The sequence below is a fragment of the Lissotriton helveticus genome, chromosome 2_1, assembly GCF_964261635.1.
Source record: "Lissotriton helveticus chromosome 2_1, aLisHel1.1, whole genome shotgun sequence".
Taxonomy (NCBI): Eukaryota; Metazoa; Chordata; class Amphibia; order Caudata; family Salamandridae; genus Lissotriton; species Lissotriton helveticus.
The window spans coordinates 912,717,204-913,005,561 of NC_136059.1; the positions used below are offsets into that span (position 1 = coordinate 912,717,204).

Here is a 288,358-nt window from a genome sequence, read left to right on the forward strand (position 1 = left end):
GGACAACATAAAGGGGTACGAAGCTGGTTGGATGGAATGGTGGTCATTATTCCAAGAAACATGTCCAGAGTGGAAAAATAGGAGTAACTGTTTTTGCAAGAATGCTCGTAGTGAATGAGAGATTGGCTATACTGGTATACTGGTGTTTTTGGATCAGGAATTGCACATACAACAGTAAAATGTCAATCAAAGGTGCAAGGAAATGAAGAACGAGAAAAATCACACCCCTATCAGCATGAGCTACCTGAATAGTAAACGATTTCCTACATTAAGAAGAAAATCTGGTATAGAGGTGTGTGGTCATAAGGAATGGAATGCTATAAGAGCCATTTTAAATCAGACCCTGTTTACTATTGGTAGTCAGTACAAAGATAAACAGGCACAGAGCTGAGAGGTATTCAAACCTCATATATTTTCATCTTAATTTATGAAAAAGGTAATTGTTCCTTAACAATAATGTGAAGTTACATTCCTGCTTGGTTGGTCTTCCTCATAGAGATGCTGTTCTACTGGCCTCCTCCTGCTATTTGAACCAGTCAATGACCCATAAGCAACCAGTTAGCAAATCGTATAAAAACAGAATACAATTAGCTGTATACTTAGGTGTATGGCAGACTCCAAACAGAATTAACCTGAGCACATCTGAGTCATTGGATGTTTTTCGGGAATGGAACAATCTTTCTGGGTAATGTGAATACCATGATGGAAACTCAATTAATGGTCTAATTTTACTTGCCCATTACTGTAGGCCAGAATATGATCTGCAGATGATTCAGGAAGTAAAACACTGCATCTGACAGATTTCAGCCCTAGTGAGCTGTTTTCTAATTCAGGTTTCAGTTGAATTTTACTGACTTTCAATATCTGCCATTTTTTTTTGTATAGAAAAAATGGAAACACAAAACGGAAAGCCGTACAAGGGCGTAAAGATCCTTTTAGAAGTGCCTTGCATAGATTATATCTGTAAGATTGTGGAAAAGAACTTAGGGGCAGATTTATGAGTTCTGGCGCATCTCTGCAAATCAGCAGGGATGCGCCAGAACTGATGCGTCACGCAATTCCCTCCTTGCGGCACCACAGATGCGCCGCATTTACAATGCGGCGCACCATGGTGCAAGGAAGGGCAGATGCGTGACGCATCTTGTGGTGTACGGGCGGCGCATTGCTGGAGTAGCGTCGCAAGCGCGACGCAACTCCTGCAATGTACAGAGGCCACCCATACATAACGTGGTGCGTACCTCCTTATGCCTGCTTCAAGCAGGCGTAAGGATTTGACCCAGCAGCGTCGTAAAACTGACTCAGTGAAATCTTGTAGATTTTACTGCGTCAGTTTTACGGGGCTTTCCTACGAGGGAACGCCCACCCTGCGACAGAACGCCCACATGAAACCTGACGCAGGTTTCATGTGGCGCAGGGCTTTACAACGTGACGCATCTGCCTAGATGCGTCACGTTGTAAATAGTTCGCAGGGATGCACCACATTTCCGCGCTGTTGCGTGACGCAACGGCAGCGTAAACGTGGCGCACGTCCGACATAAATCTGCCCCAATGAATTTCTATTGCAAAAAACATGACATGTGCAATATTCATATTTCATGTTATGTGTTACCTTTTTTTGCAATAGATGACATTTTTAGCATTTCTGGAAATGTGCCTGTTTTGTTTCATCCACCATTCTCCTAACTCTATATCCATTGGTCCATTAACTAAGATATACTTACTATCATTTTGAGTCTGGAGTTAATCACGAATTGGCCAACAACAAGTGTTTCTGCTGAATCGAGATTAAAATTCTGGTTTAACTAATACACTCAGCTATCCCCACAAAATACAGATCTGTTATTTGCAGCAAGCTTATTAACCAACTGCACTACTGTAGGTCAAGTTTAAACTGCCACTAGGCAAAACTCATCTCTCTTTCTAACAGGAACATGAATCATAAGAGTTATCTTGACATTTTTATTGCTGCCTGAAAGCCGGACGCACAAGCAACTCTGCAGCAGGTGCTTTTAAATTGTAAATTATTGCTAAATACAGAGTCCCCCCTGAGGTCAGTGCCCCCCTTCAGGTCAGCACCCAGTGCTGTGACACCGCCCTAAAGCCGGCCCTGTTCAGCACTAATTCCTGCATGTTTTTCTAGAATTTTCTGCCTTTGTTTAATGCACATTTCACTTAGGACTTACCAGCATTTTAAAACAAATGAAACGTATGTGAGAGAGGGGCTATGGAGAGCTGAGGGGCAATGGAGAGCTGAGGGGCACTTTTGCCGATGGAGGTGAAGGAATCCAAGGAAGTGGCTATGGGAGGGTGCCAAAAAAGATTGTCACACCAAGCGCCACCAGCGCTAAAGCCTGCCCTGGTGCTGAAGCACTGCTTGCTGAACCACTTCTCTATTCCTAAGGGAAATAGTTACAAACGTGCTGAAATACCGCACCCAGAAATTACAGAACGCCATGCTATTGAGCTTTCCTGGTCAGGTGCATCCCTGATGCAGGATTTTCATAACTACCATAATGAAAGTGCAACAAGATTCTCGTAACTACCATAGAGTAAGTGCAACAACTGGAGCTTGAAAAAGAACATTTGAAGCTGTTTGTCCTACCCATGGTAATCTTTGTTCAATCCCTCTTAGTTTCTTCTGTTTTTTCCCTTCCCATCTAGCCAACTTGGTAAAATGATCATTGAACTTCTCATACCAACCAGTGAGGATATATTCACTACAAAGAAACACTTACACCAGACCATAGTCATTAAGAGTTACTCTGATTCACCTACAAGACCATCAACTGCACAGTATAAACCGCCAGTATATTAATAAAATAAGAAGATACAGTGTAAATTTGAAATGAAATGAAATGAAATGAAAAAAGAAACTTGCTAAAGCGCACTGTGGCCAAGCGGCTTCCTGGCGCTGAGAACTCGTACCTGACTCTACAGAGCATCCGAAAGGGCTAACAAGGGAAGGCCTGGGAAATTTACTATTCTAAACTACACATCTATGTACCTTGACCTGTATCTCTTTTCAAAGTATAGTGACATGGAGTTAAGATTAGGAAATGTACACTAGCCTACACATACTTACCTTAACAAAAAATGTACAGTTGATATTCATGTACATCGATGTTAGTAATTCGCCATTGTACAATTTATTGTTAAAGATTTTTTAGGTCTAATAGTGAAACAGCATGTGAATTATAAGGACATTGCATTAAAGTCTTTCTTAGTACAGAGGTATGTTGCTTGCTCTTAAGTTTGTAGGTATTGCTTTTCTTTAACATGATGTAGTATTTTATGGACCTGAAAGCTTTTTCTGGTTGGCTTAATGGGTTCACCATGAAAACAAATGCTGTATACTGCACACTTGTTTAGATGTTCACATTTAACTATATTGCTTGCTTTGATAGTTTTTATTCTCTTTTGTGCCTCTTTAGGATTTGTTTATTTGCTGGTAAAGTTCTGGAACACATCTGCCACTTCTAGCCAGGTATGGAAGCAGGCCAACCCACGCTCCCGGATCTGCTTCCTGCCCTTGTCGGTAATGACCTCTCCGCTTTGCTTCACTATCACCAGCTTTGGGATGGCTGTGATGTTGTACTTCTTCTTCAAGTCACTGACAGGAAAGAAGAGAAAAAACCTCAATTGAAAGTCAGCTGATTAGGTACACACACAATAGTAGCAAGAATGAACACACCACTTTTCAAACTAAATAAATCATTTTGGAAGTACCTGATCCGAGGGGAAGCAAAGATCGCAATATTATTGATTATGACCGTGTCACCATGATGGTTTGTTCAACAGACAAAAGAAGTTTCAGTTGGATACTCTTGCTCAAATAGTGCCACATGCCAAACACGAGGGACAATTTACTATCTTTAGTTTGAAGTTTGTGATTCTTCCTGGAAAAGTTTTTTTTTCAAGGAAATAGTCAACAGAAACCAAACTTCTCTAAGCATTATTGAAGCCTCACAGTTGAACAGCAAATGTTTGACTTTAAGTTTCTCAAGGGTACAATACCACTGAGAAGAAGAATGAGTTTCCAAGAAGAAATAATTTCAACCAAACACTGAGTTCACAGGAAAAATGGCAATTTATATCATATTAGGAGTGTATGAAGTATTCTTTGATTTTTCCCAAGAATTGTAAATGGGAATGATTAAATGCTAACCAGTAATTATTTTCTCCCTTGAAACCAGAGATACCTACTATAATTCCACTAGTGTCCTTCATTCCATATACATTGTCATTATCTAAATTGTATGAGAGCCATCAAATTAGTGATTAAAAAACAGACTGCAGGCATGTCGAGATATACAGATACAAGAGGGTCCGTTAGCTTTTGGGTGGAGTTTAATGAAACGGCTGTGGAAGCAGACCCACAATTGCTAGATTAAGATTTGTAACTCAATCTAATAGAAATCTGGAATGAGTGGAAGCATTAATTTATTACCTGTCCCTGTTTTGCAAATATCAATTGCAGACAATCCATGAACGAAATGTACATTGTATGTTACGGCATATAATACGAGACCAGTATGCACTTCTTATTGTTGATTTTTTTTCTTCTAAATTCATTAAAAAAACTATTTGCATATTTTAGACATTATATTTGCATGAAAATGTATAGTTTCAAAATTTGACAAATAATTCAATGACCTGTTGTGTATGTTAGAGCAGTTTTTACAATCCGCTTAGACTATACAAAACACAATCTTATACAGATTCTAAATACCATATGGAAATGTATTGCAATGTTTACATTCCTCAATTTGATGTTTTTTATGTAATGGATTTCTCTAGCTAGTAAAAAAAACTTGTGATGTCCTTTTTCCCTGAGCGGTATTACAAACCATTTTGTTTTACTATATGGACTTTCATTATATATGTATTGCGGTTGTTTACTTAAGAATAGCAAACTGAGTGTGCAAATGCATGTTAATTTGGGGAATTTATGAGTCATTTAAAGTAGTGCATCTCATTAATGCTGAGGTAGAGTTTTGCAATTTTTGGATACAATAGAAAGCAAAATAAGCCTCATTTTGTATTTGACTTCAAAACAAAATTAAGCATGCTTAGAACGTTAGTTGTGAATATATATTAAAACATTACTTTGCAAAGCAAAAAAGCAACTCAGCAGTGAAACACATTTCTTATAATCAATTTATTAATTTAGTTAGTGAAGAAAAATAAACTGACTAAGTAGTTTAAAAAGGGTTGTGGCAATGCGTAGAAAGTAAACTTATGATATGTGATGCTAATTATACTTAATTATTAGTGCCCTTTTTAAATCTCTGAAATCAAATCCAAAGAGCTAACTTATAGGCAAACTAATGATCCTACTATCATAACTACATAAATATGTTTTAAGCACAAATTCAACTCCTTATTTAGTGAACGTGCACACTTATGGGTGCATGCCCAAGATAGCAAAAAACTGTTTTATTTAAATAAAGCCGGAAAGCCACTGGCGGCCTATCTAAAGTTCAAACGCAACTCCAACCTCATCCAGACAATCAAAGATGAAGAAGGAAACATTTCAGACATCAACAAAAACAATGCTAAACGTGTTCCAAAGCTTCTACAATAAACTGTACACCCCCTCCATCAACACTCCCAAAAATTTTGTTTAGACTTCCTTCAAGCCTTACTGACTAAACAAATTTCCAACAGCAAACAACTGTCCTTAACCATCCAGTTACCAGGTAGGAGATTAAACTCGCAATCAAAAGTATTCCATCTGGTAAAGCTCTGAGACCAGCTGGATTTCCAATTGACTTCTATAAAACTATTGCCCCTACAATCATTGATCCACTATAACAGGCCCTATCCCATTTCACAACTTTTGACTCCGAAACCACCCTTGCAGTTATTCCCGTGGATGGAACGGATCACTCTGACTCTAAAGATTTCAGACCCATATCCTTTATAAACATTAGGCAAAGACATATGCAAAATTCTCTTGGCAATCGCTTTGATTCCCTGATTCCAAAACAAGTCCATTCATCCCAAACAGGCTTTATCAAAAGGTGCTTAGCAAATGACAACATTCTCCTCTTCATCCATGTCTTCAAGAAATCCTCCAGCCCGCTCTCCACTCCAGCAGCAGCCATAGCCTTAGATGCAGAGAAGGCTTTTAATAAAGTCTCATGGCCATTCCTTAAGGCCATCCTCTAGAGGTACAACCTGGGTCTACTTTCATCACAATGACCAAGGCCATATTCTCCAATCCCTCAGCTAGAATTAGAATTAATGTTGCTTAATGCCACTTCTTTACATTACAACAGGGTACCCATCAAGGCTGCTCTTTATCGCCTGTACTATTCCTACTGGCCATTGACCCTCTCTTAATAATGCTAAAAGAATCCTCTGCTATCCCTGGCATCCCATTCAAGAATGTTGCATACAAAATAGCTGCACATGCGACAACATTTTGATATTCACAGAATTCCTAAACCTAGCCATTCGTTTGATACTAAATATTATTGACTGTTTTTCCTATTTGTCTGGCTACTCCTTAAACAGAAACAAAACAGAGATCTTTCTCCTGAATGTTCATTACAATTATCCGGGTGTTGGCTCTTCCAAGTTTCAATAGAAATCTACTATTAAGTATCTCGCCATCTGGTTCTGCAATGATCTCTCTGAATCCGTCTCCATTAACGAAAACAAAACACTGAGTAAAGTAAAGGACCTGCTGTCTGCATGATCACCCAAACATTTTTAATCGTGGGGCAGACTCGAAACAATCAAAATGATGGTATTGCATCTGATAACATTTTTGTCTAGTATGGTCCCTGTCCGCCTATCCCAAGATTCTTAAGACTGATAAAGTTGTCTCTGCATTTCTTTAGAATAATAAAAAGCACAGAATCAGTCTTAGGAAACTGAGAACACCCCACAGACTAGGAGGTTGCCATTTACCAAATTGGAATACTTCAAACTGCATACTTAGCTGGCCAAGGCTCACGTTGGTTCGAAACTGACCCATTAAAAAAAACACATGGCTTGACGTGGACACTTCAGTCTGCCATCCTTTAACTCTATTAGACAACCTTCCAATGTCACACCATTCATATAGCCTCACAAAGAAAATCTACAGACACTATTTCTTCTGCTTGCGACTATCATACATTAATCCTTCTTCATATCACTATGGAGTAATACAAAATTACAAACCACCAACTCAGTGTGGATTGGATCGATATGGGCAGCCAAAGGCATCTCACTAATATCAGACCTTCACACGAACACCGAAGCGCTCTCATTTGCATTCTTACAAACAAATACAGCCTTTCAAATATGGATTTCTATGGCTTCCAACAGATCAAAGCTAAAGTGTCCAAGCTAAGCCCCCTCCAGAACTTGTCTCTCCTGCGTAAATTGCAACTCATATTATTAGGCAGTCATGCTGCATCTAGTTTTTACAAGCTACTCACCAATGCAAAGATTCCACGTCATCTCCTGCTACCATACAAATGGTCTTCATATTTCTCTTCCAAAGAGTCTACACCTCCTAGCGAGGAGGCATGGTCGAGGACTGGGTCAAGTTTACTCCAAAACAACCTAATCCTTTGATTAACCTAACCGAATTCTCCGCTGCACACTTTCTCTAATGGACTCCCGTTAAATTATTCAGACTAAAACTCAAAGCCTCAGACACATGCTGTGCCAGGGACTCATCACCTGTTGATGAAGCACACATGTTCTTCTTTTGTCCATACCTGTCTTCCTTTTGATGTGACATTTCTTCCCTGCTACACAAAATTTTCAAAATGACCACCCACTTTCCATTACACTTATGATACAGGGTCCACACCTTGAAGATCCTCCAATTGATACCCCAGACCTCACCTTACTTGATCTGCTACACACTATTGCCCTTAAAGTAATCTTAATCAATTGGAAATTCATCAAGCATATACCTTATCGGGGTGTGACCAGCAGCTGATGAAGATGGCCACCATTTGAGTGAGCTGCGCTAGCCACCAGCTAACGAACCCATTAAATGCGTCATAATCTGCATTTTGGAGGGTAACCAGAAGTACGCAGCTGATCAGATACGTGGTGGCTGCCCCACAAGGTGAAAGTGATGACCCAGGACTGGACAAGCGGCGTGAAGTCAGACCGGCTAGTAAAAGCAAGATGGCACTGCCCTCGTAGCTCTGGGAGTGAAGGGAAACCAGCGCTCTGCCCGAGAAGACAGGGCAGCATGTGAACGCATGCCGTGTAGTTGCTGAGGACCCCGCTGGAGACTGTTGCAGAGTGCCCGCCTCCGGTGCAAGTGTGCCCGCTGGTGCCGGTAGGGAGCGGAGATCGCGATAGCCAGAGAGCTCCAAACAGCAGGGAACCAGCTGGGCCACGGTCAAGTGACTGTGCTCCATATCTGACCCATCGGACGGCGGCCGTGCCGATGAGGTGACTTGATTGTGGACAGGTGTGGGGCCGAGGAAGGACGTTGAGAGTGAGACCCGCCGGTAGTGTGATCGAGTGGCAGACTGAGAGCTGGAGACACGCTCCCCCCCTGCAGGTGCAAGTAGAGAGCCGCCTCGGAGTTGTCTGTGCTTAGACATAGCAGCCAGGAGATGCAAGGACTCCAGCAGGCAGAGACCCCAGCTGGGTGGAGGCAGGACGAATCTCTCCTTGAGCAGATGAGCCTGCGGGGCAATCACTTGTTGCGCGGCTGGAGGCCTCAGTGCCCACAAGGGAGAGAGGCATGGAGTAGAGGCACCAGACACCAGTGCAAGTACTAAATACACCAGCCTGAGACACAGCAGGTCTCATAACCCGAGCCTACTGGTGAAGACCTGCAGACTGCAGTCATGGGTCACAACAAGGTGGTGGGGTCAAGGCAGGCCAACCCCATTGATTGGGAGGAGAACCACAGCCTGAAAACGATGACCATTCCCCGGATCTCTCCCTGAAAGACATCATGAAGGCGATCAAGGAACTGCGTGGGACCCTGTAACCAAAACTAGACTCTGTCACAGAGGAGGTATATCTTTTTCGAGCAGACTTCCAGAAAATGTCCATTGCGGAGGCAGGTATTGGGGGTCTACAGTCCAAAACCAAACGTCTAGAAGAGCAGGTCTCATTGCTCACTAAGAATCAAATCGAAATATTTGCCCAACTTGAATACCAGGAAGGGAGAGCTCGACGGAATAATATTTGGGTGGTGGGGGTGGTAGAGGGAATGGAAGGGCCATCGATGGACCTCTTCTTGGAGGACTTGATTCTGAATAAATTGAAGCCCTCATTCTTTACCGTAGAATGCTCACCACAATCATAGCTCGGATATTGAATTTCAGAGATAGGGATGCCATTCTGCAGGCGGTGTGCCAGCATGGTGATTTGCATCATGAGAATGCCACCATCCACTTTTTCCCGGATTTCAAGCTTCATGTTTAGCACCAGGCGTGTACATTCGATGCAGTCAAGAGGGCCATTTGCGATAAAACGTGAAATACATGATGCTATTCCTGACGAAGCTCAAAATAATCCACGAGGGGTAGGCGTACTTCTTCGACTTGCCTGCAGAGGCAAGCGACTAGCTGGAGGTCTGGCGAACTGTCAGACGAAAAGGAGGAAAAAGTCAAACACAACCTAAGAATGGGCCCGCCACTGAAGGGCGAGAGACAGAGCAAATGCCAAACAGCCTAGACCAGCGCCAACGAACATATAAGTGACAAAAAGGGATGTTCCCCCAAGTATTGACACTTAATTGTCCTTTCCCAGGGTCACCATTGGGGGAAAGTGGGGAGGCTCAGGGACGGCACTATTATGGTAAGGACCCCAAAAGGACACTCATAATGTTGTGGCCATCGTGACCACTCCAGGGGTCTGGAGTGTGAGCAGATGGACAAGGTTGGCCCGCCAACCCTCATTAATGTTTGTTATTGCACAGTTTGGGCGACAGGCACTCTGTGTGTTTGGGAGGTGGGAGGTTTGCTACTCACCTAGCAGGGTTGCAGGGAGGAGGGAGCTGGGTAATATGTTTAGTTTTAGTATGTATGATTGCATGCCTGCTTAAGACCATCGCAGCCAAACAGTACAGCAGATTGGCACAAGACCATCACCAGAGAGGGGAGGATTAACAAGAGTAAATTTCTCAACCTTAAACCGTGGGTGACCTGGCTAGTATACAGGTATGTACCTGGAATGTAAATGGTTTGGGGAACAGAATCAAGCACACCTTGGTCCTCCAACACAATAAGAGGCACACCCCAGACGTAGTATTAATACAAGAGTCACACCTAAAGGGGAGCAAATGTAAAGTTCTAGATCGTTTCAGGTATAGACTGGTGGCCCATGATGGATATTTAGGGGCTCAGTGGCTCAAGGGGTGGGAATCATGGTTCTCAGTACGTTGCCCCTGACTATACCAGATACCTGCGCAGTCAATTCAGGCTGCTGTGTTGCAGTAGCGGATAAATGGGAGAGGCGCTCGATTATATTATGCTCGATTTACATAACCACAGGGCTCCACAATATCGCCTTCCCGAAGAGCAGTTAGTTCCTGATTGAATTGCCCCTGGGCACCCTTCTGGTAGGTGGAGACACAAACGCAGTCATGGACCCGGAACTAGGTCGGTTTGGCTCTCGAGTGGGCCGCAAGGGAGAGCGAGACCTGTTGGGCTTCATGACGGCCATGGGCCTGGTGGACCTGTAGTAAGCGTATATTCCGCTTGCACGACAATACACATACTACTCCGCACGCCTCGGCTCCTTTTCTAGCTTGACTACCTCTTCACACGGAATGCTAAAGTGAGAGAATTTGCAGACCAAAGGCATACAGCAAGGGGCGTCTCAGATCACTCCCAGGTGGGAGTGGTCATTAAGGGCCCGTTCCTTAACAGGGCAGCTTCCCCGAAGATTGACCCCTGGCACTGGTGAGATCCGGCAGTCAGGGACAAAATCAGAGAGAGCTCCTAACTATAATTTAAGGAGAATGGGGGGACAGTAGATTCACACAACTTTATGGGAGGCCTACAAAACAGTGCTGAGGGTGCAGACACAGACGCTAATTGGGGTCAAAAAGAAGGAAGAGACGCTATGAATTAGATCATTGGAGCTAGCGATAACTCAGATGGAGGGAGAGGCGATAGTTGACACCACTAACGATTTGCGCCACAGACTGGCAAAGCGGCAGCACGACTTATGCGCAATGGGAGACAGTGAAGCGTGAACATATGCCCTGGCAACTCAACATCGCCTATTGATGTGGGGGACAAAGCATCAAGACTTCTAGCATGGATGGAGAAGCGTGATAGGAAACGATCATTGGTGACTGGAGTGCTAGACAAAGAAGGGGTACCGAGAACAACGGGTACAGACATAGCAGAAGCCTTCGCCACACTTTTAGAAGGGGTTTAATCACCCGTCTGCACTAGATCTGAAAGGGACTGTGAGGAACTACTAAGAGATTTCTCTCTACCCACACTAACTGAAGAAGCGTGTGAGACATTGGATGCCGACCTCATGGAGAAAGAGCTGCTGGGAGGGGCACTGAGACACCGCAATTCAGGGAAGGCAGCAGGTCCAAATGGACTCCCAATCGAAATATACAAAAGTCAGGCTTCTATAATAATACCAGTTTTACTTAATACGCTGTTAGAGGCGCGGGAACGGGGGCAACTCCCGCTGGACTAGCGGGCGGCCACAATTGCGGTGATACACAAGGTCGGAAAACCACCGGGCCAATGTGTCTCCTATCGCCCAAACTCCTTGATCAATGCGGAGGCGAAAGTGCTAGTCAAGGCTTTGAAGAATAGACTGGTGCCGGTCATCTCAGAGGTGATACATGTAGACTAATTGGGCTTCATGCCTAATAGAAGGACTAGCCACAACCTAAGGAGGCTATGTGGAGTGCTCCACATGACGTGCGACCCTCCTGCCCAACAGATGGCATTGATGGTGTTAGACACATCGATGGCGTTCAACAGTATAGAATGGCCATCTTTGTTTTTGGTGCTTCACAAGATGGGCTTCGGCCCTAACTTCTGTGGTTGGGTACGGCTGCTATACAGGAAACCTCAGGTCCAAGTGCGAGTCAATGGAATATTGTCCAGACCTTTCAACTGCAGAGAGGCAGTAGACAGGGTTGCCCCCTGCCCCCATTGCGGTTCACCCTTGCACTGGAGCCGCTGGCGCATCGGGTCAGGAGACACACGATGATTTGGGGTATAGAGGCACCAGGGGGTGGGAGGAACGGATTTTGCTCTTTGTGGATGACATACTTCTATGTCTAGCAAGACCATACTACTTGATGGCAAGAGTACTCCATATTTTTTAGCTATTTGGGAGTTACTCAGGGTACACCATTAATTGGTCTAATTCGGTGATATTCCCGCTATCGGGCTCTCCACCTCGGATACCGGCGAGGTGCGCAGCCCCAGTGGTAAAACAGGGACTTAAGTACCTGGGCATATACATCACGAGAGATGACGGGACATTCCTGAAGAAGAAGCTCAAGCCTCAGATAGATCGGCTCAGTGCAGATGTACGTCACTGGTGTACCCTCCCATTGTCATATGGGCAGGGCAGCTTTTTAAAATGATGGCTTTGCCGTGCCTCCTGTATGTTCTCCAGAACACGGCACGCCCACTTCCCCCAACAGTTTTTAAAAGAGTACCCCAGATAGTCAGAATTCTGTTGGGGCAGGGTGACTCTCCCAGAATAGCACTTCACAAACTACAAAAGGGAGTGTATGATTGTTGTTTTGCGGTCCCAGATGTTAAAATATACTTCTGGACTTCGCAATTGTTGGTTATAAACGACTGGATTTACGCAGACGTGAATGTGCCAGCCTATAGAGTGGACAGAACAAGTATGCTGGGAGGAAATTGCGAATCACTCTTGTACTCCCAGAGGGCATGCCCGGAGTGGCCGGCGCACACAGGGGTAGTAGTGGGGTGTTGGCGAGAGGACAATAGATTTCTGGGCTGGCTGTGAAACTGACTAGTTGGACCTCAATGTGGGCAGGGGATCCATTGAGAGAAGTAGCCGCCTTAACAGGCTTCAGAGGGTGGAAACTGAAAAGAATCGAACACCTGGGAGATGTGTGGAGGGGAGAGGCTCCACTCGCCTTTGAAGACCTACAGCAGAAATATAATTTAAACCAGGCGCAGAGATACCACTATCTAAGACTGATGCAAGCTCTGCGAGGATGCATCCAATGTGGTACCCCTATTCCAGATCACTCCCCCCAGGAGGATAGATTACTATTAGACCCCATCCCTGAAAAAGCGACATCCACGATATATCGTAAATTAATAAATAACGTGCCGCACCCTCTGGCGACCCTGCAGGCAATTTGGACTGACCATCTTGGGAATATAGATGATGAGGAATGGCTAGAGGCAAAACAGTGCCCAAGAGAGATTGCAGCCCGTACAAGAGTTAGACTGGTACAACTGAAGATATTGCACCGTACCTACTATCCACGTACGCACTTATATAAATGAGGTAGGGCGCACACAGCGCTTTGCGTCAGGGGTTGTCAAAAGGAGGGGACTTTCTTTCACATTCTATGGGAATGTCAGGAGATAGCCAGGTTTTGGCAGAAGGTCACTGATGTCATTTCAAGGGTGTCAGGAGTGATGTCCCAATGGACGCCAGATGGCTTCTCTGGATGATTCGGGGAGACTGACTGGCCCAAGTATATGGGAATATGGCTGGCCCTTGCAGAGGCGATTGCCAAAAGAAACATCGCAGGGAGATGGGGAGAGCCTTTGCCACCATCATTGGGAGAGTGGGAAAGGGACCTTGACTGATGCCAACGAGCTGAAGAAACAGTGTATAAAAGTTGGGGATGTCTCAAAGAGATGGAGAAAATATGGACACCATGGCGTCAGCATAGAGCGATGTTGGAGGAGGAGTGATATGCATCAGTCACACCTTGTCGGGGGAGGGAGCGACTGATAAATTGGGATTTTGTCTGCTGGTCGTGCATATGTCCTGTTGCAAATTTGTGCTTTTGGTGCCACTGTAGGTAAACAACCTCATACCTCTCACAGAAAATTGTTGTGATCTAAAGCTTAACCATGTGCAAATGCATGTGATTCCTGTAAAGTAAGGTCATTTGAGCAAAGTTAATAATTTTTTTTATTTTTTTTAAACAATGCACTTTATATTACTTGGTGGGCTTTGGTTACCTACTTGAGGAGCACACATATACCTCAATCCCTCAATAAAATCTATCCTATAATCTCACAATGCATAAGGGAAATGCTCAATGTCTTTAATTGCAACTTATCCTCATAATAGGAAACCTACCAATCCCTATCATTTGACCATAACCCCTGGTTGCAGCTATGACTAAATATATTCTTTACTGTCTCACATGACTCACCCTCACACTCTTGCCTCCTCTCCCTTTCCCATTTCCTTTAACCCGTTACCTTGTCTACACTTATTATGACATATATGTTCAATATACGTTACCTAGGGTCACTTCACAGTAACCATCTACAAATCTAATCACATAAACGAATCAGCCTTTCTTAATCCTTCCACATTTTATTTTCTCCTTGTCTCACATTCAATCGCCAATCATCTCAAAGTGACTTATATATGCTCTGTGAAGTTCTCAAGAATTATAAGCTGTGTTTTATTTGATGGCCATGTTCATATGTACGTTACTTGCAAACCTGTCTTGCTACTTATATTCACTTGTATCAAGTTATGTTTTTCTTACCTTTTATTTTGCTCTTTATTATAAATGGCAATAAAATATCCAGAACAAAAATTAGGCCTGGCATAGAGCAATCTAGTCATCTGATTTAGCTTACAAACCACACTTCATAATCTGTTACTACTATTTGAATACTATTGTATATTTGCATTAATACATATAATGATGGCTTCGGTTAGGTTTTGTTAAAAATGCCATGCCAACAGCCTTCTCTGTAAACACTGAACTGGACTCCTTATTAAATAGCTCACTTTTCCCGCTTAGTGGTAAATATACAAACATCCATATAGGTGATGTCCTGATAGTTTTAGTACATGCTGGACCTGACATACTTGGCTGGCTTTTCTCCATACTTTTTGCCTTCAATCCTCCTGTTTTTGCAGGCTTCTTTTTTGCTATCCTTAGCCCTTTGCACATGTTACCACCGCTAACCAGTGGTATAGTGCATGTGCTCTCTTCCTTAAACAGGGTGAAATTGGCTTACACCCAATTGGCATATTAAATTTACTTGCACGTCCCTAGTAACATGATTATACAGGTACTCAGGGCATGTAAACTAAATGCTACTAGTGGATCTGCAGCACTCAACTGTGCCACCTACTCAAGTTGCCCTTTAAACATCTCAGGGTTGCAATTGCAGCCTGTGGGTGCAGTGTTAAACTGCCATTTCGACCTGCAAAATAAACCTTTTGAAAGGCCTAAACCTTCCTTTTTAATTAATATAAGTCACCACTAGGGTGAACAGTAAACAGCCCAAAGGGCAGGGTGCAGTGTATTTATAAAGTTGGACATGTACTTTTAAGTTTTACATGACATGGTAGTGAAACGCTCAAATTAGTTTTTCACTACTGAAAGGCCTACCTTCCGATAGGATAACATTGTGTTACCTTACTACATGTAATACACAATGTCATTTCATTGGGAACAGGCAGGAGGGTCAAGTTTGGTGTCTAATGAATTGTAATTGAAAACTCTCTCTAAGCATAAAGTCGGATTTTAAGTCACATCTCTGAAAATTCAAATGTTTTATAAAGATGACATTTTCTTGTCCAAGTCATTTGGTACCTGCATCCTGTACCCTGGGTCACATAACTAGGTGTAGCTGGCAATTGATCTTTGTACATTACTCCCAGACAGTGAGACAAGGGAGGAATAGATATTAGCAGGATGTACCCTCTTTGACTTGATGAGGGGCGGAGCTGTCTCCTACTATACTTACACATCACAAAGACTTTGTCTCAGCACATACACACAAAGGATTTTACAGTAGTCATTTGTGCCCCAGGACAAGCTGGGGATAGGGCAGCTAGGCTGGAAATTCAAGACACCTCTGGGATATAGCTCTGTAGAAATGTCTCCTACTTCAATCCTGACACCAAAGAGAAATAGTGGACCCCCAGCCAAAACTCTTCAGTACACCTCTGCACCTGTGGAAGATGCTGAAGTACTGCTGGTCTACTCTGCTGTAAGGACTGCTAATCTGCTGCCCTGATACTCTGATGCCCTGCTAGTCTGAGTGAGAAGCAATGGACTTGCATCATATACCCAGGACCGCCAGATTAACTTAAAGCCTAGATGGCTGGCCTCCTGATCAGAGCTCGAACTTTCTTGAACCCGGCACCTGGACTCTGCCTGCTGTGAATCCTAACCCCCAAGTGGTGCTCCTTCTGTCCTGGTCCTCTGGAAGTGGGGAGACAGGTGCCTTGCCAGTCCAGCTATGATCTTCACCAAATCCAGCAAGAAATGATGCGAAGCCTTGCAAAGCCTTGAAGCACAGCTATAAACGTCATCCTAATCTACGCTGAGTGACGCGGAGCTCTGCAGAGCCTTGCAGGCTTCAACAGAATTGAAGCCAAGTGACGCACAGCCTTGCTAAGACTCACTGCTCAGCTTCATTGGAAATGACTTGAGGCAAATTCTTGCAAAGCTTTGCCACACAGCTTCAACAGAACTTACACAGAACAACGCAATCTGATGCAGGGCCTAGCCCCTTGGACGCGATGCTGGACGATGCAAAGCCTTGAAATGCAATGCCGCATAGATGGTGCACCAGGATTTAGGGTACTTTGTTCAGGGTTTACCTTAGTCCCTGTATCCAGTCCTCCATTGCGGTCAGCCTGAACTTCTGACTTTGTCTGGGTCCGACATGACCAGATATCCACAGTTGGCGCTTTTTGTTTTTATCCACAATTTTTACCTAAATCTTTAACCCCTTCCGTGCTGCCGTCGGCCATTGGCCGACGGCAGCACTACCTCCCCAGTGCTGCCGTCAGCCAATGGCCGACGCGGCCCCGCCCGTTTTTCGGAACTGCTGCACTGCAGCGAAATCGCGGCAGCGGCAAACGGGTTAAAATTGCAGATCTCTTGGTCTATTATTCGGATTGTTGCCGTTTTGGTCACAAATAATGTATTTGATTTTACTCTATAATTCTGAGTTGGTGTGTGATTTTTTTGTGTTGTGTTTTCACTTAATTACTGTTTGAAGTGCTGCATAAATACTTTACGCATTGCTTCTAAGTTAAGTGTGACTCCTTTTGTGTCAAGCTACCAGACGGTATATCAAAGGTTGACTTGGGGTTTGTTTGTGTTTTACCCTGACAAGATTTGTGGTTGGGGTTTTAGTAGGGTTTCATCCCCCTGAGCCAGTAACCTAATTTTCTACTGTGTGCAGCTCCTCAAACATCACGACCTCTAGGATGAGTAATCCAAGCGCAAGAAAGAGTGTATTAAACAATGAACTGTCATGAATAAGAACCCATAAAATCTTTTTTCAACATTACCAGTACTGTGTTATCCACCTAATTATAGCCCACTGTAATCAAGCGAAACAACATAAAACATATGAATCCAAGGTATAATTGTAGCACCTTACAAACAAAGCATAACGTAAAATAACGGATTGCATCTTGAAAGAATGCAAAAACGAGATATATAACTTAAGATACCAAGACATGAGGTATCCATTCAGAGTAACATGCACGTGGTTTGCATGAAAGGTGCTAGTAACATCAGCATATTATTATTATTGCTACATCATTTGGTCAGGCGTTTTACTTACACACAGACACAAACACACACATACACTTTTCTGGCTAGCAGTTTGACGTCACTACCACATTCATACTTACTGTTACTTTCTACCACACTTACTGTTTATATGGGTCATGCCAGGGTAAAGCAAGCCACTCCCCGTGCATTTCGTGCATATAATCCACCATATCCTCTGGACTTTTATCTAATGAGATGAAGACGATTTCAAACTGAGCAGAGGGATATGACTCTTCCACCAGCTCTGTGTAGAAGTCGCATAGTATTGGTGTGAAATCTCGGCAAGGAGATCCGCAACTGGCAGAAAAATACAGACCAACAATTTTGTTCTGTAATGCCTCTTCAGGGTCAACTTGGTCACCATATTTGTTTATCAAAATTCTACCACTGAATAGATCCATGTCAAACTGGGAATGAGAACAATAATTTATTTTTCTTTGGTTGTGTTGTTGTCTTTATTTTGTTTTCTACATAATCACAGATAGTAACTGTTTGAACTTCCGATAAAATCGGTGATCTTTGTCTTTAAAGGCTATTGCTGAAGTCATTTGTGTTTGCCATGGTTTTTAAATGGCAGCAAAGTGTGCTAGTCATATGCTCATCTCCAGGAAACTAACTGATCCCCAGGAGTCCACACCAATCTTTACAGCCTGTAGGGCGATGAACAATCCCTTGATTTTTCTTCATTCGTTTCCCTGTCAAAGTAAGCAGAAAATATTATTTCGACATAAATTATTTAAGTATCCCTATGATCATATTTTACTTTCCCTCAAAATTCAAGCAAACATCATCACACAAAATCATAAAATGGGAAGCAATATCAACAGTGTTTGAAGACATATTTAAGTCTTTAGGCACCTAAATCCCCAAACCTGTCAGCTAAATGTTATGTGTAGTGCCCACTTGCTACCAGGTAGGTAATGCCAGGCTTGCAGTTGTGCGTGTTATTTCTTAGTCAACTTAGCAGTTAACACCAGAATGGCTACTTTAATTAGATCCATGTGTGGTTTGCAATATGGTCTTCAACTCCTTCCCCAACTAAAAAATCCCTAATATACCTCCAATTGCTATCATTCTAAACAAAACCTCCTAAGGTAAAATTATAGATACCATTGTTGCTATCAAAACATAAGCATTGCTGAGAAGTGTAATTACTATTTATTTAGTATCTAATTATATACATCGCTACACTTCACCTTTACCAATTCAGAACTCGGGGATGACCAACAGAATTTATCCTTGGAGAAATTGAGTGCATTGCTTGAGAATGATTAGTGATACTCATGTATTTTAAAGATGGAACATTTCATAACTGGGTGATTGCCAACAAGGAAAGGTTCTAAAGCTCAAAGAAGACTGCTGCCTCACAGATTTTCAACAAGACGGAGAGCTATGCATAGGACAGAACCTAGAAAGCTTGTCGGAGTTGAGGTTAGGTTTCTTAACGATGAATGGCATTTGGCTTGTGCCTAGGGAGAATAGGAATGTACCACTGAGGGGTATGGCTTTCATAGTGTCAAGGAGTGATCAGAATGCATTCGGAGACTATGATCATTAGGCAGGCCAGGCTTCAAACTTTTAGCTGAACTGGTGCTCTTAATGCTGGTTTTGAATGATGGGAGGCCCGGGGAAAACATGAGTTTGTGACATATCATTTTTAATTTTGGATGAGTTTGTCATTGATAATGATCTCCTCCTGCTATTAGTGGCAGACGGTCTGGGATTTGCTTTTTGAGCAAAGAGTGGAATGACTGTCTGTTAGGATCTATCGGATGGAGTTGAGTAACCAAAGGAATGTATTGGAGTCATAGGTAGATTATGTGGGCTAGGGAATTAAATCTGTGTGAGAGCATTATCAGAGATTTCTAAAATAAGATATAGTGTGTGTTTGGGTTGCCATTTGCGTGGAGGAGTGTGAGATGAGATGGTGAATGAGATGACATTTTGGTCACATTGGTGTAGAGGTATTAGGTCTAGGCAGATCATGAAGGAGAATGCTGAGAAGAGGATGTTTAGAATGGTGCTTTTTGAGTGAGTGGGTTTGGTGATTGGAGATACATTCTGGAGGAAGCCAATCATCTTCATTAACTTAGACATGCTAAGGTGTGGTGGTGTCTCAGACTTTTGGCTATGAGGTGTGATAGTGTAGCTGTCAGAGACAAATTAATCAAGGATGGGGTAGGGGTCAAGAGTTAGCCATGTCTCTGAGATGAAGATAATGTCAAAATGATTGTGTGAATTTATAATATCTAGGCTACGTAACAGTACCAGCACTGGAAGCACTTCGCAAGCTATCCGTGTCCTCCCAGATGTAATTCAAGGTCCTGAGTATTGTACCTCATGGTCACCTTGGAATATAACCAATACTCCAATCATACCATAATGATTATGTAGAACTGCGTAGACGCTCACATCTATCCATTAAATGCACTGTGCTGAGACTCAATTGCATTTACCTGCAGTGACAAGATCATCTCAACGAAAATAGAGCATCTCCAAATTCAGTGCAGATAACATAAATATTTATGGCATTCTTAACAAATATTGGGAGGAAGTATGAAAAAAAAAGACATTGATTAGTCACTAATCTGAGCAATATGAGTGAGGTGCAATTTGTTCCTACCTCATTAATATTCATGAGGTAGTTCAGATTACGACCCACTGCAAATTGGAACTTAGCAAAGCTACCTATTAGTACATATATTGATTCACAAATGTCGACCCGATTTTTGTAGGCTGTATCAAGTACCTCTGACCTCATATGCACAGGCTGACCCTGGGCAACAAAAGCAGCATCAATATATTCTGTATCCTTGCAATTGTTGACTCAAAGTGTAATTTAACTTATCTCTGTTAAACTGCTTTCTTAAGGTGGAAGGTTCATGTAGTATACAGTCTAGCACTGCCTTCTATCTGGGAGAAGCCTGACTATTCCCCGAGTGGTTTAGGAATAGGACCCATGAGCATCTAAGCACTAGAAGATTGTCAACTCGAATTCTAGTATCACTACTGGCATGTCCCTTATTCTTCTGGTTGTATGGGAAGTCTTGCCTATTGTACAGTGCTTTCCGTTAAGCTGCACAATTACATTCTCTACACATTTTAGGGTACCAGAAAAGGGTAACAAAAAAGGTCCTTGAATGGCTGCCATATTTTCTAAACAATTGGCACAACATAGTCAGTTTCACAGCTGATGTATGCCTCTCTCGTTTTAATAAACTGTAGCATCTGGAATTTCACCCAACCACAATGCTTTTGAATCCTCTTGTGGAACTAACACAGGTATACTACTGGTCCAGCATTGCTCCTCTTTCCTATAGCACTATGATAACCCCAAATAATGTACAAGGTGCACACATCGGGTCAGACTAAGCAAAAGCGCAACTGCCCACAATTGCCAGAGCAGTATAATCAGTAGAGTCACAAAAAAGGTTAGTAATGGCACATGCTTTGCAAACAATAAATCTAGGTAAATGTAACTGATTTTACAGTCTTTTCGAGCTCAAATGTAAGTCTAAGTCCAGCAGATGCAAACACATTTTCTTGACCATGCCCACTCTAGCAAGCAGAGACTTTCACGGAGCAAGCACAAGTCAGAAAAGCAAAATACACCGGTTTAACCTAAATACAATTTGATCATGACATTTGGAAACTGGAATTGCTCGAAAATCATGATTTAAAAATACACCCACCAAAAATCAAACAGACACAAAGCACTTCACAATAAAAAGGTGTGGCACCCACAGGGAAGTGTACAATGAAATGTATATAGTATAAGCCAAGCAGGCCTGCACTGCTTTACAACACACAAACAATTGAAAGGAAAATTCAACGGTGCGGTACTGAGGAAAATTGAATTTTGCCTTGTCATGTGTCCCTACGTGTTCCCCATAATATGTTATATGTGCATGATCGATATGCATATGTTCCCCCTTGCCCGAATAAAGACGCAATTATGGTTGTGTCCAACGTTAGTATGCTAGTTTCCAGTTCTCGTGAAAGCAACGAGTATTAGGCCTATGTTGCCAACATTTTACATTATGCACGTTAGATTCATTGAATTGTCCCCGTTTCTAGGCCTCAAAAGGGCCCGGACACCAGATTCCAGCTCCAGTCTCCTGAACCCACTCCGAGGAGCGATGCAGCCCCTCCCGCATCCCTGACCCCTCGCTTACTTTCTGCCAAGCAGCGCGGTGCCCGGCCTGGCCTCCTGCCTGTCTGCCAAGAATATGTTATGCCTCTAGTTATCAGTTCAGTTCCCCGTCTTCACATTCCTAAGCTAACGAACCGCATAAACATCTTCAGCTATAGTCTAGTCTTCCTGTCTCCATGCAAGAGAATTACTGAATTAGTATCCATAAGAAGATTCATAGCACACGCAATACATGTAGAATATATGCATGCACCAGCCTTAGTGTCAAGTAGCCTTCGCCCTGATAACTTTTAGATTCTATCAACATGTTCTCCAAACACCAGATACCAGATATGCTATAGGCACATGTCGTCCTGACATCCCAGACTTTAGTCTCCTCTTCTAGTGCAGAAGTCAGAGCCCCCAGTTCTCCCTAGTTACACGTCATGGCCCGTTTGCGCGCACCAGTAGGTTAAAGGTTCCAGCTGCCCAGGTAGCCCCCTCCATGTATCCACCCATTTATGACACTTCTGTGACGTTTTCATCACATGTCTACGTGCACGCTCTGTGCACGCCCTCTTTGTACGCCCATGTGTTCTTATCTTACGTTTGTCACTTGTTACTCCTACTGTATTCAATGCAATTGTAATGTTTTCCTATATATACTATGTACTGTTGATGAGACGTTGCAGCTGCCATTCCTTCCATTGAATGCCACTTTATGGTCTTTAGGCTCGAGCCATCCGATTAAAGCCATTTCTGACTCAGATTCCACGGATCCTGCCTCTTATTTATTGAGCTATCTGTTTTGATTAATGTATAGAAAAATAGTACCGGTAATTAATTATTTATTTACCACATAAATGGCGCCCGAATAGGGACGAGCCCCTTCCCCACGCGCCGGCGATGTAACGCAGGCCCCCTGACCCTTCTACAGCCGTGACGGAATCTCTACCGTGCACGTGCAGATATTTCTGCTTCAAGTCTCCCTCAGGCCCACGGAGGAGACGGAGACTGCGGTCCGGCATCCAGACGAGGCGGTGAGGAAGGCGGGTCGTTCCGACCAGAGCCCAAGCCGAGAGAGCAAGGTCCGAGGTATCCGGAGGCCCACCTGTAACCGAAGCCCGAAGCCCGAAGCGCATGCGTAGTGCGTAGCAGTAACCAGACGTCGTAGCAGTCCAGTCCAGTCCAGTCCGAGGCCTTCAGTTTGCTTCCCGGTGAGTACCGTTGCTGGGGGTATCTAGACGGGTGTTCATTAATTTGTGCCCGGTCCGACGGGTTTGGGTACACAGATCCGGTCCGACGTGTTCACCTAGGTGGATACGGTATGACGTGTCTCTTTAGGAGACCGGTATGTTCTGTACTGTTTTAGCAGTGCATCCAGTAAATCTAGTAAGTCCGTTCTCGAGAAATTCAAGTATTGTGTTTTTCTATGTATCAGGTAGTATTCTGTTTGAACTGTTATTAATGTGTTCTTAATGTCGTGGTATGAATGATTGTTTTGCTATTCATTATTGTGTATTGTGTATTGTGTTCAAGTTCAAGTCAAATATGCCGCTATTTTCGAAGTTACGTCAGATAAAAACCAGAAAAGGGTTACTCGAAGAATCAGTACCTGTCCCTCCTAGGGACAGTCCTGGACATTTTATGTATCACAAGCATGGCTTAGATGCCATACTGTATCTAGATTTATGGGTTGACTACACGAAACATCTCGAAGAGAAATATAGATGGCCTGTTTCAGGTACATGGGATGCCGAGTGCATCATGCGAGTAGAAGAAGCATTATGGAAAAAGAAAGCCAGACAGTCTCAGAAAGATGCCATCGAGTTATGGCGCAAAGAATCTCATAAAAGAACCGAGAAAGAATTCAGAAAAGCAGAATTAAGTAGGGAATCCTCAGGAAAAGCCCAAGAAAGGGAATTAATCGAAGAAGGTGAACGAGTTAGAGCAGAACAGTCAGACAGACAGAGAAATGCCCTTATTAAAGGTATGTATCCTCTTCTCGCCGAGGGTTTGCCGAAGGCGACCCCGGAAGCACTCCATAATTTTCCGCCACCCTTGGTTCCGACTAAGCTGCGTCATAAACCGACTGCAGCTGAAATTTTCCTTTCTTCCTATTTAGACGATACTGTTCCCGAATATGCTAACACTAATCCTATCCCGCCAGTCCAAGCTCAAGTCCAGCCCCCTGTTAATAATGTAATTCCTGTGCCTCCAGTCGTTGGTCCTGTCCATGCGCCAGTCCCCCAGGATCAACCCACATTACGTATCCCTACTTTGCCAGTCACGTTACCAGCAGCCGCACATTCAGTATTAATTGACGATTCCAGTTCAGGAGGGGCAGGGGGAGGTGCTCCTACCACCCCACCCCAAACAAAGCGCCTGACGCTGAGAGATGCAGCATTGCAGCGTACGCCAAAAGTGGCTACGTTTGACGCCCTCAAGAAGTTTCTTACTGATTGTAGATATGATCCAGTGCCAGGCGAAGATCACATGATATTATACTCCGTACGTTTACAACGGGTTGCAAACTTCTTGATCACCATATCAGATATGAAAGAACATTTAGACAGAATATATCATTTTATCCGAACAGGGGAGAACCCAGGAAGTATTCACGAAGCTATGGCACACAGGAAAGTCGAGATTCAAGGCATGATTTTGCAATTTCTGATAAATTGTTTAATAAGAGAACAGGATCGTCCTGATAAAAGTCCAGAAGAGATGAAAGTCCTGACAAAATGGAGTGACAATATAGCAGACGGAAAACACAAGACACAAAATAGTATAGAAACCATGTACAGAAAGATCCGGAGAGAAATTATAAGTATACACGAGAAAGAGAAAGCAAGAATAGTAGCAGACAAAGAGAATGATTCTTCAAACGAAGATGTAGACACCGAGAATACCAGCAGAATAGCGTATGTAGGTAGAACGAGACTTTCCGATAGACACCCACGCCTAGATTACAAGAAAGTTTTTCCTCCTCCAGTACCAGAACAGTGTTCTCTTGAACAAGTATTCCAGGCTACCGATAAAGTTCTGAAATTACGAATAGGTTACCATGAACTTAGTACCATGCATGAACAAGAACTAGCCCGATCAGCAGTCCGATGGGTCAGTGATTCTGCCACGTTTCCAGACGAAGTAGTGGCCCAAATGTTTTTGAAACTGCCCCCAGCCGAGCAACGACTAGTGGGTATGTACATGATCCAGCACCTCATTACACTGTACGAGAGTCAGCACTCCGATCCAGGTCCCTTATATAATGTATTGAACGAGTTACTCCTAAACAGATGGAAAGGTCTAGGTACCGATCTAATTAGTGTCATTTTAGAACAGCGCCACAAATACAGAACGTTCCTGACTCCGCATTTTGTTCCTGTTTCACCTCCATTCTACATAGACAGACAGAATCCATTACGAGAAGTGCATCCAGTTAAGGGAGAGGGGGGTAATCTCGAACGAGTATTTGTTTACACCCCTATCACGAAAATAGAACTTCTAGAAATGAAAAAGTTAATACCCTGTCACGATAAAGATCCAGCAGGGTTCCATCGAGAATTAAAAGACATGCTCCGTATGGGAGAATACACGTATCCTGATATCATCAAAATTTTAAAGGTCCTGTTGCCCGCGGGCATATATGAAAAACTTAAAGAAAAAGAATGGGAGGTGGGAGAGAAAAAGATAGATTGGAGCGCGTTAGAGACCGAAGATAATGCACGAGTCCCAGGTACTGGTCTTGGGGATAAAGCCAAAGAGTTGCCCGAACTGTTAATACAGGTCTTGCCAAGATTACTAGCCACGAAAAAGGAAGATTGGGATGCCATCTCAGCCTGTAAACAGAAACAAGACGAAGACACTAGTGATTTTTATTCCATATTTGAGAAATGTTTCATTATTAATAGCGGTCTGAAAACAAGTAGTGAGTCGTATCCACATCTTTTTGTTACCAAACTAGTTGAGAATTCTTTACCGCAAGTTAAAAATAGAGTATTGAAAGTCGAGAGTACTTGGCAAGCTAATACCCCATCTCAAATGCTCCAGATGTTGCAATATCACCAGAATAGAATCAGGGAAGAGCAAGAACATGAAAGGAGACGTATGAAAGACACAAAAATGAAAGTACTAGTTGCACAGTCTGTCCAACCAGACAGTCAGAAGAGGGGTCCGAATCAGACTAGTCATTCTGCAGCTCCTGTTAAAGGGACCTGCAATTACTGTAAACAGCCAGGTCATTATATAAACGAATGTGCAGTTCTGAAACACAACATAGCTACAGGTAAGACGAAAGAGAGACCACGTCCTCCTAGACAAGAACAAGTTACGCAGAATGCCCAGCCACCGCAGAACGCACAACAGACAGTTACAGTACCGCAGCCTATAGCTGCCACACAACACGTTACACAGCAGATGTACCAGTACGCACAGTCAGATTATCCAGAATATCAGCAGTATTCATGAAATAGCCTAGAGAGGGAGGTTGGCTTGCCTCTCATCGAGGTTCCTGTAGATCAAGAGGGTCCCTATGTACACAGTCAAGTATTAGGGAAAGACAGAAAGTTTCTGATTGATACAGGGGCAAGTAGGACTACCATCAGTCATGACGAGGTTCCAGGGGCTCCACTCTCAGGCTCAAGAAATGTTTCCCTTGGATTTTCAGGAAAGCCTATTGTTAACGAGATATCGAAACCAGTTTCCCTAGCAGTTGGTCCATTGTCCCGAACTACAGACTTGTTACTTACGAAATCTTGTCCAGAAAATTTACTAGGTATTAAGACACTGAAGGAATTAGGAGCAGTCATATGCTGTTCCCCAGAAGGGGTGAGATTGTTTTTACGTGATTTTAAAGGTCATTATGTATTACGTGATTTTGATCCAAGATTATTGAATGTACCACAGCATTTATGGGCGCAAGGTCCAACAGATGTAGGTTGTATGCACATTACACCATATCGTGTCACTCTGAAGCAAGGTGTTGTATTACCACGAATCCGACAGTACAAATTGCCACCTGAGGCTGTAGCAGCCTTATCAAAAATTATTGACGAGCTCATTGCTCAAGGAGTGGTTGTAGAAACTGACTCCAATGTATGTAATTCTCCTATCATTCCGATTCTTAAACGTACTGATCCAAATGCACCTCCAGTTTATCGATTAGTGATTGACCTCCGAGAACTTAATAAATGTATCATACCCCAGTACCCAGTGGTTCCAGATATTTCTTCCCTATTGACTGCCATTGATTCCGAAGCTACGTTCTTTACTGTTATTGATCTCAAGAACGCATTCTTTAGTGTCCCCATTCATCCAGACAGCCAGTTCCTTTTCGGATTCTGTTTAAATGGAAGAAGCTATAAATTCACACGAGCTCCTCAAGGTTTCACAGAAAGTCCTAGTATTTACAGTCAAGCACTTAAGAGACAACTAGACAGTATTCACATGCCAACTGACACTGCCCTGCTTCAGTATGTCGATGATCTATTAATTACAGCCCGTACAGAACGTGACTGCGAACGTGCGTCACTTACAGTCCTATATTTTCTGGCCGAGATGGGGCACAAGGTGTCCCCTTCGAAGCTACAATTCTGTGTCCAGCAAGTGGTGTACCTTGGACACTTACTGTCCAAGAGGGGTAGACAGTTGACACCTGACCGCATCCAGTTAATAGCACATCTTCCACAGCCCAAGACACAAAAGGAGGTACGAGAATTAACGGCCTCAGTTCTTACTGCAGACAATGGATTCCTCAGTATGCATATCTAGCTAAACCACTGATACAGTTAACGACACAGGAGGCAGCGACATCGACTGTCCTCCCTTGGACCCAGGAACATACACTTGTTTTCAATGAGTTAAAGAAAGCTTTATGCCAAGCACCTGTTCTAGCGACACCAAACTACAGTAAGCCTTTTACACTTTTTGTCACTGAACGTGATGGTACTGCATTATCTGTTCTCACACAAGATCAAGCAGGACAATACAAGCCTTGTGCTTATTTCTCTAGCACGTTAGATCCAGTGGCCCAGGCTTTGCCTGCGTGCCTCAAGTCAGTTGCAGCCACAGCTCTAGCTATCAGACAAAGTGATTCCATAGTGTTAGGACACTCTCTGACAGTACAAGTTCCACACTCCGTGGAAGTTCTTTTAAACCGAACACAGACTCAGCACTTGACTATTGCACGTTTAACAGGATATGAACTGACATTGTTTCAGCCACACATAGAAATCAGACGCTGCAACATTTTAAATCCCGCTACACTGTTACCCTCAGTTACTTCAAGCCCTGCCACACATGACTGCGTGGAAGTTATTAACATCATGACAAAGCCAAGACAAGACTTGACTGACATTACATTACCTGATCCCGACCTAACACTTTATGTGGATGGTTCATGTATGAGAACAAGTACAGGAGAACTAGTCGCCGCGTATGCAGTGACTACTGAAACTGAAGTTATAGAAACACATCGTATTGACACCCTGTCTGCTCAAGCAGCAGAGCTTGTCGCTCTGACCCAAGCCTGCATACGAGCCAAGAACCTGAAAGTAAACATATATACAGATTCACGTTACGCATTCGGAGTCGTTCACGACTTTGGAGTACTCTGGCAAGAAAGAGGTTTCATGACCTCTCATGGAGCCAAGATTCAGCATGGCCCCCTCATCCAAGCTCTGTTAGAAGCAATACATTTACCGAAAGCCATTGCCATTATGAAGTGCAAAGCACATACGAAAGCCACTGATACCATTTCCCAAGGTAACGATCTAGCAGATCGAACAGCCAAGCTTACAGCTCAGACTCCAGACATTCCAGTTAACACGATCAAGACAGATATTCCAGAACAGACTACTTGTATGACAGTTAAAGACCCTACACGAGATGTACTAGACATACAGTCACATGCTACTCCCGATGAAATCAAGAAATGGTCTGAACAAGGAGGGGTCCAGACAGATCAGGGATGGTTGACGAAGGGAAAAGCCACATGGTTTCTCCCCGACTCGATGGTTCAAGTCATGATTAATACCGCACATAGTCCAGCACATTTAGGAGAGAAAGCCATGTTAGACAGCATCCAGAATATTTGGTTTAACAAGCATTTACGAGCAGCAGCCAAACAGAAAGTACGTACTTGCATGATATGTTGTCAGTTCAATCCAGGTAAAGGTATTCCGGTGGAACAAGGTGGATTCCATCCTCCTGACCACCCTTTTGAAGTCCTCCAGATGGATTATATTCAGATGGATCGATGCCGAGGTTTCAAGTATGTCCTCGTAGTAGTATGCGCTTTGTCCAGATGGACAGAAGCATATCCAGTCCCAGATTACACTGCCGCGACCACTGCCAGGCAGTTGGTTCGTGAGTTTTTTCCCCGCTATGGTTTGCCCAGGGTCGTGTATTCAGATAACGGCCAGCCATTCTCATCCGAACTCATGAAACAAGTATCCCTTCTGTTAGGGTACCAGTGGAAGTTCCATTGCGTACGACACCCCGAGGCAGCTGGCCTCGTCGAGAGACATAATCAGACTCTGAAAATCCGCATTGCCAAGGTTTGCGCAGAAAAAGGCGTAGATTGGATGGTAGCTCTGCCAGTCGCCCTTTTTTACATGAGAATGGTCGCACACTCCCGTTCAGGTCTGTCCCCTTTTGAGGTTATATTCGGTCGTCCCCCGAACATGTGGGGTACACCGATGCCCCGTAAAATTACAGATGTTGACAGTAATATGCTGACAGATTACCTGGCTTCCTTGATGTCTGCACTACTCTCTTGTCGTTCACAGGTCGCTGCTGCCTTTCCAGACAACACGCAAGTGAAACCGCACGAGGTCGTTCCAGGCGATCTAGTGTTGATCCGGAATTTTGATCGGTCAAGTCCGCTGGAGCCCCGCTGGAAAGAACCCAAGCTCGTTTTGATGACCACAAGGACTGCAATCAAGGTGGAGGGCCGCAAAGGCTGGCTTCATTCCAGTCACGTGAAACGATTTCATGGACTCCGTCCAAAGACTTTTTTCAAAGACTGCCCCGTTCTCAAGGACTGCCCAGATACTGACTCTAAACTTCCCCTGTTAGAGAAAACTCCGCAGCAGGAGTATAAAATAAAGCTCCGGTCTAGCAAGTCAGATAGTTTAATTGTCTAAGTCCCTCTCGGGTGAAGCGGTTAGACTAGGTTCCTGACATGTATGAGATAGACCCCCATAGTGAGAGAGTTAGTCAAAACTCTAAGAAAATACGTTATTGTAAGAATTTGCGCAGTCGATGCGTAATTACTTTACTGTTTATGTTATTTCTGAGTCTTACGGTTACATGCATAAGTTATGTTTTACATGTATATTTTCCTCCTATTAATTCACATGTACATTTGTCTTCTAATGATACAGTAGAGCACACCTTTAGTGAACTACCTCCTCATGAGTTGTCCTACAGACTTGCCATGCGCAACAATACTTTTATCCGAATGTTACACTATTCACACCAGACTAGCAATACCACTAATTGTTGGGTGTGTGGTCGACTCCCCCCTTTCCAGACACCGAAGGGAGTTCTGCCACTCTTTCCCTATCCGTTTTCACACAATGGTTCGTGTGGAGCATGGTTTACGATAACGTCATCCTCAGACGACAAGTCCCTTCTGAATAGAACATGTTTCCCAGACAAGGAAGGACTTTCCCAAAGAACAGGGTTAGATCTAGAAAATGAAGTATATGATCTAGGTAATTATTCCTCGAATTTCATGGTTTTGAATGTTCAGTCCGAGGCTACTCCAGACTTGCCTGCTATTACAGTCTTACCAGTGAAAGGTGAATTATGTGTCAGAAAGAATGGTTCAGTACATCTAGGACATAGTGATTGTACTACTGTGGTCGAGTATAGTGATGGTGGGAAATCTAATTTCAAAGCCTCACGTCATTCGTATTTTGTGTGTGGTCAGACCGCATATGTTCGTCTGCCCCTAGATTGGGATGGAACATGTTACATTACCTTCCTACTGCCACCAGTTTTTCTAGCCCCATCTGATTATCACAGAAACACACATCTAGTACACATTAGACATAGAAGGGAGACTGAGTCCCCAATTGTCGATCAAACTGAAACTGCCTTAGAACAGTATCAAGACTTCAATAAAGGTTTCTTTTTCTTCATAGGTCCTGTCCAGAATAGTAAGCTAATACGTAGGCTAACCAGAACCCTTGAAGCAGTAGTGAATGAGACTACTTCCGCCCTAGGTAACTTAACTGAAGAACAATCTGCTATGAGATTTGTCGTGCTCCAAAATCGTCTCGTCCTTGACGTCATACTGGCCGATAGGGGCGGAGCTTGTAGAGTCATCGGATCTAGTTGCTGCATTTTCATTCCTAATAACGCACCGTCTGTTTATTCAGCTATAACCAGACTTCATAAAATAGCCCATCAGTTACACCAGAATCCAGGCACCTGGACATGGTCCGGTTGGCTCTGGAGTATAATATCTGCCTGGGGATGGAAAGTATTGTCATTCCTAGGAATAGCAGTAATGATCATATTCAGTTGCTGTCTCTGTTTACAATGTGGCCCTGCGATTTGCGGCTTGTGCGCTACCTCTTGTATTCCTAGTCCTAAGTCCCGTTCCAAGAAGATTCGAGACGAGCAAATGGTGCTCTATGAACAGATAGATGGTATCATGAATATTGATGTTTCCTGAAGGAAACGTAGGGCACAAGGAGGGAATGAGGAAAATTTAATTTTGCCTTGTCATGTGTCCCTACGTGTTCCCCATAATATGTTATATGTGCATGATCGATATGCATATGTTCCCCCTTGCCCGAATAAAGACGCAATTATGGTTGTGTCCAACGTTAGTATGCTAGTTTCCAGTTCTCGTGAAAGCAACGAGTATTAGGCCTATGTTGCCAACATTTTACATTATGCACGTTAGATTCATTGAATTGTCCCCGTTTCTAGGCCTCAAAAGGGCCCGGACACCAGATTCCAGCTCCAGTCTCCTGAACCCACTCCGAGGAGCGATGCAGCCCCTCCCGCATCCCTGACACTTCGCTTACTTTCTGCCAAGCAGCGCGGTGCCCGGCCTGGCCTGCCTGCCTGTCTGCCAAGAATATGTTATGCCTCTAGTTATCAGTTCAGTTCCCCGTCTTCACATTCCTAAGCTAACGAACCGCATAAACATCTTCAGCTATAGTCTAGTCTTCCTGTCTCCATGCAAGAGAATTACTGAATTAGTATCCATAAGAAGATTCATAGCACACGCAATACATGTAGAATATATGCATGCACCAGCCTGAGTGTCAAGTAGCCTTCGCCCTGATAACTTTTAGATTCTATCAACATGTTCTCCAAACACCAGATACCAGATATGCTATAGGCACATGTCGTCCTGACATCCCAGACTTTAGTCTCCTCTTCTAGTGCAGAAGTCAGAGCCCCCAGTTCTCCCTAGTTACACGTCATGGCCCGTTTGCGCGCACCAGTAGGTTAAAGGTTCCAGCTGCCCAGGTAGCCCCCTCCATGTATCCACCCATTTATGACACTTCTGTGACGTTTTCATCACATGTCTACGTGCACGCTCTGTGCACGCCCTCTTTGTACGCCCATGTGTTCTTATCTTACGTTTGTCACTTGTTACGCCTACTGTATTCAATGCAATTGTAATGTTTTCCTATATATACTATGTACTGTTGATGAGACGTTGCAGCTGCCATTCCTTCCATTGAATGCCACTTTATGGTCTTTAGGCTCGAGCCATCCGATTAAAGCCATTTCTGACTCAGATTCCACGGATCCTGCCTCTTATTTATTGAGCTATCTGTTTTGATTAATGTATAGAAAAATAGTACCGGTAATTAATTATTTATTTACCACAGTACACCCCAAACATATACACCTCTAAAATTAGATCCTTCCTTAATTAAGCCGTAGGTTCATACATGCAGATGCTTGCATGCCACACTGAAGTACAGCTATCACCATCAGAGAAAAACACACAAACAGCAGCATGTCCCAGAGAAATCACACTACAGCATGCCAACAGAGGAAATGCTACAATACACACTATGACACTAAAATATGGGTTTTAAAAAAAAGTTTTTTTAAAATAATTTTTATTGAAAGAATGAACACAGTAAGTAAGCATTACATAACTAGGACAACAATGTGAAATAGGAATAAAGATATATTGCTAAAGTCCATTTAGAATGAATAAACAGCATAGTCACACTTGCAACTATTATAAGAAAAGGGTATAATTATGTGAAAGGAGGAATAAGAGTATTATAACCTTGTAATATCTTAATAAAAAAGTGTGTTCCAAAAGATAAAAAGTTATAAAGTCTGATTAATTTTGTGACAGAAAGTAAGAAAGAAACGAAAAAGAAAAGGAGAGAAGAAGAAAAGAAGGGAGAGGAGAGAATCAGAGAAAGAGAAAACATGAAAAGGAGGAATAGCGAATATTATGAGATAGATGAGTGTGAGGACAGGAATGTTGTAAAAGGTAACCATAATAAATCTAGCATAATATTTTGATAAAGGGAACAGTGGGAGAGTGATGCAATTCTGTCTTTATCACAGATTAAATTCCACCAAAGCATAGAAGATATTTTAGAGTTGTCTTTCCAACATGTTAATATAACTTTAAATGCAACAGCAATAAAAAGGCCAAATAAAATAGTTTTTGATGGTATTTGGTCAAAATTGGGAGACATAGGGGCGTGGCTACGCGAGCAGAGATGGCGGTCGCAGCTTGCTAGAGCTCCCGCCGGCCCGCCGATTATCCGACGAATTATCCTGTCCCCAAACCCACAAACCCACTACCGGACCGCGACGGACGTTCCTACAGGCGCCGGGTGTCATCCGGTGGGCTCAGGGGTGATCTCGTGCCCCCGGACAGAACCGAGCAGAGAGGGGCGAGGTGCGGCCTGGTGGTCGCGGAGCAGCCGGGGCCTCGATTTTGGCGAAGCGGCAGGGTGCGCTGCCTGGCCCGGGAGCGGCCGCGGTGTTGGCTGTCCCTGAGGCCGCGACACTACAGGCGATCCTTCACCTGGGGCCAGGCTGGGCCGGAGAGAGGCACAGGCGCCACGAGTGGACTGTGGCAGCGGAGGCGGCCTGGTGACCTGGCGCAGCCGGGACCTCGATTTTCGCGGCCTCGTGTCGGGCCGGGGCCGGCGGCCTAGAGGAGTGACTGGCATCCCCTGGAGACCCTGGTAGGAGGCGGACAGACGTAGGGCGACCGGCCCGGCGAGCAGCAACTGTAAGTAGTGGCCCTCCCCGGCCCCCCCCCCCACCCCCCGGGCCCACTATTCAGTGACATTATTGGCATAGCAGTGCAGGACGCTGGGAGTCCTCGCACCTCCTGAAAGGCAACGTGGGCCACGGGGGGGCCCTGGTCAGCGGCGGCTGGGGGGGCTGTTCCTGGGGGAAGTGGCTGAAGCCTGCCCCCCCCCCTAATTCTCAACTGCCACTAGACCTTACCGAAGAGGCTTCTTTCGGGTCTCCCTGACTGTGGACCGGCGACCCTAGTGGCCCTCATCCACCCGGGCGATCATGACCAGGGGAGGTGGTGGATCCACCAAGCAGGTGACCATCGACAAATTTACTGGCCCCGGTGGGGGCCCTGGATCATCGGGGGGTGGTCCATCAGGAGGAGGGCCGGACAATACAGCCCTTATGGCGGCTATAACCCAGTCGCGAGACATGCTGGACGCAAAGATAGGGGCAGTTGGCGCAGACGTAACCCTGTTGCGCCAGGATCTTAGGAACGCAGTGGCACGAATCACGGAAGCCGAGTCCAGGGTGTCAGTGGTGGAAGAGGATGTAGGTGCCCTGAAGAAGAGAATGGCGGCGATGGAGGACGCGCAGCGGACCACAGCGCTCCGGGTGGAGGATGCTGAAGGGCGGGCACGGCGTAACAACCTCCGTTTTCTCGGCTTTCCAGAGAGCTGTGCCAAAGGCAATATGGAGCAGTTTCTCACACAGTGGCTGGAGTCATGGATGCCCCCGGGGTCGCTGTCTGCCTGTTTTGTTATCGAAAGAGCACACCGCGCCCTGACACAACGGCCGCCTGAGGGCGAGCGGCCTAGGGCAGTGATCGCTAGGCTGTTAAATTACCACGACAGGGACGCTATACTGAGGGAAGCCATATCCAAGGAAACCCTCCTGTTTGAAAGTCAAAAGATCATGATTTTCCCTGATTACACTAGACTTGTGCAGCAACGGCGCCAGTCTTTTGTGGCGGCTAAGGCTAAGCTGAGAGGTCTTAAGCTACAATACTCCCTGCTGTACCCGGCGCGCCTGAGGGTGATATTCCAGTCACGGACATTGTTTTTTGATACCCCAGAAGACCTTTTCAAGTGGACGGATGAAACAGTGCGGGTCAGACCGAATCCTCAGCCAGGACTTCATCCAGGCACCCCTGAGGGTTCACCGCGGGCGCAGAGGGACCGAACGACACAGAATGGGCGGTCCAAACGCTCTAAATCACGCAGGCGTGCGGCCTCGGTGGATGGCTCACTGGACGCTGGCAGACCAGAAGACTCGGAGCAGTCGGGAACAGATCACTGAAGTCTCCGGAGCCTCGGCTCCAATTTATTGCTAGAAATGCTGAGACTCCGGGCTGGGTGCGCTGAGTCGCTTGTGACCTGTGCACTACTGATCACTGTGCAGCTCTGAGATAGTACTGTTTTGCTCTCCTGATTGGGGGGAGAGTTCTTGGTGGGGTTTGGGACTTGGGGACTGCGATATAAGGGCTACCACTCCCCTAGTTGTGAGTGGGATGTCAAGGGGAGGGGGGTGTGTTTATGGTTTTTCTGCTTGGGATGTTGGGATCCATTGGTGTGGGTGGGCCCGGGCCCTCGGTTTTGGGCTCGAGACTGCCCATGCCGCGACAGGTACTTCATGGTTCATTGAGGTATAGGGTGGGGGGAGGCGGGATACGGGCGGTCGGGGTTGCGACTGCTGAGTTGGGGGAGGGAACTGTTGCAGATCATGGGACGAAGGGGTTGATAGTTTTTCTTGGGGTAGTTAGCGTAATGCATGTGTGTACCAAAATGATGCTTTGTGTGGTGTGTGGCGGGTGGTGCGGGCCTGGGGGGCTTTTATGGTGGACTCCGATTGACTATGGCTGAATCGATCGACCGACTCCCTGTAGACTTTATGCGGGTGGTTACGTGGAATGTCAGAGGATTGTTAGACAAGATTAAACGGGGGGCGGTGTTGCGATGGGGGAAAAGGGAAGCGGCAGATGTATTACTACTTCAAGAAACTCACATGATGGGCACTAAGGCACTGGGCCTACAGAGATTTGGATATCAGCAGGTCTTCCACGCGGGGTTCTCCAGAGGATCCAGGGGGGTGGCTATACTGATACACCGCAGGGTGGCGTATGTGCACGAGAAGCAGTGGGTGGATCCTCAGGGTCGCTACCTGTTTGTTAAGGGCATGGTGGGCACGGAGCCGGTGGTGTTTGGAAGTGTATACGCCCCCCCTCCCCTGCAGTGGGCCCTGGCAGAGCGGCTGTTTGCGGTGTGGGAGGATGTCTCTGGATCACTGGCAGTGGTTGGGGGTGATTGGATTGACGTGATGGACGTGAGTGTGGATCGCCGGAGACGTCAGGAGGTGACTGGCACCACCCCCCCCTCCCTTCCGCCCACCAGATTGCATGCCATGAGTGAGGGGCTAGGCTGGGTGGATGCTTGGCGACATATGCACCCTGTAACCCGAGACTATACGTATGTCTCGGCAGTGCATGGCTCGTTCTCGCGGTTGGACTATATGTTTCTACCTGGAGAATATTTGTGTAGGGTGAAGGGCGCTGACATCTTGCCAAGGGGCCTGTCCGACCACTCCCCGGTTTCGGTTAAAATAGATCTCCATCGGAAACGGCAGCCGTTTAGATGGAGGATGTCCTCGTGGCATCTCCTTACACCGGCGTACGCTAAGCACTTACGAGAGACTATTGACCATTATTGGCGGGAGAACCTAGTGGAGGGTGCCGATGTAGGTGTGGTGTGGGAGGCTATGAAACCTACTATACGGGGAGTCGATATTGCATGGTGCTCGGCGGCCCGTCGACAGCGACGAGAACAAACTGCGGAGGCAGCTGCCCGAGTAGCGACCCTCGAACAAGAACACAGTACCGGTAGTGATGGGGTGGATCTGCGGCTGCTCCTGCAGGCACAGCAATCATATGCGTCCCTATTGCTAGACGAAGCCGAACAGGCGTGGCTCGCCACCAGAAGTAGGGTGTATCAATGGGGGGACAAGTCGTGTTCCATGCTCCATAGATTGTGCCAACACAATTTCCAGCCCCTCGTACTACCGGGTCTCACGAACGACAACGGAGACGTTCTAACCGACCCAAACGAATTGGCGGCAAGCTTCGCCACGTACTTTACAGACCAGTATGCCCCACGTGACCAATTGCCTGAGGGCGACTTAGCCCGTTTCTTCGAGGAGTTCCCACCGGTGCCGGTGTCGGACGAGACCAGGGAGGCCCTGGATGCACCCCTCACGGCGGAAGAACTGGGAGACGCGTTGGGGCAACTCAACGCCGGTAAGGCCCCTGGACCAAACGGCTACCCATGTGAGTTTTTTAAAAAATTCCATGTGCAGCTGGGATCGCACTACCGCCGAGCGCTGGAAGCGGCCCGTACCCGGGGTCTACTGCCACCGGACTGGCGCCATGCAGAAATAGTGGTCTTTCAGAAGCCTGGCAGGCCCCCAGATAGCCATGATTCCTACAGGCCCATCTCCTTAATTAATACTGAGGCTAAGATACTGGCCAAGGCCCTAGCGAACCGTTTGGCTCCACACATTACTGCCTTAGTCCATTCTGACCAGGCAGGCTTTATGCCCCGAAGGGCGACGCGACACAATATCAGGCGTGCACAGGCGGCGATCGACGCTGTTGGAGCCCTGGGGGACCAGGCGGCGTTGTTGCTGGCCGATATCAACAAGGCCTTCGACTCGGTTGGCTGGTCATACCTATTTACCTTGCTATCTTGGCTCAACTTAGGCCCGGTCTTCCTCTCCTATATAAAGCTCCTCTACACTGATGTTACTGCCTCGGTGCGGGTCGCCGGGGCGGTGTCAGAGACATTCCGCATAGGCCGAGGGACCAGGCAGGGCTGCCCGCTCTCCCCCTATCTTTTTGCACTGGCCATGGAGCCCTTGGCGGCGAGAGTGCGCCAGGATGCGCAGATACGGGGCTTTGTATGGAATACTACCCTGTCGGACAAGATCGCGCTGTACGCGGATGATGTCCTCTTTTTCCTCACTGATTTGCAACGCTCGGGCCCACGTGTCTTGGAGATCATGCACCAGTTTGGAGAGGCCTCGGGCTTGTATCTCAACCTCCACAAGTCCACCCTGTGGGTGCTATCAGGAGACCCGGTGACAGACCCTTGGGCCTCGGGATTGCGAATGGCCACGACTGGGCTGAAATACCTCGGAGTGTTTCTCTCGGACTCGGCTGACACTGCCTGGGACCGTAACCTGCAGCCCGTCTGGGAACGAGTTCAGTCGGACGTCAAAACTTGGTCTCGAATGCCCCTGACAATCTTTGGCCGATCTGCCATTTTCAAGATGGTTGCGCTCCCGCGCCTACTCTACCAGTTGCAAAACCATCCGTATCCTATTCCACCTCGGTGGTTTAAACAGGTTAACTCAGTGCTGGGCCGCTTTCTCTGGGCGGGAGGCCCTGCCCGGGTGGCATTGCGCACGTGCTTTCTGTCCACCTACTGTGGAGGCCTGGCCACCTCGGATCTGCAGTCGTACTACCAGGCCGCTCACCTCCTTATTCTGAACGAATGGTGGTACTGTGACGGTGGGGACCCGGCCTATGCCCTAGAGCGTGCTTTGATGGGCGATAACTCGCTCCATACCATCCTATACTCACCCCGACTGCGTACCTCGCTGCCAAGGGTTACCAGACTCGTGTTTGCTATATGGCGACAGGCCTTGCGTCGCGTGGGCTGGTGGGGCCGACTAACCGCTGAAACACCTTTATGGCGGAACGGCATGCTACCTGAACTCTCTAAATTGCCAGGCTTCGATGGCTGGGATGCGATAGGTATCTCGCAGTTAGGTCAAGTGATGTCTGGTACGTCGCTCAAATCCTTTCAGACCCTCAGTGCCGAATTTGATATGCCCCAATCTCAATTTTTCCGGTACCTACAGTTCCGACATGCACTGACGCCCAGCATTGCCAACCTTGACTCACTCCCTGACTTTAGCCCGATCGAGGCGAAGGTCTTCATGGGAGATCTTGGGGACAAAAAAGTATCGCGCATTTATCAAACCATGGTCACCCACTGCTCCCCTACTCTTCTCTCACTGAAGGCGACTTGGGAAGTTGACCTCGGCCCCTTGGACGAGGACGACTGGCGAGAGGCCTTGGAATCCCCGAGGGGGGGCGGCTATCGCAATGCGATTCCGACTCATCCAATTCAAGATTCTCCATAGGGCATACTATACCCGAGAGCGTCTGTGGAAGGCGGGCCTGATTGGGTCCCCGGAATGTCTGCGGTGTGGGGCTGAGGTGGGTACGCTACTTCATACAATGTGGTCGTGCTCTAGGCTGGTAGGCTTCTGGAGGGGTGTTTGGGGCTGTCTGTCTGAGGTGTTGGGCTGGACCCTCCCCCGTACTCACCGTCTGGGTCTGTTGCACGTCCTGGAAGGGGTTGGTGGCAATATTTATAAGCGGCACCTGCTCCTACTGGGGCTGGTGGTGGCTAAAAGGGACCTGGCCCGAGCGTGGAAGAATGTGAGCCCCCCCCCCCTGACTGCATGGAAGGCTGGTATGGACTTCTGTATGGGCCTGGAGAGACCTATATTTGAGGCGCGAGGATGCCCCCGCAAACACTTTAAGATTTGGAAGAGGTGGGCAGACTATAGAGATCTGACACTGGACCCTCCAGTGGAGCCAGAAGAGGACCTTTAGCCCCGTACTGGCTGGCAGGGCCCATGTCCACGCACATTACCCACGTCATAATCTTACATCGTTACGGTTAGTACACACATGCATGGGGTTCGGGTGGGTTCCAGGGTGGGATCGGGGAGTTGGGTAGGTAGGTAGCAGTATAAGGTGAAGGTGGGGTAACTGTTTTCTGATATCCTTAATTGCATCATCTTCTTGCTTGGACACTTGGTTAAGTGCTGTGATTGTATCATAATGTTTGGTGGTGTAGTCCTGATTGTGGGCTGCCACTATATTTCATATGCTCATCTTCATCAATAAACTGGTTGTGAAAAAAAAATTGGGAGACATAGTGCCTAAAAAGATATTATGAATAGCAAAATGAGCATCACAGGAGAAAAACAAACAACATTTCGACCAAATAACTTTCCAAAAGTTAAAAACCTTAGGACAATAATAAAGCAAGTGCATTAGTGAACCTTCAGAGGAAAGACATGACCAACATAACGATGAAATAGAGTGGTCAATTTTATGAAGAAAAAGGGAAGTAATTACCACTCCATTAAAAATAAAATATAGTGATTGTGTAATGTTAGAAGCTTTAGATGTTTTGAAAATCTTTTGCCATAAACGATCCCATTGATGAATAGAAAGTGATTGTGATAAGTATAGTTCCCAAGATAATGCAATAGGGGATTTACTATGGGTAGTAAGGTGGGAGGATAGGGTTTTATATATAAAGGAAGCACTGTGAATTGAATTATAAGGAACATGAAATCATGGTGTATTAGGGGTAAATGAGATAGGGACAGGTAAATCCTTGTAGACAGGTTTGAATAATACGAGACAATGTATTGTATTGTTGAATACAAGAGTCAGAAAGATTGAATTTCTCTTGAAGTTGAATGAAAGGCATGATCAAATTATTAATTAGAATTGGTGTACATAAAAAATGCCCTTTTCCTTCCAATGTTTGTAGTAAAAAGATTTGTGATGAAATTTAATGTGCTTAATAAACCATATGGACGAGGAAAGAAAAGATTGATAAAGGTCGAAATCTTCGAAAAATAATGTGTGTATTAGGTGGTGAGAGTATTTTAAAATAGGATACTTGGAAATGAAGGTACAATTGGACATACACATAATATCCTGAAAACAAAAGTCCTGTAACAAGGAGCATTCAACAACAACCCAAGTTCGGATAGGCAGATCTAGATAATCTTTGGACATAGCATAAAATTGACAAATTAAAAAGGCATTGTAATACATTTTAAAATCGGGAAATCGAACACCACCCTCTGGCTTAGGACGAATTAATTTAGAAAGAGCAATACGTGCTCGTTTACAGTTCCATACAAATTTGGTGCAAATAGAAGTAATCTGAGAAAAATAATAATTAGGAATTTTAAAAGGTAGCAATGAGAGTATAAAAAGTATTTGGGGAACAATCCTCATTTTAATCGTCTCTAGTCGGCTCCACTAAGATAAAAATAATGATTAAATCAGTGATATTAGGATTATTTCTAATACTTTCAAGAAAGGGTTCCAAACAAAAGAGAAAAAGCAATGGAGAGAGTGGACAACCCTGACGGGTACCTCGTTGTGGATGAAAATAAGGGGAGAAAATGCCATTAACAAATACACAAGCACGCGGAGCAGTATATAATAATTGAATATAAGTAATAAACCTTTGACCAAAGCCAAACCATTGAAAGTATAAAGCATAAATTGACAATTTATTCGATCAAAGGCTTTTTCAGCATCAAGTGACAGGGCAGCTAAAGGAGTGGAGTGCTTCTTACAAAGGGCCAGAATATTTGAGACATTCTAAGATTGTCAGAGGCAAGCCTGCCTTTAACAAAGCCAGACTGGTCGGGAAACATCATTTACTACGAAGTCATTACAACGCTTACGTTTACAACGGGTAACTTACCACGCAAACGTCTTTTCAACGCGGGTGCATTCCACGACCGTCTTTACCACGCAACGATCAATCCTTCAAGTCTTCCTTCGTCCTGCGTGTTCATCATTTAGTAAAAGGAAAAATGAAAAAAAGGAGGCTTGGGGGGCTGGGGGGTCTCCCCCCACAAAATGAACAAGCGGAATGTAAAAAAAAAAAGAAAACTTAGAAAAAAACGATAATAAGTGTCTCTGACGATCAAGGAAAGAGCCGACCCAGCGACGTGGCGTGTCCGTCATTATAAAAGTCCTATCTCTATTTTTAAAGACGTGTTACTTTTGACGCTCATTTCCGTGAAGGGCTGCTGGTAAAAGGCGTGAAGAGGTGAGATAAGGATCAAAAGTTAAAACTTAAAAAATTATTTAAGCGCATTGTAAATTAAAACAAATTTAAAATGTAAGGTAATATGTAGTATTGGTTTGATATAAACAACAATATTTTACTTTGTTCAGCAGTTTTGAAAATGTTTTTGTAGCCTATCAGCATCATTATGTAAATTTAGAAGGGACGTAAGAGGTTAGTTAACGTAAAATTTGCGGAGTAGAATCCTGCGTTATCAATTGCTGCGTGGTAAAGACACATGCGAAGTAAAATTTGCGTGGTAAAGCCATGCGTGGTACAGGTAAGTGTTGTATAATCATATATTCGACTGGTCTGGTTTGATAAGAAGTGGGATCATGTTTTCTAAGCGTGATTCAATCAGAATTAATAAGGGAAATGGGTCGAACATTTTTACAGAAGGAAGAATGCTTGGCTGGTTTGGGAATGACAATAATAAGAGCTTCTAAAAAAGAACCACATGCTTGAGAGTTTGCAAGGAATGAGTTAAAAAGGTTTAATAATATTGGTGTACAAATTGAGGAGAAAGCTAGGAATAGCTCAATTGAAAAAACATCTGGCCCGGTGTTTTGGCCTTTTTTAAAGATTTAAGAGCATTGGTTATTTCTTGAAGGGAGAGATCATTCTCAATAGGTAAAAACGTATCGGGAGGAGAATAAGGTTTGGGGATATCTTGAAAAAATGTTTCCAGGTCTTTTTCAGAAGGATTAGTATCCTCTGTATATAGAAGTTCATAGTAGGATTGGAAGGTATCAATAATGTCAGAATCAAAGTAAAGAAGTTTGTTAGTTGTTTGCGAATGTATAGGACCAATATTCTTACATTCTGACTTAATTTTTTGATAGTTTGCCAACATTTTCACTGCTTTATTTTGGCCACCATGAAATTTAGATTTAATCTTAAGGAGGATATTATAAGCATCAACAGTGGCAATTGTATTTAATGTAGATATGGCTTTAATTAGTTCTTGTAGAACAGAGGAGGATTTAGAGGAAAAGTAACTGTGTTCCAGGGTTTTAATTTTTAAAAGTGTTTCCTGATATTTCGTTTTAAGTGATTTTTTTTCTTTGCAGAATAAGCAATGGTAAATGCTCTAAAGGAGGCTTTAAAGGCATCCCAATTATTATGAACTGAGGTATCTGAAGGTTTATTGAATTGAACAAATTAATTAATAAAAAGAGGTTATTCCGATATAAAAATTGGATCTGAGAGTAGGTGATTATTAAAACACCAACGGCCTTGTTTGCAAGTGGTAAGTGACAGATCAAAAGAAGCAAAAATGGGGGCGTAATCAGAGATAAAAATAGAACCATTTTGGAGGCATGGAGACAAGTGAGTAGTGGTTTAGAGACAAAAATATAATCAATACGGGACATAGTATAGTGAATAGGAGAGAAGAAGGTAAATTCAGAGGTATCAGGATTACATGTTTTCCATACATCATAAAAAGGACGAGAGGTGAAGGCAGATTGAAATGCTTTATGATTTTTGTCAGGCTTGAATATACATTTAGACATTCTATCAGAGAAGGGATCCAGCCAATTATTGAAATCGCCACCAAAAATTGTATTAGGATTAGAGATGGAAGAGAGTTTCAATTTAATACAATTCCAAAATTGGGGGTCGGGTTTGACGGGACCATAAATATTAAAGAAAGTGATTTGTGTTTTACCAATTATAGCATCAACCATAAAGCATCGTCCATCAGCGTCACATTCTGTTGATACAATTTGTGCATTAATAGATTTATGAATTGATATACCAACACCACCATGACCGTCAAGAGTAGGAGAGAAAACAATTTGATTAACCCATTGACGTTTAAGTTTAAGAGATTCCACATCATTACAGTGAGTTTCTTGTAAAAAGGCAACATTGATATTAAGTTTGGATAGGTGAGACAATACCTTTTGACGCTTGACAGGATGACCTAACCCACACACATTCCACGAGACAACATTAAACATGGTTGATGGGAAGGGAGGAACATATGGAAACGGGAATAATAAGCTGCAAGACAAATATAAAAGAAAAAGAAACAACATTTACCATATGATAACAACAACACACTCAAAAAAGTAAAAAAGATGGAGTGAGAAGAAACTGTGGGAAGAAGCAAACAGAGAATAAAAAGGAAAAGTAAGAAAGAGGAAGCAAGAGATATATAGACAGAAAGAGTAATCAGATCAAGGAGGAGAATCCAGATTTGAAGAGAAAAAAAGGAATCGGAAAGAGAGAAGCATGGTGACACCAAAGACAAGAAATGGTGGAAGGAGAGAGTAGGTAAGAAGAGGCCTCCTGAATAATAAAGAAATAACAAAGAATAGAGAATAAAAGTGGAGGAAAAATAGTAAGAAGAACAGAGTAATGTAAGAAATCAGAGTAATAAAAAAGAGTAAAGGGTGAAGGGGCATTAGAGAGGTAGAGGAGATAAACAGATAGTACAATATCAAAATAGATAAACCTTTAGAACAATATATATCAATTTGTTACAGAAGAGAAGATTAAACATTAGTATTATTGTTACGAGAAGAGATGTTGTTTAGAAAGAGTCTGAGTTTCTCAGGATCCTCGAATGAGCTTGAGCTTCCTTCATGTGTAATTTTTCACATGCAAGGGTTGAGAATGTCATATTGGATGTTCAAGTGTTTCATCTGAGGGCGTAGAGTCAGAAATTCTTTACGGCGAGCGTTTGTTGCATTGGAGATGTCTTGGGAGATAAAGATATTGTGTCCTGACCAGGTAAGACGACGGTAAAGTTTTACAGCCTTCAGAACATGCATAAGTTCAATGAATTCCAGGAAGAGCATTACAATACCACATGGCTTGTTTAAAGTAGGATGGAATTCGACCCAGATGATGCGCATGTTGTATATTGAGAGGTGAAGAGGGTTGAAGACCTAAAAGTTCTGGAAGAAATTTCTGCAGAAAAGATACCATGTCTGGACCCTCAATATTTAAGTTCATAAAGACGTAGGTTATTCCTTCGATTATGATTTTCAAGGTCTTCCGTGTGGAGTTTCAACTTGTGGATCTCTTGCTCTAATGAAGGAATTTTAACAGAGATATCCTGAAGGTCACCCACACGTTGCTCGAGTTCCGACACCTTTCCCTCCATATTAATCCATTGGTCCTCTATTTGTTTTAATTTGTCATTGGTACTGGACATAAAGAGTTGAAGACCACGTACCTCATCTAAAATAGATTAAAGAACTGGATTTTGTGAGGATAGAATAGGAGAAGGTGGATCATTTTTGTGTCGTTTGGCTTTGCACCTGTTGAGGCTGCTTTAGGATGATCAGTGGCCATTTTAGGCTGGTGGGTAAGTTGATGAGAAGTGAATGGAGCAGGGCGGATTCGGCCCATACACTAGTAAGAAGAACAGCTAGAAACTAAAGAACATTGTACCTCCTGACGATCCAAAGCTTGTTTCTGTTAACTCTATTGAGGCTAATACTATCGTGACTACAAGGGAAAGCATATCCAACAGCAATGCCGATTTACTGGTTGATTTAACAGAAAATACAGATGGGTCTGTACAGGCGAGTCTATGTGATCTGGGTATTACCTGTTTCAACCGTTTTGCGGTATTGGAAGGAGAATCCAGGGACCTAAATGAGGTTCTAGCAAATGGATTGAGGGAGGATGTGGGGGGCACGAATGTTCCAACTGAATGTACTAACTGTCTGAACTTTAACAGGCTAGGTATGAAGAAAATAGAAAACTTGAAAGGGGATCTAACTTTTATTAAAAATCTACTGATTGCATCATTGAAGAAGGGAGAGATGAATGTTGAAAATATCACCCAATTACAGACAGTGCCTAAATTGTTAAATGCCCCAAGGTGAGAACAGCCTCAGTGAATACTCCCAAAATAGCAGGAGGATTACCATCTAAGATCTTTACCCAAACTTCAATGGTTAGTGCACCAAAAGGTCAGATTATGTCTAGCACATTTGCTGAGGTAGTAAGTTCTCGGGGGGAACCATCAAAGCCGAGGGAACTAAAGGTCAACAACAAACCATCTAGTCACCCATCAGCATTTATTAGAGAGGCAAGTGCAAAGCGCTTAGAGACCCCTGGGTGATAAGGCGCTATAGAAATCTAACATACAATACAATACAAGGGAAGCTTGGAGCAAAACACGGTTTAATAATTCACCAAGTACCCAGATTGATACTGTTTACATGACTGGTGTTACTAAGCTTGGTGTCATTAACACTTATGAGAGTAGCGAATCCATCTGCAATAAAACTATTCACTGGCTACGACACGTGAGAGGGTGTAGATCGGTCATTAGGAAGGATCTGATTAAGGTTAAAAGGTTATTCCTCTTCAGTTCATTAACCGACTGTATTGAAATACAGGTTAAGAACCCAGTCATTGCGAAAAACCTACTAAACCTAGAGTTTAGAACATGTCCTCCTAGGGATTCTAACATACAAATTAGACATGCTCCTGTATGGTCTAGGACAATACCTAGGGACGACTCGGTACTCAACAAAATTGATTGACCACCAAAGGTAACCCGCTTTACTCTTGTAGCGCAATCGATTAATATGCCTGAATACCAACCCAATATCACTACAGAATTGACATATGGGGAACCGCTGATTACTAATGTTGAGATGGACCCCGATCAAGGGAAAAACACTAATGATGTTAACAATTATGACTTAAGTAAAGCCCAATCCCCATTTGGACGATCAGCAGAAGCATTACTAGCTTCTGGAATGACCACTAGTCAGTTACCATCTAATAATAATAATATCAAGCTGCTTTCTTGGAACATTGCGGGTCTACAACAAAATATGGAAAACTCCGATTGGAATAATCTGATTGATACTTTTGAGATCTGTATGTTCCAGGAAACTTGGCGCTTGATCCCCCTGTACAAAAATGGATATTCTACCTTCTTTGCCCCAGCAATTAGCGCAGGGAGAGGCCGTCCTTCGGGGGGACTACTTGTGTGGATTAGTGTGGCCCTGAACTGGTCACTCAGGGTGAATAACCAACACACTGGTGACATTTTGCACATCTCCATAAAAGACAACAAGAATGGGAGTTCGCTGGAACTGTTCAATGTGCATGCCAGAGGTACCCCGGGACGCCAAACTTCACCTATTATATCATCACTCGAGGTAGCGCTAGCAGGACTTACCACCTTGTCTAGTGTTATTATAGGGGGTGATTTCAACTGTACCTATGAACCTTTAAGTGAAGCAGACCTACTGGGTTGTAATGAAGAGGATTCGAGACACTGTATACCGACCCTTACTCTGGCGCCAATTAGGAAATGGACCCCCAGAGTGATCCAACTAAACTCGTTAACTTTAGAACACAACTTACGAGCTCTGAATGGCAGGACTACCTCTGATCCAAATGGTGCAATGACTTACAATAGACTGAGCTGCCCTTCTCGTATCGATTATATTTTACTGGACACTAGAACTTGGGGCAGTATAGTAGATATGGAAATCAGGCAGACGCAGGACAGCGACCACAACCCGCTTTGTATGGAAATAAGATGGGGAAGTGGGAGGGTTTTACCTAAAGGCCCCTTATTACTTACAAAGGAGGTAGTTCCATCCAACTGTAATCGTACAATAAAATGGAACAGGGTGAAGTGACAAGAAGATAAGCTAACTAGTATTAAAGAACTAGTTGAATTTGAGATCAATAAGCTTTCATCTTTGACTTTTCTTTGCAAGGCACTGGAAAATGTTCCATATTTACAGATTCCTATAAACCCTAATAGAGAAAATTGGCTCATACTTCATCATTGAGGATACCAAAGGGTATAGGAAGACCCCTAATATTAATATCAAAACGGGGTCATTATGGTTTACGCCAGAATGCAGGAGTAAGAGAAGGGCAATATCAAACTGCATCAGACGTAAGGATGCGCTAGCCGTCAGGGTAGCCAGGAAGGAATATACCATCTGTATTAGACGGGCTAAGAAGGAGTGGGAGGAAGAGCATTGGCAACAACTTAAGAAGGCTGCCTGCCTGAAATACTCGACCCTGTTCTGGAAATTGATCAACAAACTTGAGAGAAGAGGAGTAGAGCCCCTACCAAACCACATAACTGCTGAATAATGGCACTCCCATTTCTCTAAACTATATTGTGAAGAGTTAGGCCCCGGGCAAACCTTCCGGTCATCAATTGACGTAACTACCATTGAGCATGTATCTGTGGATCCCTTTGAACCATGCGAAGTCTACGAGGCCATTACAAGTATAGTTCCTTCCAAAGCACCAGGCCCGGACAGGCTACCTGGTGATCTACTCCTACATGATCCTAAGCTATGGACTGACCTCATCGCCCTGCTAATGAATTTAATTCTCTGTGGATATCCTGTCCCAGATTCTTGGAAGGGCTTGAAAGTGGTCACCATATATAAGAAAGGCAACAGGGAGGACCCTGCCAACTACAGACTGATAAGTCTAATCGACGTTGTTCAGAAAGTAGTTGGCAGGGTTATTGCCAACAGAATAGGTATCTGGCTTGAGGAAGGGAACGTGTTGTCTCATTTCCAGGCAGGCTTTCGCCAAAACGTGGGAACAATGGATCAGGTCTTTAGGTTCAGTGCTATATATTGGAAGTCTTTTCTGTTAAACAAGGGAACCCATTAGGTAAACTAGGACCATGGGTGAGTAATTACTATAAGAAACAAGGGTCCTAGTAGTAAGGCATATTTTTATAGACTGGAGTCAGTACTATACATTTAGTTCACTCTGTGTACCCAGCCGGGCCACAGGTGTTTATTTTACAAAAAGATAAAGACATAAAAGTTTGACATACAAACAAGTGATAGGGCACAATCCTGTACCTATCATTCCAAATAACGAGATACAGAAACAAAAGAAATAAAAGAAATAACAGGCAAAAATAGGTGGAGCCAATTTTGTGACTTGTAAACCATTACTTATCATGACAAGCTCACAATAACAGTCACTACACACATTTTAAACACAATGGCCTTATATGTAGTACTGTTTGAAAAGGTCGATGTTTCGATCCCAAGGCTCCTAATTAAGCGGGATCATCATCAGGACTATTGAGAATAATTGCCTGGTGTATTTCCAACCGAATAATGATTTCGGAGGCTGTTAGGTTCAACGTGGTGGTTAATCAGTTGTCCGAACCTCAGGTCCCGGCACCGCAGACCTGAGGTTCGGACAACTGATTAACCACCACGTTAATCTCCGAAGGGCTCATTCCTTCCCCACCGCGGGACGCCCTGAACTACTAGAGGACGCGAACGGAAATCGCTCGCGAAATTGCTGGCTCCTTAGACAGACCGTGGCTCCTGACTCCATCGAGAGTCTAAGCAGTCATCCATAAGTACGGCTGTACTTTTCCGGCACCAGGTCATCTTGATCATCACTGGGTCCACCACTTCGAAGCCCCGTGGCTTTTGAACCTAACAGCCTCCGAAATCATTATTCGGTTGGAAATACACCAGGCAATTATTCTCAATAGTCCTGATGATGATCCAGCTTAATTAGGAGCCTAGGGATCGAAACGTCGACCTTTTCAAACAGTACTACATATAAGGCCATTGTGTTTAAAATGCGTGTAGTGACTGTTATTGTGAGCTTGTCATGATAAGTAATGGTTTACAAGTCACAAAATTGGCTCCACCTCTTTTTGCCTGTTATTTCTTTTATTTCTTTTGTTTCTGTATCTCGTTATTTTGAATGATAGGTACAGGATTGTGCCCTATCACTTGTTTGTATGTCAAACTTTTATGTCTTTATCTTTTTGTAAAATAAACACCTGTGGCCCGGCTGGGTACACAGAGTGAACTAAATGTATAGTACTGACTCCAGTCTATAAAAATATGCCTTACTACTAGGACCCTTGTTTCTTATAGTATATATTGGAAGTCTGTCACCATCATGAAGGGAACCTTATATCTGGCCTTCATAGACCTGAAGAGCGCTTTCGATCTGGTCCCCCGTGATAGGCTGTGGAGGGTGCTGCTGGACATGGTGTTCCCACTGTATCTTCTGGAGCTTATTGCCAAACTCCATCAGGACAACTACGCTAGAATTAGATGGGGGAATCAGGGACAACTTACTGAGAGGGTGCCTGTGAACAGGGGGGTGCGCCAGGGCTGCGTGATGGCCCCGACCTGTCCGCAGCGTTCGACACGGTGAACCACGGCATCCTGATTGAACGACTACGGAACATCGGAGTTAGGGGGGTTGCGCTCGACTGGTTCCGCTCCTACCTGACGGACAGGTGGCAGGCAGTATCCATCCCTCCCTATCAATCCGAGTTCACGAAAGTCCCGCACGGAGTCCCACAGGGGTCTGCCATCAGCCCCATACTCTTCAACATTTACATGCAACCCCTAATGCGGATCATCAAAAGCCATGGCATCAGCGTGACAAACTACGCAGACGATACCCAGCTGATAATCTCGCTGGATGGAACCCGAGCAAGCTCAATGGAAACCTTCCACACCTGTTTGCTGGACATGTCTCTCTGGCTTAGTCAGAACTCACTAAAATTCAACAGTGAGAAAACTGAGATATTACACTGCGCAGTAGGAAAAATCCCCAAAAGTTTACCTCCAGATTTCTGGCCTCTATCGCTAGGGGAATCGCCCACCCCAATGAGCTCCGTAAAAAACCTTGGAGTAACTATCAATAATAAACTTAGCCTAGAGACCAACGTCAATAAGCAAGTTGGCTGCTGTTTCGCCTTATTAAGAGGACTCCGAAGACTGCTACCTCTCCTGCCCACACATACCAGAGCCGATATAGTCAGGAGCACTATACTCAGCCGCCTGGACTACTGCAATGCCCTCCTGCTGGAATCCCCTGCCTACCTCATCTCCAGACTCCAGAGTGTCCAGGCAGCTGCAGCCAAACTAGCACTCTCCCGTGAACGCAGATCTTCCACCACTCTCGCCCTGGCCGACCTACACTGGTTACCTATACACCAAAGGATCTGCTTCAAATCCCTCTGTATTGTCTTCAGGGCAGTTCATGGGCTAGGCCCCCGACCACTCCAGTACAAATTTAAGTGGTATGAGCCCAACCGGTCTCTCCGATCCTCATCCTTGAACTTCATCAACATCCCCAGGATCAAGAAAGCCACCTGTGGCGGACGAGCTTTCAGCATTGCCGCAGCCCACCTATGGAAGAAACTTCCCCTGGACATCAGAAAAACTAATGATCTCCTGACATTCCGGAAAAAGGTTAAAACCTGGCTTTTCCCAAAAAAAACCCCATCAAAATAAATAAAACCCACCCGGTTAGCATCCGTTTCACGCTCCTGCCCCCACTAAGCTCAGCTATGTACTCTAGCGCCAGGATGCCCGTAGGGTTACAGAGCGCTTTACAAATGCTATAAATAAATAAATTGTTCTCCCTCTTTATAAATGGGGTGGTGGACCATCTGAGGGAGGACAATGCCGATGCCCCGGTCCTGCCAGGGGAAAAAACACCTACCCTCCTCTTCGCAGATGACACCCTTCTGATGTCTAAAACCCCGTCTGGTCTCCAGAAACTGATAAACAGTTTTACTCTGTTTTGTGATGAACACGGCCTGATAATTAACACCTCTAAAACAAAACTGATAGTAATGCCTCCTTCCACAAAATCTAAGAGAAGTAATATCACTCTTAACGGGTCACCGCTAGAGTTGGTGGAGGAATTTGACTACCTGAGAGTCAGGATTAATAGCTAAATGAAATGGGACTCCCATGTCGCCAAAATGCTCCTAAACCTAAAAAGAACATCTGGAGTTATTCTAAGGAACCAGCGTTTGTCTATTAGCAGGCCTATAGCTCCAGCTCTTGCTGTTTATGACGGAAAGGCGCTGGCTTCTGCAATATATGGCTCTGAACTCTGGGGAAGTGAGAAAGTGGATGATCTGATCAGAGCCGAGAACAAGTTTGTAAGAGACTTAGTTTCCCTTCCCACTTCGACCCCATTGAAGCCACTCTTCCTTGATATGGGCAAACGCTCAATTTCGGATATAGTCCGTCTCCGCCCCTTGCTATTCTGGGTGCGGCTGAGAAGGACACCAGAATTGGCAAAATATGCCTTGGTGCTGGACGAACTGATCTCCTTGAATGGTACTAATAAAATACAGTCACTTACTAAATTGAGGAAGCTGGTTATGGATTTGGGGCTGGCTGAATTCTGGTCCTCACAGTCTCCACCCCCTAAGGAGGCTGTTAAGAAAATTTATTGGGAGTGGGTTCTTGCTGAGGATCTCAAGAGCACAAAGTGGGGAGCCTTAACTACCAAATTTTTGGAATACAAGCCCATGAAGAAGTTGGAACCATTTTTGGACTTTATCCAAGTCCCAAAAGATAGATCTCTTTTTCTGAAAATGAGGTACGGAATACTTCCTCTTAACACATTTATGAAGGGCTGGAAGGGAACACGAGACCTTCTCCCTACCTGTCCAAACTGTCCTTGTGTGCCCGAATCCCTACCCCACTTCTTGTTTGCCTGCAATGCATACCACAGCCCAAGAACAAGATGGCTTAAACCAGTATGCAGGGAATTGGGAGTCAGGGACTTCAGGGTTGCCCTACTTATTCTTTCTTCAGACACAACATCTCTGTTTATTGTTTGTGGGGTTGCAAAATATTTATCAAGTGCTTGGTTGATTCGTAGCAGGCTGATAGATTCAAACAAAGCTGTAAATTTGCCTGTTTAGAAATCCCATACTGTACTCTATGCACTTTACCCCCTGCTATCAGGGTCTTTATACAGTAAATATTGTGTATATAGGTTTTCTTTTAACGATTTTAAAGTTTTTATACTGCACAAAATGTTATAAATATTTGTATGTCTTTCTATGCGTGGTATGTTTATGTACTTTTATGATATGCAAATATCGAATAAAGTAAAGACTGAGAATAGAGCTGGGCGGATACGGCCCATACACTAGTAAGAAGAACAGCAGGAGCAATAAATAATTAGTAACAAGGTTACCAAAAAGAGGAAACGTATAAATCACTGGAAAGCGGCATATATATATATATATATATATATATTACCTACTGGCGATCGCCAGTAGGTAGTTATAGTTAGGATTGGCTACCATAGGAAATCTGTAACATTCTATTGGGAATAACTCTAGCGCCGGTTGAGGAATTTGTGTGTAATTTTCCAAAATTTTGGCCAGCTCCGCTGCGCTCCTTCCCTGAAAGTTTCGGGGGGATTCATGAAGTGGGGGCTGAGAAAAAAGGGGGGTCCCAAAACGTGTTTTCCCCATGTTAATTTCCATAGGACGGTCTGACAAGTCTACAGCCCAAACCGCTGAGCGGAATTACGCCAAACTCGGCAAAATTGTAGAGACTGGTACGCAGATGTGCCTTTGCTATATTTGCTGAAAATTGCTCCAGTGTTTTTTTTGAAAATTAACTTCAAAAACACATATATATCTATAGGCGCGATCCGAGCGCTCACCGGTACGCCTACCGGGGAGAGCACCCGGCGCACTACGGGAGTGCGCGAGCGGAAAGCTGATTGGCTGTCAGGTGTCTGTCAATATTCAAAACAGTCCGGAGAGTCCGCCATCTTGTGTCTCGGTAGAATCGAGACACAAGAGGTGAAAAAAGCTGGGGGATATAATTAAAAGGGGGCAGAGTAGACACCCCCTGACCCCCTAGGTTTTCTGAGGGGGGCCTAGAAGGACCCTGAAGGGCAAAAAAACGTTTTTTTTGGGGGGGTTTTCGCGGGGTAAGTGATGGGTGCGCTCCCAGGTGCACTCTCCGGTACGCGCACCCTGAGCGCACCATGGGGGAAAACAGTGTAAAAAAATAGAGTAAAAAAAATAATGTAGAGTGTTTAGAGGTAAGTTAGCTCTGAAAAGAGCTGTTGTGTTCAGTGGGTGTTTTTTGTACCTACAAGTAGGTACCAATGCAGAGTCTTATATTCAAGAGGAAAACTCTATTCCCCTCATCTGTAAAATGCACACCATCTCTCCTATAGATGTCTTGCATGTTGTAACACAAGTTGTTGTGGTAAATGGAACCCATAGCATAGTCTCTGAGGTAAGCAGAAACAGATTTATTTACATGTTTCTTTGCTTTCTCAATCTGTGGACAAAATTGGTTGGACCAGTTCCATTTTTGCCTTTGGCATATATGAGAAAATACCAAGGCAGTTTTTGGAAAAAGTGACATCAATTGCCCAAAGATGTCCTTTAAAAGCATTTCCAGACCTACCCCAGTCAAAGTGCCTAAGTCATTTCCACCACAGTGCACAATTATAAGGTCAGGGTGTGGTAAATGCATAAAGGATTTTACCAATGGTATCAATTGGTGACTCCTCAATCCTCTTTGTCCAATCCATACCATTTCCACATTTGGTAAATCAAGATTGTAAATACCTCTGTCAGTTGCGTTTTTTTGACCCAGTGGACATAGCTATGACCCACAAACCAGACTTTTGTCATTTTGAAGGTAGATGTGCTTCTAGTCAGATAAGTTGTGGAAATGAAATGGCAGTTTGATTATGAAAAAAAAGTGTTTGAGAATCAGTGCAGATGAATAACTAGAAATGATTGGAGCTTTGTTAAAAATCTCCTCTGAAAATTAGAGTGAATGCTTTTTTTTTAAGAAGTCATTTCAATGGTTGAGAAAAAGTCATTTAAAGAAACATTGCATTTTATTAGCTAGTAGATTGAGAGGTCAAGCAGCCTTGATGGATTTTTTGCAACATAGTAAAATGAACTTGTGAACTCTGTGCTGGTTTAAGAGGGAGTTATCATGGTTACTTGGTGAATGAGCACTGGGGGGATGGGTGAATGTTATGCGAGTTTCAAAGTCTTGAAATCTACAACCAATTAAAATGTGCAGTTTGGTTTTGAATTTGTGTGGGAACAATTTTTATTGGCTATGTGCAAGAATATGGCTCTGAAATCAGAAAGAATCTGTGCCATTATTGAAAGGCTCCCAGTGAAGGAAGCATTGTTCAGAGATTCTGCTTAAGAATATCTGTTGACTGTGACTGACACTGTTTGACATCTTCCAAACCATTTTTAAAGGTGAGTAATGATTATTTTAAAAAAGATAGAGAGCTTAAAGATTTTTGACAAGTATCATAGTGTGTGTCTCTGTGAATCAAGGAATTATATTTTTACCTTTTTCCATAATGTTAGCTGTGTGTTTATAAGGTAGACTTCTTTATAAATTGTTTATTATGCTTGGATTCAATGCTGGTTTAGAAATTGTGTAATGGTTTCATTGGAGTTGTATATATGCTCATTTTTTTGAAGCTCATTGTGCAACCTTTAGCATGGGTGGAAGCAGTGAATGTATGGAGAGGGATAGGAATAGCAGATAGAAAACCATATGAAATGGTGGGGAGATGCATAAAGTATTTCAGTAATGGTATCAAATGAGATGGAATATAAGATAAAGAGCGTCATATTTACAAGACTTTTGCGCAATTTTAGACATGGGTGCAAGCAGAAAATGCATGCAGAATAATAAAATATGCACCCAGACAAGAATATGAAATGCCGTGAGAGATGTTAACATTGTGAGAGTCTACCTTATAAACACACAGCTATGTCAAAGATTGTGCAGGCAGCTTGTAAATATGCAGCCAGACAAAGCAATCTTTGACATAGCTGTGTGTTTATAAGGTAGACTCTCACAATGATAACATCTCTCACGGCATTTCATATTCTTGTCTGGGTGCATATTTACAAGCTGCGTGCACAATCTTTGACATAGCTGTGTGTTTATAAGGTAGCCTCTCACAATGTTAACATCTCTCACATTACATAAGGTAAGGTCATGGGCTTGCCCCATGTGAAAGGATGCATTGCTGGAAATTATTTCTTTACTACAATTTTTTACACTGTAAAATATAGTGGGAGAAGGGAAGTAACTGTGAGTAAACTTACTATGTAACACAGAAATGTTGCACTCTATACTATAAGTCTCACTTTATACCACAATCATTTCACTACTATCTCATAACTTTCAAGTAGAATAACAGAAAAATGTCTCAAACTATTTATAATTTATAAATATAAATTTATTCTTCAGAATTTTCATAATTTAGAAGAATTTCTAACATTAACTGATCAGGAATCTCCTCATCAGAACTCTTCATAAATGACTCCTGGAACTCAATATAGTCCAAACATTCCACTAATTCGGCATCCAAAGTCTCATCATTAAAATCCTCCATTCCATATTCTCTCAAAAGAAGGTCTTCTTCATGGATAGTGTTATCAACAGGATCATTTAGGACCTCAATCAAACTCGCCTCAACAAATGTCGCAGAAATTTCAAAATTAATATTAACGGTGTCCTCATTGAGATCCATATTCTTTTCAAATTTCTTGCTGTAAATTGCAGAAAAAAAATCACTTTAATTTATCGTTTTTAGTAATAGATAATATTAAACTAGCTTTATCAAGTATTAAATTCCCCTTACAAATTAACAACTCACCTTTTAGAAAGCAGTAGAAGAGTTAATACTGTGTAAATTTCACACCAGAAATAGAACACCAAAAATTCCTCACAAATGTACCTCAAAGAGTACTATCACAAAATGGCTGTGTTTCCCTCTCATTAGAAAACCATTTCATTAGTAGAGAACCAATGAAACTTCATCACACACAAATTCAAAACCAAAGAAACATTTTAATTGGTTGTAAATTTCAAAAGCTAATTGGCTCTTGGGTGTCTGTAAACATTCTAAATGGTCTGCATAGTCCGCCATCTTGTGACTCTGAAGAACAGAGGCACAAGAGGTGAAAAATAAATGAAGAAATAATTAAAAAGGGGCAGAGTAGACACCCCCTGATCCCCTAGGTTTTCTGAGGGGGGCCTAGAAGGACCCTGGAGGGCAAGAAAACTTTTTATTTTTTTTTATTTTCGCGGGGTAAGCGCTGGGTGCGCTCCCGGGTGCGCTCTCCGGTACGCGCACCCTGAGCGCACCACGGGGAAAAACAGTGTAAAAAAATAGAGTAAAAAAATAAAGTAGAGTGTTTAGAGGAAAGTGATGCATTGCTGGAGTGTGTCACAAAAATTATGCAACTCTAGCAATGCATCCTTTCACATGGGGCCAGTCCCGCCTGGTGTGAGGCAGGCGCAAGATTTTGATGCAATGGTGTCCTAAAAGTGACGCAGTAAAATCTCATAGATTTCACTGCGTCACCTCTACGACCCTTTCTTGCGTCAATACGCCCCCTTTGCATACATTACACCTGACGCAGGTATAATGTGGCACAGGGGTTTACAAAGTGACGCATCTACCTAGATGCGTCACTTTGTAAATATGACTCAACAAGGTGCATTTTCTACACCACTGGTGCGGCACAAAAAGTGACGCACCGATGGCGTAAAAGTGACGCATGGCCTCATAAATGAGGCCTTCAGTCTTCTACTCATGCGTCGTATTTAATGTATGACGCATTATGTCGCAAGGAGTTACAGATACGTCAGTATTTCTGACGTATCTGTAAGCACAAAAGTGATGCATTGCTGGAGTGTGTTACAAAAGTGACGCAACCCCAGCAATGCATCCTTTCACATGGGGCCAGGCCCATGTTAAAGGGCCTGCGTCAGTGTTACGCCTGCTGTGATGCAGGTGCATAAATGAGGCCTTCAGTCTTCCACTCTTATTTTTTCTTTCACTTTCTCTGTTTCTTCATTGCCTTACTCACTTGTCTGTATCTCCACTCTTTCCTAAACATCACTGCTCTTTTCTTATCCTTCCACACCCCCGTTCCTTTACTACATTTTCTTCACTTATCCACATTCCCCATGTTCACTCTCCTTCTCCTCACTCTCCTTCCCCACACTTACCTTCTTTCAGTCCCCCTACTTCACTTCCCTTCCCCTCTCATCCCTTTCTTTGCTTTCTCACTCATTTTCCTCTCCTCTCTCACTGCACTCCACTTCACTTACTCTTTTTCATTTTTTTAAGAATACAGCTCTTTGATGAGAATTGGAGGTAGTTCTGAAAATAACTTTTTTTCTTCTTTTTTCCTTTTTTTTGAACAAAAACAAAAACAGGGAATGGGAAACTGCTCAACATGAGCAAAAAACAAAAAACAAAATTAGTGCTCGGGACTGCAGCGGTGGTTGTCTAATGCTCAAACCATGAGCAGAACACTTTGTTCCCCATAGCAAAGTAGCTGATCACAATCTCTGCATTTAATTACGCCTCTATTAAAAGCAGGCTGAATGTTAGGGATCAGCTCTTGTGATCGCCCCCTCACGGATGTAGTTGGTCCTCCAGTTGAAGTAGAGGCCCCATCACTGGCAGCCTCTCGTGCCAGAGCCCTGACACTCTCACGGGCATAGTTCTGGGGGTGCCTCCTCTCGACGTGGCGAATCATGGTGGAATTTCCGAATGAATATTGTTTGGTGGGGTCACCCCGTGACAGGACAGTGTGACAAATCCTGCACTCCACCTTCGGTGCATTTACTTTTTTTTTATCATCTGGAATGGAAAAAAACTTCCATATCAAGTGTTCTTTAATCCTGGGCTGAGGAACCTCTTCATCAATAAATCCCTCTGTGTCATCATCGCTGCTGGATGGTCTGGCAGCCATGGTAATCCAACAAAGATCCAAGAGCAAAAAGACAGGTCTTGCAGTCACAAAAGTGAAAGAAGAAGTGAAGGAAATGGGTAGGGATTTCATTCTTTGTAAAAAAAACTGTTAGCAACCAATGAAAAGAGTTATTTTAAGGTCACATGACTTGACGTGCTTACGCTGCGCGCACCGGAGCGCTTCCAGGGGCGCTTACGCGGCGCGAACGTAGGCGCTTCCGGGCGCCTGAGTGACGTTTTGATTTCTTTACGGAAATGCAAAATCATTTTCATTTCGTAAATCAAAAATACTGCTTTTATAAGTATGGTACTAAATGTCTTGCATTATTATTTACTTTTCATACATATTTTTTTTTACGAATGCAGAAATAGCGCTCTCGGAGCGCTCTCGGTAGAGCTTACCGGTGCACGCACCCTGAGCGTACCAGGAATTTTTAAAAAAAAAATATATATACATTGAACAAAGAATTTAAAAAAAAATATATAATTAATTGTTGTAAAAAACAGCTAATAAAAAAACTAATCGAAGGTTACAAAGTCGATATACAAAGGAATAAGCTTTTAAAAAAACTATGAAATTCACTGAAAAAACTATAGGTTTCACAAACGTTATAGTAAGGAATTAGCTTTCAAAAAACCTTTGCAATTCACTAAAAAATAATAGGTTTCACAATCGTTATAGTTAGGAATTAGCTTTTAAAAAACCTTTGAAATTCACTGAAAAAACCATAGGTTTCACACTCGTTATAGTTAGGAATTAGCATTTAAAAAACCTTTGAAATTCACTGAAAAAACCATAGGTTTCACACCAGTTATAGTCAGCTGAACATTTTACTCATACAAAACCATTGAAATTCCCATGTTATAGTTAGTTGGACTCACTATAACTCGCGCGCCCGCAATCCACTGCTGATTATGTCACATATTACATCATTCATGACATGGTCAGTGACATCACTGATGACATCACTGATGACATCTCAAATTACATCACTGATGACATCGCTGATGATATCATCCATGTGATAAAACGATGCACCTCCTCACACTCTAATCTAACCTTTGATACACCCAGCGTTAAATACAAACTACCATTCCTGAAATTATTGACACACCAATACCCGTAACTACATACGCACTCACTGATTCCTAGGTCTACACACACATCCACTCATTCACCCATACAATCACTCATACATACAGTCACTCATCAAAAGAACACTATCATATCCACTCATACACCTATACAGACACTTACATGCTGACACTCATCCACAAAGTTACTCAAACACCTAGTCAGTTATGCAAAGAATCAATCACACTCCCATTTCCTCAACTACAAAGTTATACACACTAAACCTTACTTATTCAAACATATATTAACACATACTTAGTCTCTTTTACATTCACGGATACAAGTACACATTGATCCATAAAGTCACTTACACAATCACAGGCTCTCATGTTTAGTCATTTATATATGCCAACTCTCACATGCACTGTGTTTTACATATGTACTTACTTGGATATGGAGCACTGAGATAGCCATTCACTCACCAACACACCCATGCAGACAGTCAACCACCCATATAGCTCTTTCCACATGCACTCTTGAACCCATATACCAAGTGAATCAACTTCTCACACATATATGCACAGAGTCACACACCTCCCAGCCACCCACACACACACTCACCCTCACATACAAATACTTGGGCAACCAATCAATAACCCATGTAGCCACTCATCTAGCTACTGATCAACACATGCAGCAGCTTACACAACAACAGACATACTGATGCACACATTCTGACAGTTTAGTCACTAACCAATGCATTCAGTAAGACACATTTAATCACTCACTCATACAGTCAGTCACGCACCTACTAAATCCTTCATAGAGACACTCATACATCCACTTATTCTTCAATATATAAAACATATTTTTACTTTTCAGAAACACACATTCACTGGATGATGTCATCAGTGATGTCATCAGTGATGTCATTTGAGATGTCATCAGTGATGTCATCAGTGATGTCACTGACCATGTCGTGAATAATGTAATATGTGACATCATCAGCAGTAGATTGCGGGCGCGCGAGTTATAGTGAGTCCAACTAACTATAACGTGGGAATTTCAATGGTTTTGTATGAGTAAAATGTTCAGCTGACTCTAACTGGTGTGAAACCTATGGTTTTTTCAGTGAATTTCAAAGGTTTTTTAAATGCTAATTCCTAACTATAACGAGTGTGAAACCTATGGTTTTTTCATATACCTACTGGCGATAGCCAGTAGGTATATATAGTAAGGATTGTTTTCCATAGGGAAATCGCAACATTCTATTGGGAATAACTTTGGCGCCGGTTGAGGAATCTTCCTGAAATTTTCCTTAACTTTGCCTCGCGGCGCTCCAGTCCTTCCCTGAAAGTTTGGGGGGGGATCTGTCAAGCGGGGGCCGAGATAAAAGGGGGGGTCCCAAAACGTGTTTTCCCCATGTTAATTTCCATAGGGCAGTTGGACTCACTTTTAGCCCGAACGGCTGAATGGTTTTCCACCAAACTTGGCAAAATTGTAGGGACTGGTAGCCCGATGTGCCTTTGCTGTGTCTCAAGATATATGCTCCAGTGGTTTTTACGAAAATTAACTTTGAAAAAATATATATTGGGCTACATTGGGCTATATATATGTTAGAGCCCAAATGTAGCCCAATGTAGCCCAATGTAGCCCAATGTAGCCCAAAGATGGCCACCAGAGACAAAAAAACAAATGTAGCCCAAATATCAGCCAGATGTAGCCCAACTATAGCCCAATGACAGAATGTCCCAGAGTGTTCTAAAGAACAACTAGAGCGCTAACAGTCTTACTTATGACAAAAGTATGGCACACCTAAATTCACTGAAAAAAACATAGGTTTCAGGCCTTATATAGTTAGGAATTAGGCACAAGAAAGCAGAAAAACAAACGTGTAGAACACAAAAAGGGGGCAGGGTAGAAACACCCTGACCCCTTAGGGCTGCTCAGGTGGTCCCACTAGGATATTAATATATTTAAACGTTATCAGCTAATAGAATTAGCATTTAAAAAACCTTTGAAATTCACTGAAAAAAACCATAGGTTTCAGGCCTTATATAGTTAGGAATTAGCATTTAAAAAACCATGCGAATTCACTGAAAAAACCATAGGTTTCAGGCCTTATATAGTTAGGAATTAGCATTTAAAAAACCTTTGAAATTCACTGAAAAACCATAGGTTTCAGGCCTTATATAGTTAGGAATTAGCATTTAAAAAAACCTTTGAAATTCACTGAAAAAACCATAGGTTTCAGGAGTTATATAGTTAGGAATTAGCTTTTAAAAAACCTTTGAAATTCCCTCAAAAACTATAAGTTTTAGTGGTGTTATAGTTAGCTGGACATTTTACTCATACAAAACCATTGAAATTGCTCCTATATAGTTAGTTGTACAAACTATATTTCGCGCACCCGCAATCCACTGCTGATGATGTCACATATTAGATCATTCATGACATGGTCAGTGACATCACTGATGACATCTCAAATGACATCACTGATGACATCACTGATGACATCATCCACATGACAATCACATACACCTTTTCATACACTATTACAATTTTTCATCACTCTTTGTAAAATACAGAGTATCATATTTAAATCCATTGTCACAGCAATACAAGTATCTAAAAATCCACTCAGTGATTCATAGATGTATACACACATCTAATCACTTACCTATGGATTCACTCATACATGCTGTCAATGAACAATAGAACACTATCAAAAATACTTATACATCTATATCGACATTAAACAACAGCACGCACCCTATTCACATATGAAGTCATCCTACTCACTTATGCAAACAATGGATCATACTTACATATTTACTTAGCAAAACACTTATACAAACACCACTTCTTCTATTCATTTAGATAGTAAGTCATACTTAGTGAATTATAAAATCATTATTACAAGTATACAGTTATCCATACAGTCACTCACACAATCATTGTGTCTTATGTATACTTATTTATATACAACAACTGACACATACACTGCCTTTTATTTTTCTAGTTTGTTGGACATGTACCATTGAGAAATATATTTGCTCATCACCACACCCATAAAGAGATTCACTCACCCAAACAACTGTTAGAACATGTAGTTTTAACTTCATATATCTACTGAATAAACTATTCACACATCTTTGGACAGTCACACCCCCCCCCACCAAACCACACACACTTTCACACTCCCATACAAATACTCAGTTAACTAATAAATAACTAATATAGACTTTCACATAGCTAGTAACCAACTGTAGAATCAGTTTACACAACAACTGACAAAGTGATACAGATATTCACACAGTTTAGTCACTATCCACTATATTTAGTGAGACATTATAAATTGGTCAAGTAAACAGTCAATTACACTGCTACTAAATCCTCCATCCAAATATTTATTTATATATATCCACTTATTCTTCAATGCAAATTGCTATATATATATAATGCATATTTAAATAACGAAGCAAACCACATTCACTGGATGATGTCATCAGTGATGTCATCAGTGATGTCATTTGAGATGTCATCGGTGATGTCACTGACCATGTCATGAATGATCTAATATGTGACATCATCAGCAGTGGATTGCGGGTGCGCGAAATATAGTTAGTACAACTAACTATATAGGAGCAATTTCAATGGTTTTGTATGAGTAAAATGTCCAGCTAACTATAACCCCACTAAAACTTATAGTTTTTGAGTGAATTTCAAAGGTTTTTTAAAAGCTAATTCCTAACTATATAACTCCTGAAACCTGTGGTTTTTTCAGTGAATATATATATATATATATATATATATATATATATATATATATATATATATATATATATATATATATATATATATATATATATATATATATATATATATATATTACCTACTGGCGACTATATAGTTAGGATTTTTTCTCTATGGGATTTTTGAAAATTCTATGTCTAATAACTTTGGCGTTTGTGGACGGAATTGGCTGAAATTTTCAGGAAAATGGAACATTATGTTTCTGAGCAGCCCCAGAAACTTTGGGGGGGTTTCGTCAAGGGGGGCCGAGAAAAAAGGGGGGACCCAAAACGTGTTTTTAACATTGAGTTTTCCATAGGGCGGTTGGCCTCACTTTTAGCCCGAACGGCTGAATGGATTTGCACGAAACTTGGCAAAATTGTAGGGACTGGTAGCCCGATGTGCCTTTGCTAGGTCTCAATATATGTGCTCCAGTGGATTTTGAGAAATTAACGTTCAAAAAAAGATATATATCTGTAACAGCGGACCAGGCAGCGCTCCAGTTCGCGTACTTTTCGCGTTACGGAGCTTTGTGAAGCGAAGCTGATTGGTTCTCCGGTGTCTGTAAATATTCCAAACAGTCCGTAGCGGCCGCCATCTTGTCTCTCGGTAGGATCGAGAGACAAGAGGAGGCCAAAGCGAAGGGGCAAATGACCATAAGGGGGCATAGTAGATCCTCCCTGACCCCCTAGGTTTGATGTGGAGGTTTTAAAAGGGCCCCGCGGGGCAAAAAAAAAATAATAATAATCGAACGGCTGAATGGATTTGCACGAAATTTGGCAAAATTGTAGGGACTGGTAGCCCGATGTGCCTTTGCTAGGTCTCAATATATGTGCTCCAGTGGATTTTGAGAAATTAACGTTCAAAAAAAGATATATATCTGTAACAGCGCTCCGCTTCGCGTAATTTTCGCGTTACGTAGCTTTGCGAAGCTGATTGGTTCTCCGGCGTCTGTAAACATTCCAAACAGTCCGTAGCGGCCGCCATCTTGTCTCTCGGTAGGATCGAGAGACAAGAGGAGGCCAAAGCGAAGGGGCAAATGACCATAAGGGGGCATAGTAGATCCTCACTGACCTCTTAGGTTTGATGTACCATTTTGCCAAGTTTGGTGTAATTCCGTTCAGCCATTCAGGCTGTAGACGTATCTAAATGTCCTATGGAAAATTGCATGGGGAAAACACATTTGAAAGTGTTGAAATTTAGAACCAATTAAAATGTTACTTTGGTTTTGTATTTGTGTGTGATGAAAGTTAATTGCTTATGTATATATCTAAAATGAGAGGAAACCACAGCCATTTTGTGATACTACTGTCTGAGGTACATTTGTGAGGAATTTTTGGTGCTCAATTTCTGGTGTTTGATTTACACAGTACTAACACTTCTCCTACTTTCAAAAAGGTGAGTTGTTAATTTGTAAGGGGAACTATGTTGTACACTTTAAGATAATTTGAAAAAAATTTCTGTTATTCATTTTCAGTCCTTCTGTTATACTAAATACTTGATAAAGTTAGTTTTATATTATGTATTACTAAAAACGATAAATGAAAGTGATTATTTTTTTCTGCAATTTACAGCAAGAAATTTCAAAATAAAATGGATCACAATGAAGAGACCGTGGCAATTTCTTTTGAATTATCCACTACATTTATTGAAATTGACAGCACCAATAAAGAAATATTCTCACAAGGAGGAGATGACTTGAATGATTTTTTTGATCAATCTCTTGACGGCGAATTTATCGAATGTTTGGAGACCATAGAGTTACAAGAATCATCATTGCAGACTTTTCATGAGGGGATTTCTGATGAGATGATTGAAGAGGAAATTCCTGATGAGGACATGTTACTAGTTCTTTCAAATTATGAAAATTCAGAAGAATAAATTTATATTTAGAAATCAAAAATTGTTTGAGACATTATTCATTTTTATTTTTAATTTATGAGGTTGTAGCGAAGTGATTGTAGTATAAAAAAAGACTTATAGTATAGAGTGCAAAAATTGGTTCTTTTTGGAGGGGCAAAAAAAATAAATAGTTTTTTGGTGGGGTGCGCCCGGTTAGCGTAACGGGAAGTGGACTGGGGAGCGTACTACAAGGAAAGAAGAATGATTGACTTTTAACTTATTGTATGTTTATAGACTTGTTTTTCTGCTGAGTGACGTCTCGGCCTATCTCCACGGGATGCAGTCCCTACCATCTCGGCGTTTAAGCCCAGGGGGACCGGTAGTGTGGGAGAGATAACGGGGCATATTATCAAGGGGGTTTATCTCCGCTTTTTTGGCTTTAAAAGCCAAGAAAGCGGAGATAAAATTATCTCCGTATTACGTAGCTGTCGCTAACACCAGTTAGCGACCGCTAGTAGGAGATAGTGACCATCTTGGGCTCCACTTTGCATGTCAGTGATATTTATCACTAATGACATGCAAAGTGGGCATGCCAAGATGTCAGCGACTGGAAACAGTCGCTAACATCGCTATCTCCTATTACCAACTTTTGGAGATATTCGCGCTAAGCGCGAATATCTCCAAAAAGTAACACCTGTCCTGAGCAGTTCTTAGCCATGTCATCCAATGGGAGGTGGATAACATGGCTAAGAGCATTAGCTCGGTAATGCATGAAAATCGCTGACTTTTCAGCGATATTAATGCATTGCGGCGGTTTTTATCGCATTTGCGATAAACCTTGATAATAGCAAGGTTTATCTGCGATAATTTCTGACGATGCTTAGCGGTAAAAAATTCGTTGCTAAGCATCGTTAGGGATAAATATCGCTTAACTTTGGTAATATGCCCCAACGTCTGTTAACGTTCGATTCGAAGGAAATGAGGAAGTGTTGAAAAACATTGTCTGCGCCATCTTGCCTTTTTTCAAATGCCACACTTTTGTCGTGCACGGCAGCCATTTTAGATGCCTTGACCAGACCCACTCTCTGCACGCTGTCGATCCGTAGCATGGCTCCCCACCCTCGCAAGCATCTTCCCCAGGCACTGGTCACCCCCGCTCTCTGTCTTATGCATGGGCAATAAACCTCCCCCCATCTGCGCTGCTCTTCCCTGAGAATCACACCCTGTGCCCGCCCGACACCTCCCTTTCGCCCTATTCACTACCGCACCCTCTGACACTCCTCTTCCTCTGTGTCCGATTGTCCAGGCCGGTCCCAGGCTACCAGCTAGCCCTGCAGATGTAGTTTATGGCCCCAGCTGTAAAGAATCACCCCTCTTCAAAGGAGTTATAGTAGATCAAGGCCCACACCCGATGAGATCCGTCACACCACACGCGTTCCTACTATCTGAAAACCATCCTGTATTGTGATTGGGGAGGGGACCGAGCCTGAAGCGGAAGATTCCAGGGATGACTCTTTGTACATCAAAGTTTTTACAATTATGTGTCACATTAAAAATATATAGCACTCCAACAAAGTAGTAGGAATATAAAACTTTAATAACTTATAAATATATACAACAAAACAAAAACAGTAAAAACATTTAAACAATGAAGAGACCGTGGTAATTTCTTTTGAATTATCCACTACATTTATTGAAATTGACAGCACCAATAATGAAATATTCTCACAAGGAGGAGATGACTGGAATGATTTTTTGATCAATCTCTTGATGCGAATTTATCGAATGTTTGGAGACCATAGAGTTACAAGAATCATCATTGGAGACTTTTCATGAGGAGATTGAAGAGGAAATTCCTGATGAGGACATGTTACTAGTTCTTTCATGAATGATGTAATATGTGACATCATCAGCAGTGGATTGCGGGTGCGCGATATATAGTTAGTGCAACTAACTATATATGGAATTTCAATGGTTTTGTGTGAGTAAAATAAGGTTTTTTAAATGCTAATTCCTGACTATATATGGTCTATAACCTATGGTTTTTTCAGTGAATTTTCAAGGTTTTGTAAATGCTAATTCCTAACTAAATATGGTCTATAACCTATGGTTTTTTCAGTGAATTTCATTGGTTTTTTAAAAGCTAATATCTGTAGCTGTAAAATGTATTCTTCTTTAAATCCAAAAATATATTTTATATGTTTATTAATAAAAAAAAATTTTATATATTTTTTTCTTCGCTCCCGGTTCGCGAACCGGGAAGCTTCCCGTTAGCTCATCTTGATGCCGCGACCCAGTCCGCGAACCGGTAAACGTTCCGTTTGCGCAACTGCCGCGTTAGAAATCAACATCGTGACGCATCGCGGAAGCGCGACGTATCACGTTGTCGCGTAATGCGTCTTATGACGCGCCGCGTTAGCGCACCCGGAAGTGCTCCGGAGCGCGAACCGAGGCGCGAAGCGCAGCGACCCGGAAGCGATCCGGGGCGCGTTCCGCAGCGTAACATAAGCGTAAGAGGTCATGTGACTTGTTAATAAAACTTTTCATTGGTTCATTTCACTTTTGGTTTCATAATGATGTAAGGCTAGGTCAGGTGACCTAAAAATAACACTTTTCATTGGTTTAGAACTATTGTTTTTCCCAAATGATGAAAACCCCTCCTTCTTTCCTCACTCTGACTTTCATCTTTGTGAGAGGAAGACCTTTTTTGATAGTTGAGCAATGGCTTCATTAGTTGCTTCAGCTGGTGCACCCCCACCACCACCTCCACCTCCTCATGGGAAGAGAGGACCACCTCCCCAGTTCATCAGCAACACAGAGGAGGAAGAGGATGAACTAGAGGAAGAGGAGACAGAAAGACCACAGTTCTTACAAGAGGTGCCCCGGGTTTCCCATCGGAAAGCCAGTTTTATTTGGCAGTTTTTTTCACTCCCTCGAGGGCAGAAGAAAGTAAATGCTAGGTATGTCACCTGCCTCATTTGTAAAGACCGGTTATCTAGAGGCACTGATAAAAAGTATAGCTTCGGTAACTATACCATGCATCGTCACATGAGCAGGTGGCATCCATTGAACTACAGCCAGGCAGAGATGCGTGACCTGCAGGATAACCCAACAACAACTCCTGTGGCCAGGTCAACATCACAGATATCGTTGACAGGAGCAGAGGCACGGGAAACCGTGCCAAACATTCAGGAGAACTTTGTTCATATCAAATTTACCTGTTTGTATTGCGGTGCATTGCTGTCATGTGGTAACATGAGCATTACCTTAATCAACCTAGCTTATGAAAATCACAATTGCCCTAACCGCCCCAGACAGTAATTTTTTTTTTTGCTCCTGTTGAGCCCTTTTCAATGCCTGTTTTTTGTTGTTTCCCCTCCATCAAAAACAAAAAAAAACATAAAACTGTTCAAAAAATACAAAAAAAACAAAAAATGTTCAGAAAAATAAAAAAAAATATAAAACAACAAAAACATAAAAAAAAGTTATTTTCAGAACTACCTCCCCTTTCAAAAGAAAATTGCTAGAATGTTTAGCACTCTGGGAAGCTCTATTTCTTTTAGTTCGCTTCCCCGTTCGCTTCCCGGTTCGCGAACCGGGAGCGAACCAAAAATGTAAAAAAAAAAAAAAGAAGAGTAAGTATAAGGGAAGTAAACAGAGAGTAATGTTAAAAGAAAGACAGCTATAGGGAGTAAACCAGAGATACTGTTTAATAGATCTATTTACCGAAGAAAAGATGGAAGAGGGTATAATTGTGAAAAACAAAATAGATAAGGAAGTGAAAGAAAAAAAAGAGAGTAGAACAATAACAAAGAAGAGTTTCTTGGAGAATGTGAGTGAATGTTCAAAATAAGATTAAAACATGTGGAATAACAGAGAGAAAAAACAGAAAACAGAAAAGAAAAAATAACAGCAAAGAAATGTAAATAACATAGAGCCATATCATCAACATAGGCAATAAAAGTTTTGCAGCTTTTATCGGCGGAAAACTGCCGCTAAAACCACTTTTGCAACAGTTTTCTGCCAATAAAAACAGCAATAATTTTATTGGCTGTGTTCATAATATGCCCCTTAGTGTGCTTCAACTACACAGAAAAAGCATAATGAACAAGTAGTGAAAGAGTGATCAGTCAAAGACACTAAGAATAATAGAGACGGAGTGAGTGAACAAGAGTGAGGAACTATGAGAAGAGAGGGACTGAGAAAAGGAGTGGAAGGAGTAGAGTAAGTAGGTAATAGAGAAAGGAATGAGGGAAGTAGCAAAGGCAGGAAACTGAGGGTTAAAGAAATGAAGCTGTCGAACTACTAGTAGGTGAATGTGATAGAAATGTAACGAAAAGAGTACAAAACATTTACCTTATAATTGTCGTTAACTTACTCACTTTTTGTTTTTATACTTTCAATCTGTGAAAGAGAGAACAAACATTTGAAAAATATTAAAACATGTATTTAAAAATTAGAAAAGACAAGGGAAAAGATTGAAGGACAAACAGTTTTTCAACAACTTTGACACTTACAGAAGCTTCTGCTTCTCCAGGCCCCCTACACAGTCCTAAAGATATACATTTTAAACTAACAGTATCTTGATGCAGATGAAGTGAGGCCTATCTTAAAACATGGTGCATCTTTTGCACTGCTGTTGTCTCACAAAAGTGTCGCAAGACACTAACATTTTAAATGATTGTTTCAGGATGCCAATAAGATGTGTCCTATCCAGAGGTTTGTTTGAGGTGAGGCCTACTCAGGGTTCCAAATGAAATTTCGAGTTGTTGAAGAGAACAGAGGACATAATACATGTGAAGGCCTACCAATGAAGTAAGTCATGTCCACTTCACTCTTGAACAAAGGCCAGACCTCTTCTGTGTCCGTGGACAGACCTAAACTTCATCTGCACAATGTCATTCGTAAACTTAGGAAACACAGGTCATGTAATTGAAAAATGTGGAGTTTCTTTTCCTCATTTCACAATCACATCACCTGTGTTGCCTTTGGTTAGGTATCTCATAGTGCAGATGGAGTCTAGCATATCAAAGAGTACATAGAAGTTGAGCAGTATATACAACAATTTTGACATTTACAGAAGACTTAGCTTCTTATCTTGTTGGAGATGAAGTCAGGCCTGTCTTGCAACATGGTGCATCTTTTGCATCACTGCTGCATCGGTTTCATGTGGCACGGGTTTTTTACAGCATGACACATCTGCCTAGATGCATCAATTTGTAATTTTCTCGCCTCATAGCAAATCTTTTGCACCACCGCTGCATCACAAAAGTGACGCACAGTGGCGCAAAAGAGGCATACACCTATCATAAATCTGTCCCTAACATTTGAAATGATTGATTCAGGATGACGATAAGGTGTGGCCTCTCCAGAGGTTTGTTTAAGGTGAGGCCTACTCAGGATTGCATATCAAATTTATGCTTGTTGAAGAATACAGAGGAGATAATACATGTGAAGGCCTACCAATGAAGTAAGTCATGTCCACTTCACTCTTGAACAAAGGCCAGACCTCTTCTGTGTCCGTGGACAGACCTAAACTTCATCTGCACAATGTCATTCGTAAACTTAGGAAACACAGGTGATGTAATTGAAAAATGTGGAGTTTCTTTTCCTCATTTCACAATCACATCACCTGTGTTGCCTTTGCTTAGGTATCTCATAGTGCAGATGTAGTGCAGCATTTTAAACAGTACCCAGAAGTGCAGCACTGCATGCAACAACTTTGACACTTACAAAAGCTTCAGCTTCTGCATGCCCCCTACACAGTGCTAATTATACACATTTTAAACTGATGGTATCTTGCTGGAGATGAACTGAAACCTATCTTGCAACATGGTGCATCTTTTACACAAAAGTGACCCACAATGGAGCAAAAGAGGCGCACGGCCACCATAAATCTGACCCTAACATTTTAAAGGATTGTTTCAAGATGCCAATAAGGTGTAACCTATCCACAGATTTGTTTCAGGTAAGTTCTACTCAGGGTTGCAGATGGAATTTAGGTTTGTTGAAGAATACAGAGGAGATAATACATGTGGAGGCCTACCAACGAAGTGAGTCATGTCCACTGCACTCTTGAACAAATGTCAGACCTCCTCTGTCTCCAGGAACAGGCCTAAACCTCATCTACACAATGTGATGTGTAATGTTAGGAAACACAGGTAATATAATTGAAAAACGTGCAATTTTTTTTGCTCATTCCACAATCATATCACCTGTGTTTCCTTTGCTTAGGTATCTCATTGTGGAAATGTAGTCTATCATATGAAAGACTACGTAGAATATGAGCACTGTATGCAACAACTTTGACACTTACGGAAGCCTCTCCTTCTCCATGCCTCCTACACAGTTCTAAATGTACATCATAAATGCAAACAGTACAGAATTAATTATACATGTTAAATGGTTTATTTTTGCTGTTCTCAGAATGTATAAAATTTCACTAAAAACAGTGACTTGAAGGTATTCATCATATAACAGCGGGGAAAAAAAACCACAATCAAAATGATTGTGTTTAAAAAACCCATAAAACATAACAAATCAGAATTCAGAACTCCTTAAAGTTAACTTACTTTCCATGAGGTCGAAGGATGTCCTATGAACAGCTTACACTCTGTTGTGCTGTTATTACTTTCAGACCGCCACTTTCTGAAAGAAAACCTCCATCGTTTTGAAAAACATGTTACATACAATAAATGACTTCTTGCTCTCTACCACACGTTTCCACAAGGCCAAATCATGTCAGAGCCATTTATAACTCTTAGAATTCTTGTAAGCCAATCCCGTCATGTTGTATTTCCGCAACTTTCACAATTAAAATGTTGAAGATCATTTTCACAATCCTGGACTAGTAATATCTTCCCCTTCTTGCTCAGTCATGTTCTACATTTCCTATGACACTGATACTGCTTACTATGAAGCAGACTTACACTATCTCTATGACTACTACAATTATTTAATTCTCTACATCACTTTTAATCACAAAGCAATATAAAACAGTAGACAGCATTGCAGACTTACATTCCCTCTACTCCATGTTTTGATTGGCTGCTTCAATTTGCTTATAAAAAGAAACAGTTTTTCTGAATTCATTCAAAGTGCAGTTATTTCTCCATGACGTCCAGTGTTATGGTAAGAAGTTATGTCTCTGTACTACACTTATCCTCAAGGCCAAATCGTGTAGGAGCCATTAGAACTTCTTGAAATTCCTCAGAGCACATCCCGAGATTCTTTCCCTAAAATTTTGGTTTTAAAAACACCAGGTAAGAGTTTTTAAGGTCATACGGCAATTGTTTTTGGAAAATTAAAACAGAATCATTGCAGAATGACCAGCCCTTTCTAGACTTTAAATAAGCTGTGTAATGTCCTGATGTTATTGAAGGACCGTCATGATATATAATTGCTGCAGTTACAAAAGTCCTTCCTGATATTGACAACTGTGAAGCCACAAATTTTTTTATTAAAGTTGTCAATTTTGTTCCATCAGGCCTACATCGTTGGAACATTATGTTCGTATAAATAATGTGGACATCATTTCAGATTTACATTGGCTACACTCCATGTTGTGATCAGCTGCTTTTACTAGTTTATTAAAAGAGACTGATTTACTGTCTGGCAAAGTTAAATATATAAATCTTTCTGAGTCTACACTAGTAGTACTTGATACCCTACAGTTCTCGCAGTCATGCTGCCATTGATAAGAAAGCCCAAACAGGTGATCTACATCTACACCTTCAGCATGCAATACATCAAGCATATACATTAAAAACTCCTGACAATCTTGCTGAATATTTTGAGAGAATTGTGTTTGGCCTGAACATCTGTCTAACAGATTTCGAATTTCAGACACACTTTCTATTTTTGTTCTATCAGTGCTACATTTCTCTAACACAGAATTTAACAAACTGCAAAATCTTTGATCAGAATTGACCACAATCTCTTCTTTTATATTTTCTAGAGAAAACAAAACATTAACCACTACATTAGCATAGCAGTTGACACCAGAACTGTTTTCAAATTGAAAACCAACAACATCTTCAACAGAATCCTTTTTGTTTCTGCTTATAATTTCAGGTTCATCGACTTTTCGTCTTTTTGCTACAACCTCCCCAGTATTGGTCACATTTCTTCGTTTCCGGCCTACCACACGTTTCTCAAACAAAGGATATTGAGGCAAATGTGGTGCATACTCTCTTCTTAACCTATTGTATTCCTTAACACAATCTAGATCCGCACAAATGTTTGTGACATCACACTCAATCAAGTACAATCCCGATAAAGTTCTAACTCGTGACAATGCCACATATGCCATACCCTCCTTGAACACAGAACTGCCAATATTCACCAATGCACTGTCTACACTTAAACCTTGCGATTTATGGATTGTCACCGCATATGCCAAGCAAACAGGAAACTGCTTACGGCGAACATATAAGTCTTTTACAAGCAAAAATCTAGCAGAACAACGACCAATTAGCTGTACTTCCTCAATGCCATCAAATTTAATTTTTTTAAATTCAATTCCATCTCTATTTCTGTATTTTACAAAATCAACAACATTACCCATTGATCCATTTACCAGACCTCTTTCAACATGTAAATTCCTTCTTAAAATGATACGGCAGTTCAAGCACACATTTAGAGTCTTTTCAAAACCTGCAGTTTTAGATATAGTCTTCTCTAATGAATCCAATTTTGTTTTCAAATTCTCAGACAAAATAATTGTTGATCCCGTATGCTCTACTCTGTCAATAGCTTCCAGTTTCACAATCTCTTGCTTTTCTAAATGCAACATTTTGTTGTTGAATTTGGCACATTCTGCAAGAGTTGGCATCAAACATATTCCAGATTTCTTCTCATTAATTTTCTGAAAAATATTCTCAGGCACAACATCTTGTTCTGGATATAAATTTGACAGTAATCGTGCATGTAAAGCTTCTTTCCCATGCTCGGTCACTTTTCCAATTCTAACATCTTGTAGAATAGTCTTGTAAACTTCATCCTTCGCCTGACGCATATTTTCATGCAGTTCTGCATAATTGAAGATTAACCATATATTGACGTTGCCAATGCTCCCTAGGCACTTCCTGGTATCTTCATGCGTGAGCATTTTGAACACAGGTTGCCCTTTCACTGGTGTCAGCTGAAGAAGATCTCTGAAAACAATGATGTGTTTGCCACCAAATAACACATCATACTCTGTTTTGAGAACTTCTTGCATTCTCAAATGCACAAAGGCAAGCATGACATTGGAAACCATGCTTACTTCGTCAATGATAAGAAGTTTCATTTTCCTCAAGATTCTTGAAACTTCACAACAAGCATCTCCAGATAGCTTGTGATATTGTAATTTGTTGTCATGCTCCACTGGCAGCATCAGTAAACGATGTAAAGTAATCCCTTTAATGTTATGTGCTGCCAGTCCAGTTGGAGCGGTGACAACACAAGACAGCGATGACTCAGTCCTTTCCTGCAAATAACATGAAATTGCTTTAATAAGGAAACTTTTTCCAGTTCCCGCTTCTCCACTCACGTACAGTCGGACAGGCTTCAACGACGTACATGAGCACTCTTTCTTCTCATGACTTAATCCATGATCAATTTGCATGGTAACTTCGTCATATATTTTCCTCTGCTCCACGTTGAGTTGTCTTTCCAACTCTTCTAAGTTAACCGCATCCTCCTGAGCATGTGCCATGGATCTTTCCACTTCATTCATAGCAGTGGCAGCTTCATTTTCGATAACAGGTCCTCCTAGTGGATCCTGACTCAATGAAGCAGAACTCTGACTGTCCTGAGAACTGTCTCTGGCAATCTCGGCTGCAATCGTTGCTTCCTGCTCAATTTCCGCATTCAACATTTCTACATATTTGGGAAAAGCAGGACATTCTATGGTCTCCTTGGCAGCATTGAAAGAGTCTTCGTAACAGAGGAAATCTCCAAGCAGTTCCTCTTCTGCACGCCAAGGCTTGAAAAGTTGCAAAAGTGCTAAATAGAAAAACTCCTTTTTTTCAGGAGATTCGCCACTCAATTTTCGATGGTTTACCAAGTGGCATTTTCTTTGCTTGACCAGACATCCCTCACTTCCAATTACAGCATACACTCCTTTCTCAGTATCTTCTTTGATGTTCCTCTTGAATATGTAATTTTGAAGAACCTCATACAGACAAACATTCTCGAGGTGACTGCTTCGATTTGGATAATATGTATCCAACATGTTGGTCTTCAAAATGTCGGTACTGTTTGGCTCCTTTTCCGCCAAATACTCAATTTCCCGCACAGGTTTCAGAACTCGATTACGCGTTGCAGCAAGACCAAGACTCGCCCAAACGATACTCCTGGATTTGGCATAGAGACTTGCTGAAGACAACCGGTCAGAACATTCGTAAGTTCCGATTTCTCGATGCGACAACATCTTCAGACTGAAACTGTACAACTTCTTACTGAGGCTCTTTTCATGGGAAATGTCCTCCCACATATCCTTCAATTCTGTCTTCTCTTTTTTGGTGATGTAAGATGTCACATATCGAGCCACAGCCATACAGTTATCAGCCACAAACTGTATATCCATGTTAGCATTCCACATGGACAAAATCACCGGGTTGTAGTCGTTGATGTACTTGGACTCTTCGTTCCTCTTCAAATTGTATGTGTTTTTAGGTGATTTCTTCATCACATTATGTCGCAGCGAAGACATCAAACTGTTTACTCTTCCTTTAGAAATCACCGGTCGTGGAAAGCCGAAACGACATTTGGTGTAGAACTTGTCCTTGTTTCGGAATTTACGACGACAGTACTTTCCACATCGATGGCTTTGGAAACGTAGAACTTTTTCTCTTAGGCTTTTCTTCTCCTTTGCGTTTGGAACAGCACATGTAGAATACTGTTGTATGAAACTCATCACTGAGTCTTCTGGATCCGTTCCAAATTTAGGTGCATCCTTGATCCACAGCAGCATATGTATATGAGGAGCACCTCTTGCTTGGTACTCCTTTCTCCAGAAGAAATCCAACACCTCTCCAAGAGGTGGATTCTTCTTATTCATGATGAAAGACATCATAGCTTCAAATCTATGATTGAAGTACCTGCATACATTGACTGGATCCAAAGAGCACAGTTCTCCGGGTGTCTTGAATTCGATGTTTTCGATGTTTCCATTTGCCTCTCGTAGAAATTCAAGTAAGTCTTCCCAGCCATACTCGGCACAGCTCAGAGTGAGGAACCATGTGGGAGTTCCTAAGTTCCTCAGCATACATTTTAAATCACCATGACGACGGTACCAGTACTCATTAGTACCACGCTGACACGCCATGAGATTAATCAGGTGAGAATCCAAAATACTGTCTTGGACATTGACTTTATCCATAAAGTCACTTGCCGAGATGTTTTGCATGTGTATACCACTTTTCAAGATGTGGTTCACTGCATATGACAGTCCAGACAGATCGCTTTCAAACAGGAGATGAAACAAATAGGGAATGCATTGTCGAAACCTAGCATCTCCTGCATACAATCGCAAAGTCCGGTATTCAGAAGCAGGAATTTGATGAGGTCGCTCATCATATCTTCCTCCCTGACCTGTTGGAAAAAGCTGTGGGAAACACCGAGCTTCCAAACTTTCCTCCCAAACACTAATGGGACTCCCCATGACTTCCTTGGAATGCAAAGGATGAACACTATAATGTTCATATATTTCTTCACTAGTACAGGGTTCTACTTTCTCAATTTGACCAGCACACAAATCGCTATCCTCTTCCTCACTTACTTCCTCTTCTGCAACATATACATTCTTATAGTATTTATTATATTTTTTTCAAATACAATGTTGCCTTTTTAACTTTCCTAACATCCACTAAATCTTGCCATATTTTCTTATTCTTTGTCGGAACCCCATTAACTAAGATAACCAGAGGTTCCTCTTCCACTTTTTCTACTCCAATTGTGTTAATGTTTTTCTTCAAATCTAGAGGCAAATAAACAACTCTTCCCTTTAATCCTCTCTGTAAATCTGATGGAGGCAATTTCCCTGTCTTTGGCTCCATTCTTACAATAGCCTGAAAGGGATGGATACTTTGAATCAAAATAGATTCATAAGTATTTAAATCCTTCAATTCAGAAGGAATCTCAACCAATTCCAGATTATTATGAACTGCTCTAGCAGGCATCTGGTTTTGATTTAATTTGTTACAACAATAAGTACACACACGTTGATCCAATCCCAAATCAAAACAATTTTCTACCATCAAGTATGTTGTGAAATCCTTCCATTCACTATTATTTTCCCTTTCACTTTTTGCATATAAATCCACTAACTTAGTCTGAATCTTATAATAAGTGCGTCGACAACACACACAAGTGAAATTTGGCCTCTCACTTGATTTCACCTCAAACGTCGCAATTTCCCTCTGGAAATTATCTGTACTGGAAACCTGTACACTATCTTCCACATTACCCTCTTCTTCTTGGTCAATTTCAACATTCTCCTCTTTACTTCCAAAGTAACAAAACTCAATTTCTTCACATATATTCTTCACATCTATTTCAGAACCATGCAAAAGAGCAGCGCATAATTGTTTAAGCATAATTGCTGGACTCTTAGCATAATACAACATTCTAACTAATTTCCTCACTTTATTATGATGCACTGCTAGCATCCTGAAATGATGAAAAACACTCTGGCATACTCTCCTGGAAAGACAAGCCAGTGAATGACCATGCAAACCTGTCACTTCTCTCACTCTGCAAGGATCTAATTCTTGCAACAACTTCATTTTCTGCTTCAAACTTTTCTTATTAAATGACCGTACAAAATCACAAAGCAAATTGATGGAATCCTGTCGCACACTGCAAATACTACTACACTTCCAGGTGTACACAGGACCCTTAGGACGTCTTCCTAAAACCTCATTACCTAACACCTCTTCTGTCTCTGTTGTCACAAGTTTTTCTTTTTCAATTGGACAACCATCTTTCACTTCATAAGCTCGACCACTGGTGTCAACTGCATGCACCAAATCATTATCCTGGAAATAACTCTCCTCATTAAAAAATGCCTCACAGCTTGAACTATGCATCCATTCTCCAGAAAAAACTTCACAAAAATTACTACGATTAACTATTCTCTTCCATCTACTATTTCTTTTGAAATCATAAATTGCCTTGTTTAGCTTCCTAATTCTATTGATTATCAAAATAAATAACTTACGTTTAATTTCAAATGCCTGATCAATAACTTTCTCAACTATTTTTTTTCTCTTATAAAAAACCACTTTCTGTTGACCTTTCTTAATATTTGTTAACAAATTGCCAATTATCCTGTTGCGGAACATTCGTTTACGAATGTCCCTAAACTGTTGTTTCCTTCTACTATCATGCACAGAGTTATCTCTTGCTCTAGCAGTAACATTTTTCATTGGCCTTTCCTTTCCGTTTAAATTGCTTCTCTTTTTCTGGACTGAAACATTTTCTGTAGTAATATTTTTTTTACTACAGATATTTCTTATGAAAGTTTTTGTACTCTTACCCGGTGCTTTCTTGGTGACTTGACAAATCTTTTTGTTAGAGGACTGCTGCTTTTTCTCATTGACCTGCTGTCTTTGACGTTTTGCAGCCTTTCTCAGTCTTTCTTTGGTTGGCATGCTGAAATCTTGAAATGATCTGCAGTTGAATCTGTGGTAAAATATAATAAAAAATGTTATTAACCACTATTACCAAACAGTAAATCAATAACAGTCATCAAAAACTTAACACACTACTTGACATTTTTACATAGAAGATTTTTTAGTGCTTGGCAAATTTAGAATACAGAAATAGCAGAAAAGAAATGGAATTTATATTCATTTTACCTGTGCTGTTTTATATGTGAATCTGATCTAATTTTATGAGCATATTTTAATATTTTATTGAAGACACTACACATAACCTGTTTTTGAAGGTGTCTTTATTTTTAAATGAAACGGTTTACATTTTTACTTTTCATTTATTATAAATTTTTAAAATAAATGTTTATAGTTCCATAGGCTCAAGCACGTCAGCTACCCATCCTATGTCATACAATTCTGACAAATCTGCATCCTCATCACATTCTTCTTCATCCTCAGGATTTAAATCATCCAAGGGATCAACATCCACTGATGTTTCAATTACGAGTTCAATGATGAGGTCGAAATCAACTGATTGCTGATTGTCGCTCATGTTGATGTTGTCTTTATCTTTAAAGAAAGATAACAACAATGAGATGTTGCAGAGTAAGAGACAAATCTCAGAGATTATAATAGTAAAATTGTTTAACAAGAGTAACATTTTGCAGCTATTATTTAGCCATGTCCAGCGATGCTGAGGAGGTGAAGCCTATGTCCAATTTTTCAGTGAACAGGACTCATCTCTTCTTAACCTTGGATAAGCCTCACCGACTCTGTGTCCCCTGCACATACTTAAATGTAAAGGGGCAGATTTATGTTAACTGGCACATCCCCAGGGATGCACCAGTTAACGTGCACCGCTGCTCTGCCACCCATGGTGTGCCGCATTTACAATCAGATAGGACAAAGCTGCGTCAAAACCCTGCGCCTGCTTGAAGCAGGCATAGGTCTTGACGCAGCATTGTGGAGATGGGACACCCCTGAGCCTTGCTGGAGCTGCATCGCACTTGCGATACAACTCCAGCAATGCGCCACCTTTACGGCACAGATGCGTCACGCATCTGTGCCGTTTTTGCCCCATGGTGCGCCGCATTGTAAATGCAGCACACCATGGGTGGCGGAACAGCGGCGCAGGATGACTGGCACATCCCTGGTGATGCGCCAGTCATCATAAATCTATCCCTAAGCTTCTTATCTTGTTGGAGATGAACCGCCATATGTATCATCAAACTATTTTGCATTTCCTAAATAGCGAATTTTAAGGAATCGCTATTTAGGAAATGCAAAACTGTATGTGAGTACAAAATCGGTATTAAATAGCGATTCTTTACCATTCCTAATTTGCGATGAGCAAATTGCTAATTGCAAATTACCCATTCATTTCCATGGGCCAGGAGGCCCATAGGAATGAAGGTGCAATTTGCGATTAGCAATTAGCTAATCGCAAATTAGGAATTTTTCCAAGCGTGCAGGGGTGTCTCAAGAACACCCTGCTGCACCCCTGAAAAAGAAATTTGGGGGCATATGGCGCACATACATGCCCTAAGGGCATGTATGGGCGTCATATGGCACCTTTTGTTTTTTGGAAAAAAAGCTTTTTGAAAAGAATTTGCAAATTACCACCAACTAGAAGTTGGTGGTAATTTGCAAATCCTTATGGCATTTTTTGCATATTTTTTGTTTGATACATTGCATTTAAGGAATCGCAAAATTTGCAAATCCTTAAGTGCAATCGCAAAATAAGGAATAGCAAATTTTGCTATTCCTTATTTTGCATCAAACTTGTTTGATACATACCATTTGTCTAATTAGCATTCGCAAAGCTTTGCGAATGCTAATTAGCTTGATACATATGGCCCCAAGTGAGGCCTGTCTTGCAACATGGTGCATCTTTTGCATCACTGCTGCATCGGTTTCATGTGGCACGTTTTTTTTACAGCATGACACATCTGCCTAAATGTATTATTTGTAATTTTGTCGCCTCATAGCAAATCTTTTGCACCGCCGCTGCATCACAAAAGTGACGCACAGTGGCGCAAAAGAGGCATACACCTATCATAAATCTGTCCCTAGCATTTTAAATGATTAATTCAGGATGACGATAAGGTGTGGCCTATCCAGAGGTTTGTTTAAGGTGAGGCCTACTCAGGGTTGCAGATCAAAGTTACGCTTGTTGAAGAATACAGAGGAGATAATACATGTAAAGGCCTACCAATGAAGTAAGTGATGTCCACTTCATTGCGCCAGTCATCATAAATCTATCCCTAAGCTTCTTATCTTGTTAGAGATGAACCGCCATATGTATCATCAAACTATTTTGCATTTCCTAAATAGCGAATTTTAAGGAATAAATAGCGATTCTTTACCATTCCTAATTTGCGATGAGCAAATTGCTAATTGCAAATTACCCATTCATTTCCATGGGCCAGGAGGCCCATAGGAATGAAGGTGCAATTTGAGATTAGCAATTAGCTAATCGCAAATTAGGAATTTTTCCAAGGGTGCAGGGGTGTCTCAAGAACACCCTGCTGCACCCCTGAAAAAGAAATTTGGGGGCATATGGCGCACATAAATTTTAAAAACATTCCTTTACCTCAAAAACGATTTTCAAGTCATAATTTGAAAACACTGCCCACGGGGAAATGACTTAAAATGTCCTTAAGACACATGAAAGTGTTTTTTTAAAGCCTTTGCAACTTTTTTGGGTCACTTTTAACATGGCTATGTAACTCAAACAATCAAAATCTAAATTTGCCAAGCACAGGTGGGAGCATATTTACAAGGAATTTGCGCCACGGGGAAAGGTCTTTTAATTTAATATGGGAAAAATAACATCAGAGACACTAAAATGCCTTATAAAGAAGCATACACCATTATGTCCTTGTCATAAATTTTAAAAGCATTCCTTTACCTCAAAAACGATTTTCAAGTCATAATTTCAAAACACTGCACATGGGGAAATGACTTAAAATGTCCTTAAGACACATGAAAGCGTTTTTTTAAAGCCTTTGCAGCATTTTTGGGTCACTTTTAACATGGCTATGTAACTCAAACAATCAAAATCTAAATTTACCATGCACAGGTGGGAGCATATTTACAAGGAATTTGCTCCACGGGGAAAGGTCTTTTAATTTAATATGGGAAAAATAACATCAGAGACACTGAAATGCCTTATAAAGAAGCATACACCATTATGTCCTTGTCATAAATTTTAAAACCATTCCTTTTCCTCAAAAACGATTTTCAAGTCATAATTTGAAAACACTCCACATGGGGAAATGACTTAAAATGTCCTTAAGACACATGAAAGCGTTTTTTGATTGCCTTTGCAGCATGTTTGGGTCACTTTTAACATGGCTATGTAACGCAAACAATCAAAATCTAAATTTGCCATGCACAGGTGGGAGCATATTTACAAGCAATTTGCTCCACAGGGAAAGGTCTTACATTAAAATGGGAAAAATAACATCAGAGACACTCAAATGCCTTATAAAGAAGCATACACCATTATGTCCTTGTCATAAATTTTAAAACTATTCCTTTTCCTCAAAAACGATTTTCAAGTCATAATTTGAAAACACTCCACAGCTCCTATGTACAAGAACACCCTGTCAGTACTAATACTTCACATTTTCTCCAATTACAATTTCTCAAAGAAACAAAATCTATTTGTAAAACACTTGAGACAAAGCAACATTTTAAAAACACAACTTTCTTCATAATTTTCTCCTTAAAGCACACTATTCTCTATCTAAATTAAAGAAATCTTTTCTCACCTTAGCAAATACTTTATGAGTTTCAAAACAGTCTCAGAAACACACCAATTTGTCTTCAGCAGAGCAAAAGGTATGCACTCCAGAGTCTGCAGCTATCAAAAGCACAGAAATGCTGTAATTCTTCACACATATCTCTCATGTCACCCAATCAAAACTCTTCCCTCACTTTTTTTAAATCAAAACCCTTCCCCCCTCTGCCTCTGCCTTTTTTGCATAGCAACCACCTCTTGGAAGACCTCTGGTGTTTGCAAGTTCACACAACAATGTTTCAATTGAACTCTGAACTCTCAGTGCACCTGCATATCCAGTGCAATCTTTCATTTAATTATTTTTTATTGACCATTCAAAATACATCTTTCAAAGAACTCATCCATGCACCCTAACTTTCTGTTTTCAGCAATCAAAATCAACCAATCACTGTTACTGCTTCATTAACACAGAAACTCCACAATTTTTTTCATTTTAAACTCTTATTTTTTCAACTGCCATTTCATTGCCACACTTCATCTGACTGCAGCAGAACCTTCTCTCACCATGTTTTCTGTCTGGATTGTTGGACATAGTTACATCTATTGGGCTCAGAGGTATGCTGAGAACAGAAATTTACCTAACCTCAATTTACAAGATGTGGAAATTAAGTGGTTTGGCCACAGAGGATTAAAATGTCACCAATTGATACCATTGGTGAAAACCTTTATGCATTTGCCAAAACCTGACCTGTTAATTGTGCACTGTGGAGGTATTGATTTGGGCACTTTGACTGGGGTAGGTCTGGAAATGCTTTTAAAGGACACCTTTGAGCAATTGATGGCACTTTTTCCTCAAACTGCCTTGGTATATTCAAATATATGCCAAAGACAGAAATGGAGGTGGTCAAACCAATTTTGTCCACAAATTGAGAAGTCGAGGAAGCATGTAAACAAATCTGTTTCAGCTTACATGAGAGACCATGGAATGGGCTCCATGTACAACAATAACTTGCGTTACTACATGCAAGATATCTACAGAGGAGATGGAGTTCACTTCTCAGATGAGGGCAACAGAATTTTCATTCTGAATTTAAGACTGTGCATTGGTACCTACTTATAAGTACCAAAATGTACCATAAACCCAAAAGCTCTTCTCAGAGCTACCCTACATCTGATCACTCACAATTATTATTTTTCTCTAACTTTTTTCACTAATTTTCAACAAAGTACGCTCCCCGGGGCGCTACCCGGTACGCGAACCGGAAGCTAACCTCGCGAAATTTTTTAAAAAAATGGTTTTTTTCGCACATATAAGCCTCCTCAGCCACCCTCAGAAAACCTAGGGGGTCAAGATAAGTCTACCGTGCCCCCTTCTACCCATTCTGAACATTATTTGCCCTCCATCTTGTATCTTAAGTCGACCGAAACACAAAATGGTGGACTCCCGTAACGCTTCAGGTTTGCGTACCGGGGCGCTCACCAGTTCGCGTACCGGGTCGCTCCCTGGGAAGCGCACCATCAAAAAAGGTGGGAAAGTAATTTACAGAAAAACTACTGGAGACACTCTCACCAAATATAGATTAGCTCATACTACATACCAATCCCTATCATTTTCACAAATTTGATTGAAATTCCATTTAGCCATTTAGCCTGTAGACCTCTCTAAATACCGTGAGGTAAATTACTTCACAAAACACATCTGAAGTGTTGGAATTGACAACCAATGAAAAGGTTACTTTCATTTTCTACTTTTATTACCTGACATTTGATTGGTTATATACCTGAATATATATAAAGGAAGAGAAGGAAACACAGCCATTTTGACTACTACTTCTAGTTGTACATTTCAATTGGATTTTCACTAATCACTTCAACTTCTTTGTAAAGGTAAGTTGTTATTTTTAAAACTGAAGTATATTGTGCACTATAAGTTAATATGGTAAACTTTTTCTGATAGTTATATACTATCCCTCTGTAGTAGTTATAGATTTAGATAGACTTCTCTGTTATAGTTATGGATGGAGTTAGGCTTCTCTTGTATAATTATGAAATTACTTACGTTAAATGACGTACACATTTTTATATTCCTACTTCCACTCTGATACTATACACTGCCCAAAGATAAATTCACTGATAAAAACTGCCTATCTAAAATTAATCCCAACAGTGCCCTATCTCTACTAATATATTTTTTTTAATCCAAATTTCAGGCAAAATGGAAGGCGAACACAAAGTTTCATTTCAAATTGTCCTGCAAGAGAGCAGCCAAGAAATAATTGATCCAAATTATATAGAATTTATGGATGAAACTTGGGACCAAGAACTACTGCAATGTGTGCAAGCAGTAGATGACCTCCTTCAATATGAGGACATTTTACACCCTCAGAGATTACAAACTATGTTCAATGAAAATAATGACATTTCAGACAGTGAAATGTTAGAAAGTTTATTAAATTTTGAAACACAATCACAATAATAAATAATTGCTTAAAAAATAAAGAAATTAAAAAATAATCAACAAAACCAACAATCAATTAACATACAGTATTTGAAAAGTCTATCATTCTTTTTTCCTTATAGTACGCTCCCCAGAACGCTTCCCGGTTCGCGAACCGGGCGCTCCCCACGCAAAAAAAAAAAAATTCTTTTTTTTTTTTTGCCCTGCGGGGCCCTTTTAAAGCCTCCACATCAAACCTAGGGGGTCAGGGAGGATCTACTATGCCCCCTTATGGTCATTTCCCCCTTTGTTTTGGCCTCCTCTTGTCTCTCGATCCTACCGAGAGACAAGATGGCGGCCGCTCCGGACTGTTTAGAATGTTGACAGACACCGGAGAGCCAATCAGCTTCGCTTCGCAAAGTTCCGTTACGCGTCAAGTACGCGAACCGGAGCGCTGCCCAGAGCGCGCTTACAGATATATATCTTTTTTTGAACGTTAATTTCTCAAAATCCACTGGAGCACATATATTGAGACCTAGCAAAGGCACATCGGGCTAACAGTCCCTACAATTTTGCCAAGTTTGGTGCAAATCCATTCAGCCGTTCGGGCTAAAAGTGAGGCCAACCGCCCTATGGAAATTAACATTGGAAAAACACGTTTTGGGACCCCCCTTTTTTCTCGGCCCCCCCTTGACGAACCCCCCCCATATTTTCAGGGGCTGCTCAGAAACAAAATGTTCCATTTTCCTGAAAATTTCAGCCAATTCCGTCCACAAACGCCAAAGTTATTAGACATAGAATTTTCAAAAATACCATAGGGAAAAAATCCTAACTATATATACCTACTGGCGACCGCCAGTAGGTAATATATATACCCCACTGATGAGCAGAACGTAACTCAAAGAGTATACTGTCCCAGCCAATATACACGAAGAGAGTCACAAAACTAAGGGCTGTTCCGTACACAATGAAGTAGGGGCAGTCCTTATGATATACATTCCACCGTACTGCTGGTAACCAAAACTTATAATAAATTACCAGTATCTATAATTAGCAGTTTATCCCATTCAAAATATTTATATATGACAGAACTTCTATAGCAAAGTATAATGAAATGGAAGTATCCTGTATCATAAATGCTAGCATTGTAGAGTATTCAGAGAAAGGAAAAATATTTTTTTTCCCTTCAGATCACATGAAGCCGATAGTAGATCAAACACGAGTAGGTTGTGCACAGGCTTATCTCAGAGGAAGTGTGTAAAGCATTTGTGAACACATACAGTAATACAGTGAAAACACTACATATGGACACCACACCAGGTTAGAAAAATAAGTAATCTTTATCTAGACTTAACACAAGACCAATAGACGAAACTCCACAATACAATATCAAGAATATGACTTTAAAATGGTAGAAATAACTTACTTCAATGTAGATGGTAAATGCGACACTTTACTCTCAAAGTACCTTAGATGCTTTACGCAAAGTAAACAAAAAGGGTCGCAGGGAAGGTGATGTGCCGTTCCTTACACTCTGGGGAGTGGATGCGTTGGTTTCTTACTGCTGTTCAGGGGAGGTGACACGTCGCTTCCTCACTGCGAGGGGAGTTGATGCTCGATTTCTTACAACTTACAACTTGGCGTCTTTGATGCGGTGCGACGACTTGGATGCGATGCGTGCACGCCCAGCAGCTGTGTGGCAAAATCGGTGGTGTTTTGAGCCGCGACAGGCCCAGAGACACGCTTCTTCTGAGATGCAATGGCAACCTCTGCGGCGGTGGCACGCTTCTCTGGCGATGCAACGGCAAATGCTGCGGCGGCGAAACGCTTATCGGCGATGTGACGGCAATAACTGCAGCGGCAACACGATTCATCCTCGTTGAGTCACGCTTCCAACTCCCAGCGACACGCAGTCTCTAGAGGCCCTAAAATAACAGCAGGCACCTCTCTGCAGGTAGAATTGCCAGCAAGGAAATTCAGGGGAGCTGGTGGTGAAGTCTTTGTACGAGACTTCAGAACCGGAGGCAAGCTCAGCTTCAAGCACTTGGAGATTTTCCTCAAGATGATAAAGTACACACAAAGTTCCTTTTCTCCTTTCCTTGGCAATAAGTAACCACTGCATGCCAACCCCCAAACAGCAAACAGCACAGGGGCAGTCTCCTCCTTCAGCTTTCTTGGGCTCTCTACTTGGCAAAGGTTTGTCTTGATTTCCAGAAGTTCAGGGGTCTGGGCCCTTCTTTTTATACACACAATGTCTTTGTTCTCTGAAGGCAGAGTGTGTCTGTACCTCATAAAAAACAGTTCTGTCCTCCTGGTGCAGCTTCCTGGCAGGAGGTGGAGACAGCATTGTTGAAAGTAGACCTGGCCCAGGTAGCTGAAAGGAAATCTCCTTCCCCTACTCTCTTTTCATGGTAGGCTCAGGCAAGTGAAAAGAAATCTCCTCCCCCTACTGTCTATTTAACCCAGGTCCATTCAGTCCGGTCCTGACTCATCAAACTGCTGGAGCCAAAGCCCTTTCCAGGCCCCTCTCACTCACACACCAGACATGTAATACACAAACCTGGCAGACGCATACTGGATGGTTAGGCAAGAAAATACCTACTTTCTAAAAGTGGTATTTTCAAACACAGAATGTAAAAATCACCCACACTAAAAGATGTATTTTAACATTCTGAGTTGAGGCATACTAAACTCGTTTTTCCACCTTGTTTGCTGAGTCAGTTAGGATTATAAGATGTTATAATCAAACTGACAATTCTGCCCTACGGGAACAGATAGCCTTGCAATAGTGAAAAACGAAATTGGCTGTAATTCACTATCAGGACATGCCACACACATCAGGGCATGTCCTGCCTTTCACATACAATGCGCCCTGTCCACAGGAGTACATTGGGCCTACCAAAGGGGTGACTAACATGTAGAAAAGGGAAGGTTTAGAGACCGGCAAGTGGGTGCACTTGCCAGGTAAACATGGCAGTCCTCAACTACACACAGGCTCTGCAATGGCAGGTCTGAGCCGTATTTTACAAGCTGCTTCTGTGGGTGGCACAACCAGTGTTGCAAGCCCACTAGCAGCATTTGATTTACAGGACCTGGGCACACATGGTGCACTGTACTAGGGTCTGACAAGTAAATCAAATAAGCCAATCATGTAGTCACTAATCCATTACAAACATTTACAATAGGAGCACTTGCACTTTCATGAAACAGCAGTGGCACAGTGCCCAAAGCATCTAGACCAACAAAAACATAGAAAATACACAGGAGGAAACAGCAAAAAAACACAGGAGGAAACAGCAAAAAAATGGAAGGGAGATCCACACCAAAGGTGCCAGGTCTAACAACAACACATTAAACATTTCTCTGCAGTTTATACAAATAGGGAATAGTGTAATGAACAAAATTACACCGAAATACCTAACATCCAATAAGGGGAATCGGAGATATGCAGTTATAAAGTTTTACATAAAAATAGTGCCAAAAAAAGCAAAGCACCAAGCGCAGCCAACTGGTCGCCCTTGATCGGGTCAAAGGCAAGTTTTCAGACTGAGCGTGAGTAAGATACAACAACCAAGTTTGGCCTGGTGGAAAGTTTATCTCCTGACATCAACAGCCTTCATTGAAAACTGACAGTGGGCTGACATTGAGAGTATAGGCTTGGCGTTGATGGATTCCAGCTTCAAGATGGAGACTCAGCCAAACAGTTGGGTTACTTGAGAAAATTCCAGCAAAAGATGTTCAGGTATTTGCACCAAGAAGTCTCTGGCATCAATTAAGGTCTTTTTTTATCATGGTGTTGATAAAACTGCACCTGAGAATAGAGGAGTTGAGAGAAGAATGCAGCAGGAGCTGTGGCGAAGTAAGGCCCACCGGTGATGCACCCTCAGCTTATCAGCCGGCACATTGGTACTGGTCCCTCGACAGTTCCAATGCAATTCATTTTTGTCACTGTGCCTCCTTTTACATGAACACTATATTTGTGATCACCCTGAAATAAGTCAGTGCAAGATGTATATTTCATAAATGTTTCTCTTGTATATAGTTTAGTTGACTATAAAATAATGGGGAGGTGTAATCCTTAGTTCGAATTCCAATGTAGGGTTCTCTCACATGTTCTTGCACTAAGGGCTTAATTTACAAATATTTAGGGCCTCGTGAAAGCAGCGATGCGTCCCTTCTCAGTGCGTCCTCCTTGCGACATGATTGATGCGTCATATTTACCATATGACGCATGATGTCGCAAGGAGTTACAGATACATCAGTATTTCTGACGTATCTGTATGGCGCAAAAGTGATGCATTTATGGAGTTAGTCACGAAAGTGATGCAACTCCAGCAATGTATCCTTTCACCTGGGATAAGCCAAATGTGAAAGGGCCTGCGTCTGTCTTAGGCCTGCTGTGAGGCCAGGTGAAGGAATATTGATTCCTTCAACGCCCTCCTGAAAAAACCCTCCGCAGACCCGAGGGACCGCAATAACTTCCGGCCCATCTCTCTTCTCCCCTTCCCGGCTAAAGTCATGGAGAAGACCGTCAACAAACAGCTGACCGCATTCCTCGAGGACAACGAATCACTCAACCCCTTCCAATCCGGATTTCGAGCAAACCACAGCACCGAGACCGCCCTCATCGCAGCCACAGAAGACATCAGAACCATGATGGACGACGGAGAAACAGCAGCCCTCATCCTCCTGGACCTCTCAGCAGCTTTTGAAACCGTATGCCACCGCACCCTAATACACCGCCTCCACAACGCAGGAATCCAGGTGAAGGCCCAGGAATGGATCAACTCATTCCTCACCGGCAGAACCCAGAGAGTCCACCTCCCCCCTTTCTGCTCCCCAGCGACCGAAATCATCTTCGGCGTACCCCAAGGATCCTCACTCAGCCCAACACTCTTCAATATCTACATGAGCCCCCTCGCCTCCATCACACGCAAGCACAACATCAACATCATCTCCTACGCCGACGATACCCAGCTGATACTCTCCCTCACCAAGGACCTAGCCACCACCAAATCCAACTTCCAGGAAGGAATGAAAGAGGTAGCGGACTGGATGAAGCTCAGCCGCCTCAAACTCAACTCGGTCAAGACTGTAGTCCTCATCCTCGGACAAACCCCCTCGCCATGGGACAACTCCTGGTGGCCTCCGGCATTGGGCGACGCACCGACACCCACGGACCACGCACGCAACTTGGGTTTCATCCTGGACTCCTCGCTCACCATGACCAAACAAGTCAACGCCGTATCATACTCATGCTTCAACACCCTGTGCATGCTCCGGAATATCTTCTGCTGGATCCCCATCGAAACCAGAAAAAACGGTCACACAAGCCCTCGTCACCAGCCGACTGGACGACGGGAACACCCTCTATGCCGGAACAACCGCCAAACTCCAGAACCGTCTCCAGCGCATACAAAACGCCTCCGCACGACTCATCCTCAACATCCTTTGCCACGGCCACATCTCAACCCACCTGAAGAATCTTCACTGGCTCCCCGTCAGCAAAAGTATCACCTTCAGAATGCTCACCCACGCACACAAAGCAGTCCACAACAGAGGCCCGGAATACCTCAACAGCCGACTCACGTTCTACACCCCCATCCACCAATCTCGCCCTCGCCACCATCCCACAGTTCCGCAGAGCCATCACCGGAGGAAGGTCATTCTCCTACCTGGCACGCCCTCCCCACACACCTACGACTGAACCAGAACCACCTCAGCTTCAGGAAACACCGCAAGACCTGGCTCTTCGAGCAGTAGCAGCACCCCCCCAACCCCAGCGCCTTGAGACCCTAATGGGTGAGAAGCGCACTCTATAAATGTATTGATTGATTGATTGATTGATTGATTGATGCATTTGCTTCCTAGAAGTGGCGCAGTGAAATCTTATAGATTTCACTGCGTCACTTCTATGACCCTTTCTTGCGCCAGAATGCCCCCCCTGAATACATTATACCTGGCGCAGGTATAATGTGGCGCAGGGGTTTACGAAGTGACGCATCTACCAAGATGCATCACTTTGTAAATATGGTGCAACACGGCACATTTTTTACGTCGCTGGTGCGTTACAAAAAGTGACGCACCGGCGGCATAAAAGTGACGGATGGCCTCACAAATAAGGCCCTTTGTGTAGGGCAGCGCCGCCAGTCTTTTTGCTGCGCTACCCTATGAAACTGTAAGGACACATATGCAACGTGTCTATTAGATACAGCGTGTTCCCGTCCTTTCAGCCGGCTTTCAATTTGGTGCCTAGTGCCAACAAAGGCACCCTCATTCTTCGTTTTTTTGTGCAGACCTACACAAAAACATTCCATGGAGGTGCTGTCCTCATTCTATGTGTACTGCAGAATGCACCACACATGGAAAGAGGAAATAAAATCAGGGAAATTAAATATTTCTCCTTGTTAAGCCTGCTCAAAATCCATCGGTGTTGCGTGGGAACACCCACTGCAATGCCCATGGAGCGCCTCCTTGACACAGAGTAAGACATGCAGTGCTTTCCGCTGCCTTGTCTTACTCCATATCTTGGAGGCCACCCAGGGTGGATTTGCATTGCCTCACAGATATGCTTGAGAGGCCTGCACCACCGGAGTGTCTAAAAAAAGGATACTCCAGGAGCACAGGCCTCTTCTAAATAGCTCCTTAGGTTTACTGTCTTACTTTGATTCACTCAGTCTCACTAATTCATGCAGTCACACTCATTCTACTCTGACCCACTCTGTCTCATTCAGCCCCACTCATTCTCACTCGTTCTGAATTACTCAGTCTTACTGTGCCTCAAGCACCCAGTTATACTCACTGTCATTCTTCCTAACTCACATTCATTCTCACACATACTTGTCCTTACTGTCACTCATTCTCACTCACTCTGACTTACTTCTTCACTAACTTTCTCTAAATTTTACTCACATACAGTGTCACACAGGCATGTTCACAGTGCTGGAATGGCACAGGCACCTTCAAGCACCTGTGTCAGCAATCTAACAATGCCACCTGCTTCCTCAGTTTGTTGCTGGACCCAAAATGGGTCTGCATTTTATGTTTTTTTTGTACCACGAGTTAATACTTATTCACTCTTGATACAACAAATATGGACCATGAAAACAAAAATGGGGTGTAGTGTAGTTGTAAAGCCCAAAAAGGAGAGCAACCACTGGCCCAGGGACACTCATCCATCAAATCAATCTATCCACTCAATCATCCATCCTTTCTCTTATCCGCCCTCCTTTCATCCATCCATCCTTTCAATCATCCATCCACCTGTTCACTCCATCTATCCATGCTTTCAGTCCATTCATCATCGTCCCTTTGGCTCATCCATCTATCCACTCTTTCGCTCAGTCATCCATCCTGACACCTATCCATCCACCCTTTATCCTATCCATCATTCCATCCCTCATCATCCATCCATCCGTTCATCACTCATCCATCTATTCATTCACCCAGGCTTCCATCTACCTGGCCGTTCACTCATCCATCCATCCATTGTTTTAGTCATATGCTGTTGCATACATCCAATCGCGTATCCATCCATATTTTCACTCCATCCATTCATTCACCCTTTTACACTTCCACTCATCCATCCATCCACTCATTCTTCCATCCATCATTTCTATCATCCACTGAACCATCCTTTCACTCCTCCATCCATTTACCCTTTTACCTATCCATCCATCCATTAACTCATCCATCCACTCTCCCTTTCACTCATACACCCTTTCTCCCTCTCTCCCTTTCAATCATTCATTCTTACATCCATCCTTTCACTCATTCATCAATGCATCTATCCATCCACCAATCCTTCCTTTCACTCACTCACCCTTCCAAGTTCATTATGAGCCTTTTTCTGCCAAGCTGCAGACAGAAGAGGCCCACCAAGAATCCTACTCCCTCTGTAGCTGCTAAAGCAGTGAGGGAGTGGGGGTATGTGGGTGACAATGCCCCCTGCACCCTTCCTACAGTCTGCCCCTATGTGATAATCAACAAATTGATGCCACCCTCTCTCTCCTTGTCCTCATCAGCCTGCCTCACCCCCAGCCATTGAAGTGCATGGAGTTTTGCAACTCCTCCCCGAGCCATTGTTTATGCGCTTAAAAAGCATCCAGATCCATGGCATCTGAGCAGTAATTTCTTTTTAGCTGCTCTCTGTTTATTTTCCCTATTCTTGCCTTTTCCCTGAGGGTGTCAGGGCAACGCCCCTTTTGTTCATGAACACCAGTTGCCCCAGGCACAAGACAACTGATTTGCCTCTTGTGTCTTTAATACAAATCTAAAGCCAGAAGGGATGTGGTTCATTAATTAGAATAGGAGCCACTCAGTGCAGTGATATAATCTAATGTGGTAATGTGAAACAATCCACAATTCACTTTTTAAATTGAATAGTTCTTATATCAGCTATGGATAAAGTAGTCAAAAAACCTGCAGCAGGGTAGGAGTTCATCCTTAATGGAGTGCACATCACATTGAAGCTGCTTTCACTGCATCTGGATGTGACTTTTTGTGAAACTCTGCCATAAGAGAAGAGATTAATCTTCTTAGAATGTAGCACCCAATTAAACACATGTATTTACTTTCTACACACCTAAATGCAAAAAAAAAAAAAAGAAAAAGTGAAATGCTAAGCCAGTCATCTCACGCTGGATCCATACCCTATGCATTACTCCCAGAAGGCGGGAAAATAATGTACTTTTAATAAACGTATGCATGTTTGGTACCAACCAAATAAAGGACTTTTAAAATGAGCTCTCTCATAATCCTTCTACCCGTACACTTAGGTGTACCATGCCATCCATATGAACATGTATACCTCATTCATTATTATTTGTAGCATATTGCTATCATATGCACTAGGACCCTTGTGGTTTTATAATATGCTGGGAGGTGTTAGGGTGTGGTTAATGGGCTGTATGATGCAATTAATGCACAGTGTGTGAGTGTATGCTGAAGAATAAAGTAATGCTTCGTAGTAGCCTGTGTGGCGTAATTCATCTGCATGCTCCTGCGCTGGGGAAGACATTCCAATTGGTGACAAGACTGCTCTGCCTGGGAGCTTGCAATGATACAGAAAAGTGCTTGTGGATGCCACATGTACCCAGAATCAAGGCAGAGCAGTCTGAGAACAGCACATGTAGAGTCAAAGCCCTTTAGAAACAGAAGGCCTTGCAGAGGAGCAAGTCAAAAAAGACAGCCAAATCCCATAAGGCTCTTTTGGTGGCTACCTTCACCAAAAGAGCCTTATGAGATTGAGTGTAGTTCCTTTGGCGAGATAAGCAAGTCAAAAAGGAGCTGGAGTCATGCCACATTTGCAATTGTTTGTCCCCCAAGGTGACGTAGCACCCAGTGACAATGTCTGACCTTCTTGCCCATGCTTGGGAGAGGGTTGCAGTTTACTTTTTGGGCCTCTAGGAAACGGACACCATCTCATGGTATTCACAGATGAATATTCAACAACCCACGACCTCTCTTTGACAACCCATGCCGTAGAATGGCTTGATGACATCTTTGCAATGTGGGGTATCCCCAAAATCCTGAAAGCTGATAATGAACCACGCTTTAACAGCAAAGAGTTCAAAGAATTTCTTATGTGACTCAATGTCAAACACCAAAGAGTACAGCCCACTGGCCCTAAGTCAGTGGTGTAGTTAAACGATTCATGGGCACCCTCAAGAGGGTCATTTAACGAACATCCATGGGGGAAATCAATCTGATCCAAGCCATGTGCCAGGCTCTCTGGACCTATTGATCATCTCCTCACTCCACAAAAAGTGAGAGGTCATTATGTTGCCAGTTTAGCCTTATTGCTGTGGTGGTTGGGATTCACATAGAGGCATGAAGTATTTTGGAAAGGGGACATGCAAGATATGAATGCTGTGGTTTGCACTTTGCAGAAGTGAGACAAAGGTTGGGAGTTCCGTTGAGCACAACAACTACCCAGTAGGAGGTCATTAGCATTGTTTTGAGAGAAGATAAGATACGTAGGGGCTTGCAGAAAAGATATATTTGGTGACTCTCGATGCGGAAAAGAGAACAACCTCTTAGCCAGTAATTAGGAAAAAAATGTCAGGGCCCTCATTATGAGGCCACTGCAGCTTGTACAGCCCATTGCTCCTGGCATCGCTACCAATTACAATACCAACACAACTAATGAGCGTCCCTCTGCTAAAGGTTTGACAATTCAGACTATTAAAGGCCTCCAAGCTATAGGAATGGCTTGGGTGGCAGCTATTAGCCATTTGTTTATGTATATTGAATTTATAAACAACTTCAGTTGTGCTCATCTCTAAATGAGACAAACAGCGCCACCAAGTGCCGATATAGACAATTAAGGAGCGATGCCGAACCCCAAAAACCATCGGCTCAAATTAGAACTACTCTTTGCCCATCCAACCGAGAGCTGAAGATAGCATGGCAGAAGAGAGCAGACTCCGGCATATGGCCGTGGTATTGAGAATCTGGGGAGAAACATTTCTTTATTATCTCGGATTGCAGGAATTGTGCTAAATTTGGCCCCTAGTCTACTACTACGAAGGGTTGAAGAGAGACATGAAAGAGATGAGCAACAGAAGAGATAGGGGGTAGGTAAGGGGCAGAAAGGAAGATATTAGTTACTTATATCATTCTTTCCCCCCTTCCATGGTCCACTTGAAGTACCACAAGAAGTAGATGGAAGGAAGAGGCATGAAGGACGGACTGGATTGGAAGGGACAAGAGAGGCAAAAAGGGGATAGGAGATAATGAAGGAGGGAAATATGATGAGGCCGGGACAGTATGCAAGGAATGGAGAGAAGGGTATGACTAGAAGGGCCAGATTTTAAAAAGAGGCATGCAATGCAGTACGGCCCCCAAAGAGGCAGCAATGTGTTGTATGACAGAGAGGGAGCAGGTGAGCGCCATATCTACAGAGATATGGTACTCTGCTCACCTTTCCTTAGCACTGGCGCTGATTTCAGCTGCCAAGCACCACACACACACCTTAGAACCATGGCACTATGGCGTGTGCGTGAGTGTAGCATAGTTTTTTTTACAGGAAGGATACCCTTCGTGTACGAAATACCATGCCTACACAAGTTTAAAAGCTTTTCCCACTTTATATGTGTGCTGCACAGTGCAGCACGCATGCAAAGTGAAAAAAAGAAAGGAGAAATAACATTACTCCTGTTAGTGCCGTCTTTAAAGTGGCGTTAACTTCTCAAGCTAAATCCTGTCTACAATTCTTTGTAGATAGGGTTTTGCACCAAAAGACATGGGTGGTTGCATGTGAAAGCCCATGTACACCCATGAAAGGCCCCCTGGTCACTAAGTGTGCTACTTTTATGGTACTTTACAGCGCAAGTCAATTCCCCCAAAAACATTTTGTGCTGGTTGCTAACCAAGCGGAAAATGTTTGAAAATCTGCCCCCTAGAAGAAAAGTGAGAATGTTGTATGAGGCCAGCAAGAGATGAAACAGGAACAGCAGGTGGTATTACAAGAGTTCTACCTGACCGTAAATTAGTAGTCATTTCTACCCAGTGCACTCTCAGACTAAAGAGGTGGGATGTCTCAACAACACACCGAATGAGAACAAAACCCCAATAGCAGTTGTAGGAGAGGGTTTATACTGCTTTGCTCTCTGTTCATGAACGTAGCATCTGCCCAAAATATTGCATTGAAAAACACTGCAAACTCTCACCAGGACTCATAAGCGCCCTCCATACCCCCCTTAAAAGAAAATCACGTGACACAAGGTCTGATTTAGAGGAAGGTGTAAAAATAAATTGTCAGTAACCCCACAGTGATATGTATACTCCATGAGCTTTTTCCCTCAAAGTCTATAATAGTCCCATACTGTTGTTATTACATACATTATAATTGGCACATTTCTAAACAGCGGTGTAACAGGCAAAGCCCTTGACTGGATTATCTCTTTCCTTGCGGATAGAACTCAGATGATATCTTTAGGACCTTTTCTCTCAAAGGAAAAACAAATAAACGCAGGAGTTCCCCAGGGTTCGATTTTAAGTCCCCTACTTTTTAATATTTATATGGCACCCCTTATTACTCTCATCGAATCGTAAGACATAAGTGTTACTTCATATGCCAACGATACACAACTTATTTTATCCTTGGACAAAAATGCCACTAGAGCCAAACAAAACTTTCAAAATTGCCTAACGGAAATCTTCCAGTGGATGAAAAACAACCACCTTAAATGCAATTCTAATAAAACGGAAATTCTGCCTATGGGGAAAAATAATAACTTCTGCCCTGCCAAATGGTGGCCCGAAGGTATCACTCCACCTCCTGTCGTGGTTGAGTCAGCAAGAAACCTTGGTATTCTTTTTGATTCCTCTCTTTCCTTTGATCACCATGAGAGAAACATAGCAGGCAGCTGTTTCAATATAATAAAATCTCTGAAGAAGTTTTTGGATTTCCTCCCTATTGAAGCTAGAAAGTCCGTGGCAGTCTCACTTATACTTTCCAGCCTAGATTACTGTAACAGCCTGATGGCCGGAATTAAGAAACAAGTATTAAAGAAGCTGCAAAGCACTCAACATGCGGCAGCACTGCTTTTCTTAGAACTCCCTAGAAAATCCTCAGCATCTGCAGCCCTTAGAACTTTACATTGGTTCCCGATGCACAAAATAATTATTTTTAAGCTCCTAATAACTACCTTCAGAGCCGTAAATGATAGTGGCCCAAGGTACCTGTTGAAAAGACTTTGTTGTTATAACCCAACCAGAGTCTTGAGATCAGCGGGGCTCAACCTTGCCAACGTCCCCAAATTTCATCTCAAAACGAAAGGAGGCAAATCATTTGGCGTCCTAGCTCTTAAAGCCTGGAATGCCATGCCAAATGACCTCAGAACGCAACTTACGGAAGCAGCCTTCAGAAAGAAACTCAAAACCTGGTTATATAACCTGACAGACACATATGTACTTGCCGCCATCTAGCGCTTTTCTTCCACTCCCTAAGCTACCTTCCTCAGCGCCAGGATGCTCCTTTCGGGGCGACAGTTTGCGCTCTATAAATACCTTTCTACATTACATTTTACTTTACATTACAATGTCAAGTGCCTGTGCAATTTATTCTGTGTCAAATGGTTTTGTTTTATTATGTGGTGTTAGACCCGGGATCGCTGGTTGGCTGAGGCAGGTACCATAGGCCAAATAGGGACCTGCGGTTACACGTCAGGGAAAGGAAGGTCACCTTCTGAGATTGCCCCGCTCACCCCCTTGGTGGCTTGGCATGAGCAGCCAGGCTTCTCTTCAAGGCAAATGTGTAAAGTGTTTGCAACCACGCTCACAGCAACCCAATGATGACACCTCAGATAGACTCCAAGCGAGTTTTATATAAAAAGATATACGATAAGACCACACTATATAAAAACAAAATATGAGTTTGTGTACTATATCTCCTGGCCGGTTGGTAGGCCAGCCAGCCCTTGTAAGTTCTGTCAGTATTAATGAGCACTTCTAAACATTCTCCTGTAATCCTAATATCATGTTATACAGTTTGTAATACTAGAATCAAGCTCTTTTGCAATGTAAAAATAATGTAAGGCGTTACGCAGCAATCAGACACTCTGCAATGTAAAAAGAATGCAATGCGTAACACAACAATTGGCACTTTGCAAGGTAAAAATAATGCAATCCATAATACAACCACCAGGTACGTCGTTATGCAGAAATAAGGACAATGCGTAATACACTAATCAGGTAATTTGTTATGCAGGAATAATGCAATGCGTAATACGCGAATCAGGTAGTTTGTTATGCAGAAATAATGCCATGCGTCATACACTAATCATGTAGTTCGTTATGCAGGAATAATGAAATGTGTAATACGACAATCAGGTACTCCGTTATGCAGAAATGTAATCATACGTAATACATTCAGGCACCAATTACTGTGCGGTAGGCGGTCTCTCCGCCACTCCTTCTGACTCGCAGTCAGCCTCTCAACAGTTGCCCCCTACACGGGTACGGTGTAATCAAAAAGTACAGCTCCACAATCCGGCCCCTGTACTGCAACTCCCTTGGCAATACAGGGCTCGATGCGAGCCAAAGTAGAGGCTCACGCTGCTGGAATGAGATAGAGGCCGAGAGCGTCTCCCTCCGAGCCCGCATCCCGCTCCAGGAGTCGACACACATTACCTGGGAGACGCAAACTCACTCTCCTCTCTTCGTCCAGCGGCTGGGACTCCAATGCAATCCTTGCAAATTGGCTACTGTGGGCTCGGGCCGGGGGCTCAGCTCCTCCATGGCTGCCGGTACAGGCCTCTACAGTTAAGAAGATCTCAGGCTGCCACAGGGCCCACGCACACAGCTTTACTGAGACTTCCTTGAGCTTCGGGTGCATTATCACCGGGCACTCCACACGAAGGTCTCAGGCTGCACGAAGGTCTCAGGCTGCACGGAGATCACGCACACAGCGTCGCTGAGACTCACTTAAACTCCGGGTGCATGTTAACAAGGCAGATCCTCACGAAGGTCTCATGGTGCACTAAGCACACGCACACAGTGTCGATGAGACTCACTTGGATTCCGGTGCACACGATAACTGGACAATCCTCACAAAGGGGTTCAGGCTGTAAAAAGCACACGCACACCGCGTCGCTGATCCTTGCTTGGACTCCCGGTGCCCACAGTCACAGGGCACACCTTACGAGGGTCTCAGGCTGCAACAAGCACTCACACACAACGCCGCTGAGACTCTCCTGTAAACTTTCGTGTTTCCGTATTTCCGCAATAGGGAGCCTGCTCACCTCAGGCCCTTGGGGATTAGTTACTTCAGGACACAGCACAGCAAAGTCATTTCAAGCAGAGGGACACAGCACACAGTAAAGTCCCTTTAGCCTTTCTTTGGTTAAAACAGCAAACTGAAGGCCAGCCCCAGAACACACAGCAAGAGTCAGCCCTTTCCTTCAGTCTGTTCAGTTGTTTCTTCCTTGGCAAAGGTTCCCCTTGACCACGAAGTAGCGCCAGTCTTGTTCAATCTTGATCAAGCCATTCTCCAAAGTTCAAGGGCTTCAGCTCTCATAGTTATAGTCCTCAATGGCTTTGAAGTCTTTGTGTTTCAGGGGGCACTGACCCCTGTTCAAACCAGTTCTGGGTGCCTCCCTGCCAGTGACACCTTCTTCCTATGATTAGTGGGGGTCTGGATTCTCAATCACTCAGCAAGTGATGGGACAATTGTTTTATAGCAGCAACCCAGGCCTCTTCACCTCTAAGGGCTACTCCTCTCCCTACACTCCAGATTGCAGGTCAGCCTGTTGCTGTCTCACCTCCTCCCCTGGGTCAAGATATTCCCCAGATCCTATCACTTTCAAATCCAGACAGTCAATCCACAACCAGGCAGAGACGCACAGAAATGTTTAGATCACAAAAACCCAGCCACTTCATAAAGAGTGGCTTATAAACACACAATGCAAAAAACACCTTCATAGAAAGATGTGTTATTACATTGTGAGTTCAGGTATACTAAACTTCACCTTTCCATCTTGAGTCTTTGGAAAGATAGGCTGTAAAACATATTACACAGCCTTCCCATTCTATTCTATGGGCAAGATGGCCTTTCAACAGTGAAAAACGAAATGGAGATTATTTAACTGTCAGGACACGGTACACAACTTGGTACATGTCCTACCTTTCACATGCACTGCACCCTGCCCAGGGGGTACTCTGAAACTACAATAGGGGTGTCTGATGTGCATAGAAAGGGAAGAGTACGGTCTGGCAAGTGGGTGCACTTGCCAGAACACCATGGCAATTTAACAAACTGCGCGCAGGTCCTGCAATGGCAGGCCTGTGTTCCCTTTTTAAGGATACTTGTGTGGGTGGCACAATTAGTGCTGCAGGCCTGCTAGTAGCATTTGCATTACCAGCACTGGTACACATAGTGCATTTTTAAAGGGACTTTACTAGTATGGCAAACACACCAATCATTTCTAATTTTTATTTTTATTTTAAACGTTTTGTATAGCACTAGCTAGACCCGTATGTATCAGAGCGCTTCACATACACATTGGGAAAAACAGAAGTTCCTTACGTTACCCAGAAGGCTGACAGTAAGTAAGCAAATCACGGATAAAGAATACAGCATGAACAATAAATAATTGTGCAAAAAAACAAGGTGATTAGCAAAGTCCGTTCACCAACAATCCTTGAATGGGAGTTAACTCGGAATATTGAGGTCTATGTTAGTTGACGTAGTTCAGGAAAGTATTTGTTAAGGAGATGGAGTTTGAGGTCCCTTTTGAAACAGGAGAAGGAGGGGTTGAATCTGAGGACTTCAGGGAGAGTGTTCCATATCCTAGGAGCGTTGCCAGAAAACAATCGGAATTGGGTGGTTTTCTTTTTCATTTTTGGTGGAATGAGAAGGAGTGAGTTAGAGCTTCTCAGGGTTCTGGTTTGACCTGCTCTTACCAGTTTGTTGTTCAGATAGATGGGTGCAGGAGAGTGGAGGGTTTTGTGTGTGATGCAGGCCAGCTTGTAAATACATCTCATTCCATGGGAAGCCATTTGAGGGAGTTGAGAGCTGGAGTGATATGTTCAAATCTTTTTACTCCAGATACAAGACGAGCTGCCGCGTTCAGCACTGCCCTAAGAGGGGCTAGGTGAGCTTTTGAAGTACCTGTAAGGATGGTGTTCCCGTAGTCGATTTTAGAGAAAACCAGGGATTGAACTACTGTCTTGAAGTCCTCATGGGGCAGAAAAGGTTTCAATTTCTTGAGGTGTTTTAGAGAGAAAAGAGCACTTTTTTCGGAGTTTTGATGTGGGCTCCATAGATAGGTGGAAATAGGGAGAACAGTAGTGGTGTATCCAAATTGGAAAAGACCGCACATATACAAGCAATAGTGGGATGAAAAACAATACTGGATAACTAAAAAATCTTTGATTTATAAAGACGGAGTGCTGCATAGACCACTATCCCCCACTACCAAGAGGGACCAATGACAATCAAAAGATTGACCAATATACAATTAAAGAGAGAAGGTCAAAGAGAGCACCATCCTGGAGCACATATACAAAAGAAGACTAATAGGTCTTGTAGTGTCCACAACACTTGAGCTCCTATCTGATAGTGTGTGGACTACTACTTATAAACCCCACACAGGGAGGCTTAGACAAATATTATTTTGGATACATCTCCTACGCTTCACTGGGATCTTTTACCGTTTTTTGAGCTTGAGATGATATTTTAAGTTGTCTATTCTCATACTACAACAATCGGAGTCATTCTATGGGACCACATGGACTGTTTGATCACTATTCATGATTCCTGAGTTTTACTGCTTCTGTCGTATTTTATGACACTAGGTTGCATGCGCCGAGCGAATTTCTTGCTTATAGCCTTGAAAAAGTCATAGTACTGATTGTTAGTACTGACGAAACACGTGTCGGCTGTCTCTTATCAACTCTGATTTTATGGATCTACAAATAAAGAAAATGAAAACTTGAACCACTTTTCTGCTCCTTTGTCTTGTCCAAAGATTGAAACTATAGAATACATACAGCTCAAGTGTTGTGGACACTACAAGACCTATTAGTCTTCTTTTGTATATGTCCTCCAGGATTGTGCTCTCTTTGACCTTCTCTCTTTAACTCCATAGATAGGTTCTTGTCAAGGGTGATGCCTAGAGACTTAACTGAGTCGGATAGAACGAGGGGGCAGTTTAGGGCAACCAGATTCTTGAGCCACTCTTGGATAGGACGATGGTTGCTTTTCGGATAGAATATGATCAGTTCCGTTTTATCTGGATTGAGCTTTAAGTGGTTGACGTTGAACCAGGTTTGATCTCCGTTAGAGTGGTGTTGAGGTGTTGGATGTCATCGGGGGACTTGATTTTGAAATAGATTTGGGTGTCATCCGCGTAAAGGTGGTAACTCACTCCAGCTTTTTTCAAGACGATTGTGAGGGGCTCTATGAAGAGATTGAAGAGGGACGGGGAGAGGATCGAGCCTTGTGGTACCCCAAGTGTTACCTTTGTTGGCTTCGAGAGACAGGAGTAGATTTTAATTTGTTGCGAGCGATGCTGGAGGAAAGAGGTGAACCATTTTAGTACAGTGCCAATCATGCCAGAGCGCTTCGACAAGGTCTCCAGAAGAGCTGGATGATTAACCGTGTCGAATGCCGCCGATAGGTCATCTAAGGCTTGGCGAATGTCATCCGAGATGTTGAGTATGGCTGTTTCAGTGCTACAGCTTTTCCTGAAACCCGATTAAAAGGTGTCGAGGAGGTTGAACTCATCAATCTGTTTATTGAGTTGGTGGAGAACACACGACTCCAATGTTTTTGCCAGGAATGGGAGGTTTGAGATAGGTCTGAGGTTGTTAAGATCCTTAGGGTCGGCCCCTGGTTTCTTGAGAATAGGCGTGATTTGTCCTAGTTGAAGGGAGTCTGGGAGACAGCCTGAGGTGAGAGAGGCGTTGATGATTTTTGTCCAGAAAGGGGAAATGGTGTGGTTGAGTTCTTTTATGATTGTGGAAGGGAGGGGGTCCATGGTGTGGGAGGAAGGTTTTAGATGAGAAATTATCTTGAAGACCTTGTTTTCCGCCATTAGCTCAAAGTCGGACCAGTGCGCATTGTTTTTTAGCTGGAGGCCGGTCTGATTGTCCTTATACAGAACTCTTTCTGCATGGTCAAGGGAAGTAGAAGGGGGGCAGGTTATGAGGGAAGGGGTGATTGTGGTTTGTATGAAGGATTGATCAATTTTAGAGAATTTATTAGTGAAGAAGGTGGCAATTTCTTCACATGGTTCAATTGTGGCTTCGATATCTTGAGAGGGGGTGCCGTTAGTTTGGCTTTTGACATCGCTGAAGAGTTCTCTCGGTCTGTTTTTCACCGAATCTAGTTGGCTGCGGAAAAAGGAAGCCTTTTCACTGAAAATGTTTTTTGTATGCCTGCCGAGCAGATCTAAGTTGTGTTAGGTGTAAGGTCGAGGGGTTAAGTCTACAAGCCCTTTCCGTTTGTCTGAGTTGACGCCGTTCATCGTTTAGCTCCACGTTAAACCAGGGTTTTGATTTGTTTTGCCTCGCTTGTTTGAGTTTGAGTGGAGCTACTAGGTCTAAAACCTCTGTCATTTTAGAGTTGAAGTGTGTAGTAAGGTCATCAGCTGTCCATGATGAGGGATGGAGTTGAAGATGGGGATGAATCATGGAATCAAGTTCGGATAAAGGGACTTTTTGGATGTTTCTGGTCAAGAGTTTAGGTTTGACGTCACAAATAGGTTGGTGGCAGGTGTAAATCCTGAACAGAATGAGGTGGTAGTTGGACCAGTCAATGGGAGAAATTGCTCTCAGAGAGACCAGTTCGTTGTTGGTAATGATCGCATCTAGTGTCGCCCCTTTGAAGCGAGTTGGCTTATTGCATAGTTGTTTGAGGTTATGTATTTCCAGAAGGTTGGATAGGTTCAGGACAGTGGAGTCTTTTGGGTTGTTCCAGTGGATATTGAGGTCACCCAGGAACACGTCTTTGGTATCTGTCAAGGAGAACCGTGTTATTAGGTCTGTTAGTCCTTCGGGAAAAAGAGTATGTTCTCTAGGCGGATGGTAGATAGTGTGGAATTTGATGGATGAGGTGCCCTTAGTGGTGAGTTCGACACGCAGGTATTCAAACGATAGGTATTCTGCAGGTTTGAGATTGGTAATCTGTATTCCAGCTTTGTGGATGCTGGCTAGATCCCCCCCCCCCCCACCCCGTTTTGATCGGCCTGTCTTGTCTGATTATGTTGTACCATGGGGGGGTGAGAATGTCAAGGATGGGGGTAGAGTAGACATTGAGCTAGGATTCAGTGAGGAAAGCGATGTCAATTTCTTCAGCGAGAAGATCTTCAGCAATGTCAGAAGTGTGTTGTACCGCTGATCTGCAGTTTAGGAGGATAAAAGAGAGAGGGCGGGGAACTTCGATGATGGGGGGAGTAAGGTGGATAGAGGTGTATTGAGCAGGGGGTTTAGGCGAGTGGACAGTATTAGGGATTCTGCTTGTGCCAGTAATGACAGGGATGTGGAAAGGGGCATACTTCTGTTTGGAAGCGAGGTAAGAGTCATTGATCTCATCTGGTTTCGGTCCCAAAAAGGGCTGGCTATCCCTGTTGGGACTAAGTGTCTGACTCGCTGCTGGACTGGGGGGTCGAGGGGTGCTCTGGGGGGTCATGAGAGGTGTATTGAGTGGGGCCACGGGAGGTGTTTTGAGTGCGGTAGGGGCAGAAGTACCCAGGGGGAGGGAGCATGGTGGTTTGGCTCTGTTGAGGAGGTTTTGCTGTAAGTGAAGAAAATCAGCAGTAAGGGAGTTAATTTTCATCTCGATTCTGTTCAGTTGCTGTGTTATTGAGCTGAAAAAGTTTGAGGTTTTAGGCAGGGGTCGAGACTGACTTGGGTCTATGGAGGGAGATTTAACAGAGGTCAGGGATAGGATGGAGTCCCTGGGATTAGGAGAGGGGAGAGGTTGTACACAGGGAGCCGGATTAGTCGTGTTCCCATTCGAGGAGTTCAGAGGAGGAGAAGTGGGACTAGTGTCCAGGTGAGGAGGGAAGGAAATTTTAGGCAGGGCATCCGAGTTCTGGGCCATGTCAGAGAGATTAGCGTTGGAGGTAGGTTGTGTATATGGGAGTGCAGCAGCGGAAGGGGAGTGTGCAGAGGAGGGAGGGGGAGAGAGACCATAGGGTTGGACATGGCGTTAGACCCGGGGGGAGTCAGGGTCAGCGGAACAGGGACTGTGTAGGGGGTCGGGGAAGATTGTGGGGGAGGGTTCAGATTATCAGGGGTGGGGAGGGGAGTGTCGTAGGGATTTTCCGTCGCAGGAGGGCTAAGGTTAGAGATCGGACTGTCGAGATCGGCCTTGTGGGGATTGTTAGTTGTGAGTTTGTCGCTCCTGGTGTGCTCAGTTGATGTGATCGTGGTGGGTGTTAGGCGACGGAGAGTAATGATAGGGGTAGTGTGATTGTATTGTGTGATGGAGGATGTCCATGAGTTGAAAAGAGGGTCTTCAGGGCAGGGAGATTGGATCAGTTCCACGTTATTAGTGAGGGTGGTGGGGGATGGGGGAGATAGGGTTTGATGGCTCAGTTGAGTTAACAAGGAGGGAAGTGTGGGGAAGTGGTGGTCAAAAGTGGTGAGGTGTAGGTCGGTGGCTTGTATGAGAATGGTTCCGGTTCTGTAGATGGAAATGGTGAGTTCCCCTTTCAAGGTCGGGGATATGGTAGTGGAGATTTTTTCGCCATAGGGAGTGATTTCTGACTTGGCGACTTGGAGGTGAAGTGAGAAGGTGTGTTTCCATTTAGCCGGGTGATTGGTGTAAAAAATGAAGTTAGTTTTCGTGCTGCCGTTGGATGTGGTAGTCTATCTACAATGAGTGTTTCCGGGTGTTGTTTTAGCTTACTGTGTTTGAAGTTCTTTTTAGCTTTACTGGTCAATTTGTTAGGGTAGTTAATGGACCAGGAGTTGGGTCCGTAACACACAAGCGTAGAGTTTCGGGTGGGGTTAGGCGGGCGCATGATTGAAGGTAGAAAAGTTGAGAAATAGCAGTTAAAACTTAATAAGCATAAAATCACATCTATAAGCATAAATCAAGGTGCATAAAACATACTACAAACATTACATTTCCTAGCACCTATAAAAAGCACTCTAGGACCTTGCGCCCTACAAATGTAATAGTCCCCTGGGTCAACTGGCCATCTCTAAGGGGCTCAAATGTCCTCTGTCCAAAGTCAGGGCGCGCTGCCAATGCAGCGACGGTCACGGGTGCGTACATGGCACAAACCTAAACGTGGCAGCTGCCCACTACTTGCTGGGCAGCTGGGCATCTTCAAAGAAGGGCCTAAATGTTGCAGCTGGCACTAACTGCTGCGCAGTTGTGCAGGCCAAGGTAGGGGTGAAGGAGTGCGTCTCACTCCTAGATTAAGCCCATGTCCCCTAAAAATGAAAAAAAACTAAACGGTGCAGCTGCCCACTACTTGCTGGGCAGCTGTGGAGTAGGGAAAAATGCGCCATGGGTTCTCAGAGGCCCTTTAAACAAGTTGCGCCCAAGGTTGGAGCCATCTGGCTCTAAAATTAAACGGGATGGAGCCAGCCTTACACCTTCAATACTTCCTGCTTTCAGATATTTGCTGGTGGCATTAAGTTTGACCGGTTATTTGAAAAACACTGTTCTAAGATGGCCGCCGCTTTTTCTATGCTAGTTCAGGCCTCTTTTTCAGTCCTATTCTAATTTTTCTTCCTTCTTTCACTCTTTCTCCTTTACATTACCCTATCACTTTAGTTCGTAATTCTTTATTTCCTTTCAACTTCACTGCTTCCTGCTTTCCTGTTTTCAGATATTTGCTGGTGGTATAAATCGGTCCTTTTATTTGAAAAACACAATTCTAAGATGGCGCTGCTTTTTTCTATACTAGTTCAGGCCTCTTGTTCAGTCCTCTTTTTGTGCTTATTATTACAGGGGAGCTGGAAGTCCCAGAGTCGAGAAAGGAACCCAAAAATGGCTTATTATTACAGGGGAGCTGGGAGTCCTCGAGTTGAGAAAGGAACCCAAAAAGAATTCTGTTGACACCAATTATGCTGATAGTAATTTTGCAACAACCATAAAAGAAAAATCTGATTTTTTTACAGAACGATGGCAACCATTATGTTACTCGCACGACCTTCCATAAAATGTGAAGAGGTTTAAGGTCAGGACTGAAATTGACCCAGTGCATGAACAGAACGTTATTGTGAAAAATACATGTTAATTTGATCAGACATGCTATTTCTGTAGTGAAATTGGATAAAGAGTTGACGACAAATTGAGCTTGTTGAACTGCTGTAGTGTCAGTCAGAGGAGCTGCTGCTTTCCGTTATAAGCCTGCAGAGAATTCAATGAGGACGCCTGGTTCCTCCCTTCTTAACACGGGTACCTATGGCACAAAACATACCTGCTGCGCATCCCCACCTTCCGTCAGTCAATAGGCACTCAACTTTTTACTTGATGACTTATGCCACTCCGACTGCCTCAGTGAGCGGCATCCGGGCTTGAGGTTTCTCTACGTGCTTGGGGGGCGCTCGCTCCGGTTCATCCCTTCTGTCCAGGTCTGCCAGGCCTCTGCCCCGCACCAACACTCGCTCCGGTCTTCAGGCGATAACCTCCGAGGTCGTATCCGAGAGGTAAGCAGCACTGTTATCACAGTCCGGTGATAAAGGCGTTGGATTGTTTGAAGGATGGGGGTGGATGGCAGGGTAAACAAGGGGTAAATACCGATTTGGTATTCCCTAACCCGGGAGCCCCAGAGGCGAGCTCCTACTCGGCGGCCATCTTCCATTATACTTTATACAGGGAGTACTTGCACTTTGACACTGTTTAGCAGTGGCAAAGTGTCCAAAGCCTCTAAGTTGGCAAAACAAAATCTATCACAGCACCAAAACTAGAGGAGTTAAAGGCAAAAAGTAAGGGGTAATCACACCAAGAAATGCCAGGTCTAACATGTGGGCATGTCAGCTAGTCTTTATTCCTTTATGCTCCAGTTGTCCTATTCAAAAGAGCGGGCTGCACATCATGTGCCTTCTACTTGTATGATTATTAAAAGAGAAAGTTAGGATTTTTCTCAGTTTAGGAGTAGTAAAGTTAGGACTCCTAACTTTAGGACTCCTAAACTGAGAAAAATTCTACCTTTAAGACTTTCGGTATTCACGGAAGGCATTTAGGAGTCCTAAAGTTAGGACTCCTAAATTCTGTGAATACCGAAAGGAGTAAGTGCCTTCTGTGAATACCAAAATGAGTAAGTGCCTTCTGTGAATACCAAAATGGTAGTAAGTTTAGGATTTTGTCTTAAGTTAGTTCTGGGAATTGGGCCCCCTGTGCTTTGGAGGGCTATGTCAAAGCCTGCTAAGAAAGCCAAATGACAACTTCTCTTTTCAGAGTCAGTAACTGGGCAATGCCTATTACCGTCACACGCCCCTCCCCTGCTATCAAACAAATTGCCTTGGACATAATCCTTGCGGCTCTAAAATCAACAGCGGTGTCTGTGATGACTGCAGAACTTAAAAGTCTTTATTGTGAATTCATTTCTTTCAAGTAACAATTGGCCTGCACCATCACTAGGGAATTGGACTTAGAGGCAAGAATCGACCTGGGCTCAGAACTCAGGACTCTACAACATAGAGGGAACAGCCTGGAGGACCACTGATGGAGAGACAACATCTGCCTTTTCTGGGTGCTAGTGAAGGAAGAAGGGCCCAGTGCGAAGCAATTTCTTACTACCTGGTGATCAACTCTCCTAATTACCATTTTTGATCCATCCCTGGAGAGTACACGGGCTACAAATGTGAGGAAAACCCACTCCAGATAACCCCCATCTGCTTCCAGTCTGCCTCCTTTGCCAATACCAAGCACAGAGCATTCTTCAATTGTCCACCAGCATGATCCTTATCTTCATCTTCAGGCAGCTCCTTGCATTTGACCGCAATTAAAGCCAAAGTTATAGGCTATGGCCTGCTAGATTCAGCAGTCATGCTTATTATGTTTAACAACATCACCCGTGAGTAGTCTGATTCCATAGTTTCAGAATGGTTCCTGAACTTGGTTGGCAACCTTGCGCCAGACACGGCTGTGATTCGCCCCTTTGCACATTCTGAAGCACCCACCATGAACATTTCTGTCACTTTGGTGATTCACAGTACCATCACAGAACTCTTGAGGACCTCCATCACCTACACCCTGCAGATGGAGTGTCCATTTCTGCAGCAACAGGAGCAAGTCCTGATTGCTGCTAAAACCAAACAGAGAAACCCCTACCAATATCTCTTGACTGATCTGGTGCACCCACAGTGCTTTCCGTGTTAATCCTTCACATCGGGCATAGCTGCTACTCCACAAACAAAGTTAACCCGACTGCACTGTCAGCCACGTTTCTGCAATACTACCTCTTCTGCCTTTACTCCTATCTTCTAACTCTGACCTACTGTAGGGCATGGATATCTACTATGGACTCCCCTATCTGGGCCACCTTCGCACCAGCAGCCTTTTGGCCTCTGGCTTGACAGTGCTCTTCCTCAATACACAGGAAGTAAACTACATTAAACGCAAAAAGGTGTTATCTTAGTTGGCAGCGCATAACCAGTATATAGTTTTACTCCATTATACCCATCTGTCAGAGTTCAAATCTCTATTGCTCAAAAGGGACTGGATGGGGATGCACCCTCTAAGAAATGAGGCATTGCTCTCCTGCTCCATAAACGACAGGCTGCTCAAATGATTTCAATTTAGTTGGACAAAGAAGGCCAGTATGTGGTGGATTAGCTGAAAATACAATTATCTCATCTTATTGTCGGGAGCATTTGCGCACCTTACCCCCCAAGTTCACTTTTTTCTCCTGACCTCATCACCTGCTCAAGGCCTGTGGGCAGACAGCGGTCCTGCTGGGAGGAGAGTGGATCATTACCAAGGACCACATTCTTGAATGCACAGGTTCTTTAGAACTTAGGCAGCAGAGATTGACTGATATCTGCTCAGAAATCAATCCCTCCTGGATGTATGGAGAATTCTGCATCCGAGGGACTGGGACTACACTTTGTATTTTCATCTGCACACCACAGAATTGAGGATTGATTTCTTCCTTCTCAAGGGCTCGATAGTCCCTGAACTCCAAACCTATGGCATTATCAAGGGTAGTGTCTCTGGCCAAGCTCTCATCTCAGTGGTCATGAATCTGGACATCATGCACCTACTTTGTGGCCTCTGTAAAATGCCAGCAAGGGCCCAAAAGTGAAACAAACCTAGCATGCTCATCTACAGGAATACTTGAACTCTAAGGAAGGCTCTGTGGACTCCCCTCATGTGCTCTGGGCCGCTTGTATGACATATATGAATGGTGAAATCGTTTGGAAATTTGCCCTGCAAAAACAGGCAGGTCAACACAAGACAGCTGTAACAATTCATCCTCTCTTTAATGACCTCCTACTGCACAAACCTGACACACAAAATTTCACGAATAACTCTGTCTAAGGTGGCCTTAAATTCCATGAATACTTCCATTGCAGAGAAAACTTTAGCTTGAATTAAACACTGCCATTACGAACTTGGAGAAACTGGCTATTGGCGCAACAACTAAAGCACATGGACTCCCAGTGGGCTCAAGATGGACCACGAACTGATAGATATCTCGCCTTTGGAAATATTGGAGGCCATAAAACAAATGTTCACCTGCAATGCTCCAGGAAACAATGGCTTCCCTATTGAGTTCTACAAGATGAATGCTGTGCTTCTGGCTTTTCTGTTCATCCTGCTGCTGATTCATCAATCAAAAATAGTGTGCCTTGCAGATCCTCCACTAACAATATGTGATTATCTCTCACACGTTATCTGGCAGGCTAAAAGAAGCAGAGATCAGCAAATGGCAAACTCCTCTGATGCCACAAAGGCTTTCTACCATATCAAAAGGCCCCATGTCTGCCATGAAAGCCGGCTTTTGCGACCTCTACATTCAGCTTATCGAACTCCTCTTCATCTTTCCATCCACCTGGATCAACATCAATGGCTTTCTGTTGGACGGTTTGCCATCTCCATTGGAATGAGGCAGACCTGCCCCCTTTTGCTGCTCCTATTCCTTCTGACTTATGAGCTTTTGGCAAACTAGATATAAATAAATACACAGGTCTTGGGCATTCCTACATCGGCAGGTGAAAGAAACCTCATGCTCTAGGCGAATTACCTCCTTATACTCTTGTCAAGATTAACTGGGAGAAATGTTAGGCATTCCACTGAACCAATAAACAGCTTTAAACAGCTTTGGCTTTGGGTGGATGGCACCTAGCTAGGGGTTCGGATTGGAAACAATCTTTTCACCACAGCCCAAGAAAATATGGAGCTCTTGCCGACTACCACAGCTATGGATTTTAGGAAATGGTTGCACCTCCGCCGGTCTCTTTGGATGCTCAAAATGGTTATGGCACCCTACTTCAATTACATGTTTGGCATGATTTCTGTGGGCGTCTAGAGATATTTGCTACTGAAACTGACCAAGATGATCAAAGACTATGTTTAGATGGCTCTCCAAACTAGAAGCCAACACACTGTCAGGTGGCCTCGACGTCTGGGTATGAACCTCTACTAAAAAGCTCACTGATCGGCCCTCCTTGTCTCTTTCTACTCAAGGGATTTGGAGAAACTGGAATGTGTTTTTATTAGAACAGGGCCTTCTGGGGGTGGTCCAGAAAGCCCTTACCCCTGCTGAGCATGCTGTAAACCCACTACTGCGGACGTCTAGGAAAATATGTGAGTTAACGCTTGAGTAAGTGCATGCTTACTTGCATGAAATGGCCCCCATCGAGGACAACGAAGCACTACAAATAGGTTGCGTACCAGTCCACTGGAAGTCCTTATCTAATAAAGGCATGCTCAAATTAGACCAACTGCCTCAGAATGGGGCTTTCAAATTTCCTTCCCTACAAAAGGACTTCAACCTCAATGCCTGAAAACAATGGTGATACCAACAACTATCTCACTGTGTGTCTAGAGCCCTGTGGCCATTGAAAGACGTCCTCCCTGGATCTGTTATCTATGACTAATTGCATCATCAGAGCTCCTACACGGGAGTCGTCTTGGGACTGTACAAAATGTTACTCAAAGAACACCACTCACAACCACTTAGGTCTCTTGTGAGAAAGAAATGGTGCATCAAGATAGCAGAAGAGTACCCAGAAGATGCTTGAGTCAAACTCCTAGACCCCCATGACAGAGGGCTCTGGGAGGCAAGGCTAAAAATGAGCTTTTACAAACTCCTCCAGGACTGGCATTGGTCCCTACACAGACTGCAACTAGCTAACCTTGCCCAGACTCTGCTTGTTGGTGATGTATGCACTCCAGGAGGACATTGTGCACCTTGTTTATTCCTGTAACTATCTTAAGGAATACTGGATCCAAGTCACGAACACTATGAAAGCATCCAATGCTTTGAGTTTCCACCGTCCCCAGAACTGATCTTCCTCTAGAATGCTTTGGATGTACTGGAGACCACCCGACACTCCAAACACCAGATAGACACACCATTTTCAGCTGCCACAAAGGTCATTCTGAGACGATGGAAACAACAGTCACCACGATGTTCATGGGCTGGATGTGCAAAATGGCAGTTGTTTTCTCCCATGAACAGATCATCTACTTCCTACATGACCAATTGGACATTTTGAAGAAATATAGTCCCCCTTTTTCCAAGGCCAACCTTGATATTGGTCTGTCATCACTCTCTCCATACCTCTGCCCTCTTTCCAGGAAGCAAGGTTCAAACCCACTATAGCACCATCCTTATACCCCATGACACTGGGCCCCACATAACAGGTCATATTGTTTCATGACTTTTGTAAAATAATGTTTTCCTCTTTTACTCTTGCTGATCGGACGGCGAGAATGTACCAAGCTCAGAACTTAACACACAAGATAATTTCTGTATTGTCTTCACATGCTCCTTCTTCGCTCTGACACCCACGTCTTTGATTGCCTATTGATCACTGCTCTCCTCTCGTACTACGTGTATTGTCAACTGCAGTATGATTTGATCTTTCAGTGTTTATACATTGCTTAATAAAGACCTGTTTCAAAAACATTAGGACTTATAATGACCTTTCCAGTGAAAGTATTTCCAAAATACACCTTAGTGTATCCAACAAAAGAAAGTTCTTAAATGTGCAATAATGAAAGCACTCTAAAAGATCTGCCCAAATCTGTGAGCTTGATAAGCACTGAAAGGATTCTACACTGAAAGAAATTAATCTCTACTAGTATACAATGCTTCAACTAGAAGGGGTCAAAGTGGAGAGGCATACTACTTCTGAGCATCTAAAGGAATCATAATAAATGATCTCATCTTCTACACACAAAAAGGAGCCCAATAGAGGAAAGCCATCTACTCGATGCTCTTGATCTCTACATCCAGGGAAACCTCGCACAGCCTATCTATACGTTGCTCCCTCACCCACCTTCAATGCAAAAATAACCATATCCATTTATAATAATGGGATAATCCTCATCCAGTCATCAGATCGCAACCTAGATCTATTAAATGAATTCTTCCCGATCAACAAACATGCAGTATCTAATAAAGACTCAGCCCCCTCTCTAGATCATACTGGATCTATACACGACTGGCAGGCACCCCAAATATTGTCCTTGCCCAGGCTAGCCACATTAAACAGTCCACTCTTATTCCCGACACACTCCACTATAGTAATCAGCCCACACAATACCAACTCCTCCATACCCCCTGATGGACCAGAGTCTTTCCCATTGAATCACCAAACCAACAGTCACCCATAAATCACTGTGACAACAAGAGCCACCGAATCACACAGCAACGAAAATATCTTCTCCACTCCGATCCCACCCCCGATTTCAGAATACATGCCTAAAACCATCTACAGCCAGACCTCCCCCTTACCATCACTCTCAGACCAGCACCAACTCAGCTACACAATCCAGAGCACCCCCTACCTCCCGGCCCCCTGACCCAAATCACAGCCAATGCTCCCATGCCTCAATAGAATGTAGACCTTACAAAATTACACAAGACCTATACCAACTCAAGCCTGACCTATAGAAACTAATAAATATCACGTCAGTGATGGCCTATAACGGATGGCCAAAAAGGACTCCAGAAAAAAATATGCACATCCATCCACAACCCAACACATCCCACTCACGGCTACCACAAACAGGCACTCCTTACAACAGGTTGGCAACCATCTCACCACGACCTCTCACACGATGGCAATCTATACCCTACCACAACGCCCCCACTAGGCCTGTCCGGCTTAAGGAATCGCTTTCGGACAATGACATACACTCCCTTCTCCTCACATATAATCCTGCACTTCATGAAAACCAAGACATCCTGACTCCCATACTAACATTTGCCTCAAACTAAACAGAGAGCCTAGGCCTAACTCCAGAGAAGTAAATAAGTCCAACCTTAAGCAGGACCCCATTGTACCGACAACCTCAGTAGACACCAAACCACACCTGAAATGCATGCTTCTAAATTGCTGATCGGCCATCAAACATGCAGTGGGCATTGCTGACCTCATCCTTGCCCACAAGCTTGGCCTCTTACTCCCAAAAGAAACATTGCTAAATAACTCCTTGGCACCACTCCTAGACATATTAGTCCCACCTAGCTAGGACATTATAAGATCAGACAGACCGAATGGACTGGGTGGAGGCATTGCCTTCATACACCACAGTGACCTTGCCATGAATTAGCTGCAAACCGTTGAGTTATCAGCTTGTGAATACCTTTGCATACTCATTACAAGTAACAACAAACCACTATGTACACTACATGTGATCTACCACCCTCCACGCGACAACCTCTTGTTCATCAAACAAATCATGGAATTCATCACTACCAACGTAGGACAACACTGCTCCCAAATCTTCCATGGAGACTTCACTTTCATTGGAATGTTCCTAATGACCCCTCAGTTAACAGCCTAAAATTCTTTCTAGTGTACCTTAACCTGAACCATATTTGTGACAGCCCTAGGCACAACCTGGGTGCGACCCTGGCCCTAATCATTACTAATGCAAACTCATTCAACTTGAGTCTATTGTTCCAAGCGACTGGACAGATCATCATCACTGCGTCACCTTTCTCATCACCGAATCAGTGAGGACACACAAACCCTATCTTAAGAAACCCCGACAATGGAAAGGGATCACTCAGGACATAGACCTTAATGACTTGACATCCCTTAGTAATAAAGTTTTGCCTCCTCCAGCAGACATGTTTGATGTCAATGACCTTACAAACCACTACAACAACACTAGGACAACCATTCTTGATACAGTTGTGCCCTTACAGCTAAAAAGACTGTCCACTAGAGACTCCAAACCATGGTACAATGGGAACCTAAATGAAGAGAGATGTAATGTGAGACTAGCCAAACTAGTGTGGAGATCCTCGCCGTCCCTAGAATACCTCAAGCACCTGGAATCACCGAGGAACATATACAACATTCACATCAGAAACTCCAAAGCAAATTTTTTCAGATTTCAACTAGACAAAGCCAAAAATCGTCCAAGAAAGCTGTTCGAAATTATCAAATATCAATCTGCTCCAAAGCTCAACCTATGCACAATGGGATCACTTCCACTGCCAAAATCCAACATATTTGCCTCCTTCTTCCTTGAAAAGTCTAAAAAGATTGAAAGTGATCTCCAAACAGCAATTGAGCCCCCCCCCCCATGATACCCCCGAATAGCCCAGGCCAGCATATGATTGTTCAGCACCCAGAACTACATGGACTCTCCCTCAAAATCAACGCGTCGTGTGACACTTTCAAAACCTTTAATGAAAATGCCATTCTTAATATCTTAACACTAGATCCGTCAAACCACTTCTGCGACCCTCTACCAGCTAACATCTTCAATGAGATTAAAACATCTTTACTCCCTCTCTGGACTAAGATAGTGAATGTTTCACTACTTCAAGGGGCTTTACCAGACTGCCTAAAATCAAGGCAGGTAACCCCCAATCTAAAAAAAAATAAAAGCAGATCGTACGAACCCCAATAACTTCCGTCCCATCTCCACCATTTCCTCTCTGGCAAAGCTCCTTGAGAAATGCGTACATACCCAGCTATGCAATCACATTGATCAGTTCCACCTTATTGACCAATTCCAATCTGTTTTCTGTCTGAGTCACAGCACGGAAACAGTCCTTACCCACATAGCTGATGACGCACCTAAAATGCTAAATCAGAACAAATCTTACCTCCTAATGCTCCTAGACCTATCCTCAGCCTTTCAACATGGTCAAACATGAAAAAGCCTCCTTGAAGTACTTTAACACAGAATGGAATTATCAGGGGTTGTCCTAAATTGGTTTGCCTCATTTCTACACAACAGAACTCAAAGAATTAAGGTTAACCAATCCTTGTCCACTACCACTCCTATCACTTTTGGGATCCCCCCCGGGTCCACCTTAACACCTACTCTCTTTAACCTGTCCATGGAGCCTCTAACCAAAATTCTGAAATCTTCCAATGTACAATACCACATGTATGCAGGCAACACCCAGCTATACCTTAAAATCTCCTCCCTGAGGATATCCGTCTACTCAACACAACTCTCCAAAAAACCCAAAAATGGCTAACCAGAAACCACCTTAAACTCAACTCGCTCAAAACCGAATTCCTCATAATTGCCCCACCAAAAATGTCCCCCCACATCAAATATTGGATAAAACAATTAACAGTTTTCAACTACCTTCCACACATTATAGATTCCACAAGATCACTAGGAATTACACTTGACGAAGAATCTCAACATGCAAGAGCACATCAGCTCAGCCACCAGAGGAGCAAACTCTCAAATAATTATTCTAAGAAAAATAAAACCTTTCCTCCCCTCGACAACCTTAAATCATTGGTGCAAGCACTAGTTATCCCCAGATTAGAATATGGAAGTGCTACCCTATGTGGTCTGCCAAGATCCAAGTTGGCTCCAATAAGGGCATCCCTTAACTCTGCTGAAAGGCTTATCACTGGATCGAAAAGGTACAGCCACATCACTCCAGATCTGAAAGCACTAAACTGGCTCCCTTCTGAGGCAAGGTTTCAGATGAAAATTGCTTGCATGACCCACAAAGCCCTACACTTCAATACACCTCAGTACCTAGCTGACAAACTGAAACTGTCCGGTGGTGGCAGATCATCTAGAAGCACCTTACTGTTGAAACCTCAAAAATTTCAAAAAAAGAAAACCTACAACTGAGCCTTCTCCGGATTGGTCCCTAGAATCTGGAACTCCCTGCCCCCTGAAATCAGACTGATCCCTTCAATCACTTCATTCAAAAAAGAAGTCAAACTGCTTTTAATGAACAAATCTCTACCCTGAACTCACAAATTCATTCTCTGGATACTGATCCGACGCTGTTCTCCAACCAGGGCTAACACGCCGTCTAAGTACTGGTTTATAACTCACTGTCCCACTCCTGATTTGCGACCGATATCGTCAGCGTTTGTTTCTTGGTTATCTATTTTCTACTTATTTAGCTAATCTGTAAAGCGCTCTGATACCCTCTAGGGTCAAGTTCACGCTATATAAAACTTTATAAATAAATAGATAAATAAAAAGAAGTGAAAGCAATTATTGGAAATCGTTACACTTGTAAAACAGGCTTTTTCAAGTAACCATCTCACCTTACATGACCTTATCTGGAACTCTTTGGACAAGATTTATATAATTCTCACCATAAAATTATTTGTATATATCTATCACACAAATCTCAATCAAATTTTAATATTGAGAATCTAATTCACTGGATCATAGGCAGATAAGATGATCTAAAAATATTACATGGGAGCTTGTCTTTAAGGGAGATGTAGTAACATTTCATTTGCAAACAGCAGTTGCAAAATGCACACCAACGTTTTGTGAATTAAATCAGGTTTTGTGAATCAACCTATGTAATAATAGCAATGCTATCACAGGATGGTGGCCTGCTGGGGTCAGAAAACCACCATGTCTGTGATTGTACATATATTTATATTCACTAGTTATACTTATAGTTACCTCAAAAAACTATAACTAGTGCCCTAAGGTAACTATCATCTTCAATTTCATTGCAAATGTTGCAGTGATATTATCAATGATGTCAATAAAGAGGTCATGAGTGATGTAATTCAAGAGTTAATTAGCAGTGAACACCCTTGTTAGAACCGGGATCCCCTAGTTGGCTGAGGTAGGTACCTTAGGCCAAGTAGGGACCCTCGTTTCCAAGTCAGGGAGAGGAAGGACACCTTCTCAGATAACCCCTGCTCACCCCCTTGGTAGCTTGGCACGAGCAGCCAGGCTTATCTTCAAGGTAAGTGTGTAAAGTATTTGCAACCATGCTCCCAGTGACCCAATGGTGACACCACAAAATTACTCCACACGAGTTTCATGAAAAAACAAGTATAAGTTTATATAAAAAGATATACGATGAGACCACACAATAAATATCCAACATATGCATATTTGTAATATACTTCTTGGCCAGTTATTAGGTCAGCCAGCTCTTGTAAGTTCTGGCGGTATTAATGAGCACTGCTAGGTGATCCTATGCAGTCCTAATGCAAGCCCATGCAGTTTGTAATGCTAGATTCAGGCTCTTTACAATAAGAATAATGCAGTTCGTGATGCAAACTAATGCAATGTGTAATACAACCATCTGGCAGTTCGTTATGCAGAAATAATGCAATGCGTAATGCAACAATCAGGTAGTTCGTTCTGCAAACTAATACAATGTGTAATACAACAATCCAGCAGCTCGTTATGCAGAAATAATGCAATGCATACTATCAGGTAGTTCCTTCTGCAAACTAACGCAATGCGTAATACAACAATCAGGTAGTTTGTAATGCATAGTTAATGCAATACGGAATACACTCCAGCACTGATCACGGTGCTTCAGACAGTCTCTCTGCCCCTCTTACTGACTTGCGGTCAGTTTCTGTCACCATGTGCCCCCAACACAGATCTGGTGAAAACCACAGTGCAGCTCCCCGCTCTGGCCCCGGTGCTGCCACTCCTTGGCACCTACGGGCAGCGACACGAGCTGGGACAGAGGCTCGTGCTGCCAGAAGGGGAGAGGCTGAGAGCTTCTCTCTCAGAGCCCACATTCCGCCCCAGGCCCGACACACTTGGGGGGTGCGACCTCGCTCTCCTCTCCGCCTCTCGTGACTTGGGAATCTGATGCGACTTGGTGGATTTTGGTCCGATGACAATAACGAAGATCTCAGGCTGCAACAGGGCACACACACACAGTGTCGCTGAGACTCCCTTGAGCCTCGCGTGTGCAGAGTCACAGGGCAATCCTCAGGAAGGTCTCAGGCTGCACGAAGTACATGCACACAGCGTCGCTGAGACTCCCTTGAGCCTCGGGTGTGCACAGTCACAGGGCAATCCTCACGAAGGTCTAAGGCTGCAATAAGCACATGCACACAGTGTCACTGAGACTCACTGGCGCCCCCGATCACAGGGCATTTCTTCAGAGGGTCTCAGGCTCTAAAAAGCACACACACATAGCGTCGCTGAGACACACTTGAACTTCTGCTGCCCACGATCACAGGGAAATTCCTCCGAGGGTCTCAGTCTGCAAAAAGCACACACACACAGCATCGCTGAGCCTCTTCTGGAAATGTTTGTGTTCCTGAGTTTCCACACCTCGGGCCCTTGGGGTTAAGTTACTTCAGGACACAGCACAGCAAAGTCCTTTCAAGCAGGGGGACACAGTACACAGCAAAGGCCTTTTAGCCTCTTCCTTGGTTAAAACAACAAACTGCAGGCCAGCCCCAGAACGCACAGCAAGGGACAGTCCTTTCCGTCAGTCTCTTCAGCTGTTTCTTCCTTGGCAGAGGTTCCTCTTGACCACAAAGTAGTTTCAATCCTTTTCAGTCTAGATCAATCCAATTTTCAGGGGCTTCAGCTCTCATAGTTATACCCCTAAATGTCTTTGACGTCTTTGTGTTCAGGGGGGCACTGACCCCTGTTCAAACCAGTTCTGGGTGCCTCCCTGCCAGTGACACCTTCTTCTTAAGCCATTGTAGAAGTTCTAAGACTGGAACTCACTAGTGGGGTCTAGCCTGAGAATTACCTCACTTGAATAACCATGATTTACAGGGGATGTGAAACTTGAGAGTTGACCTGGGAAATGCTCATGAATGTCATTTGGAGGTAGTCAGGGGTCTAGCTTGCTCCCTGCAACGCCTAGAACTTCCTTTATGGCCTCTGACCTCAGAGGGGGGAAACATTTTGCACTTTGTCCAACCATTGGCCATGCCATCACTGCCAATGACAGTACCAACTGAACGACTAACAATCACATGCTTACAAGTGTGTCAATTCAGACTATTTCAGGCCCCCAATGCTACAAAAATGGCTTGGGTGGCATCTTTAATGTTCATTGAATTACTAAACACTGTTGCTGTGCTCATCTATAAACTAGACAAACAGCACCATCATATGGCACACTGTCATGCGTTCTTGTGTTGACAATTAAGTGCTGGTGCCAATTCACGGAAAACACTGGCTTAAATTAAGCACTGCCTCAAACCCCATGATTGGGCCCACTAGCCCCTTCACTAATTCCAGACTGCCAGGTAGGTGAAGAGATGGGTAGCCTGTGTCCCCTCATCTGCATCACTCATCATGTCTACCAGCTCAATGTCCTCGACAAACATGTAGAAAATGCAGTTGTCTCACCAGGGGAAGCCTATGCATATGACTACAGAAACAATATTTATCTGAAGGGGGAAGAAAAAGTAATTTGCAGCTTTCATGTGATTTGAAATGCAGCTGTAAAACTGCTATTTGCTCTGAGGAAATACAGACATATTAGCCAGGCACTGAACTTCCAACACTGGCTTCTGATGGAAAAAGATCTTAGTTTAAAGCCGGAACTATTGTTCATAGTCATCCTGGAATCTAAGTTCTCCTGGAATTTGCCCCGCAGACCCCGGAGGTCTGCTTACTTTTCCCGTTTCAGGTCTCCTCCATGAAAACTGTTCATAGGGGAAACAGAGGTGTTGTGGAAAACGACAATGTATATGTACATAAGCGGCGTTCATTTGTGTTCACCCTCGCCACTGTTGAAGGTAAAGCGAAAGTCACGAAACAGTGGCCCCGCCATCTTGTCCCCTTTTAGGCCCCATCACGAACATAGATAGTAGCCATTTTGTGTGTCATGACCTCTCTGCCCACTGCCAATAACCTGCGTCTCTCTCTCTCTCCCCCCCCTCCCCAGCCTCGCGAGTATTCCCCCGCACCCCGACAGCCCCCGGTCTCTCCTGCTCGGGCCATAAACGCACCTCTAAACACGACTCTGTCTCCGTGCTGAACCCCTGCCCCCTCGCTCTTTCATCCTACCCATAGAACAGGCCCTTTTGGTAACCTCTTCCTCCCTGCCCGATTGCCCGGCCTGATCCCAGGCCATCACCTAGTCCAACAGATGCAGTTTATTGCCCCCTACAGTAGGACCTCACCTCACATCAGAGGAGCGGTGATCAATCAAGGCCTTCACACCCCTAGATCTGACCGACACCCCTGCATTCCTCCCAGGAACACCCTTCCTCTCTTCTGATGACCCCCCCCCGGTTACACCTGGCCTCTCGACCCAGTCCCATGTCATAAACCTATGTCTCGTGGATGTACCCCCCCCCGGCCCCGCATAGCGAAACGTGATCTTATCGCCTGCCCAACCTTAGATCTGACCACCCCCTCTTGCCCTCGTGTCCTGTTGGAATATCCGGCTGCAGATTACAATCACATGTTACATTTGGGAGGGGAAAACAACATCAGAGCGACCGGTATGGGAATAGGCCTGAAGCTGATATTCCAAACATGCCTTTTCGTACTTCAAAGTGTCTTTATTACAATAAGGAATGTTTGTGCATCATAAACCTGTGTATAAAAGACGGAGCCGTAGAGAAACTTGTTAGAGCACCTCGAGAAGATACCCTGTTGTCTGATTTGACGTGTTCTGTTCCGTCGGAAATAAACTCCTGTTTCCTGCCTTCCAGTCTCCAGCGCCTGCCTCTTTATTTGGTAATCGTGAGTTGGGTGAGAAGCGGCTAACGCCGGGCAAATATGGGAAAGGGGTAATCGACCTGACCTGCCAGAACCCCTTGATTCCACAATTGGCGCCCCACGTGGGGCCCATCAGCGACACGTGGATCCAGTGAGAGAGGTCCCAACGACAGAGTGAACGACTGCAACGATCGGGAAGAGCTCCTGCCCGATAGACCCTTTTCTGGCAGCCGATCATCCGAATTTCACTGGTTCCGAGCAGACCTCTCTCGAGTGATCTACGGTCCTGACTGGGAACCATCAGGAGTGCCACAGCAATTACGGAGAATAGAGGACGATCGGGCGCTGGAAACGGAAGACGAGAAACTGTCCATACGGTCCGGGTAAGGTCGTGTAAACACGACAAATTGCGAATTGATTGTTTGATTGTCATTGGAAAATACTAGTATTACGCATTTGATTGTTTTGTCCTGAGAGATTCTCTGTCTACAAACGGGGAAGGATAGGAGTATTCTCCCTTTGCAGATAGTGAAGGGTGGGTAGCGCAGGCTTTTGCCCCCGTTGTAACCCGTCGCGCCTACTTCCCTCTCCATTTGATTGATTGTTATCCAAACATTTATTGTTTTGGAATTGGTTCTCTTTGGATCATTCTCTATTTGCAAACAAGCACAGAGTCGCCATACTCTGTTTAGTCTTTGCAGATAGTGAAGGATAGGTAACGCAGGCTTTTGCCCCCGTTGTAATCCGTCGTGCCTATTTTTATCCCCCACTGATTGATTGTTTGACCGGACATTAATCGTTCGGAATTGGTTCTCTGAAAGGATCTTCTCTGCCTACAAACAGGGAGGAACAGGAAGATCTCTCTCTTCGCAGATAGTGAAGGGTAGGTAGCGCAGGCTTTTGCCCCCGTTGTAACCTGTCGCGCCTATTTTATTCCTCATTTGATTGATTGATTGTTTGTCCGAACACTGATTGTTTGGAATTGGTTCTTTCTTTGGGTATTCCCTATTTGCGAATACTGTAGAATAGAAATATTCTATCTAGTCTCCGCAAAGTAGTGAAGGATAGGTAGTGCAGACTTTTGTCCCCGTTGTAACCCGTCATGCCTATCTTCTCCCCATTGTTCAGTAGTTGGTTCAGCCCGGACCATTTATTAGAGGTAGACCATCTGGCTCCACCGGAGGACACCCCTAATAAAAACGACATATATAAAGAAAAATGCGGATTAGCCGCTGTATCGTGCTAGCAAATAAAAGAACATAACAGGAATAACAAAAGGAATCGAGCAAAATCAGTAGGCCACTGATGAGATCCCTTTTCGACCTCGCTGAAATGGAAACATTAGGAACAACCCCTCAGGAAATATGAAACTAGTGAGAAGAACCGAACTCGACGGTACGACTTCAAGACAGCTCGGCTCCACCGCCCACCCCGGCCAAATAACGACAAACCCTAGGCAAATATTAGAAATATACAACACTCCAGCAAGGGAACATGTTAAAACGTTTTATTTTACAACTATATATTAAACAACTATTTACATGGCAAACGGCTGCAACACCAAACCCACAATGCAATTCGCCGCCTGCTTGACGCCGTTCCTGTCCCTCCTTGCGAAAAGTAGCAATGTTGGGCTACTTTGAGCTACTTTTTAGTGGGTTTTTGGGCGTTAGAAAGTCTACAAAAGCCATCAGCTGGCAAGGTAGCGTCGGTGGCGGCCTGGGGTAGAGGGCCATTGCGCAAACAGCCCGGAGGCGGCACCACGCGCCAAGGCCTGTCCCCAGGATGTCCGGAGGTGGCGCGGATGACCCCCCCCCGCTTCCCCCTCCGGTAGGGGGTCGCCTCCAACACTCTGCTTGCCATCAGCCGGAGAAGCCGTGGGGTGAATGGCCCGGCCCGGAATGTACTGGTCTTCCCATTCTCTTCTTCTTCCGGCACCTTACAGGCCACGGGGGGGGATGTCTTGCTTATGCCTCCGACCCCCCCCCCTCTTTCATCGCCTGGTCCAGCCATAACGTATGTCAGCGAGATGGCGTGGGGTGCACTGGGAGGAAGAGGCGGCGCGGACAAGCCTCTCCCGCCTCCCCAGGTGGAGGCCTCTCAACTGCACCCCCAACGCTCCACGCACCCGGCAAAGGGCTCGTCCACTCTTGCGGTGCAGCGACGCTCCACTCACCCAGCAGGGTCTCGTCCACTGTGGCAGTGCAACGACGCTTCGCCCGACAGGCTGGAGTCCGTCTGTTCTTGCGACCCAGTGACTGCCGGTAGCTGCAGATCTCCTAAAAATGGCGGTCGACTCTGCAGGAATGCGCCTGGCGTGCAAGGATGGCCTGGTCGCTGGCCAGCTAGAAAACGAGCCCCCCCGTCCAGAAGCGTTCTCCTCAGCTTTGAAGATTCTACCAGAACTGCAGGGGCCCCAGGCCCCCGATGGGGAACGACTGCCATGATTGCCCGCAGAACGACCAAGACGTAGCCACGAGACGTTGGCGCCCTCATGCTAGCGCCAGCCTCAGTTTGAATGACCAAAAATCCTGCAGACTACCGATTTGATCAGTTCCGGTGGAACACCAGTATGACCCGGTAGGAAAGATTGTTGCCCCCTCCCTTTTCTTTGATTGATGGTTCATGTCACCGGTCCCTTCTGTTGCCCCTTAACGAAACTTCTGGACTGCCGAAAGAGGTTCTGGTCCAACCCCGAGTTGGTGGAGACATTTTGACTATACTTGGACCCGCCTGACCCCACCCAAAATGGCGCCGGTACAAACGAAACTAGCAACTCCCCGTTGTGTTCCGGATGCTCAGACTTGATATCATGAGATATGTATGCAGTTTTTGAAGCACATGGCGGGAGGGGATGAGTATTGATTGAACATTCGGACAATAATTTGATATTAAGTTCTGACGCGCCATTGATTACAGTATTATTGAAGGGTCGAATTTTCAACACTTATGGTACTTGCCCACAATGAATTTTCGATATGATTTTATTGCACTTATCGTACCTTTATGAAAAAAAACGACCACCGACTCAGTTACGTTTCCCTCAAATAAATATGCCCTCATGTACAGTTCCAGTCTGCTCCGTGGCCGGCCCACGTGGTTGTAGGCCTGCATTTGTACGTCAACATTTTTTAATAAAGGTTTTGTGAAAAGCAAATATAGTCGTAGCTCTTGGATTGGTAAGTTCGAATACATGGCCATTGTTTCCGATATACGTAAAATACAGGCGAAATAAAGCAATTCGATTACTTAAAGGTTAAAAAGCAAAGTACCCAGAAATATTGCAAATGTGAATGGTCCAAGTTCGTTGCATGTGTTTTCTACTTTTGTGCAACATAAAGCAATCGATAAAGGTCCCGGTGTTTGGCCTTTACTTTATATGCCACATATCTCAGGGAAAATGTTCCAGATGCCCCTAAGCCAGACCCGGTACCACTGTAAACCACCCCTCCTCCTCGAAGGAGAGCACGAGTTCACCCCACTTTACACTGACTGCCCTTTTGTTTCGACCCCCCCTACACAAGATCCGCAACACCACACGTGGGCGATCTATGCAATATACAGTCCATCAATGATTATGCCTCCCGCACTACCAGTCCCTCTGGGCTTAAAACGCCGAGATGGAAGGGACTGCACCCCGCAGAGATAGGTCGAATACGTGGTAAGTAAAAGCCTTTTGGGTTTATGCGCGCAGATGTGTTTTAAAACGCTGCCCCCACCCCTTCTTTTCCCCTTCTTTCTGCAGGTCACATCGGGACATCGATTAAAGAATGGAGACCTAAGCAACACGCCATGGTTCCGCGGGGGGAAAAATGATACATTATCCATGGGGACTGCCCCTGAGGACATGACGAATTTGGGTGATATGAATGCACGCGTGTATGACCGGATGTGTATAACTCGACTGGATATACGTTGCACGCGTTGACTTGATAAGAGAGATGTTTTTGTACGACTTGAGTGATGATCGAACGGCCGATGGAATGGGGAAAAAGGGGGTCTGAACATGGTGCCTATACACGACGAACAAACATAGATATAACACTCCCTTACTTAGAAACGACCATCTCTCTCTCTCTCTCTGAACCCAACGACTGGAAGGGTGGCCCGAAGCAGAAACTTGACGGGTTATTGCAGTATGACAAAAATATGACTCCAACCGGCCCCCGAATAATGCAACCAAGAATGACGTGCACCTACGAGTAGGTTCATACGATAACTAAATAGGGGAAGGTTCAGGACCATTCCGGGGTGAGGTTTACCCAAGTACCCTCCTCCTGGAAGACTAAGAATATTGTCAATGTTTAAGATTTACCACCTCCTTCTTGCACCCTCATAGACATGAAACTCGAAGCTGCCCATTGTTCCCCCGACTGACACCCTTCGTTGCCTCAGCCTGGATACCCATTCGCTAAAAAACGATTCAAAGATCCCACCGTAAGTACTAGCCCGACCAGGTTAGTTCCCGAACAATTGACGAAAGTGTAAGTATTTACAACAGAGGCCAACAGCAAAAGACAGCCAGGCGAATTAAATAGGATACTAAGGATGCGCAGCATGCAGGAGGAAATATCTTTGGCCAAGTACTGTTCTATGTTTTGTCTTAAGTTCTGTATATAATACATGTACCCCCCCCGCCTGAATTCATGTGTACGTAGTATATGGATTTACGTTGTCCCTCAGTCTGTGTTTCTATTTAACATGACCCCTACTGTTTTGTGTTGTGTGCACATTGAATGGCCTATTATTGTACACGTTTCTCTCTCACTCTCTCTCTCTTTTTCTCTCTCTTCATGTTGTACGTGTACCGAATAGTTCATTTAAAATGCGGACGACTCTCCCTCCGAGGGTCCCCCTGTTCCCTCTTCCTTTGTGTGGTAACGTTGTGCCCCGCCGGCACGAGCCTAATTGGTTTTCGAACACAAAGGTGTTCGGCAAATTGACAGAAACTAAACCAATTGTAATTTGCCATATTACTACCTCTCCTTTCTGTAAAATAATGGAACTTGAATTGGCTATGAAGGAAAGGACAGGTAAGACGACTGAAGTCCCCTAATCTGGCCTTCTTATAGGAGGACTATATGTCAGTGGCTTTCTGTTCTCAGCTCGTTAGAAACGCAATCTCCAATGCCCAGATTGCCCCACCCCTCTGCACCCAAGTACGGATGTCCAAAACGTCCCCGTTTCTCCCGATTGACCCCAGCTCCATAACCCGAAGTATAACTGATGACCCCGATTAACTGTTGCTCCCCGAGAAAAGAAAGTTTAGCCTCTATCTCTCTCTCTCATGATGATAGAAGACTGCCAGGGCTTGGGTTAGAAAGACGAGTCTCTACCGAAGGATCCGATTTCGAGATTGATGAAGTACACAGTCAATAGGAGTCGGATCTCTCCCTGTACGTCATGAATGAACGCCAAATAGGCTTAGTACATACTCAGTAGACATGCCTGTATACATGCTCCACAGTGATAACTTCTGACCGTGACCGATGAACGTACCCCCAACTACTTAGATTTGGGACGGAATTGAAATGTATAAATGTCTTCTCTTGCCAGTTCTCTAAAACCTGTTTTGTACCCATTCAAAGATACACAGTCACCGGAGGAGAGGGGCCGGACGCGACGCACAGCCTGGCCACAGATCATGAGGCACGTGTGACCTCGACCTAAGATGGAGCCGCAGAGCAAAGGGACGCGGGACGATGCACCACTCTCAAACGCAGAAAATGAAGGAATGGAGGGCTGCCTTGAAGCCCTCTACTCGTTGACCCACGCGTGCCAGAAGTCCCCGCCCCTTTGAGCCCGATTGATGGACCTGCCTGCGCATCACCCTTTGCTCCCTTGGTTTGTCTCAAAGATCTGGTCCCACTCCGCCCTCTCTTCCCTCGATTATCCGACAAAACCCCTCTTTTCCTTTTCACGTGGATTTTGACTCAGAGAAAAAGAACAGCATTTAGGTAGAATAGGGTTTGCCGCGAAAGGAGAAAGAAATGCAGGTGCCCAGCATGAGGCACCCTTAAAAAGATTAGTTAGGAAACAGGACTGTGGTCTAACAGCAGAGGACAGATCACACCCTGCGACGTGTAAAGAAGGACCCGAGCTGGACCTATAGCTCCACCGCCGGTGCTCAACAGCGCCAACGGAAGAAAACGAACTACCAGAGCCTACCAGTGATGGCTCGCTACAAAAAAAAAAAAAGACACTGTGACGAAGACCCTCCCCCTTTTTTTCGGAACTTTCTACACCCCCTTGTCTAATTGCTTGTATTGGACTAAATTCCTCCCTCAACCACTTTTTGCCTGTAAAATGTTTCATCGGTCACTTTTTAAATACGACAAATGTAAATTTTTATGTATTCCACCTTGTATGTCGCATCAACTGCACACGGTTATATGCAAATCCACCATTATTGACCAACGCTATTTCATTGACAACACACAACTATATGTACACCCCGTCAGTTATGATAAACACGGAAATGACCTAACTTATGTTAAAAAGCGGCAACTGTGGAAAACGACAATGTATATGTACATAAGCGGCGTTCATTTGTGTTCACCCTCGCCACTGTTGAAGGTAAAGCGAAAGTCACGAAACAGTGGCCCCGCCATCTTGTCCCCTTTTAGGCCCCATCACGAACATAGATAGTAGCCATTTTGTGTGTCATAACCTCTCTGCCCACTGCCAATAACCTGCGTCTCTCTCTCTCCCCCCCTCCCCAGCCTCGCGAGTATTCCCCCGCGCCCCGACAGCCCCCGGTCTCTCCTGCTCGGGCCATAAACGCACCTCTAAGCACGACCCTGTCTCCGTGCTGAACCCCTGCCCCCTCGCTCTTTCATCCTACCCATAGAACAGGCCCTTTTGGTAACCTCTTCCTCCTTGCCCGATTGCCCGGCCTGATCCCAGGCCATCACCTAGTCCAACAGATGCAGTTTATTGCCCCCTACAGTAGGACCTCGCCTCACATCAGAGGAGCGGTGATTAATCAAGGCCTTCACACCCCTAGATCTGACCGACACCCCTGCATTCCTCCCAGGAACACCCTTCCTCTCTTCTGATGACCCCCCCCCGGTTACACCTGGCCTCTCGACCGAGTCCCATGTCATAAACCTAGGTCTCGTGGATGTACCCCCCCCGGCCCCGCATAGCGAAACGTGATCTTAGTTTAACCTTAGATCTGACCACCCCCTCTTGCCCTCGTGTCCTGTTGGAATGTCCGGCTGCAGATTACAATCACATGTTACATTTGGGAGGGGAAAACAACATCAGAGCGACCGGTATGGGAATAGGCCTGAAGCTGGGATTCCAAACATGCCTTTTCGTACTTCAAAGTGTCTTTATTACAATAAGGAATGTTTGTGCATCATAAACCTGTGTATAAAAGACGGAGCCGTAGAGAAACTTGTTAGAGCACCTCGAGAAGATACCCTGTTGTCTGATTTGACGTGTTCTGTTCCGTCAGAAATAAACTCCTGTTTCCTGCCTTCCAGTCTCCAGCGCCTGCCTCTTTATTTGGTAATCGTGAGTTGGGTGAGAAGCGGCTAACGCCGGGCAAATATGGGAAAGGGGTAATCGACCTGACCTGCCTGAACCCCTTGATTCCACAGTGTTTCTATGAATTTGGTCAAGTTGAGGATCACCTTACCTGTCTATTTGTGGAATGAACCTTGACTGATAACTTGACTGGGTTGTTAATTCTCCTTTGCTTTAATTCCATCGTTTATTTATTTTGAGTTGCATCATTGCAGTGGCAAGTATTAAAAAAACGTATAAAAAAGTAAATGTATGACGAGGTAACAAAAACAAATTGCATACTTCAAAACATTTCAAACATAAAATCCTAATGGTTGAAATAATTTAAAGAAAACTTGAGCCCATTTGTTTGAATGGTTTAAATGTGACTCAAGCAGATTGGCCACCATTACTGAGAACGAAATTAGGATGCCTATTAGTTTTAGCCACACACTGCCAAAATATGTGTGTTCAATGACATTTGGAGGATAGCATTACATTAAGAGAAATGGCCCAGTGTGAAGTCACCTAAAAAGGGATCATGCGATCATGGCAGGATTTAACAGAGCAATTTCTTGTTACAGTAAGCAAAAGTTTCATTTTCCCAGAAAAAATAATCCTTGTGCTATAGCAGAGATTTGATCTAACAAATTTTAAGACTAAATAAATTATTATGACAACATTTATACTAAAGGTGACAATGTATGTTAAGTTCCACATTTTTTTAAATGACATACAAGTTTGATTCAGACACCGCATCCTAAAAGCATGCAGATGGGTGGATAGTTTTAGATCTATTACGCGCTAAATTTCAATAGATGTGTGGTTATTAAACAAGTATTAATGAGTTTGATCCTCATAATTATGAATGTGATATTAAATGTGTAGCAGATAGCTTTTCATTTGGAAAGTATGAAATCAATATTTAATGTTATAACGTGTGCACTAAATATGACAAATGGAAAGTGGGTGTTACACAGTTTGCTTAAAGCTGTTTTCGTGAAAACTTCTTCTAACGTACATTTTTTATATGTCATTTTTGAGTAACACTCGCATGAGGAGATTAAAATGTATTTTCCAATATGTGTAACGTTGACACTTACAAAATGTTATGAGTACCTTATACTTAAAGGAATTATGATTAGATTGAAAACGTGTATTTATGTGTTTTCTTTGAAATTAATATGTGTCTCCCTATTTATGTGTGAATCACAATTCTACACAATTTTGTCATATATTTGCCATATTTTCCGTAGGCCTAATTTCTACACTATCTTTCCTAATGAAGTCATGGACTGAATATTCCGATGGGTATGGGAATATTCAGCTAATCTACAATTTGTATTTGAACCAATAGCTGTTTTTTTTTTACATCATTTTGACCGACAGTTTGATTATAACAAATATTGCAACATTCTAGTATAGCTGCTTGGGAAAACATACTAAATAACTTAAACATTCTCTTTCTGAAATATCCCATTGTTTCACTATACTATGCCTACATGACTTAAGGAAGCTGTGTAATCGATTTACTTAATTTTTCCGAATTGCATCTTCTTTCCTGCCACATCACCCTCATCTCAAATGGACTATCCAATAGAACTGAGCAGTCTGAAATTTTTGCTGATGCCAGAGGTTGTCACCCTGGAAACTTACTCGGTATAATTTCTTACATTTTGGGAAAACTCTGCACATTCTTGGATGGCAGAAGGCTTGATTTTGGACATCTGAGGACAGAAGCTACTTATGACATAACTCTGCAATTGGCTGCCAACCGGTGTCCTAGTGCAGAAGTGAACCTTTTCAGCTGAAGGGTTGACGTCACCCTGCTGTGACTTTGCTGTTGCAGTCTTGATGAACTGGAACTGGTTACATGGAACTTTGCTGAAGTTTCCAAAGGGCATGCATAAGGCTCATCTTATTTCCTATTTCCTATCGACTAATCAGTTGTATAGAGTCCAAATCTGCCTGTGCTGAGGAAGATATTTCTCTGAATATTCTTTCTAATTTCCCTGAATCTCAGAGGCTTGGTATTATTTCATTATATGCTTTATTAATTTGATATTAGGGCTGCATGTTATCCAATTTTAATGCTAATCTTGCTTATCTATAAATGAATAACTAAATTTTGAAATGGAACTGAAATCTGCGGATTCTGTCTCATCATTTCCTTGTAGGCAAATCTATGGTTTATGAATTACTCATAAATTGATAAAGAAAAATCCTGACTTGAAAAGAAGTCTTAACTGATGATAACAATTATCCTATACCTTGTCCTCACTTGATAATTGCCCATCCTCCGAATATTCCAGTCGCTTCCAGCACCGAAAAAGATCCTTCAGAGGACCAAGTAAGTGTATCAGGTAGCGAGAGGCTAAAGAAATGTATAGCTGAAACAATAATGTCTATTGAATAAGTTGGGCCTAGTGGACGCTACAACACTTGTAACAAGCCATTTTATCAAAGCTATTTAAGAATGAGGGATTCTTTAATATTCATGAAGAACTGCTACTATTTTCTTCAAATTTGAATTTGTTTGTGTAATCTAGAACCTGTAATTATGCGTTTAGTTTTGTCTAGTAGAGATGGAATCTCTAGTCTTCAGGCGCCACCACAGTTGTAAATACTCCAAAGCAGGGCATTAGATGTAGGGATGCAGGAGGTACTGGAGTACCCCCAAGATAACCTTGCAGGGGTTCAAAATATTTTGTTTTTCACTGGTCCCAGTTGTCCTGAGTTCAAAGACAGAGGTCAACAGTAACAAACTTTACAAGAGGGTTTGCTGTAACAGCCAGAGTTGCTGAATTTGGAACTGGAGAATGAGCGAATCCCTTTATCTCCCCATTCCCAAAAAAAAATGAGATCGCCCCCCAGTCGCATGTTGTCCCTATCCATCTTGTAGGCTGGTTCGTCGGCTGTGCTGCGTTGCATGACAGGGAGAGCACAGAAATATACCATATCTTCTATGATATGATGCATTTGTGCTCTCTCCCTGTGCTGGTGCACTGTGTGCTTCCTTTCTCCAATGAAGGCACCTGAGTAGGATTGTTTTTGTGCAGGAAGGGGCACCTTCCGGCACAAAAACAATCCTTTGAGTCATTTTCCTCTTTTGATGTGTGCTGCAGAATGCAGCACGCAAAGAGGTAGAAGTAACAAGAAGCAATACAGATATTTCTCCTTTTTGCACCTCACTTGGGTAGGCAAACCATTTTGATGCAATACCTGGTTTACTCACCTTAGTAAATCTGGAATTTCTTCAAAATCCATGGGCAGATGCAAGGCATTGCCCATGCTTCATCCAAGGAATGGCTTCTCAACATAAGGTAATGCATGGTAGCGAGTTGCGCTGCCTTGCATTTCTCTGGATGTCTAAGCCAGGCAGAGTCACACAAGCTGGCTTTGCATAGCTTAGCAAATCCCATTTAAGGGCTTGCAGTGCCTTGTATCATCTGTACGTGATGCAAGGTCAATGCAAGCACTTAGTAAATATGCTGAGTGGCAGCTCGCAGAGGGAGTGCTGCGAGGCATGGGAGGGGCAGGGTGGGGATATAGTGTAGTCGGACCTTGTGCGCGCTGCATCGCCGAGTTGCCGATGCAGCGCCCGCAAGGTAAATACTTTTATTTATTTATTTTCTTACTTTACTCCGTTCTGTCGTATGTCTGAGTCCACTATCCCCCACCCTGCCCCTCCCCGCCATACAGCCCTCCCTCTGCAAACCGCCACTGTATCTGCCCCTACATGGGTAGTAGTAAGACTCCTTGTGTAGTGAAAGTCTTAGTGCATTGACCAATGGGATACATTTTGTATGACATGAGAGTAGATACAGCTTCCCTACACAGTGGGTGTGTATTGGCTGTATCCATGTGGATAGAAAGTGAAGATCCAGAACCGAAATGAGAGAGAATGGAGAAAAGGCTATTCAAAAAGATTCTGTGAGGTACTTTTTAGCAAAGGACAGATGATTAGTTATTCCTTAATGACTACATAGGGTATATGTTAGAAGTAAGGAATAGGTCATAGGTTTCTCTTGTTATAGCTGCCAAAGTTTCTAAGCAGGGCTGCCCTTTTATATGCGCCTAATTATGACTAGTCAGAAAGGCTGATGACATCCAGGTGCTGGGAACTCATGCTTCATTGTGTCTTTGCTTTGTATACTTCTGCTTGGAGCCAACACTACTGCTACTGTTGTGAGAGCCTTCACCTAGCACAAAGGCTGTATCTGACTGAGCAACAGTCAGAATATTATATTTTAAAGAGAAGCACCTCAAATCAGTGCATTGTCATCCTCTCTCTGGAAAATGAATAGTAAAGTGGAACTGTGAAATAATCAATCAGTAGGTCAGAAGAATGGAGGTAACAAAATATCTCTGTTTATTAAGTGTCTTATTTCTTACAATATTTATAATAAAGTCAATGAATAAAACTACCTGTGAGCTTATTTTCTTCTCTGTCTTTGATGTTTATATGTCTTTCTCTGATTTACTGGAAAATGCATTCCTCTTTCAATGACATTCATTTCAATGAATAATAGTCCCATTCTTTTGTGTGTGGCTTCTCAACACAATACTTCTTCTGATGACCCAACAATGTACGTGTCGCCTGTCAAAGAAAGGACTTTCTACCACCTACCCTATTTAGAGTAAAACCTGGCTGTAAGGGACAGGAAAATAAATGCTGACACTATCACCCTGGGACAAATCTCCAAACATGTAGGATTTTTTATGTTTCTGAAACAAACTCCCAAAGCAGAAGTGTGTTGTTGAACATAAAAAAAACACAGAAATGTCGTTAAAAGTTTGCTAGCCAGCCATCATGTTTGACTTTATTGACCTTCAACTATTTTGTCCATATACAGGAACTGCCAGGATAGCAGTTCCTGCCAATGTCAAGAGATGTTCACAGGGCCAGCAGAAAGCTCTAAATTTGGTGAGTGGATGTCCCTCAAGATGTTGTGTGTATTGTCCTCCCCCATCCTGAAGGAGTTAACTCTGTCCCTAAAACTCTAAATGCAATTCATAGTTTTTCTTACTTCTTTTTTATTTTTATAAAACTTTTATTTGAGCAGAGCATATGGTTCATGATGGGTTATATACTTAAAAACAATAACAATAACACAGCTTTTGACACAAGCAGTTCATTTCATAATCATTTAGAAGACAACCTGCAAAGTGAAAATGTTACGCTTTTAACATAGAAGCAATAGAAGAAAAAATAATTCTGAATACGCCTAAAGTGCTAAGACCGACTACAATGATTCGTCCTATAAAGTGCAGATCTGTAAAAAGCTATAGCCAATAGTCCTATGGTTATTTACCGAGCAAAACCTATGATCATTCGGCCTAGAAAGTGCAAAGTGCCAATTTACAGAAAGTTAAAGCAGCTAATCCTATGACTATTCATAAGACCAAAGTGCAAAATACAATTTATCCAAATTACATAACAATAATATCAGAAAACCCTGCTAGGTCTAAAGTGCAACATCAATATCAATAAAGTGCTAGTGCTAGTGTGCTCTTAACATTAAATTCCTATTAATACACCTTTAATACAATCACCTGAAAAAGCAAATGTCTCCTAAAAAAAGTAAAGAGCTGCTATATATGTTAAATTCTTCCAGTATTATGATCTCTTTTTGATCTTTTCCAACTCATTAGAAAACTTCCAATTATTTTCAAATCTCTTAGTAGCTCCTACCCTCCTGGCGTAGGCTTCTTCAAATTTGCGAGTCCTTTTCATTTCATTGAACCATTTCAGATGGGAAGGAGCTTCCCAAGATCTCCAATTTTGTAAAATCAGGGAGCGGGCTACCGAGCTTGAAATGAATATAAAAGCTGTTTCAGAATCAGATTGCTTTATTCCCCCTTTACAAATTTTAAATAGGCCAGTTTCAGCCTCAATCGGAATTCTTTTCCCGATTGCTTGCTGATATAAAAAAAATTGTCTCCCAGAAAATCTTTAGGCCTGTACAGGTAAAACAGGTGTGGTGCCACTCACCTTACCTCTCAGCTTAATATCGGAAGCATTTGTTTTCAACCCCCGGGAATCTTTTACTTAAGATAGCCGGAGTTAGGTAGGAGAGCCATCGGGATAAAAAGGCCATCCTTTTAAAATTTGCAGCATGTAATGATTTACATCGCACGAGGCAAACAGACTCCGACTCCTTCCCGGACAGCTCACATCCGGTTTCCCGATTTATTTTCTCCAAATGATTATTTAGCGTAGGGGATTGTCCTGGTTTGTGCAACAGCCTGTACCAATTTCCTACCCCTCTTATTTTAGCCACATAAAGAGCAGCCACCAAGGGGTTGGGGGAATTCAGCATACCACTAGGATTTTTTTAGCAAGGAAACAATTCGTAAATATTCGAGAGAGGTCGGCTTCTGATGGTTCTCTGCCCTTGCCAATACCTCCTGCCAGGAGATCGGTCCGTTTTGTATTATAAAATGCCTTAGTTCAGACAATCCACAACCTTCCCAAATAGTTATGTGTCTCGATTGTGGCTGGAGACCAAGACTAGCGCATTCTCTAATTTTTAAGTATTGGAGACCCGACGAGCTCGTCTTTTTATAAAAGGACTGAAGTCTAAAAAGATAATGTTTTAATGTTTTGTAACGTGTTATTTTGGGAAGTTTTTATATTTTTAAAAATACTGGGGTTAGTGATCCAATTTCATGTGTCATTTTATCTATAAAAAAGCTGTCTCTAGCAAAATTTGATCCTATCAAACCCGACACCAACTCTAACAAGCATTTACAATACAATAGGTCTCGCAGTGACATTGTTTTGAGTAAATAGCCTTGTAAATGACTGTTTTTTATATTGTTTATGTTTTGTAAAAATGTATTAAAATTACTGTAATGTAAAATGCAAATAGTGTGGGTAGGCCAGGACTCTACTTTTTTCATAAAAGTGTGTGAAAGTTTGGTGGCCCCTTCCAAACACGAAGAGTTGAGCAAGGAGTATATCTAGAAAAAAAATCCAAATTACCATTTTATCAAAATGGTTATTTTCTGTGGCAGTCACTTACTCCGAGACATTGGTTTGTTTAGGAAAGGATTATTTGTGGTCTGGCCAGCGCGAGTTAAGCTATATGGAGTTCCATACAATGGCGGAGACCCCTGCCCACCCCCTCCCCTTCAATATTGATTTGGAGAGAACAGCAGTTACATATATACTCAGAAACAGTCCGGAGCTTTATTAAATAACTACATCAACGGTGTCTGTGATTAATAAAAAATGGGGAAAAAAACACTTTGTTTACATTTACATTGCGGGCAACTACCTCAGAAAACCTCATGACTGATTGAAAAGGAGGGGGAGGAACAGCAGAGAGAGTGGGGTGGAGGAGCGAGGGGAAGGAAAGAGAAGCTAATGTACCATGACATTGTTATAAACTGGCGATCTTTCGAAGTTAGAGCCAAGAACATACTCTGCACAAAAGAGAGACAGACACACACACATAGAGTACAAAGAGGCATGTGTTTATCAGAAGTGGTAAGCTGCACTAAAATGCATTATATGACGTAAGAGGCTGCAAGCATTCTTTTAGAATGGATGTGGTAGAAAGAAATGCGCAGCTCTCTCTTACACCAAAGCAGCTCACACTAATCTTTCTACATCAAGCATGTTTCCAAATTCCACAGGAATATATTGGACTCCATTCATTTTCTGGTATGCGGCGTATGCCCGCTCAGAAGCCGTCTTGGGGCTGTAGTGCTTCAGCTAAAATAATGGCAAAGATGACAAGGGCTGGGCATCTATAGAAGTCAGTGGACGAGAGCCTCTAATGTAATTCAACCTCTGTGTGACACGACTGCCAGGCGTGGGTGGCGGCGTCCATTACGAGCATAGTTTGTATTGTGTAGTATGAGGGGCAAAGCGGCGTCAATAAGTTAAAGCTTGCTGCTGACGTCTGCAAGTCACGTCAGACAAGGTTAACGCATTCTTCGATCCTTCATAGGTTGGTAAATTAAGCATAAAAAAAATACACAAATACATGGGTGCACAGGGAAGGAGGGACAGGAAAGGAACGACTAGACTCGTTACTTGCCGCTATAATTTGTGGACCTTCCCCGCTCTGTGCAATGCAGTGTCTCTGGATTTGCTCCCGATCGGCGCACATATTATTGATTTTAACGCCAGCAGGGGGCAGGAGTAAAACCAGCTTGGTCGGGCACAGAAAAGTGGCAATGAAATGTGTGCACTTTCAGACAGCTCCACTCAAGCTCTGCTCGGTGTGTATTTGTTTTGGGACACATCAGAAGGGGAAATAAAGAGGACTTGAAGGAAAGGGCTGCCATTTTGAAAGATTTACGGGTGTCTCAGACTGCAAAGTTTGTTATGCAGAATCTGGCAGCTGCCCAATATATAACAAGTATTATGGGTAGCGCTGGCACTTATTTACGTTCCAAGCCCGGGAGGCCGCAGAGCTCGGGTGGGGGTGGGGAGGAGGGACAGATGGTGATCTCACCACAGCGGCACGGAGGGAAGCGAGACTGCGTGCTGTTGGAGATCAAAGACTCCAACTGTGTTTGCACAAAGCTTGCCATCTGACATGAAGAGCATTCTCAGAGCGCCCAATCACAGAGCCCGACTGACGCATGCAAGGCAGCGTGACGAAGCTTCTGATAAGAAACTTCGTCACAACAGCCATAATGCAGGCGACCGAGTCCGGAGGGGCCGTCTCAAAACCGGACAGGGCGGCAACGAAAAACCCTCCTTTCTAATGGGAAGCCAGCGTTTACCATGAACTCTGATGCTACCCAATGGAAAGGAGGGGCGGGGCTTAGAGTCCCTTTTAGTTGACAAGATCTCTCGCAGGGTGGGGCACCTTCGCTGCCGGCCCACGCTCGACCTAAAAAGGCTGCTTCATAATATGTTCTTAAATGCGGCAGCGCCAAACCCCGTAGCTCTATAGGCAATTGCAAGACATTTAGTTTGACCCTTGGAGTTTTCTTACCCCAAATGAATTGTCTAAATAAGGTCTCTATTTCCCTAAAATATGACTAGTTTATTTTTATCGGGATATTAGAGAATAGGAAGACTAGCAGCGGTAATGTGGACATTTTAATTAGTGATATTCGACCCACTATCGATAAGGGGAGTTATGTCCAGGGAGGAAGGAAGCTGCTCAATTACACTGTGTTGGTCACTTCATAAGGAGCCCTATGCAATTGTTTCTATTTGTATAAAATCATCCTAAATGTCAGATGCTTCCATGTTACTGGGGTACAACATTTCCATTCAAATCATTGCTTTTAGGTATTTCAGTCTGGTTTGTTTAATTGCACCAGAATCAATAATTCCAGAATGTACTGATTTCCTGCAGAAAAAGAAATGTGTCTATAACATGGAGCATCTTCGAAATTCTATATCAGGCCCTTGTACATTGCCTTGGCTGTGTAAGTAAGAGCAAATATATAGCTTTAGAAGAGTAAACAGCTTTAACTAGTCTTGCCAACGTTCAATCATCTTTATCATTAGTCACATCTGCAGGTACATTTAAAGGAGTGGGAGCATTTGTGGAGCACGAGACAAATCCATGACGTACCTACTACGCAGTTATGTTGTGGCCCATTGTGTAATGGAGTGGCATTCTGTGCCATGTCTGTCAAAATAATTTCCAAACATTCAAACATTTGGGACTTTTTGATGTGGAAGTTAGAGCCTGCATCTGAGCTAGTTTCTAGCACTAAAACCCTCATTTCACAAAATCACAAGGTTTGTGACCACAAAAATGTTTACAAAACCCTTTTTATGAGTTTGAAATGTATTTAGACTAACAAAAGTACTTTTTGCGATTGTTTCTGAAATTCAAATAGAAGGGTTTCAAACGGGGGTTCTCTCCAACCCTTTCCAATTAGGAAAGGAATTTATTTATAGTGTGTGACTACAATTGCTGTCACAAATTACTGATGAGCGAACAACACCTGAATTTTGGTGGTAATTAATTTGCAAGGGGAAGGAGCCCTTAGGACAGGATTTTGGCAGCCTCCAGGGGGAGAAGGTTTCCAAAAACTTCCAGTCAAACAGTGCAGAATGTCTAGTATTTAGACAACGGCCTGGTCAATAGGGACATTTTTCTGCTATGTGCACGCCTGCCTGCCGAACACCGCAGAATCTGTACTATTCAGCCAACAGCCAGTTATATATTTAAGTTTTCCTTCTATTAGCACAGCTGCCTGATGAACAGTGCCAAATCTCTATTATAACCAGCAGCGGGGCAATTAGTGAAGTTTTTCTGCTATTTGTGCGCCTGCCGGTCGCACAATGCAGAAACTCTACTGTTTAGTCACGGGCCAGTATATAGTGACGTTTTTCTGCTATTTGCATGGCTGCCAGCCAGACAGCAGAAAATGTCTACTATTTACCCATGAGTCAGGTAAATATTAAAGTTTTCCTGCTCTTTGTAGGGCCATTAGCCAGACAATACAGAATCTCTACTATTTAACCAGTGGCCGGGTAACTATTGAAATATTACTATTACTTGTACGTCCGCCAGCTGAACAATTCAGAATTTCTACTGTTTACCCCGTAACCAATTAAAAAGTAAAGTTTTTCTGCTATTTGCACGGCCATCGGCCAAACACTATAGAATCTCTATTATTTAGCCAGCGGCCGGGTAAATGGTGACGTTTTACTGCTATTTTCAAGGCTACAGAACAAATAGTAAATATTTCTACTAATTAAACAGTGACCAAGTAAATAACAGAAAAAATTCCCTATTTACCCTGAGGCTGGGTAAATAGGCACTACCCCACTTTATACATGCCCAGCAATTTAATGTAATTAGGCCTTTACTCTCGCCTCAGATAAACCCACAAACTTGGACACGTGTACAGTAAGAAATACTCCAACTTCCAGATCTTTTTTCATTCATAGAAGAAAACATTCTAATTTTATAAAACATTATCAACGATTAACAATGTAGCAATTAACCATATTGACCATTCGACAAACCACAAATAGGGTCTAATGTGAGAAATAACCTTTCTATGTGCTGTCACCAAAGTGGTGCAGCCTAGAATTATCCCCATCAGAGCTAAAGAATTCCCAAAATTCACCCCGTGGCGGTACCACCGAATAAGTACATTTTAAGATATGAGGAAAAGGGTTGAATAGGATAAACGCGGTAACAAACACTTTGAAAATACAAGCCTAAATTAAAACACCAAATCACTTTCTATCTAAAGGGAAAGCCATTGTGCAGTAAACACCGCGTTTATAATAAGCTTTTGTAGCGGCCATCAAAGTAGCCTCATTATAAACGCCATTTAAAAACTCAATCCATCCTACTCTAGTATACAACCAGTCAGTCGGGAAGGCATTGTGCTTTTTCCCCTACTGCACCGTACACTACAATACAACCACAGTCGCACCACAATCCTGGGAAACAAGAGCAGCTATATAATTTTGCAAAAAGCATTTTACCGCACGTTGTTAATTCTGATTTGTTTTTTGTTTTTTTTGTCCACATGGCAATTCTCAAGCCTCGAGGGTAAACTTCAAAGGCAGAGCATTTGCATTAGCAGAAATTATAATCTTAAAACGTGTTTTGATTCGTTTCTAACCAGAGTTCTTGAGAGTTGACGGCCTGCCGCTTTCTATTTCCCAGTGTTCCTCCTCCTACGCACGCGCCCCGATCTCGTACTTACAGTCGATGCCTGGGCTGTGTCTGTAACCGAACGCCACCTCTCACTCTCCTCGACTTTTTTGCCGGAGCTCTCAGATAACAGTAAACTCTGCCCGCAGGAATTACAACGCGTCACCGCCTGCCTCCTAGGATTACCGCGTGTTCTCTCTCGGCCCGGTGACTGACTGAAGGTTTTTAGGCCCGCTGCTGCCATCCTATGGCCAACTTTCGTATCCAGCCTCACTTCGAAAGTGAAAGAAATACCAGACTTCTGACATAGTTCAAATTATTTACAAGCTTCTACTTTAAGGCCCTGTTTATACTACCTTCGCTGTTTACATTAGTACCACCTAACGTCCTCCATCAAGGTCCCGCCCCTCTTACCCATATGAGTTTCTGCTTCATCGAGGTGCATCTAAACACTCGAGAAACATGCTATCTTTATCATATGCAAGAACTATGCACCAAGGTTTTAAATGTTTTGTGGGAAAGGTGATGCCTTGGACCTCTAAATGGTTATGTAACTCCTCAGTGAATTGTAATGTCCTTATAATGTACTGCAGGGACACTGCATGCTTTATATAATACTGAGATTCTGCAACCCCTGTATAAATGCCTGCCTCTAATTTCTTTATAATCAGCGACTCATGATGTCTCCAGTCATCGATTATAAAGAAATGATGTCAGAACGTTTCAGGGGAGAGGAGTTGGCCTAAGGGCTACCTAGGGCGGTCGACCTTGAATCAGGGGAACTGGGTTCGATTCTCAGCAATGACTCTGAACATCCTGTGATTCTGGGCAAATCACTTAATCTCCCCGTGCCTAACAAAAATGAATGTGTCTTCAATGCAACTGGTGCTATGTAAAGCATGCTGATACCTGACTCGGGTCAAGTTCGCGCTATATAAAACTCTGTAAAAAAAAAAACTCCACTAAAAGAACTTATTACATTTGAGTTCTGATATCACAATGACTGCTGCCAGAGCCAGCAGGTAAGGTCACAGTTTTTAATTTAAATAGATATTTCAAAACTTTCTTTTCTTTCTTCTGCTCTGTTTTTCTAGCTGTCCAGTAGCAAGTTGAAAGGATATATTTATGGCAACATGTTTATTTTTTTGCACTCCCTATGTAATTACAGACAAGTTAAACTCTGCATGTTTGCACACATTCCAAGCTATTGTGGACTTTTTTTTAAAAACAGACTTGTATTAAACAAATTTGAATATCGTTAAAAAAAGTATGCAACAGCTTTTTTATTTGTTTAAATATGCAACAAAGATTCAATATATATACTTCATGTTTGCAACCATGCTCTCTCTTTCATATGAAAGAGTTATACCCAAAGGATTTAAGTGGTTTGTGGGATAGGTGATGATGTGACTAACCCTGGGCATTGCAGGCGTAGTGCTTCTACATGTATTTCCACAGAGTTTGGAAAAAAAAACTCAGTGGAAAAACGCTACTCCCCCTCCCCCTCCCAAATTCTTTAAAAATTACAAAAGAAGCTACTTTTTAATTTTTAAACAATTTGCGGGGGTGGGGGGGTAGGTGAGGGAGCGTCTGACTTGGCTCCGCTACAGAGGTGGAGTTTTGCCTACCTACGCATTTGCACTGGAGCGCGGAGTAGGCAAATCTCAACAAACTCCGCTGACGTAGCGGAGTTTCCCGCCCAGGGTTAGTTGTGACCATGCATTATATGGAATGAAGTAGCCTCTGCCATATATGATAAACTTACTGAAAGTCACCTCAGAGTTCTATAACCTTATCAATGAACTCAGCCTTTGACCTTGTTCCTCTACGGTCATGGAACCCCTCAGTGACTTGCAATATCCTCGTAATGTATGTAAGGTGTTACTTTATCCCATATATTATGCCATCCAGTCTCATTATACTTCCAGTAGTCTTAGGGTTTGAACAACAAAGACTAGTGAAATGAACAAACCAATCAGAACAAAAGACAGTGTAGACAATGGTCCATATGTGTCATGACTTACAGTTTCCTTGCATCCCGCCTCAGACAAGTGCCCCTTTGAGTTCCCATTCATATATTTTGCAACAAATATCTAACAGCTTTTTTAATGTGTTTAATTTTGCAACAGAGAATAATTTCATATTCTGTATGTTTGCAAACATGCTCTCTGTTTCATATGAAAGACCTACACACCAAGGATTAAAGTGGTGTGTGGGCTAGGTGATGTGATCATGCCTTATAAGGAATGAAATAGCCCCTGCTGTACATAAGGATATTAAAAGACAGCCCTGAGTTCTATAACCTTATAGAGGAACTCGGCCTTCGGCCTTGTTCCTCTATATGTTCATGGATCCCTTCAGTGACTTGTGATATCTTCAGAATTTACAGAAGGGGGTACCTTAGCCCCCATATTATCTCTTCAAGTCTCTTTATACTTACAGCAGTCTTAGGGTTTGAACAACAAAGACTAGGGAAATAAACAAACCAATCAGAGCAAAAGACAGTGTAGACAATGGTCCATGTGTATCATGACATACAGTTTCCTTGTTCCCCACCACAGACAAGCGACCCTATGGATTCACATCCAATAATATTCTAGTGTATGTAATAGAGTTGTTTCATGACATTTGGTTTAATATTCAAGATTTTAATTGCTGTTTTTTTCTATTTTTATTTCACATTATGCTGTTGTGGGCATATGCTCATCAGTGCCACACAATGCACTTATGGTATTGCAGCTCAGTGCCACACTGGGCAGATGAATCAGTTTTGTGTCCCTTGGGGCTTTGTTCTTTGGAGTTCAGTAAACACAAGTTTTTCCCATAGCTTTTTTTTTTACCTTCCGCGGAATCCAAACATAAATAGCATTCTGTTTCCACATGAAAGTTAGGGTGATTACTTGTGCCATCTAACAACGTGAAGTATATTTAAAGTTGTGGGTTATATCAACTATATCTTAGATAGATGCACCACATGGTGGGTCCATAATATCAATAATTGGTTGGTTGGCTCTCTTTCTGTACTCATATTCATTCAACTTTTGGTCACATATAGTGTTGTTAGCTTCTGTTAGCTTTTCACTTTCTGGTTCAATATGTTCCTTTGTGTGTTGGCATCTATATCTCGGATGTACTCTTTCCACCGCTCTAATTGTCAATATGTGCACCTCATGGTGTATGGCACACTGTGCATGCAGGTGCGCAAAGGGCCTTAATCTACTGTGGCTTGTGCTGCGACCCTTTTCGCGGGCTAGAGCCCAAGCCGCAGTGGAAAAGTGCACTTTTCGACCCCCTGCACGACAGTCACATCATAATAGGGCAGGTGGGACCACCAACTCGTTGGACGGTCACCTGCCTGATACAATGGCGGTCAGCGGTCCGGCTGACTGCCATCATAATGAGTTCCCATATTTAGGTTTTTGTGCCAACATACCAGTTTATAGTTATATAATGAACTGCATCTATTTAGTACATTGTTGTATGTGCTAGAAATATTGGTTTGTGTACAGCATAGTGGTGTACTTACACAATGTATTGGGTTATAGGCGTAATTTATAGGCTAGCCCCCGTAATTAATTGGTTCATGTGTACAATGTTGTGGTACGCATGCATACCCTACTGCTGTGCATACACAACACATTTGTCCAGGTAACTACACATTGGTTGAGATGCATTAGATATAGGTTTGCCCTCACAATGTACTCGTATGCAAAGCACACAAAGCACATTGATTCACATGCACATTGCACTGCTTTGCAAGAATAATGCATTGGAACAGATGTTTAACATACTTGCTCTTTCACATACCTTATTAGCTCACTCTTCTACTGTTACATGAGACATATTGGTTTGATTATATGGTGGTCTGGATTCATGAAGAACTGGTAGACAATAACTGATTGGTTCGGATATTGGTTCACTCTTGTAATGTACCAGCTTGTATATATATATATATTGGTCACAATGTACAACTGGGAGAAATTGGGTTTCTGGTTGACTGGGGTATGAGCCCTGGACAATCAGCAACTACAGTCCATGTCAGGGTGAGGCACAAGCCAACTCTCAATTAACCTATTCCCAACCCCTTGGTAGCTTAGCATAGAGCAGTCAGCCTTAATTCAGAGGAAATGTGTTAAGTATTTGTGCAATACTTCAAACAGAAATAACGTGAAAAACACCACACAAAACGAATTCCACACTAGATTCGAAAAATAGAGTCAAATCAGGTTTAATAAATAAAACAAGCAAAAAATGGCAATAATCCAATTAGTAGAACCAGAAAAAATCAAGTTTGAAGATTTCAGTGAAAATAGCTCCAAAAAGCACAATGTGTAAACTGTGGATATCTTGTTGCACCAGGCAGGTAAAAGTTGAAGAACCGGGGTTTAACCCAGCAGCGTCAGGGGCACGCCTAAGATCTTCGAGTTCACCTGTCTTGGTATTCAAAGACACGGAATACTTCTGGATGGCGTCAGAGACCAAGTTTATTAGCTGCAGCTAGCAACAGTGATCCTAGAAATACATCACGGTGTAAATTCTCAGGAGACTGCTCATATTACTAAGGCGAGACGTCTCCTTTTATACCCAATATTCACATTATAAATGTACACCCACTGCACAAAATTCTAGCCAATAAGATACATTTTCAAACAAAGTATCACATAGCAAAAACTCAATTTACAGTATCCCAACCCAAAAGTTAATTATTAGGAATGCCCCAAATTCAATCTCCCCAAGCCGGACAAACCTATAATTGAAAGCATAACCCATGTAATGAAGAAACATAAAAAAAGAAACAGTAACAGATGCTGAACAAGATAAGGCATGTGCAAGGAAACTAAAAAGTTAACGATGTCCTGAAAATGGATTGGTGTCAGTATAACGCGTTGTATTACAACGCATTCCGTTACAACGCAGATTTTACAACGCGGGATCCATTACAACGGATGTCATTACAACGCATGACATTACATCGTAAGTATAGGTAAGTTGAATTTTTTGTTAAAAATGTTATTTAGTTTATTGTAAATAATTTTTTTTAAATAATGTAATTAAAAGACATTTAAAAATTGTCATTAATTTAATTTAATAAAATAATATCTATTTAATAAATGTAAATATAATAAAAATTGTAATTAATTTAATTTAATTAAAAAAGTAATTAGTTTAATGTACATATTTTTTATAATGAAATTAAATTAAATTAATAATATTAATTTATTTAATTTAATTAATTTAATAAAAAATGTTATTAATGTAAAATAACTAATTTAATTTATTAAATATATTTCAATTAATTTTAAAATGGTAAATATAATTTAATTATCCCTAAACCCAAACCCTGCCCTAAAACCTAAAAACACCCCTGTACCCCAAAACCCAAACCCTACCCTAAAACCTAAAAACACCCCTGTACCCCAAAACCCAAACCCTGCCCTAAAACCTAAAAACACCCCTGTACCCCAAAACCCAAACCCTGCCCTAAAACCAAAAAACACCCCTGTACCCCAAAACCCAAACCCTGCCCTAAAACCTAAAAACACCCCTGTACCCCAAAACCCAAACCCTACCCTAAAACCTAAAAACACCCCTGTACCCCAAAACCCAAACCCTGCCCTAAAACCTAAAAACACCCCTGTACCCCAAAACCCAAACCCTGCCCTAAAACCTAAAAACACCCCTGTACCCCAAAACCCAAACCCTGCCCTAAAACCTAAAAACACCCCTGTACCCCAAAACCCAAACCCTGCCCTAAAACCTAAATGCACCCCTGTACCCCAAAACCCAAACTCTGCCCTAAAACCTAAAAACACCCCTGTACCCCAAAACCCAAACCCTGCCCTAAAACCTAAAAACACCCCTGTATCCCAAAACCCAAACCCTGCCCTAAAACCTAAAAACACCCCTGTACCCCAAAACCCAAAACCTACCCTAAAACCTAAAAACACCCCTGTACCCCAAAACCCAAACCCTACCCTAAAACCTAAAAACACCCCTGTACCCCAAAACCCAAACCCTGCCCTAAAACCTATAAATACCCAAACACCCCAAAACATATACCTCAGTACCCCAAAACATATACTCCTATACTCATACTTATTTAAAAAATCACTTAAATTAATATATTTAATTTATAATATTTAAAAACAAAAATAAATATTTTTTTTTATAATTAATAATAATTAAATCAATTAAATAATATTAAATGAAATAAAAAAAAATTAAATACTTACCAATACTTACGATGTAATAGTATGCGTTGTAATAGCATCTGCGATGTAATGCCATGCATTGTAATGACATACGATGTAATGGATCCCGCGTTGTAAAATCTGCGTTGTAACGGAATGCTACGTAAAAGTTGCGTTGTAGGTGTAACATACCCCCTGAAAATTGATTGGCAATCTCAGACAAAGATCGATCAGGGAAATTGGCTTTGCGAGATCAGTTTCAGGTGTAGAGGTCAGTTTCTTACAGTTCATTTCAGAGTCAAAAAGAAACCTAGTTAATGTACACATGAACTAAGAAGCCAGGCCACTTTGTTCGCCAGGCTACCTTTACAGGCCTACGTGAGGGCAGCACAAAATGGTGGCACAGAACAAAATGGAGTCAGACTCGAAAATTACAGAACCTCAAAGTCACAAGTTTAGGCCAACCACGATGGAGAGTGGGTGAGCTACTGGGCACTTTACTAGGGATTTACCAGTAACTTAACTATGCTAACTGTGTAAAAGCAATTCTATTACCTTTTAGGGAGAGAGCACAAGCACTTTAGCACTGGTTAGCAGTGGTAGATTGCACAGAGTCCTAAGCCAACAAAAACGAATTCAGCAAAATTAGGAGGTGGAAAGCAAAAGTCTGGCAATGACTCTGCCGAAAGGGTTAAGTCCAACAACAACCTATTGGATTAAAAAGATTACATGCTGGTTTGTTCATTAATATATTCTACTGGTTTTATTGGATTTTAAGATAATGCCGTTGGCTATAAAAACAATATGTGCTGCAACAGGTCCACATGGAGGGGGTCTTCAGGTTGGTTTTAATGCACCTTAATTTTGCATGGTAAGATACTGTAGATTCTCGTATTCATAGTAGTTGCTCCATAGGGACCACTTTTCCTTGATGACATCCCAGAGGTCTGTTTGAAAATGATTACCTAGTTCATGATTCCTCAACCTAAAAACAATTTACTTACAATTCTATTGCTTGTTTTTTCTTTTTCTTTTTGAGCATTCAACCCTACACTTCTCAATATGCAAAGCAGCCCACGGGGTAAGAAAACTCCAGTGTGCCCTCCTTGCATGACAGACCATTCACCTTGTCTTTTTCCACCTTTCTGACACCCATACTCCTGAACTGGTGACGAGAGTATGGCTAGAGTGTTCACTGGGTCCCACTTTGATTTCAGGCCATTGCAGTTTGTGCACTACTTCGCTTCACTTCTTATAGACCTCTGTGAGCTTATTGCCACCTCACATCTCTTACCACATGCTTGCCAAATGCAGCACCAAATGCACAAACCCAGGCAATGGTTGATCAAAAGGAACTTTTTATGGAACTGTATCTTTTAGCAAAGCAAATAAAAAGAGCAAAAGCTCACATTTTCAGTATATACATCTCACGTGTAATCAACATCAGAAGAAGCTTAAAAGAATGATAGACTGCGTTAGTTTTTACAAACATGTGTCTTGCCAGCTACATTCAGCTCTCAGCAAGCACCTAACTCACTAATATATTTTAGTTGAATGCAACTTGTGTCAAAGGAGTTGATAGGTTGAAACATATTTAACTTTTGTATATTTTTAGTTTAAGTTTATTATTTTTATGGAGTACGTTGGTATTCCAAGGGCTGTATTACAAGGCTTCTACTCAGATCTGCCAAGAAAATGATAGAGAGAACTTTATAGTTAACTAGCAGCACATCCCGACGTTGTCCGGGTATGAAATAGAATGTGTGTAATGTGTGTATTTGGCAAGGGCAATTTATTTTAAAATCTCGCGGTAGACAACATTTTTTGTTTCATTAGAATAGGGAAGGAGAAGGCCCCGCTGCAGCCATGGTGGATGTTAGCAGGTGTGTGTAATTGGTGTAGTGATCCGCCGCCTGAGCCCCGACTACAGCCCTGGTTGATGTTAGCAGGCACATGTAATGTCGTTGAATGAGAGAGTTATCAGCCGTGGGTAAATCCGTTTAATGAGAGAGTTGAGTGGCAGAGAGTAGGAGAGGCGGCAGTAAATGTCCCCGCAGACACGCTCATTTGTGTGTTCCCCCGCTTGAGGCCCATATGCAGACCTGTTTGATGTTAGCAGGCGCGTGTTCCCCCGCTTGAGCCCAAGCTGCAGCCCTGGTTGATGTTACCAGGTGCGTGGAATTAGTGTACTGATCCGTCGCCTGAGCCCGGGTAGAGCCCTGGTTGATGGTAGCAGGCGCGTGTAATTTCGTTGAATGAGAGAGCTCAGTAACAGCGCGCAGGAGAGGCTGCAGTAACGTTACTTACCAGGCCTCCAGGTAAACGCGTTTGTCACACCCCCAGCACACGGCCACAGCAGACTTCTGATTAATATACGACCCACATGGCATGAAGGGCGGAACGTAGCACACGCCCCCAGCGTTTCTCACCCCCCAGCGTGCCCCTTGATGCGGCGCAATTGCGTTCACATGGCATGAAGGCCGGACACAAGCCCCCAGCGTTTCTCACGCCCCCAGCGTGTCACGCCCCCAGCGTGCCCCTTGATGCTGCGCAGCAATGTAATTGGCACTTGTATGTACGACTCACATGGCATGAAGGGCGGACACACGCCACCAGTGTTTGTCATGCCCCCCGCGTTTGTCACACCCCCAGCACACGCCCACAGCCCACGATGTGATGGCCATACCACACGCCCCCAGCGTTAGTCACGCCCCCAGCCCACGCCCACTGCACAACGCAGACACGCCCACAAGGGACTACTTTGCTGGCACGGTTCTTTTACCTTTTAAATGTATAGAGGAGTTGGCCTAACGGCTAAGGCGCTCGACCTCGCGACTGGGGATCTGGGTTCGAGTCTTGGTAACGATGCCAAACATCCTGTGATTCTGGGCAAATCACTTAATCTCCCCGTGCCTAAAGAAATGAATGTGTGTCCTCATGTAACGTAACTGGTGCCATGTAAAGCGCTCTGATACATGATTCAGTTTGGGTCAAGTTCGCGCTATATAAAACTCTGCAAAAAAAATATATATATATGGTGGCCATCTGCATAGCCTATGTCCTTCTGCTGCAACTGCCCTTTCCAACGCTGTATTGGGTGTTGTGATTGGTGCTGTGGTTACTGAGATTACCCGCCTCAAAGGTTTGGGCTCTCTCTTTATAATATTAGTATGGATTACAATAAAGGCAAGGTTCTGAAAGTAATCATTTATGTCATCAGGAGTTTGAGAGGCCAGTTCTGTAACTGAGGGACAGTTTGAGAAAATGACCTTTCCCCTCCGTCCAAAATCTAAACGTATTAAATCTGGGCAGCTGAGAAAGGCTTCGGCCAAACAATCTCAGTGTTCAATATGGGACATACGCAAGGGCTTATGAATGCAGACAATCGTGTTAGGCTGAAGGAACTTTCTCCTGATGTAAACTACTGATTCTGCTGTCATGCGAAATAAACCAAGTATCAGCCTGTTTGGAGAGTGTGTCATTGTTCGGGACAAAGTCTTTGATGTGTATACAAATGGTGGGTCCAGCCGTAAAGACGTACCACCGCATTATGGAGCGGGTCCATGTGACTGAGCTACAGTCACATACAGAATGATGGGCTGTGGATTTCATCTAATAGTTTGCAGCTATTCTGCAAGTTGGCATTGGGAATGCCCACTTTGGGACGATGGATATTCGAATGAATAATTGCATGACGAAAAAACCTACAGAAGGAATAATTGTTATAGTCAAGGACTATAATTTCCAGCATGCACTTTAACTCACTGGAGGCCCACTGAGGACGGGAGTTGTATTTAAACGAGGTAGTTGATGCTCTGACCTTTCTTCATGGAGTGGTCTGTGACAAAGACCTGGTGAACTCGAAACACGTTAGGTCAAAGGAATTTTGCCCTGATGTAAACTACCAATTCTGCTGTCATTCGAAATAAACCACATAGCCTGCTTGAAGAGTGTGTCTTTGTTGGTGTCAAATTGTGTGATATGCATATGTATAATTGGATTACCTATCTGGAGTGTGGGCTTCAACTTGCACTGCCGTAGGGATGCTGCTTTTTCAGATATATATACACACACATACATATATACACACACACACACACATACATATATACACACACACATACATATATACACACACACATATATACACACACATACATTTATATACAGACACATACCTATATACACATACACACACCCACACATATACACACACACACACACACACCCACACACACACACCCACACATACATACATACACTTATATATATATATATATATATATATATATATACACACACACATATATGTACACACATATACATACACATATATACGTACACATATGCATACACATATATACGTACACATATACATATATATATTTTTTTTTTCACAGAAAAAAACAAAGGTTACAGGGATATGATAGTTAGGAAATAGAAAAAACATGAGAAATGTACTGAAAAAAACAAAGGTTACATGGAATTTATAGTTAGGCTCGCATTTCACATTTGACTCATTCAAAACCAGAGAAATTCAGCAGTTATAGTTACCTGACCTAACTATAACTTACGCCCCGCAATGCACTGCTTATGACCTAATATATAACATTACTCATTACTTGGTCCATCCTCAATTACTTCCTACTGGCGACCTGTATAAATATATTTATCTATAATGCTCTAGTGGGTTTCTACTCAGTGGTCCTTTTTACGATGAACCGATCAAGTTTTTTTAAATTAGTACTGGTTTTAACCAAACAATAAAGAAAATACCTATATATGCAGAGTGGCCTGCTATGTTGTACATAAAAGTATTGAATAGTGGAATAGAGTGTTATACAATGAAATGTATGGGCATAGAGTGGAGTTTAGAGTTGGACAGTGCAGTGTATAAGCATAGAGTGGCATGGAATGATCTAGATTGCCAAAAAGTGTTGTAGACATTTATAGAGTGGAGTTATATAGAGTGAAGGAGAGTGTCATACAGTGGAGTGGTGAAGAGTGGCGTGGTGTACACTGTAATGGATTACCGCAAAGTGGAGTAGCATACAGTGGAATAGTGCACAGTGGAATACTGTACAGCGGAGTGTAGAAGAGTGGAGTGGCAGAGTGGAATAGTGTAGAGTGGAGTGGTGCACAATGGACTGGCATGAATTGGAGTAGGGTACAGTAGATTACCGCAGAGTGGGGTGAAGTACATTGAATTGGTATAGCATAGCAGCAAGGAAACTGTTATAAATGGGGGATTTGTCTAATACAGTGGAGTGATGGGTTGTATAGTGTTAGAAACTGCTGTAGACTGGAGTAGAGTGTTGGACAATAGAGTAGAAGGCCATAGAGTGGAGTAACAAATTTGAACAGTGGTGTGTATGGGGATAGAGTGGAATAGTGTCAAATAGACTGTCATATAGTGTAACAGAGTTTTTTAGAGTTGAGTTATATAAAGTGGAAGACAGTAAACTAGAATGGCTTAAAGTGGAGTAACGTACAGTGTAGTGGCATAAAGGGGAATAGCATAGAGTGGAGTGGTATAGCGTGGAATAGAATATAGTGGAGTAGTGTACAGTGGAATGGCATTCAGTGGAGTAGCATAGACTGGAGTGTCTATTGCAACCATGGCCCAATCCTCCCCATCCCTGTTACACCGTGACCTTAGATCTAATAGTAGATTTACCCTCTAGTAAGGTGTTGACACCATCTTGGTATATGTAGATGCCTTGACCAGATGACCCATATTGTCCCATTAAAGTGGGTTCTTTCTGCTAAGATGTTAGCTCAAGTTTTTAGTCAGAACATAGTACGGTCTCATGGAATTCCAAAAGAGATAGTCTCAGACCGAAGTTCCCAGTTTTTTTTGCACTTTTGAAAGGCTTTTACATCAAACTGAACATAAACACTAAATAGTCTACCAGTTACCATCCTGAAACTGATGGGCAGACTGAGTGAAATAATCAGGAGCTGGAACAATACTTGAGGTTGTTTCTTGTAGCTCAAGAGGGAGATTGGCCAGAGTTCTTATGGGCAGCTGAGTTTGCACACAATAATGCAAAAAATGTATCCATAGGCTACACGCCTTTTTACTTGAATTATGGTCGACATTCAAATTTTTCTGTGTCTTTTCAAGAGGTGGCAGTTTCAGCTGTGAAAGATCTGGCACAACATATGCCTTTGATATAGAAATGATTTGCATATAGCTGGGTCTAAACTGGGGTGGTGAAGTGAGCTAAAGAACTATGACGAATTCAACACAGATCTGTGACTGGGGGTGAGTGTCTGAAAAGTTTCAGCGCTCCGTCCATCATCTCCTTGTGTTTGCTTTGTTCATCCTAAGTTGGCAGGGTATGCCCAGACGTAGGTCCCTTGCTCATTTTGCCACTGGATTAAAGCTAGCCTTACTGATGAGGGGTGTTACCCTGAAACTGGTCCCAGGATGCTTGTTTCCAGTCCAGAGAACACCTGGCTTGGCAGTTTGGGCTGAACTGTTCCCATGAGACATAGGGTCAAGACTGATTTGCAGATAGCTGGTTCTGAACTGGGGTGGCGAAGTGAGCTAAAAGACTATGATGGATTCAACCCAGATCTGTGATTGGGGATGAGTGTGTGAAAAGTTTCAGCTCTCCGTCCATCATCTCCTTGTGTTTGGTTTGATATACAAATCAGCAACTGAGTACTTAACCAAGGCTAAAGAGAATTACAAATTCCTATCAAATAAGAGACGGAAGTAACCCAATTTGAAAAGTGGGGATCAAGTCTGGCTCAACTCTAAGAACCTTAGACTTAAAGGCAATATGAAGTTCAGCCACACTTTGTAGGTCCATATCCAATAGTGAAAAAGATAAACCCAGTGACCTACAAGGTAAAACTACCCCAACATCTGAAGATACATCTAATGTTTCATGTCACTTTATCAAAAAAAGATATCGAAAGGTTTAAGAGTAACCCTGCTACCTAAGCCAGTGCAAAATGAAATGTGACCAGAATGCGAAGTGAAACAAATTTTAGATTCAAGGGTATCCAAGGGTGAAATGTATTATTTGAGTGATTGGAAAGGCTTTGGCCCTGAGAATAGATCTTGGGAATTGCACTCAAATGCGCAAGCCCCTCGTTTGGTTAAGGCATTTCATATGGAAGTTCCAAGCAAACCCCGACCAGGAGGTTCATCCTTTTCGAGGGGGTACTGTCAGAATCCCACAGATCTTTGGCAAAACAGGATAAAGATCTGGATACTTATCAAGATTGAGGCAGATGAACTTCAGTTGGAGCTTGAGAAAGAAGATTAGAAGTTCCAAGACGGCCGCCAGAAAGCCACAATATTTTCAACACTCTAGTGTTGCAACCCTGAAAGGAATGTCCAGCACACACTGCCTCAGAACAGTGCACTTCACAAAATAAATGTCTCCACCTGGTTGGAAACCTCGTAGCTCTGTGAAAGTTTAAATCAGGGTAATTGTGTCACTTGTAAAATAATGTTTTAGTCAGTCAAGTTTGCTATTAAAAACAATTCTGTTCATGAGGTGAGAAGTGCTTCTTTCCTGAGTCTGCCTGCCAGGTACAGAAATCCCTATCAACTCTGGGCAGGGCTCAAGAGAGACTTAGAGTCTTGTTTCGGAGTCTGTCTGAAAACAAAGTGAATTCCCAAGCCCTGTCGGAAGTCTCGTTCAGAGAGATTAATGTCTCTCTAAATATCCGGAGTCTATAGAATCTCTCATTGATACTGGAAGAGATGGAAGCACAATTGCCCCTCTTCCTCAACCACAGTAAGACGTCAAATAACCAAGGAACCTGAAAAGAGAAGAGCAGTGAACCATAGAAATTTGACTAAAGGAAAGCACTTGCCTGAAGACGGGAAAAAACTCTGAAATCTCCTCCTTCTTTAAACCGTCTGAAGACACGCAAGTACCCCAAAGACAAAGAAAAGATCAACTTTAGTAACTTTACCGCAGATAAACAAATATGTTGATGTGAAAAATACTTGTAATTTAAGAAAGTCTATTTTGCTGAAATTACATATGCTAAGAAGCAATTTAAAAAGGTTAAAGATTAAGACAATATATAAGGTTATAGAATAGATGTATCAGTCAGAAGCATATTGACTAATATAGCAAATCAAAGTTAGAGAGATAACTTGCTGATAGAGTAATAGTAGTAGAACATAACATTCCATGTGTGCTTGATTATATCTTCCCATGAAGTTTACTCTCCAGAGAAGAATCGCTGAATAGCACTGGAAGAAGGTAGAAAAAGGCAAAGACGAGTTCTGGGAAGGAAGCCAAACAGATGTGACTGTCTCTTCTCTCTCCCATTCCACTTTCCCCCCTTTTTGAGCGGTCCTGCTGGTCTAGGATTTATTTGGATTGGCAGCGAAGTTGGAGAGGAGCATTGGGAAACAGTTGTCCTACTGCTCCCATGCGAATACAGGTGAGAAGCCTTCTGACACTCATAAAAACAGTGTGATACAGCAGTTATAGTTATAACACATGGCTCTGCAATGCACTGCTTATGACGTCACATATTGCATTAATCATTACATGGTCACTGACATCACTGATGATATCACTGAAAATATCTCAAATTACATCACTGAGGACATCACTGATGACACCATCAATGACCTAGTGTTTTTAAAACATTTATGAGTGTTAAATATATTTACCAAGGTATATTGGTGAATCAGTGGGTGTATGAGTGTCTTAATGAATGATTCAGTGGGAATGTGACTGACTGTATAACTGAGTGATTAGGTGTCTTGGTGAAGGTATGGGTGAGTGACTGGTTGTGTGAATGTTTGTGTCAGTCTGTCAGTTGGTGTCTAAGTGGCTGTATGGGTGTGGGAGTGGGTAAGTGAGTAGCTGTAAGGGTGATTGCTTGGTTGTCTGAGTACCTTTATAGGGTGTCTGAGTGTCTGTGTGAGTGGGCAAGGGTGTGTGTGACCGTCTGTATGGATGAGTGAGTGAGTGAGTGAGTCAGTGGCTGTATGGGTTAGTGAGTGTTTGTATGGCTGTGTGGGTGAGTGGATGTGTCTGTGGTACATGGGTGAGCAACTGGGTATGTGAAATGCAGTATAGGTGAGTGATGGGGTATATGAGTGACTGTATGGGTAAGTGAGTAAATAAACTCCCCAAGGCCCCTCAGCATCTAAGAGGACTTAATTCCCCAACCAGTAGTGCACCAGGAGACACGTTTGTAGACACGTTTGTAGAATGGTGGAGAAAGGGGGCTTGGCCTCCAAAGACCTCTTAGCAATCCCACTGTGTGAAAACACAGCCAAGGGGACTTCATCCCCCAACTAGTAGTATGCCAGTAGGCATGTTTGCAGAGTGGGAGAGAAAGGGGGCACAAAGACCTCTCAACAATCCTGCAGTGTGGAACTTACTGAAGGTAACAGGATGGGTAGTTGGCACTCAGCCACCTCCTTGGGGGCCAACAACCCGTCCTGTTGCTTCCAGTAAGTCCCACACAGTGGGAATACTAAGAGGTTTTACGAGGCCATGCCCCCTTTCTCCACCACTCTGCAAAGGCACCTCCTGGCACACTGCTGTTTGGGGAATGAACTCCCCTTGGGTCTAGACCATGGGTACTCACAAACTTTCTCTGGGGGGCCAAATTTACAGTTTGGTTTATGTCCAAGGGTCGCACCGGTGGGGGCGGAGTCAGTGGGGGAGGGGGCGGGGATAGAGCAACAAAAAAAACTGACCATGAGGTTGATCACAGGTCCCTGCAGCGGATGCCTTCGTCCACTGAGCCACCAGACCCGGCATACACACATCTCTCTCTCTCTTTCTCTCTCTATCTCTCTCTCAGTCTCCCTCCCTCTCTCTAGCTCTCACTTTCACTCTCTCCCTCCCTCTCTCCCTGTCTCCCTCTGTCTCACTCACTCTGATCGTCTCACTCCCTCTCACTCTCACTCCCTATTACTCCCTCTCTCCCTCTGTCTCACTCACTCTGACTGCCTCACTCCCTCTCTCTCTCCCTCTCTCTCTCTTCCTCTTCCTCTCCCTCTCTCTCCCTTTCTCTCCCTCTCCCTCCCTCTCCCTGCCTGTATCTCCCTCCCTCTCCCTCCCTTTTCTCTCTCCCTCTCACTCTCACTCCCTTTCCCTCCCCTCACTCCCTTTCCCACACTTTCTCTCCCTCTCACTCCATCTCCCTCCATCTCCCTCTTTCCCTCCCTCTCTGTCTCCCTCCCTCTCACTCCCTCTCTGTCTCCCTCCCTTTCCCTCCCTCTCCCTCACTCTCACTCCCTCTCCCTCCCTTTCCCTCCCTCTCACTCCCTCCCTTTCCCTCCCTCCCTCTCCGTCTCCCTCCCTTTCACTCCCTCTCAGTCCCGCCCTGTCTCCCTCCCTTTCCCTCCCTCTCACTCCCTCACTCCCTTTCCCTCCCTCTCACTCCCTCCCTTTCCCTCCCTCTCCCTCCCTCTCCATCTCCCTCCCTCTCCCTCCCTCAGTCTCCCCCCTTTCCCTCCCTCTCCCTCTCTTTCCCTCCCTCTCACTCCCTCTCCCTCCCTTTCCCTCCCTCTCACTCCCTCTCACTCTCCCTCCCTCTCACTCCCTCTCCGTCTCCCTCTCTTTCCCTCCCACTCCCTCCCTCTCCATGTCCCTCCCTCTCACTCTCCCTCCCTCTCACTCCCTCTGTCCCCCCCCTCCCTCTCACTCCCTCTCTGTCTCCCTCCCTTTCACTCACTCTCTGTCTCCCTCTCTTTCCCTCCCTCTCACTCCCTCTCCCTCCCTATCACTTTCCCTCCCTCTCACTCCCTCTGTCCCCCTCCCTTTCCGTCCCTCTCACTCCCTCTCCGTCTCCCCCCTCTTCCTCCCTCCCTCTCTGTCTCCCTCCCTTTCCCTCCCTCTCCGTCTCCCTCTCTTTCCCTCCCTCTCACTCGCTCTCACTCCCTCTCCGTCCCCCTCCCTTTCCGCCTCCCTCTCTTTCCCGCCCTCTCACTCCCTCTCCGCCTCCCTCCCTCTAACTCTCCCTCCCTCTCACTTCCTCTCCATACCCCTCCCTCTCACTCCCTCTCTGTCTCCCTCCATTTCACTCACTCTCCGTCTCCCTCTCTTTCCCTCCATCTCACTCCCTCTCCGTCTCCCTCCCTTTCCCTCCCTCTCCCCCCTCTCACTCTCCCTCCCTCTCACTCCCTCTCCGCCCCCTCCCTCTCACTCCCTCCCTCTCTGTCTCCCTCTCTTTCCCTCCCTCTATGTCTCCCTCCCTTTCCCTCCCTCTCACTCTCCCTCCCACTCCCTCTCACTCCCTCTGTCACCCTCTGTCATCTCACCCTGCCTGTGTGTCATCCCGGGCACACACACACGCACAGCCGCCCCCGAGTACTTCACGGGTCTTTAAAAGACCATTTGCATGTTAATGAGGCTTTCATGTATTTCACCTCTTCTTAGGCCCCTGCAGCTTTACTCTGGCTATCGCTAGGATCACCCAGCCCCCACAGAGCAGCAGAGTCTCTCATGCTGCTGCAGACACTCTTTAAAGAAAATGTAAAACAAGGGTACGATGTCTCAAGGTCCGCGGGCCGCCAGGAAAGGTTTGCCGGGCCGCTGGAGGCTCGCGGGCCGTACTATGAGTACCCGTGGTCTAGACTGTCCCTGGGGACCAACAAGCCCTCCTGTTACCTCCAGTAAGTCCCACACAGTGGAATTGTTGAAATTGCTGAAAGGTCTTTGGAGACCACTCCCCCTTTGTCCACCACACTGCAAATGCACCTCCTGATTCATTGCTGGTTGGAGGATGAAGTCACTTTGGCTGTGTTACCTCCAGTAAGTCTTACACAGTCTGATTGCTAAGAGGGCTTTGGAGGCCAATCCCCTCTTTCACCGCCACTCTGCAAACAGGCCTCATGGCGCACTGCTGGTTGTGGGGATAAAGTTCCCTTGGTCCTTGTTAACCCCAAGGCACTGGTTGGGGAAGACTTCCACTTTAATTCTGAGGCCCTCAGGAGGCAAGAGGACCTCATCTCTCAACCATCAGTGCACCCAAAGGTCAAATTTGCAAAATGGTGGAGAAAGAAGCGTGGCCTCCAACCACCTCTCAGCAATCCCACTGTTTGGGACTTACAAGAGGTAACAGGAAGACTTGTTGGCCCCTACAGACACTCAGCAGCCAAGGGGACGTTATCCGCCATCCATCAGCATGCCAGGAGGGGCAATTGCAGCATGCAGCAGAAAGGGGGTGAGGCCTCCAGTGTCGTGTTGGTAGCATTTCTTTTATATTATAAAGAAAGAGGGTCCATGCAGGCCTCTTCCCTGGGCCCAGGGACCTCATCCCCCGAGGCCTGCCCTTTATGTAAAGGAAATGTATAAAACAAGGGAGTGGGGCTTCACTGCCCCCCTCCCAGGGCAATTATGGCACCGGAGACCCCATCAAGTTGGGCCTGCCCATTTTTTCTAAAAAAAATGGAGGAGGCCATGCGGCTCCACTCCCTGGGTCAATTTTATCCCCAAGGACCCCATCTCTCAGGTTCTGGCCTCTCCTTTGTGGACCATGGGGAGCATGAAGACCTCCGTGGTCCCTGCTGGCTCCCAAGTCCTGCGGTTACCAGCATTGCTTTTAGACAGAGGGAGCTGCTAACATGCAGCTCCCTCTGTCCAAAAGCAATTCTGCTCCACTTAGTGCAAGCAAGAGCATTTTCTGCTCTCTCTTGGATGTAATGGAGTTTGCCATCCAAACAATAACAAACATCAATGTCCCGGGGTGGGCATCCCAGAACATTGCTGGAGCCATTCCTGGGGGGTTGACTGTCCCCAGGGCCATTATTGGCTTCAGGAGGGGGGTCACGCACACCCCTACCTTTGTTTGTATTTACCCTGGGAAGTGGTGGTCCCCGGGGCTGGGGTCTTTTTAGCCCCCCACATTTTTCTTACATTAAAGCTCTGGCATCCTGGAGGCCTCTGAGACTGCGGGGGTCCATGCGGGCCCGACATTATTTTACAATGAAGCCCCTGGGAGGTGGCGGGCCTTGGGGCTGCAGGGGGGTCAAGACCCCTTGCACTTATTTTCATTAAAGGCCTGATTGGTGGTGGTCCAAGGGGCAGCGGAGGAGCCCATAAAAGCCTCCCATGTATTAACATTTACAGAAGCCCCGGGAAGGTGGTGGTCCCTGGGGCATAATAAGCCACAGGAGGGGCTCCTATGTGCCCCCTCCAATAATTACAAGTCATGTCCCCGGGATCTTGCTCACCCAGGGATCAATAATAAATTAGGTGCGGGAGCCGCAGATCCCGACAAGTATTTTTTTTTAAAAACATTTTTTGGGGCTCACGGGGGTCCCAGTGGGATGCCTCCAAGAGGCCTAGGGGGTCCAGAGTTTCCACCCTGCCCCCTTTTCTTTTTACATTTTTTGTGCAACTCGGTTTAACCAATTCCTAAGATGGCTGCCAACACTTCCCAGTTGAAGTGTTGGCAGCCAAACAAATTTCAGTAGGGTCTCCGTAGGCTGTAGAGGTCACAGATATCTATATTTTGTAAACTTAAACATTTCTAAAATTACTGCACGTATTTGCACCAAATCACAAATAGTCCACTTTTTAGCCCCACATCTAGCTTTTTCCAAATTTGGTGTAATTCCATTCAGTGGTTCGGGTTGTAGTTGTGTTAAAAAATGAAAAATCCCTATAGACATTACATGGGGAAAACGTGTTTTGGGGCCCCAACTTTTTTCTTGGCCCTCGCTTGACGGAACACCCTAAAACTTTCAACACAGCAGCTGAACCAAAAAGGGGAAGTTTTTCAAACATGTCATGAAGATTCATCAAGGGGCGCCAAAGTTATTGACAAAACAAAAAACGCTTTTCCTATGGAAACTTTCACCCAAACCATACCTAACTACGGGCAAACGCCAGTAGGATATATATATAAAGATATATAGATTTAGATATAGATCCTTACCAGTAAGTACCAGTACAGTAGTTAGGCAATGCCCATTTACAGCGCTATTATGCACAACAAAATAGATCACATTATTCAGTCTATACATACAGTCTGCCCAAAAAGGATACTTCATTTTCAAAACAAAAAGGTTTTTCACAGCTGCACATGGTGTAATGATAATTAAAAACCAAACTACTCCTTTGTGCTTCAGTCTGCAAAATGACACAACAGTGGCAAGCATAAGGCAAATGAATGAAGCAATTGGAGTCCCATACAATCATCATGAACAATTCACATATCGGGATGCCAGTCACACATCACAATAAATTAGCTCCAAATGCAAGGTCATAGAGGTGTGCAATCATGTCAGTTTTGCTGCCACATCACTTTAACTCTTAGTTTATGTCCCGCATTCCAAAAGTAATCTATGCTGTTCAGCAATCTAACACAGCATCGACATCCACTGAATCCCATGCTTGCGACCGTCCGATAACCACCTTCTCTTGAATAAAATAAACATGTCTTCAGTTCCGTCTCAGCAGCTAAATGCTGCAGCCCCTCTCCCAATTGCTTTGACTGTTCAGACTGCTTCAATGTCTCCTCCCCTGTAAACTCGGGCATCTTCAGACATTCTGGATATACTTTATTTCTCTGGCTAGGGGGGCTCTGAAGCATGTAGTTTTATGCAAAACTGCTTTCTTTTGCTGACAGCATGGTGCACCAGAAAGTGGGGGCTTATCGATCTCAAGTGCCTGCCAACTCAAAAGCAAATTCCTCCAAAACCTTCTCCAGAATAAATATACTTGGCCGATTTCATGAATATTCATGAAACTTTTCCCCAAAAACGTTTTGCCTCCTCATCTCTTTCCTGGAAAGTTTTGGAACGATACGTCAAGCAGAGGCGAGAAAAAGCGGGTCCCAAAATTCAAAATCCTCTTGAATTTTCCATTGAGTTAAGAAGAGCTACAGCAAAAACTGCTGAACGGAATTACACCAAATTCCTCAGAAAGAGAGATCTTGGCCCACCAATTGTGCTTTTTGGATAGTTAGACTCACGAGATTCTCGCAAGCGTCATAATAGAGCGTGAATTAAAAAATAGAGCCCTGTGATTGATAGAGAGACCATATGTTCCAGTGAGCCTTCACACTCTCATTGGAGCATGAGGGGCCTGCGAGTTCTGTGAGCGATGATTGGCTGGCTGTTTAAATTTTAGAAATGAAATGGCCGCGAATACTGCTTTCTTTGAAAAATTGCAGGTGTTGTGTGAGAAGGTGGGATTCTGTTGCAAGTAAACCCTCCCACTTTTTGCCAGACAACTGATGCACTTTAACTTGATGAGCCCTGGGTACCGGTCAATCAGGTTCCCAGGGCCTGTGTTCTTTCTCCAAAACTGTACCTTGTACACCCAATTGGAACTCTATGGCCACAGGTCAGCCCCTGGTAAAAGGTACCACAGGTACCCAGGGCACTGTAACCAGGGAAGGTCTCTAAGGGCAGCAGCACTTATTGTGCCACCCTTAGAGGTCCTGTACCTTTAAACTCACACACTGCCTGTGCAGGCAGCGTGTTTTGGTGCAGAACAAAGTGATACATGGCACACATCCCTGTGTGCCATGTCTACAACCCACTGCCCTGGCATAGATCAGGCACCCCTCTAGCTGTGTGCCCCATACCTGTAGTGAGGGTACAGGTGCATGAGCCCTGAACCCCTACAGTGTCTAAGTCCATTCTTAGACATTGTAAGTTCAGTGCTGCCATTAAGAGTATATGGTGCTGGGAGCTTGTCATTATGAACTCCACAGCACCATAATGGCTACACTGATGCCAGTGTTGGATTTAATGAAAAATGCACTCAGAGGGCATCTTAGAGATGCCCTCTGAGAAATGATCAGCCTCTGGTGGCTCCCCTGACTGGTATACAACAGCCTGCCTCCGCAAGACATGTTTCTGAACCCCCAGGGTGGAAGTCATCACTCCCTGAGCCCAGAAACAAAGCATGTCCTTGGCAGAGGTGTTCACACCTCCCCCAGGCCAGGAAGAGTAATCTGTGGCAGGGGAGTTTCAAAGGCATGGCAGCCTTTGTAATACGACACACAGCTTCTCCTGCTATCAGGAGCAGGCCCCCTTCCTGTCTCCCTTCCTTTTCGGCAGGCAGACAGGAGGGAAAAATTTGCCAGCACAGAAGGTGTGCCCACCTATGCCATCCCCATCCCTCAGGTGAGGGAGTCAAGGTGAAGCCTACTCTACAGTGCCCGCCATCTTGCAGATGGCAGCCACTCCCCAATCAGGATTGGGAATGTGCTTACTCCCCATGTGGGGTGAGCACACTAAGGGAGTTGTCACCCTAAAGAGAGTAGCCCATTGGCTACTGACCTCGAGATCCCTAAAACGCCCCCTTAATACTGTATTTAGGGCGCAGCCCTGAACCAAGAAGGCAGACATGAAACTACAAGAAGAAAAGAAGACGAAGGACCGAACAGCCGCACGGAAGCTAAGAAGAGGAGGACGCCCACTGACTTGGCGCCAGCCTACTGGCCTGTCCCCACCTCGAACCTTCTCTAGCAAAATCCTGGTGTGTTAGACATTTTCGCCCGGAGTCTCTGTGGCCCCCATGCATGCCCCCCCCCCCCAACCCCCAAAGCCGAAATCAAAAGCCTGGGGATTTGGCTTGATCACAATCTTACCCTAAACACCCAGGCAAGAAAAACAGCTGGAACCTGCCTTGGTCTACTACGCACTACCCGCAAGATTCTCCCCCTGCTCCCTTTCCAGTCAAGAAAGCTTCTCTTACAGGGTCTTATCCTGTCCAGAGTGGACTACGGAAATGCCCTATATCTCGGCGCACCAAAGAAAGTTACAGCCAGGCTACAGGTTGTGTAAAATACTGCTGCTCGGATCCTTACCGACACGAAGAACCGCTGCTCAGCTAAACCAGCTATTAAAACATTACACTGGTTGCCCGTGGTGCAAAGGGTGCAGTTCAAGGCCCTGTGCCTAACCCACAAAATCCTTCATGGAAAAGCCCCACCAATACTTAAGGACCTTGTTGTCCCGCATACCACGTCTAGAACCTTCGATCCTCTAATGCCCATCTAACTCAAATACCCAGGATCAAGAAAGCTCGCTCCGGAGGCCGGCATTTTTCCTATCATGCGTCCAAGTTGTGGAACGCCCTCCCGCTCGACCTCCGTGCCCAACACAACCTGCTGCCTTTTCGAAGGCTTCTAAAGACTTGGCTGTTCCCGTAACCATCCTCTCCGCGCTCGCCTGATCCACTTGGTTCATCTGTTAGTGCTGGGACGCTCACGGGCAGCCATGCGCTTTAGAAATCCCATTACAATTACAATTACAATTCTGAAGCCAGCAACCTTGAGAAACCCAGAGGACCTGCCTGCCTTCAATCCCAAAGACTCTGTTTGAACCAATCCAGTGTTCGCGGGAGACAGACTCCAACTCCCCAAGGATCCACAAGTTTCCACCACTCTGCACCCGACACCCATGGCCCGAGTTTGAGTGGCCCAACACCAAGAGGAGGTCTTCCTGGCGATCCTGACCCAAGATTCGGTGACCCCTGCCCTGTCTCAAGCCTCCCTTTGACACGTGCAGCCTCAACCCCGAAGGTCCCTCCAACCGTGACCAAGAGCTAGTAAGAAGATCCAACCCTAAAAGGCACCCCGGCACCCGATGCCCCTCAGCCTTGGGTAGCCCAACTGATGGTGCCTAACTAACCCCCAACATCCCAACTTACCTCTCCGAGTGTTGGTCACACCCAGAAGACCTTTGTCCTGAGCCTGCAGGACAAAGGACTCCCCATTGAAAGTTACGGGGCACCCGATGCCAAAGCAGCTCTCTGCACCCGGCCGCCCCAGTGCAGCTGAGGGTGCATCTTTTGTGCTGGCCTAAGCCCCCATTTGCCCTGAGCTTTAGTCCAAGAGCTTTGCTCCCACAACCTAGTGTCCTGCTCGTCAGCAGCCACCAAGCTGTGGGGGACGGAAAGTAATAGACATAGGTAGGAGAGGAATGCAGCAGAAAAAAGAGATGCAAGATGCTGTGTCTATAAATTACCTTCCTTCCCTTCAAATTTTAAAGCACTCTGATATCCCTCTGGATCAAGTTTGCGCTATATAAAACTTTAGAAATAAATAAATAACTAAATAAACTGTAGGCCCCCTATCCCTCATTGGATAACATTGGGCCTCAGCACTCTGCACCTGGATGCCCTAGTGTGCTGAGGGTGTAACAAGAGTGCATCCTTGACCCTGGGGGACCCCCGAGTCTAACCCCAGAATACCAGCTCCCACAAAAAAATACTTACCTTTGAACCGATAACACTATTTTTCTCCATAGGATAACATTGACTGTTTTTTTATGAAAAGTTTCTAAGTGTGGAGTTGGAAAATCTAAGAAATCCTTTTACAACTGTACTAACTAACAAAAATGCTTTTACTTACCTGTTTACAGGAAATGTCCCAGTGTAGTATCCAGGTATACTACACTCTGTAAGAGAGGTAATCTGAAAGTAATGTACTGGTCATTTTACTAAAAAGCCCATTCAAAGTATATGTACTGTATTTCCAAAGCATTGCATTTCTCAGTAACAGTACTGTAAATCAAAACAAAGTGCATATACAATTACAAACCAAACTGTGTTACAACTGTATATTTACTGCAAATTATTGATCATTTACCTGTGCCAGACTTGCTTGGTTCTAGGAAACAAAATAACTAAAAGAATATTTTTATACTAAAACAATTGGTCTGAAGTTCAGTCTTTGAGTGTGTGAATTAATTTGCTGACTGAGTGTATGCAACAAATGCTTAACACTGTCCTCTGGTAAAGCCTTACTGCTTGACCGCACTACCACAAATAGAGAGTGAGGTGCTATCTACTTAACTTCTGCCTACCTTTTGGGTTCCACTTGACTCTGTGCACACTATACCTCACGTTGGTATAGTATATACAGTGCCAGCTTCCTACATTATGGAAATTAAGTTAAAAGTCTATATAAGGGGGCAGCAAAAAGGCATCCTGTGCCCCTAGAGTTTGAGAGGAGGTCTCTAAGGCATTACTAATATGATGAAAATAAAAGTGTATTTTTTATTTTAATCTATGATGTCTCAGGTCTCTAATGTGATTGTGAATAGTAAAATGGAGTAGTTGAGTTTGCACTACACTGTACTAATAGAAATGCATATTGTGGTACTTGTTATTGAGAGAAAGTGTGTAAGGTATTAGTACTGTGATGAGTAGATTGTGGAATATTTTTTAAAAAAATGTTATGATCTTACAACAGTTTCACAGGATTGTGAAAAATAGGAAGGAGCAGGTAATATTTAAATGCACTCTGGTATGCACACTTGCTACTGAAGTAAGCGGTCTTAGTGGAGATGGTTTTTAATCAGAGTCTATTATGTACGCCCACCAGCATGGGAAGAGTTGTGAGTAGTGTTAAGGCTCTTCCCACACCCTACTATGCACACCCATCATCCAAGAAAGGGGTCTCAGCAAAGAGTCCAGTCCCTCGACACACCCTACTATGCATACCCATCATCAAACACAGCTTTGAACGGAGAGGGCAGTACCTCCTCACACGCTAGTATGTACACTTATCACCTTAGATAGAGGTCTCGAAGTAGTGTGGTATTTGGTTCTAGCAGATCTACATACTCTGCAAACGTACGACACTTTAAAACAGAAGTTGGCACGGACACTGGAATAAAAAAGACAAGTTTATTAATACCCCAATGGTGGTGGTACATTCAAACAATACCCTTCGGTAATGCAAGAAGTAGCACCCCGAATATCGAGCAAGTGGCTCTTTTATACCGATACAGAGGTTTGAAAAATAGGCGGTACACACATTTGAACAATTTCAGGTACATATAAGGGCATTTTTAGAGCACAGCCAACTTGTGGAAGGAGCTTAGTACTACTGGTTAGTTTTAGGAGCATTCCTGAGCAGTGACCGATCGTTAACCTCAGGGGCCTAAGTGTGCATGTACAGTCTTGACCAACACTAAAAGGTAGCCTGTTGCCGGGCAGACCAAGTGGTCATCGGGAGAGAGAAAGGACAAAAGGGCATTCTGACCACGAGGCAGTCCATTCAGTTAAAATGGAGGTTAGGAATACAAAATGGCCTCCGGAATATGGTCAAGTTTAACAGGGGAAAACTCGTGACCAGTCCATCCATACACCCTACTCCCCGCACTTATCATCTGATAGAGAGTTCTCAAAGGAGAGACCAGTCGCTTCCCAATCACCTTACTATGCTCAGCCAGCATCTGAGATAGAGGTCTCGAAGGAGAGGCCAGTCCATCTACATTCAATACTATGCATATCCAGGTTGAAAAGAAGTGGAAGCACATGAAGAGCTCTCAAATTCAACAGCATGAGCTAACTTTGGCCGAAATATCCTTTGTGAACTCCTTTTAAAACACTGTATGCATCAAAAACTTTGATGAGACATTTTTACCACATGGTCTCATATCAAAAAACTAAAAGATTCTTTGGCAGTCTGATGTGGCTGAGTTGCTGCAACTACACCATGCTACGCATCATAATCTGATGAAAACATTATAAATTATTGTAGAGGATTGTTTTGTTTGTTTTACAGTTGCTGGAAAAGTTTAATAAAATTGCTTGTGCACATTTGTTGTGTTGTTAAATTATGTTGTTTTTAGACCTGGCCCTTTTTGTAGGTTTATCCCTATGATTTTTTCTAAGCATGAGCGGATTTTGCGTATTGGCAATCCGCGGATTTGCGTATTTGCGTATTTCGAAAATACGCAAAATCCGCGGATCCTAGCGTATTTTTTTTTTTGTGTGTTCGCACGGGTTTCTGCAAGTTCGCGAGGGTTTTATTGTACAAAACGCTCGCGAACGTGCAGAAACCCGTGCGAACACAATGTGCCTGGGTATTGCGCTCGTGAAAGTCAAGGATGCAAAGTCTATCCAGCATCACAGCTGATTTTCGACGGTAGATTTGGGAAGAAGGCACATCTGCCCAGCCTTGACAACGCTTACGATTGTTTTTGGGCTGATGAATGAGTCACTGAATTTAAGCTTCAACTAGGGCACATGCTTTATTGATATCTGTAAGTGCTTCCTGTTGAGGTTTAATTTTTGTGCCAGGACCATCGTGCCAGAATGAACCCTGCCCTTCATATTTATTCAAGAAGACGCCACCGTTTTGTGCCATACCTCTACTCAACTGGAGTACTTTCTACTGGATAATCATCAGTAAGTGCTACCTCGTTGGGTAAATGTATAGTGCTTTTACTATACTACAGCTTCCTAAAGTGCCAGAGAGTTGTCTACAGCGACCATGTGTGTGTTACTATGCAATCGCCCCGAAGGGCGCAGGGGTCCCTTGGGTGAGCTGCTGCTGTAATTTACAATGGCGCCAGCAAGCTGCCAGCGCCGTGGTAAAATAGTTACAAAGTTAGCTTGCACAGGAAGCACCTGCTTCGTTTTATCCAGTGGTTCCTGTGCAAGCTAACTTTGTAACTATTTTACAACGGCGCTGGCAGCTTGCTGGCGCCATTGTAAATTGTGGGGGTTCAACTTTTGAACCCGTTACGTCCGCGCAGATTTTTTTTCGGATTTTGTGGGAAATCCGTAAAATACGTGTATTGCGGATTCCACAAAAATCCAAAAAATCCGTGGGCGTAACGGATTTACCGCTCACACTTAATTTTTTCCTCCTATTTGTCTGACACTGTTTTGTAGGCTATAGGATCCTGGGCACTTTACCACTGTTGATCAGTGCTAAAGTGCATAAGCTCTCTGTGATTATTGTGCTCATGATTGGTTATCAATGACTGGCCTATTTGATTTACTGTTAAGTCCCTAGTAAAGTATGGGGTGTGTGCCTAGGACCAGTAAGTAAAATGCTACCAGTGGGCTTGGAACACTGGCTGTGCCAAACACATGAGTAGCCCTGTAAATGTGTCTCAGACCTGCCACTGTAGTGTCTGTTCACCAGTTGAAAACTGCCATGTTGACCTGGCAAGTGTATCCTCTTGCCAGGCCCGAAACCTCCCCTTTTCTCCTAAGGTAGGCCCAATGTGCCCCCATGGGCAGGGTGCAGTGTATGTGAAAGGTAGGACATGTGCTGCTGTGTTTTACATGTGCTGATAGTGAAATACTGTGTATTTCATTTTTCACTATTGAAAGGCTGTCTGTCCCATAGGTTAACATGAGAGCTGTCTTGTAACATTTTACAAGTGTAACTTGCCATTGGGACAAGACCGAGAAATGGAGTTTAGACTCTTTGGACTCGTGGAACGTGGAGATTTTCTAGTTTAACCATCCTCTGTGCCTCTGCCTGTCTGTGTATTCACCGTCTCACTTTGGAATGACAGGAGCTGGGGATGTATATTCACTCTAGATAGTTGGGGGGTTGAAGTGTTTCCTGCCTTGCCTTGGTGTCTCATAACCAGGCTGAATAGACCTGGGCTACATTTAGAGTGGTGGGGGGAGTTTTGCTAGCTCCTGAAAAGGCTGTGTCTCCTTTGCACAATGCTGTCTTCACCCCCTGTGGTCATGCTGGATCAGGGAGGACCAAACTGGTTTTCACTGAGCTCAGAGACTCTGAAGCAAAGAGACCAATAAGAAAATGGTGTATAAGTATTGGACCTTAATTCTCAAGACTTTAGATCACTTCTAGAAACAAGAGGAGTCTCTGCCAAGGAGAAGAGCGGTCAGGAGGAGTACTACCGTTTTGCTGTTGGGTTGTTCTGCAGTTGCTGCTTTTGCCAAGGAGACGACAAAGACTGGAACTTTGATGTGAACCTGCTTGTGAAGAATCTCCAAGGGCTTGTCTGTGATTGCTTCCTTTTCTGAAGTATCAGGGACACAAAGCTTCCTTGAACTCCACTGCTGGAAGTTCTGACCTGCCAGGAAGTGCCTGTCCCATTTCTGGGCCTCTGGAGGTTGTTCCTTTTGTTGGGAGCTGAAAGAACTTGAAGAAACCATGAAAATCGATGTGTCGCCCTTCGCGCACCTAATTTTCTGATGCAGCACTGCTGAGCGGGAGATATTTCCATGCTCTACTGAAGTGCAGCAAAGAATCAATGCAGCACCAGCCAACAGCTAAAAGATCCACTGCACGCTGAGTCCTCTGCACTGATCCCTGAAGTCCGAGATCACCATACCAACTCCAATGCAGGCCCTGCTGTGCGGCTGAAGGAATCCACGCATCATGGGACCGGGGCAGAAGAAACCTAAGCAGGGTCTGTTTGCTGCTGCTGCATCGACCTCGAGCGCATCCTAGATTTCCAGGCATCGCACTTGTGGGTCCAGTCTTCTGATGCATCACCCACAGACCAGAACTGTCTTGGAATCAATGCATCACTTTCCCCTACAGTCCTGATTCAAAGCCTCTCTTCTCCTGCATGCAGCAGAACTGTTGCATCACCTCTCCAAGGGCTCAGGAACCAAAGCATTGCTGTGTTTTCTGACACATTCTCTTGTCTGCGGCTGCAACTTTTACAACGCATACCATTACAACGCATAATGCTTTTAGGCGCTGGATAGTGAATAGTTTAATTTACTATTCCAACTCCAGTCCCCGTGGATAGTAGGGAAGGTTATTGGATAGTAAATTAACCTATTCCCTATCCTAGAGCGCCCCCCAGAGCAATGCGTTGTAATAGTTTGCGTTGTAAAAGTTGCGTTGTAATGGTAGTTCGTTGTAAAACTTTCGTTGTAAAGGTTGTTCCCCTGTTTGGCCTTGCGAATTTTGATGCATTTGAGGTAGTTTGTGTAAGAATCACGCATCCTTAGTTTTCTATAGACAGAATTGCTTGAAACCTTGTAAAAGTCATATTTTGAATTGTATATATTGGATATTTGTCATTTTGGTCTTGTTTGGTTTAGATAAAGATAGTTTATTTTTCTAAATGGGTGTGGTGTCCATTTGTAATGTTCACTATATTACTGTATATCTGGTTGCAAATACTTTTTTGGGGGATAAGCCTGTCTGCTCGTGCCAAGCTACAAGGGGTTTAGGAGGGGTTATCTAAAGTGTGTAACTCCCTTATCCTGACTAGAAGCAAGGGTCCCTACTTTGTGGAGAAGTGTGGCTCAATGGTTAGAGCGGCAGAGTGGAGAAGTGTGGCTCAATGGTTAGAGCAGTGGTCCCATGCTTACGAAATATAACAAAACAAATAAATATAGACGAAAATGCTAGGGACACACTCCATGACCAAAGCAATTGGCTTGCCCTGGCGTCGTCCAGTTACTATCGCGTAAACTGGCCATACATGACGCTCGATTGTGGGTGACTGGTCCAGGCATTAAAGAAGTATTTACTTTCTGTACCTATACGCTCTATGCCTATGCCTCGGCAAAATTGAGGTTTATTGTAAAGGCAAAGTATTTAAATTGTCCTGATGATGGTTCCTATGATTTCTTGACGGAACCGAAACGCTGTCGACTTGCTTATGCACCCGATACGAATCTGATTGTTTGATTATATGTAATGGTGCAGCTTGATATTTTCTGTACAATTTATATGAAAACAGAAAAACGTTTGTTTTGCCTTAAACCTTTCCTACTTTTCTTCAACTGTGATCACCCCGTTAGTGTTGGGCACAGGCTTGTGTACCGCATAGGGGTATCGTGGAAGGTATTCTTTGCATCTATTGTTTGAAGAATTGTGTTTATTGAGTAAACCTGGAAGACCTCTGTCCGGCTGGACATGTCCTTCTGAAAATATAGAAGCATTTTCGTCTATATTTATTTGTTTTGTTATATTTCGTAAGCATGGGACCACTGTTGTTTCCATAAAATTGCTCCCCGAGGTCCCTGCCTGACTTAATTGGGGTCCCTTGTTGTTTAAAAGTCAATGGTTAGAGCGGCAGACCCTGATGCAGAGGTCTGGCCCGGGACCAGGGTTCGATTCCCGCCTCGGCGGGTCTTGGGCTCAATTTCCCCGGACCTGATAATTCTCGCCTCGGTGCCTAGTCTAATCATGGGTCCCACTCTGTGACTCTGGGCAATAGCTTGCTTAATCTCCACAACGGCCCCAGCAGCGCTGTGGATGCCTGGCTTCACCTTGGGGGTGCCCAGGAGTGGACATTTCACAGGAAAGCCAGGATGGGTTCCGCAGCGGTATGAATACAGCGCTACGAGGCCTCCGGGTAGAAGTGCGCTATATAAAATACAAACATTTACATTTACATTTGACAAGTTGCAAACCTCTGACAAACTGAAACTCACATTTCTAACAGGTATTGCAATAAAAAAAGTTTAAAGTTACTACTTTTTTTTTTATAGTTGTGATAGGGTTCATATTATTAAAGTAATGTAATGTTTAGTAACACTGCCAGATTCAGCTTCGGGGAATGCGGAAGAGCTCCTGCATGAATATGTATCTATAAGGTACTATGCACATCTTGTATGCGACAGAGTTGGTAATGAAAAAGTCATCTATTTGAATACCCTACTATGTTGACTTGTCATGCAACAATGAGGCCTCAGTAGAGAGATCAGTTTTTGTCCACAGTGTAGTATAGGGACCTCTCATACAAGAGAGAGGTTTTGGCACAGGGGCTAGTGCATCTTCATACACTACCACACACTGCTAACAGTTGTTGCAGATGTGATAATGGAGAGGGGATTTCTTTTGCTCATGTTACTGTATCTGCTTGGAACTATGGAGAGACGTTTCAGTGGAGATGTCCATCTCTGTGTACACCCTACTTCACATACCTGTCCTCATAACAAGATGTTTGAGGGAAAGATGTGTGTGTCCTCACATTTAAATATACACACCAGGTGTCCAAGAGACAGTTCTCAGTAGAGAGGCTACTCCATTTTATACCCTACTAAGGACATTCATCACCATAAAGAAAGGTGTGAGCAGAGAGAGCAGTCTCTACCCACAACCTACTTTGCAAATGTGTTAATCTGGGGAGATGTCTGACTTGACAGGACAGTGTGTCTCCATACCCTAGTCTCTATAGTTGCTATTCAAGATAGACATCTTAGCATAGAGGTAAATTCTTCTCCATACCTGTCATCTTGGTGAGACCCATTACCAGAGAGGTAAGCTTCTTTTCACATCCTACATTGAACCCCATCATCTAAGTGACAGGCCACAGGAGAGGGGCTAGTGTCTTTCTACATTCTACTCCACAGACTTATCGTCCAAGAGAGATGTGTTAGTAAATAAGGCACTTTGTCTCCACAGCCTACTATGAATACCTGTCAGCATGGGCAGTGGTATGAGCAGAGAGTTTTTTCTCACAGAGTACTACAGACACCTGTCGCCCTGGAGAGATTTGTTAGCGGGCAGGACACTCCCTTTACAGAAAGTACTGTGCATCCCTGTTACTCTAGAGAGAGGTGTGAGCAGAGAGACATCCTCTGCAAACTCCCTGCATGGTTCCTGCCACTGCATATGTGCTACACTTTTTCCAGCAGCACTTCGTTCCCTCTCCCCCTCACACCATTCAGGCAACCATTCCCTTAGTAACTATAAATCTACTTCTTGAAAATGCAATAGAAAGGCCACACCCGTAGATTCGACTTCAGCATTTTCAGATTGTTGCCACTTTTGATCTGTGTAACCCTAAACTTGGTAAGCCACTGATACCATCTTTATATTGACAGTTATATAACACATTCGTTTGCAAACTAGTTTTAAATCTGCACATATAAAGAAAGCACACACTAACATTCAAAACAGTTTATAAGTTGCAGCAGAGCTCCAATGTCACTGTGGTTTAAATTTGCATCATCCATCACGTGATAAGAACCTTATTGCGTAACGAGTTCAAATATGGACACCAAGATCCCTTATGCCTGCTGCAGTTCATTGGCCATCTTCTGTTGCAATGCTTCCCAAGCCAGAAGAGGTCCATGTCATCATATGTTGCTGATTAGTGGGCTTCAGCCCAATGGCAGACCAAACACTTTTCACTTGTGTTGTCCTCATGTTGTTGTATCTCTGCTCTGTGTGCTCTGAATGCCCGATTACAAATGACAAAAATCTATAGCAGCCTATGCCGTAGCCGTGCGGGAGGTCCTGGCTGCAGTGGGCTCATGTGCTTTCCAGGGCTTTAAGTGGGATGAAAAAACGTGGTGGTCTCTCAAAGGGGCGTGGCCAATGTAATTAAAAGCGTGGCTTAAAATTCGTAAGCTATAGATCTGTGTTTAGCATAGTGTGCCGCACAACTTGTACTTTGCTGTTTTTGTCATTGCATCCAGATATATAATACAGGGTTCAGAAAGGTTCAGCACATACCCATATATTACCTTGACATTGGAAGTGTAACAGAATTGATCATTCTCAAAATCAAAATCATTCAAGATCAGAAAAATTAATCCCCCCCAAAAATGTTATTAGAAACTCCAAATGCTTTATGAAATGCTTTTTTCTTCTTTATTTGATATTTGATAGATTATCATTCATTCGATTATTTAAAAAACACAGTACAGAATCAGAGCCATCATTGTCGATGCGGCGCGTTTCGTCTCCACGAGACTTCTTCACGCTATAAGAATATACATATATAAAACAGATGTTATCCAATATATATACATAAAATTTTCTACAACACTTAAAATTATACTAATTCATTCATTAATAACAGCTTCCATTATAAAGGGAGATTATCATATCAACAAATGTATGTATAGATCACAGGCTTGTCATAGATTTGTTTTGATGCTAATACATACAAGGAGACCTGAAAGCATGATGTCCATACGATAGTTTATATACAGCACACTATTTAGCAACACATTTCACGATGAGAAAACACAAGTTTCACAGGGATTTATTATCATTTTGTGTAAGCCAATAGGAATGAAAAAACTATAGATATAAAGAAAATATAACCTCAAATTCGAACAGTTGTGATAAGACATCATTTGTGTAGCAACAACTACACACAGGCAGGGACAATCAATCACATTATAAATGTAGCGCTGTGGCCTAGATAGTTCAAGAATACAAACAGTGCAATCATATTAATCCATTGGCCTTAGTCTAGTAATACAAAGTTCCCATTATCCTAAATTAATATGCAATAATAAAAAAGGGCAATGCATACCTCTTTGCGTTTTTATTTATTTTTTAATCGAAGCCAAATCAAGTTCAAAAAGCTAAAATCTCCGATGGTTAAATGAGATGTTCCTATTAAAAGAAAAATCTGAAACAAAAAATATATACCAAGTTGTAATTACCCACCACAAATGCAGTTCTACGCAATTATTATAATTCACAGAGCAGCGGTATGTACGGCTGTACTAGTTAAAATTTACATACTGTGTCATCAAAAGCACCCCATTATTTTCCTTTGTTGGACTTATTATTAATTTATAAATGTTCTTCCAAGGCGGTAAGGTTGCCCGTAATCTGCAAAAAAAAAGGATATGTTTTCATATTTTTACTCTGTTCATCTCACATGTATCACAGTGACAGAGATTGTACATATCTAACATAGAAAAACATTTGTTGTCTTTAGGTTTAAAAAATGCCCGCTTATGCATGATGGCATTATATATACAAACAGTACAAAAGGCATGTGCACACAATAGCTGCCGAGAATCATATGAGTGCAAAAGGTTATCCACTCTCTTTTTGACATTCATAAATGTCTTTGATGATCAGACTTATTAGTATTGGTAAAATTATCAGACTTTGTATGCAGTCAGAAAATATGTACTTTAGAAAAAACAAATGAAATTCCGCAATTTAGACCCAAAATCTAGGTCATAGATAAACGTGAAGAGCACAAGCGCCCCAATGGCATGTACATGTGTGGAATATCCAACCACAGTATGCACTTAATGAAAACATTTTTGATCACACTAAATTGTACATAGGACTTTTCGTGTGTAAAACATGTTGGCTACGATGTACACCGAGACAACATGATTTGGTTTTCAGAGCTAAAGTTCAAAACCTTAGCGATCATCGCTACAAAATAGCCGCCATATTGGGGTATGTATAAAAATTAAATTACGCAGTATAAACCCAAAATCTTGGACTAAAATAACCGTGAAAAGCACAAGCATCATGTTAGCATATACATTTGAGGAATATCCAACCACAGTGCGCGCTTAATAATAAATTTTGATCGCACTAAATTGTACACAAAACATTTTATGTCAAAAACATGTTTAACTATGATGTGCACAGAGACAACACGATTTGGCTTTCGGAGCTAAAGTTCAAAGCCTTAGCGATCATCGCTCCAAAGTTGCCGCCATATTGGCGTGTGCATGTGGAACAAGTCTACCATTCAAAACACCGCTTTTGAAATATTAACTTCAAATGCACCCAAAACGTGCATGGTAATATTTAAAGAAAGAAGAAGATTTTTCACTAAAGAGCATAACTAAATAAATATATAGGGCATTTAAGCATATACGATCAAGTTAAGAAAGAGAAAAAGGAGCAAAGTTAAAATCACTCAGTAACGAGCCCATTTGATTAACCCTCTAGTCTTGTTAATTTACTGTGATGTGCAGGACGAGACGTTCAGTATGATATCCAAATCTATCGGGTAAACGAACAGAATCGGTTTCGTGTTTTGGCCATGTTTTTATACTTGTATCCCTGATAGCTTGCACCTGGGTTTACTTGTAAGACAGCAAACATCGACGATGGTGTGTTGTAATATCGACAAACACCAGATAAAACGGTTGGCTATTTTGAAGTATGTTCGCTAAGCACCTGATATATATATATATGTATAAGGTATTAATGTTTTTTACCTTACATTCACATTAGTACATGTGATTTATTTAATTTATGAGAAATTACATTTAATTCTATGATTTGTATATTTTAAAAAAATAAAACATATAACAAACAAAAAGAATTTTGTGTTTTGGTCATATAATTTTTCAGAAAATAGCACATATAACAAACAAAGATAATTTCGTTTTTTGGCCATATGATTGTATTCGGATCTGTGATAGCTTGTACCTCAGTTTACTCATTGGGCAACAAACATTGAAGATGGCATATTATAATTGCAACTATCATCTGTAAAAACGGTCGGCCATTTTGAAGTGGGTTTACTATATAACTAATTCATTAAATTTAGAAAAGTATTGATGTTTATTTTTTGCATTATTTCCATGGTTGATACTCTAATTTGATTAGGTTTTGGGGATAGCATATATACCCTTTTTAGTCATCACGCTTTCTTATATTGATTTGTTTCTTCAAACTCCTAATTCATTACGCACAAGGTAAAAAAAGGCATTGACCACAGTGCGCTCCCTTTTCTGTAAATGTCAAAGACTACATCAGACATTTTAAAATGTATTCATTAGGCATCTAATCCGTATAAGTTCAAGCTCTCAAAGCATTTTGTTCACTAACAAAATAACTCAAAATCATGATTAATCATTAGTGAAAAATCGCAAACATTTTGAACAAACAATACAAACATGTTCGCAGTCTTAACATGCTCATAGGCACATAATTAAGTGCAATATATCACAATAAAAAATCTGTTAGAAAGCACATGTTGCATATTTTTGACAGTGCATTTACCCAAGAATATAAGGACACATATAACAGTGCACATAGCCAAAAATAAAAAGACACATATAGCAGTACAAAAAGTTTTAGCAATTAGCAAAGTGATCAATGTTCTTAAAGAGCAGCCTGCTATTAATCATACTGTTCTTCGATTAATGAAAAATAGAACCAGACATAGATGTACTATGTACTGGTCTTTTATTTTAAATCAGGAGTCAATTTTAAGAAAGAACCATGCATTTTTAATTTCTTTGATGTTTTAAAGAAAATGGTGCAGCTCATTATTAATGTTCAGGCCGAACATCACAGATCTCAGTCGGCAAATCCAACGTGCTTTGACCTGTCTTAGATGGTTAGTTCTATCTCCTCCTCTTTCATTGCCAAGTATATGACCAGTGGCATGAAATGTTATTTTTGTATTTTCTGGATGTTCTGACTGTATGTGGACAGAGGCCGAATATCTGTCATCTTTGTTTTTAATAGCACGAACGTGCTCTTGTATGCATGTTTTTAAACTACGCACACTACTACCCACATAGGCCTTTTTACATGAACATCTAATCAAATACACAGTGTGGGTTGTGTTGCAATTGATAAATGACTCCATTCTGAATTCCCTTGAGTTGTTGTTCTTGAAATTTACAGTTTTGTTTTCTCCTCGTTTATATACGCAACAATTCCCACATATGAAAAATCCAAAAGGTTTTTCAGGTATCCATGTTGAGGATGCTTGACATGGTCATTTAATAAAACTAGGGCATATCAGATTTTTTATAGTCCTTCCCTTTCTGTATACCACTTTTGGTTTTCATGGAACTACATCAAAAGGTAACGAGTTTGACTTCAAGAGATGCCAGTTCTTTCTCAAGATGTTAAAAACATGGACACTATAGATATTGTATTCAGTTACAAAAGTCACATCAGTACAATGAATATAATTTTTTTTACAATTCTTTTTCAGAAGGGTAGTTTTACGATCAGTCATCTTGATTTTATTCTCTGCCTTTTCTAAGCAATCTTGGTCATAACCTCTTTTACTGAAATTGTTCTTAATTGTTTTCACATTTTTCATAAAATTGTGTTCTTCAATACAATTTCGACGATCTCTTATTTCACCGAATGGGATAGCAGAAATTGTGTTTTGGGATGACAACTGGTTGCATGGAGAACATTATTGCTTGCCGTAGGCTTTCTAAAGATATCACTGTGTATAATATCTTAATCAGCATACAAGCGGAGATCAAAAAAATCTATCACCCGCTTGGAACTTTTTATCGGACATTAAAGCTAGTGGCATTCAAGTACTGAGGTTATGCATTTAGCTCTTCACTACTGCCCTTCCATATAAGAAATATGTCGTCGATATATCTTCCATAAAATAGGATGTTATCAATCCATTTACCTGCAGATATATAATACAGGTAACATCATACCTACAAGAAGTCATGTCTATTGGCTTTGTTAATGGTTGTTAGTTGCATACAAAAAATAAGCAGCAACTGTGGTTTGTTGTATATATTATTAACCCTTTCTATGATCTTGACAGAGCAGTTCCGTCTTGAGTCACCGTGGGCGTGTGCTCATGAAGGCACCGCTTTGTCATGGCACCCACGCATGGGGGAAGCGCTGGTGCTCCCCCTATGAGCAGCCCATCTAGCCCTCACAGACAGGGATGGCAGCGGAAGAGTTACCGCTGCCACCACAGACCCCCTCACTCCCATGGGAATCCCATGACATCAGCGCGCACAGCGCATGCTGACGTCGGCAGGAAGTTCCTGACGCTCTGGAAGCCATTTGCTTCCAGGCGTCCGACGAACAAGGTAGGTTTCCTTGTTCCTGGGGAGATTTCCTCCTTGCATCAATGCCTGATGTTTCTTTGCATGGCATTTCTGCTTCACGATCACGCACAGCGTCACGATCGTACAGCAGAAATGCCCCCACTAGGCGTCAGGGATTAATTTTGTTTAAATGGAACCGCCCTCTTGGGCAAGGGTCGCAAACTGCATGGATGTTTTTTCTGTCCCCTTCCCTGGGGGCATATTGGCTGGTTTTCTGGCCGTTCTGCCCCCAAGGGGGTCAGAAAACCCCACTGGCCACCAGGGATTAAACAGGGATGTATTAATTTAAATGGAAGTGGCCCCCTTGGGCAAGGGTCGCTTCCAAAGGGGCTTAACATTTGTGCATATTTTTTCTGTCCCCCACCCCCCAGGGGGAGCGGATCGGCCTGTTTTTTGGGCCTTTCTGCCAGAAAACTTCACTAGGCACTAGGGATGGTATTTATTTTAAAATGGAAGTGACCTCTTGGGCATGGGTCGCTTCCAAAGGGGCTCAAACGTCTGCCACGTTTATCTGCCCATTTTTTTGACTTTGCTGTCCCCGGAGGGGGGTGGGGGGGGGGGGTAGAAAACCCCACTAGACACCAGAGATTATATATTTTTTTTAATGGAAGTGACCCCTTGGGCAAGAGTCGCTTCCAAATGCGGTCATGTTTTGTGCATGTTTTTTCTGCCCCCCCCCCTAAGGCCAGATCAGCCCATGTTTTTGGCCTTTCGGCCCCCATTACCCACTAGGCACCAGGGATTGTGTTTTTTAGTGTGTGGAAGCGACCTCTTGTGCAAGGTTCGCTTCCAAAAGGGGTCATAATTTGTGGATGTTTTTTCTGCCCACCCTCCCTGGGGGCAGATCGGCCATTTTTCTGGTGGAGGGGGCAGAAAATCCCACTAGACACCAGGGATTTTCTTTTATAGGTAATGGAAGTGACCACTTGGCCAAGGGTCACTTCCAAGGGTGTTAAATTATGCTCATGTATTTTTTGACCCCTGGGAACATATCTGCCCCTTTTTTTTGGCTTTTCTGCCCTAGGCGGAAGGCAGAAAACCATACTAGGCACAAGGGATTTCTTTTTTTTGCAAGGGGACACATTTCTGTCTGCTGTTTTGGTTTCTGCCCCACCTGGGAGACAGATTGGCCTGGCAGAAAACCGCACCTAATCCCCATTTTTCTCAGCCCTCTTTAAGGTCCCATCTGGCAGATTGACCATTTGGGTAGTGACATAGTGTGTTATAATTGTAATTCTTTTATTTCTTGTGACTTGTAATTGTAATTTTTTATTTCTCTATTTTATTCTAGTTAGTTCAAGGCTTTTGCTCTTTAGACTGTTCCAAGTTGCGTTTTCGTTACTGGTGGTTCGGCCGTTTGTGTAGTTGCATCTGTTTTTGTACTATTTACTCTAAATGAGTTTAATTTCCCTCCATGAATGTATTTTTTGCAAATGGTGTAATAATAGCAGTATGTTTGGCTTCTGTTTTTAGAGTGTCAAAATCTTTTTGCATTAGTGCTTGATGTGTACTTTGTTGTCTTGTGAGTAATTGGTTTTGTTTTTTCTTTCTAGTAGGATATTGTTGCTTTTTGTTGTGTGTCTGCAGAGTAGGTGCTGGTGAGTGTAGCTATCTTTGGCAAGAGAGTCATATTGTTTTTGAGTATATAGATCTTTGTGCTAAAGCCACACTTTGTTTATTACTTATTTTGCACAGTGTTAGTTGTTGTTGACTTGTTTGTGAAGTCTCCTTTCTTAGTGAGGATTATGGCTAGTCTCAGGATTACTGATCAGCAGGTTGTTGGTATGCTTTTTGAGTCTTCCTCTGACCATGGTTCTGAGACTGACTCTGCATCTGAGGCAGAGGAGGAAGTGGAAGATTCAAGCAGTGTATTTTCTGTCTACGAGGAATCATCGGATGTTGAAGCTACTCTCAGTGAGGATGAAGCTACTCTTAATGTGGATGAAGTGCCTGTTTTAGAGGAGGACATTAATGTGCCGATAATGCAGGAAGGGGCATCTGGACTGCCGCCTGGGGCTGCAGGGCTTCCCATTGGAAGTGCTGACCTCTGGGTTGCCCCAGGCATGGTGCAGCCGGCATTGCCAGACTTTACTGGTGTTCCAAGGTGTAGAGTAGATACTGAAAACTGTTTGCCAATACATTTTTTTCTGATGTTTATGAATAATGATTTTTGGGCAGAGATTGTTGAGCAGATTAATTTGTATGCTGAACAGTATTTGGGAGACCACAGTGTCAGCCTTAAGCCCCAGTCTAGAGCTACCAGGTGGACTCCCACAAATCTAGAAGAGTTAAAGAAGTTCTAGGGTTTAACTTTTTTGATGGGCTTGCTAAGGGAGCCATCCATGTCTTCATATTGGTCTACTAGTCCCTTAATGGCAACAGCTATATTTCCGGCAGTCATGAGCCGTGATAGGTATTTGCTTCTGCTTCAGATGCTTCATTTTGTCGACAATGGTTTGATTGTGACCGTCAATTTAAGATTCGGCCAGTCATTGATCACTTAGTAGATCGATTTTCTGAGAACTATGCTCCAGGGAAAGAAATAGCAGTGGATGAGTCTTTGGTCTTGTTCAAGGGCCCCTTTGTTTTTAGGCAATACATTCCTGGTAAGAGGGCATGCTTTGGAATTAAGATGTAAATGCTGTGTGACAGTAGGACTGTATATGTCTCTAATTTCAGGTTGTACACCGGTAGGTATTCCAGGATTGACCCCTCTGGTTGTCCGTCAACTTTTGGAGTGACTGAGAAAATTGGGCGGGAACTTGGTAGAGGACTTTTTAAGAAAGGTCACCAATTATATGTAGATAACTTCTATACTGGTGTGCAGTTGTTCAGGGAATTGGACATAGTGGACACTTGCTTGTGGCAAAATCCGCTCTTACCATAAAGGTTTCCCAAAAGAACTTGTTTGTCAAAAGCTTGTGCGGGGCAGTGCAGTGCGTTGCGTAGTGAGAAACTTCTAGCTGTGAAGTTTTCAGACAGAAGAGATGTCTCCATGCTGACTACCATCCATGATGAAAGCAGTTCACCTGTGACTGTTTGGGGTCAGGTTGCTGAAGCGCGCAAACCTGTGTGCATTTTAGACTATAATAGGCACATGGGTGGTGTTTATTTATTTATAAAGCACCAGAATCGATCCCCGAAGGGGTATCTCTGTGCTCTGGACGGGCAGCGTGTGGAAAACTGTTGATAGAATAGATCAGCAGTTGGAACCTTACACTGGTCTTCGTAAGGCTTACATTTGGTATAAGAAGTTGGCTATCGATCTTTTCCACTTGGCAACCTTTAATGCTTTTGTTGTATTTAAGGATTGTTAACCTGAGTCAAAGTTGACTTTTGCTAAGTATCAGGAGTCTGTAATAGGCAGTCTTATTGTAGTAGAACAGGCAAGTATTTCTAGATTTATAGTGGTGGAGGATGTGGCTAGATTGAAAGATCGCCTCTATCCTGATCACATTCCTCCCACGCCCTCAAAATACTTTCTCAGTAGGAGATGTAGAGTCTGTTGGCGAAGAGGTACACGGAAGGAGACTTGTATGTACTGCCCTGAGTGTCCATCTAACCCTGTGCTATGTGTGCCTGCTTGTTTTAGAATGTATCACAAGCATAAGTATTTTTGGGAGAATCCATGAGTGGTAAAGTGAACTGCCTGGTCTGTATTGTTTTATATTTTTTGTCAGTTTCAAGGTTGCCATTTGTGCAATGTATTTAGTTTCAGATTTTGTGTTAGTAGATTTGTATCTAGTTACAATTTGTTTGCGTTTTCTTTTTAGTATAAAAAGAAACCCTAAATGATGGTGATGTGTGTAGGCCAGCGCTTGGCTGGTGGTGTGCGTGGACTGGCGCTTGGCTGGCGGTGTGCGTGGACTGGCGCTTGGCTGGTGGTGTGAATAGATTGGCGCTTGGCAAGTGGTGTGAATGGACTGGCGCTTGACTGCCAGTATGTGTAGGCTGGCGCTTGGCTGGCAGTGTGTGTGGACTGGCGCTTGGCTGGTGGTGTGCGTGGACTGGCTCTTGGCTGGCGGTATGCATGGACTGGCGCTTGGCAGGTGGTGTGCGTGGACTGGCGCTTGGCTGGCTTGTTTTTATGCCAAATCCAATCAGTATGTGTGCGTGCTTGAGGAATAGATAGTTGGGCAGTAATATTTGTCTTTTTTGTCTCTCTACAAAGGTGTACATTCCATCTAAGAAAAACCTACCAACTGTAGATATTGTCGTAAACTAAACACCCATGGGAGTACATGGTGATGTCTCTCTTGTGGATCCCAACAAGTTATCTTACCCACAATGTCCTGCAAACCTCAAAATGTTACTGTCACATTTTCCTTGCATTACTGTGCCAAAATGTACACGCTTCGCAAAGAAACAACAAATTACCTACCACCCAGCATTTCCCCAAGTATCCTGATAGAAACAGTACCTCACTTGTGTGGGTGGACCAAGTTCCCGTGGCAGGGAATGACTCAAAATGTATTGCGGAGACATCAAAATTACTTATTTTGAAAGGACCTAGTTTTGCAAGGGGGGTGGTCACCTGAGTTTTTGGCCCCAGGCTCGGCGGCCATCATGGTAAACCTACCAAACCTACACATTTATGAAAAGTAGACACCCTGGGGAGTCAAATGAGGCATGGCTTACGCGGATCCCCCAACATTTCCCTACCCAGAATCCCCTGCAAACCTCAAATTAATCGTACTGTGGAAACTTCAAAATTACCTATCACAAAACTATCTGCTTTTGCAGGGGGGGGGCACATGATTTTTTGGCCCCTGGCTCGGCGGCCATCTAGGAAAACTACCAAACCCACATATTTCTGAAAACTAGACACCCTGGAGAGTCTAATGAGGTATGGCTTTTGTGGATCCCCCAACATTTTCCTACCCAGAATACACTGCAAACCTCAACTTTTGCTGAAAAAATCAGAGCCCGGAGCCAAAAACCCAAGTGATCCCCCTTTGCAAAACAAGGTTGTTTTGTGATCGGTAATTTGGATGTCTCCTCAAAACATTTTGGGCCCTTGCCTGTTGCTTACTTGACCCACCCACGCAAAAGAGGTACCATTTTCATCGGGAGGCCTGGGGGAATGCTGGGTGTTAGGAAATTGTGGATCCATGCAGATTCCTGAACTTTCCCACAGAAATTTGAGAAAAATTAGATTTTTCTCAGCTAAATTTGAGGTTTGCAGGGGATTCTGGGTAGGAAAACGATGAGGGGTCCACACAAGACATACCTTGCTGAACTTCCCCTGGAGTCTTGGTTTCAGAAATGTGTGGGTTTGGTAGGTTTCCCACGATGGCCGCCAAGCCCGAGGCCAAAAACCCAGGAGACCCCCCTTGCAAAACCAGGTCATTTTGTGATAGGCAATTTTGATGTCTCCTCAATATGTTTTGGGCCCTTGCCTGTCGCGGGCACTAGGCCTACTCACACAAGTGAGGTACCATTTTTCTCGGAAGGCTTTGTAGAATGTGGGGTGGGTAGAATTGTGTGGATCCACACAGATTCCAGAACTTTCCAACACAGAAATGTGAGGGAAATGTTTTTTGGACACATTTTTAGGTTTGCAAAGGATTCTGGGTAACAGAACCTGGTGAGAGCCAGACAAGTCACCCCATCCTGGATTCCCCTGGGTGTCTATTTTTCAAAAACGTATAGGTTTGCTAGATTTCCCTAGGGCCCGGTGATAAAGATCAATTCAAAATGGTCAGGCGATTTAGTTGATGTTTCCTAAGTTAAATTTGCCCGGCGTTAAACGCCTCTAATACCATACGAAGTTATCCAATAAAGAGGCAGGCGCTGGAAACAGGAAGACAGGAAACAAGTTTTATTCCAACGGATCAGAACACGTCAGATCGGACAACAAGGCATCGTCTCGAGGTGCTCTCCCAGCCTCTCTGGGGCCTGGTCTTTTATACACTGGTTTAAGACATGTGAACGTTCTTTATTACAACAAAGACATTGTGAAGTATGAGGATGACATCCCCGGCACCCCCCCCAGTTCCGGCCCATTCCAACACATGACAACAGTAGAGGCCCTTACCCCTCATACAATGGGAGGGGGCTATCACGTAGCTGAGTGTTCTGCCAATTCCTTTGGAATGTGTGCGCCTGATCGAATCTCAGGGGGTGGGGAGGTCATGATCAATAGTGGCTCCTTTCAAGAGAGGCGAGTGCATACAGTAGTGGGCAATAAACTGTATCCTCAGGCTAAGGGATGACCAGCGGTTCGTACAGGCAAACGGGCTCAGAGGAAGGGGTCATCAAAGGAGGGGTATTCATGGACGGAAAGAAGGTGTTGGTCAGGCGCGGGGTGTGATTCTCAGAGACAGAGTCATGCGGGAGGGGAGAGCTTATGCCTTGTGCATGTGAGAGCGGGGACAGCCAGGCTGCGTGGGGGAGGCTCGCAAGGTTCAGGGAAGTGTGCTGACGGGTGATCGTGAACAGGGAGACCATGGTACCTAAAATGGCTGTCGTGTATGTTCATACGTGAGTCTGCAAGATGGCGTAGATGATGTTCAGTACACTAACTAAAATTCCACAGTCCTCCCTTTTAACATGTCTCGCCAGCTTGTCAGTTTGGATCGATCCCCATGAGACCCCGTACCTCTATCTCGTATAGGGGACTCATGTGCTCAGTTTTTAAAGTCCAAAGTCTTAGGGCACATACAGTTGGAAATGAGTGCACACAAAGATGGTAAACATTGAATACCTAAGCAACACCCACACAGTATCATGATTGGTATCAATATAAACGTGAACAATCTCCATCCCCAGTCCTTCAAAGTGTCCCAGAACTAGCCTCCAAGTGACCATCCTTCCTGCTCCTGGTGAACCTCTGAGGACAGTCTGTGAAGGTGTTCGATTGCCTTGTAGACTGAAGGCGAGTTATCTGGCACGTAGGTGCAACAGCTGGAGCCGGTGATGCGGCATGCACCTCCACGGTCGGCCAGAACCACATCTAGAACAAGGCGATTTTGAAGGGCCACCAGGCGGACTGCCTGAAGCTCAGCCGTGTTGTTAGCAAGGATGCCAGCGGTGATGTTAATGGTTGTTTCTACTGCCTGTGTCAGGTGTGGGATAGCGCGGCAATTTGCCATTGGGCCCCACAGAGGAACAAGTCCCTTTGCCGCATCCAGGAACTGTGCTCCGGTAGAGTCGGCTTGTCCAATGTCTCCGGCGCGCTTTTGCCGGTGATGGTAGGCTGGGGCCACGTATGTGGGAGGAAGAATGAAGGCGATGTAGCACGTACCCCTCCAGCCTTTTGGGAGCCAAGTGTAAGCTTTGGTGCCACAAACAAAGTACATATTCGGGGAAGCAACAAAGGAGGGGGGGTCAGCTGAGACCAATGTTTTGGTGATGCGACAGGAACTATGACCCACCAGCTGCGTTCCCTGGCCTTCGAGGCATACGAGTCCTGTGACATTGATGACAGACAGGGCCACGGTCAGGGTGGCAGCCGTTTGTTTCCGCAGGTGAGAGAAGGTGGGTCTGGCTGGATTGTGGAGCACTTGCATTTCGACTCTTTCTTTGGCCGGGATGTTCGCAAGGAAGGCTGAACCTGAAAGCACAGGACAAAAGGGGGCAGACGTCTTTCCTGTTTTGTTCAGCCAGAACCCATAGTAGAAGTGCGATACTGTTTGACCAGAAGCGGCGTTGTCCTTGTGGCTTTCCTGCAAGAGGATCAACCAGGCGAGGCAGGAGCCGTGAACTGAGAAAGGAGAAGGGATGAAGGGGATGGAGTGTCCGGTAGCATGCGGGAGCAACCCGCAGATCCAGCAGTTCGTGGCATTTGCAGCAAGGTTGTGCTGGTGCAACAGTTGCACGAAGGAATTGTTCCAGAACTCCTCACGCCTTTCTCGGAGCTGAGGTGAAAGGGTGATCAGGTGGTGCTCTTTCATGGTGGTTGGCTGTACAGTGGTCGGCAACATCTGGTGAGCGGGTGTGCTTTCCTCCAAGATCCAGAAGGAAGTCATGAGGAGGAGGCAAAAGAGGAAGACAATGAAGAAAGCGATTGTCTTTGATTTGTGCAAATTATCAGTCTTTGGGTTCCTGTAGTGGGTATTTCCTGTTGCTTCCGACGTTTTCTTATCTGGTGCTTCCATCATCTTCTTATCTGGCGCTTCCATCATCTTCATCTTCAAGGTGCTCGGTAGTGGGCAGAACCACAGACGTTGTTTAGCTTCTCTCCGGGTAACCCTTGGTTGCTTTGGGTCACCGTTCTGAGATTTTTAACTTAGTCAGTGGCCTACTTAGCCGAAGCTCCCTCCTTTCGACGCAGGAAATACCCTTCTCGGGATGGCACAGTGGGATCAGAGTGTTTTGCAAGTTCAAGTGCCTCGGTATCAGGATAGCAGTTCAGTGATGGTCGGTCTTTGTTCAGGAGCTCTTCCTGGGTGCTGACGTTGTCTGTCGTGGCCAGGGTCGAGGAGACCTTCTTGCAGTGGTGTGCGTGCAGCCAGTGCTTTTTCCCCTCCACTCGAAGAGCCGTCCGAGTGGTGATCAGTACTTGCCAGGGGCCCGTCCACCGGGGTTCCAGACTCTTTGCCCGTTGAAAATTCCGGACTAGGACATACTCTCCCGGTTGGATATCGTGACCGGGACCCCTGGAAGCATCGGGGATGGCCTGCTGCACCTGTTGATGAATGACAGACAACGTTTTAGTTAACTTGTATAAATAATCTGACAGCAGGACATTGGGGACGTCGTGAATGGAGGTCGGCTTGGGGGCAGTCCAGAGGTTCATTGGTCGCCCAAACACAACCTCGTAGGGGGTCAAGTGGTGCTTAGTGGGAGTGGAGCGCATCGATAGTAATGCCAGTGGGAGGGCATCTGGCCACTTAAGTCCTGTGGTGGCCACTATCTTTGACAGTTTCAGTTTCAGTGTAGAGTTGTGTCGCTCAACCAGGCCAGCGGATTGGGGGTGGAAGACTGCATGGAACCTCTGTTTTACCCCCAACCCCTTCAGGATTAGTTGGATAACTTCAGCTATGAAGTGGGGGCCATTGTCGCTCCATAAAATTCGACAAAGGCCGTAGCGAGGGAAAAACTCTTTCAGTAGTACTTTGGCAGTAGTCATGGCAGTGTTATCACGGGTCGGATAGGCTTCTACCCATTTGCTGAAGGCACATACAATGACTAATACGTACTTCAAGCCTTGGCACCCCTCTAGTTGGATGTAATCCATCTGGAGGACCTCAAAGGGGTGGTCGGGGATCCCAAACCCTCCCCGGGGTACCACAGTTCCTTTCCCGGGGTTGTGTTGTAAGCAGATAAGGCACTGCTGGACTAGGCGTTTGGCCGAGTCGGGGATCTTGTTGTTGTGCCAGACTTTGGAAATGAGTTCAATCATGGGGGCAGAACCTATGTGTGCAGGGGAGTGTGCCATTGTCAGTATGGGGATCAAGTATGCATCAGGCAGCAACCATTTGTTCGTGTCTTTTGTCCGCCAGCAGCCTTCATCGTCCCTTAGACCCACCCGCGCCCACTCAGTCAGTTCGTGTGGTGTGCTGGCCGATTGGATGTCCCTGATTGTTTCCCTAGCGTCGGTCCATTTTTCTGCTTTTGACCTGGTCATATACATGCGTGTCGTTGTCCTATTCTCAGCTGTGGTTCGGGCAGTGATGTCGGCTAGTGCGTTTCCCTGTCCGACTAAATCTGTCACCTTCTTGTGTGCCTGGCATTTGATCACTGCTAATTGTTTGGGGAGAAGAACTGCTTCAATTAGGGCGGAGACTAGATCTCCATGAAGGATGGGCGTGCCGTGGGACGTCAGGAATCCCCTTTCCCTCCACAAGAGCCCAAAATGATGAACCACCCCGAAGGCATACTGGCTGTCTGTGTAAATGTTCGCCGTGGTTCCTGCTGCTATGATACATGCTCGTGTGAGGGCAATTAGCTCTGCTGCCTGTGCGGATCGTTGTGTGATGCGAGCTGTTTCAACTACTGTTCGAGCTGTCGTCACCGCATAGGCAGCAGAAGTGGTGCCGTCTGGGAGTTTGATACAAGAGCCATTTACCCATAGTTCTCCATCAGGGTCTGTAAAAGCAACGTCTCGGAGGTCAATTCTACTCTTGGTCTGTTCGTCCGTGAGGGTCACACAGTCGTGTATAGGGGGCACATCGGGGTCATTTTCGGGCAAGGGCAACAGTGTAGCAGGATTCAATGTCGTGCATCTCTTCAGGGTGATGTGGGGTGCAAGTAGAGTCAATTCGTACCCTGTCAGTCGTGCACTAGTCAGGTGTTGAGTCTTGGTCTGGTTCAAAAGGGTGTCAACTGCATGGGGTACTAATACCGTGAGAGAGTTCGAAAGTACAATTTCCTCACTCTGGCGGATAGAGACAGCAGCAGCGGCTACTGCTCGAAGGCAGGCAGGTAGAGCTCTGGTGACTGGATCAAGAGTGGCAGAGAAATAGGCACAAGGGCGTTGTTTGGCGCCGATGGGCTGAGTTAGAACAGACAATGCGCATCCCTCCCTTTCGTGAGTGAAGAGGGAGAAGGGCTTGGAGTAATCTGGTGTTCCTAGAACGGGTGCCGAGCAAAGGGCATCCCGCAGCTCCTTAAAGGACGCTTGGCATTCGGGGGTCCAAGGGAGTGGGAAAGGGACATCTTTGGCCAACAGGGAATGTAGGGGTTTTATGATGAGACTGAAATTCGGTAACCATTGTCGGCAGAAAGAGGTAAGGCCCACCAATGAACGGACTTGTTTCTGTGTTTTTGGGATGGGGGTGTCTAGGATGGTTTGGATTCGGTCGGGCGTAAGTTTCCTCCCTTCTTTGGACAGGAGATGGCCTAGGTATGTCACTTAGGTCTGGCAGAACTGTAGTTTCTTTTTGGAGACTTTGTGGCCATTCTCCGCAAGAAAGTGCAAGAGTTGGATAGTGGCTGTGATTGCAAGTGGAGTGGTGTCGGCCGCCAAAAGGATATCATCGACATATTGGATCAACACCACTCCATCTGGTAGCTGGACGGCGTCCAGCTGTCTTTTGAGGGCCTGGCTGTAAATGCTGGGACTTTCAGTGTAGCCCTGGGGAGCTCTACAAAATCGGTATGAACGGTTTTTTAAAGTGAAGCCGAAGAGATAACGGCTGTCTGGATGGATGGGGATAGAGAAAAATGCATTTTTAAGATCAATAACGGTGAAGGTGGTGGCGGTGGACGGGATGAGAGTCAGAATGGTGGCGATGTCTGAGACCACGGGGTACTGTGGTACCACCACTTTGTTGACTTCTTGCAGGTCGATGATGAAGCGGTACGCTTTCTCATCTCCCTCACCTTGCTTTTTAACAATGGGTAGGATAGGGCTATTGTAGACATTACTAACCACTTCCTCTACCACTCCTGCATCTACCAAGGACTGAATAATCGCTACCAATGCCTTCTCGCCTTCGGGCGATATCCGGTACTGTGGGAGTTTCGGGAGTATTGCATCTGGTCGAACAGTTATATGTACAGGATCGATCATCATTCGTCCTACATCCGAGTCGTTTCTGGCCCATAGGTACAGGGGTAGGGTATCGAGCGAGGATAGGTCAGCATCTGTTATGGCGTACATATGTCGTGTGGGGTAGGGTCTGGACATGCTTGGGTTGTCGTACAGGATGACTCGGACTCCATCCGGGGAACACCTAATAGTAGCTCGGAAATGTTTCAGTAAATCAATACCCATAATGGCGCCAGGGGAGTTGGAGGAGAGCAGAAATGTTGTGTCAGTGGGATTGTTTCCTAGGTCAAAGGAGATAGGTACAGACAGGGGATTAGTGGAGGGCGTTCCATCGAAACCTATCGATGTAATGTGTGAGCCAGACAAGGGTGCCCTTGGAATCAGTCGCTTTGATAATACACTACGTGTCGCTCCAGTGTCTACCAAGAATGGAGACTTTGTACCCAGGACCTTAGCAGTGACGTAAGGACCTTGCTGGTCAACACAGAGCTCGACTGGATCCCTCCCTTGCCCCTGGCAGTCCTATGCAGAGTTGTGAGCATTGTTGCAGTCGGACTGTTGGCACTGATTCTGTCGGGGGCGGTCAAATGTGTTTGGTCTGCCAGGTCGGTCATTGATGGTGTCGTGGGCCTGCCCTCGCCCCTGCCCTCCAGTTTTGGGGCCATTTGTCATGTCCCTTGTCTCTTTATTTTTAATCATTTCCCGAAGGGCCAGGCATTGAGACTTCCAATGTCCAAATTCTTTGCAAAATGCACAGTGGTTCTCATCGAGGTCGGTTCGTGGAGCGCCGGGTGTGGGGTTGCGGTCTCTAAGGGGCGGATTCCTAGGGGCATTCGACTGGTAGTTTCCCCTATACCGTTCCCTTCCTGTAGTCACTCCCTGCAATTGAGCAATCATCACTCGTTCCTTTAAGTCCTTTTTCTTTCTCTCAGTCGCCCTCTCGTTCTCGTTCTTTTGGTGTTCGTAATACTGAGCCATCTGAAGGATAGCTGCAGGTTTGGAGGCTCCCCAACTACTCTCGCTCGTCTGTAACTTTTGGGAGACCTCTTACGATAGCCCCTTTACGTAGTTTTGCACGAATAGGTGTTGTCCGGTTGCGGTGGTCATGTCTTGGCCACTGTAGTCGGAGAACACCATTTCAAATCGGGAGAAATATTCTGATACGTCTTCCTGGGGTTTTGTGACGGCAAGCCGTGACTACCGACCAGTCTACCTTCTTCTCTGGGATCAACGTCTTTAGCTTCTGCACTATTTTGTCCGGGAGTTCCAGTATGTCTTTTACAGGTTTCTTTCCGGGCTCTCGCTGCCCATCTAGTTCATTGAGTTGTTTCCAGGTGTGTCCGAACAGATCTGTGTGGTCGGCTTTCCGGATTTGCTTCCACACATCGGCCGGCATACACAACCCGAAAAACAAATCAATGTCCGATAGAGTCATTATAGTTGAGCCCAAGGCTGTGCCTAGTTCGGTATAAAATGCTGTAGGGTTCTTTCTTAAATCGGGCAGGGTTTGCCTAAAAGTTAAAATATCTTGCCGATCCCCTGGTTGGTAAACCCAATTATACACAACCCTCCCCTTTGCATCTGCGTGGTTGATATCATCGTTTGTTCCCTGACCTCTTGGGGGAACCCAGTAGGGGGCGGCTTCTCTGATAGGCATCATAGTGTTGGCTGCTTCTAATGAGGGCTCAATCGTCTCAGGGACTGTGATCTTGACCTCTGGTTTCTGTTCCGCGAGGTGGCGGAAGACCTCAAGTGTTTGCATGAAGAGGTCCGTCACATCGCTCTCAGTCCCATCTCCAACATCGACCCTTCTATATAGAGTCGTCAGTTTTGCAGGACCCTTATTCTGGTACCTATCCTCATATGCGTTCAGGGTGTGGTAGCTGAACCGCAGAATGAAATGCCGTCTGTGACTACCGGCATGTGAGTTGTGCATATTCATCGTATATTCTTCGCTCTCCTTCCGTTCTACCAATGTTTTTGCTATCTTGTCGATTCCATCCCGCTCATCTTTGCTCAACCTATTTGGTCTGGCTGTTAGCTGTTTGTCAGTCTCGAGTTCATCTGGTGTTGTTACCAATGCGGCCGGTGCGAAGGCCTTAAGAGTCGGGGCACTAGCGCTAGGGTTACCCTCGACTGCACTCTGAACTGGTGAGTGTTGTGCTAGAGGCTGGCAGGGAGCATAAGGAGGGGGCATGTAGATAATTGGAGGACCGAGCAGTAACTCGTCATTTGCCCGCTGTTTGGAGGGCATCTCCGGGTAGAGCTTAGGGGGGGTCCTGACAGGGCATTGGCCTACCAGTCCTGATTCTTGTGTTTGTTTAACTTCCTCTCTTCTTCTTATTTCTTCATCTAGTTCTTTTGCGGCCAGATGGGCTGCTTTTCGTAACTCTTTCACTATTTTTGCTTCTTCTCTTTTCCTTCGCTGTTCTGCTTCTTTGCGCCACATGCCAATACTATCGAGCATAGTGGGCGTTGCCTTATTTATTTTTACAGCTGCTTCTAACGTTTTTATTTTATTTTCATCAAAAGAACCTATCAGTGGCCACTGACTTTCGGGATTCTTTTTTGTATATTTATGCCATAACTTACTATAAGCTATAGCGACTAGTCCTTGCTTAGTAAACATGTCCTTATTAGGGGTGCCTTCCAATGGAGCTGGATGGTTCATCTCTAATAAGCGGTCCGGGTTGACCCAACTACTAACCAATGGGGAGAAGATAGGCATGACGGATTACAATGGGGGGCAAAAGCCTGCACTACCTATCTTTTCACTACTTGCAAAGACTGGACAGAATATTCTATTCTACGCTGTTTGCAAACAGAGAATACCTCCAGAAGGAACCAATTCCAAACAGTCAATGTTTGGATAAACAATCAATCAATGAGGAATGAAATAGGCACGACGGGTTACAATGGGGGCAAAAGCCTGCGTTACCTACCCTTCACTTTCTACAAAGGGAGAGAGAATATTCCTATTCTTCCCCGTTTGTAAGCAGAGAAGATCCTTAAGAGAACCAACTTCGAACAACTCAATGCTCGATTCAAACAATCAATCAATGGGGAGAAAAATAGGCACGGCAGATTACAATGGGGGACAAAAGTCCGCGTTACCTACCCTTCACTATCTGCAAAGACTAAACAGAGTATGGCGACTCTGTGCTTGTTTGCAAATAGAGAATCTCTCAGAGACAATAAAATGAGTAATACTAGTATTTTCAAACAATCAAACAATCAATTTCGCAATTTGTCGTGTGTCACGACCTTACCCGGACCGCATGGACAGTTTCTCGTCTTCCGCTTCCAGCGCCCGATCGTCCTCTACTCTCTGTTGCTATCGCGGCACTCCTGGTGGTTCCCAGTCAGGACCGTAGATCACTCGGGAGAGGTCTGCTCGGAATCAGTGAAGTTCAGATGATCGGCTGTCAGACGAGGGTCTATCGGACAGGAGCTCTCCCGATCGTTGCAGTCGTTCACTCTGTCGTCGGGACCTCGCCCACTGGATCCACGTGTCGCTGATGGGCCCCGCGTTTGGGACGCCAATTGATAAGGATCAATTCAAAATGGTCAGGCGATTTAGTTGATGTTTTCTAAGTTAAATTTGCCCGGCGTTAAACGCCTCTAATACCATACGAAGTTATCCAATAAAGAGGCAGGCGCTGGAGACAGGAAGACAGGAAACAAGTTTTATTCCGACGGATCAGAACACGTCAGATCGGACAACAAGGCATCGTCTCGAGGTGCTCTCCCAGCCTCTCTGGGGCCTGGTCTTTTATACACTGGTTTAAGACATGTGAACGTTCTTTATTACAACAAAGACATTGTAAAGTATGAGGATGACATCCCCGGCACCCCCCCCCAGTTCCGGCCCATTCCAACACATGACAACAGTAGAGGCCCTTACCCCTCATACAATGGGAGGGGGCTATCACGTAGCTGAGTGTTCTGCCGATTCCTTTGGAATGTGTGCGCCTGATCGAATCTCAGGGGGTGGGGAGGTCATGATCAATAGTGGCTCCTTTCAAGAGAGGCGAGTGCATACAGTAGTGGGCAATAAACTGTATCCTCAGGCTAAGGGATGACCAGCGGTTCGTACAGGCAAACGGGCTCAGAGGAAGGGGTCATCAAAGGAGGGGTATTCATGGACGGAAAGAAGGTGTTGGTCAGGCGCGGGGTGTGATTCTCAGAGACAGAGTCATGCGGGAGGGGAGAGCTTATGCCTTGTGCATGTGAGAGCGGGGACAGCCAGGGTGCGTGGGGGAGGCTCGCAAGGTTCAGGGAAGTGTGCTGACGGGTGATCGTGAACAGGGAGACCATGGTACCTAAAATGGCTGTCGTGTATGTTCATACGTGAGTCTGCAAGATGGCGTAGATGATGTTCAGTACACGAACTAAAATTCCACACCGGCAGAGCTAGGGTTCAAAATCTACAACTAGGCACTTTGTAAAAAAAAGGGTCCATTTTCAGTCTGAAAATGTGGTGTGTCCACGTTGTATTTTGGCCTGTTTCCTGTCGTGAACACTAGACATACCCACACATGTGAGCTACCATTTTTCTCTTAAGACTTTGGGGAATGCGGGGTGGGTGTAATTTTGTGCATCCACGCAGATTCAAAAACTTTCCACCACAGAAATGTGAGGGAAATATGTTTTTTAAAAGTTTTGAGGTTTGCAAGGGATTCCGGGTAACAGAACCTGGTGAGAGCCAGACAAGTCACACCATCCTGGATTTCCCCGGGTGCCTAGTTTTCAAAAATCTATAGGTTTGCAGAGGGCGCATTCAAATTCTACAGCTAGGCACTTTGTAAAAAAAATGTGGTGGGTCCAAGTTGAGTTTTGGGTAGCTTCCTGTCGCAGGCACTAAGCCTACCCACACAAGTGAGGTACCATTTTTCCTCGAAAACTTTGGGAAATACAGGTTGGGTAGAATTGTGTGGATCCATGCATATTCCAGAACTTTCCACCACAGAAATGTGAGGAAAATGTGTTTTGTTTTACAAATGTTGAGGTTTGCAAGGGATTCTGGGTAACAGAACCTGGTGAGAGCCAGACAGGTCACCCCATCCTAGATTACTCTGGGTGTCTAGTTTTCAACAATATATAGGTTTGCTAGATTTCCCTAGGTGCCGGCTGAGCTAGGGTTCAAAATCTACAGCTAAATACTTTGTAAAAAGAAGGGTCTGTTTTCAACTGTGAAAATGTGGTGTGTCCATGTTGTGTTTTGGGCCGTTTCCCGTCACGGGCACTAGGCCTACCCACACAAGTGAGGTACCATATTTATCGGAAGGCTTAGGGAAACACATAATTGTAGAGTAACTGTTATTACCTATTGACTTTCAATGCATTTCTGCCTTCCAAATGTGAGACAATGTGTAAAAAAGAAGTCATTTTGAAAAATTACCTATAATTCACATGCTAGTATGGGTACCCACAATTTTGGAGATGTGCAAAAAGCTACTGTTTCTAAACTCTATATTTTGTTCCCATTTCAGAAATACATAGGTGACTTTCATACTGATTTTTGCCTGTTTATATTTTCTCAAAAGATTTGCTATATACCCGGTACACAATGTGAAACCATCGCAAGATGCTGCTCAGTTATTGGCTCTGGATTCCTCGGGTTCTGGGTGAACTTACAAGTCCTATATGTACCCACAACCAGAAGGGTCCAGCGGATGTAACAGTATATTGCTTTTAAACATATATTATACTTAGTAGAAGTTACTGGTGAAAACGTTTGCACAAATGCCTGTTTTTTCAACTCATTTTCAATTTTTTCTATTTTCAACTGTTAGTTTCTATTCGAAAACTTTGAAGGATCTACACAAATGACCCCTTGCTGAATTCAAAATGTTGTCTACTTTTAAGAATTGAATACCTTTCCAGGATCCATCATTGCTTTCATACCCACTTTTACCATTAACTGGAAGGAAGTTGAAATCACAAAAAAATAGCAAAAATAGGCTATGTCCCAGAAAAATATCAAAACTCTATAAAAAATGTTGGTTTCCTGACAAAAGTCTGCTTGTCCCTGAAATCTGGAAAGATGATGATTTCATCACCACAACCCCTTTGTTGATAACATTTGCAGGGAAAAAAACAGACGCTTTCATCTGTAGCCCTTTTTTCCCCCATTTAAAAAAAAAAAACGTTGCCATATTTTGGCTAATTTCTGGGTCCTCTCCAGGGAATCAACAAAGCCTGGGTACCTTTAAAATCCCCATGATGTTGGAAGAAAAGGACGCAAATTTGTCGTTGATACCTTATGTGGTCAAAAAGTTACAGGGGCCTAAGCGCAAACTACCCGAAATAGCCAAAAAAAGACTTAGCACAGGGGGGGGGGGTGGTGGGGGTGGTCTAGCAGCGAAGGGGTTAAAAAACTTCCACTTGAAGCCCCGGTGATACCACGATGGTGTTGATGCTCCTGCATTTCAAAAAGAGAAGGGAAATCCAGAGAGAATATGAGTCTTTAAAGGATTTCCCTTCCCGTAAAAAGTAGGCCTGGGCGGTTAACTTTGCTCCTTTCGCTGAGTTTTTTGCACTTCGCAGAGGTTGCATAGTGCAGAAAACTCTGCTTCGTGATGTGCGAACGGTAAGTGCGCTAGCTGCTGCTCGAGTAGAATTTCTACTCAAGTAGCAGGAATATCAGCCCAAACTGCAGTTCACACTGCACTCCGCCACTCCTGGAACATAGTCCGTGAACTACACCCAGGCCTGCTAAAAAAGCTCACCTGGTGTGACGTCATCCCATAACTTTTCCGCTAGTGAAAAGTGAGAAAAATGAACATGCTCACATTGATGTGCCTGCTCTCACTTCAGTCCTGAATAAAACAGACCACTGTGCCAGGGCACAAAACAGAGCCCAATAGAGACCCGTTTCGAGGACCCCTTTAAAAAATGCTGGTGCTCAGCACCGGTGAGACCCGGCCCACTTAAAGGCCTGGGACTTACTGTACAGCTTGCTACCCTCCAACCTCGACATATGTACTCCCAGCAAGAGGGTTGTCCATTTGAGGTCAGTTCTTCTTTTAGTTGCTATTACTTTGGGGCCGTTGGGTTCATAGGTTTACCAGCAATACAAAGAAATTAAGCAGAGGGCAATTGGTTTTTCTTCCAATGTCACACCTTCCAAAATCGTGACATGCCACTTAGCAGCATCTTGTGCATATTTCATGTTAGACCTAGCCTTGAGGCAACTTCAGCAACATCGCAGACCTCGTTTACATAATAAAAATATATACATTTATACATGATGATTTTTGGGTCAGCCCTCTTCATCTATTGGACTGTTCAAGTTGAATTCACGTATCAATTCTGCCCACCACATCATACAGCATGGGGGCAACACATCAGCCCAGTCCAGTGCTTAATTTGTAAAATTAGAAGTGGCAGGGCCCTGACCAGAAGGGCACTTCAGCTGCACCACCCATTGCCCCTGGCATTGCTGCCAATGGCCGTGCTAAAACAGCTACTAACTATCTCTGTTGCCTGCAAGTGCGAAAGTTCAGATTATTCCATTTCCTCAAAGCTAAAGGAATTGCGGGGGACGCAGGTTTAAGCAGTGCTTAAGTTGAGCAGGTGGTTTCCGTTGCTCCGAACCGACACGTAATTGTCAGCATGGGTCCATAGAAAGTCTGCCACATGCTGTCCAATTGAGAAATGAGCACAGCAACAGATGTTTGTTAATAATTATACATGAAAAATTACTAATACCTGCCGCCCAAGAGATTCTTACAGCTGTGGGGGCCTGGTATTGTCTGACTTGTCGCACTTTTAAGGGTGCGATGGTTAATTGTTTTGTTTTGGCAGCTCTGACAGAGGCAATGGGTGGTGCCAGCTGTAGTAGCCTCATGACGAGGGCCCCGGTACTTATTTTATTATAAATTAAGCCGTGCATTCGGTTAGGGTTTGCATCATAGCTTTCCGGCAGGATTATTCACAAAGGACCAGGTGCGCTTGCAAGATGAATTTGCTTTTATCGAGTTTCATGAATAAACGTAATAAACACATATTTCGCTCCCTATTCCCGCCTAATACTTTTAATTGACTTGCGTCGTCCGTGATCGGGCGCTTTAGCTTGTAGCATTTCGAATATAGGCCGTCGTCATTAGCAAGAGTCTCCTCAAAGCCAATGTCATTATGGAGCTGACACGCCCCTTCTTCCCGAAGGCCTGCAGGAGCATCTCTAAGGGACACCCTGGCATTGGCGCCTACGGCTATAAATACGTCTCTGCTCTCTAGGGGGAGAGACGTGCAGGCGCACGGAAGCACCTGCGCACAGGTGCTCTGCTGCGTGACAGTGTGGATAAATGCGTGTCAGAGATGGAGAAAAAGCCGATATTTAAAACGTGACTGGAAGCAGCCAATGCCTGGAGTGCCTCAACATGCAAGCAGGCGCTTTTGTAAATATGCACAAATTAATTCTCGGTTACAATGGTATTTTGAGTAATTTTAATTGGACAAGCTTCACAACTAAAAATGACAGCACGAGAGCAGACTGAACAATGCCACGAAAAGGCAGTTGAGCATTTTCCATAATACCGACCGTACTTAAGTTCTTATCTCCTGCCAGGTTGACGTTCGTCTGTGTGATTGCACTTTTGACATTTCTAGAGCACGAACATTGACTTTTCGTCTATGAATGCGCATCTGGAATCTTTGCATCTATTTTTTTTCATAAGGGTCCCAGCTACATTCCGAATTTTTATACCATTGGGCAAGAAAAGGCCTACTAACATAACAATAAATAGGTTTGTGGTGGGGTAATCAAGTCATTTGCAGAGTAAATCCAAGCCAGCGCTGTATAAGACTCATATTAACTAAGTACAAAATTAATTAATAACACCCTTCCGATGTTTTATTAAGGTTTCATTGCTAGCTTTCACAATAGTGTTTCGTGAAATCAATCCATCAATCAGGATTTGTAAAGCGCCGCTGCTTCACCAGTGAGGTTCTCGAGGCGCTGTCGGATAATTCTTCCGGTTCTCCTATCGGTTGATATGTAAACAGATCCCGGTGGTTGTCTTCTGTACGCCGCTACTGGAATGCACTGCATACAGGGTTTAGCTCACAGACTGTGCTGTTTACTAAGAAATGATGACAACCAGGCCTAATTTAATCCCCGAGGACCACAGCAGTTCAAGAAAGAGGAGTGTCAGCATAGCCCCAGATGAACTGTTCTTTTTCTTGTGACCCATGATCGCCCTCCAGAGGCCTTTCAGCAGCTCTGGGGCGTAGCCTCTTACTCCTTCTCCCCCCCTGGGTCAGTCGTAGTGAGCGGGTGTATGCAGCTGCTCTGTTCAGCCAGCTGAGCCTCTTCCTACAGGGAGATCAACAAAACCTTTGCTTCAGAACGAGGAGCAGCCCAGAAGCAGCTTCATTTGCCTCACCCAGGGTTTCCTAAAGCATAAAAGGGTGAGCAGGTGAGCCATGGAGCTACAGAACATACATCAGCCTCACCACCCTCTTTTCCCAATATCCTCACACAACATGGAGGCCCAGTCATGGGAGACAAGTCCTCTCAGAGGTTTTAAGTGTACTCTTCCAGGTACGGGATGCCTCACTAAGAGAAGATTGCGCGTGCACTCTGCACGGAAGCATTTTTTTTTTTTTTAATGGCGAATAATCCATTTATTTCTGCAAGCTCTGCTTTTGTATGCACAACCAGCAGTGAGCGGGGGAAATAAAAGTAGATGCTTCATTGGGTTTGATAGACAAGTTTCCTTCCTGAAAAAGTTTTAGGGGGAAAAACATCATAACATTATAGTAAAGATTACAATTGGCAACAGCAACTGTGTAGTTATAGTTAGGTTTATGTACACATCCATCAAAAGAGAGTTTGTGTATGTGTGAGAGAGAGAGTCTGTTAGTGCGGGTGTGGGTGTCACTGATTACACAACTTAAGATAAACATTTCTTGTGGCTTCTATTACAGTTTGCAGGGTCTGACCCCCCCCTGCCCTGATTTTTTATTACAAAGGCCACATAAGGAAGGAGAGTGTCAAGAAGCACAGCTAGAGACATTGCTTACAGATTGGACCTTGAGTGTGAGGGAGTGGGGCAGTAATGTTCCAAACCCACGCATGCTAAATCTCCCAGAAAAGGAAAGCCTGGCAGTCCGTGTAGAGTGTCAGCAATGTCTGTACTGAGACCTTGTGTTCACAGAGAAGGCACTATGCAACAGCATCCCAACAATAAAGTAAATTTCCCAGCAGGCTTGAACTCTCATGTAGTCTTGAGATGCAGCAGCTATCTTGGAAATCTGGGTATAATTTCTAACCCTGGGAGTAGTTCGCGAAGTAGCGCTATGCGTAGCTAGGCAAAGTGCACTTCGCACTATGATAGATAAGCGTAGCACTACGCGAACTGCGTAGTGCGCTGTTCGCGATGATTGCACAGTGCCGGATGCTTGTGCAAACTGTGCAATCATTGAAAACGGCATCTTGCATAGGGCGAGCTGTCTTTTACTGCCGCTCGAGTAGATTTTTATTCAAGCTGCAGCTTTCTCAACACGGACTGGTAGTTTCTCATCGCGATGAGAAACCTGACCCACCCCCGCGTTGAGAAGCTCAAAGGGAGGTTTATTTTCCACACTCGCGATCAGCAACTTGATGTTGCTGATCGCGAACAAATAAAAAGTCTTGCCCGGATGTCATTTTGCTTGCTCGCGGCTGCCAACTTGACGTTGAGGACCGCAAGCAAAAAATGACTGCTGCACTACGCTACGCGTGTTTGCACTGTCATACATGCAATTTGCGTACAGCAAAGTAGTGCAAACTTCGCAAACTAAGCAAGTGTAGCGTAGTGCTTTGCCCAGGCTTAATCATTTTCCTTAATGCCCAGAAAACCATGACAATGTTGCTGCGGCCCGGAGCTTCTTATGCAAAGATAGGACAAAGGAATGCCCAGTAGATTCAAATATTAAAAAAGAAGTTTCCAATGGCAGGTTTGTGGACCCGCAGTGAACCCCTAAGGCTCATGAACCAAGGGCTCTTGGACCCTTGTTGGACCTCCTGGTGGGTTTGCAAACCCTAGCTCAGGATCTGCAAACCTACACAGAATTGTGGGCCATTGATAAAGTTACCGCAGTGTGCACAGACCCAAGCCCAGTACTGGGTCGGCACACCCTGCACGTGTTCTAGTAAGTCTGGTAAGTCTGTGCAGGTTTGCAATAGGTCTCGGATTTGTGAAAGTTAGAGGTGTTGGTGTTGTAAATAATGTCTTTTACTTATGTTTATGGAGTGGATGTATGTGGAGTGGAATTATGTGGGTTGGATTGAAATGGTTAGTTGTGGAATTGTGTGGCATGGGATAGTGTGGTCTGGAGTGGATTTGTGTATTAGAATTATGTGGCATGGTGCACAGTGGAATTATGTGGATTGTAATTATGTGGTATTGAGTGCACTGGAATTATGTAGAATGGGATTGTGTGTTACAGGATGTAATTATGTGGATTGGTATTTTGTGTTGTGGTATGTAGTGGAGTTTAATTATGTGGAGTGCTGTTGAATTTTGTGGCATGATGTGGAATTTTGTGGTGTGGATGCATGTGGTGTGTTGTGCTAGTAAATTGAGTTGAATTATGTGGTTTGTTGTCAAATTATGTGGTGTTGAATGGAAATGTATGGAGCTGAATTGTGTGGCGTGGAACTGTGTGACATTGAGTGCAATTATGCTGATAGGAATTATGTTGCATGGTGCATTTATATGGAATGATGCAACGTTGCACAGAGTGGTTTTATGTGGTGTGCATTTATGTGGTATTGATTAGAGTAATTATGTGGGTGTGGCTACCTGTTGTTCATCATATTTCAGTGTCCTCATTAAATATTATATGCTTTAGACTACTGATTTACGCATTCTGCTGCTATCTGTTCAAGTTACCACCAATGCGAACATGTGAAACAAATCCCAGGATGTAGTAAAAACAACTGTAAAGTGATACATAGAAACTGAAAGCTTCCCCAGTATCAGCAACATGTGTGTTAAACAAATTCCCAGAGAGAATACTTTAAAGTGATTGTCACACCAAAAAACTTCAGGTTACGCCTCAATGTGAGATTTGCTGATGAGTGCGACATTTCAGAGATGAATGGGCCGGTCTCAGATTTCAGGGAGGGGAAGTTCATCATCTCTACAAAAACAACTCATGGCAAAGCCAATATATCTTGCCCCTGGACCTTATTGGCTTTGCTAACGTTTTGAGCTCCGCTGTACAGCATTCCAGATGCTGTGTAGCACTGCTTTTAAAAAAAGTATTGCAATGCAATAGGTCTCTTTTTTTAGATTTAGAGCTATTGATGTTGGCTTTTTTTCTCTGTTACTGTCTTCTGTTACGATATGTCCTATATATTTGTTTAGGACAGGGGTCTACACTTACATTATTGAATTGGGCTGCCTTCCACGCAACCCACAACAACACAATACAGCTTACAAACATGATGTGTGCAGCTCTGAGTCAAAAACAGACATGCTGAGGCCACGAGTGTTTAACTGGTGTTAAACAAGGTAAAAAGGAACGAAACACATGTAAATAGAGGTGTGCTCCATCTGCTGTACTCGCAGCAAGCCATGGGAAATTGCGAGCCAGGCAGGGGAGACATTTACCAGGAAGAATAGAAATAAACATGCAGGTGTGTGAATAACTCACTGAGCCATACAGAGTTCACCAAGTAGTTGTAAAGCATCCGAAGGGGTAGAGGGTGGAAAGGGGCTTTCCGAGCAAAAAGGTTAGTGTTGCAGTTGGGAGGCCGGCACCCGAAAAGCCTGCGCTCCTGACCCATAAAGAACTGGAATGAGTCGGAGGAGGGTCCGTGAGGGAGGGAGGTAGGGTCATTTGAACTTGCATCGAGAATTACCATAGTATCGCGGCCCCCTCGTAGGATGTTTTCTTTGCAGGGGAAACAACAAGAACCCTGCTTAAGTAATGAGAAAAGAAACTCAAAAGGTCCAAGTAAAGGGTCAGAAATAAGCTTTTTTTATTTGAATTACATTGATATTACTGTAAATAAAATATCAATTATCCAATCTGAAAAAAAAATTAACCAATACCACCTGCTGGTACTTTGGTAAAACCCTCCATTGCATGTTATTATTGTCTGTGCCTAGCAGCCTTTTTTAAATATGAAAACTTAAATCATAAGTGATCCCTAAATAAAAATGTGAGCAGCAAGTAAAAGTTGCTGGTTTGAATGTGGCAAAGATTGCTGCAGGGCACACCAAGGGGTGCAAGCCACCTCTTGCAAATCAAAATAAAGGCGGGCCACCATACTTACAGATTAACCCCTCCCACGCTCATGACGAGCTCAGCTCGTCATGAGCCACGGTTCTCGTATGCTCATGACGAGCTAAGCTCGTCATGACTGTTAGAACGATCGCAGGCTGGGCAAATTCCCCTGCTGTGCGAGCGTTCTAATGAAACGGGTGTGGTCATGACGAGCTCAGCTCGTCATGAGCACACGAGAACCGTGGCTCATGACGAGCTCAGCTCGTCATGAGCACCGGGGCGCTGTGCGCGCCCCCTTCCCCCCAGCAGCCAAGTTTTTAAGTGCAGCATTGTGAGTGCCGAAAATATACAAAGTAGTCCCCAAAGGACAAAACACACATCGACAGCGTAATGAAACTGTAGTGGGCCAATGCTCCCAAGCAGAAAAGTGAAGTGTTGTCTCTGGAGCACCAACCAATGAGGAGCTAGCAAATAGGACGTATGTAAGAGTGCATCTATGGAAAACAGCAGGCGAGATTGCACTCAGTATAGTAAGTACAACAGGTCTTGCAGATAGCGCATACACGCTGATGCTCGACCTAAAAAGGAGAATCTTTTGTAGGGAAACAAGGATAAGGATAGGCAATTATTGACAAGGCTTCCTTCAGTTACATTGCTTCATAAAAAGATTGTTTGGCAGTGCCAGTGTTTCTTTTTAAGGAAAGGCAGCATACAAATTCCTTAATGGCATAGAATAAAATTGAACATCTCCCTAGCCGTAGAGACTCAGCTACATTCACTACCCGAGGTGTTGCTTTCTAACATCTCACAATGCCAATCGACTTGTCGTCTGTTGCCTCAATCTTTCAAAAACTGGGTGCAATCTTAGTGTCAGAGAACACAAGGTGATCTTCAGAATTAAGAACTCCGAGTCTAATAAACTGATGGTTTTCGCACGCTCCCAAAATCTGATGTCAATTTGGAGACTTAGACACAAAATGGGCACCTCTGTAGAGATCTAAGGTAGCACAGTTGTATGTACTGTGCAAAATCTGCCTTAATTACGTCACTCCACACACCGGCCATTGGCCTAGTTAATTCATGGGACTCCTGAAGTATGCATGATTTTATAAAGGTTTTATAGACATGTATTTTATTCTTTTAGATTGCCTTTTATAATCTGAATATGTTTTATTTTAATAAATGTGATTTCCTTTGTCCGTGTGATTTTAATTTGTATGTGCCTTTATGGAATTAGCCGAAATAAAGCTTGATATTGATCTATCAGTCCAGGTCATATTTGGGATGGTGTGAGTACAATTCCACTATTGTCCATGGGGTATCAGTCCTCTCAGTATACCCTTTTAAAAGAGGGGGTCAAATTAAAGTGGTGTAAGGAACAGTAGTTGGTTTTCAGCTTACTCAAGAAAGCAACTGTAAAGGCACCACCCCCAGTCCTTTCTTTAAATCATCAAAGTGTATTCCCTCTGTGGATGCTAGATGCGAAAATGTGGGCACCCTGGCAGAAACCACAATAAGTTATGTGGAGGAGATGGGAAGTAGGGGTTGGCTTTGCGCTTTCTTGTGCCTTTAAAGTGCAGTGACCCAATTGTTGTGCTGGGTGCTGTGTGACGCCTTGTATACATGTTCAGAGCTGAGGAACAGTGTCTGTCTGCTATTCAATTGTTCTAGGACACTTGAGTACTGCATAGCAGCAGCTTCCATCATTTAGAAGCCGGGGAGCAGTGTGTTATGTGCTTTTTGCGTCAATCCAGGAAGCATAGGTTGTTTGGCAGCTAGTACAGTGTTGAATACCAGTGTTCGAGTGTAATTTCTTAGATGCTGCTTCCACAGTCAGCGTTCCAAGAATCATTGGTGATGCCTCACAGCTTTAGCACACTTAGGATATTCGAATATATTGTCCTAACAACTGAGAATAGATGACGGACCACTGGGTACTGCTTGGCAGTTTGTGCTTGCATGTATCGTCCTAAGTATAGCTATTGCATTTTGGAGGCTCTGTGTACTGCTTGGTGGCTAGTGCAGACACAGATGGCTTAGGTGCTTGCTGCTGCAGATCATTTGGTGCAGAGAAAGGAGCTACTCTGCTTAATTTAGATCCTTGAGATTAAGGGCATATTTAAAAGGGGAGTGGCGGAATGAGGCGTTAGCCTTCCTGGCTTAGCACTGCGCTCCGCCACAAGAATATGGTGCAGCCCGGCATTTCCTTCTGCGCTGGTGCTAAACATAGCAGCCTAGCACCAACGCAGGCACCATTGCACCGTAGTGCATGGAAACAGCAAAACGCCTATGATAGTGAATGTGCAGGAAGGGGGACTTTCCTGTACATAAACAATCTTAAAATACTGTTTTGTAACTTCTTCGTGTGCTGGTTAATGCAGCACACATAGAAGTTGCAAAACAGCATTTTTTTGAACAAGGATTGTTTTTTGTTTGCAGGAAGGGGGACCTTCCTATGCATAAACAATCATTGGCGATTTGCTGTTTCCATGTGAGCTGCACAATGCCGCACACATGAAAACAGCAACATGAGGAGAAATTAAACATTTCTCCTCATTGCGCATGGGTAAGACCAGGTTTTTTCTGTCTTAATTTTAGCGCTGCCCCATATTTACCCTCTCCTTGTAAATATGGGGCAGCGTCAAAATCAATTAGTGTTGTGGTGGAACACCCACATCAACACCCATTGCCTTTCCCATTCATGCTAAGTATAGCATGAAAGGGGGTCTTATTTACAAGGCAAAGCTAAGCCCCTTTAAGTGGCTAATGCTGGCTTGTAAATAAGGCGAAGCCTCTATGGCCACAGGAACGTCTAACAAATTGACGTTCACGTGGCGATAGGGGCATGTGAATATGCCCCTTAATGTTTGCTCACTGTGAAGAACTGGGATTTCAAGTACCCAGCGGCGTCAGGGACACGCCCGAAGTCCTCTGGGTTCCCTTGCCTTGGTATACAGAGACACGGAATACTTCTAGGTGGCGTCAGAGATCAAATGTATTAGCTGCAGCTAGTAACAGTAATCCCAGTGATACAACACGGTGTACAACTCAAGAAACTGTTCAATTCTTGTAGAGCAAGACTTCAGTATTTATACACAATATTCACATTACAAATGGACACCCACTGCAGCAAATTCTGACCAGTAGAAACACATTTCTATACATTATCACATTCCAAAAGGCTCACTTTACATTGTACCAACCCCACAAGTTAATTATTAGGATCGTCCCAAATTCAGTTACCAAAAGCCGGACAAACCCATAATTGAAAGCACAATGCATATAACAAAGGAACATAAACTCACGGCAATCTGAATCTAGGTCTATATCTATTCTCATCAGGTCATCAAGATGTTGCTGTAACATCATCTTATTATCCTTCACTTCTCTCGGGACGGGTCTTCTCACACAGATTGTAGCACAAAGACTACAAATGGCGGGACCACACTGGATGCATAAGCAACACGAGAAAAGGATAGCTAACGCCATACCAAGGAACATCAGAACCTTCCTTTCCCATTTGGACAACAATTCCCAAAACCATCCCATCAACGACCAGTTACCTTCGTCCACATGAATAGACTCAGAGATCTTATGTAGTCTAGAGATGGCTTGGTACACTGTCGGGGCATTATCTGGTATGAAAACGCAGCAACTAGATCTAATCAATTTGCATACCCCACCTCTATCTGCAAGTATAATATCTAAAACAAAGCGGTTTTGTAATGTCATAAGGCGATCCGCTTGAAGCTCAGCTGTAATATTGCTAAGGGCACCTGCAGTCTCATTTATAGTGGCCTCAACCACTCTCGTAAGCTGACGAATGTTCCTACTATTAGCCATAGGACCCCAAAAGGGTAGGAAACCCTTAAAGAAGTCTCCAACTTCTTGTGCGACAGTATCTTTCGCATCGATTACACCTCTACCATATCTTGTCTTATGGTAATCGGAAACAGCAGTGTATGTAGGGGGAAGCAAAAATGCCACGTAACATGTGCCGGAAAAATCAGATAGCAACCATGTGTATGCTCTATGACAAACAAAATACGTGCCTTTAGCTGGCACGAACGGAGGAGATTTCTGGGGCGTATAAACGTATGTGTAAACACACACACTCTTACCAAGCTGAGCTCTCGGATTCCGACCATTACCTTGCAAACAAAGATGACCTCGGTGGGGTACAATCCAAATAGGAGGAGACCTTCGCTGGCTTTCTTTCTCAGTCAAGCTAACACTATATGTCGTCGTTTTCCAACCGACATATGCTCGTACCTCATCTTTAGGGATCGCATTATACGCGTCAATATCTCTAATCATATCGACTATTCCCCGTATCAAAGCATTCTTGCTCACGTTATCGTTAACAGAACGCAATGGAGAGGCTTCGTTCGCATAGATAAACTTCGATTGGAGTGCCAAAACTGACCCATTAGGTGAAAAGGGCAAAACCAAATATTGCATTCCCTTGTCTGTAGTATGTGGCATAAGACCACACACCCAACAATTCGTGGTATTTATGACTAGCTGATGCTGATGCAACATCTGTATAAACGAATTGTTCACAAATTCTGATCTTCGTGTCTGTTCATGTTCAGGTAACGTATGAAACTCATGTGGAGAAACAGTAGAAAAAGAAAGAGTAGGTTGGGAGGTAGATGTGAGCAGCAATTGTGTGACATAGAAAATCCAACCCACACAAGCTAATGTAATATTCACAAGCATAAGAAAACACATTATTAAAAAACATTTGCTACGAATCAATATACATATTCGGACTTTAGAATCCACTTTCCTAACACTCTGGTCAGCATCAAAAAACTCCATCCTCTAACGTGCTGCTTATGGTCGTTACCTTCTTCACTTAAGTGTGTGCCAAGATTGTACTAACGACCCTGGACCACGGACCTTGTGCCACTGCGCGGTTCACCCCTTAAGAACTTCCTACCGTGACCCTGTAGCGGAGTCCGGATGGTGACTCGAAAAAGGAAAAAGCAAAAAAAGTTTCTTGATCTGCCAAAGTGTAAATTCACTATCTAAAAAAATATTTCAGTTTCACTTTATTTGTCCATATGTACAAGCTTTCTTGGTCTGAAATCGTAGCGTTCTTTATCAGGTACAGTTGGATCCTTAAATAAAAGTTCCGGATTGGTGGTGTCAATCTTTGGATGAGGAGGCACAGCAGCTTGCAGAACATCATCATCCTCGCGTTCTGACCGTGTCCATGTCAAATGAGCATCACTAAAGGGCACGAATCTGGTGACTTTCTCGCAATCTGTGTCAGCTATACCATCCCTCACCCACTGATCATACGGTAAAGGCAAAGGAACTTTTTTACAGTGGGTGGCATGCACCCAGTTCTTTTTGCCAGCTACTCTAACAGTGGTTCTAGTAACCAAAAGGACTAAGTAAGGACCAGTCCATCTAGGTTCCAAGTTCTTGGTACGCTGAAAGTTCTTGACAAGGACGCATTGACCAGGTTGGATTGAATGTCCTGGATCTGTAGTAGCTGTCGGCAAACTATCATAGACCTGTTGGTGGAGAACACGTAATTTAGCAGTCAAGTCATGTAAGTAATCCACCAACATTGGGTACTCAATACTGCTGTATTCTTTAGGACGAGGCACACCCCAAACATTCGCAGGACGACCAAACACAATTTCATACGGACTAAGTCCCACTCGAGAATGCACAGTCGTCCTTGTTGACAAAAGAGTCAACGGCAATGCATCCGGCCATGTAACACCAGTGCTCGCTTGTACCTTAGCTAAGTTCAGCTTCAAGGTACCATTGTAACATTCAACAAGTCCAGCAGACTGGAGGTGATTCGCTGCATGGAACTTCTAATTTATCCCCAAACCAGAGCATACTTTCTTCATGATTTGACCAACAGATTCACTCCCATTGTCCGACCATACAATTCTGGGCAAACCATACCTAGGGAAATATTTTTTCAGCAAAACCTTGGCTGTAGACAAATCAGTATTATCCTTTAGGGGGTAAGCCTCTATCCACCTGGAAAAGCCACAAACCACCACAAGGACATACTTCAAATTATTGCATCTCTCCATATGTATATAATCTTGCTGTATCACCTCAAACGGATACGTCGGAGGAGCAAAATGACCAGCTGTAGTTGGAGTTCCCTTACCAGGATTATACTTCAGACAAATCATACAATGTTTCACCACGTTCTCTGTACATTTCGGAATTCCAGCATTCTGCCAAACTGGAGCCAACAACTTGCATATTCCCTTCGAACTTATGTGAGCCATTCCATGAGCCATAGTAACCACTGGGAGCACATACGCATCTGGCAACAGCCATCGCTGGTGTTCTGACAACTCAACCCAACAACCTGTCGAATCCAACATACCCGTAGTTTCTCTCCAAACACTCACTTCTTTCTCAGTCGCTTCAGCCTGAATCATTTTCACACTTTCTATTGTGTCTTCACATATTCCACCAGCCATAACCCAATTAGCTGGGCCTGCAACATACATACTGCTCATCATGTCTTTCGCCGTTTCCTTCGCAACTTCATCCACAAACGCATTCCCTCGATCAACATCGTCCACAACTTTCTTATGCGCACTACACTTCACAATTGCAATCTGCTTTGGGAGAGTGAGAGATTCCAAAAGTTCATTCACCAACTGCCCATGCTGTATTTTTGTCCCATGCGAAGTAAGGAACCCACGCTCTCTCCACAAACGCCCAAAACTATGGGCAACACCAAACGCATACTGGCTATCGGTGTAAACATTCACTCGCTTTCCTTCTGACAACACGCACGCTCTAGTCAGTGCAATCAACTCTGCTACTTGTGCAGAATTCTGTGGTATGCGTGCTGTCTCAACAACTGTATGTAAAGTCGTAATAGCATACGCTGCAGTCGTTTCACCATTCGGAAACTTAAAACACGAACCATCTACCCATAGGGTACCATCAACATCCGTAAGGGAAGTATCCCTCAGGTCAACTCTAGCTTTTGTTTCTTCCTCTGTACGAAGAAAACAATCATGCTGTTCCTGAGGATCCGTCTCTGTAGAGATCGGTAACAACGTAGCTGGATTCAGCACATTACATCTTTTAATGTGAACATGACTAGCCAACAATGTCAACTCGTAACCTGACAGACGTGTACTAGTAATGTGCTGTGTCTTAGTCCTGTTTAATAAGGTATCTACTGCATGTGGGACCATCACAATCAACGTATTATCCAATACCAAACCAGCAGACTGTCGCATAGAAACAGCCGCTGCAGCTGTAGCTCTCAGACAACTCGGCAACGCCTTAGCAACTGGGTCTAACGTTGCTGAAAATACGCACATGGATGCTGCTTGTCCCCAAATGGTTGTGTCACACTGACAACGCACAACCTTCTCTCTCGGGCACGTACAACGTGAAAGGCTTACTATAGTCTGGAGTACCCAACACAGGAGCCGAACACAATGCATCGCGTAGTTCAGAAAAACTTTTCTGACATTCGTAGTATCTTTCAGAGTCAATGCCAACAGTGTTTTTGCTAGCAAGGAAAAATTTGGAATCCACTGTCTACAATACGATGTAATACCTAAAAAGGCACGCACCTCTCTTTGTGTGGATGGCACAGACATACGTGCAAATGCCTAGATACGTTCTGGGGTCAATCTCCTTTCCTCCTTCGACAAGAGATGACCTAAGTAGGTCACTTCTTGGCGACAATATTGCAACTTTGAAGGTGACACTTTATGATGAAGGTCAGACAAATACCGCAACAAAGAAAGAGTAGCCTCTTTACAAATCTTTTCATCATCAGCAGTAATCAACAAATCATCGACGTACTGAATAAGAGTAGCACCAACAGGTAACACAAAACCGTCAAGCTGAGTTTTCAACGCCTGACTATAGATGGAGGGACTTTCACAATAACCTTGGGGAGCTCTCTTAAACCGGAAGCTTCGGCCTCCTAATGAGAAGCCAAAAATATCCCTGCTCTCCTCAGCAATAGGAATACTGAAGAAAGCATTCTTCAAATCGATGACAGAAAACCAAGCTGCCGAAGCAGGAATCAAAGTCAACAAAGCAGTGATATCAGGTACCACAGAAACTGTGGCACGACTATCTTATTGACCTCTTGAAGGTCGATCACAAACCTGTACACAGGTGGCTGAGAAGCATCAGTACGTTTAAGGATAGGCAAAACAGGACTGTTACACACATTACCTCTCATTTCCTCAACTACACCCTTCTCAACCAGATCATAGACAATTGCTAATAGAGCTCTCTTACCATCGCTCGAAATCTTGTATTGTGGAATATGAGGTAGCCTAGCATTCGACTTAAGGGTAACAACATACGGAGGAATCTGTAAAAGACCAACATCATTTGGACCTGTGGCCCAAAGTGTATCAGGAAGCGAACGCAATTCCAGTGGCAAACAATCCTTAGACAAATACATTGGAGAAATCACTTTCTTACTGAGGGTAAGTTGTACTCCTGAAGGAGAACAATGCAATGCCGCATACAATCTTTTTAGCAAGTCCAAACCCAACAGATTCTCACCACAACCAGTCGTTAAAATTAGTAGAGCTTCCAATTCACAAGGGCCAATGGTAAGGGACAAAGGACTAGAAACCGGATTACAAACTGGGGTGCATGAAAATCCTACTGAAACATTGGTCAAGCCAGACAAAGGTGCACCAGGAAGTTTAGAGTGCATAATAGAACTCTTCATCGCACCAGTATCCAAAAGAAATGGTTCTACCACACCTGATGTAATCACTTCAACATAAGGTCCACTCTGATCTACTGGAACTGACACTACTCCCTCACTTTGTCCTTGGCTGTCCTAATTATCATTATAACCAGAACTCTCACCTTCGACATAGTAATCCTCAACATAATACTGGGCGGACTGACCACTCGGAACATTCTGTCTGTCAAAATAATTCGCAGAATTCTGTAGGGAAGAGGAACGCTCATTCTGAGGGATCACACCACGTCCCCTACCCCTAGGAGCTTGCTGAAAACTACCACGACCTCTCTGACCAGATACACCATTCGCACGCTGTAACAAAGCCGGGCAACTATTCTTGTAATGACCTTCCTCTCTGCAATAAGCACACTGATTAGGACCAGGAAAGAATCGCGGAGCATAAGGCTCAGGCTTCTGTAACAATCTCTGAAATTGTGGAGGTTGCTGAAACTGAGGCTGATTCTGACGAGTCGGATAAGCTTGCTGCAAAAGAACTTTCGTCTTTAACTCTTTAGTTTTCTTCTCCACTTTATCCTTCTCATCTTTATCCCTATTCTTGTAATATTGTGCAATAGCCAATATCTGGGCAGACGAAGAGACAGCCCATGAACTCTCAGAGTCCTTTAACTTATTAGAAAGTTCAGGAAGCAAATTAAAGACAAATTTATCCACAAACAACCTTTGACCACCTTCCGTACTCATATCCTGACCACTATGATCAATAAACGTCTCTTCAAACCTAGTGAAGAAATCAGATACACTCTCGTCTTTCTTCTGCTTACATGCTGCTAACTTATCCCAATTCACTCGTAAAGCGGGCATCATCGTTTTCATCAAATTAATAATTCTACCTGGTAATTCTGAAACTAGAGGTTCTGGTTTAGCACCTCCCTCCTGTCTACCATATGCGGCAACAATATTCGCCCAGGTATCACCTAATTCAGCAGCATGATTCTCATGACGAATCTTCGCCCACAAGGGTTGGGGGACTACATTACCCATCAACATATCGATGTCAGCTAAATTCATAATACACGCTTCAACTGTCTGGGACAACTCCTTGTAATAACCAGCACAATTCTTACGAGGGTCAGGTAAGGTCTGCTTAAGAGCCAAGACCTTTGCTCTCTTCCAAGGGACATGTACCCATACTCGCTGAAAATGAGCCGGAGCGGCCTGAATACCCAAATTTACATTAGCCTGAACTGCTTCTTTCCATACAGGAGGAACTTCTCTCATAGGATACTGTTTCACTTTCCTCCTAACAGAAGAATCAGGTTCATACAATGTCTGAGGCGAAGTCTTGATCTGAAAGCAAGTATAGTCTCTACGGCATCTGTAACATCAGATTCCACTATCATCCCTTTAGCAAAATCTGACTGAACATCGAGCACATCCTGTGGAATCGGACCCAACTCATTATCTTCCCATTCCTAACGAAGAAAAGTACACATTACATCAAAAACATACCTTGCTTAGGCGGTTCCCACTGAAAGAAAACATCCATAACTGCTGGCAAATCATACCTCGGAGCATTTAAAATCCACCTACGAGCCAACAAATCCAACACTGTCCGTTCTTCAGAACTAGGAAGCTGACTACGACTCTGCTTACGTTCCGAAACAGGGGTCATATTCAGTGACCCAAACAATGGTGACAACAGATTAACAACAGTCTCGGTCATTCGTTTTCGAGCAGAAGGGGAAGAAGTAGACATAAGAACAGGAGAATAAGTATTCTGAGGCAAAGAAGGTGTAGGGACAAGAACAGTAGAAGTCGAAGAGGCAGAAGGCAAAGGAGTTTGAGGCAAAGCTGGTAGCAAGGCTGGCGACCCTAGAATGGGTTGCGCAGGAGGAGGCAAAGCCATCTGTGGAGCACCGGGTGGCTGAACAACAGCAGGAGGTTGAACAATAAAGGTTGGAACAACCGGGGGTAATGGAGGTGCAGTAGCACCCTGTACATAGGGAGGTGGCAATCTCAGTAAATGAGAGATCAAAGGATCTTTTTCAAGGTCTTCAATCACTTTTGGAGGAGAAGACGGCAAGGCCGGATAACATTTATCTATGGCCATACAACGCTGCATATCTGAGACTTCATTCACACGCTCTTCTCCATCTTCCTTAAACTGCCTAGCAGCTTGTAATACTGACATATTCTTATCTTTCCTATCTCTTTTTGCTTGTTTAATTTCTCTCTGTTTGGCTTCCTTATGCCAAAGGCGGAAAGAGTCAAACATTGCCAGCCGGGCTTTCTTCTTGAACAGCACAACTTCCAGATTATCTAAAATATTTGATTCGAAACTACCATATTGGGGCCATCGTAAGACACCATCTTTTTTAGTGTAGCGGACCCATACTTCATTATAAGTAATAGGGCCCACTCCGTGTTTTGAATAGAGCTCATAAGTCGGAGTTCCAACCGGAGGTATCGGACACAAATCCTCCAATCGGGAATCCCTGTTACTACCACAAACAAACCAATTACCAAATTTACCAAGACCAGGCATCTTACTCACTAGTCTGGTTTCAAACTTCAAAGGGAATCAAAAAATGATACACTCGTAAATATACAAGCTCTTCACCTTTGGGTACTGCAGCAACCAAATCAAAACCAAGGAACCAAACAAAGTCGTGGGAGCGACCCACTTATACTTAACCAAATATCTGTCACGCCACCAGAAGACCGTCTATCGTCTCGCTTTACAAACATCAATCGGAGGGTCCAAGACAAGGCGACAGTCAGGGCAGCAGTCCTTCGTAGCCGTTGGAAAGCGGGAAGCCTCACAGAAAAGACCTTCGGTCCACATCGACATGCAGGGGTCGATGAAGTGGGGGCCCTCCTCCAGAGTTTCCTCACGTGGCTCCTCGCAATCTTCGGGCTTGGACCGGTATCACTGAAGTCGCCCCACGTTGGCCGCTGAAAAACTGGGATTTCAAGTACCCAGCAGCGCCAGGGACACGCCGGAAGCCCTCTGGGTTCCCTTGCCTTGGTATACAGAGGCACGGAATACTTCTAGGTGGCGTCAGAGATCAAATTTATTAGCTGCAGCTAGTAACAGTAATCCCAGCGATACAACACGGTGTACAACTCAAGAAACTGTTCAATTCTTGTAGAGCAAGACTTCAGTATTTATACACAATATTCACATTACAAATGGACACCCACTGCAGCAAATTCTGACCAATAGAAACACATTTCTATACATTATCACATTCCAAAAGGCTCACTTTACATTGTACCAACCCCACAAGTTAATTATTAGGATCGTCCCAAATTCAATTACCAAAAGCCGGACAAACCCATAATTGAAAGCACAATGCATATAACGAAGGAACATAAAAAGGAAACGATGATAGATAACAAGCAAGATAAAGCATGTGTAGAAAAGCTAAAAATTAACGGTGTCCTGAACTTTGACTCGCAATCTCAGACAAGGATCAACTAAGGAAATTGGCCTAGCAAAGGGTCAGTTTCAGATAAAGAGGTCAATTCCTTACAATGCACCTTAGAGTCAAGAAAAGGCTTAGTTAATAAGTGAATGAACAATGAAGCCCATGCAACTTTGTTCGTTTGGTTACTTCCACAGGCCTACGTGAGGGCAACACAAAATGGAGGTAAAGACAAAATGGAACCCATATTCGAAACAAAGTCTCTGAATACGTAATGAACTCGCTAATTAACATGATGAATTCACTCCACATTAGTCGTACTCGCTAAATACGGTACAACATCACCAAAATCGTGATGGAACCATAATATCACAGGACAAGGCAGATTTTACAGAACCTCAACTGGTGTCAAGTATCATAGGTTCTGGTAGTAGGGGTATTGGGGGTGCTGCACGATCCCGAAATAGATCAATGAGCAATAAAGACGCCTTTACATTTTGTTTTATCTGGTATCATTTATGCACTTTTGGAACAGAGGTCTAATGACAGGCACTAACTTCTGGCAAATGGCTGCTATTCTTTTAACATGGAGATTAATGCTTACTTTAGCTGCAAAGTGAGACCATAGTGTAAAGTGAACTATGTGGCAACCTTGCAGGAGTACTGTAGATGTAATTTTTTCTAAAACATTATAAAATGTAAATAAATGTAAACAGTGGCGTCACTAGGGGGGTGCGGGGGGTGCGGACCGCACCGGGTGACACCATCACATGGGGTGACACCGTGACACCTCCGTGAGGCCAGCTTTGTCTGAACCGCGGACGTGTGTGCGCGCTGCAAAAGTTCGCACACACACGCTGCAGTAGCATGACACCTCGGGGGCGGCCAGTGAACGTTGCAAACTTGAACCGTCAACAAAGAAGGCAGCGTGACTGGAGAAGCTCATCTCACGCTGCACTTAGAACAAAAGGGAATGACCTGTTTATTTCAAATATTTTATGGATTGAAACATTTTCAATTTGAATTATTTCCAACACCTTTATGGTTATCGTTAATCTAATACTGGTATAAGGGATTGGCAAAGCAGTTTATGCGTATATTAATTTTTTTGTGACGTGTCTAAATGCAGAACTAACATTTTTTAAAAGAACAGACACTCAAATACTGGTCGTGTGGCATATGATGCAATCAATGGATTCTTCTGGTTCACCTGCTTACGCTACTTAATCACGTCGGCCATGCCTCTTGGATGCAATATCCAATTACCTTTGGCACCTCCTGTTTAGTGACCCCTTCCCTGCTTTTTTCATCCCACTTAGAGCATTAACTGGAACTGACTAAAAGTTATCTGTAAAACACAACTCTCATACTGGAATCCCGGAAAACCAAGCCACCCTCCCAGGGGTAGGCTGGTACTTTGTGGTTACGCTGTCAGATATGGAACGATTGGATTGACTGACCTCAAACCACCAGCACCATCTGCCTTCCAATCAGGATGGTTCTGAACCAGATGTTTCCCCGGCCTTTGTCCTGACAGATGTTTCGGCGTTCTTCTTAGCTTGGGAAGCCAGAGCTAAAGTATTACTGTTTTTTTCATTGTATTCAAATGAGCACTGGTCACCACGTATACCATTAGCCTAGAAACATTGTCTGGTGAGCTAAACACTCGCTGCTGACACCTGCGCAGTGCTGCATGTGAGTTCGAATCCTAGCAAGGTCAGCCCATCCTTTCCTCCCCAAAAAGTAGTGTAAGTTATCTACGGGTAAATATAGTCAATAACACCTGTTATTTACAGCGCTAAGAAACAGCCGAGGTGGTATATGGTTTGATATAAAAACGCAAGCTATTATTATTTCTATGTCGAGCGCCTAGAAAGCGTTTAAATAGTAAATTGCAAATAAAGTTATAATTTGTGTGGAACTGCATTCATACTCCATTTACTTCAGAACATCATGTGTCTGCTACTCCTGTCAGCTAAATTCGACATGGAACTCGATGAGGGTTGTGCCAATCCATCACACCTTCCTTAAAAATAGATTTATTCCCTAGTAGTTGGTGCACACCTTTCCCGCAAGTGCAATATAAGTACGAGGCAGTCAAACACGCTTCATAAAACAAGTCTGAATTATTATGCTATCTGACAAATATAAACACACACTCTTCAGGCGCTTCTTCCTACTAAATATTTACTTTGTCTCCATGTGCCAATGTCCATCATGGGGTAAGTAGTGAGGGGGTGGCACCATGAGTTACGCACTGGGTGACACCAACCCTAGTGACGCCGCTGAATGTAAATGACCTTTATGAACACTTCAGACAATATCAGCAGTTCAGACAGTACAAATGAAGCACGTTTTTGCAATTTTGAAGTGTGATGGAAACAAAGATTTGAATAGGATAAAAAAATAAAGATTTACCTATTTTCAGAAACCGAATCGCCACACATTGTTTGTGCACTTTTTTATCACTACAAAACTGTACGTCTGAGTAAATTTATTAGCCATGTCAATGGAAAATGTCCTGCCTGTAAATGATACTGCACTACCATCCTTTGGTAAAATATTTTTAAGTGTTCTCCAAAAAAGCATTACTGCTACACTCTGCACCCTTACCACTGCCTTGCTGAATACGTTTGCTACACTCGGTCTTTGTGTGATGTTTGGATTTTTCACAATGCCTATGACTTCAATGATCAGCATTGTATTATCTCATCGTATTGCTGGTAGATCATTGGTGCAGTGAATCAGGGCACCTTAGGTGTACCTGTGCTTGGGTCTTTGAGCATAGAAGCAGGTTGCAGCAGTTTAGAAAGACGGGGGGTTTTCTGAGATAAATGCAGTATGTTTCTTCCTTCTAGGGTTCAGGATTGGTGGAATCATTAGCTGTCTTGTGTTGGAAATGCTTTCCTATTTATTTAGGTGTCTGTTTCCTTCTTCTCTGGAGTTTTATGCTTGGTTAATCCAGTAGCCTATAAAATACCTTCTGCTATGGCTGGGGCACTGACATCAAATCTAAGGGGAGGTATGATCCCTGTACAATGGAGTGGGGCAAATCGGTTACACCTGCCTTGAGTTATAAGTGCCTTGCATATTAATCTTAGGAAATTGTGATTCCCCAATGCAGGCACCAAAATGAATCTCTTGCCTGTGAGGTCTGGTCATACAAACTCTTACTTGGATCCCCTGGATCACTACACAAAGCTCCTGATAATGAGAACTGCACATTGAAACAATTAAGTGCAAAGTTATTATAAAAGTGTGCTGTATGAAATGTACTTTTAAAAGAAATACTACTTTAAAAGACTTTTTTGTGTGAAACACACACCCACATTTCAAGTGGTATTTGAAACCCATTATCTTTTGGTCAATGAGTTGGGTGTTATCTATTTTCAAAAGTAGCATTGTGCTGTAATGTTTGTAAAGCTTCTTGAGATGGGTATTTATCCTTGAAGCCTAAACACTTAGAAGGAGGCATCTACTCAACTTATGGACCATTTGCTACTAAATCACTAAAATTCCCTCTTCTTGGAGGGCCTCTAGAATGCCTTGTAAAGTTGCCTTTGATAACTATTAACCTTGGAACAAAGTGTACGGTTATTGTCACTTAAAGAATTCGTTTGTTTTCAGACACTATATTTTAGTTTAAATAGGTTTCAGTTGAGTGCGCCAACCTGTTACGATTACTTTATTTGTTCAAAGGCTGTTTGCCAAAGGTAAATGATATTGTTCCTTTTGAACTTCAATGCCATCCTTCACCAAGTCTTAAAATGTTTTTAAACCCACTTTGGAGATGTTTATGTGTTAGTTCTGACCTTAGTTGGAATACGAGAAGGTAGTGAATTCCCAAACTGAGGTGGTTTGAAATGGTTACACTTTGATTTCGAGAGCCAATTCATAACGTGGGGTATGACACTGTTTTTAGAAAAGAGGAGTGTAATTCACATAAAAACTCAGTTATGTGGACCAAATATGATTGGATTGGGGAAATACGTTATCAGAGTTGCTGCCGAAGGAGTGCAGTTAGGCATAGCTATCAAATTCAATGTGAAAGAGCACTTGAGGGAGACAATTTGATCTTACTATAGTACGCCACAATGCATCATGGCTTATATGAATTGGCAAAAGGATGCAAGGCTGCTGCTAACAAATGTGCATAGTGCTAACAAGGAGGTCGCATTCTTGTAAGTCTGAGCTTTATTAGCCCAACATGGGAGACTTGTCGGAGGTTGGAACGGGTGAACACAATGTCCTCCACCTGACAGAGGTTGGGGAAGTGACTGGGGTTTGAGAAAACGAGATTTATGGAATATTACTGTAAGAAATGAGTGGGGCAGATTTTGAGGAAGACCCTCACACCTTTTTGACTTGTCAATCAGTAGTGTGAGACTTAAGATGGTGTCTGTCACCAGGTCAAGATGGTCGAGGTGTAAGAATAAGCTTGCACTGGGTCCCCAACAGCCCCTGGTGGTCTGGGAGGCATTATTGGGGCACAGTGGGGGCTAGAACAGTGCTCTCCTCCTCTCCTGGGACACAAAACGAAGGGTCAACACAGTGCTGAGTGGATGGACGCCAGTGGATAGTGCGGCAGAGCAGAACACAGCTTGTTGTGCAAGATTTGTGCTACACAGAATATGAGGTGGAGGCCATCTATGAACATGAACAGTGACATCCAGTACAGCGAGTGACCTGTTTGGGCGGTATGGCCATTAGCTGCAGGTTTAACCTTTCCTTCTTTAGCTAGAAGGAATCTTCTCTGCGAGATTTGCCAAGTGATCACATGGAGAGTTGCTGGAGTCTTCACCCCTTCGCCGCGGCACAAATTTTTCAGGGGCGCGAGGGGCTAGGGGGTGAGCACGGCGCTGCGGTGCTCGTGACAGAACCACACCATCATGAGTCACGGGCGGCGTGTGCTCATGAGGGCGTGGTTCCGTCACGGCCCCGTCCGCTCATTAATTCGCGCGCACAGGTGGGGAATTAATGCCTCATGAGCGGAGCAGCAGCCGCATGACTGAGCCACGCGGTCATGAGCACACGCTGCCCGTTGCTCATGATGGCGTGGTTCTGGAATAAACAGGTAAGGGGTTAATTGGGCTTAAGTTGCAGACACAAATGACCTAATTTATGAGGTTTTGGCACAGGGCAGCTCTGCAAGGAATTTTGCTGCACTGTCTTGCGTCAAAAGAAAAGGGCAGGGCAGAGCAGAAAAATTCAGGGATGATTGTTTTTGTGCAGTAGGGGAAACCTTCCTGCACAAACACAATCACTAGAGGCGTTTTCCTCTTTCTATGTGTGCTGCAGAATTTTGAGTCCCCTTTAGGAGCATGATAGCAGAAACATTGCTGTGTAAGGTAGGGAGGTATGTAATAGTCAAGGGCATTATATATGAGGAAATATCCACCATAGTCACTCTTTATGCACATAAACAGGATGGATCAAAACAAATCGATTCCTAGAAAGAACTAGATAAAGTGGGGAGATTCACTGAAGGCTGCCTAATTTTGGGTGATTTTGGAATATTTATATAAATTATGTGTGACAAAAGAGCCTACCATACTGGTCTCCTGGTAAGTGAATGAAATACTCAGGCATTTATGCCTGGCAAACATATGGAGAACAAAACAGCAATCAGATAGAGATGTCTCCTTATATACCTCTGTGCACCAAACATATTCTAGAGTAAATATGGTTGCCTTATTAAAACATAGTTGTTAGAGAGGCAGACATAAGCATGACTAAGGTATATGACCACACTCTGGTTTGCGTAAAACGCAGACAGATGGCTCCCATATCATAGGGAAAGACTTTGGATGCTGAGCACTGCAAGGTGCCATGGACTAGGCAAACATTTCCAAAGCCATGGATGAATTTATGGAATCAAACAATTTGCCTGCTACACCTACAGAGGTATGCAGGAACACCTTGAAGGTGGTAAATACTGGTGGTTTGACAGCCTCGTCAAAATCCTCTAAAATGGATCTCTGGTGCAGTGTAGTCTAGGAGTGGACTTGGAAGTAGTAGAGGATAAACACAACACTATGAGCTCTAGAACAGATCTTAAAGTAGTGATAGGTATCAGGTACTTATGGTCAACTTCTCTGAGAGGGCTTTTTTTTAACGAACCAGGGGTCCCCCAAGATATTGGAAGAACAGACAGAGGACTTTGGTTCCCCAAAAGGAGAGGAGTAAATACCGATTGCTTTTTGAGAGTATAAAATCAAATAAAGACCCCAGTCCTGATGGGTTTACTGTGGGAATTGTATAGGATGTTTTCCTGGAAGCTAACACTAAAAATAAAGGAAGATTGTATTCCTTTTCCCAAACTGAGATGCTCTGTACATGGAAGATACAAACATTAAAACGACTGGTGGATGTGTAGTTTAGAAATGTATCAAAGATCGTTTTACTCAGTAAACAAAACCTCAAATTTTCTTTGACACATTAATACATCATTTTTCAAGTTTCATTTTCATTTCAAAGCAGATGATAATACCAACCATCAATTTCGCAATACACAAATTTTAAAGCATTGTGCACAATATAAAACTAACAAAAACAATTAGCAATGCATGTACAACGAGGGCCAGAACGTAAACTTGCCAGAAAACACTCTTGTTGCACAGTATGGGGGTCCGCAATCATCTAATATGGGCTATGAGGCAACCATTACAACAAAAATGAATTATAGTCCTCCGTGTTGATGTGCGTTATACACAGATAACCCATTATTAGATGGTCTACGCGTTTCAAACCCAATTTATTTTAGGGTTCCCCTCAGCACAAGGGTTGGGTAATTTCTGAAAGTGAACAAAGAAAATGGGAGGTGCTTTTTACTTTTAATAATGAATATTTTGAGAAGCACGCTGCAAAAACTCCAGCATTCATATATGCATTGAGTAGAATTTTACCTTTAAACGACTGAGTAGGATTTACATTAGGCGATTTCTCTGCGGGCCGGTCAGTTTTTTGAAAAAGAAGAATCCATATTTATAAAGCCAAGAATTCTTGATATAGGACTAAAAATGGAAAAATATACGTCCTCATAGATTTCGGGCTAAAGTTGTTATTGCCAGTCAAGGAAACCCACACATTGTCATACAGGCCTTTACCTTAAACACGAACACGTTATTTCACGGCGTTGTTGCTTCAGCATATAGAATAGTTGAATCCTCTTTGGGAACAGAATGTTCTCAAGCTAGAAGAGAAGGAGGAGGCTCCGTTATTGTAGAAATGCGATAAAAGAAACTTAAACTGTTTGGTGTGAGCCTCTGTTGCCTTTGTTACATTCTCGCTAAAGAGATTTAGTTTATCGCGGCAGGAAACTGAAACCCTTCGGCGTGTTGTACAAGCGCAAGGTCTAAGGTTGTTGCAACATTGTTGCAGAATACATTCTGGCACGCGTGCTCTATGGTTGAGGAGGCAACTAATCGTTCAGCTGTGTGGGCCGCATGGAGTTTCTGTTTTCGACCTTGGATTTAGTTACCTTGTTGCAGGGCTGGAGTTGACTGAAAGGCGCGTGCAGGGGAAGCTGCTAATCGCTTCTTTCTGTCGCATATGAAACATGTTCTTGATTCATTGTTGCAGAGCTTACTGTTGCAATTGTGACTCCGGTCGACGCGATCGGAGGGGGACGGGTTACATGAGCCACTTTTACAACATAGATTACATAGTAGCGTTGAATTTAGAACAGGGCGTCACTGAGAAGGGGCTGGCTACCTTCCTGTCAGTGTTTATGAAGAGAAACACGCTTGAATCTGAGCATATGAACAGAATTAGCACTTAGTATGCAAATGAATGCAGACGTCGTGTCTCTCTGACATGGCTTCTTCCTGCTTCAGCATCAAGATGGCAGCCAACCTTAGAAGAATATATATACTCAGGCATGCTCAGTCAAGCGCCAGATTCTAGCACAAAGGATTGTGGGAGTTGTAGTGCGTACAAAGTTAAGGCAGTAATTCATTACTTTCTATTGCAACTTGTGATCGAGGCCTCTTCTTGCTGTGTTAAATTTTAAGATTAGATAAGCCTCTTTGTACATTAGTTTGTTTTCAACATCGCCTCCCATGGGATCGGCTTTAATCACACTTAGCACGGTCCAATGAAAATCTTTTTCTGAATGTCCCATTTGTTGGAAATGATTCACCATGGGTGCTGGGATGGTGTTCATTTTTAATCTTGATCTGTGTTGAACAATGCAATGTTTTACTTCTTGGTTGGTCTTTCCGATGTAGATCTTGTTACATGGGCTACAGCATATACTACATTTTTGGTTCTACAATTTGAAAACTCATTGAGGCATATTCACAAGGAGCTATCGCCGAATTAACGGCACATCATAACAGCCAAAGTCGTGATAAATTTACTCCACCATTCACAAGCTGGTGCTAGCAGCCCACAGCACCATTTTTCCTGCGATAGCAGCCGCAAAAAACATCGCCACAGAGGACCCCTCAACTATCGCTAATGATATGCAGAGTAGGCGTTCCCGTGCACAGAGCCGTGACAACACCACACCTCAACATTCACAACAACCAGACAGATCAGAGATAAGAACACAAAACATGCGATAAGGCGCGTTAGCAGCAGAAAATTTACACCTGCTCTGACTTGGTGTAAAGTCGGACGGCAGCCTGCACCACAATAGGCAGCCCAGCCCAGGGTGTCATCGGAAGGGCAACAGATGCCATGGAGCAACTGAACATGCAGCCCAGACACCCAAGAGGGCCACAACACCCACCCGGCACACCCCCTCCACCCGGACCACCACATAGGCAGCGCAGACAAAGACAGCGGCCCCCCAGGAAACGCACATGCCTCACAATGTCACTCTCCACTACAGGCTGAAAGGGACAACCATCCTACGCATACTGGACGTCATCGCCTAACTGGCCAACGGTACCAACACAGCGGACAACCAACATCCCACCCCACACCAAACTGCTGGCTGTGCTGCACCTGTTGGCCCCTGGCACACCCCAACTAACACTTCGGATTTTTTTGATGTACACCCCAACCAACACCTGCCAGAGTCGGCAGAGTCTCACAGCCAGCCACATCCAAGTCCCCCACACCTATCCTGGACATCACCATCACCCTGGCACCCAGGCCCCATACATCCAACACAATGCGCAGGAACCGCTCGAGACCAGGCAAGGACCATACGTCATAGCCGGATTCACGCATGTGTTGGAGGCAATCCACTGCACACATGTCCCACCTGTGCCCCCTGGTGACACAGAACACAATCAGCACAATAGGAAGAACACGTCACACATCAATGTGTAGGCAACATCAGAGCACCGTGGGACCTACAACAATGTCACCTCCAAATACACAGCCAATGTGCATGATCCTTTCACCCTCCACCATTCCATCAGCAACCAGCTGTCCCAGGATGGCACCTAGGGAAATGCACAGCCCCTTGGCAATTTCCCAATTAACACCCCACTCACCTCAACTCCACAACCATGCAATCCACAACTCTGGCAATGCACACGTCTCAAGTTTCACAACCAACATGCAGAACAACATGCCCACCCAGCAGACATGATATAACAACTTATAATGGTAAACTGGGCAAGCCGTGAACATGACCAATCAACGGCATGGCACCTCAGCCACACAATAGACGAATGTGGGGAGAGGAGGCAACCAGGCAGGTTTGAAGGATGCAGTAGAGGGAAAGTACACAATGCCAATAGTAGCAGCGAAGTGTTGGACAGACCGCAGTATGAAGAACACAGCCATATCCATGGTGACATACACCTCTAGTGTATGGAGTGTAGTGGACAGTGGACGCAACCATGTCACCCCAGCCAGTGAGGGTCCTTGCGGAAATGTTGCCTGTTACGCCCCTCCCCCCTGGAAGCGTGAACAGAGTGGGATGGGCCGGCGTATGGGTGTGAATAAAAAGCACGTAGCCCTGGGTGTGGTCCTCTTCCAGAAAGCCCAACATCTCTGCCAGGGCGGCACCTCCCACCCCGCCACGAGGCCGACGCCGTCCTTGTCAGCTGAGTTGCCTGAAATCCTGTGCGCCTGCCGTACACCGACCCGCTGGACCACAAACCCGTCAGGCCTGACCCTACACAGCCAGGCCACACTGATCAGCAGCCGACACCGGTGTGTGTCAAGGAGGGCCCACCACATGCCAGTGCAAGCTCCAAGCCTGAGGCCCGTGACCCAGCCAGCCTTTCAGACCACCGCTGTCCCCCGACGCTGGCACACATTACTCCTTCCTCGTTGACATATTCTACCGGCGTCCTCTGCGGCCCAGTGGGTCCCATATACGAAACTGTGTCCTGGCTCCTGAATGGCAGTGACCCCAAATCCGCGCCTGCGGCCACAGCACCTGCCTCCCTTCGATCCATGAGGCATAGTTCTATATGGGCATCTTGCGACACATGGTGCCACTAACCCTGTTCAACGCCAGCCGCCGACACGTTGTGTCACAAACCCTGTTCAACGCCAGTCAGCAACACAGGCTGCCACTTACCCTGTTCAACGCCAGCCAGTGACATGTGCTGCCACAAACCCTGTTCAGTGCCTGCCGGGGACACGTGCTGCCACAAACCCTGTTCAACACCAGCCAGCGACACGTGTTGCCACAAACCCTGTTCATCGCCAGCCGGCGACACGTGCTGCCACAAACCCTGTTCAACGCCAGCTGCCGACACTTGGATGAGGGACCAGAACTACCCTGCGGACCAGTAGGTCTCACATCCAGCACCTAATCGTGATTCATGAATGGCAGAGTCCACACCAGTGGTCTCACGGAGAGGAGTAAGAGGAAGATGCGGCTCAGTCTGGACAAAAGATGGGTCACAGTCACGGAGGTGACCGAACACGTAGTGCCACTGAACCTGAAATACGCAGGCTGGTGGGGCCACCAACCTATGCCGGTGACACTCAGTGAATGGCCCGTGCTGACCGCTGCCTCTGGCCTACACTGCTCTCGGTCTAGGCCGTGCTCGAGTAGGTCACAGATTCAAAACTGAACATCGAGTGTTGCAATGTCAGATTACAAATCATTGCACGCAAGGAGAGTCATAAGAGGTTGACGCCTTGCATCTTGGCGGAGAGAAAAGGATCCTCATTACGGAGGTGTTCGTACAATACCGACAACTGCATCGCAAGCCAACAACACATGGCTGATGGCCACTGCTAAGCGCTGACTCCAGCCTACACTGTGGTCCAGTAGGTCACAGAGTCATGATTCAGCAAGGGCGGAGTTCATATCAGTGTACCGGCATCATCGCAGACTGCATCCCCACTCATCCCCGGTGCAACCAAACCTGTTCTCCGACATTCATGGACACTCGTTGGTAAAACTTTGGTGGCGTCTGAGTCTATGGACTAGGGGGCAGTTTTCATCCTCATGTAGCTGATACCGAATTGGTGGTGGCAACGAAGCTGCCGCATTCCACTCCTCCATTTGCTGCTTCGGGATAAAATCAAACCTTTTGGTGTCTTGCCCTGGAGGACATCTTCCACTGTCCCCCGAAACCCTCCACAACATACACCTCAGACATAGATGGTGACCAGCTCAGGTTGCATGACCCATCTAACTGCACCGCAAGACACCAGCCTCTGGCTGGGTGCCTGTGCCGGCCGCAGTGCATCCGGGGCCACTAATTCTGTGCTGGTCAAGTCCGGGACCCCTTCTCCGGAGATATAGGATGGGCCCTGAAGCGTAGGCCTTGGAGTCGTCAACACCATTTCTCTGTGGCCTTGCGCTGTACGCAGACTTCGGGCTCGAATGCATCCCACCAGGGCTCACACACCAAAACAAGTCCAGACCGGCCCGGACGATGCATCACTGCAGGAGGCACACGCCCCCACCGCAAGGACAACCTCCAACCTCCATCTGCCAGAGTTGAAATGGTGGTCCTAACAGACTCACAGAGTTGCTCAAGCCTGTCGTGGACGCCATCATCGGCCTGATGCCCTGCTCAGAACTTCAGGTGCCAGTGACTCAGTGCACCCCAGGCCATTGTCCGTTGCTGATTGTGGTTTGTATTGTGGAGCGGTTGCGCAGGTATGTCACCTCAAACAGTGTGGGTGCCCTGAGACGTTGATGGGGAAGGTGATGCAGGTCTAACACACCCCACTGCATCTGCATCAGGAATATATCGAAGGGACACAATCCGAGAGGTTTTCTTCACATGAGCTCGCTCATCTCTAGTGTCCAAAGCCCAGTGCAATGCAATGCACGGAGACTTCTGTTTGCATGTTGGCTGACCTCTGGACTTTCTCCGGCTCACTCCACAGTGCTCAGCAGTTGACTCTGTATTGCATGTGTTTTCTGTTTCTGTTGCACTGGGGTCTAATGTTCAAGTGGTTGCCAGCACTAGCCATTCCATGCGGAATGGCTTACACTCACCCCACACACATCCAGCACAGGCATCACTGTACATGTGGCCCTGCCAATAAAGGGGCCGGGCACATGTACCCGTGGCCAGTTCAACATGATATCTGGGTGTGTCCCTGTGGTCTTGTAGTATGCTGGTGGGCCCTGGGCCATACGACATTACATTGTGCTGTGTACATCGGATAGACATATGGTGTGAAGCATGCTACACCTCATTGTGCATGTATGCCATTGTGCCCATCTCCCCCAGTCCCCCCAGTCCCTGTTCGTTGCACTCCCTGTTGATGTTGTGTCAGGTCCTCTCGAGCTGTGTCCGTACTCCCCACTCCTTGCACCGTCTCCACACTGATGACTGTGGCCTGGGTTTCCTCCAGCTCCTCCGGTGGTGCTGGAGTGCCACCTCCTGTCGCCGTTGCTGCCTAGCTGTTGGCAAGGGGTTTATACCTGGTTTAGGTAGTCAAGTAATGCCGTCGCCTATTGGCCTCCTGGATTGGCCTCCTCGGCACTCCGACTGCAATCCAGGTGGTCTGCTACTTGGTCAGTTACTGGTAGTGTTCTGTCACCTCTGTGACGCTGGTCTTGTTTTCCTGCGGTCTGCACCCCGTCTTCCTCTCCCTCTTCTCCTTGGCCTTCGCCGACCCAGTTGTTCCTAGCTGGTGGTCTGAGGGGGTTGAGGGGTTCGAGTTGGCCTCTGTGCTGGGTCAGGGTGCATCCATGTTGCTAAGTGCTTTGGCTTGCTTCTGGTGTATTTTTTCTGTGGTTTTTATGGTGCATTGTCCTGCAGACCCATGGGATTTGCAGGCCTGTGGCTGGTTTTTTAATGCACGTGGTTAGTGATACAATATCATAACCTTACCGAACGCACAGCTGTGTGCACTCTTTTTCTTCTATTCTTGCTATGAAAATAATATTTCTCAAACTTGATATGAGATTTTGCAAAGTCTTGATATTTATTTTGCTATTTTCATTATAGTTTTCGAATTCATGAACATATTTCTGAAATAATAATCATTTTCATTTTGACATTCCACAGCTAATTTTTCTAATGTATTGTATTGTATATCATACAGACATTACAGAAAGATCACGACACAAATTTCTTTTGGGGCGATTGCTGAGCAGGTTGGCCCGATGCATTTCGGGACCATTGTCGCTTCTTCAGGGGCCTCTGTTGAAAAATGTTTTAAACGTAAATATCTCTGAACAATACATCAATCTGATAATTATTCTTTCATTTTCCTTAGAAATTGCCGCTTTAAATTTTGAATTCACCACCATGGTGATATCTATACGATACTGACATTACATACTCATATGTAACAAACCTACTTCTCTAGATGAGTGCCAAGTTGAGTTTTAGTTCAATGCAAGTGAAAGGTTATAATAGCGAGACTTAAAAATATGTACTTGAAACTCAATGTCGGATACTATGCTGAGCAATGGGGTAATATACACTGGTATACTGATCTACAAGCTATGCGAAGACACGGACATGTTGCGAGAATATAAAAACATTGTTGAAAAGTGAACACTCACAAGTGTGTTTCTAATGAATCCTCTTACTCAATCATGTCGAAATAGCTGAACGCCAGGTTAATGTCTATAAACAAAAGAATAAGGGTGGTGTAAGCGAGAATAACACGAGAGACGCTATAATTGAAGTAAGCATTTCAAAGTAAACCGCAATATGAAGAGGTCTCGACGTACCTTAAAATGTAGAAGTTAGGAAAAAATTATCTGAAAAAATGAAAAGCATAACGTCAGGAAGTCTGTTAAGCGAAACGGTATAGTGCTTAACTGTATAGAACCGAAGCCGGTTTTGCTTCATAAATGAGCTTACCTTCGGTAATACTGTGGCAGCGTGGTACGAGGCACGTTTGGTTGTGGGTCAGGTGCCCCGGATATTTCGAGTCTTTAACTGAGGTGAGCCGGAAGTAGAAAAGCCTAAAGGAAGGCTTCGCCCAGAGTGCAACTACCTTGTCGGCCATGTTGAACTGGCGCAAACGTAACGGGATGTAGTGGGTATGAATGGTGTATGTAGTGAACGAAAAAAACAAGCGTCTGTGTGATCTACCGAAAAATAAAAATGATATAACCGAGAATATTTAGTCTAGACCTGCATGAAGTGAGAATGCTGCAATATATAGCGTGAACTGAGAATACCAAAACTAAAGGAACAGCTAATGAATAAATTGTAAAAGACATCATTGTATACAGAGAAAGTGAACCTCTTAGGTGGTGAACGCAATGAATGTCTGAGATGTGGGTGTTCCTTACTGATGAAAGACTGTGGGTTCTGAGTACCGAATAAGATAATAATGTTTGCATGTTAATACCAAAAACAACAGTGGTGCAGATAAACAATAAGTTCTAAGTGACACATGTCAAATGCAGAATAGGTGATTAATGTTTACATGTTAATAACAAAAACCAACAGTGGTGCAGATATTCAGTATATAGCATTACATCTTTTACAAAAAGCATCCTAAATTGAGCTTGTCATTTAAACCCATAGGTTCCATTGTTTGAAATTTCTTAATTAACATCACTTCCCTTTGGGATAAGATTTTACGACTATCTATCCCTTCTCTGTTTTCAATCTTTTCAATAACCATGTATCGTACTTTGGATATGTTATGGTTATGCGTAATCCAGTGTAACGCCAGATTAGATTCGATGTTCTTGTTGCGCATCATACTCTTGTGTTCCCCAATTCTTATTTTCAGTTTCCTTTCTGTTTTCCCTATGTACATAAGTCCACAGGGACATTTTATGCAGTAAATCACGAAATTCGAATTACAGTCAGCTGTAAATCTTAATTTTAGTTTTGCGCCGGTTCTTGGATGAGTTACAAAATCTTGTTGCATTACATTATTGCAGTGAGTACAGTTATTACATTTCCTCATTCCCTTGTGACTGCTATTATCGAATATTGTTCTTGGTTTCAGTTGTTCTTGTAAATTTCGGCTTCTGGTGTAAGCAAAGATTGGTTTGGTCTGAAAGATATTGTTGAAGTCTTCATCGTTTTGAAGAAGTTCCCATCTTTTTAAGATTCTTTTTCTTATGTTGATCGCTCTCGTTGAGTATTTAGAGACAAAGACGTTGCGGGTAGAGGTGGTGAGTTTCTTTTTACTTTTAAGTAGCGTATCTCGATGGATGGTTTTGATACGTGCTTCAGCTTTTTCAATGCATTTGGTAGGATATCCCCTCTCTTTAAATTTTTTCTTTAACCGCTCAAGATCTTGCTCATGTGTCTCTTCTGTGGAACAAATCCTTTTGCTTCTCAGCATTTGTGAGAACGGAAGATTTTCAATCAACTTTGGTGAGTGGAAGCTCTGGTATAAAAGTGTGTTATTCCGGTCTGTGGTCTTCACGAATGTTTGGGTGTGCACTTTGGATTCTTTTTTGGTTATCTTTACATCCAGAAATGATATTGCTTCGTTGCTGATTTGGTGTGTGAATTTTATACGAGGATTTTTTTCATTCAGCTCCTTGATGTTCTGCTGCAATGTACACCGGGTGCCCTTCCAGATTAGGAAGATGTCATCTATGAATCTCCGATACATAAGAAGATCTTGACACCATTTAGTGTCAGATAGGATGTGTTGTTCTTCAAACTGGGCCATAAAGATGTTAGCGTAGGTAGGAGCTCCCCCAAAGCCCATACTGGTACCACTGATTTGCAAATAATACTCTTCCTCGAATCTGAAATAGCTGTGTTGGAGGCAAAATGTTAACAACTCTAATATGATAATTTTGTTGGCGCCCAAATCCTCTATTTGTAGTAGAGCCCACTCAGTTGCTTCTAAGCCTTCTTTCAGCGGAATTGACGTATATAGGGCGGTGACGTCGATCGTACACATCATCCACTGTTGACTCTGATTCATGTCAAGTCTGTTTAAATGATTAAGAAAATCAGTGGTGTCTTTAATGTTAGTTTTCCACTCATTGACAAATTTTTGTAGAAATAGATCTATGTATTTACCAAGGGGTTCAAATAACGATCCTACCCCTGAGACTATGGGTCTAAAGGGTGGGTCGTACAGATGTTTATGTACCTTCGGTAACATGTATATATGTGGCCGTTTTGGATTCTGTTTAATTAGAAATTGTTCTGTTTTGCTTGATATCCAATCCATTGTACGTGCATGGTGTAGAATTTTTTCAAGAGTTTTCAAGATCTCTTGTGTTGGATCCTTATCGAAAAGTAGATAAGTGGTTTCATCAGCTAAATGTTCTTTAACTTTTTTGATGTAGTAAGCCGTGTCCATAATGATAAGGGCTCCCCCTTTATCTGCTTGTTGAAAGGTTAATTCTTTTTTGTTAGCGAGTTGTTGTAATGTTTGTTTTTCGTGTTTAGACATATTGGATTTCATTTTCGATGAAAAATCTAGTTTTTGGATGTCCAGTAGAACAAGTTTTTCAAATAAATCAATGGTTTTATGCGATGTTGGGGCAACAAATGTGCTTTTGGGTTTTAATTCAACATATTCTTTCGGTTCTGGTGGATTGGTATCAGTGATCACGTTGGTAAAGAAATGTCTTAATCTGATGTTTCTCATAAATTTATAGATGGCAATTTCTGTTTCTGCCTGGCTGGAATGATATGTCGAGACAAATGATGTTCCTTTATTGAGTACTTTCATCTTTTGTTTGGTGAGTTGTATAGATGAAATGTTAATCACTATGTTCTCGTGCTCCTTAGATTGGGTTTGGTTTTTTCTTTTTCTTTTTCCTCTCCTCGTTTTTGAGGTTGTTGTTGTTGATTTCCACTTTGTTTTGTTTTTGGATCCGGTGGTCGTGTGGGTTGATGGCCTTCTTCCAAAAAAGATTCCGTGGATGTTGTGGCTTGTTGTGTTATCACAGATGTTGGATCCTGCGATGCCTCAGTTGTTACCTTGCTTTGAATGGGTATTCTAGATGTTGATATATCTCCATCTGAAACAACACTTTCTTCAGATGAAGTAAATAGTTTTTTAGTTGTGGGGCGGCGTTGCGCGTACATTTCTGCCCATGTGTACACTTCATTCAAACGATAATCAATGGTATCGCGTTTGAATTTCCTTAACTTTCTTTCTGGCAAATCGTTTTCATAACTTGCCAATCTGTTATTGATGGTTTCCAGATTGTTCGCCAACTCTTCTTCTTCCATTCTAGCGGATAAATCTCTTTGAATATTAAAAATCTCTTCTTCTAGCTCCTTAATAGTTTTAGATAGTTCTTCCACTATGAGTAAAATAAGATCTAAAGAGCATTTATTGAGCACTGCATACCATTTGTCCATAATTTTTTTATTGTGTTGTAGGCGGAAGAGAAAGGGTTTAATCGCTAGTCTTAAGCCTCTTGGGATACGTTGATGTTTATGGTATTGAATTAATGTTGAGGCGTGTAATCTTTGGTTTAATTCTCGACGCATGGTGAATTCCAAATTTTTGAGTTGTTGAATTGTGGCTGGTTTTTGCCACTTTTTGTATCCCGTTTGCCCTCATCGCATGTTTTTTTGCGTTCGCGTATCACATTTTAGCGGCGTGGCGTTGATTTTCATGCTGACATTTGCCACGTTATCTGGTGTCTATCGCATGCTGCCGCCGCTTTGTGAATTCCTCTTTGACAAGGGGTTATTTTCCTGCGATAGGCTGCGTTGTTCAAAGTTGCGTTACGCTACTCTTGCGGTAGTTATCACACCTTCTTGTGAATATACCCCATAATGTGTCCAATTATTTTTTTCCATCTGTGAAGATGCGTCCTTCAATTGTCTGGTTGCAGACAATGCATTGTCCGCATTTGTGGTGGCCCTGTACTGGCTTTATATTCCAAGCTGCTAATAAGTCACTGCCCCTCTTTGATTGGGTTAGACTTGTCCTCACTATTTGTAATTCAACAATTGAGCTTTTTTTCAAAGTGAACATGGGCAGGTCAAATCCACATTCATAGTTTTTTATCAAGTGCCAGTTATTACGTATGATTTTCTAAAAACTTGTATGCGGGCAATATGTGGAAACACAAACCATGGGGTCAATTAGGATGGCGGACGGATCGCCACCGCCATGCAGGCTGTGGCGATCCGCCTGCCATCCTAGCCCGTCCGCCACCTATTTCCCCCGCCATATTACAATAGCGGGGGGGACCGTGGCGGACGGGAAGACCGTCCGCCGCTTTTCCGCCACGGTCGCCTTGCAACTGCGGCGGAAAAGCTCTAATATGGTGGCGGTGTCTATCAGACACCGCCAGCCATATTAGGATGTGCTGGGGGCTATGCCTTTCAGTGGTGGCAATGCCGCCACAAAAAGGCATACGGTCCTTGCTTTGGGGGCCCATTGCTGGCTCCCAGGGTGAAGGGGGGTGGGGAGTGCACATGGGGGGTACCTATGGTACCCCCCATGCATTTCAAAATACAACATGGCAGGCACCGCGCGTTGCCTGTCATGTTGTGCTTTGAAACGTACAACATGCATTTTTAACACTGCGGCGGGTGCATCCTAATATCACGGACGGTCCCGTCCTCAGACAGGATGGCGGACGGACTTTGTCCATCCGCCATCCTAATTGACCCCCAAGTTGGTGCTAGGTTTTTATTTGTATTTTTCTGAAGGTGGCTCTCACGCAGGGTAAACCTGTCTCTCTTCATTGATCTTCTCAATAACTTTCGTGGGTAACCTCTTTGTTTTACTTTTTCTTGTAGCATCTTGGCATGAAGGAAGTAATCTTTTCTTGTGCAATTCCTGAGTATGCGCAGAAATTGCCCATATGGCAAATTGTCTCTCAAGTTTCTTGGATGGAAACTTCGATAATGTAATAATTTATTTTTGTCTGTCGGTTTCCTGAACAGAGTTGAGTACAGGGTGTAGTTGCATGCACATGTTTCTACATCCAGAAAAGTCAAGGTGGACTTGCTCTTCGTCATGTTGAATTGTATGTCCGGGCATCCATTATTCAACCAGTTATGGAAGCAAGCGAGTTGTTCTTCATTTCCCCTCTACAGGCACCACACATCGTCAATGTATCTGAGCCATTGGGCAATCTGTTCAGCGAAGGGATTATTGTTTTCAATGAAATTTTTCTCAAATGTACCATGTAAAGGACCGCCATTTCCAGCGCGAAGGGACAACCCATGGCAGTCCCTTTCACCTGGATATAGAATTCATTTTCGAATTTGAAATAATTCCTTTTTAGTGCCAATGAAGCCAATTTAAGTATGAACGTGGTGGGAACTCTGTAGGGTCTGTAGGGTCTATTGCTTCAAGCCCGTCGTCCTGGGGAGCTTGAGTATATAACAAAAGTACATCGAATGACACCAGCCTATAGTCATTCGTGGTGTTTGGTTGGGCTTTAATTTTATTTATTAAGTCCATAGTGTCTTGCATGTATGATGGAACATCCTTAAGGAACGGTTTCAGGAACACACATAAATGTACTGTGCTATCGGTTCAAGGACCGAGTCACATCCGAACACGATGAGGCGGCCCGGGCTGGTATTGGCATCTCTGTGTTATGTTATGCTATGTTATTAGAGATTTATAAACACGCGGCTACTCAATAAAGTGTCCCGACGCTAGACCATCTGGGTGGGGCTAACAGTGAGCTCAGGCTGGCTAGTTTACACTATAGCTGGAATAACCAGGTTTTCAATAGCTTCCTGAAAGGGAGAAGATCTTGCATCTGTCTAAGTTCCAGGGGAAGCTTGTTACAAAGTTGGACTGCTTGTATCTGGAATGAGTGACCACCGATTCAAGCATTGAAGAATTTGGGTATGCAAGCTGACTGAAGTGCAGTGAACCTTAGGGCACGGTATGGATAATAGAAGTGCACTCTCTTCCTATGGTATGGGGCTCCTGACCCAGGGAGAGATTTAAAGGTCAGGACCAAGGCCTTAAATATTATCCTCTTACGGATCGGCAGCCAGTGTATGGCTCTCAGGTGGGTAGGCATTCGTGTTCTGGAACCGAGCATCAATATTGCCTTTGCCGCAGCATTCTGACCCACCTGTAGGCGTGACAGCAGGTATTCGGGGATTCCCAAGTAAAGGCTGTTTATGTAGTCAAGCCTGCATAACACCAGCGCCTGGACAACAGTTTTTCTATGTGCTGTCGACAAAAGGGGCAAGAACTGCTTTAGCATCTTAAGCACTCCAAAACAGTGAAGTACCGAAAATTATATGATCCCCTCCCAACAATAATCATTACATTACCAAACCCCCTTACCATTACCAATAAGCAGTCGGTCGGCAGTGTAGAAGGTTCAAGCGTTTATTAGACAAACACAAAACTCTGCCAGAGGAGCTCCTTGCGACCTAACCCAAAAGGTCCGCCAAGAAGACTGCTGGCACATTTTCAGCACATCACATATATACAATTGCGTTGGCACCGGCATGGCCTAACATGGAAAAATACAAATTGGTACAAGCTAGTACAGTAATAGGAAAACCCATATAAGGCACACAAAGAGCTCCTGATTTTGCTCAGGCAGCAAGGTCAGACGGGTGACTCCCTTCTGTCTTCTCAGAGACAAACCACCCTGCACCCCTCCCGGAATGTGCTTATCGGCCCTTCCTCGGCTAACTACGACCTTGCCGAGCCTACCGAGCTGAAACAGCAGTTTCTGCAACAGTTGGTTTCTTTCCCAGGAGCAGGGCTTTTAGAGCTAAGGGAGAATAAGGCCTGTGCATGTATGATATTAAGAAGGCCATAGTATGGTATTCATATAGCGTAACGTGGCATGAAGCTAAGTGAAAGTAAATACCGTAAATACTAATTATGCATGTCTATAGTGTGAGTTTAGTGACACCATGCTAATCCTAACATATCGATTATCAATACTACGTGATCAGGAATCGATTCTGGTACCTCAAACCCTCCTTTTAGCGTGGTGGCGCTAAATGACAACAGACATCTACTCCTCGAATATTTCTTCATCGATGACCATCATATCATGTACCTCTTTCTGCAGCATTTGGGCTTTAACAGCGATAGGGGATGGGACACACACAGTGGTGATACGGGAAGCACAATAAGAACAGCAGGCTGGACCACAGTGCATCAAGACACAGCACGTAAAAATGATGGCAGCAGCTCCTCCTAAAATTAACATTATCTTCCATCCCCATGTGGCCAGAAGTCCCCAAAACCAACCTGACAATGACCAAGACCCATTGTCAACATGCATTTCGGAGGCAATGCGATGCAGTTTCTGGATGGCTAGATGGACGGAGGGGGCGGAGTCAGGAATATATACACAACAAGAACTGCCGATGACGCGGCATGCCCCACCCCGATCAGCTAAGATAACGTCTAGAACCATTCGATTTTGAAGCGCTACAAGGCGAGTAGCCTGAATCTCCACCGTTAGGTTTGTTAAAATATCAGTAGTGATATTAATGACATTCTCCACTATTCTAGACAGTCTCCTAATTTCCCTACTATTGAAAATAGGCCCCCAAAAGGGTACCAGACCCTTGCTGAAATCCGTAAATTGCTGCAATGAAGTATCTGTCTGATCAACTTCAGTCATATCGAGCTGTCTACGTGCTCTGTGTAAGAGTGTACTACGGGAATGGCTCGAGGTCACCTCGGTGAAGCTTGCTATCGGTGTGCTTGTGATTGGAGCGGCTGTATTCCCATGATACGACCGCATCGGGTATAACTGATGCGTTTTATGATAGTTGGAGGGAGCCACATAAACAGGGGGAAACAGAAAGGACAGATAACAGCGTCCCCCCCAGTTTCGTGGTAGCCAAGTGTATGCATGTTCCCCACACACGAAGTACACATTGTGGGGAGTAATCAAAGGAGGGCTAATACGTTTTCGCAGTCGATAGGTATAATTGCAGATGCTATTCCCCATTTGTACCTTACCTATCCCTTGCACACAAAATCTTGCAGAAACATTCAAAATAGGGATGGGGACAGTGCGGTCTCTGGTAACATTTCGTTCGATGAAAATCTGAAAGTATTGAGTGGCATTAAAGTCTTTAAAATCATACAGTTCATCTTGTAACCAAGTTTTGTTCATTGCCGCTAAATACAGCTGTATACAACCTTGTGGGTCAATTATCACCTCATCCCCATGTCCTGTTCTATTATAAGCATAGTGCGTTCGAACATAATCAAGAATAATATTGTGCTCATTGACATCTAGATCCCTGAAATGCTCACTCCCATGCCGGTATATCGCCAGAAACAGTTTGTACCATGCTTCACAACTACCTAGATAAGACAGAGGGCGGGAGAGAAATAGATCATGATTGCGCACTACAGTAGGCAGGAGTCCACAAACCCAACAATCCGTGGCGTTAGTAACATTGTGCGTCTGATGCAACATTTCTATGAATACATTTTTAGCATATTTTTGGCGATGTCTTTCTTTGTGGGGCGCTAGGGTAAACAGGAAATGCTCGGGAGGTGCGGCAGTTGTGGGCAAAAACTTTTGTAATGGGTATTTATGTTCTAGGTATACAAACAGACTCATGAACACAGCTACTATAACAGTTATAGTTACAACAAAAGCTATTTTGACCTTCGTGGTCCATGTGGAAAACATTGGCTCATAAAAAGGTATGCGTCTAGGCGCAATAGGAAACTCTTCTTCTAGGATTACACGACCAAAAGGGTACATTGCTAGCTAAAAGTCCAGAAATAGGCCTAGCAGTCCGACCTGCCAGAGGGTTTCTTCGTTCCTGCGTCCGTCAGAGTCTCACAGGCAGACTCGTATCCCTATTCCAAGGTAGAAGCCATATCCGTTTGAACAGAATCTTCTTTCTGAACAGAGCACAATGATTGAAAAGTTCCAGCTCTCAACGAGTTCAGTCCAGTGTCTTGCTCAGCGCTCAGACCGGTAGTCTAACAAACCCTATCTTATGCAATGAAGTCCTTCCCTATCTCCTGACAATGTGGTCTGAGGCGCCGTGTGTCGGCCTTCTGGGCCGAAGATTGTATCGCTCACGACCCAACACTTCAGGGTCAGAAAAGAGCACACCCGGGGCTTTCCGTACTGGTGACGTTTGGTCGTCTGGGGTACTTGAAACAGAATTCAACGCTATTGCATGCTCACTTGCAACTTCAGTGGAGACCAAGTCATCTGATCTCGCCGATCCTTCCTGTAGCCTCCGCTCAATCTCGCAGGCGTCAGAAAAGGGCACAAATGCATCAGCTCTTTCAGTTTCCTGTGTTAGAATTTCCCCTGGACGTGACCGCTCACCAGGGAGTGGAAGTGGTAGCCGTTTCAGATGCGAAACATGTATCCAATGTTTTCGGCCATCCACTTTAACCGCCGTCCGGGTGGCCAACAAAATCTGCCGTGGCTCAGACCATCTAGGAGCCAAGCTGGTGTCTCGCTCAAACTTTTTGACCAGGACCCACTGGCCGGGCTGTAAACGATGACCGGGGCCCTCTGGCAGTGGCTGCAGTACAGAAGCTACCTGCTGATGAACAGAACGAGGGTCTTTAGTCAAAGCATACAGGTAATCAATCAACATAGGATATTCAATATCTGCAAAAGAACGAGGTCGAGGTACCCCCCACACGTTAGCAGGTCTCCCAAACAGTATCTCATATGGAGAGAGACCCGAACGTGAGTGCGGGGTGACACGTAAAGACATAAGGGCTAGAGGTAAAGTGTCAGGCCAGTTCAACCCCGTGCTCTCCTTTATTTTTGCCATTTTTAATTTTAGAATGCCATTGTACTTTTCCACGAGCCCTGCTGATTGGGGGTGTCGGGCAGCATGGAACTTTTGTTGTATGTGTAAGCCCTCGCAGATATGCCGCACAAGGGCCCCATGGAAATGTTGCCCGTTGTCCGACCAGATCAAGCGAGGCAATCCGAAGCGAGGCACAAACTCTTTCAGGAGAGCTTTTGCAGTTGCCAATGCTGTGTTCTCTTTAGTAGGGTATGCCTCAACCCATTTGCTAAATGCACAGACTACAACCAGTACATATTTGAGATTATTGACGCGGTCCATATGAATATAATCCATTTGGAGCACTTCAAAAGGCAATGCAGGTGGTGCGAAATTCCCGGCCAAAACAGTTTCTCCTTTTCCTGGATTATGCTGTAAGCAGACCATGCAATATTGGACCAAACGGACAGCCGTCCGTTGGATATTCGGGTTATTCCAAACTGGATCTAAGATCCCACAGATACCTTTTGCTCCTATGTGTGCTGGTCCGTGTGCCATTGTTACCACAGCCTGTACTAATGCATTGGGCAGTAGCCATCTTTGCTTTTCAGTCAAGTCGATCCAACAATTATTTTCATCCAATCTCCCTATCTCTTGTTCCCATTTCTCTAGTTCCGCTGAGGTGGCTTCCTTCTGTAGTATTCTCACACTTTCCATAGTATTATCAAATAATCCACAGTCTCCCCCCACCCATCTAGTAGAGGAATGGACGTACATGGGTGACATCAGCGACTGTGCTGTCTGCTTGGCCACCTGGTCTGCAAAAGCATTGCCTTCTCCTACCTCATCCACAATCACTTTGTGAGCACTGCATTTGATAATAGCCACTTTCTTGGGGAGAGTGAGAGCATCCAACAACCTCAAAACCAGCTGCCCATTCTGTATTTTCTGACCGTGTGAAGTAAGGAAGCCCCTTTCTTTCCACAGCCGCCCAAAACTATGGGCTACGCCAAAGGCGTATTGGCTGTCCGTGTAAATGTTGACCTCTAGTCCCTCACTCAGCTCACAGGCTCGTAACAAGGCCATAAGTTCAGCGGCTTGGGCTGATCGGTGGGGTAGTCTAAGTGTTTCAACAACTGTTTTCAGGGTCGTGATCGCATATGCAGCTGTCGTTGTGCCATCTGTTAGTTTGAAACAGGAACCATCCACATATAGCTCTCCCTGGGGTTGATCTAAGGGTGTGTCTGTGAGGTCAATTCTACCCTTGGTCTCTTCCTCTGTGCGATATATGCAATCATGTAAATTAGTGTCCTGTTCACTCGTATGGAGTGGTAACAATGTGGCTGGGTTCAGTGTTGCACATCGAGTAATCGTAATATGTGGTGCAAATAAGGTCAGCTCATACCCAGTAAGGCGTGCACTCGTAAGATGCTGCGTTTTTGTTTTATTTAGCAAGGTGTCTACTGCATGCGGCACCATTACAGTCAAATTGGAATTTAAAACGAGTCCTTCTGATTGTCGGATGGCCACTGCTACTGCAGCCGTAGCCCTCAGACAGCTAGGAAGTGCTCTTGCAACATTATCCAATGTCGCTGACAAATAGGCGCACGGTCTTTGCTTACCTCCAAAGGCCTGCGTTAAAACAGACAATGAACAACCGTCGACCTCGTGTACATATAGTACAAAAGGTTTACGATAATCTGGAGTACCCAGAACAGGGGCAGAGCATAAAGCAGTTTTTAGAGAGTCAAAAGAGAGCTGACATTCATCCGTCCAGGGTAGGGGTTCATGCACATCTTTGGTAGTCAAATGCAACAAAGGTTTAGCCAGAAGTGAAAAATTAGGTATCCATTGGCGACAGTAAGATGTGATGCCAAGAAAAGCGCGGACTTCACGCTGCGTGCAAGGTACAGACATGTTAGAAATGGTAGCAATACGTTCAGGTGTTAGTCGTCTACCCTCCTTCGATAAGAGATGACCTAAGTAGGTCACCTCCTTTCGACAATACTGAAATTTAGATAAGGATACCTTGTTCCCCTTGACAGCCAAATGGTGCAACAATTTCACCGTAGCTTTTTTACATCCATCCTCTGTGTCAGATGCAATTAGTAAGTCATCTACATATTGCAAGAGGACATTGCCATCCGGCAATTCTAAGTCATCCAACAGAGCCTTCAGAGCCTGGCTATATATACTCGGACTTTCAGTGTAGCCTTGAGGAGCGCGACAGAAGCGGAAGCTGCGTCCGGATATTGAAAATCCGAAGATCTGTCTGCTATCAGGGTGGATAGGAATGCTGAAGAAAGCATTTTTCAGGTCAATGACCGAAAAGTACTGTGCAGTCGGAGGAATCATGGTGAGAATGGTAGTGATATCGGTCACCACAGGATACTGTGGTACCACAATTTTGTTAACGGCTCGCAAATCAATCACAAAACGATAGGCAGCACCCATCTCCCCTTGGTCATGGTTCCTCTTCAAAATCGGGAGGATCGGGCTATTGCAAATATTGGCGTTTGTTTCTTCTACAACCCCTTTGTCAATCAGTTCCTGGATGATGTGCAATAAAGCCCGTTCCCCCGCCGATGCTATTTTGTACTGTGGTATGCGTGGTAGTTTAGCGCCGTGCTTCAACGTGATGTGAACTGGGGGTATGTCCAGTACACCCACATCCGCGTCCCCTATCGCCCAAAGGGAGGTTGGGACGCCATCGAACTCCGGTGGGAGTCGTTCATTTTTCGTAAAACATTGTTTAACAGGTGTTACAGAGGGACGTATAGTTAAATAGACCCCATCCGCAGAACAATGTATAGTAGCATTCAATTTTTTCAGCATATCCAATCCCAACAGATTCTCTCCACAATTCGATGTCAATAAGAAAGGAGTGTCCATAGTGGCTGGACCAATCGTAAAGGGGATAGGTTTAGAGATGGGGCTTACAACGGGGACTCCGGAAAAACCCACCGAAACATTGTTTTGCCCGGACAGAGCTGCCCCTGGAACCAATGATCGAGCAACGGAACTGTTCATTGCTCCTGTGTCAATTAGAAAATTTTCAGATGTCCCCAACACTTCCCCTCTGATGTAGGGTCCCCTCTGATTGACCGGAATTGACACATGGCCCCCCCTCTGTCCCTGGCTATCCTATGCTGGGGCATATTCATCATCATTCCCTTCGGCATAGTCACCATGGTAGTATTGTCTGCGTTGGGTGTTATCAAAATTATTCCTTTCTGACCTGTCTTGTTGAACGTCTCTGTACTCGTCTCTATGCATATCACCTCGGTCGGGGCCCCCTCGTCCTCTACCTCGTCCGCGAATCGCTGCGTTCTGGGCGGCCAAGTATGGACACTGAGCCTTCCAGTGTCCCTCCTCTTTACAATAGGAACATTGGTTGATGCCGATTGACGGGGCTCCTCCTGAACCCCTTCCTGTCCCCGCCCCTCTCGTCATTGGGCCCCGACCACCTCTACCTCCTCCTTGCCCTCGAACCACTTGCTGTAACAGTACTCGAGTCTTCAGATCCTTAACCTTTTTATCCACCTTATCCTTATTTTCATTTTCTCTATGCTCGTAGTACTGGGCCATGCTGAGGATTACAGACGGGGAAGAGGTAGTCCAGGTACTCTCTGCCGCCTCCAGTCGTGCTGAAATTTCCGGAGCCAGGTTCGTAACGAACCTGTTAACGAACAACCTTGTGCCCCCTTCTGTGGCCAAATCTTGCCCACTAAAATCAATAAAAACCTCTTCGAACCTGGTAAAGAAGTCGGACACACTTTCGTCCTTCTTTTGTCTACAGGCGGACAGTTTATCCCAATCGACTTTTCGGGGTGGGATCAGAGTATGCATAAAAGTTATTATTTTCGCTGGAAGAGAAGTTATTTCCACTCTTGGTTTGTCCCCTGGTTTGCGATCCTGGTCCCAGCCCCTTAACTCCTCCCACGTGCCACCAAATTCAGCATGATTAGAATCGTGCACCTGTCGCCATATATCAACCGGTACTAGTAGTCCGAAGAACAATTCAACATCGGCTAAAGTCATTACAGCGGACGCAGCTGCTTCGGTCAATTCTTTGTAATACGCAGTAGGATTCTTTCGGGGATCTGGCAGCTGAGATTTCAACGCCAGTACTTCACTTCTTTTCCATGGGGTATAAACCCACTGTTCCTGGAACCGAGCCGCCACCCCTTGTCGTATGATCGCCTGATTACCATCTCGTTGTTCGGGGATTTCGGGATGATAGATTGGGTGTACTTCTCGCATAGGGTGTTGCGTAGTCCATTGTGGACTTTTCAAGAATAATCTGTCGCGATATTGTACCAAAGTGTCTACATTCTTAAATACTTCTTCCGGTGTTAGGCTAAATTTATGGGCCCAATCTCTGATAGTATACAGGATCTGGGGGGCTGTCCCGTCCCTAAAGTTTATTTCCCAAGATCCAATGAGCGAATTGGACATCTCGTATAGCACATGTTGTTGCATGACCGGCTCTAAATCCTTCACAGTACTCCATATGTCAATCAGGGTATATACTTCATTCCGTACCCACTTGATAGCCTGGTCTCCTAATGCTTCTTTTTCGCCATATTCTACAGATGCTCTAGTGAACAATCGCTTGCTATCTAGGCCCCCTACAGCTCCCTTCGGGGTCGGGTCAAACCCTCTGGGTGTAATACAAACTCGGGGGGAGGATATCTCCGGCATAGGGAGACTCAAGTGCGTCTGAGGGGAAGTGATCAGTTGTGTAGACTCGGGGACAAGCGTAGCCAAGGCCCCACCTTGAGGAGAGGAAACATCGTTATTTTGTTCATTGGTAACGGAGCTCCGTTCCTCGGGCGCAGATGCCCGTGGTCTAATTTCTGGCTGGACAGGTATTGCAGGGTATATACGCTCCGGGGCATATGGTGGGGGAGGCCTTGCATTTAACAATTCCTCAATCTCATCTTCCGCCCCTTCTCTGGCTACATAACATTGGTCTACCTGAAGTTTAAACCTCCTGTCTGCAATTTCAATATTTTGTTCTACCTTATTTTTATCATATGCGATAGCCTTCTGGGTAATAGTCTGTCCCTGCTCTATCTTCATCAATTTTTCAGATCGAATGCGTCGTCTCTTTGCTTCTTTCTGCCATTTGTTAAGGGTGTCGAACATCGACTGCCGGCTGCGTTTAATAAAAAGACGTTCTTGTAAATATGCCAGTTTTTGTTCATCGAAAGACCCTGTTTTAGGCCACTGTAATTCTATATTGTCTTTAGTGTATTTATGCCACAGAGAGTTAAAGATGAGGGGGCCAATACCATGCTTACAATACATAAAGTGGCTAGGTGTCCCCTCTGGGGGGTTCGGCTGACTCTCGTCTAACCTCCCTTCCTCACTATGGACACAACCAAAACACAATTTGCTAAGGCACGGCATATCGTATTATCTCGTTTCTGGCTGAAAAGGAATTTCTCCGTTAGTACAAATTCAACAAAATTAAATATCACGTTATCCTTACGCTTTCATTCTCATGGCCATGACACCCATCATCCTCACATCCGTATTTTCCTTATACATCAGACAAACGTAAAACGTGACACATAAGTTCCAGCAATTGCAATCGAAAAAGTGGAGCCCGTCGGCTCCCACTTGTGGAGAACTCTTCTGCTAATTTTATTCAAAAAGGCTGCAAAAACACGACCAACAACAGTCTCGTCCTCAGACTGCCTAAAGATAGTTACACAGGTTTTAAACCACAGACCGGTCTACAGGCCATCCGACAGCATTCATGGTTCACCTCCCGAACTGTTCTGGCTAAGCCCGCGTTTCAGCGCCGCTCCAGATTTGTCCGGGTGCTACCCAATCTCAACCATCGGCTTTCCCGAGAACAGTCCGGCCGAGCAGGAACCGCAGTTCCCCTAGGCGTATAATCCTTATCTTTAGTGTACCCAGAGCGTTCGCACATGCAGTTCCACACTGCCCCTGTCGAACCTCCGACCAAATCCTCTCTGTGACAACTAATGCAAAGTCAGAGTTCCTCCGTGACCATGGGCCACCAAATGCTTAAATCCCGCTATTTAAATCTGCATATGCAATTCAACATATAACGAGACACAACACTCACCTGGTGCACGCAGGTTTGCCGGAACGTTCTTCACTGCCGACGTTTGCCCCGTATCAGCGCTGCAGGTTCTCGGGTTGCACCCGAAGGACTCCGGCGTGGGGTTACTAGCAGCTGAGGCCCTCCGGACCGGGAGGGCAGAACAAAACCCCATTTTCTTATGCGTCTGGTCTGCAACTCTCCCGATCAAGAGGACCCCTTTCGATGTCACCTGTGGCTACACAGGGACGACCCCAACGCGGAGTCCCGGCGGAGTCGCCAACTGAAGTACCGAAAATTATATGATCCCCTCCCAACAATAATCATTACATTACCAAACCCCCTTACCATTACCAATAAGCAGTCGGTCGGCAGTGTAGAAGGTTCAAGCGTTTATTAGACAAACACAAAACTCTGCCAGAGGAGCTCCTTGCGACCTAACCCAAAAGGTCCGCCAAGAAGACTGCTGGCACATTTTCAGCACATCACATATATACAATTGCGTTGGCACCGGCATGGCCTAACATGGAAAAATACAAATTGGTACAAGCTAGTACAGTAATAGGAAAACCCATATAAGGCACACAAAGAGCTCCTGATTTCGCTCAGGCAGCAAGGTCAGACGGGTGACTCCCTTCTGTCTTCTCAGAGACAAACCACCCTGCACCCCTCCCGGAATGTGCTTATCGGCCCTTCCTCGGCTAACTACGACCTTGCCGAGCCTACCGAGCTGAAACAGCAGTTTCTGCAACAGTTGGTTTCTTTCCCAGGAGCAGGGCTTTTAGAGCTAAGGGAGAATAAGGCCTGTGCATGTATGATATTAAGAAGGCCATAGTATGGTATTCATATAGCGTAACGTGGCATGAAGCTAAGTGAAAGTAAATACCGTAAATACTAATTATGCATGTCTACAGTGTGAGTTTAGTGACACCATGCTAATCCTAACATATCGATTATCAATACTACGTGATCAGGAATCGATTCTGGTACCTCAACAGGAGCCCACTACAGCTTGTACTTGAGAGTTCATGGATAAGTTGTCCTCCATCCTGACACCCAAGTTTTTGACAGTCTTGACCGAGGCGATGGGGGGAGACGTCCTGTGGCCACCAATTTCTCCACACATTGTCTAGAGGGAGTCCAAAGAGGATAATCACTGATTTATCGGAATTACATTTGAGTTGGTGTAATTGGACCATGAAAATACCTACGCGAGGCAGATATTTATTGCTTCTCCTCTGAAGTCTGACTTCTTATTACAAGTGAATAGCAATTGTGTATCGTCTGCGTACGATACAATTTTGGCTCCATGGGCTTCGGCCAGATGCACCAAGGGGGTCATGTAAAGGTTAAAAAGAGTGGGACTAAGGATTGAGCCCTGCGGAAGCCCCACCTTTAAGGCGTGAATGGGCGCTGCGAAAGGAGGAGACCAAACCGTTTGTTGGCGGTTCTCCAGAAACGATACGATCCATCAGAGTACCGTGTCCCCACTACCGCATTCCTGAAGTCTCAAAAGAAGCTGATCATGGGGTACGGTTTCGAAGGCTGCTGATACATCCAAAAGAATCAGCACGGCCTTCCCACCTTGATCTAAGGGCTCCTTGATGGCCTTAGAGACTTCTAGAAGCGCGGTTTCTGTACTAAAATTTGACCTGAAGCTACACTCACTCTGATGAAATATTTTATTTGTTTCAGCATATGTTGTGATAATACCATTTACATATTTTTCCAAAACTGTTGAGAAAAAAGGGAGCAGGGATATTGGCCTATAATTGGTGGCTACCTTAGGGTCTGCCTTTGGTTTTTTCAGAAGGGGAATTATTTTGGCCTTCTTCCACCTGTCTGGAACCCGTCCAGATTCCAAAGAGGTGTTAAAAATCCGGTTAAGTGCCGGGTTAATTGTCTCGGCTAGTGATGCCAGCGTCTTGGCTGGACATGGGTCAAATGGAGTGTCTGATTTAAGGGCCTTCATAATATATTGCGAGTTGTCCAAGGATATTTGGGGGAAATGCATAAGTTGCAGGCCCCTTGTCTGCTTAGTCGGGGTGGGAAACACTTGATTTCCACCCTCAACCTTAGGCAGCATAGAAAAAGTGTCTCGGATAGATTTAACTTTCTCATGGAAGTAGGAGGCTAAAAGGCTCGTCCATGCTTCAGTCAGAGTAAAAGGCCGTGCGACCGCGCTTGGGGATAAGAACTCCTTAACTGTCTTAAACATTTCTTTACTATGGTTTGCAGACTGTGCTATTTTGGAAGAGAGGAAGAGTTTTTTCTATTCTAATACTTTTATATAGTGCACCTTCAGTGCCTGTTTGTATGTTATTTTATCATTGGGGTCAAAGTTTTTTCGCCAAGCTCTTTCGAGGCGTTTACACTCACAATTGCTTTTCCTGAGGGCGACCGTAAACCATGGTGCCAAGGCACGCGAGGCCTTAACTGGTCGCACTGAGAAAAGGCGCAAGCTCGTCAACCCGCGATTGAAGCCAATTGTCCAGATCTTCTGCATCCTCATCCACATTCCACTGGAAGGTGATCGGATAATGGCTGAGAGCAGTGGTAACAGCCTCTACTGTAATTAGGCCAAAAGGTCTGAAACTACGAGGGGGTGGTTAACCCTGGAGTTTGCAGGGATTAGGCAGCCTCTCTATTGTAAAATCAATCAAAGACTGATCAGACCATACTATCAGATCTTAGGTCACTATAGAATCAGTGGAAAAAATCTGGCCCAAGATATGTCCTCTATCATGAGTCGCATGAAGGACATACAGTAACATTTTAGAAAGAGCTAGTGAGTCACATAGTTTAATGGTCTCCTTTTCAGTGGAATTATCCATGTGAATGTTAAAATCCCCTGAAACCAGGCAGTGTTTAAAATTGACAACTAGAGAGGCAACGGCATTACTGATAGAGTCGAGAAACTGTCCGACAGGACTAGGGGGTCTATAGATCAAAATGCCTCCCACGGATTGTTGCGCTGACACCCTTATGTGGAATCCCAAACTTTCACCACCCGCTATGTCAGGTGTAGGGGCCAAAGTGCAGGAAAAGTGGTGTTTAAAAATTATGGCAATACCACCACCAATACCTGTCGCCCGATCCCTCCTGGGCATCAAGTAACCAGGGGGAATGGCCATGGCGATGGTGGGGTTAGATGTTTCTCTGAGCCATGTCTCAGTTAAAAAAAGGAGGTCAGGTCTCTTTTCCATAAGTAAATCAAAGATTTCGAGGGCATGTTTATTTAAAGAACATGTATTTAAAAGCATGGCCTTCAGATGACCATCCTCCCTTTCAGTCTTAGTCTTTTTGAAGCCTCTTTCCAGAGGCTCACTGGTGTCTAACTTAGAGGGGACCCAGCCGCAGAGATCAAAGACCAATCTATGACATTCTCTGGGCATGGGTGGGGGGAGCGGCATTTCACTCTCTAAGTCGTTGCCTGCTATAGTGAAGGGGCTTACCATCCTCAGGAGCATCTCTTGGGGCCGGTCCGGCGCCGGCTGTCTCCGGGACGCGGACGGGCACACACAGGCTTGCCTATGGCGTGCTCTTGGCACACAAGTGGCGCGTAGTCGGCACATCCGGGTTTTATGGGCGGGGAGCGGCTAATCACTAGAACGCCCACCTGAGCTTACAGGTCCACTCTAACAGGCAGGCCCTGTGGTCGCATTTGATTCAGAACAGAAGTGCAAGTGCAGCAATCAATATTCAAACACACGCACGCGTTACCCGCTGCACGGTCGGCACATCCCATTGGGGAGCAGCTAATCACTAGAATGCTGACCTGAGCTTCTGGGCCCACTCTTACAGGCGGGCCCCAGGGTTGCCTTTCCACAAAGGTATTTAAAATGGATTACAATTCTAAAAGTTGATTTAGAACAAAAGTGCAAGTGCAGCAATCAATATTCAAACACAAGCACACGTTACCCGCTGCGCGGTCGACACAATCCGGGTTTTATGGGCGGGGAGCGGCTAATCACTAGAACATTGACCTGAGCTTACGGGCCCGCTCTTACAGGTGGGCACTGTGGTCGCGTTTCCACAAAGGTATTTAAAATGGATTAAAATTCTAAATGTAGCTTGATTCAGAACAAAAGTGCAAGTGCAGCTATCAATATTCAAACACACACACACGTTACCCACTGTGCGGTCAGAACTTCCCGGGTTTTATGGGCAGGGAGCGGCTAGTCACCTGAATGCTGACCTAAGCTTACAGACCCGCTCTTACAGGCGGGCACCGTGGTCATGTTTCCACAAAGGTATTAAAAAAGGTATTTAAAACGGATTAAAATTCTAAAAGTAGCTTGATTCAGAACAAAAGTGCAAGTGCAGCAATCAATATTCAAACACATGCACACGCTTTGCAGTTTTGTTGAAATTGATGACGGTGATCCTGGGATTTATTTTCTTCAGATAGTCAAATTCCTTCGGCCCTAAGATGTCTTCGTCAAAAGAAATTCTTCTTTGATCTCATTTGTGGGGTCATAAGTTATGTTGCAATACCAATTTTGATTCTCCAAATGTTTCCTAGCTTCGGCAATATATTTCTCTTTGGACCAGACAACTACTGCTCTAACTGTATCTGCTTGTTTGATGGCCACAGAGGTGTCATTTTTCAGTTCTTGGCTGTCTCCGGCCCTTGCCCTTGCTCACAGGATGGCTGTTATGGAGAGACAGTGCACAAGTGCCTTTTTGGTAGGATACTAAATCCCGAAACTACCAGTACTAGAACTCAATGCTCGGACAAGCCCTGGAGGTGGGGATTGTGAACAACTTAAAAAGCCACTTGTGCACTGCCTCTCCCTAACAGCCATCTCTATGAGCAAGGGCCGGAGACAGCCAGAAACATGTAGGAAATCTATGGCAGAATTCAGCGGTGTCAACGAGTGTTCTTGCAGCACTGCCTGGCGGAATAAAGTATTGAAGACACGCTGTGTGTGGGTCTCCAATTGTGGGTGCTCTTCATATGGAATATATATTTATATCTATTTCTATATTTTCCCAATCCTGACTTAGGCTTCAGAAGAACAGGCACCGACTCCGTGGGTCAAATCAAAGGTTTTATTCACCAATACATACGATCAGACGCGTTTCGGCGGACAAGTCCGCCTTGTTCACTTCATATATATTTATATCTATATCTATATCTATCTATCTATCTATATATCTATCTATATATCTATATATATATATATATATATATATATATATATATATATATATATATATATATATATATATTTATATTTATATATATGTATATATATATTTATATATATATATATATATATATATATATATATATATATATATATATATATATATATATATATATATATATATATATATATATATATATATATATACATATATATATATATATTACCTACTGGCGGTCGCCAGTAGGTATATATAGTTAGGATTTTTTCCCTATGGGATTTTTGAAAATTCTATGTCTAATAACTTTGGCGTTTGTTGACGGAATTGGCTGAAATTTTCAGGAAAATGGAACATTTTGTTTCTGACCAGCCCCTGGAAATTTGGGGGGGGTTCGTCAAGGGGGGGCCGAGAAAAAAGGGGGGTCCCAAAACGTGTTTTTCCCATGTTAATTTCCATAGGGCGGTTGGCCTCACTTTTAGGCCGAACGGCTGAATGGATTTGCACGAAACTTGGCAAAATTGTAGGGACTGTTAGCCCGATGTGCCTTTGCTAGGTCTCAATATATGTGCTCCAGTGGATTTTGAGAAATTAACGTTCAAAAAAAGATGTATATCTGTAAGCGCGCTCCAGGCAGCGCTCCGGTTCGCGTACTTGACGCGTAACGGAACTTCGCGTAGCAAAGCTGATTGGCTTTCCGGTGTCTGTCAACATTCTAAACAGTCCGGAGCGGCCGCCATCTTGTCTCTCGGTAGGATCGAGAGACAAGAGGAGGCCAAAACAAAGGGGGAAATGACCATAAGGGGGCATAGTAGATCCTCCCTGACCCCCTAGGTTTGATGTGGAGGCTTTTTTTTTTGCGTGGGGAGCGCCCGGTCCGCGAACCGGGAAGCGTTCTGGGGAGCGTACTATAAGGAAAAAAGAATGATAGACTTTTCAAATACTGTATGTTAATTGATTGTTGGTTTTGTTGATTATTTTTTAATTTCTTTATTTTTTAAGCAATTATTTATTATTGTGATTGTGTTTCAAAATTTAATAACATTTCTAACATTTCACTGTCTGAAATGTCGTTATTTTCATTGAACATAGCTTGTAATCTCTGAGTGTGTAAAATGTCCTCATTTTGAAGGAGGTCATCTACTGCTTGCACACATTGCAGTAGTTCTTGGTCCCAAGTTTCATCCATAAATTCTATATAATTTGGATCAATTAATTCTTGGCTGCTCTCTTGCAGGACAATTTGAAATGAAACTTTCTGTTCGCCTTCCATGTTGCCTGAAATTTGGATAAAAAAAAATATATTAGTAGAGATAGGGCACTGTTGGGATTAATTTTAGATAGGCAGTTTTCATCAGTGAATTTATCTTTGGGCAGTGTATAGTATCAGAGTGGAAGTAGGAATATAAAAAAGTGTATGTGATTTAACGTAAGTAAATTCATAATTATACAAGAGAAACCTAACTCCATCCATAACTATAACAGAGAAGTCTATCTAAATCAATAACTACTACAGAGGGATAGTATATAACTATCAGAAAAAGTTTACCATATTAACTGATAGTGCACAATATACTTCAGTTTTTAAAATAACAACTTACCTTTACAAAGAAGTTGAAGTGATTAGTGAAAATCCAATTGAAATGTACACCAGGAAGTAGTAGTCAAAATGGCTGTGTTCCCTTCTCTTCCTTTAAATATATTCAGGTATATAACAAATCAAATGTCAGGTAAAAAAAGTAGAAAATGAAAGTAACATTTTCATTGGTTGTCAATTCCAACACTTCAGATGTGTTCTGTGAAGTAATTTACCTCACGGTATTTAGAAAGGTCTACAGGCTAAATGGCTAAATGGAATTTCAATCAAATTTGTGAAAATGGTAGGGATTGGTATGTAGTATGAGCTAATCTATATTTGGTGAAAGTGTCTCCAGTCGTTTTTCTGTAAATTACTTTCCCACCTTTTTTGATGGAGCGCTTCCCGGGGAGCGCCCCCGTACGCGAACTGGCGAGCGCCCCGGTACGCGAACCTGAAGCGTTACGGGAGTCCACCATTTTGTGTTTCGGTCGAATTAAGATACAAGATGGAGGGCAAATAATGTTCAGAATGGGTAGAAGGGGGCACGGTAGACTTATCTTGACCCCCTAGGTTTTCTGAGGGTGGCTGAGGAGGCCCATATGTGCGAAAAAAAACATTTTTTTAAAAAATTTCGCGAGGTTAGCTTCCGGTTCGCGTACCGGGTAGCGCCCCGGAGAGCGTACTTTGTTGAAAATTAGTGAAAAAAGTTAGAGTAAAATAATAATTGTGAGTGATCAGATGTAGGGTAGCTCTGAGAAGAGCTTTTGGGTTTATGGTACATTTAGGTACTTATAAGTAGGTACCAATGCACAGTCTTAAATTCAGAATGAAAATTCTGTTGCCCTCATCTGAGAAGTGAACTCCATCTCCTCTGTAGATATCTTGCATGTAGTAACGCAAGTTATTGTTGTACACGGAGCCCATTCCATGGTCTCTCATGTAAGCTGAAACAGATTTGTTTACATGCTTCCTCGATTTCTCAATTTGTGGACAAAATTGGTTCGACCACCTCCATTTCTGTCTTTGGCATATATTTGAATATACCAAGGCAGTTTGAGGAAAAAGTGCCATTAATTGCTCAAAGGTGTCCTTTAAAAGCATTTCCAGACCTACCCCAGTCAAAGTGCCCAAATCATTACCTCCACAGTGCACAATTAACAGGTCAGGTTTTGGCAAATGCATAAAGGTTTTCACCAATGGTATCAATTGGTGACATTTTAATCCTCTGTGGCCAAACCACTTAATTTCCACATCTTGTAAATTGAGGTTAGGTAAATTTCTGTTCTCAGCATACCTCTGAGCCCAATAGATGTAACTATGTCCAACAATCCAGACAGAAAACATGGTGAGAGAAGGTTCTGCTGCAGTCAGATGAAGTGTGGCAATGAAATGGCAGTTGAAAAAATAAGAGTTTAAAATGAAAAAAACTGTGGAGTTTCTGTGTTAATGAAGCAATAACAGTGATTGGTGGATTTTGATTGCTGAAAACAGAAAGTTAGGGTGCATGGATGAGTTCTTTGAAAGATGTATTTTGAATGGTCAATAAAAAATCATTAAATGAAAGATTGCACTGGATATGCAGGTGCACTGAGAGTTCAGAGTTCAATTGAAACATTGTTGTGTGACCTTGCAAACACCAGAGGTCTTCCAGGAGGTGGTTGCTATGCAAAAAAAGGCAGAGAGGGCAGAGGGGGGAAGGGTTTTGATTTGAAAAAAGTGAGGGAAGAGTTTTGATTCGGTGACATGAGAGATATGTGTGAAGAATCACAGCATTTCTGTGCTTTCTATAGCTGCAGCCTCTGGAGTGCATACCCTTTGTTCTGCTGAAGACAAATTGGTGTATTTCTGAGACTGTTTTGAAACTCATAAAGTATTTGCTAAGGTGAGAAAAGATTTATTTAATTTAGATAGAGAATAGTGTGCTTTAAGGAGAAAATTATGAAGAAAGTTGTGTTTTTAAAATGTTGCTTTGTCTCAAGTGTTTTACAAATAGATTATGTTTCTTTGAGAAATTGTAATTGGAGAAAATGTGAAGTATTAGTACTGACAGGGTGTTTTTGTGCATAGGAGCTGTGCAGTGTTTTCAAATTATGACTTGAAAATCGTTTTTGAGGAAAAGGAATGCTTTTAAAATGTATGACAAGGACATAATGGTGTCTGCTTCTTTATAAGGCATTTGAGTGTCTCTGATGTTATTTTTCCCATTTTAATGTAAGACCTTTCCCCGTGGTGCAAATTCCTTGTAAATATGCTCCCACCTGTGCTTGGCAAATTTAGATTTTGATTGTTTGAGTTATATAGCCATGTTAAAAGTGACCCAAAAATGCTGCAAAGGCAATCAAAAAACGCTTCCATGTGTCTTAAGGACATTTTAAGTCATTTCCCCATGTGCAGTGTTTTGAAATTATGACTTGAAAATCGTTTTTGAGGAAAAGGAATGCATTTTAAATTTATGACAAGGACATAATGGTGTATGCTTCTTTATAAGGCATTTGAGTGTCTCTGATGTTATTTTTCTCATTTTAATGTAAGACCTTTCCCCGTGGTGCAAATTCCTTGTAAATATGCTCCCACCTGTGCTTGGCAAATTTAGATTTTGATTGTTTGAGTTACATAGCCATGTTAAAAGTGACCCAAAAATGCTGCAAAGGCAATCAAAAAACGCTTTCATGTGTCTTAAGGACATTTTAAGTCATTTCCCCATGTGCAGTGTTTTCAAATTATGACTTGAAAATCGTTTTTGAGGTAAAGGAATGCTTTTAAAATTTATGACAAGGACATAATGGTGTCTGCTTCTTTATAAGGCATTTGAGTGTCTCTGATGTTATTTTTCCCATTTTAAATTAAAAGACCTTTCCCCGTGGGGCAAATTCCTTGTAAATATGCTCGCACCTGTGCTTGGCAAATTTAGATTTTGAGTCTTTGAGTTACATAGCCATGTTAAAAGTGACCCAAAAATGCTGAAGAGAAATGAAATGAAGAAGCAGACACCATTATTTCCTTGTCATAAATTTTAAAAGCATTCCTTTTCCTCACAAACGATTTTAATTTCATTTTAAGTCATTTCCCCATGAATGTAGGTATACAATTGATTTATATGTTGTGTTTAAAAACGTTTTTTGAAATCAATTACATTTCTGGATATGTACTGCTAGAGCTTCATGCACCTTAAACAAACCTCTGGATAGGCTACACCTTATCGTCATCCTGAATTAATCATTTAAAATGCTAGGGACAGATGTATGATAGGTGTATGCCTCTTTTGCGCCACTGTGCGTCACTTTTGTGACGCAGTGGCGGTGCAAAAGATTTGCTATGTGGTGACAAAATTACAAATTGATGCATCTAGGCAGATGTGTCATGCTGTAAAAAACCTGTGCCACATGAAACCGATGCAGCAGTGATGCAAAAGATGCACCATGTTGCAAGACAGGCCTCACTTCATCTCCAACAAGATAAGAAGCTGAGTCTTCTGTAAATGTGAAAATTGTTGTATACACTGCTCAACTTCTGTGTACTCTTTGATATGCTAGACTCCATCTGCACTATGAGGTAGCTAAGCAAAGGAAACACAGGTGATGTAATTGTAAAATGAGGAAAAGAAACTCCACATTTTTCAATTACATCACCTGTGTTTCTTAAGTTTACGAATGACATTGTGCAGATGAAGTTAAGGTCTGTCCACGGACACAAAAGAGGTCTGGCCTTTGTTCAAGAGTGAAGTGCACATGACTTACTTCATTGGTAGGCCTTCACATGTATTATATCCTCTGTATTCTTCAACAAGCGTAAATTTGATCTGCAATCCTGAGTAGACCTCACCTTAAACAAACCTCTGGATAGGCCACACCTTATCGTCATCCTGAATCAATCATTTAAAATGCTAGGGACAGATTTATGATAGGTGTATGCCTCTTTTGCGCCACTGTGCGTCACTTTTGTGACGCAGTGGCGGTGCAAAAGATTTGCTATGTGGCGACAAAATTACAAATTGATGCATCTAGGCAGATGTGTCATGCTGTAAAAAACCTGTGCCACATGAAACCGATGCAGCAGTGATGCAAAAGATGCACCATGTTGCAAGACAGGCCTCACTTCATCTCCAACAAGATAAGAAGCTGAGTCTTCTGTAAATGTGAAAATTGTTGTATACACTGCTCAACTTCTGTGTACTCTTTGATATGCTAGACTCCATCTGCACTATGAGGTAGCTAAGCAAAGGAAACACAGGTGATGTAATTGTAAAATGAGGAAAAGAAACTCCACATTTTTCAATTACATCACCTGTGTTTCTTAAGTTTACGAATGACATTGTGCAGATGAAGTTAAGGTCTGTCCACGGACAAAAAAGAGGTCTGGCCTTTGTTCAAGAGTGAAGTGCACATGACTTACTTCATTAGTAGGCCTTCACATGTATTATCTCCTCTGTATTCTTCAACAAGCGTAAATTTGATCTGCAACCCTGAGTAGACCTCACCTTAAACAAACCTCTGGATAGGCCACACCTTATCGTCATCCTGAATCAATCATTTAACATGTTAGGGACAGATTTATGATAGGTGTGTGCCTCTTTTGCGCTGCTGTGCGTCACTTTTGTGACGCAGCGGTGGTGCAAAAGATTTGCTATGTGGCGACATATTTAAAAATTTATGCATCTAGGCAGATGTGTCATGCTGTAAAGTCCTGTGCCACATGAAACCTGCGTCAGTTTTCATATAGGTGTTTTGTTGCAAGGTATGCATTAATTTGCAAGAAAGCCCTGTAAAACTAACACAGTGTAATTTAGAAGATTTCACTGAGTCAGCTTTATAGCATTGCTGAATGAAATCCTTATGCCTGTTTGAAACAGGCATAAGAAGTGATGCACCATGCAATGTGAGGGTTCCTCCTGTGCATTGCAGTAGACATGTCGCGCTTATGATGTGATTCCTGCAATGTGCTGCTTTTGTGGCACAGATGTGTGACGCATCTGTGCTGTTTTTGCTCAATGGTGCTCCACATTGTAAATTCGGCACACTATGGCTGGCAGAGCATCGGTGCACATTAACTGGCGCATCCGTGGGGATGCGCCATTTAGCATAAATCTGCCCCTGTACATTTAAGTATGAGCAGGGGACACAGAGTCGGTGAGGCTTATCCAAGGTTAAGAAGAGATGAGTCATGTTCACTGAAAACTTGGACATAGGCTTCACTTCCTCAGCATCGCTGGACATGGCTAAATAATAGCTGCAAAATGTTACTCTTGTTAAACAATTTTACTATTATAATCTCTGAGATTTGTCTCTTACTCTGCAACATCTCATTGTTGTTCTCTTTCTTTAAAGATAACGACAACATCAACCATGAGTGACAATCAGCAATCAGTTGAATATGACATTATCATTGAACTTGTAATTGAAACATCAGTGGAAGTAGATCCCTTGGATGATTTAAATTCTGAGGATGATGAAGAAAATGATGAGGATGCCGATTTGTCAGAATTGTATGATATAGGCTGGGAAGCTGACGTGCTTGAGCCTATGGAACTATAAACATATAAAAATTTATAATAAATGAAAAGTAAAAATGTAAACCGTTTCATTTAAAAATAAAGACACCTTCAAAAACAGGTTATGTGTAGTGTCTTCAATAAAATATTAAAATATGCTCATAAAATTAGATCAGATTCACATATAAAATAGCACAGGTAAAATGAATATGAATTCCATTTCTTTTCTGCTATTTCTGTATTCTAAATTTGCCAAGCACTAAAAAATATTCTATGCAAAAATGTGAAGTAGTGTGTTAAGTTTTTGATGACTGTTATTGATTTACTGTTTGGTGATAGTGGTTAATAAAAATTTTTATTATATTTTACCACAGATTCAACTGCATATCATTTCAAGATTTCACCATGCCAACCAAGGATAGACTTAGAAAGGCTGCAAAACGTCAAAGACAGCAGGTCCATGAAATAATGCAGCAGTCCTCTAACAAAAGAATTTGTCAAGTCACCAAGAAAGCACCGGGTAAGAGCACAAAAACATTTATAAGAAATATTTGTAGTAAAAAAAATATTACTACAGAAAATGTTTCAGTCCTGAAAAAGAGAAGCATTTTAAACGGAAAGGAAAGGTCAATCAAAAATGTTACTGCTAGAGCAAGAGATAACTCTGTGCATGATAGTAGAAGGAAACAACAGTTTAGGGACATTCGTAAACGAATGTTCCGCAACAGGATAATTGGCAATTTGTTAAAAAATATTAAGAAAGGTCAACAGAAAGTGGTTTTTTATAAGAGAAAAAAAAAAGTTGAGAAAGTTATTGATCAGGCATTTGAAATTAAACGTAAGTTATTTATTTTGATAATCAATAGAATTAGGAAGCTAAACAAGGCAATTTATGATTTCAAAAGAAATAGTAGATGGAAGAGAATAGTTAATCGTAGTAATTTTTGTGAAGTTTTTTCCGGAGAATGGATGCATAGTTCAAGTTGTGAGGCATTTTTTAATGAGTAGAGTTATTTCCAGGATAATGATTTGGTGCATGCAGTTGACACCAGTGGTCGAGCTTATGCAGTGAAAGATGGTTGTCCAGTTGAAAAAGAAAAACTTGTGACAACAGAGACAGAAGAGGTGTTAGGTAATGAGGTTTTAGGAAGACGTCCTAAGGGTCCTGTGTACACCTGGAAGTGTAGTAGTATTTGCAGTGTGCGACAGGATTCCATCAATTTGCTTTGTGATTTTGTACGGACATTTAATAAGAAAAGTTTGAAGCAGAAAATGAAGTTGTTGCAAGAATTAGATCCTTGCAGAGTGAGAGAAGTGACAGGTTTGCATGGTCATTCACTGGCTTGTCTTTCCAGGAGAGTATGCCAGAGTGTTTTTCATCATTTCAGGATGCTAGCAGTGCATCATAATAAAGTGAGGAAATTAGTTAGAATGTTGTATTATGCTAAGAGTCCAGCAATTATGCTTAAACAATTATGCGCTGCTCTTTTGCATGGTTCTGAAATAGATGTGAAGAATATTTGTGAAGAAATTGAGTTTTGTTACTTTGGAAGTAAAGAGGAGAATGTTGAAATTGACCAAGAAGAAGAGGGTAATGTGGAAGATAGTGTACAGGTTTCCAGTACAGATAATTTTCAGAGGGAAATTGCGACGTTTCAGGTGAAATCAAGTGAGAGGCCTAATTTCACTTGTGTGTGTTGTCGACGCACTTATTATAAGAATCAGACTAAGTTAGTGGATTTATATGCAAAAAGTGAAAGGGAAAATAATAGTGAATGGAAGGATTTCACAACATATTTGATGGTAGAAAATTGTTTTGATTTGGGATCGGATCAACGTGTGTGTACTTATTGTTGTAGCAAATTAAATCAAAACCAGATGCCTGCTAGAGCAGTTCATAATAATCTGGAATTGGTTGAGATTCCTTCTGAATTGAAGGATTTAAATACTTATGAATCTATTTTGATTCAAAGTATCCATCCCTTTCAGGCTATTGTAAGAATGGAGCCAAAGACAGGGAAATTGCCTCCATCAGATTTACAGAGAGGATTAAAGGGAAGAGTTGTTTATTTGCCTCTAGATTTGAAGAAAAACATTAACACAATTGGAGTAGAAAAAGTGGAAGAGGACCCTCTGGTTATCTTAGTTAATGGGGTTCCGACAAAGAATAAGAAAATATGGCAAGATTTAGTGGATGTTAGGAAAGTCAAAAAGGCAACATTGTACTTGAAAAAAAATAATAAGTACTATAAGAATATATATGTTGCAGAAGAGGAAGTAAGTGAGGAAGAGGATAGCGATTTGTGTGCTGGTCAAATTGAGAAAGTAGAACCCTCTACTAGTGAAGAAATATATGAACATTATAGTGTTGATCCTTTGCATTCCAAGGAAGTCATGGGGAATGCTATTGAGTTGTTTCAAATGAAACAAGCCAAAGGGAGTCCCATTAGTGTTTGGGAGGAACGTTTGGAAGCTCGGTGTTTCCCACAGCTTTTTCCAACAGGTCAGGGAGGAAGATATGATGAGCGACCTCATCAAATTCCTGCTTCTGAATACCGGACTTTGCGATTGTATGCAGGAGATGCTAGGTTTCGACAATGTATTCCCTATTTGTTTCATCTCCTGTTTGAAAGCGATCTGTCTGGACTGTCATATGCAGTGAACCACATCTTGAAAAGTGGTATACACATGCAAAACATCTCGGCAAGTGACTTTATGGATAAAGTCAATGTCCAAGACAGTATTTTGGATTCTCACCTGATTAATCTCATGGCGTGTCAGCGTGGTACTAATGAGTACTGGTACCGTCGTCATGGTGATTTAAAATGTATGCAGAGGAACTTAGGAACTCCCACATGGTTCCTCACTCTGAGCTGTGCTGAGTATGGCTGGGAAGACTTACTTGAATTTCTCCGAGAGGCAAATGGAAACATCGAAAACATCGAATTCAAGACACCCGGAGAACTGTGCTCTTTGGATCCAGTCAATGTATGCCGGTACTTCAATCATAGATTTGAAGCTATGATGTCTTTCATCATGAATAAGAAGAATCCACCTCTTGGAGAGGTGTCGGATTTCTTCTGGAGAAAGGAGTACCAAGCAAGAGGTGCTCCTCACATACATATGCTGTTGTGGATCAAGGATGGATCAAGGATGCACCTAAATTTGGAACAGATCCAGAAGACTCAGTGATGAGTTTCATACAACAGTATTCTAGGTGTGCTGTTCCAAACGCAAAGGAGAAGAAAAGCCTAAGAGAAAAAGTTCTACGTTTTCAAAGCCATCGTTGTGGAAAGTACTGTCGTCGTAAATTCCGAAACAAGGACAAGTTCTACACCAAATGTCGTTTCGGCTTTCCACGACCGGTGATTTCTAAAGGAAGAGTAAACAGTTTGATGTCTTCGCTGCGACATAATGTGATGAAGAAATCACCTAAAAACATATACAATTTGAAGAGGAACGAAGAGTCCAAGTACATCAACGACTACAACCCGGTGATTTTGTCCATGTGGAATGCTAACATGGATATACAGTTTGTGGCTGATAACTGTATGGCTGTGGCTCGGTATGTGACATCTTACATCACCAAAAAAGAGAAGACAGAATTGAAGGATATGTGGGAGGACATTTCCCATGAAAAGAGCCTCAGTAAGAAGTTGTACAGTTTCAGTCTGAAGATGTTGTCGCATCGAGAAATCGGAGCTTACGAATGTTCTGACCGGTTGTCTTCAGCAAGTCTCTATGCCAAATCTAGGAGTATCGTTTGGGCGAGTCTTGGTCTTGCTGCAACACGTAATCGAGTTCTGAAACCTGTGCGGGAAATTGAGTATTTGGCGGAAAAGGAGCCAAACAGTACCGACATTTTGAAGACCAACATGTTGGATACATATTATCCAAATCGAAGCAGTCACCTCGAGAATGTTTGTCTGTATGAGGTTCTACAAAATTACATATTCAAGAGGAACATCAAAGAAGATACTGAGAAATGAGTGTATGCTGTAATTGGAAGTGAGGGATGTCTGGTCAAGCAAAGAAAATGCCACTTGGTAAACCATCGAAAATTGAGTGGCGAATCTCCTGAAAAAAAGGAGTTTTTCTATTTAGCACTTTTGCAACTTTTCAAGCCTTGGCGTGCAGAAGAGGAACTGCTTGGAGATTTCCTCTGTTACGAAGACTCTTTCACTGCCGCCAAGGAGACCATAGAATGTCCTGCTTTTCCCAAATATGTAGAAATGTTGAATGCGGAAATCGAGCAGGAAGCAACGATTGCAGCCGAGATTGCCAGAGACAGTTCTCAGGACAGTCAGAGTTCTGCTTCATTGAGTCAGGATCCACTAGGAGGACCTGTTATCGAAAATGAAGCTGCCACTGCCATGAATGAAGTGGAAAGAGCCATGGCACATGCTCAGGAGGATGCGGTTAACTTAGAAGAGTTGGAAAGACAACTCAACGTTGAGCAGAGGAAAATATATGACGAAGTTACCAAGCAAATTGATCATGGATTAAGTCATGAGAAGAAAGAGTGCTCATGTACGTAGTTGAAGCCTGTCCGACTGTACGTGAGTGGAGAAGCGGTAACTGGAAAAAGTTTCCTCATTAAAGCAATTTCATGTTATTTGCAGGAAAGGACTGAGTCATCGCTGTCTTGTGTTGTCACCGCTCCAACTGGACTGGCAGCACATAACATTAAAGGGATTACTTTACATCGTTTACTGATGCTGCCAGTGGAGCATGACAACAAATTACAATATCACAAGCTATCTGGAGATGCTTGTTGTGAAGTTTCAAGAATCTTGAGGAAAATGAAACTTCTTATCATTGACGAAGTAAGCATGGTTTCCAATGTCATGCTTGCCTTTGTGCATTTGAGAATGCAAGAAGTTCTCAAAACAGAGTATGATGTGTTATTTGGTGGCAAACACATCATTGTTTTCGGAGATCTTCTGCAGCTGACACCAGTGAAAGGGCATCCTGTGTTCAAAATGCTCACGCATGAAGATACCAGGAAGTGCCTAGGGAGCATTGGCAACGTCAATATATGGTTAAACTTCAATTATGCTGAACTGCATGAAAATATGCGTCAGGCGAAGGATGAAGTTTACAAGAATATTCTACAAGATGTTAGAATTGGAAAAGTGACCGAGCATGGGAAAGAAGCTTTACATGCACGATTACTGTCAAATTTATATCCAGAACAAGATGTTGTGCCTGAGAATATTTTTCAGAAAATTACTGAGAAGAAATCTGGAATATGTTTGATGCCAACTCTTGCAGAATGTGCCATCTTCAACAACAAAATGTTGCATTTAGAAAAGCAAGAGATTGTGAAACTGGAAGCTATTGACAGAGTAGAGCATATGGGATCAACAATTATTTTGTCTGAGAATTTGAAAACAAAATTGGATTCATTAGAGAAGACTATATCTAAAACTGCAGGTTTTGAAAAGACTCTGAATGTGTGCTTGAACTGCCGTATCATTTTAAGAAGGAATTTACATGTTGAAAGAGGTCTGGTAAATGGATCAATGGGTAATGTTGTTGATTTTGTGAAATACAGAAATAGAGATGGAATTGAATTTTTAAAAATTAAATTTGATGGCATTGAGGAAGTACAGCTAATTGGTCGTTGTTCTGCTAGATTTTTGCTTGTAAAAGACTTATATGTTCGCCGTAAGCAGTTTCCTGTTTGCTTGGCATATGCGGTGACAATCCATAAATCGCAAGGTTTAAGTGTTCAAGGAGGGTATGGCATATGTGGCATTGTCACGAGTTAGTATGTATGAGAGGGTGCTGCACTCAATCTAATAACACTTAAGTTGATTCTTAAACCGATGTGTGTGCTGTGTTGGATTAGTGCCTGCACACTATGACAAATAAACTGAATATGGCCTGGTGCCTGAAGACCACCAGGACTCCAGCACGCACAACAAATTAAATACTCTTTTTGTCCATATAATGCATTTTATATCTTATATCTTGTCAGAAAAGTTCATAACATTACAATCATCATATGCTGTTAATCAATAAATCACAAGAAAAACATTCGAAGTTTGCATTTTCATCAAGAACACAAATTATATCAGTCGGTCTCAAAATTGTTAAAAACAAATCAATAACACCCAATGCATTTCGGGGCCAAGCCCCTTCGTCAGGGGTCTATTGGAGAGAAAGAAAAAAGAAAGAAAGAAGAAACCTTATTACTCTTGATGCCAAGGAGGGTGAATATGTATATGCTAAAAAACTCTCGCGCTGCATGTGGCTTACCTAGTTATTGCAATTTGTTTGCTGTCACTACAAGATATAGTGCTTATGTCTGTTATTGTCTTCTGCTCGCTATGTCTGTAAGGAGATGGTTTAAATTACTCATTTTGAATTCTCCACTAGTTAAAGAGTGAATCACGAAAACCTAAGTTGATTTGAAAGGCTCACCTGTACTTGTGGCCTCAGTCCGTTCTCTCTAAAAAAATGCGAATAAGCGAATTTTAGTCACACATATTCAATGTGTATGCAAGACTGTATTAGTGTTATAAAAGAGGGGTGAGGTGTCTTTTACCTGTATAGTTTGTCGTTGTTACAAAACTATATCCTTTCAGAATTTTACGAGATTACCTGCAAATAATGAATGAAAATATGGGCTTAGCTAATTTGCCGAAAAAGTGTTAAAAAAATTACCAACTGGGTAAAGCGCATCCACTTACCTGCTGGTTTGGTAGATGAATCGGTCCCGCTTGGCGTTTCAAGATTAGCAATAATTCTGTGTACAGAAAAGTGGTGTTAAGCACACTCTCTATGCAGATAGTAAACCTCCTCGTTAGATATTAAAAAACGAAGATGCTGTCCCTTACCGGTAGCAAATTTAGTCCTTCGAGCAGGAAAGAAAAAGCTCACGCATCCGCGTTTCGTTCGAGCTTTGTGATTAAGTTAGTCCCTTATCATTGTTCACTAGTTAGGTGAACATAGACGCCGGACTAGAAAAAAAGTGTCGGCCATTTCTGAATGGTGTTTTTATCAGTATTGATAAATTTCATTGTTTAATCCCTATACCTATCCGGAATTGCAGTTTGAGTACTCTTTATCATAAAAGGAAGAGTATTTGGGGAAATAAATGATACGGAGAAAATAATAAGGCAAAAGTAATGTGAAAGTAGAGAGAATAAACGAGTTGCATTGTACAATCCATACAAAACGTTATCTACAATTTTACACAACAAAACATTTTTACTCGAAGAGTTTTTCAATGAATTCAAGACCTTCTCGGTATTTTGTACATACTGAGCATTGTTGCGTAAAGAAGGTTTCTGTAAATATCATTATGGTAGCCTCATAAGAATATACCAAAAGTATAAATGTATATATCTGACAAAGTGTGTGAGTCTCCTAGGGGTTGCTATATATCTGGTGTCAGTATATGTTATTTAATCATCCTACAAAAAACATGCCATGTCCAATTTGTCGTTTAACCCTTTGGGGGTCAATGATTGCAGTTTACGAATCCAGAAGGCCTCCCTTTGTAGTAGGAGTTTGGAGTTGTTAAGGCCCAATCGTTGTGCTAGTAGTTCAATGACTTGAAATCTCAGTTGTGCGATGGTGTGGCCAACTTCCCACCAGTGTTTTGCGAGTGGTGATGTTAAATTTTTGTTTCTGATACGGCTCTTGTGTTCAGAAAGTCGTAGTTTCAGCTTACGTTCGGTCTTGCCGACATATATCAAGCCGCACGGGCATTTGATGGAATAGATCACAAATTCTGAGTTGCAGGTTGTGTTATGTCTCAATTTAATTTTTTCACCTGTCCGTGGGTGTAGTAGGATGTTGCCTGGTATTACGTTATTACAATTTTTGCAATTATAGCAGCGTAAAGTACCTTTGTATTCTTCGGGTTGTTGAATAATGTCTGTAAATTGTCTGGGTTTGTTCAATTGTTCTTTTAAGTTCTGAGCTCTCTTGTGAGCGAACATAGGTGTGTCACTGAATAGAGTGCCAAAGTCTTTCTCAACTTGTATAATCTCCCATCTTTTAAGAATGATACGTTTTATATCTCTGGAAGCTGTAGAATATTTAGATACAAATACCATCCTTTTGTTCTCAATTTTTGTTCTTTTTTTCAAGAGATCTGCCCTTGGTACTGTTTTTATCTTGTCCACATGAGCTTCTAGTAGTTTTCTTGGGTATCCTCTATCCAGGTAGCGTTGTTTTTGTGTTTCCATGTGTTTGTCGCAACTTGCCTTATCCGAAGATATTCTTTTAATCCTCATAAATTGAGACACCGGTAGGTTATTAATGAGGTTTGGAGGATGAAAGCTTCCATACAGAAGTGCGGTATTCTTGTCAGTAGGCTTTTTGTAAAGCGTTGTATTGATGGAGTTCCCTCGAAGTTCAACCCAGACATCCAAAAACGGTAGTGCATCATTACTAACATTGTGTGTGAATTGTATTCTGGAGTTAGCAAGATTTAAACTCTTGATGTTCCGAATCAGGTCAGCGACTGGCCGTTTCCATATTAAGAAAACATTGTCTATATATCTCTTGTAGTATACTAGACCATCTTGCCAGGTTGAGTCTTCCAAGATGTAGTCCAGTTCGAACTTGGCCATGAAGATGTTTGCATACACGCAGGCCCCAGGAAAACCCATGGCTGTTCCCGTGAGCTGCATGTAATACTCCTTCTCCCATGTGAAATAGCTGTTTAACAGGCAGAATTCTAGTAGCTGCAATATTAGGCACTTTAATTCCTCTGGTTTGTCGTCACGAAGAAGAGCCCACTCTATTGCTTCCAGGCCTTGTCTGTGAGGGATGGATGTATACAATGCTGTCACATTAATTGTGCATAGAGTCCAATCCGTTGCTTCTGTGGTGTCGATAGTTGACAGACTTCGTAAGAAGTCTGATGTGTCTTCCAAGTAAGTATGCCAGTTGCGAATGAACGACTGCATGTGGGCGTCAATAAAGATTCCCAAATTCTCGAAAATGGATGCGCATCCCGATACTATCGGCCTGAACGGGGGATTTTTGAGATCCTTATGTATTTTAGGCAGCAAATATATCCTAGGTCTTCTAGGATAAATTTGCCTCAAGTATCTCTTAGTTGTGGTGTTTAGCCAGCCCAATTCTTCCGATTTATCCAGTATTGCGTCCAAATTCTTAGTGATGGCATTTGTGGGATCTCCATCCAATCTGGCATACGTTTTTGCATCATGCACGTGTTCAAATCCTTTGCTTACGTAGAAGTCTAGATCCATTACGACAAGGCCTCCTCCTTTGTCAGCTTTTTGTATTTTGATTTTTTCATTCTTAATTAGTGCATGAAGAGTACTACGTTCAGCTCGTGTCAAGTTGTTGTTTTTTCTCTTATATTGAATTTTGCTCAAGTCAGTTTTCACAAGTAACTCGAACGTGTCCAAACTTTTGTGGGAGACTGGAGCCATGAAGGTACTTTTTGGCTTAAATTTAACAGAAGTGTTGTCTTCGTTCTCTATGGGATTGAGAACAGTGAAAAAATGTCTCAGTCTTAAAACCCTCATGAACTTGAAAAGGGCTATTTCTGTTTCAAGTTGATTTGTATGGTAAGTACCAACGAAGGTTGTTCCTTTGTTCAGTAAACATTGCTCAGATTTGGTGAGTTGATAACTAGAGATATTAATCACAAGGTCTTGGTCTGACTCCTTAAGCCCGGTTTTTTCTTCTCCACTTCCTTTTCCTTTTCCTTTTCCTTGTCCTCGTCACGTCTTTTGTCGCTCGCTGCAGGTGTTATGTCTGGAGGTTTGTGTTGAGCATGATCCTTCTCTAAAAAAGAGTCAGATGTTGAAGCTGTTATGTCTATAGTTACTGCAGTTGAATCTTGTTGTTTAGGTTTAGGAAATTGTTGCTTGTTCATAGGTTGTCTGGTAACACTAGTGTCGCTGTCTGATACCCCACTTTCTTCTGATGATGCTGTTTGCTGTTTCCTAGTAGTGTATCGCCTTTTCGCATATATTTCTGCCCAAGTATATGCTTCATTCAACTTGTAGTCTATAGTGTCCCGCTTGAACTTGCGTAGTTTGGTCTCTTGCAGTTCCTTACCATATTTATCAAGTTTTATTTCAAGGTCCTCCAAAAATTTGCTCCATGGCTCTTCTTCTATTCTCTTTGATAGATCTCTTTTGACATTGAAGATCTCCTCTTCAAGATCTTGGATGGTCCTGGCCAGTTCCTCAATCAAAAGCAATATAAGATCCAATGAACACTTATTTAGTATTTCGAACCATTTCTCCATGAACTGGGGGTTATTATTCAGTCTATATAGCATAGGTCTTATTGCTAGTCGTAGTCCCCTAGGAATACGTCTCACACAATGATACTGTATTAGTGTGGACGCGTGAAGCCGCTGGTTTAATTCGCGTCTTGTCAAATATTCAAGTTGTTTAAGTTGTTGTGTGATGGATCCTCCTTGAGTATCAAAAGTCTTCGTTTCTTTAATTAGCTTATATATTTGTAAAGCTTCTTCAGCAGAATATCCTTTAATATTCGCCCTGTTATCCGTAATTCCAGCTATAGATTCAAACGACATTGTTCAGTGGTGCGAGCTCCCGTGTGGCAGTTTAAACTAGACAATATGTATGAGAGGGTGCTGCACTCAATCTAATAACACTTAAGTTGATTCTTAAACCGATGTGTGTGCTGTGTTGGATTAGTGCCTGAATACTATGACAAATAAACTGAATATGGCCTGGTGCCTGAAGACCACCAGGACTCCAGCACGCACAACAAATTAAATACTCCTTTTGTCCATATAATGCATTTTATATCTTATATCTTGTCAGAAAAGTTCATAACATTACAATCATCATATGCTGTTAATCAATAAATCACAAGAAAAACATTCGAAGTTTGCATTTTCATCAAGAACACAAATTATATCAGTCGGTCTCAAAATTGTTAAAAACAAATCAATAACACCCAATGCATTTCGGGGCCAAGCCCCTTCGTCAGGGGTCTATTGGAGAGAAAGAAAAAAGAAAGAAAGAAGAAACCTTATTACTCTTGATGCCAAGGAGGGTGAATATGTATATGCTAAAAAACTCTCGCGCTGCATGTGGCTTACCTAGTTATTGCAATTTGTTTGCTGTCACTACAAGATATAGTGCTTATGTCTGTTATTGTCTTCTGCTCGCTATGTCTGTAAGGAGATGGTTTAAATTACTCATTTTGAATTCTCCACTAGTTAAAGAGTGAATCACGAAAACCTAAGTTGATTTGAAAGGCTCACCTGTACTTGTGGCCTCAGTCCGTTCTCTCTAAAAAAATGCGAATAAGCGAATTTTAGTCACACATATTCAATGTGTATGCAAGACTGTATTAGTGTTATAAAAGAGGGGTGAGGTGTCTTTTACCTGTATAGTTTGTCGTTGTTACAAAACTATATCCTTTCAGAATTTTACGAGATTACCTGCAAATAATGAATGAAAATATGGGCTTAGCTAATTTGCCGAAAAAGTGTTAAAAAAATTACCACCTGGGTAAAGCGCATCCACTTACCTGCGGGTTTGGTAGATGAATCGGTCCCGCTTGGCGTTTCAAGATTAGCAATAATTCTGTGTACAGAAAAGTGGTGTTAAGCACACTCTCTATGCAGATAGTAAACCTCCTCGTTAGATATTAAAAAACGAAGATGCTGTCCCTTACCGGTAGCAAATTTAGTCCTTCGAGCAGGAAAGAAAAAGCTCACGCATCCGCGTTTCGTTCGAGCTTTGTGATTAAGTTAGTCCCTTATCATTGTTCACTAGTTAGGTGAACATAGACGCCGGACTAGAAAAAAAGTGTCGGCCATTTCTGAATGGTGTTTTTATCAGTATTGATAAATTTCATTGTTTAATCCCTATACCTATCCGGAATTGCAGTTTGAGTACTCTTTATCATAAAAGGAAGAGTATTTGGGGAAATAAATGATACGGAGAAAATAATAAGGCAAAAGTAATGTGAAAGTAGAGAGAATAAACGAGTTGCATTGTACAATCCATACAAAACGTTATCTACAATTTTACACAACAAAACATTTTTACTCGAAGAGTTTTTCAATGAATTCAAGACCTTCTCGGTATTTTTTACATACTGAGCATTGTTGCGTAAAGAAGGTTTCTGTAAATATCATTATGGTAGCCTCATAAGAATATACCAAAAGTATAAATGTATATATCTGACAAAGTGTGTGAGTCTCCTAGGGGTTGCTATATATCTGGTGTCAGTATATGTTATTTAATCATCCTACAAAAAACATGCCATGTCCAATTTGTCGTTTAACCCTGTGGGGGTCAATGATCGCAGTTTACGAATCCAGAAGGCCTCCCTTTGTAGTAGGATTTTGGAGTTGTTAAGGCCCAATCGTTGTGGAAGTAGTTCAATGACTTGAAATCTCAGTTGTGCGATGGTGTGGCCAACTTCCCACCAGTGTTTTGCGAGTGGTGATGTTAAATTTTTGTTTCTGATACGGCTCTTGTGTTCAGAAAGTCGTAGTTTCAGCTTACGTTCGGTCTTGCCGACATATATCAAGCCGCACGGGCATTTGATGGAATAGATCACAAATTCTGAGTTGCAGGTTGTGTTATGTCTCAATTTAATTTTTTCACCTGTCCGTGGGTGTAGTAGGATGTTGCCTGGTATTACGTTATTACAATTTTTGCAATTATAGCAGCGTAAAGTACCTTTGTATTCTTCGGGTTGTTGAATAATGTCTGTAAATTGTCTGGGTTTGTTCAATTGTTCTTTTAAGTTCTGAGCTCTCTTGTGAGCGAACATAGGTGTGTCACTGAATAGAGTGCCAAAGTCTTTCTCAACTTGTATAATCTCCCATCTTTTAAGAATGATACGTTTTATATCTCTGGAAGCTGTAGAATATTTAGATACAAATACCATCCTTTTGTTCTCAATTTTTGTTCTTTTTTTCAAGAGATCTGCCCTTGGTATTGTTTTTATCTTGTCCACATGAGCTTCTAGTAGTTTTCTTGGGTATCCTCTATCCAGGTAGCGTTGTTTTTGTGTTTCCATGTGTTTGTCGCAACTTGCCTTATCCGAAGATATTCTTTTAATCCTCATAAATTGAGACACCGGTAGGTTATTAATGAGGTTTGGAGGATGAAAGCTTCCATACAGAAGTGCGGTATTCTTGTCAGTAGGCTTTTTGTAAAGCGTTGTATTGATGGAGTTCCCTCGAAGTTCAACCCAGACATCCAAAAACGGTAGTGCATCATTACTAACATTGTGTGTGAATTGTATTCTGGAGTTAGCAAGATTTAAACTCTTGATGTTCCGAATCAGGTCAGCGACTGGCCGTTTCCATATTAAGAAAACATCGTCTATATATCTCTTGTAGTATACTAGACCATCTTGCCAGGTTGAGTCTTCCAAGATGTAGTCCAGTTCGAACTTGGCCATGAAGATGTTTGCATACACGCAGGCCCCAGGAAAACCCATGGCTGTTCCCGTGAGCTGCATGTAATACTCCTTCTCCCATGTGAAATAGCTGTTTAACAGGCAGAATTCTAGTAGCTGCAATATTAGGCACTTTAATTCCTCTGGTTTGTCGTCACGAAGAAGAGCCCACTCTATTGCTTCCAGGCCTTGTCTGTGAGGGATGGATGTATACAATGCTGTCACATCAATTGTGCATAGAGTCCAATCCGTTGCTTCTGTGGTGTCGATAGTTGACAGACTTCGTAAGAAGTCTGATGTGTCTTCCAAGTAAGTATGCCAGTTGCGAATGAACGACTGCATGTGGGCGTCAATAAAGATTCCCAAATTCTCGAAAATGGATGCGCATCCCGATACTATCGGCCTGAACGGGGGATTTTTGAGATCCTTATGTATTTTAGGCAGGAAATATATCCTAGGTCTTCTAGGATAAATTTGCCTCAAGTATCTCTTAGTTGTGGTGTTTAGCCAGCCCAATTCTTCCGATTTATCCAGTATTGCGTCCAAATTCTTAGTGATGGCATTTGTGGGATCTCCATCCAATCTGGCATACGTTTTTGCATCATGCACGTGTTCAAATCCTTTGCTTACGTAGAAGTCTAGATCCATTACGACAAGGCCTCCTCCTTTGTCAGCTTTTTGTATTTTGATTTTTTCATTCTTAATTAGTGCATGAAGAGTACTACGTTCAGCTCGTGTCAAGTTGTTGTTTTTTCTCTTATATTGAATTTTGCTCAAGTCAGTTTTCACAAGTAACTCGAACGTGTCCAAACTTTTGTGGGAGACAGGAGCCATGAAGGTACTTTTTGGCTTAAATTTAACAGAAGTGTTGTCTTCGTTCTCTATGGGATTGAGAACAGTGAAAAAATGTCTCAGTCTTAAAACCCTCATGAACTTGAAAAGGGCTATTTCTGTTTCAAGTTGATTTGTATGGTAAGTACCAACGAAGGTTGTTCCTTTGTTCAGTAAACATTGCTCAGATTTGGTGAGTTGATAACTAGAGATATTAATCACAAGGTCTTGGTCTGACTCCTTAAGCCCGGTTTTTTCTTCTCCACTTCCTTTTCCTTTTCCTTTTCCTTGTCCTCGTCACGTCTTTTGTCGCTCGCTGCAGGTGTTATGTCTGGAGGTTTGTGTTGAGCATGATCCTTCTCTAAAAAAGAGTCAGATGTTGAAGCTGTTATGTCTATAGTTACTGCAGTTGAATCTTGTTGTTTAGGTTTAGGAAATTGTTGCTTGTTCATAGGTTGTCTGGTAACACTAGTGTCGCTGTCTGATACCCCACTTTCTTCTGATGATGCTGTTTGCTGTTTCCTAGTAGTGTATCGCCTTTTCGCATATATTTCTGCCCAAGTATATGCTTCATTCAACTTGTAGTCTATAGTGTCCCGCTTGAACTTGCGTAGTTTGGTCTCTTGCAGTTCCTTACCATATTTATCAAGTTTTATTTCAAGGTCCTCCAAAAATTTGCTCCATGGCTCTTCTTCTATTCTCTTTGATAGATCTCTTTTGACATTGAAGATCTCCTCTTCAAGATCTTGGATGGTCCTGGCCAGTTCCTCAATCAAAAGCAATATAAGATCCAATGAACACTTATTTAGTATTTCGAACCATTTCTCCATGAACTGGGGGTTATTATTCAGTCTATATAGCATAGGTCTTATTGCTAGTCGTAGTCCCCTAGGAATACGTCTCACACGATGATACTGTATTAGTGTGGATGCGTGAAGCCGCTGGTTTAATTCGCGTCTTGTCAAATATTCAAGTTGTTTAAGTTGTTGTGTGATGGATCCTCCTTGAGTATCAAAAGTCTTCGTTTCTTTAATTAGCTTATATATTTGTGAAGCTTCTTCAGCAGAATATCCTTTAATATTCGCCCTGTTATCCGTAATTCCAGCTATAGATTCAAACGACATTGTTCAGTGGTGCGAGCTCCCGTGTGGCAGTTTAAACTAGACAATATGTATGAGAGGGTGCTGCACTCAATCTAATAACACTTAAGTTGATTCTTAAACCGATGTGTGTGCTGTGTTGGATTAGTGCCTGAATACTATGACAAATAAACTGAATATGGCCTGGTGCCTGAAGACCACCAGGACTCCAGCACACACAACAAATTAAATACTCCTTTTGTCCATATAATGCATTTTATATCTTATATCTTGTCAGAAAAGTTCATAACATTACAATCATCATATGCTGTTAATCAATAAATCACAAGAAAAACATTCGAAGTTTGCATTTTCATCAAGAACACAAATTATATCAGTCGGTCTCAAAATTGTTAAAAACAAATCAATAACACCCAATGCATTTCAGGGCCAAGCCCCTTCGTCAGGGGTCTATTGGAGAGAAAGAAAAAAGAAAGAAAGAAGAAACCTTATTACTCTTGATGCCAAGGAGGGTGAATATGTATATGCTAAAAAACTCTCGCGCTGCATGTGGCTTACCTAGTTATTGCAATTTGTTTGCTGTCACTACAAGATATAGTGCTTATGTCTGTTATTGTCTTCTGCTCGCTATGTCTGTAAGGAGATGGTTTAAATTACTCATTTTGAATTCTCCACTAGTTAAAGAGTGAATCACGAAAACCTAAGTTGATTTGAAAGGCTCACCTGTACTTGTGGCCTCAGTCCGTTCTCTCTAAAAAAAATGCGAATAAGCGAATTTTAGTCACACATATTCAATGTGTATGCAAGACTGTATTCGTGTTATAAAAGAGGGGTGAGGTGTCTTTTACCTGTATAGTTTGTCGTTGTTACAAAACTATATCCTTTCAGAATTTTACGAGATTACCTGCAAATAATGAATGAAAATATGGGCTTAGCTAATTTGCCGAAAAAGTCTTCAAAAAATTACCAACTGGGTAAAGCGCATCCGCTTACCTGCGGGTTTGGTAGATGAATCGGTCCCGCTTGGCGTTTCAAGATTAGCAATAATTCTGTGTACAGAAAAGTGGTGTTAAGCACACTCTCTATGCAGATAGTAAACCTCCTCGTTAGATATTAAAAAACGAAGATGCTGTCCCTTACCGGTAGCAAATTTAGTCCTTCGAGCAGGAAAGAAAAAGCTCACGCATCCGCGTTTCGTTCGAGCTTTGTGATTAAGTTAGTCCCTTATCATTGTTCACTAGTTAGGTGAACATAGACGCCGGACTAGAAAAAAAGTGTCTGCCATTTCTGAATGGTGTTTTTATCAGTATTGATAAATTTCATTGTTTAATCCCTATACCTATCCGGAATTGCAGTTTGAGTACTCTTTATCATAAAAGGAAGAGTATTTGGGGAAATAAATGATACGGAGAAAATAATAAGGCAAAAGTAATGTGAAAGTAGAGAGAATAAACGAGTTGCATTGTACAATCCATACAAAACGTTATCTACAATTTTACACAACAAAACATTTTTACTCGAAGAGTTTTTCAATGAATTCAAGACCTTCTCGGTATTTTTTCGGATAAGGCAAGTTGCGACAAACACATGGAAACACAAAAACAACGCTACCTGGATAGAGGATACCCAAGAAAACTACTAGAAGCTCATGTGGACAAGATAAAAACAATACCAAGGGCAGATCTCTTGAAAAAAAGAACAAGAATTGAGAACAAAAGGATGGTATTTGTATCTAAATATTCTACAGCTTCCAGAGATATAAAACGTATCATTCTTAAAAGATGGGAGATTATACAAGTTGAGAAAGACTTTGGCACTCTATTCAGTGACACACCTATGTTCGCTTACAAGAGAGCTCAGAACTTAAAAGAACAATTGAACAAACCCAGACAATTTACAGACATTATTCAACAACCCGCAGAATACAAAGGTACTTTACGCTGCTATAATTGCAAAAATTGTAATAACGTAATACCAGGCAACATCCTACTACACCCACGGACAGGTGAAAAAATTAAATTGAGACATAACACAACCTGCAACTCAGAATTTGTGATCTATTCCATCAAATGCCCGTGCAGCTTGATATATGTCGGCAAGACCGAACGTAAGCTGAAACTACGACTTTCTGAACACAAGAGCCGTATCAGAAACAAAAATTTAACATCACCACTCGCAAAACACTGGTGGGAAGTTGGCCACACCATCGCACAACTGAGATTTCAAGTCATTGAACTACTTCCACAACGATTGGGCCTTAACAACTCCAAAATCCTACTACAAAGGGAGGCCTTCTGGATTCGTAAACTGCAATCATTGACCCCCACAGGGTTAAACGACAAATTGGACATGGCATGTTTTTTGTAGGATGATTAAATAACATATACTGACACCAGATATATAGCAACCCCTAGGAGACTCACACACTTTGTCAGATATATACATTTATACTTTTGGTATATTCTTATGAGGCTACCATAATGATATTTACAGAAACCTTCTTTACGCAACAATGCTCAGTATGTAAAAAATACCGAGAAGGTCTTGAATTCATTGAAAAACTCTTTGAGTAAAAATGTTTTGTTGTGTAAAATTGTAGATAACGTTTTGTATGGATTGTACAATGCAACTCGTTTATTCTCTCTACTTTCACATTACTTTTGCCTTATTATTTTCTCCGTATCATTTATTTCCCCAAATACTCTTCCTTTTATGATAAAGAGTACTCAAACTGCAATTCCGGATAGGTATAGGGATTAAACAATGAAATTTATCAATACTGATAAAAACACCATTCAGAAATGGCCGACATTTTTTTTCTAGTCCGGCGTCTATGTTCACCTAACTAGTGAACAATGATAAGGGACTAACTTAATCACAAAGCTCGAACGAAACGCGGATGCGTGAGCTTTTTCTTTCCTGCTCGAAGGACTAAATTTGCTACCGGTAAGGGACAGCATCTTCGTTTTTTAATATCTAACGAGGAGGTTTACTATCTGCATAGAGAGTGTGCTTAACACCACTTTTCTGTACACAGAATTATTGCTAATCTTGAAACGCCAAGCGGGACCGATTCATCTACCAAACCCGCAGGTAAGCGGATGCGCTTTACCCAGTTGGTAATTTTTTGAACACTTTTTCGGCAAATTAGCTAAGCCCATATTTTCATTCATTATTTGCAGGTAATCTCGTAAAATTCTGAAAGGATATAGTTTTGTAACAACGACAAACTATACAGGTAAAAGACACCTCACCCCTCTTTTATAACACGAATACAGTCTTGCATACACATTGAATATGTGTGACTAAAATTCGCTTATTCGCATTTTTTAGAGCGAACGGACTGAGGCCACAAGTACAGGTGAGCCTTTCAAATCAACTTAGGTTTTCGTGATTCACTCTTTAACTAGTGGAGAATTCAAAATGAGTAATTTAAACCATCTCCTTACAGACATAGCGAGCAGAAGACAATAACAGACATAAGCACTATATCTTGTAGTGACAGCAAACAAATTGCAATAACTAGGTAAGCCACATGCAGCGCGAGAGTTTTTTAGCATATACATATTCACCCTCCTTGGCATCAAGAGTAATAAGGTTTCTTCTTTCTTTCTTTTTTCTTTCTCTCCAATAGACCCCTGACGAAGGGGCTTGGCCCCGAAATGCATTGGGTGTTATTGATTTGTTTTTAACAATTTTGAGACCGACTGATATAATTTGTGTTCTTGATGAAAATGCAAACTTCGAATGTTTTTCTTGTGATTTATTGATTAACAGCATATGATGATTGTAATGTTATGAACTTTTCTGACAAGATATAAGATATAAAATGCATTATATGGACAAAAGGAGTATTTAATTTGTTGTGCGTGCTGGAGTCCTGGTGGTCTTCAGGCACCAGGCCATATTCAGTTTAATTGTCACGAGTTAGAACTTTATCGGGATTGTACTTGATTGAGTGTGATGTCACAAACATTTGTGCGGATCTAGATTGTGTTAAGGAATACAATAGGTTAAGAAGAGAGTATGCGCCACATTTGCCTCAATATCCTTTGTTTGAGAAACGTGTGGTAGGCCGGAAACGAACAAATGTGACCAATACTAGGGAGGTTGTAGCAAAAAGACGAAAAGTCGATGAACCTGAAATTATAAGCAGAAACAAAAAGGATTCTGTTGAAGATGTTGTTGGTTTTCAATTTGAAAAAAGTTCTGGTGTCAACTGCTATGCTAATGTAGTGGTTAATGTTTTGTTTTCTCTAGAAAATGTAAAAGAAGAGATTGTGGTCAATTCTGATCAAAGATTTTGCAGTTTGTTAAATTCTGTGTTAGAGAAATGTAGCACTGATAGAACAAAAATAGAAAGTGTGTCTGAAATTCGACATCTGTTAGACAGATGTTCAGGTCAAACACAATTCTCTCAAAATATTCAGCAAGATTGTCAGGAGTTTTTAATGTATATGCTTGATGTATTGCATGCTGAAGGTGTAGATGTAGATCACCTGTTTGGGCTTTCTTATCAATGGCAGCATGACTGCGAGAACTGTAGGGTATCAAGTACTACTAGTGTAGACTCAGAAAGATTTATATATTTAACTTTGCCAGACAGTAAATCAGTCTCTTTTAATAAGCTAGTAAAAGCAGCTGATCACAACATGGAATGTAGCCAATGTAAATCTGAAATGATGTCAACATTATTTATACGAACATATGGCCAGTATGTCATTTTAATGTTCCAACGATGTAGGCCTGATGGAACAAAATTGACAACTTTAATTAAAAATTTTGTGGCTTCACAGTTGTCAATATCAGGAAGGACTTTTGTAACTGTAGCAATTATATATCATGACGGTCCTTCAATAACATCAGGACATTACACAGCTTATTTAAAGTCTAGAAATGGCTGGTCATTCTGCAACGATTCTGTTTTAATTTTCACAAAAAAATTGCCGTATGACCTTAAAAATTCTTACCTGGTGTTTTTAAAACCAAAATTTTAGGGAAAGAATCTCGGGATGTGCTCTGAGGAATTTCAAGAAGTTCTAATGGCTCCTACACGATTTGGCCTTGAGGATAAGTGTAGTACAGAGACATAACTTCTTACCATAACACTGGACGTCATGGAAAAATAACTGCACTTTGAATGAGTTCAGAAAAACTATTTCTTTTTATAAGCTAATTCAAGCAGCCAATCAAAACATGGAGTAGAGGGAATGTAAGTCTGCAATGCTGTCTACTGTTTTATATTGCTTTGTGATTAAAAGTGATGTAGAGAATTAAATAATTGTAGTAGTCATAGAGGTAGTGTAAGTCTGCTTCATAGTAAGCAGTATCAGTGTCATAGGAAATGTAGAACATGAGTGAGCAAGAAGGGTAAGATATTAGTAGTCCAGGATTGTGAAAATGATCTTCAACATTTTAATTCTGAAAGTTGCGGAAATACAACATGACGGGATTGGCTTACAAGAATTCCAAGAGTTATAAATGGCTCTGACATGATTTGGCCTTGTGGAAACGTGTGGTAGAGAGCGAGAAGTCATTTATTGTATGTAACATATTTTTCAAAACGATGGAGGTTTTCTTTCAGAAAGTGGCGGGCTGAAAGTAATAACAGCACAACAGAGTGTAAGCTGTTCATAGGACATCCTTCGACGTCATGGAAAGTAAGTTAACTTTAAGGAGTTCTGAATTCTGATTTGTTATGTTGTATGGGTTTTTTAAACACAATCATTTTGATTGTGTTTTTTTTCCCCGCTGTTATATGATGAATACCTTCAAGTCACTGTTTTTAGTGAAATTTGATACATTCTGAGAACAGCAAAAATAAACCATTTAACATGTATAATTAATTCTGTACTGTTTGCATTTATGATGTACATGTAGAACTGTGTAGGAGGCATGGAGAAGGTGAGGCTTCTGTAAGTGTCAAAGTTGTTGCATACAGTGCTCATATTCTACGTAGTCTTTCATATGATAGACTACATTTCCACAATGAGATACCTAAGCAAAGGAAACACAGGTGATATGATTGTGGAATGAGCAAAAAAAATTGCACGTTTTTCAATTATATTACCTGTGTTTCCTAACATTACACATCACATTGTGTAGATGAGGTTTAGGCCTGTTCCTGGAGACAGAGGAGGTCTGACATTTGTTCAAGAGTGCAGTGGACATGACTCACTTCGTTGGTAGGCCTGCACATGTATTATCTCCTCTGTATTCTTCAACAAACCTAAATTTCATCTGCAACTCTGAGTAGGAGTTACCTGAAACAAATCTGTGGATAGGTTACACCTTATCGACATCTTGAAACAATCATTTAAAATGTTAGGGTCAGATTTATGATGGCCGTGCGCCTCTTTTGCTCCGCTGTGGGTCACTTTTGTGTAAAAGATGCACCATGTTGCAAGATAGGTTTCAGTTCATCTCCAGCAAGATACCATCAGTTTAAAATGTATATAATTAGCACTGTGTATGGGGGCATGCAGAAGCTGAAGCTTTTGTAAGTGTCAAAGTTGTTGCATGCAGTGCTGCACTTCTGGGTACTGTTTCATATGCTGGACTACATCTGCACTATGAGATACCTAAGCAAAGGCAACACAGGTGATGTGATTGTGAAATGAGGAAAAGAAACTCCACATTTTTCAATTACATCACCTGTGTTTCCTAAGTTTACGAATGACATTGTGCAGATGAAGTTTAGGTCTGTCCACGGACACAGAAGAGGTCTGGCCTTTGTTCAAGAGTGAAGTGGACATGACTTACTTCATTGGTAGGCCTTCACATGTATTATCTCCTCTGTATTCTTCAACAAGCATAAATTTGATATGCAATCCTGAGTAGGCCTCACCTTAAACAAACCTCTGGAGAGGCCACACCTTATCGTCATCCTGAATCAATCATTTCAAATGTTAGGGACAGATTTATGATAGGTGTATGCCTCTTTTGCGCCACTGTGCGTCACTTTTGTGATGCAGCGGCGGTGCAAAAGATTTGCTATGAGGCGACAAAATTACAAATTGATGCATCTAGGCAGATGTGTCATGCTGTAAAAAACCCGTGCCACATGAAACCGATGCAGCAGTGATGCAAAAGATGCACCATGTTGCAAGACAGGCCTGACTTCATCTCCAACAAGATAAGAAGCTAAGTCTTCTGTAAATGTCAAAATTGTTGTATATACTGCTCAACTTCTATGTACTCTTTGATATGCTAGACTCCATCTGCACTATGAGATACCTAACCAAAGGCAACACAGGTGATGTGATTGTGAAATGAGGAAAAGAAACTCCACATTTTTCAATTACATCACTTGTGTTTCCTAAGTTTATGAATGACATTGTGCAGATGAAGTTTAGGTCTGTCCACGGACACAGAAGAGGTCTGGCCTTTGTTCAAGAGTGAAGTGGACATGACTTACTTCATTGGTAGGCCTTCACATGTATTATGTCCTCTGTTCTCTTCAACAACTCGAAATTTCATTTGGAACCCTGAGTAGGCCTCACCTCAAACAAACCTCTGGATAGGACACATCTTATTGGCATCCTGAAACAATCATTTAAAATGTTAGTGTCTTGCGACACTTTTGTGAGACAACAGCAGTGCAAAAGATGCACCATGTTTTAAGATAGGCCTCACTTCATCTGCATCAAGATACTGTTAGTTTAAAATGTATATCTTTAGGACTGTGTAGGGGGCCTGGAGAAGCAGAAGCTTCTGTAAGTGTCAAAGTTGTTGAAAAACTGTTTGTCCTTCAATCTTTTCCCTTGTCTTTTCTAATTTTTAAATACATGTTTTAATATTTTTCAAATGTTTGTTCTCTCTTTCACAGATTGAAAGTATAAAAATAAAAAGTGAGTAAGTTAACGACAATTATAAGGTAAATGTTTTGTACTCTTTTCGTTACATTTCTATCACATTCACCTACTATTAGTTCCACAGCTTCATTTCTTTAACCCTCAGTGTCCTGCCTTTGCTACTTTCCTCATTCCTTTCTCTATTACCTACTTACTCAACTCCTTCCACTCTTTTTCTCAGTCCCTCTCTTCTCATAGTTCCTCACTCTTGTTCACTCACTCCGTCTCTATTACTCTTAGTGTCTTTGACTGATCACTCTTTCACTACTTGTTCATAATGCTTTCTCTGTGTAGTTGAAGCACACTAAGGGGTATATTATGAACACAGCCAATAAAATTATTGCTGTTTTTATTGGCAGAAAACTGCTGCAAAAGTGGTTTTAGCTGCAGTTTTCTGCTGCAAAAGCGGCTTTAGCGGCACATTTCTGCCGATAAAAGCTGCAAAACTTTTATTGGCTATGTTGATGATATGGCTCTATGTTATTTACATTTCTTTGCTGTTTCAATTCATCTTTTTCTGTTATTTTTTCTTTTCTGTTTTCTGTTTTTTCTCTCTGTTATTCCACATGTTTTAATCTTATTTTGAACATTCACTCACATTCTCCAAGAAACTCTTCTTTGTTATTGTTCTACTCTCTTTTTTTTCTTTCACTTCCTTATCTATTTTGTTTTTCACAATTATACCCTCTTCCATCTTTTCTTCGGTAAATAGATCTATTAAACAGTATCTCTGGTTTACTCCCTATAGCTGTCTTTCTTTTAACATTACTCTCTGTTTACTTCCCTTATACTTACTCTTCTTTTTTTTTTTTTTTTTTTTTTTTGGTTCGCTCCCGGTTCGCGAACTGGGAAGCGAACGGGGAAGCGAACCAAAAGAAATAGAGCTTGCCAGAGTGCTAAACATTCTAGCAATTTTTTTTGAAAGGGGAGGTAGTTCTGAAAATAACTTTTTTTTATGTTTTTGTTGTTTTATATTTTTTTTTATTTTTCTGAACATTTTTTGGTTTTTTTGTATTTTTTGAACAGTTTTATGTTTTTTTTTGTTTTTGATGGAGGGGAAACAACAAAAAACAGGCATTGGAAAGGGCTCAACAGGAGCAAAAAAAAAATTTACTGTCTGGGGCGTTTAGGGCAATTGTGATTTTCATAAGCTCGGTTGATTAAGGAAATGCTCATATTGCCACATGACAGTAATGCACCGCAATACAAACAGGTAAACTTCATATGGACAAAGTTGTCCTGAATGTTTGGCACGGTTTCCCGTGCCTCTGCTCCTGTCAAAGATATCTGTGATGATGACCTGGCCACAGGAGTTGGTGGGTTGTCCTGCAGGTCACGCATCTCTGCCCGGCTGTAGTTTAATGGATGCCACCTGCTCATGTGACGATGCATGGTGTAGTTACCGAAGCTATACTTTTTTAAGGTGCCTCTAGATAACTTCTCTTTACATATGAGGCAGGTGACATATCTAGCATTAACTTTCTTCTGCCCTTCAGGGATTGAAAAAAACTGCCAAATAAAACTGGTTTTCCGATGAGAAACCCGGGGCTGCTCTTGTAAAAACTGTGGTCCTTCTGTCTCCTCTTCCTCTTGTTCATCCTCTTCCTCCTCTGTGTTGCTGATGAACCGGGGAGGTGGTCCTCTCTTCCCATGAGGAGGTGGTGGTGGTGGTGGGGGTCCACCAGCTGAAGCTACCAATGAAGCCATTGCTCAAATATCAAAAAAGGTCTTCCTCTCACAAAGATGAAAGTCAGAGTGAGGAAAGAAGGAAGGGTTTTCATCATTTGGGAAAAACAATAGTTCTAAACCAATGAAAAGTGTTATTTTTAGGTCACCTGACCTAGCCTTACATCATTATGAAACCAAAAGTGAAATGAACCAATGAAAAGTTTTATTAACAAGTCACATGACCTGTTACGCTTATGTTACGCGCTGCGGAACGCGCCCCGGATCGCTTCCGGGTCGCTGCGCTTCGCGCCTCGTTTCGCGCTCTGGAGCACTTCCGGGTGCGCTAACGCGGCGCGTCATAAGACGCATTACGCGGCAACGCGATACGTCGCGCTTTCGCGACGCGCCCCGGATCGCTTCCGGGGAGCTGCGCTTCGCGTCTCAGTTCGCGTACCGGAGCACTTCCGGGTGCGCTAACGCGGCGCATCATAAGACGCATTACGCGACAACGTGATACGTCGCGCTTCCGCGACGCGTCACGATGTTGATTTCTAACGCGGCAGTTGCGCAAACGGAACGTTTACCGGTTCGCGGACCGGGTCGCGGCATCAAATTGAGCTAACGGGAAGCTTCCCGGTTCGCGAACCGGGAGCGAAGAAAAAAAAATATTAAAATTATTTTTTATTAATAAACATATACAATATATTTTTGGATTTAAAGAAGAATACATTTTACAGCTACAGATATTAGCTTTTAAAAAACCAATGAAATTCACTGAAAAAACCATAGGTTATAGACCATATATAGTTAGGAATTAGCATTTACATAACCTTGAAAATTCACTGAAAAAACCATAGGTTATAGACCATATATAGTTAGGAATTAGCATTTAAAAAACCTTATTTTACTCACACAAAACCATTGAAATTCCATATATAGTTAGTTGTACTAACTATATATCGCGCACCCGCAATCCACTGCTGATCATGTCACATATTACATCCTTCATGACATGGTCAGTGACATCACTGATGACATCACTGATGACATCTCAAATGACATCACTGATGACATCACTGATGACATCTCAAATGACATCACTGATGACATCACTGATGACATCACTGATGTCATCTCAAATGACATCACTAATGACATCACTGATGACATCACTGATGACATCTCAAATGACATCTCAAATGACATCACTGATGACATCTCATTTGACATTACTGATCACATCACTGATGACATCATTCATGTGATATTATGATGAACCTCTTCAGACTCTTATATAACCTTAGATACACTCAGTATAAACATACACTCACAGACTGTCACTCATCCATGGAGTTACTCACACACCTAGTCAGTCATGCAAAGAATCAATCACACCTCCATTTCCTCAACTATACAGTTATACACACCTTACTTATTCAAACATATACTAAAACATATTTACTCACTTATACAATCCTGGATACAAGTTCACAATGATCCATACAGCCACTCACACATTCACTGGCTCTTATGCACAGTTATTTATATATGTCAACTCTCACATGTACTGTATTTTACATATGTACTTACTTTGACATGTAGCACTGAGATATCCATTCACTCACCAATACACTCATGCACACAGTCAACCGCCCATACAGCTGTTTCCACATGCACTTTTGAAACCATACATCTAGTGAATCAACTGCTCACACATCTTTGCACAGAGTCATACACCTCCCAGCCACCCACACACACACTCAGTCTCCCATACAAATGCTTGGGCAACCAATCAATAACCCATATAGTTAATCATATAGCTACTGATCAACACATGCAGCAGTTTACAGAACAACAGACATAATGATGCACAAATTAAGACAGTTTAGCCACTAACCCATGCACTCAGTGAGACACATTTAATCAGTCACTCATACAGTCAGTCATGCCCCTACTAAATCCTTCATCCAGACACTTATACATCCACTCATTCTTCAATATGTAAGACATATTTTAACTTTACAGAAACATACAGTCACTGGATGTTGTCATCAGTGATGTCATCAGTGATGTCATTTGAGATGTCATCAGTGATGTCATCAGTGATGTCATTTGAGATGTCATCAGTGATGTCATCAGTGATGTCACTGACCATGTCATGAATGATGTAATATGTGACATGATCAGCAGTGGATTGCGGGTGCGCGATATAAAGTTAGTACAACTAACTATATATGGAATTTCAATGGTTTTGTGTGAGTAAAATAAGGTTTTTTAAATGCTAATTCCTAACTATATATGGTCTATAACCTATGGTTTTTTCAGTGAATTTTCAAGGTTTTGTAAATGCTAATTCCTAACTATATATGGTCTATAACCTATGGTTTTTTCAGTGAATATATATATATATATATATATATGCTCCCTGTCCCACTGAAGGTCAAGGCACTCGCGGGTGGGTGCGGTATGCGGTAGTGGGTACCCGCACCAACAGATACATGGAAGGGACAGGAGTAAATTGCAATACTTCGGCCTAGATTTTGTGCCCGAAAGTGTGAGAGGAGGAGATAGGCTTAAAAAGCTGAGATGCCTGGAATCCAGGTACATTATAGACCTGATGACAAAGACACCACGGGGGTTGAATAGCGGGGAGGAACTGGCTGTCCATCTAGGAAAATAAATAATAGATGAGACTATGAAATTAAGAGAACTGTCTCCTGGTCCCAGAGCTGCTGGCTGATCGTCCCTCGAGAAATATCTAGGAATTCTGATAGATATATTGAATTAGAAAGATGATTCTGATCAGAAATGAACTACTCCCTCCAAAATAACTTGACTTGATTTGATTTGTTTCATTCTATTGGATTTTCTCTTCTTTTCTTCTCTTTTCTTTTCTTTTCTTTCCCTTTTTGCTATCTCACCGTGCTCCTCCCTTTCGTTCGCTTCCATCCTACTTATCCACATAATTCACCCTATATCCTAATCAATTGGTATAGTTGTATATAATTATAAGAAATGTAAGAAGAGGGGTTTGAAGTGATTGGGAGGGTGAGAGCTGGGATTGTAACCGGGGATTGAAAAACTTGAGACAGAAATATATGAAATAATGTGTAGAATTGATTACTTTGGCTGTAGAGAAAATGTAAATAGTAATATGCACAAAAATGCCTTATTTGTATGTAACTGACAGAGTGACTTGCCAATACATGGCCTGATGGACTGGTGATACCGGAAATAGGAGTTGCGAGGCTTTGCGCTCCCTTACCTCCCCGCAATGTTGTTATGCGGGGAGCTATGCCGATACACGGCGATATTTTTACTTTGTTTACGCTAATGTTGAGCGAGCGCGATATAAAACAAAGAAATTGATTTAATAATGTGTTTACACGCTCAAAGATGGCGCCCAGTAGTGAAACATTCAGTCCACCAACTATGTTTAGTAAAATGTGACTGCATTAATACCCAGCATAACGTGCAAAGCGTAACTAACACTGACGAAGGCTTGATGCTGAAACGCGTCTGTTAGCTCTGTAAATAAAATGATGATGGTGTGAGCACCGAAAACTTTTGGTTTCACGAGTGCGGTTCTTCGGAGGGGGATTCTCTGGAGCTGAGCGTCATATATATGTATATATATATGTATATATCGTTTTCCTCCGCACGATCAGGTACGCAATGCACTCCTCGCAATAAATTCACCCGTGACCAAGGCGGTTTTCCGCCAAAACGCGTAGGGTTTGCGTTGGCTTGATGTGTGAATAAATCTTTCAAGCTTCTTGGACTCATGAATTTATTGAGAGGAGTGCATTGCGTACCTGATCGTGTGGAGGAAAACGATTTTACACAGGGTAACCTCAGACCCTGGAATGTGTCCCGGTGAATCGAGGAGGTGGAAAGGTTATATATATATATATATATATATATATATATGCAAAAAAGAAGCAGGTAACGCTGGATAGTTCTCAAGATTAGGTGGAAAGCAGCTCCTGTATAGAGCACCCTCAACACCAATAACACTCTAAATTTGCTCTCATCCAATGTCTGCATTTCTTTCAAAAGTCTTTAAGCATAGGATTAGCACACTGCTATCCATACCGAGATAGAAAGGGACAAAGTTTTTTGTCATTTCTACAGCAAAGTTTTAAGCATAGGATTAACACAGTGCTATCCATGCAGAGCTGTAAAATGGCCAAAGCCTTTTACCACTCCTGGCACAGTGTTACAGCTTTGGATTTGTAAAA

General features: G+C 43.1%; 1 protein-coding gene across 6 annotated transcripts; it reads right to left on the minus strand.

The window, feature by feature from the left end:
* Positions 1–1,475: 1,475 nt before the first annotated feature.
* On the minus strand, positions 1,476–224,816 carry NXNL2 (nucleoredoxin like 2). 6 transcript variants are annotated; one of them, XM_078675649.1, is made up of 4 exons: positions 224,473–224,816; positions 224,099–224,184; positions 17,837–18,429; positions 1,476–3,610 (listed from the first exon to the last, which is right to left on the minus strand). In XM_078675649.1, exons 3-4 carry the CDS (start codon positions 18,133–18,135, stop codon positions 3,439–3,441), a joined length of 471 nt encoding a protein of 156 aa, XP_078531775.1. In that variant the 5' UTR covers positions 18,136–18,429; positions 224,099–224,184; positions 224,473–224,816; the 3' UTR covers positions 1,476–3,438. The 6 variants fall into 6 exon arrangements, with proteins under 6 accessions (XP_078531775.1, XP_078531776.1, XP_078531778.1 ...); XM_078675650.1 differs by lacking the exons at positions 224,099–224,184; positions 224,473–224,816 and adding exons at positions 43,984–44,086; positions 141,848–141,891; XM_078675652.1 differs by lacking the exon at positions 224,099–224,184.
* Positions 224,817–288,358: the final 63,542 nt, after the last annotated feature.

What these genes read in the sequence shown, in the direction of transcription:
- NXNL2 (XM_078675652.1), bottom strand. Translation starts at nt 18,135, where the DNA reads ATGGATCTATTCAGTGGTAGAATTTTGATAAACAAATATGGTGACCAA. An exon ending in TGGCATGACCCATATAAACA is followed by an intron (nt 3,611 to 17,836) that starts GTAAGTGTGGTA and finishes CTTTCCTGTCAG; the next exon opens with TGACTTGAAGAAGAAGTACA.